The sequence below is a fragment of the Sorex fumeus genome, unplaced genomic scaffold (assembly GCF_029834395.1).
Source record: "Sorex fumeus unplaced genomic scaffold, SorFum_2.1 ptg000122l, whole genome shotgun sequence".
NCBI lineage: Eukaryota > Metazoa > Chordata > Mammalia > Eulipotyphla > Soricidae > Sorex > Sorex fumeus.
This window is the reverse complement of record NW_026606179.1, coordinates 34,683,774-34,972,131: the sequence shown is the minus strand read 5'-3', so window position 1 is coordinate 34,972,131 and position 288,358 is coordinate 34,683,774. Positions and strand designations below refer to the sequence as shown.

Below are 288,358 nucleotides of genomic sequence, written 5' to 3'. Positions count from 1 at the left end.
CATATGACCAGCCCTCCTCCATTCATTCTTCATTATTCATCAGATATCCTTAAATTATAAATCAACTATGTCATTTTATTCCTTAATGTTTTTCTGGGGCTTCGGCGGGGGAGGGGGAGCGGGGGGGCAGGGTGTCCCAATTTTATATGAAATAAAGTCCTTGATCTACCTAAATATCTCTTCAGTTTCATTCCACCTCTCTTCATCCTACCTCCCATTCAGTCCCAAAATTCAATCCCAGCATTTAGTTTTTAGTTCTTCAGACTTGCTGCCCTCGTAGTCTTAAAATAAATCCTGCAAATGGGCTATTTCTCTGCTTGGAATACTTCACCTCTGCTGGCCCGCTCTTCAATCCCTTTCTATCCAGTTTCATGACATTTGTAACATTTAGGTCTCAGTTTAAATCCCCAGTTTTTCAGACAAATATTTCTGACTGCCTTACCTTGATTAGAACCCTCCTGACAGTGTTCCTGCCTCAATCTTTCATTAAAATTTGTCCCACCACAATTTAATTGTGTGATATGGATGTATTTTTCTTTCTGGGTCTATTCTCCCCCTAGCAAGATAGAGATACTGTCTTGTTTATCATGGTATTCCCAAATCTAGAACAGTGCTGATATAAAGCTGATATAAAATTAATTCACTGGGCTCCTCCCTGGAAAGAAAGATGGCAGCCGCATGGGAGCCTTGTGGACAGCAGGTTTGAGCCGGGGGTGGTGGGAACAGCAGGGACCTCATGGGAAGGGGGGCGTAATGGGCCGTCCTTCACGCCCAACCGAGGTCGCCAGCTGCCCCCCACGAGTGGCTCTCCAGCAGGGCCACGACTCCAGGGCACAGAAACCAATCTTTTAACTATCCAACTTTTAATAGAAATTCTTCCAGGGTCAATAAGTAAAATAGCAGAAATCCAAAACCGCTCGGGCGCTATCGTGGCCGCACGACATCATTTTATTCTTAAACCAAGTTGTAGAAAGCAAATCATTTCACAACGCTGTTTCAGCATGTCTGATGGGGGGGGGTCGTAAACTCTAAACAATAATTGTGCATCTTCTATCGAAACAATGTATCTAGTCAAAGTAGATAGAGTATTAACTAGAACTCATCTGCCTCACAGGAATTGGGAGGGGTGGGAGGTGGGGTTCTATTGGGGTTCGCGGTTAAAAATAAGTATTGGTAAAGGGAAATGTGTTTGATATTTACATGACTGAGACCTAAACCCGAAAGCTCTGTAACTTTTCCCACAGTGATTCAATAAAAAAATAAATTATAAAAAAAATAAATAAATAAAATAAAATTAATTCACTGAAAAAAAAGAAAAAAATTAATTCACTGACATCCAGAGGAAGAAACAAATATTTTTCTTTATATTGTACAGGGAGCGATAGCACAGCGGTAGGGCGTTCGCCTTACAAGCGGCCAACATGGCCGACCCGAGTTCGATTCCTCCGCCCCTCTCGGAGAGCCCGGCAAGCTACCGAGAGTATTCGATATGCCAAACACAGTAACAACAAAGTCTCCAATGGAGATGTTACTGGGCCCACTCGAGCAAATATAACCTATGCATGAAAATTCCTTAATGAAAATGTTCAACCTTAAATTTGAAAATAATTGATATTTTTTCTTAGTCAGTTTTGTAGTTAGTTTGTGGCAGTAATAGGAGCATAGAGTTGGAAAACGTCAAAGGGGTCTTGAGGAAAGAGGAATCCACCCCTTTGGCATTCAGAGCTCAGTGCCTAGACTTTCTCTGAGGCTTTCTCTTCCCACTCTTGATAGCCTTTGGTTCAGAACAAACCTTTAGGTTTGTTCACTGAAACCTCATGATCACATACTTAGAAAACTATCATTCTGGCCCTATTATGGCCTCCTTCTACTTTGTATTTTATTTGAGGCAGTTTATTGTACATTTTCTTTCCACTTCTGGAGATTCTGATGGAGTGAATGTAGCTGGAGTCATTAGTTCATTTATTCAGTGAACACACAATCACTTTCTCTGTACTGAACTCTGTTCTAGAAGCTTCTAAGTTCAGAAGTCTGTGTCTGATGCTACCAGGACCACAGAGTTCTGGCCTTAATATTAGCTTGGAACTTGGTGTACTAATTGCTTTACCAAAGTTGTTTCATTTATCTCTTTTTTTCTGAATAAACAAAGATAATAAATATGAAGGTGATTACCCGAAGAAATAGAAATGCTATGAATTTAATTTGTGTAACATGCAAAGCAGAGGTGTAGTTATAGAAATGAATGTTCATAACATATCTACTGTGTGTTTCAGGGCATGCTGGACACAAACTGTACAACACCCAGCCTGACCAAATAATACATTTTACAGAAGAAGGAAACTGGGACCAAGATTACTTTTTCAAGATCTCCAGACAGTAAGAAATGAGGTCTGTTTTTAAACCAAATCTAGATAAATTTAAGGATCAATTTTTTTCAGTACTCCAGATATTCTGAATCAACCCAAGACAGTTTCTTGATATAAATCATCCAGCCTCTATTCAATATGATTGAACTGACATCCTGAGTTCAAGAACAGGTAGAATGGACCAAAGACCTATAGGCAATATTATATCTTCTTTTCTCTCTCAATGCAACTCAAAATGCCCTGTACAAGTGATCAATTTGTTTGCAAAAAGGAAAAGACTTAACAATCAGTTTCTCCTCTCAGACAATCCAAGTTCCCCCAAGTCAGTGTTGTGGACTGCTAGCCGCACAATTCTGGGAATGACTCCCTCTCTGCTGGAAACTCCATCATATTGACAACTGCTTTCTGCATTCTGAGAACAGCTCCCCATATCACTAGTAATGGAATAAGGGGGTTGCTGCTGGATCAAGAGAGAGAGATATCCTGCTGCAGCTAACACCCCAAAGTGCTCTGAGCTTCATCTGTATTAATTCTGTCTCAGTGTCGTGGATAGCTCCTGTGGACTGAAGTTATCTCAGCCTCAAAACTAATAGAGTTAAACCAGTTGGTCAATTTAAATAGGAGCAGAACCAATGAGATGTTACTGTATTCTGAGATGGTGCTAATAAACTTTAATAGATTTCAGCTAACAATTTGGTATAAATTAGACATCACACTGCTGCTGAGGTAATAACTTTTGGCACTAAATAACAGAAAATCAAGCTCTGTGATGTGCTTCAAAAGCACCTTCATCGAGCCTCTGAGATTCAGGCAGATTTCACTATTGATTACTTCTTACCCTTCCCCAAGCTTACGGAAATAGCAAACTACTCCAAAATATACCCCCAAAGGACTTCAGACTTTCTATTTCACTGTTTCAAGAGCTCAGTTGACAGAAAAACAACACAAAACTTGGGAGACCTTGTGGGAGACAAGGTGGCTGGGGATAAGGAATCTATTTGGTGGATCAGCGCCAAGAGGTTAGATTATTTCCATACAGTCATAAAATCTCTTGTTTATGCTTTTCTGGATTCTTTCGGAATGTTCATCTTCTAGATTCATTTTCATTTGATTCCATATTTAAAACAAAAAGAGTCTTGAGTAACAAGTGGTGTAGTTAGTATGGCTCAGGAACTAGATTCAGTGCATGTAGTCAAGGGATCTAGTTATAACAGTTGAGACATAGTAGATCCTAACAATGACACTATGATTAGTTGGTTTGTATGAGTCATTTGCCTTTCCTAACCTATTTTCCTCATCTGTTAGCCTAAAAGGGTTCCTGAGAAAATTCAAGAATCTCTGTGAAAATTAATTGTAGGCTGTAAAGTTCTATCCAAATACAAGCTAGGTTAGCCCAACTCTATAGAGCCTGCCATGCAATTATGTGGCTGCAGGATAGATCCCAGATTCAAGTTATAAAATTCAACAGCCAACATAACATTATACCAGGATTCTAGAGTTCTGTGATGCCATTATGAGTGTGTAAAGAGCTGAAATGCTCATTGTGGCAGAGACATTGACTTCTATCTGCATGTCTTATCTACCACCTGCTCCCTTCTTTCACTATGGTGGAGTTGGTTTAGAATTAAACTTACTAGCAACACCGCAACTTCTGTGTTGATTTTTACAGGGTCAAGTGAGTTCTTCAAGTCTAGAACATTTCCTGCAGTCATTATCATGAAAACACTTGTAATTTTTCATTGCATCTATGACACATTTCCCTCACCAGTTTGACAACTTTGAGTCAGGATCTATTTGGGGTCTGTTATTTTTAGGGCAGAGTTTAATTAGCAGTATCTTATTCTTTCTTAGAGACACACAATAATGATACATCTTACAGTTGAGGTCATCTTACTTATGATGGAATATTGAGTCTTGTCTAAGTGCGTAAGGGAAAGGAGCCAAAGGCAGCCTGTCCCTCATGGTGCTCACATCTCACTGTGGTGTAATGGGGAAACTCAAATAGGTTTCAACTTGACAGGAGAATTGTATATAGTGATGTATTTTGAAATAATTCAACAAAGGGGAAAAAGCTAAAGACACAGGGACTTGGGCTATGTCAATGTACAAGAACTGTGGAGAGCTTTCTGAGGAGGTGAAACAAAAGCTTGAAACTACACGTGGAAAGAAAAATTATATGTGGAATTCTGGGATGAGAGCAATATAAAGAAAAGTCAAAAAGGCCCCGAATTAAGAGTGAAGTATGTGATATTGGTGGCATAACCTTGGGCGGTCACGGTCACGGTCCTCCCCTTGTTCATCGATTTGCTTGAGCGGGCCCAGTAACGTCTCCATCGTGAGACTTGTTACTGTGTTTGGCATATTGAATACGTCATGGGTAGCTTGCCCGGCTCTGCCGGGCGGGCTAGATACTCTTGGTAGTTTGCCGGGCTCTCCGAGAGGGGCGGAGGAATCGAACTCAGGTTGGCCATATTGGCTGCATGCAAGGCAAACACCCTACCGCTGTGCTATCGCTCCAGCCCATAACCTTGGGCATGGTTGCCTAAATATATAAAAATAAGAATTGTTACATATTCTTATTTTCCCAAAGAATTTTCTCTCTGATCTTCATTTTATTTATTTATTTATTTTTCAAAAATGAAGGCTCCATCTTTATTGTTTGAGTTTTAGGACTCCCGCAATAAAGAACCACAAAGTTGGCAATATTTTTAAATTTTTTATTTATTTATTTATTATTGAATCACTGTGGGAAAAGTTACAAAGTTTCAGGTTTAAGTCTCGGTCATGCAATCATCAGACACATTTCCCTTCACCAGTACTTATTTTTCACCACCAAGAACCCCAATATAACCCCCCTGCCAACCCTCTCAATGAGGCAGATGAATTCTAGTTAACATTCTACCTACTTTGATTAGATTCAGTGTTTCGACAAAAGATGTACCATTATTATTTAGCATTTACACCCCAGATCAGACCAGCTAAAAAGGCATTGTGAAATAAATTGTTTTCTACAGCTGGTTATAAGAACCAAATGTTGTTGCGCGGCCACTATCGTGATTTTGGATTTCTGATATTTTACTTATTATGCCTGGAAGTATTTCTGCCGAGAGACAGATAATTATGAGATTGGTTTCTGTGGTTCTGGAGCCATGGCCGTGTAGGAGAGCTGTTCGTGGCGGGGGGGGCAACTCGTGACCTTGGTAGGGTGTGAAGGACGAGCCGGGAACGCCCCCTTCCCGTGAGGTTTCAGTTGCCCCGTCATGACTGGCTCATACCTGGCTTTCCAAAAAGGTCCGAGTTGGCTGCCATCTTGCTGTCCAGAGGGAGAAAGGTGGAAGGGAGCAACACCCTTTCCCTTCTGGGCAGGCATGGTGGCGTGAATTAACGCATCGTCCATTCACTTCTGCCGCAAACTGCCAGGCTCTTCATTAAGGCCTTGTGCTTCTGGAGCCATGGCCGTGCCGGAGAGCCGCTCATGGGGGGCAACTCGTGACCAAAGTTGGAAAATTTTTAACAAGAGAAACTGATTCTCTCCACACTTTGAGAAACTAGAAGTCTGAAAATAAATTGTTGTCAGTGTCTTAGGCCTTACATAAAAGATCTACATAAAAATATGTTACATGTCTTTCTCTTAGCTTCTGGTGTTTGCCAACCGTTTTTGGTATTATTTGGCTCACAAATATGCCATTTTAATATTTGCTTTATAATCTTATGAATTTATCCTTGTGTGTCTATCCTTGTGTTTCTTTTCTTCTTATAAGAATACCCATCATGGAATTGGAGTTATAGTACACAGGGTAGGGCACTTGCCTTGCACTTGGCTGATTCAAGTTTGATCCTAGGCCTATCATATGGTCCTCTAGCCAACACCAGGACCAGCATAGAGTCAGGAATAAGTATGCCCTCCCCCCCCAAAAAAAAACCCTCCAGAAACCAAAAAGGAATACCTTTTTGGATTAGGATCACCCCTTATTTAGTACCATTTCATCCTAAATCTATTTAAGATGCAAAGACCTATAACAGAGTCAGAAAGACAGTATATCTGCAATAGAAACTAAACTAATGGCAGAGGCCCTGAGGACACATTTCAGAAAAATTTCTAAAAGGAGGTTTAATGCCAATTCGTAACATGCAGATGCAACCCTCTAACAAGCAAACAGATCTTTCACATTTTTAAGTCAGCAAAAGCCATGATCCCATTTTATTGTGTGAAAAACAGTAAATTTTAGTGTGAAAAACCTGAATACTCAGTTTCCATTAGGATACTTCATATTTTTTACCAATTGGGGTAATCATGGTTTACAAGAGTTTAAATGTTTATGTCTTAGGTGTGCAATGTTAGCACACTCTACCCTCCACCAAAATGCCAAGACCCTATGGCATTTTCTTATTTCTCTGTGGACCAAGTGATATTTTTATTAAGGTGGAAACTTTACTTTGGTGAAAGCAGGTCACTATCCTCAATAGTCTCTAAATTTAACTATTTATTAAAAAGTAATATTAATTAAAATTTAAAATCGATATTGATACCTATGGAATGGATGAATGGCCACAATAGCAAATAAAGTAATTTCCATAACTTTGTAGGTAGCCAGTGGTCATCAGTCATACTGGCATAAACATTGGTATTTAATTCCTTTATCTATTCCATTTAGTATCTACTGCCACCTTTTAACGTCATCATAAAATTATAATAGTAGGTCACTCAATGAACTGGAGCACATGCTTTGTATGCACAAGGCCATCGTCTGATCCTCTGCATCATATTGGTCCCCAAACACTACTGAGATTAGCCTCTAGACATTGAATCAGGAGTATGCCCTAAGCACAGACCTAAACCCAAAGATTGATAACTAGACAATAGATATCATTTATGGAATGTTTTTCATGTGTTTGGTGCAATGTCATATAATTTACCTATATTGTGAGTGCATTTAATCTGTCACTGTCACTGCCACTGTCCTCCCGTTGTTCATCGATTTGTTCCAGTGGGCCCAGTAACATTATGAGACTTCTTATTACTGTTTGGCGTATTGAATATGTCATGGGTAGCTTGCCAGGCTTTGCCATGTGGGCGAGATACTCTCGGTAGCCTGCAGGGGTTTCTTTTTTAAAAATTTTTTATTAATGAAACACCATGAGGTACAGTTGTAGACTTACAAATTTTAGTGCTTGGGTTTCAGTTATACAATGATCCAGTACCCACCCATCCACCAGTGCCCATTTTCCATCATTTACATTTGTTTTTTTAAAAAATTTTGTTAGTGAAACACCATGAGGTACAGTTGTAGATTTACAAATTTTTGTGCTTGGTTTTCAACTGTACAATGATCAAACACCCATCCCTCCACCAGTGCCCATTTTCCACCACCAGTGTCCCAGCGTCCCTCGTACCCCCCACCCCCCCATCCCACCCTGCCTCTGTGGCAGGTATTCCTTTTTGTTCTCTCTCTCCTTTTGGCTCTTTTGGTTTGCAAGAGAGCCTCTTCTGCAGGGGTTTCTGAGAGGGGCGAAGGAATCGAAGGCGGAGGAATCGAACGCAGGTCAGCCCAGTCGGGTTCCTGCAAGGCAAACGCTCTACCCGCTGTGCTATCACTCCAGCCCACATTTAATCTAGGTATGTAATATTATTATTGTAGCTTTTTTAGACTGGGCTCAAAGGTTAGGACAGATTATCTGTCTCACATAGGGTCACTGAGCTAGTTACTAATAAAGATGAGATTCATACTTAAAAGGTCTGCTTCCAAAGCCTATGGATATAAATGAGTGGGTCTGAGAAGGAAAAGGTTATAGGAGATGGAAAAATCAGATTAGAGTGAATAATTGCATGGTGAAGGATAGAATTGGACACTTCGTGGAGAGTTTAATGTAGGATACACGTGTTAATTTTCAGTGATGCACATCTGAAAGTTAATTAATGTTATAAAGCAGTGTTACTTCAATTAAAAAATTAATTCTCTGGATGTAATCGGTCTTTCTAGTTCTCTTCAACAGTGCAGTCCCTCGTTTTACACCAGCAATAGAAAAAGGCATTTCCAAGGTCACCCAACTAAGAGAGATCAGAACAGGAAGAATGGCCAGATTCTTCTAATTCTCAGTCCAGTGCTTATTTTTCTGTCCCTTGGGTTTTTTAAAAAAAAAATTCTGTGCCATCAGTCCTATGAAATTTTCTAGTTTACTATCTGACCTCATCTCCTAGAGCAAGTAACAAAAATGTGTTGACAAAGTCATGTCCATTGGTATGGGCCCTGCTTGAGGACATCAGCCTACAATGCCCAGTTATTATTAAGGAGCATCCAGGTCATTGGACATGGAAGTCCCCATCTAGGTTCAAATGTTACTATGAACCTATATCATCATTATAGAACTAAGTATGCTCTGACTCAACTGATGTTGGCTTGATCAAGCTAGAACCGGAAAAAGTGCTGCAGAACACTACTCCAATTGAAAGATTGGATGTTGAATGGGAAATCAGTTCATGGGAAAACACTGCTTCTCAAAGTTATTGATAATCCAGAATATCAAAAGTAAAACAAACAAAACCCCCTTTGGAACTGGGGATAATGCCATGTTGGGGGGAAAAATGGATATTTGAGGTCAAGAGCAGGAAGATTTCTCAAGTACATGGGTTTGTAGTTTTTAACTTCTGATTGTATTATCTGTCAAAAAAAAAGGATGAGTGATGTCTGAAGTCTGTATTTCTACAATGTGATTGGGTGGTGGGATCATCTGGGGCTCAGAACAAGGCAGCAATTACACATAAGCATGTGTCTCCACATTCTTATCCCTGAATGCTATCTTGATATTCATAACTTACTGCTCATGAAGATAGAGCTTTTGTCTTCCAGTGGGAAAACCTTAGGGTTGTTCTCATTATTTTGTACACTTCATGTTATTCCCCAAAGCTCATCTTGGCTACAGTTCCTCTGATATAAGAGAGAGAAATATGGACAGACCCATGAGGACCTTGTATCTGAACTCCTTTCAACCTCACTGAAAATAAACTGGCATATTTTGTTATCTCCCGGGGGTATCCTTCCCCTATGCGGTGTCACCCCTTCCTCACTCCTGCAGGAATTCAATGGCAGTTTTGTGGAGCCCTTCCCTGGTGTCTGTGACCTTGGCCTCCAGCAAATATTTAGATAGAAGAGGAACACAGGTGTGGAGACTCAGTTTGAGCCTGTTTTGATGCTTGTGCCTGGGAAAACTGCCCTCAACAAACACATTTGTTGCTCATACATTATCTGTTGGCTATCTACCCACGTGCCCATCTGTTGAGATGGCAGTGTGCCTGATGTCAGGCCCTGAAGCCAGCTCCATTAAAACTAGGTGCCAATCACCAGTGAGCCAGCAGCAGGAGACTTTATCATCTGGGGACCCCTTCCCCCACACAGACCTCCAGGAACCTTCTGACTTTCTCCTGAGGTTTCTGGCTGGAGCACAGCCACCTTTGAAGGTCCTATTTTTTTTAAGGTGTATTCTTTAGAGGATGAGACCTTGTGTTAGCTAAGGTTGTATTTATGGAAGGGTAAAGAAGTTATGACTGGGTTATGTACACAGTTTGGGTGGAATCCTGTGTGCCAGTGCTGGAGTGTGAGGGGTCTCAAATGGAGGGTATCAGAACCATAAATCACATCTTTTCCGTGTGTGTGTGTGTTTGTGTGTGTGTACGCTTCACATGTGCATGTGAGTGAATATGCATACATTGTGGGGAGGGTTGAATTCATTTACCCTCTCAATGATAAATCAAATAGTTTTATTTTCCTCCCTTGGATATGAAGAAGCAGATGGGTTTATTTCCTCCAAAATGGATTTGAAGGAACAGATAAAATCCCAGGTGTCTGTGTGACCTGCTAACAAGGACTCATTCCAATATTCCTTGACATAGTTGGGCCCCAAAGGCACCTTGAAAAAAGGAGGAAGAGGATTCACTATAGTTTAGGGCTGGCATAATGAGAAGGACATCGCTGACACTCAGGCAGATCTGTTGAACAATTTAATGAATGAAGGATTGACAGAAGATCCCTTACAGAGTAGTTGTACAGAAAAAATTGTGATGACATAGTAGTTTAAATTAATTTTGAGCATTACTACATGCCAGGCCCTGTTCTTGTCTAGTGGAAGGTAGTAAGATAGAGTCAAGATAGAGAAGATCATTGCTTTCATCATAGAGTGCCTGCTCTGTCTGGGAACAGACAAATGTACAGTGAAAATTGTATGATTCAAAAACTTTTGTCCCTTTTCCTTGCTCTAAGGAAACAGATGAGGTGATTTGACCACATCATATAGTAAGACCCATTCATTTGTACTTGCTAGATGTTTTCAATGAACATTTTACCTACATAGACACATATTATTGTGCAAAAAATATATTCACTGGTACATACACTATCTTCTGGGATGCAGAACTCTCCTAACATTTATATTTTTTTCTTATAAGATTTTCAAAAGACAGATATATGTGACATTAAAGATTTAGGTTTGTCAGCACTGACCATGCAAGTGGAAGCAAACATAAACAAATGGGACTACATCACACTAAGAAGCTTCTGCACTTCAAAAGAAACAGTGACCAAAATACAGAAAGAGTCCATAGAATGGGAAAGAATATTTACCAAATATCCATCTGACAAGGAATTAATATCCAGTATATACAACACACTAGTAGAATTGCACAAGAAAAAAACCTCCAACCCCATCAGAAAATAGGGAGAAGAAATGAACAGAAATTTCCTCAAAAAAGAAATACAAATGACCAAAAGGCACATGAAAAATGTTCCACATCACTAGTCATCAGAGAGATTCAAATCAAAACAACAATGAGATATCATCTCACACCACAGAGACTGGCACACATTCAAAGAACAAAAGCAACCAGTGCTGGTATGGATGTGGGGGAGAAGGAACACTCTTTCACTGTTGGTGGGAATGCTGACTGGTCCAGCCTTTCTGGAAAACAATATGGAAAGTCCTTCATAAACTAGAAATTGAGCTTCCATATGAGTCTGCAATACCACTTCTGGGAATATTTCCTGAGAATGCAAAATGGCACAGTAAAAATGACATCTGTACCTATATGTTCATTGCAGCACAATGGCCAAAATCTGGAAACAACCCAAATGCCCTAGAACAGATGACTGGTTAAATAAACTTTGGTACATCTACACAATGGAATACTATGCAGCTGTCAGGAGAGATGAAGTCATGAACTTTGCTTATAAATGGATAGATATGAAGAGTATCATGCTAAGTGAAATTAGTCAGAAAGAGAGGTACAGACATAAAAGGACTGCACTCATTTGTGGAGTATAAAACAACATAACATGAGGCTGACACCTAAGGATAGTAGATACATGGGACAGGTAGATTGCTCCATAGCTGGAAGTCTGCCTCATGAGCAAAGGGGAGAAGGCAGCTGGACTAGAGAAGATATAACTAAGAAAAAGGTGGCTGGAGGAATCGGTTGGGATGGGAAATGTGTTCAGAAAGTAGATAAAGGACCAAACGTGATAACCTCTCAGTGTCTGTATTGCAAATCATAATGCCCAAAAGTAGAGAGAGATTATGGGGAATCATGTCTGCCATGGAGGCAGAGGGAGGGCGGGAAAAGGGGGGTTATACCGGGATATTGGTGGTGGGGAATGTGCACTGGTGGAGGGATGGGTGTTTGATCATTGTGTGATTGTAACCCAAACATGAAACTTGTAACTATCTCATGGTGATTCAATAAATTTTTTTAAAAAATATCAGTTTGTTTGAAGCTATTGTCAGGTCCTGATACCTCAGATCAGAATGTTTGGATTTTATTTCTCAACCTATAAGCCTATATTTGATTCTGGCTGCATCTGGAAAGGATCACAGATTCTTGGTTATGTCCCTATTTTCTATTCTAGAAAACAAAGAGGAAGGGGGCTACTCTTGTAAAATAAGAATATTGATAGATGGACTTGGGAGAGATTCCTAAACAGGAGGGGGAGCTGGCACTGCCTCTGTAATCACCTTGGCCATAGAAATTATAAAATGTCTGAAACCTTCTAGAGTTCAAACCCTAGTGTGCTATTTAAGTGCACTGGTATTGCAAGGTCATGTAACATGGGACCTGTTTATATTGTTTAAGTCATTTGGGGGAGATGTCCATCTACAATTGGAGCTCAATTCAAGAAAACTTATTATTCTATGCCATAGAAACTAAGAATACTCTCTGGCATACTAGGACCAATCTGAGATGTCTTAAACCCAAATTACTCACAAAAGTAGTTCATTATAGTGTTTCTATGGCAACTCTCTCCAATTATGACCAGCAGGATTAAGAAGACAATGCCTGTGAAGCTCTCCATGGCTGGTGAGGGAGTGCCTTTGGGAGACAGGGAGGGATCTGGGATGGGGAAGCTTCAGAGGTGCTGAGATGGAAGCACAGCCTAATCCCCAGCAGGTTGCTCAGTGAATGGTCATGTCTACCACTATGATATTAATATCTGCAGGCTAGGTACTCAATGATGCTGGGTGAAAGAATGTATGGTTGGAGCATTTATCTTTCCCCGAGACGAACTAAATGTGGTAGGAATCTAACCAGTGAAGCTATCTCTAGAGAAAAATGGAAACTGTTGGCGGTGATAGAGAATAGTTATTATTAGATTAAAAAAAAATTGTGCTGGCACTAGTTGCAAAACCCTACAGCATAAGTTGAATCCTTTTTTTTTTTTAATTTTTGGGTTACACCCAAAGATGTTCAGGGGTTACTCCTGGCTCTGCACTCAGGAATTACACCTGGTGGTGCTCAGGGTACCATATGGAATGCTGGGAATCGAACCCGGCTTGGCCACAGGCAAGGCAAACGCCCTACCTGCTGTGCTACTGCTCCAGCCTCCAAGTTGAATTCTTAAAGTAAAAACTTGTCATTGCTAATATTTTGAGAACATTACTAAATAGACAGCTTCTAGTATGTCTCAAAGAAGAATGATTTTCCATCACCACCCTGGAACCTGCAAAACCAGTTATAGGTATTCAGTAGTAAAAGCTGGGCCCAACTACGCTGGTTTATATAAACTAGTTTAGGAGTTTAAAGTGATATCTGAAAATGTTTAACTACATGAGTGGTTGTCAATACTGTACTAAGCACAGAACAATACTAAAAATTGCTTAAACATCCTGCATTGTGGGCTGGTTGAATGAATTGTGTTTTTTTCACATGCTGAAATACTGTGCTCCCAGGTAATGATGCTATAGAAGTTGTTAGCTCAGAAATTGGTATGTTAGCTATTATGATAAGGTTAGGTTGCAGAGAGCTGAGAAAGAAAAATTCTGCTTTCTATACCGAAGAGGAGCTTGTTTTTCATGTGACAGTTCATAGCAATGATGAGGGTCCTACATCTTCTTGAATTCAACTTCCATTTGTGTTGCTTTTTGTTTGCTTGTTTTGCTTTTTTTTTAGGTCACATCTGGTGATGATCAGGGCTTACTCCTGGCTCTGCACTTGGGAACTACTCCTGGTAGTGTTTGGGGGACTTATATGGGATGCTGGGGATGGAATCCTGGTTGACCACATACAAGTCAGGTGCCCAATCGATTGTATTATCTCTCCAGCCCTTGTTCTTGCTTCTTGGGTAATATTTGTGCTTACAAGGCTGGGAATATGTGACTCTAGATGACCAGGTTTCATCTTTCTCATTAAACTATTTTCTTTGACTATTATATTTCTGTTACATTCTCGGTTACAAAATGGTCAAAGTTTGTTTGAGCAAAGTTATTTATTAAGAAACCATCTTTTTAAAACTTTCATGCCACAGTAGCAAATGAAATGCATGTGTGATGGGTAAATCGAGGTTTATTTTAGTTTTTCCCAGCCTACTCCCATGTGTAATTGTGTGGGTCATCTCTGAGACATCAAAAGTGTTTGTAAAGATTTTCTTTACAAGCCTACATCTGCAGCCTCGTATGAAAGTGAGGCAGTATTTGCTCATTAGGATGGGCCCTGAAGCAAGAAAGCATCACTAGTCTTACTGGAACACTCAATTCAATCAAATTAGGTAGGAGAGCATCACTCCAATACCAGCTCTGATGGCCTCAAGCCAAAATAACTGGCACAAAGTGTTGAGCATGATTACTTCTGAAGGGCAATAGAGTTATGGGAATCTGGGTGGGATATGAGAATTAGGGGGTCTCAAAGGACTGGGGTCAGTGGAGAAAAAGTGACATGTCGATGGCAGGCAGAACCCTGATTTACTGCATAGGAGAGTGTTAGAAGTAGTATAGATCTTACGGGGACCAGAACAGTATTTTAATTTATGCATTACAATTTTATTGCTATATAATTGGTGTATAAAAATCCGCATATAAGATAATAATTTGATAAATGTTTATATTGAAAAATTATTGCCACATTAAGTTTAGCCAGCATTCATCACCTCAGTTATACAGTTTTTTCCTTGTGATGAGAAGTTTAAGATCTATGTTAGAAGTTTTAAATATACAACATAGTATTATTAACCAGATTCATCACCTTACATGCTACTATATTGCTTGAACTAATAACTGGGAAGTTTGCGGGTGTTTTTTTTTATTAGCTTCACCCATTTCTCCAACCCACTATTGACCAACACCAAGCACCAATTTGTTTTCAGTTTATTTATTTTGTTTCATTGCAACCCCGCTTTTTAAACTGAGCTTTTATATCTCCCTTAAATTTGTAGTTTGTAGTTTTACTAAAGGTGTTCAAAGCTGAAATGGAAAGAAGTCAGTCCCAAACCTAATTCACTATAATAAGGGCTCTTTGGACTGCAAGAAATGCAACCAACTTGAGTGAGTTTCTGTACAAGGAAACTATTTTTTTAAAAATTTTTATTAGTGAAACACCATGAGGTACAGTTGTCAGAAAGAGAGGGATAGATATAGAAAGATTGCATTCATCTGGGGAACATAAAGTAACAAAATAGGAGACTAACACCCAAGAGTGGCCGAGATTAGTACCAGGAATTTTGCTCGATGGCTTGGAGGCCAGCCACACATGCTAGGGGAAAAGGGAGCTCAGATAGAGAAGGGAGCACTATGGCTAGGGAACAAAAGACTGAAATCAGAAATTGTAGTCATTTGAAGTAAACTGAGATGACTGACTAACTCTCTGTTTGCTGATAAGAGTAAAACATTCAAACAGATGCTTGTCTGTCCCAGCCACATTCCAAGTTTTATATAGTCCTACAACTCTAGTATCCAAACTTAAAAGATAGTGTTTTTCATTTTTCACATTTTTAAAAATCTGACCAAAAAATAATGTGATTATCCTAATTTATGTAGGGATATTGTTCAGTTGACTGAGGTGGAGTAGTGCAGGGTTAGAAGAAGAGTGTCTGAGAAAAAGAAAACGGTAGATCTTCATAGAATGAACACAAAGTAGGAAAAAAATCAACAGAAAATGATTTGCATCTTTGATATGTTGACCTGGGAGGAGAAGGCAAAGTGTTGGTCTCCTAGTCTGGAGGGTAGAATCCTGGGAGAGCAGAAAACCTGCTCTGTTTCCCCTTTCTGCAGCTTCTCCATTTACTTCTTCCTCACTTTTCTAATTACTACCAGCAGAGCAATCAATACAAGGTTATCAACAATGGGGACAAGTTAATTAAGATGAGCAAATTAATCGGGTAATTAAGAGGTCTTCCCTCAGAAGGTGAGCCTGTTGAGGTGTTAGTGACATTAGGACCTATCAAATTGTCTTTGTGCAGGTTTTGAGAAATCGTGGTCATTGTGAATTATGCTAAACTGAAATCAAACAGACTTCTCATCCTCTTTTCTGGGTACACAATTTCTCTCATCTTACCCATAATAAGTCCATATTCTAATGCAAACTCCCAGGGGGTTGGTCCATTCCCACTAGATGTGTCCTTTGTTTCAGAGACAGACATGGGGAGTTAATAACCCAATATCTATTCTTTCTTTTTACGCAATTAATAAAACTCCAATCTAGTCCTAATAACCTAACAATTATATTTACTAGATTTCTTGGGACTAGAAAGGGCTACTGAAATGAAATGAAAATCATTAAGTAGTTCTTTTGGAAAACATTGAAGGGGCAGGCCCAGATACAATATATGCAATTTATTCTTCTTATTCTATTTATTTATTTATTCTATTTCTCCAATTTTTTTGGTCTATAATTTCAGTAACTATTTTAAATAATTTCTAATTTGCTGAGATTTTCTATTCCTTTCATTTGTTTCAAGAAAATTTTTAACTTACTGCTGAAGCATTTTTAGTGATGGCTGTTTTAAACCCCATGTCAGGTAATTTTAGCATTTGAATCATCTAGTATTGGCGTTGGTACATTGTCTTCTCTACTTTGAGTTGGGAATTACTTGGTTCTTAGTATAACCATTCTCAGTTGTATCCTGGACAATTTAGCTATCATTTCCATGAGATGACATGCAGACTCTTTGAGCTAGGCATTCATATCTAGGCATGCTTTTGTGGACTCTGACTCCAACAGCAATTTAATTTTCAAAGCTTTGGAGGTGTCATTTTGTTCATTTGCTGTATCTGGTCCTAATATTGTGTCCTTAGTCTCTAGTAGAGTTGCCAGGGAAATCTGGGAGTTTTCCCCAGGAAATCAGAGAAGTACCCCTGAGGAAGAGAGAAGAGTCTTAGACACTCATGTCAAAGAAGCTTCCTGAGCTTGCTTGGTTGTTGGGAATTAGTAGCCCTCAGAGGACTAGAGAGTCTTACACCCATGACAGAGTAGGGCACTTTTCCTGGCTGCTTACTTGGTGGTGTTGCAGAGGTTGGGTGGGTCAGATATAGAAATCTGATTCTGTGCACCACCTATCAGTTTTAAGCTATTTGGCAGGCTATTTAGAGAAGTTAAATATCTTATTTTTTTCCAATATAAAAAAGGAAAAGATCTACTAGAAAGCTACCCGTGGTGTATTTGATATGCCAAAAACAGTAACAATAACAGGTCTCATTCCCCTGATCCTGAAAGAGGCTCCAATATGGCAACGTTGGGAAAGACGAGTAAGGAGAGGCTGCTAAAATCTCAGAGCTGGGACTAATGGAGATGTTACTGGCCTCCAATAGAGTAAATCGATGAACAACAGGATGACAGTGATACAGTGATACAGTGTAATATCATACAAAACTAAATTTTAGTTGATAGTATTTTTTAAAGGACTAAGAGAGGAAGTTCTTAAAAGCGAAACTGTGGGGAACTCCAGATGGAACAACTTGCCAGCCTCATGTCTACAGTGTGTGCTATGATCCTTGGCAACAGAAAACCTCTCTTCTGAATCAGCACACCTACATGAGTGAAGGGACACAGTACTGTGCTGAGTCTGAGTTGCAGCTCTCTCGAGTACTAACTTTATAACCTCAAACAATAACTTCATTTGCAACTTGATAATAGTGATTTGAAGTTCTATGGATGAAAAAAAGTAACATACATAAGATAATCAGTCTTATTAGATATTTTATGACCACCACCATCATCTGCACATAACAAACATTTTAAATAATTTTATAAGAAACAATTTTCCTAAAAGCCCAGTAAATAACCAGAACTATCATTTAGAGAATGCTAACTGTTGAACCAGATGCTGGGGTTGTACACCCTCTGTTATCAGCTAATTTAGTCCACATTAACTTATGAGGTGGTAGTCATAGTCATAACCATCATTTTTCCTTCAATAAATTGAAGAGAGAGATTCTTTTTTTATTTTATTTTATTTTTATTTATTTATTTATTTTTTAATAGTGAGGCACCATGAGGTACAGTTTTACACATTTTTGTGCTTGGGTTTCGATTATACAATGATCAAACACCCATCCCTCCACCAGTGCGCATTTCCTACCACCACAGACCCCAGCATCCCCTCTCCCCCCCAGCCCCCATCCCACCCTGCCTCTGTGGCAGGGCGTTTCCCGAAGAGAGAGATTCTTAAAGAAGTAAAGTAAGTAAGTAAAGGCCCTCCCGTTGATCGTCGATTTGCTCGAGCGGGCCCAGTAACGTCTCCATTGGAGACTTTGTTGTTACTGTGTCTGGCATATCGAATACTCTCGGTAGCTTGCCGGGCTCTCCGAGAGGGGCGGAGGAATCGAACTCGGGTCGGCCATGTTGGCTGCGTGCAAGGCAGACGCCCTACCCGCTGTGCTATCGCTCCAGCCCTCTTAAAGGAGAGTAAGAATATTTTCCAAGAAACACTGCTGATGAGTGGAGGAATTGGATGAAGTACTTGAGAAATAATACCACATTTTCCCAACTCTAAAGTGAAAACTTTCATTGAGTAAAGTCTAAGACATAAAGGGTTTAAAAGAATTTGGAATTTGAATAATAATAATAATAATCTGCTTCATTTATTAATTTGGCTATTTAGGTGGCAGTTGTATTAGACTTGTGTTGACCGTGTCAGTTTTGTCTTATACTTATGACATACAAAGATGAACAAAACACGGTCATCTCTTCAAAGAACTTTCAGCGTGACTGCATATGCAAAGACATGTGCAAAGTTTCTAAAAACTTTAAGAAATTATCAGGTAAGTGGACATGGTATTTGTTTGCAGAATACAGCAGAAAGCTGATAATTCTAGAAGAGTAGAGAAATAAGTTTGTACCATAGTTCAAAAATAAAACACTTCTGCATTCCCTGAAAATTCTATTTTTCTAATAGAATCTTTTCTAGAATCTCAGTTTTCCTGTTTGCTTGTGATAAAGAAACACTTGAACATGTAAGAAAATTAAACCCGGAGAAGCACTTTTGTTACTTACGAATGAGAAGAACAGCTTTGCTTTCTCTGTTTAAAGCCAGAAAAGCATCAGAACATGCATTAGCACATATGTCACTTCTCTTCCTGGAGGTCAAGAAAGCAACCAGGAAACACAGGCTTTGCTTTTCTTTCCAGCACGGCTCCCTAGCCACCTCATTTGCCTTTTCTGTCATTTGGGTTATAGAATGAAAAAATAATTCAAGACACAAGAGTGTTAGAAATCAAGTAATAATATTATCAGCTGACCTGATATTGAAAGGCAGATGCTCCTGAAGTCTTATGAGATGCTACTGGTCATTTCTTTTTCCAAAACAAAATAAATTTAAAACACTTTCTCTTGAAAAGATTTGTGTACAAATACAAATTAAAACTATAGGCTAGGAAAAAATGTTTGAAAAATTGACAAAGACATTTCGAACATAAAAATATCTCCTACCACCCAATAATAAAAGACATTATCCAGTTTGTAATGGGAAAAATAGTCTGCTCACAAATTAGATATCCAAATGGCTAATTTATTTTTAAAAAGTTCATATTCTTAATCATTCGCAGCTGCACGACCTCTATTATCTCATTCTTACTTTGGACAACCTGGCAGGCTACCGAATGTAACCTGCCCACACAGCAGAGTCTGGCAAACTCCCTGTGGCATACCCAATATGCCAAATACCAGTGTCAATGATGGGTCTCATTCTTCTAACCCTGAAAGAGCCTTGAATATGGCACTTTTTAAAATCTCAGGGCTAGGGCGAAGGAGACGTTACTGGGGCCTGCTCGAGGCAATCGACGAACAACAGGATGATCGTGATCGTGATTCTTAATCATTAGAACATGTAAATTAAAACTACAAGACACAATATCATGCTCTCACTATAATGGCTGAAATTAAATTTGAGGAAAATGAGTATTTGGAAAGTTGTGAAGCAACTAGAATTTTTATATGTTGCTGGAAGGGTTGCAAAATGGTATTACCATTTTAGTATCCAGCATGGTGGTTTCTTGTAAAGTTAAGCATTCTTTTATGATACAGCAATTTTAGTCAAGCATATTTACCATGAAAACAAAGACAGGTGAAAATATTTGTCTACAGAAAAATCTTTCATAGAAGCTTTATTCATAAGAGTCCTATATAGGAAATAACATAAATACTGGTGAATGGGTAAATAAATTTATATAGTGTAGCCATGCAATAAAAACACTATGCACAAATGAAAAGAAATCACCAATTGGTTGAATAATATATTGTTCTACAGACAGATATAAAAACAATGATAAATCTCAAAACGCAAAGGCTAAATCTAAGCAAAAGAAGCCAGTCATACATATGATTCCATTATAGAAACTCTCTAAAATATAATAAAAATTTAGTGGTTGAACGAGTTGACTTGTTTGCTACAACAACAACAAAAAAAACAAAACTCAGTGGCTTAAGTAGAATTTTATTTTCTTTAGTTTCTGGGAACTAGAAGTTCAAGATCAAGGTGTGAGAGAGTTGTTTTCTCTACGACCTCTCTTTTTGACTTGGAGATGGTTGTTTCTTCCTCAGATATTCACATAGTCTTTGCCCTGTACTGTCACAAACTCCCCTTCCTGGACATAATTATGTTGGAGTAGAATACACTTATATGACTATTTAACCTTCACAGCCTCTTTATGTTCAAATGCACTCACATTTGGAGATGCTAGGGATTAAGATATTAACATGAATTTTGGGATGAGAAATCAATCCATGAAAGCAAAAGAAAGTTGTTTTGGAGTCAAAGAGGCATTTGACTGTAAAAAGGACTTGCAAGATATTTTTAGAACAAACGAATTTATATAAAAAAAATCCATATTTTAATTATAACTTCATTCATTGGTGATAATGAGACTCAAGTCTTTGTCAAAATGCACTAAAATGACACTCAAGATACAGTGCACTTTAGTGCACATGAAATATATTTATATATGTACTTATATACTTATAAATATTCTTAAATATATAACTGATTTTAAAACTAAAACTTCACAATATTTTTAGGATATTTAGTGATAAAAGTAATAATTTTTCATTATAGAACATTTAATTATAAAATAAGAAAAATATGTAATGGCCATGATCACAACACTGTCATAATTTTGTTGTGTGCTATTAAGATTAGATGCATTATATACTTATACATTATTTTTAAGTGGTTAAATACAGCAAATAATTTTTGTATATTTATATAAAATAACCATCTCTGAAAAGCTCATCAATATATTTGTCATTTTCATTAAATTTTAATTTCTATTATTTCAATTTGACAATTCAATAAGTTGTGTACCATCATTTAATTAGTTGGTCTCAATTGTCATTTGGGATTTTTTCTTGCTAAACACAAGGCCATTTAAATATTTAACTCTGTTGACAAATTCATAATATTCAAAGATATATATTAAAGTAGGATTTCTAGGTCGAAGTTTAGAAAAAACGATTTTGATAGCTATATTTCATACATATAAAACTACATACCACCTATAATTGAGAGGATCTGAACTTTTATCAAATAGATATTAAAAATACATTTATGGGATGACTGGAGAGAGAGTACAGCAGGTATGGTGTATTCTTTTCATGCAGCTGACCTGGGTTTAATCTCTGGCACCCTGAGCCTGCCAGGAGTGACCCCTGAGCACAGAGCCAAGAGTAAACTTTAAGCACTTCCAGGTGTGGCCCCAAACAAACAAAAAATGTTATTGAAAAAGCATGAAGAAATAAATTGCAACAGAGAAAGATTCTTTTAAAACACAACCAGAAACCACCAATATCTCATAAAATTCACTGACAAGCACCTGCATTTTTGAAGGTAGGGATCCAAAAGCTTATAGTGTTGATGGAATAAGAAAAATTGGAGTGCTAGTTATTTTTTAAGCAAAGTAAATAAGTATATTATAAATGATAGAACAAACAGGGACTTTAGAATCACTGAGTTACCCAACAAGAAGATCCCATGAACTCCCTGACTAAGGAGAAGACCCACTCAGCTGCCCAAAATTCGGTGCAGTGATTAATTCTGAATCCTAGCCATTTAATTTTTTTAATTTGAAATTTTTTCAAACTTTTTTTATTGAATCACTGTGAGACAGACCATTGCAAAGCTATTCATGATAGGATTTTAGTCATACAGTATTCCAACACCCATCCTTCCACCAGTGTACATTTCCCAGCACTAGTGTCCCTAGATTCCCTCCCATCACCCATCACCCCCGCACCCCACCCTCTGCCTGCCAAAAAGGAGACACACACACACAGAGTTAAAATTTTTTTTAACTGAATCAACTTGAGATACAGTTAACAAAACTTTCATGATTGAGTTTCATTCATACAATGATGAAACACCCATCCCTCCACCAGTGTGCATTTTCCACCACCAATGTTCCAAGTATCCCTCCTGCTATCCCCACCCCATCCCACCCTCTGCCTCTGTGGTAGGTACCTTCCTTCTTAACTCTCTCTGTACTTTGGGTCACTATGATTTGCAATACAGATACTGAGAGGCCATCATGTTTGGTCCTTAATTTACTTTCAGCACCCATTTCCCTCCCATCCCGAGCAATCCCTTCAACCATTATTGACTTAGTGGTCCCTTCTTCATCGCAGCTGCCTTTTCCCCCATGAGATAGGTTTTCAAATCGTGGAGCAATCCTCCTGCCCCTTGTCTCTACCATCCTTGGGTGTTAGTCTTATGTTATTTTATATTCCACAAATGGGTGCAGTCATTCTATGCTTATCCCTATCTTTCTAAGTTCACTTAGCATGATACTATACATGTTCATCCACTTATAAGCAAATTTCATGACTTCATCTTTTCTAACAGCTGCATGGTATTCCATTGTGTAGATGTACCAAGATTTTTTAACCAGTCTGTTCTCAGGCACTGGAGTTATTTCCAGATCTGACTATTGTGAACGGTGCTTCAATACAAGTGCAGATATCATTTCTACAGTGCTTTCTTTTTGCATCCCCTGGATATTATTCCCAGAAGTGGTATTGCTGGGTCATATGGAAGCTCAATTTCTAGGTTGGAGGAGTATCCGTATTGTTTTCCAAAAAGTCTGGACCAGTCAGCATTCCAGACCAACAATGAAAAAGAGTCTCTTTCTCCTCACATCCAAAGCCAAGCACCCTTCTATTGGAAAATTCAAGAAAATGCAAAAATAGAAAAAGAGAAAAATCTCTGAAATGAATCTCTGAAATGGATAATTACCTTAAATCAACTTTATAAAAAATTCAATGACATAAAATACACATTAACATTAAGATTTCAGAGATAAGAAATTCAGGAGTAAGAGAATTCTTTATTAAAGATATTAAATTCATTTTTTTACAAAAGATGGTTGGTACAATATGAAAAATATAAGTGGAATGAAAACAATCATAGAAAACTTACAAATAGACTCGTTATTGCAAGTAAAGAGTGAGATTGAAGAAGAAATTCTAATAATTGTTCAAATGAAAAAGGAGAAATGAGATTTAGAAAAGATAAAGAGACACTTCAGGAGATGTCAGACTCCACCAGAAAAAGAAAAGACACTTTGTTTTCCTCTTTCCTTGCCTTCTAGTGTTTCTTATTATCCTATGTTTCTTTTAACGAAATAATAACTGAGAACTTCCTGAAACTATAAAAACTAAACATAGGATCTAGAAATCCAACATTAACACCTAAATAACAAAATAAAATACAGAAAAAGAAAAATGCATTATTGTTAAATTATCAGATAAAAAATACTAAAGGATTCTAGAGAATTATATATATGTATATATACATATATACATATATATGTATCTGGTCTGGATCTCAGCAGAAATCAGAAATTCTATAGAGTAGAAAAAGCAATGCTACATTCATAGTTTTATACAATTTGCTCAACAAGCACTAGTCCAGTAGTTGTCTCCAAATCGAATTATGTGTCCAGCTCATCTGATTTTTGACGCCTTGGCAAACAAGACAGCCTCCCTGATTCTTGATTGTCGATAGAGGTCGGAACTCTGGATTCCTCTCTCACCTGAGTGAAGCGTGATACTCCAAGCATAGCCCTTTCGATTTCTCTTTTGGAGACCCAAATTGCGTTCTCATCCTGTTTCTGTAGGGCCCAGGTCTCGGAAGCATGTGTTAATGCAGGAAGAACAGTGGAATCAAAAAGAGGTGCCTGGAGCCGGAGGTTCTTCATCCTCTTAGCTATTTCTTCAATACTCTTGAAGTTGTTCCAAGCCGCTCTCATCCTCCTGCACAACTCAGGTGCCAGGTCATTTGTCATGCTGACTTCTTGACACATAACTATTGCATTCGGAGATGTTTCTTCTGTTGAGAGCGAATGGAACATCAGGAATGAGACCAGTTTTTTTTTTATGAATTCTTATTAGTGAAACAGCATGAGGTCAAGTTGTAGACTTACAAATATTTGTGCTTGGGTTTCGATTTTAAAATGATCAAATACCCGTCCCTCCACCAGTGCCCATTTTCCACCACCATGGATCCCAGTATCCCTCCGATCCCCATGCCCCCATCCCACCCTGCCTCTGTGGTAGGGCATTCTCTTTTGTTCTCTCTCCTTTGGGTTATTGTGGTCTGCAAAAGAGGCATTGAGTGGCAATCATGTTCGGTCTATAGTCTACTTTCAACATGCATCTCCCATCCTGGGAGGATCCTCCAAACACGCTTTATCTGGTTCTCCCTTCCCTATCTGAGCTTCCCTTTCCCCTAGAAAGCCCGGCTGGCCTCTAAGCCATGGTAATCCTCCTGGTGCTGATCTCGGCTATTCTTGGGTATTAATCTCCTATTTTGTTACTTTATGTCTCCCAGATGAATGCAATCTTTCTATGTCTATCCCTCTCTTTCTGACTCATTTTGCTTAGCACGATACTTTCCATGTAGTACCACTTGTATGTAAATTTCACGACTTCATCTTTTCTAACAGCTACATAGTACTCCATTGTGTAGATGTACCAAAGTTTCTTTAACCAGTCATCTGTTCTCGGGCACTCAGGTTTTTTTCAGATTCTGGCTATTGTAAAGAGTGCTGCAATGAACAAACAAGTGCAGATGTCATTTCGACTATACATTTTTGCCTCTCTGGGATATATTCCCAGGAGTGGTATCACTGGGTCAAATGGAGCTCAATTTCTAATTTTTTGAGAATCGTCCATACTGTTTTCCAAAATGGCTGAACCAGTTGGCATTCCCACCAGCAGTGAAGGAGTGTCCCTTTCTCACCACATTCGTGCCAGCATCGATTGCTTTTGTTCTTTTGGATGTGGGCCAGTCTCTGAGATGTGAGATGGTATCTCATTGTGGTTTTGATCTGCATCTCCCTGATGATTAATGATGTAGAGCATTTTCTCATGTGCCTTTTTTCCATTCGGATTTCTTCTTTGAGAAAGTTTCTGTTCATTTCCTCGCCCCACCCCCAGGGTTGGATGTTTTCTTCTTGTGGAGTTCAACCAGTACTTTATATATCCTTGATATCAGCCCCTTGTCAGATGTTTATTTGGCGAATATCCTTTCCAATTCTGTAGACTGTCTTTGTATTTTTGGTCACTGTTTCTTTGGAGGTGCTGAAGCTTCTTAGTTTAAGATAGTCCCATTTATCTATCTCTGTTTTCACTTGCTCGGCCAGTGGCATGACATCTTTGAAGATACCATTAGCTTCAATGTCATGGAGGGTTTTGCCAACTTTGTCTTCAATGTACCTTATGGATTCCGGACTGATGTTGAGGTCTTTAATCCATTTTGATCTTACTTTTGTACGTGGTGTTAGGTAGAGTTCTGAGCCCATTTTTTTGCTTTTAGCCATCCAGTTTTGCCAGTACAGTTTATTAAAGAGGCTTTCCTTACTCCACTTCACATTTCTTGCTCCTTTATCAAAGATTAGATGATCATATGATTGAGGGGAGATGTCAGTATATACAACCCTGTTCCATTCATTGGTCTGCAGCTCTGCCTTTGTTCCAGTACCATGCTGTTTTAATAATTACTGCTTTGTAATAGAGTTTGAAGTTAGGGAGGTTGATTCCTTCCATTTTCTTTTTCCCAAGAATTGCTTTAGCTATTCGTGGAGGCTTATTGTTCCATATGAATTTCAGGAGTGTTTGCTCTATTTCTTTAAAGAATGTCATGGGTACCCTTATAGGAATTGCATTGAATTTGTACAATGCTTTGGGAAGTATTGCCATTTTGACAAGTTAATTCTCCCGACCCATGAGCAGGGGATATCTTTCCATTTTCTCATGTCCTCTTTTATTTCCTGAAGTAGCATTTTGTAGTTTTCTTTGTACAGTTCCTTCACTTCCTTAGTTAAGCTGATTCCTTGGTACTTGATTTTCTGGGGTGCAAATGTGAACGGGATTTTTTCTTTATGTTGCTTTCTTCTCTCTCACTGTTTGCATATAGGAAAGCCATGAACTTTTGGGTATTGATTTTATAGCCTGCAACTTTACTATACAAGTCTATTGTTTCTAGGAGTTTCTTGGTGGAGGTTATAGAATTCTCTAAGTCTAGTATCATATCATCTGCAAATAGAGAGCTTGATTTCTTCCTTTCCTACCTGAATGCCCTTAATATCTTTTTCTTGCCTAATCGCTATTGCAAGTACTTCCAGTACTCTATTGAACAGCAGTGGAGAGAGTGGGCATCCTTGGCTCATCCCTGATCTTAGAGGGAAGGCTCTCAGTTTTTTTTTCCCCATTCAGGATGACGCTTGCTGTAGGCTTGTGGTAGATGGCTTTAACTATATTGAGGAAAGTCCCCCTATACCCATTTTGGCTAGGGTTTTCATCATAAAGGGGTGCTGGATCTTGTCAAATGCTTTCTCTGCATCTATTGATATGATAATATGGTTTTTATCTTTTCTTTTGTTGATATTATGGATTATGTTGATTGATTTCCGAACGTTAAACCATCCTTGCATCCCTGGGATGAGTCCTACTTGGTCATGGTGTATGATCTTTTTGATGAGACATAAAAATATGGAACGCTTCACAAATTTGCGTGTCATCCTTGCTCAGGGGCCATGCTAATCTTCTCTGTATCATTCCAATTTTAGTATATGTGCTGCTGAAGCGAGCACGAGACCGTTTTTCATAAACATTGCCTTCATGAGATTCAGCTATATTCCGACCTTTCCACGCTCACAGTTGAATTCAGTCAGCATTTGTGCCTCTTGGATAATGTTTGGTGCTATTAGAACGATGTCATCAGTGAAGTGGAGGTGGTGTAGTTGCCAACCGTCTCTTCACTCCCATTTCTTCACATTCCAGTCATTGCACGATGTTTTCAAGGGTGGCACTGGAGAGTTTCGGTGAGATGGTATGACCCTGCCGAACCCCTCTCTTGACATGGATGATCACTTCCTTGTAGAATGGTGAGATCCTGGTAGTGAATCCGTAATACAGCTCATGGAGAATCCTGATGTATTGAGTTTTTTTTTAAATTTTTATTAGTGAGACACCATGAGTTTTAATGCCCTGTTTGGCTAGGGCTTTGGTGACCACTTTAATCTCAACAGAATCAAAGGCCTTCTTTAAATCAGTGAATGTTAGACAGAGCAGCATCTTGAACTCCTGATAAACCTCAATGAACTTGGTTATCGTGTGGATATGGTCGATTGTGCTGTACCCTTTTTGGATCCCGGTTTGCTCTGCTTACATGGTTGTCCTTCTCAGGATGACTAATCCTAGTCAGGATGACTCAAGTTAACAGTTTGTAGACAACAGACAACAGGCAGATCGGGCAATAGTTGCCAATGTCATGGACATCTCCTTTCTTATACAGTAGTACAGTCCTGCTGGTTTTCCATTGGGATGAAACCTTGCATTCGGACAGGTAGTGTGTGAAAAGCTGAGCCAATGTATTGATGAGACCTGATGGCAGATTCTTCATGTGTTTGGGTCTAACCTTGTCTGGGCTGGGTCCTGTTTGCTTCTTTACCAATGAAATGGCATGTCGGACCTCAGAAAGGAGATGCTGGGAACAACACATCCATCCTGTGGAACTTGGTATGTGGGCAGGTGGATGCGGCTATTGAAGCCATCTGAGTAGAAGTCACGGATAATCCTCTCCATTTTCCTTCTGGAAGATGTGATAGATCCATCAGGATGTCGGAGGGCAGTCATATTGGTCCTGTAGTTGGTGAAGGACAGGAGGGCATTGCTAATGCTCGTCCTGGCCTCTGTCGCATTAAGCCAGCACTGCTGCTCTTCTCTTTGAGGTCTTCCTTTATTGCTTTTCTGTACTGCTTTGTGAGCTCAGACATTCGACTGCAGTTGCCTGAGGCTTGCACCAAGCCAGGTTGATGAATGAGCTCAAGAGTTTTTGAAGGCAGGTGTCTTTTTTGTGGCTATATCTCTCTTGGCATTCCTCGCACAGTCATGGAGGTGCTGAACCAGTTGATCGTATTCTTTGTCAATGTTGTCGAAGATGGCATCTTCCCATGTTGCCACAACAGTGCTAAAGAGCTCCCAGTTGGTGGTCATTCTGTGAGTTCTTTTCTTAAACTTTTCATTCCTTTCTTCCCGCTCTGTGAAGTAGAATTTTGCACGAAGTTGATGGTGGTCCGATCCCATTTGGAATTTTGGGACAACAGCGACATTGGTCAGGAAAAACCGTCGATTGAATATGTGGTCAATTCCATTGTGGAACCATCCACCGGGAGATTCCCATGTTCAACATTTAAATTAGGCCTTCTGGAACTGTGAGTTACCATGTATGGTCTTGGTCAACATGATGAACTCAGTCTCTCACCCTATTCGTTTCATTCTAGGCCATGGGTCCCAGTGTGGAGTTCTTTAACTGATCTTCTCGATCCTGTCTTGGCATTAAAATCACTGACATGATCTTGTAGAAAGACTGGTCTACAAGAAGGTGTGATTATAATAAAAATTCACATTAAAAATAATTTAAAAATTAAAGAAGAGAAAGAATGGTTGCTTTTGTTCTTTTGAATGTGGGCCAGTCTCTGAGGTGTGAGATGGTATCTCATTGTGGTTTTGATCTGCATCTCCCTGAAGATTAATGATGTAGAGCATTTTCTCATGTGCTTTTTTGCCATTCGGATTTCTTCTTTGAGAAAGTTTCTGTTCATTTCATTGCCCCATTTTTTGATGGGGTTCTATGTTTTCTTCTTGTGGAGTTCAACCAGTATTTTGTATATCCTTGATGTCAACCCCTTGTCAGATGTGTATTCGGCGAATATTCTTTCCCATTCTGTAGACTGTCTTTGTATTTTGGTCACTGTTTCTTTGGAGGTACAGAAGCTTCTTAGTTTAAGATAGTCCCATTTATCTATCTCTGTTTTCACTTGCTCAGCCAGTGGCGTGTCATCTTTGAAAATACCATTAGCCTCAATGTCATGGAGGGTTTTGCTAACTTTGTCTTCAATGTATCTTATGGTTTCTGGTCTGATGTTGAGGTCTTTAATCCATTTTGATCTTACCTTTGTACATGGTGTTAGGCAGAGTTCTGAGCCCATTTTTTTGCATGTAGCCGTCCAGTGATGCCAGCACAATTTGTTAAAGAGGCTTTCCTTACTCCACTTCACATTTCTTGCACCTTTATCAAAGATTAGATGATCATATGATTGAGGGGAGATGTCAGTGTATTCAACTCTGTTCCATTGGTCTGCAGTTCTGCCTTTGTTCCAGTACCATGCTGTTTTGATTATTACCGCTTTGTAGTAAGAACAAAAGCAACCGTTGCTGGCGCGGATGTGGCGAGAAAGGGACACTCCTTCACTGTTGGTGGGAATGCCGACTGGTTCAGCCCTTTTGGAAAACAGTATGGACATTCCTCTAAAAATTAGAAATTGAGCTCCCATTTGACCCAGTGATACCACTCCTGGGAATATATCCCAGAGAGGCAAAAATGTGTAGCTGAAGTGACATCTGCACTTGTTTGTTCATTGCAGCACTCTTTACAGTAGCCAGAAACTGGAAGAGACCTGAGTGCCCAAGAACAGATGACTGGTTAAAGAAACTTTGGTACATCTACACAATGGAGTACTATGTAGCTCTTAGAAAAGATGAAGTCATGAACTTTACATACAAGTGGTACAATATGGAAAGTATCATGCTAAGCGAAATGAGTCAGAAAGAGAGGGATAGACATAGAAAGATTGCATTCATCTGGGGGATATAAAATAACAAAATATGAGATTAATACCCAAGAATAGCTGAGATCAACACCAGGAGAATTACTCCATAACTTAGAGGCCAGCCGGGTATTCTAGGGGAAAGGACAATTCAGATAGAAAGGGGAACACCAAGTGGAGGGTGTTTGGAGGATCCTCCCAGGAGGGGAGATGCAGGTTGAAAGTATACTGGACTGAACATGTTCACCACTCAATGCCTCTTTTGCTGATCACTACACCCAAAAGGAGAGAGAGAACAAAAGGGAATGCCCTGCCACAGAGGCAGGGGGGGATGGGGGGATGGGGGGGAGGGATATTATCCTGGTGGTGGAAAATGGGCACTGGTGGAGGGATGGGTATTTGATCGTGGTATGACCGAGATCCAAGCACAAAAATTTGTAAATCTACAACTGTACCTCATGGTGTTTCACTAATAATAAAAAAATAAATAAATAAATAAAAAATTTTTAAAAAAAAAAAGAAGAGAAAGAATGGGGTAAAATCTGTTTAGTCTAATGATGATTTGATACTGGTCCACAAAGACCATCTTAGGTATAGATAGGTTTATACCTTATGATAACCACATCAAAAATATGAATAACTATCTCAGAAGGGAGCATAACATGATGCTTGCTATAACCATGCTGCAGGACCCCGCAACAGGCTGTTTCACTGAGGCGCCCCAGAGGGGGACAGGTGATGCCCTCCCCGCCCCAAGGGACCCAGCCCCAGCAGCAGAAAACCTCCAGAAATCAACCGCCCCCATGCTCTCTGCCACTCTCCACAAGCTCGGGCCGAGCCTCACACATGAGTGAATCTTTTCCTGGACCACATGGCCATGACACTTCATAGGACACACCCTACCCATACTCCAAGATTACTGCACCACTTTTGATAATATTCAAAGACTTTGGGGTAGGGATTGAGGGTATGGGATGGAAACACACAAAATATGCTGGTGGGAAGGTGTATGGTGGTGGTATTGGTGTTATAATATTAAATGTAATCAAATATTGTGAACTACTTTATAAAATAAAAAAATAATAATGTAGTACTGTAGTACTGTCCTCCCATTCTTCATCGATTTGCTCGAACAGGTCCAGTAACGTCTCCACTGCAAGACTTGTTGTTACTGTGTTTGGTGTATCGAATATGTCACAGGTAGCTTGCCAGGCTTTGCCGTGTGGGTGAGATACTCTCTGTAGCTTGCTGGGCTCTCCAAGAGGGGCATAGGAATCGAACATGGGTCGGCCAGGTTGACCTCATGCAAGGCAAATGCCCTACCCACTACGCTATCGCTCCAGCCCACTGAAAAAAAAATTAAAAAAAAAACAAAAATATGAATCAGAGACAGAAGAAACATGGAAGAAGTGAAGAAAATCAGGACAAAACAGCAAAAAGACAGAAATCCATAGAAAAAGAGGAACTAAAATTATAAGCTAACTATAAAACAAAATAGAGAATGTCGACCATTAAGTCACATACATCAACAATCACCCTAATTGTGGAATTAGAGGTGGTCTGAATTTACGAATTAAACTACACAAAATATTTAATCCCTGACCTTACATATTGTCTCCTGAGAACTACCCAGAGTGATCTTTGAACAGAAAGCCAAGAGTACCTCCAAGCACTGCTGCGTGTGAACCCCGAATCAAAACAACCAAAAAACTTTGGAGTAGTTTTATGAATAATAAAATGGCATCCATGTCTATTGGGAACATGAGGAACTAAAATCAGATATTAAGAGAGATAGATGTAAATTAATAGTGAAAGGCTGTCTCAGGGTGGTCTTCATGATAGTTTAATCCGGGGATAGGGATGGTAAGACATGTACATACAGAGTGGGACATTGTACTCCTAAAATCTTATACTCCTGTAAACCAGTGATAAATCAATTATATTGGATTAAAAATATACATGCAAAAAATTAAAATGTATTTGCTAATAGAGAAAAACAAAAGAATCATCTCATTGCTCTCTTAGTTTAGATTTCGTCCCATGCTAGTTTTGTTTCTTCATAGGGATTTCACCCAGTTTCACTTGACCCAGTGATGGGTGCACAGAGCCACCAGAACCACGATCAGCAATGCTGGGGCTGGGGCTGGGGGGATGGCGGGTGGGTGGGGGAGGGGAAAGGAAGGGGGTGTGGGGTGTGGGGGGAGGCTATGGCTCCAAGGACTGGACTCTAGGCTTCAGACATGCTAACAACTCTCCCCAGTTGGCATTTCTTTGATTACTTCCACCAACCTCTCCTTCCTATCTTGGCTGTGACAAGATTGGATCCACCCATTTTTGTTTGTTTGTTTGTGGTGAAGGAAGATAGGTTTCATTGATATTTATTTAGAAAGACATGAGGGGAGAAAGGGAGGAGAACATGTTTAAGATGTTCAAGAAAGAACACAGGCTTCTCTAGAGTGGAAATAAGCAAGGAAAGACACCTTGAAACAAACAAGTGAGTTATGTGTCCAAGAGAGAATAAGGGTTTGAAGAGCATGCTGGATCCACACTTTTAACATAATCAAGTTGAAAGAATGAGCAGAGCAAAAACCTATGACTTCTCACTTTTTAAATCTCCTCACCCTGGCTTGGACAACATTGGTCTTCTAACGGATAATTCCAAATAGACAAAGGAAATTTCCACATAAGGTCCTTAGTGCAAAGTACACGCCTTGGCTCGTGGATAGGAAAAATGCCTCAGTGACCAATAATCCTGGTCCAATTTCAGGCAATTAACACCTAGGGAAAATGAATTCATATTAAAGGGATGAGAGTTATTCTGGCCAACACCCACTCTATTATCATCTGTTAATGCTTAGAGACAGTTACTGAGCTCTCTCCTGGGACTCAATAATAATGAACCAAAAAAATGTTGATACTTAAAGAGTAACACTGTGTTTACAATCTCCCTCTAAAATGAAGGGAGAATGAGACTCAATAAACACTTTTTAGTAATTAGAGAAAAACAAAGCACTTACTGGTTGGTAGAGGGGCAGATGTTTCTTTTCTCATGAACCCCCCACGCTTTTGCTTGACTTTCCTGATTAGGGAGAAAAGTCTGTTCAACCTTGGGTCTGAAAGAAAACCTTGAGATCAGAATATTCCATAAAGGCAGACTTTCGGGTGCTGGTAAAAGAACAATGTCATGTATTGTGAACATGAAAATTGATGAGGTCAGAATCACCCCAGGGACACAAAAATATATATTTATGTAAGAGGCAGTAAAATTTGTCTGCAATTAAGTTTTAACCAAACCCTCAAATCTGTTGTTTGGTTTTAAGCAGATGTTGAAATGGTTTATCCTGGATACTGTCTTTATTGATAGAATGTCTTTTGATCTGCAGCCAAATAAAAAATCTGGATGTTATTTTGGATTTGGAAATTTCCTTTAAATAAACATATTAGTTAAGTATGTAAATCTGCTTATCATCACTTCGGGCATACTGCCAGAGCGGGAAACATCTGGGGCCTGGTGTCAGCCGACTTATTAATTCACACTTAGAGTATGTTTCACCCAGGTTATTGCTGAATAATGTTATCTTGATTGCCTAAGTCAGCTGTGTCTCGACAACAGTTTGTTACAAGTTTGAGGTTTAAATTTTGACTCATGAGAAATCCACTGAGCAAGGCCTGTCTGATCCTAGCAATTTAGGTTTCCAGCCCTCTTCAGGATTGATTTCAGAAATTAATTGTTAACATTTTGGATTATGAATGGTGAAGATCTGTGTTATTTATCTGAACTGGCCAGCATGTAATTCCAGGAAGGGATTATATGACCTCCTCCTGATAAGCACTGAAGTGGGGTCATTAATACAACTTTCTGCCATAAAGCACTTGCCACTTTATGAAAGTGCCTCTCCCTCTGTTAAAATGATACTCAATTCACTTTAACGTTTAAGCCCAGAGTAAATCACTTCATTAGGTGAGCTGGTAGATGATGAATGGATGCAGCTTAGTATCCTCACTAACACAGGTGAGAGAGCATATAAATTCAGAGAGTTCTCTGCTTCTCACACACTTCCAGGTCAGGAAATGAGCACCAGGAAATGAATAAGTTTGGAGAGAACCCTAATGAATAGAGACATGGTGCTCAACAACAAAAAAAATGGTTCTAGCCATTGGTTAATGAAGCAGCTAGACGATATGTTTCAAGGCTCCGATGAAATTCCCACAAGTGATATATGGGAGAGAGGAATTTTAGAGACGCTATATGTGTGTGCATCTTCTGGTGAGTACTCACAAAATATCAGAAAAACCACCTTGGTTTATTAGATGGGATAAATAGCACTAGCCACTTTAGCAAACAGCCCCAGAATTTCAACTATGTGAAAGAATGCAAGTGCCTTTCTAGTACAGATTCCGGTGCAACGTGGGTCCGTGGGGATGGGAGTGAGACATAGATGAAACAGGTTCTTTCCTTCTAGTAAATCTCTTATTCTTTGTGACTTGTGAGCCCATCATTTAGCTAGAAGATGAAGGAAGTAAGAGAGTGAGGGAGAAGATTTTATAAGCCAAGTCTAGATATGGTCATTGCCCAGGACCCGGTTATTGGGCTGCATCTAACTGTAAAGTAAGTTGGAAATATAGTCAAGTTGTGAGTCCTGGGGGAAAACATTTGGTGCATTCTTAATTTTGCAATAGGCCTCTTGACTATAATAATAGTTTATACAAAAGCCAACAATAACTAACATTTTTGTTTAATATGTGCCAAGTATTGAGCAAAATGCCTCACATGCATTATTGCACTTAGTGTTATTATCCTTATTCTATACATGAGTAAATTGAATCTCAGGGGGCTGTCTGAATTACCCCAGAATCACATGAATAGTTAATAGTGAAACTGAGACCTGAACCCAGGGTGTGGTAAACCAGGGTCATGTGATGCCACTTCCTCCTTCTCCCACCTTCATCTTCAGATTCTTCTGGTTGGGGTAATTCTGTCCCCATTTTTTTCTCTTGTCCTGGACTGAGATAATGTTTATTTTTATCTGAGACATAGCATACTGATGAAACCTTTCCAATACCCATGCACACAGTAAACCCTAGGGGAACACACTGTTGAAATTTCAGTCACAAGCAATGCAAAGTCTCTGCTTGGGGTTGAGAAATGGGTACAGCTGGTACCACAGATGTTTTAATCCCAAATGCCACTTTAGATATAATTATCATCGTCATAAGCAGGTAAGTGTTAAACATTTAAAAGGTCTCGCAGACTTTCACTGATTACAAAATCGTGGTCCATTTTATTCTCTGTTTCATTTCAAAATTGTGCTTTCTGAAGAATAAAATGCCTTTTGCTATCGCCATTTTTTTCTTCATTTTTTTCGTGACCATGCTTCGCAGTGCTGGCTCTCTGCACCTGGGTGACTCCTGGAAGGGCTTTGGAGACCGTATGAGATGCCAGGGATCAAATAAACCCAGGTTTGTCACATGCAAGGCAAGCCCCTATAGCTGTACTATCTCTCCAGCCCTTTTATATCTTCTATATTCACTTTATTCCTCATAAACTCACTCCTCATCCCCGTCCTTCACTTCCTTTCTACTCTCCTATTAGTTTTCTACATGATGCCATCTCCAGTAATTCTCTGTTCAGACCATGTGGTACAAGGATGGATCTCAGGGACTCACATAGGGTAGGCCTGAGTTCTATGACTTGAGCTTTCTCCCTAGCCCTTGTCATACTTCTAACCTGCTTAATTGGCACTAGATCTAGGAATGGTAGTGAAGATAGCCAATTTCTCTTTTGGAGGCTTACATTTAGATTTGAACAACAAAATCTATATGATGTTATTTTGGGGTCATAACCAGCAGTGCTTGGTGACCGATACTGGCTCTGTGCTCAGGAGTCTCCTGGCAGTGCCAGGAATCTAAATGAATGTTTTGATTTCTACAGAAATATTACTCATGTCAAGATAAATAAGAATCATCAGGTAGCTCTATGCTATGGGTATGATAGAATTCTACTAAGCTCCCTAACAAAGTGACTTTTCCCAGATACCACACATATGTTTAAAATCAAAACAAACAAAAATATAAATTACTACATCATTGTCTCAATTTATCACTGTCATCCCATTGTTCCTTGATTTATTCAAGCAGGCCCCAGTAACATCTCTATTCCTCCCAGCCTGAGATTTTATCAGCATCTCCTTACTCATCTTTCCCAATGATTGGAGGCTCTTTCAGGGTCAGGGGAATGAGACCTGTTATCGTTACTATTTTTGGCATATAGAATATGCCACAGGGAGCTTGCCAGGCTCTGCTGGTGTGGGTGGGATACTCTTGGTAGCTTGCCAGGATCTCTGAAAAGCGTGTTTATAATATATATATATTTCTCTCTATGATTTTGTTGTCTACTGTCTGAACCCCATCAAATATGGTGTGGTTATTATGAAAAATGGGTAGGATATTTTGGAATATATGGAACTCTTCTGTAATACTTGAACTTCTGCCCTTTAGATTCACAAATGCCAAGTGTTTACATCAAGAGATGTCATAAGGCTATCTCTCTTCCAAGCCATGCCGATAGGAGACATTACTAATTCATCATAGCACTCTTTGCCACTAAACTAAAAGGTGGCATCTGACTATTTCTCAACAAAATGTAAGCAGCTCTAGCTACTCAACTGGAATTGAAACGGGAGACAGATATTTTATCTTCTCTTGGAAGACAGGATGGGAAGATAATGCAATGGACTGAGAACATGCTTTGCTTGTAAGAGGCCTGATTTTAATCCCTGGCATCACATGGTCCTCCCAGAATCCAAGCCATGGCCCAGAAGCCAAGAAAAAAACATACTGTTTACAAGTCATATTTTAATATACACACACAAAAAAACATGTACATCACATGGTTGTCTCTGAGTAATGACTTTCTTTTTAGTTGCTATTTCTCTGTATTTGGTGAAAATCACTAGAGACTAGTGTGAAGGATCATAAACTTTTGACTAATCATTGAAGAAAAAACATGTAACTTAAAGATGATTTTTAGTAGACTTTTTTTACTGATATAAATATTTATTTGTAACATAGTTGGCCAAGAATTTTAAAACCATTCAGCTTCAACCAGAGCAAATTATAACCAGGTAAAGACCAGCAGCTACTAAAACCAATAATGCCAAAATTGCTCTGGAAGACACCATAAGGACTGTCATGTTCCTTGTTGTGTTTCTGGGTGTCTATAAATGGGCCATTTGTAGACAACATCACCCTGGAAGGGAGCTGTCCTTCTACCTGTCAAGTGTGGTGATGGGGCAAATCCAGATCTTGGAGAGATGTAATGAGGAAAACCAGAGAATAGACACTGTTCACAGCAAATGCTAGTCGTGGTGGGCCATGGAAATCTCTGGGAGCAAAATAATCTGCTTAAATCCATGTGTATTTCCTGGAGTAGCTGAAGGAAAAGGGGAAGCTCTGATTATGAACAGGTCCCCTGTAACCTCTGGCAACAGTGACTCCTAGATTAGATGGAGAGGTGGTGGAATAGAGCTAGTGCCTGTTGCTTCCTTCTGAGCAGAAAGAGAGAAATCAGCCTCACTTATATCACAAAGGTTCTCTGTGCAATCATTTCTACTGGGTTTGGTTTCTGAAGATGTAGGCTCTGCTATCCCCAAAGATTGCATGTTAGATCTTCTGAGTTCTGCTGGTCCGGATAGTTTATTTGGATTAGAATGAATCTCATCATGCTCTTACAGAAGAGCAGGAGCAAGATGTGGTCAGCCTGGAGAAGGAATCATCACCGGATGATCTTACTACTGTGGAGTTAAATGGGCCGAGTGGCAGAAGGGGATCTATGAGGCTCACTTAACCAACCTCAGCTGGATTCTCCTCTCTCATTGCTTATCTGACGTTCCAGAGGAACCCCTGGCTGTCCTTAGCCTTTTTCTCCCTCCAGCTTTGTTGCAGAGAGAGAATAGCTCTCATTTCAGGAACAGGTTGACCGAAAGCTGAGGGACTATGAGGAGTGTGCTCTTCACCAGCACATGTATTTTGAATATCACACACTTAAGGATCTTTGTGGAAAAGTTCAAATTCCAACTCTGCTGTGGTTAGCTTTTGTCTGAGGCAAGCATTTTATTCCCTTAAGTGATGGAGGTGCTTGCAGCATTCTGTACTGCCAAAGAATGATTGATTTTCTTGTGGCAAATTATTTTCTCTTTATCAGAACCATTAATTCTCTCCAATTGTCCTTCATGGTCTTTGATGAGCTTCTGACAGGTATCCGACTCCATGTTTTCATAGCTCATCTCTTCAGGTACTTTCAGAAGCTTTTCCTCCCTCTTGACCCTGCCATTTTACTTCTCTTTTAATTCCCTGTAAAGTGATATTTCATTTTCTTGACAGAATTCAGCCATACCTTGAAGCTGGTGTTTAAGCCCTTGTTTTTCCATCTTCAAGCTATATATTGCTGACTGCAAAGATGCTTATTTCTTCTGGAGAGCTTCAATATCGAGTGTAACATCTTCATTTCTTTCATCAACTTCAGATATCTTAGTAGACAGTTGGGTCCTTTCCCCCTCTAGTGTTGCTAATGTAGTATTTAACTACAAGACTTGGATCAGTCGCCTCAGTTCCTTTGGGTTGCTTATCACTTCCTGACTCCAGAGAACCCTCTTCTGCTATGTCATCTCCAAGCACAGCAGCAAATCTTGTGTCTTTAAGCAAGCGTTCTCTCTGAGACTTGATCTTTTCATCTTGAGTAGTGCCTATTCATTGTAAGCCTGCTATGGAGTGTCCCCATCTTCCCTCCTGCTGAGTAAGTTCATGCAATTGTTCCTTCATCTTCATTTTCTAGTAATAGCAGTTTCTGGCTCTCTTGTAGCTGGGAATTTTCCTTCATGGCATTTCTGAAAACAATCTGAAGACGTTCTTCCTTCCTTCGAAATATTTTTATGGTGATTTTGATTTCAATCCTGTTCTGTTGGAGAACTGGTCCCTCCCCACCACACACCCCACCCAGGGACGCAATACTATTATATAGTACCACTTCCAATTCACCTTCTCTGAAAGATGTACATCTCACTTTATGCCTTTATGCCTTTCTCTGGAAAGCAAAGCACATCCTTCCACATAAAGTGGCCCTCCCTAGCTCTTCAGAGGTTACCTTCTAGTGTGCACAGGTTTTCTCCCTCTCCAAGTTGGCAGCCATTATAGATGCCTCTAGGTCTTCATACTCTTTGGTAACATGACTCAGTTTTTCAGAGTTTTCCTTTTTTGTCTGTTACTGTATGAAGTTCTATGAGTTTTCTCTCTGCTCTCTTAGAGAGCTACTTCAATCCTCTTCATCAAAACAACAGAACAAAAAAAAAAGTCTTTCAAAAAGAGCTACACACACCACTATGGATCTGGTTTTCTGTCTTTAAATGGCAGGACAACAAACCTGAAGCACATCTCCAGGATGTCCCCACATAGAGAGGGACCACGAATCTGCTACCCTCCATGGCTCAAGGCCACCTGGCTGTGACAGCAATAGCTCAGATATAACCAGGCAATGGACAAAGAGTGAAAAAGTGCTGTAATTCACACAGAACAAACCTCTGAGGAGTCACCTGCAGGGGGCTTGTAATGGGGATAACTCTGTCTTCATTATCTGGGTAGGAAATCTGAGGGAGCCTTCCCCGCTTCTTTACTTTTTTTGTTATATTAAAGTTTTCTTTTATAAAAATTTTCATCTAACTTTTAAAAAGTTGTTCACAATAATTTATTACAGTCAATAATCCAACACCAATCCCACCATCATTACACTTTCCCACTACCGTTATTTTAAATTTTCCTACCCCTACCTAAGCCTGACCCCAAAACAGGTCCTAAATAATTTGTTTTGCATTGTTTGTTATGAATAATCTGCTAACAATGATCCCAAAAAGTTTCCTTAAGGGAAAGTGTATGAAGATTGGTGTATCTTACTCTGGAGCTTATAAACCATTGTATAAGAGATTATTAATGTGTTGATGTGTTGTCACAGGTTGAACCTTTGTGTGTGTGTGTGTGTGTGTGTGTGTGTATATATATATATATATATATATATATATATATATATATATAATCAGAATGGCTTCAGTTGCCTTCAACCTTACATTTCATCAAATGTCATGTGCTACTCTTGGTACATCAGTGGTGTAAAGTATGATATGTCGCATGGCCAAGAATGTGGCCATGCACTCAGGAATTCTAAAATTTTAAATAGAGTGATACAGGTGGAGTTAAATTTTTAAATGAATGGTGACTTTGGTCTCAGGAGGCATCTCTGAAGCTTGTGGCTCTCTTTCAAGATTTATTTGTGAGTCTCTGGATCATGGGTGTTAGTGAGCTTATATGGTGCCAAAGGCAGTTCTTGGGTGTGACTGCCAAGCTACAGGAAGAACAAGGAGATGTGGGGAGGTTGCCTCCTCTGTGAGAACTTGAAGATTTCTGTGACAAAACCTGATAACTGAGTTTTTCAGCAGATTCATTCTCATTTATGCGGCTCATGCCAAGCCTGTGGATTTTGTTATTTTTTAAAATTGACACTTTTTAAAATAAGAGTACCATTATCTACATATTTATTCATACTTGAGTTTTAGGCATACAAGACTGCAGCCTCAATCCCACCATCACTGTCAACTTCCCTACACCAATGTTCCCAGGTTCCCCTCCATATCCCACGCCCACTTTGCCCCACACCCACGTCCCTCCAGCCTGCCCTCTTGATAGGTGCTTCTTGTTAAAGTTTGGCTCTCTTGATTTCAGTGTCATTGACTCTGTGGTTTGGATAGTTGGCTTTATCATGCCATAACACCAGTTCAGGTCATTCAAATTACCTAAATCCCCAGATCTGGCCCTAGTTGTTTCTCCTCAGTCTCTTCTATCTTTTGCCTCCACTCTTTCTTTCCTTCTCCTCCCTATACTCTGGGGCCAAGGTTTATCTGAGCATCCCCTCTTAACAGTACTGCATTCCTCACTCAGTTAATCTAAAGACCACATATAAGTGATACATCCTGTACTTATCCTTATTCTTCTGGCTTACATCTTTTGCAACAATGTTTTCCAGTTTTATCAATATTGCTGCAAATTGCATGATTTTATCATTCCTTACAGCTCTATAGTATTCCACATATAATATATATATATATTATATATATATACCACATCCTCATGATCCACTTATCTGTCATTGTACATCTAGGTTGATTCCAATCTTAGCTATTGTACTGAGTGCTACAATGAATAATAGTGTGCATACGTTCTTTTGAATGAATATTTTTCTGTACTAGGGATAGATACCTAAAAGTTAAGTTTGGAGTTATATGGGTGCTCAATTCTGAGTTGCTGAATACCATCCATACTGTTTTCCATATGAGCTGGATCAGACAACATTCCCACCAACAGTAGATGAGAGTTCCTTTTTCACCACATTCCTGCCAATACAGACTGTTCCCAGTATTTTTTTGATTTGTTTCATTCTGATGTAAGATGATATCTCATTGTTGTCTTGATTTGCACTTCCCTAATAAGTGATGATGAGCAGTTTTTCATGTGTCTGTTGGCCATTGATGGTCTTCCTCAAATAAATGTCTTTTTTTTCTCTCCCCATTTTTTGACGGGAATTTAAGATTTTTTGTTGATTTTATTGATCTTTATGACTACTTATAGGTTCGGGATAAAACCCTTTATCTGATGTGTTGAGTGCAAATATTTTCTCCTACTCAGCTGATGTTTAGTTTTAGCCTGTGTTTTCCTTTTTCCATACATAAATTTTTAAGTTTGATATAGTCCTATTTGTTTAGTTTTGATACTGTAGCCTTTGCCAATGGCATCATATCATTAAAAACTCCTTTGAGGTCTAGGTCCTGGAAGATTCTGCCTATATTTTCCTCTATGTACTTTATAAATTTCAGGTCTTATCTCAAGGACTTTGATTCATATTGAGTTTACTTTTGTGTAAGGTATGAAATATGAATCCAGCTTTGATTTCTTACAGGTGGTTGTCCAATTCTTCCAATACTACTTGTTGAAAAGGCTATTCCACTGGACCCTATCCCTATGACCAGCCCCAGTTCATGCCACTGCAACCTCTAAACCCCAAACCGTGTGGATATATTAGCATCCACATGAAGAAATTACTTCATATATAACTTACAGTAGGTGGGAGGAGCATTCCTATTTTACCAACTCTACACTTATTTAAATCTTAGTTAATTCAAGCAAGTTGTTAACTAAAAATTTGGGGCGGCACACTCAAAGAATGTGGCATGTTAAGAAAAATAACCTGAACAGCAGATATAGTATTGGTAGTACCTGGTATTAACAAGCTAACAGATCTGTTCTCAAATAATTCAAAATCTAAATCTCCACCATTAATAAGCACAAAATTCAAAAAACAATGGGAAAACTAGGAGCTCAGGTGCAGTCACAGATAGGGATAGAAACTCAGGCAAATCCCCAAGCCTACCAAAATGCTTGAGCCTGGTCAATGTGGACCTAAAATCAGCACTCATTGCACTGGCAACAGAGATTAAGCAAGCACTTGCCAATGAGATTAAGCAATTACTAGATAAGAAATGCAACCAACTCAAAGAAGAACTTTTTCAGAACATGAGTGATTCCATACAAATGGAAATGAAGGAGCTAAAGAACACACCAGCAAGCCATAGTAACCAAATCTCACAGGGGGAAAACCATTTAGACAAACTTGAAGACAAAATACAGGCCAGCACTGATAAAGAGTTGAAAAGAAAAAGAGAAACAAAATAATGGAAGAAAATGTGAGGTACTTAATGAACAAAGATAGGAAGAAGAATCTCTGAATTATAGGATTACCAGAAGAGGAAGAGGAGAAAGAGTGGTGGAGAGATAATAGCTGAAAACTTCCCCATTCTCTGCAGTAAGGCAGCTGTGCAAATTCAAGAGGCCAAAAGAGTACCAAGCAAATCAGACCTTAACGGAACAACACCAAGACACATCGTAATCTAACCGAAGAAAACCAAAGAGAGAATAATAAACGTCTTAAATTAGCAAGGGAGAAGAAAAAACTTAAATATAAAGGAAATAACCTAAGAATCACAACAGATAGAAAATGGTGAGGTAAGAAAAGAGTGGAATGGCATATCAGATTGCTGAATGAAAGAAATGTTTAACCTAGAGTCCACTACTCAGCAAAACCCTCATTAAGATGGGAGAGAAGGGAAAAGACATTCTCAGACAAACAAGAGGTGGTGATATTTGTAAAAACCAAACCAGTCCTGAATGACCTACTGGAAGGACACTTATATAAACTTAGTAACCTGTTGTAGAAGCCACATCCTACACAGTAAAATGGAAACACAGCCCTTTATGTCAAAACTATCCCTGAATGTCAAAGATCTACCTCTCACATTAAAAGACACAGAGTGGCAGGCTCTGTAGATAGCAAATTCATTCATTTTCTATCTACAGGAAACACAGGAAAGTCGAAGTAAAGACCCAAGCTCAGAGTAAACGGATGGAAAACCAGTACGCAAGTCAATGGGAAAAAAAAAACTGGGACAGCCATACTTATATCAGACCAAATTATATTCAGTCTAAAGAAAGAAATTAGAGACAGGGATGAGGGATGAGGAATATTTATTGATCAAGGGAACAATAGATCAAGAAATAATAACTGTGCGAAGAGAAGGACTACATGGAGGGCGGGATCCACAGATCCCGAAAGAAAAAAAAAAGGTTCCAAAAAGAGCCGAGATCATCGGGAAGTCCCAGATGGGGTAGGTACCGCATCCCGCCTCCCCCAGATGGAACCCCGGTGACCAGAAGCCTCTACAAGCACAACTTGAGTATGCGGGAACTAGGACTTTTCCTCAAATCTGCCGGGACTACAACTCCCAGGTAACCTCAGATTCCGGAGGTCACGCCCACAGCCCGCCCCCCAGCGCCATCTTTACAGCATTCAGCCAAAGAGAAGGACTACATGGAGGGTGGGATCCACAGATCCCGAAGGAAAAAAAAAAAACAGGTTCCAAAAAGAGCCGAGATCATCGGGAAGTCCCAGATGGGGTAGGTACCGCATCCCGCCTCCCCCGGATGGAACCCCGGTGACCAGAAACCTCTACAAGCACAGATCGAGTATGCGGGAACTAGGACTTTTCCTCAAAACCGCGCGGCCACTTAGGCGGCCGTGCGACGTCTCTCTATATACAAAGTGTTCCATGGGAAGTAAACCAACCAACGTTTCTCTCTGAAAATCATAATTAAGTTTGGAGCACAGCCACAGCCCCAGAAACACAAGGACTTAATGCATAACCCAGCAGCTTGGAGCAGAAAAGTGAACGGGCTATGCGTTAATCCAGGCCATCATGTCTGTCCAGAGGGGAAACGGTGTTGCCCCATTCGCCCTCTTTTCTCTGGAAAGAAGGATGGCGGCCGCATGGGGGCCTTGTGAACAGCAGGTATGAGCCGGGGGTGTGGGGGCGACTAAAACCTCATGGGAAGGGGGGCGTTCCGGTCCGTCCTTCACGCCCTACCGAGGCCACCAGTTGCCCCCCACGAGCGACTCTCCAGCACGGCCACAGCCCCAGAAGCACAAGGACTTAATGCAGAACCCAGCAGCTTGGAGCAGAAAAGTGAACGGACTATGCGTTAATCCAGGCCATCAAGTCTGCTGGAGGGGAAAGGGTGTTGCCCCATTCGCCCTCTCCTCTCTGGAAAGAAAGATGGTGGCCACATGGGAGCCTTGTGGACAGCAGGCATGAGCCGGGGGAGTGGGGGCGACTAAAACCTCATGGGAAGGGGGGCGTTCCGGTCCGTCCTTCACGCCCTACCGAGGTCACCAGTTGCCCCCCATGAGCGGCTCTCCAGCACGGCCACGACTCCAGAGCACAGAAACCAATTTCTTTACTATCTGACTTTCAGTAGAAATACTTCCAGGGTCAATAAGTAAAATAGCAGAAATCCAAAACCAACATTTAATTCTTGAACCCAGCTGTAGAAAGCAAATCACTTCACAATGCTTTTTCAGCATGTCTGATTTGCGGGGGGGGGGGGGGGGGGGGAGGGGGGCTAAACTCTAAATAATAGTGGTGAATCTTTTATTGAAACAATGAATCTAATCAAAGCAGATAGAGTGTTAACTAGAATACATCTGCCCCACAGGGACTGGGAGGGGTGGGGGGTGGGGTTTTATTGGGGTTCTTCGCGGTAAAAAATAAGTATTGGTAAAGGGAAATGTGTTTGATATTTGCATGACTGAGACCTAAACCTGAAAGCTTTGTAACCTTTCCCATGGTGATTCAATAAATAAATAAATAAAAATAAATAAAATTAAGTATTCTAAGTATTCTAAAAAAAAAAGAAATAATAACTGTAATCAATATATATGGACCAAATGTCCAGTCAGCAAAGTAAGGCTTTTGTTCACAAACTGAGAGAAACACATGGAGAGAAATATCATGGTAGTAGGAGTCTTCAACACCTTACTGATACCACTGGATAGATCCACTAGGCAAGATAACAGTGAAAATACAAGAGTCCTAAATGAGGAATTAGAAGAATTGGGACTAATGGAATTGATACAGGGCCGTCCATCCTCAGAAAAGCTGAATACACCTTCTTGGTTCAGACAAAACATTCTCCAGGATAGACACATTTTAGAACATAAATTTAACTTACATAAATTCACAAACATAAGAATCATACGAAGCATCCTATCAGATCACAATGCCAAGGAGATAGAAACTAACCACAAAAAGAAGATAGAAACTATAATATCCAAAGACTGAACAGCATGCTGCTACATAACAGCTGGATCAAAGAGAAAATCAAGGAAGAAATTAAAAGATTCCTTAAGACTAGTGATAATGAAGAAAAAGTTACCAAAACTTATGGGACACAGCAAAAGCAATAGTTGGGGGGAAACTCAAAACAATACAGGCCTACACAAGGAAAGAAGAAAAAGATAAAATCAATAACCTAAACATCTGGAGAACCAATAACAAATGAATCTATAGACTAGTAGAAGAAAAGAGATAATAAAAATCAGAGCAGGAATCAACAATATAGAAACCAAGAAAGCAATACAAAGAATCAATACAAAGAACTAGCAGGAGCTGGTTCTTTGAAAGAACAAACAAGAAAGACAAACCATTGGCTAGATTTATAAGGGAAACAAAAGAAAACACTCAAATAGATTAGAAATAGAATCCCCAGAAATCTAAGACATCATTAAAAACTCTACTCTATTAAGTTGTAGTACCTAGATCAAATGGGCTGATTCCTAGAAACATGTAATCTCCTAAAACTCAATAAGGAGAAAGTAGACAGCTTGCACAGGCCAATCACAAGCAAAGAAACTGAAACAGACTCTGTTTCAATTTCAAACAGAAATTGAAATTCAGACTCTCCCCAAGACTAAAATTTCTGGGCCAGATGGGTTTACAGGTGAGTTTTATCAGACCTCCAGAGAAGACTTACTGCTGTTGATCCTTAAGCTTTTCCAGAATATTGAAGAAACTGGAATCTTCTTAATAACTTCTATGAAGCTAATGTTATAATGATATCCAAAGCTGACACAGGTATTGCAAGAAAATAACATTTCATACCAATTTCTGAGTGATGATTTTGTACACAAGAAAATATCTTTCTGAATCAAGTGAAAGTGGCACTGTAGACTGCCCTCCCATTGTTCTCCGACTTGCTGAAGTGGCCCAGTAGCGTCTCCATTGTGAGACTTGTTGTTACTGTGTTTAGCATATTGAATATGTCATGGGTAGCTTGCCGGGTGTCGCCTTTGGGCAAGATACTCTTGGTAGCTTGCCGGGCTCTCCAAGAGAGGCAGAGAAATCAAACCTGGGTCTGCCAGGTCGGCTGTGTGCAAGGCAAACGCCCTACCATTGTGCTATCGCTTCTCGGCTGGTCCTATGGTAGTGAATTATCATAACTTATTAACGCTAGGATCACTAAGAGTATCTTTTAAAAAAAAACTAAAAAAAAGATGGGAAGTAATAGCTCACTCCAACAAAATTTGGGGGTAGTTAAACGGAATAACAACTCAATTCAATACTTACTGATTTCTCTTTTAAGAGCAAGGAGGCCTCCCAAGAAATGCTGAGAAGGGTGGGGTGTAAACTTCCAGTGATTCAAGGTTCCTTGGTCTGTGGTTCAATATAAGGACCCAAAGATGCTATCAGACCCTGTAGCTCCAGGTATGGCCTTGGGATCAAACTGGGATCAACTACAGGTAAGCTATGTGCCTTAAGCTCTCACCTAATATTAGTTTTTTTAAAAATATTTTCAACCTTTTTTTTTAATTTCCTTTCCACTTATTTTTAGCATTTAGACTAACCCTCCTATACTTCAAAACAAACTTAGCCTATATTTTAAAATAAACCCATAGAAACATCTCATTTTCTGATTGTAAACTGTTTGGTTTCTCATGGTTCATTTATCAATATCTTCTTACTCCTTATATTTCATCCCTTCAAATCTATGTCATTTGTCTTTGACTCCTGTGTACTACCTATTTCTTTTTGTTAGAGTCATTAACAACTTGCATATAATTAGAAGTGAATGTATGTTTTTTTATTTTTTTCTTCCTTGATAATAATTAACAACTCCCTTATTCTAGAAGTTGAATCTTTTTTCATTATTAAATTACTATTTATTTATTTTTTTCTTTTTTTATTAGTGAAAAACCATGAGGTACAGTTATAGGCTTACAAATTTTGTGCTTGGGTTTCAGTTATACAATGATCAAGTGCCCATCCCTTCACCAGTGCCCGTCATCCATCCCCATGGGTCCCAGCATCCCCCACCCCCCCCCCCCCGTCCCATCCTGCCTCTGTGGCAGGATATTCCCCCTTGTTCTCTCTCTCTTCTTTTGGGTACTGTGTTTTGCAAGAGAGGCTTTGAGTGGCAAATATGTTTGGTCTATCGACTACTTTTAGCATGCTTCTCCCACCCTGGGAGGACCCTCACAACACCCTTCATTTGGTACTCTCTTCTCTATCTGAGCTTCCTTTTCACCTAGAGCCTGTGGCTGGCCTTCCATTCATGGATATACTTGTGTTTCACTCTTTGGCTATATACATGGACTTTTCTTTCTATGTATATCTATTAAATGTTTTAGTATTTGGGTGAGATTGATTTTTTTTGTCAAAGTGTAAAGATGTACAACTGAAATGCATGGCGTAGCAAAGCAATCTTACCTTAATAAAAAAATAGCCAATAATCACATATATCAATTATAAACAATAATTAAAATAATGACAAAAGACTAATGAAATAAAAACCATATCCAAGAGCTCTTTTACTATTTGAACCTCACATCATTAAAGAATTAGGCCCTCCAATGCCTAGTATAAGAAAGTCTTCCCTCTGCCCCTTTGCTTTAATTGATCAGTTTCTGCCTCCTCAACTTTCTCAGTATTGCCTACAATACTATAATAGCCATTGCCTACGTTCAACAAAGTAAATCATCAAGAACTGCTTTGAAAGGGCACTTCTATTTTTTCCATAGCACTGGAGCACTGGAGCACTGTCCTCCCATTGTTCATCGATTTCATCAAGTGGGCACTAGTAACATCTCCATTGTGAGACTTATTGTTACTGTTTTTGGCATATCGAATACACCATGGGGAGCTTGTAAAACTGCATTTTAACAAATATAATTTTTTAAAATTGTTTGCTTCATTGACTTCTTTTGTTTTTTTGTTTTGTTTTGTTTTGTTTTGTTTTGTTTTGTTTTGTGGTCACACCTGGCTGTTTTCAGGTATCATTCAATGCTTACTCCTGGCAGAGCTCAGTGAACCATCTGGAGTGATGAGGATCAAACCCAGTTTGACCAAGTGCAAAGCAGTGCACTATCCGCCATACTCTCTCTCTCCAGTCCAATGTAAAAGTTTGAAAAGCCAGTGATAAGCTTGGAAGATAGTTTAAATGGTAGAGCCAGGCCTTGAGTATAACTCCCGGGTTGCCTTTCAAGTGAAAGTAATAGTACAAAATTGGTTAGTGGGATAGAAATGAGATGGGGGAAATAATAAAACACGAGGCAGTTTTGTTATCACTTGGACATCCTCCTGGGGTTGGAGCATGAATGTCAGGAGAGAAATCCAGTACTATGGACCTTTCTGCTTAGTACTGTCTGTGCCCTGAAAGCCATATACAAACATACTACTTTATGTGTCTAGGAGATGTGGGAAAAGCCAATGTAGAGATAAGCAGTGTAACCAAATTTTATATTCTTGACAGTTAGTGTATCATATTGCCAGAGTAGAGCGAAATCTGTTTTTCTCCCTCCTTATAGCCCATCCCAACCAGATCTGTTCCATGTGGCCCCAGTGGAGATGGGAAGCCATATGTCATTGGTTGGCATGGCTCATCAACCTGGATAAACAGAGTTCTGTCTACCCTTCAGAAAGTGACTGGAGTGAGAAAAGAGATTTCTGACAAGGGAAGGAAGAGATGTCGTTAGCAGGCAAAGGGCTACTAACAAGCTATTCTAATGATCTAAGAGCAAAGACTCCCAGGGTAAAGATTCTAATTTTTACCATGTTCACCTAAGTGTGTGTTTGTGTGGACTTACATGCTGCCATGGAGCTGGCCCTCCTGGGTGACATTTAGGACACCTGCTCTCCCAGTGAATGTGCTGAGTCAAGAAAGAAGAGAGGGAAATACAGTAGTATGTCAGGTAGAAACGGGGTGGACGTGGGAGTGAGGCATCTACTGTCTAGGTAATGAATAAAGAGTGTGGTGTGTACTTTGTGTAGGGAATTAAAAAGAGTGAGAACCAATTAAACATTGTTTTGATTTTTGGTTTCACTATATTCTAGCAATTCTGAATTGTTCTCCATATCCCCAATGCTAAATAACTGAGCAGTGCATTTAAGACCTGCAGGGACTCTGAGTAAAGTTAGCTCCTGCAGTCAAGATCAATTACCTACTCTCCTTCCCAACAATAGCCCCATCTCCTCAGGTTAATGCAAACTATAAATGACTGAGAACACACCTGTTGTAAAGGCAACTGACATTTTATGTTTTATTCATTAAGAGAAACTGGGGCAATAGTAGTGGTAGGGTTCTTGCATTGCAGGTGGCTCACCTGGGTTCTAACCCCGTACTATGTATGGTCCCTCGAGACCTGCCAGGAGTGATCCCTGAGCATAGACCCAGGAGTCGTGCCTGGGTACAACCAAATGTGGGCCACAAACAAAAACAAACAAAAACAGAAACAAAAGAAGCTTGCTCATCAAGCCCATGTTCTCCCTTGAATATGTATTTTGCATGCTTGTCTCTTTCTTTGCCTGCTTATTTCTGTTCTGGGGCAGCCTGTTCTCTCTTGAACACATATCCCCTCTTTCTCTCCACTCACATCTTTCTGAGCAAGTTTCAGTCTATAAAAGCGATGTTGCTTAAAAAAAAATAAACTATTGTAAGATTCATAAAAACCAAGACTCAAAACCAAAAAAGTACTTAACAGTGGTGCTATCTCCCAAGTTTGTGGTTGTGTTTATTTGTTTTTCATTCAAAAAATATTTATTGAGTTCCTACTGTGTGTCAGGATGGTCAGTCACAGGCATCAGAGTAGAAACATAGTAGAAAAAGTGAAAACAGACAGCTAAAATTCTACTTGTAGAAAGCATGAATAGAAAGCAAGTAAACAATAAATTAGATGATGTAAATAGTGTAGCTGAAAGGATTTTTTTTTTTGCTTTTTTTTTGAGTCACACCCAGCGATGCACAGGGGTTACTCCTGGCTCTTCACTCAGGAATTACTCCTGGCGGTGCACAGGGGACAATATGGGACACTGGGAATTGAACCCGGGTCGGTCGCATGCAAAGCAAATGCCCTACCCACTGTGCTATCACTCCAGCCCCTGAAAGAATTTTTTAAAAATAAAAATACATGCCATTTTTAATAAACTCACATAGGTTGAAAGTAAATGAACAGAAAAGATATTCCATAATAATTATAACAATGACAGCAAAAGTGGCTTTACTTTTCAGACAAAATAGACTAATAAGACAAAGGAGATACATGACAAAAAATGAATTATTATACTAAGAAGAAACAATTATGTGTGTGTGTGTATATATATATATATATATATATATATATATATAGTATCCCATCTGCACGGCAGAGCTTGGCAAGCTCCTAGTGGCATATTTGATATGCCAAAAATGGTAACAATAATGGATCTCATTCCCCTGACCCTGAAAGAGCCGCCAATACGGCAGCGTTGGAGTAAGGAGAGGCTGCTAAAATCTCAGGGCTGGGATGAACGGAAACATTACTGGTGCCCGTTCGAGTAAATCAATGAACAACGGGATAACAGTGATATAGTAATATATATATGTATATACATATATACATATGTATTCAATGTGACTATATCTATATATATATAAAAGTATGTACAGGTGAGAGAAATAGCAATATAATAATAACGAGACTTCACCATTTCACTAACAGAGAGAACACGCTGTTCAATAAGAAAGCAGGGAATACGAGCAACACTGAAAACAAGTAAACCTAACATATATTTCTATACATATACGTGTGTGTATTATATATATTCTGTCAACAGCAACATAATGCATAGTCTTCTCAGGTACACACAAAACTTTCTTCAGAAAAAACACATGTTAAATGGCAAAAAAGAGCTCCACCAATGAAAGAAAATGAAAATCATGACAAGCATCTGTTCTAGCTGCAATACACTAAAACTAGAAATGGAAAACAATAACAACAACAATATGACACTCAAAAAGATGTAAAAATTAACCAACATACCCTTTTTTTGGTTTGTTTTTTGGTGTTAGACCACACTGACTGTGTTCAGGCTTACTTCTGACTTTGTGCTCACAAGTCACTCTTGGTGGCACTCACAGGAATATATGTTGTTTCAGGCATCAAACATAGATTGTGTCCATGGTACCTTACCTGTTTTACTTTTTTCTTCAGAACCTAAACAATGTGCTCATTCTGTTGGGTTTTAGGCTACACGCAGCGGTGCCCAGGCTTACTCCTGGCTCAGTGCTTGGGGACCACTTCTGGTGGTGCTTGGGGAATTCTATGAGGTGCCAGAGATTAAATGCAATTGGAAAGTGCCCTGTCCTCTGTACTATCTTTCTGGCTCCAACAATATACTCTTGAACAACTATTGGGTCAAAAAAACTTCATGAGGAAAGTTAGAAAATGAAATTAATAAAAATGAAAGCATACAATACAATACGTGTGGTATATGGCAAAGGCAGTACAAAGAAGGAAGCTTATTATTTTTAAAATATTAGAAAAGAAGAAACATGGCAAACCCAAACTTTTCATCTTAAGGAGCTAACACAAACTTAGCAGAAGGAAGTAACAGAATATTTTAATTCATGTAAAGTGTTATGCAGGGCAACACTTAAGAGTAATGAGAAAGAAAGAGATAGCCAGGCATTGGTCGGCATTGAAAAGGAGATTGAGATGCCTTCTTGGAGGAGGTGACATTTGAACTGAGACTTGAATGTGAATGACTGCCTGCCATGGCAGAAAAAACCAATGTGGTATTAGTTTGACATGGTAGAAAAAAATGAAAGATTTGTAAACTAGGAATTGGGGGATGCCTATACAGGGAAGAGGCTGAAAATATGGTGGGTGTCAATTAGGTAGGGACATAAGATTATATTTTGGAGTTTGTATTATATAATACAAGCAAGGGGACATGCAATAAAAAGTAAATTAAAGCTCTTTTCTCTTCTCCCTCCAATTTGCATTATTGTTTCCTTTGCTTTCCTTTGGTTTCAAGTACCATTTCTTCCTGATCCACCACAGTTTTTCTGTGACTCAGAATTTACCTGCCCCACCTCCATGCTGTTCATTTATTTACCTTTTGAATGTCATCTCATTGGCATCCAATTTTCCTATAAGGCATTCTCTCCATTCTGCAGATTTGTTATTTAATGCGGAATGAAGGGTTGAATGATCCCCGGGCTCATCCTGACAATTGGCAATTGTCAGACACCACACTCATTGTCTAGGTTGAAAGAGATAAATCAAATAAATAAAACCATGTCTTCCTTTCCCTGTGAATAGCATTTATTACATTGGAAATTTTCTTGAATTTTCTTGAGGAAATATGAGCCTATGAGTGAAGAGTGATAAAAAAATAAACGATAAGGAGTTGTAGTCTGGAGAGTTTAGAGAGAAGGGTAAATGTCAATCAGCGATTCCTTAGCCTGACCTCTGAGCTGAGAGAAATGATCTTCATCCATGGAGTATATTTCACTTTTTAGTATTCAACAAGACCTTCTTTCCTCTGACCTTTGTCTGTGGATTTGAGAAAAAAATAATCATTCAAGAACTTAAAATGTAAACTCACTTGGAGAAAACCTAGTTATCTTCTGATTAAGGAATAAAAAATAACTCTCTCTCTCTTGTCCCCCCCATGCACACACGAGCGTGCACATGCTCTCTCTCTCTCTCTCACACACACACACACACACACACATACACACACACACACTTTTTGACAGTTGCTGATAGTTTATTCATAGATTACACTCACATAGAGCCAGTGTATTTTTACTAGAATATAGTGTGAGTCATATGAAGTCCCTTCTTTAAAGGTGTTTTCTTATACAGGAATAACACAGCAAATTTTAGGAATGGATAGCCTAGAAGAAAAGAAAAGGTGGATCTAGGCTTCTTGCTTGGAACAAGTCCATGTCTTTAGTTTTAGAAAGAAAAAGAAGACACTTAATCTCAGGATTTTATAGCAAGGTGTGTTGAGTTGAGATCCAAAATTTTCTGAATACTCTATAAAAGGCTGCTTGATTCCTTAGATTTTAAGAATGTTTTGGGCACTCAACTTACCTGCTTCATCTATTTTAGTGGTTGGAGAAGTGCATTATATCTTCTGAATTTCTGTTGAGGAGTCAGATAAACCACAATCTCCACAGAGATGACTTTGGAGAGTCAGAGCAAATATATCCTTTGTTCTTCAAAATGTGATTTGAGAACCTGCCTGTGTTGCACAATCATTAAGAATTTATTGATCATTCCCTCACCTTGAGATCCAGATCAGACAGACAGGATCCTTGACAATGCTATCCGCTTAGGGAATGAAGGCAATTAGGTATTGTATTAGAATTATTCTCATTTCACATGACATAAAATTCAATCCTGACCAAAAACTGAAAGTTTAGGTAAGCTATAAGTTTGTATAGGTAAACATTTCAGAAGTTGGATTGCATATCATTAGTTAAATAATAGATTACCCTAACATAGAGTAGCTTAAACTGACTGTGTATTTAGCTCAAAATCTGCACATCAGCAATTGAAGCTGGGTTAGATTGGTTGGCTCTTTGTTTGCAACCGAGCGTATCATTCATCCTCAGTTGTGGATGGACTGAGTAGCACTGTTTCTGGCATTTGCCTGGCAGACTTGGCCCTCTTCCCCATTGTTTCTCATCCTCCAGCAGACTATGTTGCATGAAGGTGGCAGAATATTGAAAGAAAATTAAAAAAACACACACAATCACTTTTGCTACGTTGTATTAATCAGAGCAAGCCATAAGGCCAATCCATATTCAAAGGGTAGGAAATTGTCGACATCACTTACTGCTCTCCATAACAGAAACTACAGTGGCATTACAAAGGGTTTACTCACAGGTTAGTGTGTAAAGTTGTCTATATTTCTCCTAATTCATCTCTTTTTTTTTTAGGTGGCCACACTCAGTAATGCTCAAGAGTCACTCTTTGGTCCATGGTCAGAGGCCATACTTGACTCTGTCTTCAGGGGCCATAACTGGTGATGCTCAGAGTACTATATGCAGTGACCCATCTGACGACTTACTGAATCTCAGATCTATTAGATAACTAGATTATGGACCTACAAAATACCAATCTCTGGTGCCAGGGTAAAAGAGTGCACTGATTGGCTCAGGCATGGTCACATGTTCCACCCCTACACTGGGTGTTGAGAGACAGTGAGTAGCAGAATGATAGAAGTGAAAATAAAACTTGGTAGCTCTATCCAGGAGTAATTGGCACATAACTGGTGACAATGATATTGTGAACCAATGACAGATATCTATAGCATACTCATCACATAACAGAACACATTTGATGAGACCCTAGTAAAATCGTTAAAGTGTGAGGCATTCAGATCTTCAGACACCAAGACCTGCATTTTGGCCTGAATTCTTTTTCTCAGCACTGGGCATAATTCTACATGCTATGAGGAAGACATGTCCTGCCTGGAGAGGCTTTTACTTTTTAATAGAAATATCACCCTGATGGCTGTTTTGGTTTTTGCGATCATCTTCTACACATTGTGAGATCAATACACTTTCAAATGCTTGCCCATTCACCAAGGCATTATCTCCCCAAACTTCTTTGTCCCTGCTTATATTTGTCAACTTTACAATCCTTTTATTACCAGCAAAAGCTCTGGGAAGCAACAAATAAAAGCAGGGATTATAAAAGGATTCTTATTAAAGCGTGCTTTCTTTGAGGCACAGAGTACAATGCCCTCTGTTCTCCCCTTGTGAAAAGATGTGTTTTCTTGTTTAATTAGAACAGACCTCCATTCCATTAGAAGAGGACAAGTAGGGCAGCAGGACTGAGACTCCAGGCCCCAAGAAAAGAAAAGATTTATTTATTTCAGCTAAAGCCAACGTTAAGAGCATATTCACATTTGTGAAGTATTCTATCATTTCTGGGGATGTATGAGTATATGCAAAGTACCACCCACCACAGAGTTATTGCTCAGAGTATTCATTTTTATTGTTATTGGTTTTATCATTGTTGTTGTTGTTCCTTCCCAATTAAAGACTGCATTGGAGAAATGTAAAGTCAAGTGCATCAATTAAGGTCCTAGCAAGAAACAGATGGTAGACTCATTTTGGATAATTCAAGGGGAGCTTAGTAAAGGGATCGTTTGCAAAGATAAGAGCAGAATGAAAGGAAGCAACAACAAGGTACAGTGTCGAACCTGGTGTTAGAAATCAAGGGTCACTCTCTCGCTTAAAGTAGGAAAACTATGGTCCAGGAGTCAAATTTAACCCACAACTTTTATGAAAAATAAAGTTTTATTGAACACAACTGACATTTTTGTTTACATATTGTCTGTTACTGCTTTCGCATTTCAAAGGCAAGTTCTATTAATTGTCTAAGAAGCACTGTTGTCTGCAACACCTACAATATTCACTCCATGTCCAGTAACAGGAAAAGTAAACTTCCCCTATTACTTTTATAGGTTACGGGCAAACTTACATCTGAGTAAGTTCCCTGCCTTGCATGCAGCTAACCTGGGTTCAATCCCCCACACTATATACGGTCCCAGAGACTGCCAGGAGGGATCCCTGAGTACAGAGCTAGGACTAACCCCTGAGCAGAGCTGAGTGTGACACAAAATTTGCACCCCAGTCCCATCGTTTTCCTTGCTCTAGGCTTGATCTCAAATACACAGAGTATCCATGCAGAGAAAACTGCCTGCCAGGAACTGGGACTCTTCAGAGAAGGAAGCAACCACACATTGCAGCTCCATGGAAACAGAGAAACAAGCCCCACAGTCTCTATCTCCTCTGGCCTTAAGGCCCTCATTGGCCTTATCCATTGGACAGGCACAAGATTAGGGAGCCACCTGATGGGGGAATCCATTAGATCAGCCTCCTGGGAAACCAAGTAGAATAGAGGAGGAGGGAGAGTATCCAAGTGGGTAAAGCAGAGATGTGGAGAAAGAGTTGAGTGAGAGAACCTGCTACAAATTCCAAGGGTCAACACTCATGATTGGAATTACAGGTCTGACTTAGTAAGGATGATAGTGATCACCCAGCCCAAAGAAACTGCTATTAATATAGCATGTATACACTATCTGTCTATCTATCTACAATTTTTATTTACAAATTGTAACTCATTAGAGCAAGGTGGAGGGAATAAATTGCCTTAGAAATTGAATCTAAAAGCTGGAGTGATAGTACAGCAGGTAGGGCGTTTGCCTTGCATGCAGCTGACCCAGATTCAATCCCCTGTATCCAATATGGTACCCCAAGCACCACCAGGAGTAACTCCTGAGTGTAAAGCCAGGAGTAACCCCTGAGCATCACTTGGTATGACCAAAAAAAGCAAACAAAAAAATGGATGGAAGGAAGGAAAGGAAGTTGCTTGTTCATTTTTTTTGAAGAAAAAAAAAAGCACTTCTTTTACCGTTAGAAGTAGGACCTCATCTCAGGTCTGAGTTACACAAAAAGAAGAGTGAACCTTTCCCCTCTCCATGAACAACGCAATAATTCTAAACACTGATTCTATGATCACTAAAATCTGTGTTCCCCATTGTAGGCTCTTTGACTCACTGATTGATCACTAGACCCAACCCCAGGCCTGGCATATAACAATTTTTCAATAAGTATGTGGTGAATGAGTTGAGTAAAGATGTGTTTAAGAGCATTCACCTGAAAAATAGCTCAGTATGGAGCAAAGGATATTACAGTGTTTAACGAATTTTATTTGCACATTGACAACCCCAGTTTGATCCCTGGCACCACAAAAGGTCCTCCAAACACACTAGAAGTGATCCCTGTGTATAAAACCAGAAGTGAGCCCGTATGAACACTGAAGTTTCTCAGTAAGCACTCCCACACACAAACTACAAAACCATTAAAACAGCACAATGTGGACCATAAAAGTGGTGAGGCACATACAAGTATATGTAAAACCCCAAGTTTAATTCCTATAACTTCATAAACATCACAGGTATGATCCTGGTGCCCCTGACTATTTCCTCATTGAGTCCTGAGCCAAAGACTCCTGCCATGAAGCCAAGCACCATAGGAAATGACACTCTGCTCCCCGTTCCCCTGCCCCCCACCCCCCGAAGCAGCTCTAGATGTGGTCTTTCAAAAAAATAGCATTGTAAGTCTGGAGCAATAGTACAGCAGTTGAGGTGCTTTCCTTGCATGTAGCCAATCCCAGCACCCCATATGATCCCCGATCTTCACCAGTAGTGATCCCTGAACACAAATCCAGAAGTAATCACTGAGCAATGTTGGGTGTGGCCCCAAAACAAAACCAATTCCCCCCCAAAACTAGCATAATATAAAAATGTATAAATGGATAAAGAAGTACAACAGAACTTAGAAATGATTAAATATCTAATTGTATTTGAACACAAAACATATCTATTAGTTTGCAAAACATTTGATGCAAAATTTGGGCTTTAAAAAATAGATGTCTGCATTCCACAAATGATGACTCTAGATTTCTTTCTTGCATAAAGCACATTCATAGTGCATTATCTATGGATGTCAGTGTCATTTATTTTTCCAAATGAAATGTGAAACCTTGGGAAACAAAAACAGTATTCCAGTGGAAGTTTCCATATTCATATTCACAATTTTTTCTCAATTTTTATAGACTTTCCAACACTATTTTTAGAGACTTCCTTTATCAAAGAGACAATCCCTTCATTACCAATTGCTGCCCTTCATCCTGCAGAGGGAAGACCAGACCCGGTTTTATAGTGCTTGCCTTTGACCCTAATGAGGTCATCATTCTAGACAGGCAGCCTCTCTTCCAGCTTAGACTCATCTGTCATCTGCCACTCTCTATAGTCACTTGTTTTCCTTGAGCCTAATATATGGGGGTGGAGTGGGTCCCCAAACAGTGCTCAGTGCTCAGGAATTTGGGGATCACTTCTTACAACACTCAGTCAATTAGGACAGTAGTTCAATGCAAGGACCTTTGGATGAGCTACTATCTGGGTCTTGAGGTACAAAGGACTAACAATCATGTCAACAGTGGTTTCCAGAGCCACACTTAGCAGTGCTTGGTGGACTGCGAGGTGCACTTGAGCTGGTGAAGTCAGGTGCATGAAAGGTACCACTGTACCATTGTCCTCCCATTGTTCATCAATTTGCTTGAGCGGGCACCAGTAACCTCTCCATTGTGAGACCTATTGTTACCATTTTTGGCATATCGAATATGCCACGGGGAGCTTGCCAGGCGCTGCTGTTCGGGTGGGATACTCTCCGTAGCTTGCCAGGCTCTCTGAGAGGGACGGAGGAATCAAACCCGGGTTGGCCACGTGCAAGGCAAACTCCCTACCCGCTGTGCTATCGATGTGCCTTAATTTGTACTTCCTCTCTTTTTCTTGCACTGAATTTTTACTACAACTTAGATTCCTCATGAATTGGTAAAGGGGAGGGCATGAGATAAATGCAACTCTGCATCCATCAGAGTTGTACTGAAGGACAAAGGATGGAACTTTAGCTCCTTCATCTCAGAATTTTCTGTGTTGAGGAATGATTCACAATCAGAAGTTCTGTGTTCTAATACCTACCACTGCCAAGGTCACCAAGTTACAAGTTGGGGTTCATAAGCTTCTTTGTTAAATTATCTGTAAAATCACTTAATCACTTAATCACTTAACTTCCCGTTAGTCGTCGATTTGCTCGAGCGGGCGCCAGTAACGTCTCCATTTGTCCCTGTCGCGTGCTAGTGTAGCCCAATGGCATCTGTTTGCTCCGGGAACATGAAGGGCCTCAAACCGATCGTTCATGATCTTGACGAAGAAGTCTGACCATCTGGTAGGTGGGTGGCCACGCGGTCTCTTGACATCCCGTGGAATCCAATCAGTAACAGCTCTAGTCCAACGGTCGTCTTTAAATCTCATTACGTGACCAGCCCATCTGATTTTCGACACCTTGGCAAATGAGACAGCGTCCCTGATCCTTGATCGTCGACGGATGTCAGAACTCCGGATTCGTTCTCTCATTTGAGTGAAACGTGATATTCCAAGCATAGCTCTTTCTATTCTTCTTTGGGAGACCTGAATGGCGTTCTCATCTTGTTTGCGTAGGGCCCAGGTCTCTGAGGCATATGTTAATGCAGGAAGAACAGTGGAATCAAAGAGATGTGCCCGGAGCCGGAGGTTCTTCGTCCTCTTAGCTATTTCTTCGACGTTCTTGAAGGCGTAAAATCTGTAAAATAAGTTGCTGTAATTCTATAGGAAATAATATTCATGTTCTCCTTTTATCATAAGAATGCTGTGCATCTCAAGTGAAAAAAAAATGAAGTGCACAAATAATAAATATCTCCCTATCCTCCCTTCTTCCATATCAGCATTTGGAAGAGTCAGGATAAACTCAGTTATGCTCTAGTAAGAACCTCAAGTTTCAGTGGCTGAAAAAAATCACAAAGATGTTTTTTTAGTTTTTTTCTCACTCACATCTTGTGTCTGTCATCAGGAAACTCCTGTCATTATACTCACTCTTCCTGGGGCAGTGGCTGAAAGCACAGCCATCATTCTGAATAGTTCCAGTTGCCATGGCAGAGAAAAGTGTGGTAGCTCTAAAAGGTGTCTTCGGACAATTAAATAAAAAGTAAAAATAAAACAGAAAGCTCCTGAAAATTTATTAGCTAAATCTATTAGTGTGTTGCCACTCGTTTTTAAGAACATTGGGTATTTTACTCTTTTATATACCTCAAAGAACAAGGAGTAGAGATTTTGGTGAACAGCACTATTCATTTTATTTTTCCTTTCCCATTCCCATTTCTTGTTCATTCTCTTCTATCTCTCTCTGTCTCTCTGTCTTTGTCTCTCTCTCTCTCCCTCTCCCTATTTCTCTCTTTTTATCTTTTTCTCTTGTTAATATAGAAAATGTACAACAGTAAAAATATAAACTTTTTTTTTTTTGCTTTTTGGGTCACACCCAGCAATGTTCAGGGGTTACTCCTGGGTCATGCACTCAGAAATTACTCCTGGCGGTGCTCAGGGAACCATATAGGATGCTAGGAATCCAACCTGGGTCAGCCGCGTGCAAGGCAAATGCCCTACCCACTGTGCTACTGCTCCAGCCCCAAAAATATAAACTTTAAAGTCTAGCAAAATCTCATCCTTTTAACGTTATCTGTTTTATAGGAAACTTGGGTCAAATAACTTAAACTTATTATTATCAGTGACCTTAGCTAAAATATATAGTCAGGGTGAGTCAATTGGGTAAATGGGGTCTTTATATGGTAATGGATTAACTCGATCTTACAGTGCTATCTGAATGTGAAATAGTGATTTATGGTGTACCATCAAAATATATGTTGCAATGTAATGTTACTTTAATAAAAATTATTAAAATATATACATTAAATTGTAAAAATGTTTTATCATTAATATTAAATGACATATATGTAGAATTTTGAAGAGCAAGGTAAAAAATTAACAAATGTCAGTTTCCTTCCTCAGTTCATCAGTTTCACTCTTGTTGTTCTCCATGTTTCAAAGTCCTCCTTGAATGAAGTGGTGAAGAGTTTAGTGTGAGGTGTGGGACTAGAGAGATAAAACATTATGCTCTTATACATTCTACATCTCCAGTTACACCTGTAGATCATACTCTAGGGCAGTGGTGTATTCCCCAGACCAGTGCCAGGTCAGGCCCAAAGGTGTAGAAAGGTTGAAAACCACTGATTTACTACATTGGTTATTAATTGTTACCCTTGGGAGGGTATGCTGGACAAGTAACAGTCTGTAGAAAATTAGAAAATTGAAGACTTAGGGGCTGGAGAATGGTACAGAGGGTAGGATGTTGGCCTTGCACACAGCTAACCTTGACTCATTCCTCGGCATCCCTTACAGTCTTCCAAGAACATCCAGGAGTGGTTCCTGAAAGCAGATCCATGAGTAAGCCCTGAGAACCACTGGCTCTAGTACCAAAATAAACAAAAACGTTGAAGACTAATGCTCTAGAGGAAAGTCATCTCATGTCACTTGTTGTCAGGAGTTGCTTACTAAACTAGTTGTAGGAGAAATACAGAAAATTTCTCCTTGGGAGACTGGTTTGAGTTGCTCTATTCTTTTGCAAAGACCCTAGAGTATATAGAAAGTTCAGCACTTTTCAAACTTCCAGATACATTGGAAGCATCAGGGAATTTCATAAACTGCAGATTCTGATGCTTTGGATCTGTGGGCAGGGCTCTCAGTTCTGATTTTCTGATGACCTTCCAGGCGAAGACAAAGCATTGAATCCCAGACCATACTTTGAGTAGCAAGGTGCCAGGGGAAAGAACTGAGGATTTAGGGACTACTAATTTGAGAAAGAATCCTGATCCTGCTATCAATCAACTTCAAGACCTTGGTCAAACAGTATTCCCAACTCCATTTCTACATCTGTAAACAAACTCGAAGAATCATACAACTCCAGAGTTGCTGGGAAGCTTAAATAAGATTATACATGGGAGAAATGTGAATGTTGGCCATTAGTATCTCTTCTGCTATAAAACCCCGGGGCCTCTCTCCCCAGGAATGATCCTGTCCTTTCTCTCACTTCAACTTGCCTTACACAGCAGATGTTATAGGATGCCTCTTTCCTATATGCTGCATTAAGCACATCTCAGCTTCCAGAGAGATTTACCTTGTACAACTGACAAGTGTCAGGAAAATGTGGGAGAGGAGAGCTAAATCTATACCATATACATGTATGTGTGGGCAGAGAGCATGATGGGAGGTGTGGGGGGTTGGCCCCAAAGCTAAGGCAAGTTGGTATAACTGGTAGGCGTGAAGGCATCTTAACCAGAATAGAACCTGTTAAACCAGGCCACTAGCAGTGAGACCCTACTTTTTCTTATGGGATGCCGTGATAAAGAAATTACATAGTTATTTGAGAGGAACATAAATAAAGATTAATAGGTTAATGAGTTATTTTCCTTTCATTACTACACTATTGTACTTTATTATAATTGCTTTGCACTCATTTAATTAAATTTGAACTGGGGCCAACACAAGATAATTTGTTTTCCCTGTACTGAACAATGAGTATGCAGATTGGATGTACTGAAGCAGTAATCAGCCCTCTGTTTGCAACACTTTTCTACTCTGAGTAGACATTATAATTGATAATTTGATTGTTGCAGCACTCTGTGCAATATATTTTAAAGCAACATTAACATAATGGAAATTATGTTGTGAGCTTAATCTCAGCTTTTCACTGAGAGGCTATCTGGCTCCTTAGTGTAAACCAGTGAGAGTCTGGTGGCATCAAGTCTCTCTGTATTTTCTCTCTCCCTCTCTCTCATTCCTTTCTCTCATCCCTTTCTTTCTCCCTTCTTTCTCCTTGCTCCCCATTTGTCTTCCCTTCTCTCCCTTTCCTTGTATTCCTTCCTCCCCCTCCCTCTCCCGCTCTGTTCTTTTCCATGTTTCTATTTCTTCTTTCCTTCCCTCAGTTACTTTGTTTCCTTGTCTGGGTTTCTAGATCACCCAAGAAGGCCTAAGAGTGAAATAGAGAGTGTTACTAGTAACCACTCCCCAGCTGCGTTTCCTAATGTTGAGAACTGTTCGTGTCTGGAACATGTGGGGAAAGCAAACAAGGCTCTTTCCTATAAACAATCAAATGAGAAATCATTCACGGCGGTCAGCAAGTCAGCCAGGACACAGTTTGTGCTGCGGATAAAGGTAACGGATGGATTCACAAAAATTATCCTTGTGCTTTTTGAGGGTATTTCTGTGCATTTGAGTAGATGAGGGGAAAGATGCTGGCATGTTCTTTGTCTCATGCCATTCCTTCCTATAAGGTGCACATATTTTCTTGATAAGATACATTCAGCCTTTTACCTTTACAGATGTTCTGGGATCCAATGCTTGGCTCCAGAGGGCCCTGTCACAAGCAGAAATGAGACATCTCGTTGGGTGTCATAAGTCTGTGCCTGCGACCTGGGCACAGGTCGGGAAACCTTTGGCCCTGTGACTTTCTGTTGAATTTTCATAACTTCTGTCAATATTTATTTCTCTGTTTGGGGGTAGAAAAACCACCTGTGAGAGGTGAGAAAGAAGTGTGTTTTGGAAGAACCAAAAGAGGGGACTGGGGCAGTCTTTTTCCTCCTGTAAAGATCCAGGCTGAGTTTGTCACAAAAATATAATTTCTGCAAAGAAAGACCTTGCTCCTTCAGTGGTCTGGGCACCCCACTCTAGTCTTCTGTGATTTTCCGTTTGAGCAGCATCACTGTGGAGCAAAAAAAAAAAAAAAAAAAAAAAAAAAAAAAAAAAAAAGGCCTCCTTCAGGGCTGGCAGCTCTTCAGAGAAGGCAGATTGGGGTTTGGAATGTTTCATTTTCTCTAGCAAACTCTTGAGAGTTCAAGCTGGCTCAGAGTCTTTTCTTTTTCCTCTTCTCTTTCTAGGTTTTTAGATTTTCGCTGTAAAGTGCACTAGAACCTCTTGACACTCCAATTACCTAGTTTGGAAACAACCTTCCCGTGTTTTTCCTTCTTCCTCGAGTCTCCTTCCTATGTTGCGCAGCATGTCTTTTAGCCTCCTTATCCAGAGATGTACTGCCCTTGGCTGGCTTACTCTTCTAATTAGGAATTTATGGGCTTTCTTCTTCAATTTTTAGTTCGGCACTGTTATTTATAATCTTTCTGATAATTGAGTTTCAGGTATATAACTGGTCCAGTTCCACACCCATTACTAGTATCAGCGTCCCTCCACCAGCTGTCTCAGGTATAAATTTATGTTTTTAACAAGAACACACCCAGAGACCTAAGTACTTTTTTTTAATTTTTGCATTTTTGCCCTCACCTCCACTTCAGTTTTTCTTTAAACGATAAAAAGGAGAAAACTCCAGTTTGCATGGACAGGGCGTATTTGCACTTATTCACTGCGGCCAAGTTTAAACTGAGCAGCCCACAGCCAAGGCACCCTATGAGTCTAGAGTCACAATCCCAGCTCCTTGCATCAGCCCACCCCTGGCTCCCCGCCTCCAGGGATGCTGCTAAGGAAGCCTGCTCCCAAACAAGGAACCGAGGGCAGACTCCAGGAGCAGGACCATCAGGGACTCAAATTCCCAGCAGCTTTCCATGGAGGAATACTATATTCAGACTTCTCTCCAGGTCCTGACTGCGAATTCCTGCCTCTTACTATCTCTGCATGTGAGGATAGTCAACTTGCCACCTCATGTTTGCTTTGGTTATAATTCGGTTCCTAAGACAAGGATTTAAGTGCAGGTTATGTGTCTGGAGGTGATTGCAGTAAAATTAGGAGGATAAAGAGAGATTGGGACAAGGCAGAAGACAGCTAAGAAATATTGGTGCTAGCAAGCCAATGGGCATGTGAGGCTTAATCCTATGGAGAAGTTCTGGGAGCTACTGTAGAATAGGGACAAGGGCATTGGCTCAGCAGGGTTCAGAAGGAGGAGCTTGGTATTTATACAGCAGCTCCTGTCCGTCACTGGCAGAGGTTATTTCCAAGTGGGAAAAGCTGATTTTGGATCCCAGAGAAGAAACACAGAGGAGATACAGGGACTGGCATTTGGAAGTGGGCCATTACAATGCACTTACGCCTCAAGGCTAACATTAGAATGGGGATGTGTAGGCATGAGTGGCCTTTACTAGAGCTCCAGTAAAACAAGAGTTCTCATGCCTTTTCTTAGACGGTGATCTTCCTAATGACACGGGCTGAGCTCACGCAGGAGTCCTGGTTTCATAGCCACAAAGTCAATATTATTTATCATGCATTCAGCACTCAAACTGGGCATAATGCTAAAGACAAGCAGAGCTGACACTATCAATCTTCACAGCAACCCAATGAGGTTGAGCTTGCAGATGAAGTTATGAAAGTGCAGATTTAAGCGATTTGCTGAAGTGGTAGTCAGGAGAGCTGAACTTGGGTATTCTGGCATGGGGCTCTGCTTTTTGGGAAACTGTGTTGGACTTTCCCTCCATTTTCCTGGGTAAAATATGAAATCTAGAGGACACCACTTCCCCAAATATTATTCCTCAGTTGCTGTCAGTGGTTGACTATTTCCACCTGACTCATTACATAAAAAACATGATTTACATTCATATTTTGTTTTAACGTGCTTACTGGGGCAGAGTATTCTGTATTGTTTTGCCATTGTAAAGCAAAGATAGTACAGTTCAGGTTAAATCACACAGCTGGAGAGAGGAAGAGCCGGGCTCATAGAGAAGCATCATCACACACCACCCAGTAAAGCCATGACTTTACAGGGTGCTGTTTTGAACACCTGAGCCTCTGCAGCAAGGAACCAGCAAAAGATGAAGGAAATCAAGAAAGAGCCACATCCTTGACTCACTCTGGAGAAAGCAGGTGGGCTGATGGTCAGGCAAGTGATGAGTGTGTTTAAGGACATTGTAGGCCGGTAGTTTACAACCTTTCTACACCTGCAGACCAGCAGCAATCCGTGGAACGGCTGTTCAAAAATCACGCTTACAGACTTCCCCCTCTTCCCCTGACCCCTTAACCCACCTCCTGTTTCCTATCTTGAACACAGCACAATCAGTTGTGGTAGTTGTTGCTTTTTATTAACCTTTGATAATATCCAAAGTGCTTTATAATCTACTTCCCCTTCACCTGGTGCAGTGGCCAGCTACTGGAATGAAGCCAACCCTGCCAGATTTTCAGAAGCTGCTACTTTCCTTTTTCAAAAACTCTTCCTTGATGACCTGCCATTAATAACACAGATCCACAAAATCCACAAGTTAGAGTTTGGGGTTGTATGCATTCCACTCATTGCATGGGGACAACAACAAACTCCTACCCAGGGTAAGAGTGCATAGTTATTTTAAGGGAACTGGGATGGGTGGAAGGAAGGGTAGCACTTGTGTGCTTCGGAAAGGCATGATGAGCACTTACAAAGGGTAGCTAGCTGGGATCTCCCTTCTTCTTTATTCACTACTTTTCATCCATCCCTTTCTTTTTCCCTTTCCTTTCTAGAAAAGGAATCTGTGGCCAGGATGTGAGGAGATCTGATTGTGATTAGCAAAAAGTGATACCCAGCTTCTGCTTTAGAGGCTGACTGACCCATAAAAAATATTTCATTCCAGTATTTGGGGGCACTAAGGGTTGTTTGGGGGGCATACTAGTGGTGCTCAGAGCTTATTTTTGGCTCTGTGCTCAGGGATCACTCCTGGAGATACTTGGGGGACATTTGGTGGTAATATTGGGATTCGAACTGGACCCAGTCACATCAATGTGCCTTAGCATCTGTACTGTCTCTCCAAGGCCGTATTCAAGTACTAAAATAGAAAATGCATTACTAGAATCACACTGTGATTCAATTAAAAATATATAATTAAAAAAGAAGCGTATTACTGCATATATGGAGGAGAATAATCTCAGAGATAGGCACACACATATAGAGAGAAACTGCTACACAAAATACACACACAAAAAAAGTAATAGAATGTTTCCTATGTTGTTTACAATTACCTTTGAGCCTGTAATCTTTTTACAAGGTATTAAAAATAATCAATATTGAGTTGGTGAGATAGCACAGTGGCTAAGATGTTTGCATTGCATGGGGCTTATTCAGTTCTCTCTCTGGCACCACACATATGATACCTGGAGTTCTTGTAGGAATGATACCTGACTACGAGAGAGAGAGAGAGAGAGAGAGAGAGAGAGAGAGAGAGAGAGAGAGAATTAAGATCTTTGGAATTCCTTGAAAATCAGAACTGGTCACAGTGGACCTTTCCTTCTGGGTGCCAACTCTGTAAGCACTGAATTATCCTACCTCTTCCAAGTCTAGATGTGCTCCCCCAACATCGACCCCCTAATTCAGCACTTACTGTGCCTTACACCCTTTTGTTTCAGGTTTGTAAGGGGCTCAGGGAAAAGAGCACCACAAGAGATCTCAGAGACTCTGAAAACAACATCTGCAGATAGAGCAGTTGTGTGCCTGAGCTTTCTTTTGTAGAAACAACAATGACATGGGAACAACGAAAGACAGTGACAGTAATAATGTTCAACCTTGGGTCTCACCCTTGATGTTAGGACCTTCACAATCCCCTAATGCAGAGAGACCCTGAGGTGCAGAAAGGTGCTGAGATTTCCAAGTTGAAACACTGTGATATATCCACACTAGGTTCGAACTCAACTCTGCTCACTCCTCACCCCAGCCTGCCCCTCAGAACCAGGAAGTTCTCACCCATAGCCTTAACCATTTGGCTGCTCCAACAACCTGGCAGGTGTGCAGAGCAGATGTTTGGAAACGTTTACATTTCAACATTTCAACAGGTGAGGAAACTGAGGCATAATCAACTGAAGTAAATGTGGACAAAATTTGAGGGATAACTGGCAGATATGTCTCATCAAACCTCTCTCTGCCTTCCTCTCCTCTCTTGTTTTCTCTTTCTCTCCTTTCCCTCATTTCTTCAACCCTCTCCTCTCCCTCCTCCTCTCCATCTCTACCTTTTCCTCTCTCCGGACTTAGAGGGAAGGTAACACTCCCTCTTTCTCAGAGTAAAAGCTGGGGCAGGGAATCTAAAGGTCAACAAGTATCAGACTTCTATTTTCTCACTTTACAAGTCTGGAAACATCAATCCTGCATACTTCCCTCCCTTCTTCCTTCTTTTCTGTTTACCACAAAAAAAGAACAACATTTCGGGTGTTCAAAATATGGCTTGGCCTCCTCAATTATTCTTATAAATATATATGAAAGGCAGAGGTGAATGGGGAATACAGATTCCCAAGTTAAGATACAAAACCACCCATGAACCTAATCAACTCATTTCACTCAAGGTCTTGGAATGGAGGCAGAGAGGGAACACCCAGCTCACTAAGGATTTTAGTTTGATTGAAGGTGAACCTCTCAGAAGTATTGTTGCTTCCATTAGGGGGGAGTAGCTACAAGTGTAAAACCACAGAATATTCCTAGGAGAGCATACATATTCTTACCTTCCTCTCATCACAAGAAATTCAAAGCAGCCCCCAAATATCTAGAATGGTGCCCCAACAAGCCACAGTTTGATTTCCTTAAGCACACTCCAAGTCAGGTAATGAACCCTCCATACCCTACCCCCCAACACTAATCAAACCATAATGCTTCCCAACCCCTCCCCCAATGTGCATATGAGTTGGAACCTTTACCTATTTACCCCAGTGACCTTCCTGCTGTTGTGGGTTTTCCTACAGAACCTTCAGGATGAACTGAGGTTTTCACAGTGTTTGAGCCATCACGCCATCGAAGACCTTCAACAACAGAGATGTTGTTGAATGGGTCAGCCGAGTCACCCATTGTACAGCTGGAGTCAGATGTAAAGCTGTCATTTTTAATGTGACTCCCTCGGTAGTGGGTAAAGCTGGTTTTAGCAGAGAAAGGAACGTTCAGGAAGGGAGAAACCATGACACACCCTTGACATGGTGTACTATGGAGGAAGGAGTAAACATTAACCAGAAGGCAAACACGGAAACACAAGCAGGCTAGTATCTGAGCAAAAGGCAAGTGAAGGTGGTTAGCAGTAGCTAAGCTCGTGGACTTGGAAATCAGCCCAAATTGGGTTCTAGTCCCTCCTTTGATACCAGCTATTTGCAGGGTATTTGGCAAATTGCTTAACCATTTTTAGCCTTAATTTTCACTGTAAATCTGAGGTGATAATAGCATATTTCTTTTTGTCTCATTATGGAGATTAAATGATATAATGTATAGAGCCTGTTTGGGAGAATGCCTGCCATTGTTACAGGCTCCATCAATGATAGCTGTTATTAAATACAATTAAACTGTTATTAAGTTGCAATTAAACTATTTTTAGACTCTCAAATTTCTTTGCAATGCTCATATTTCAAAGAATAGGTCACATTGGGGATTTTATATATATATATATATATATATATATATATATTACATTTGGAGAATGTGTTCTGTGGTTACAATGGTTTCACATTGGGTCACCAGCCCTAGCAAAGAGAAGACCCTTCTCTAACAAGCAGGTGAAATTGAGGAGCAAGCACATGAGGAAAGAGAACAGTGTGTCTGCTGGCCTTCAGTCATGAAAGAAAAGTAGCCAGTTCTCAGAAATACATGCAGACATTGGGAAGAATGCCAACCATCAATTAGCCCAAATCATAGTCCTGAGAGCGGGCATCCTGGTCAACTGATGTCACACAGAAATGGAAACTGGTAGAGGCGGAAAACAGGAGCCCTTAGACTCAGAGGAAATAAGCTCCTTCATGAGAGACATAAGAGACCAAATGAAAGCTGACCCCAGGCTTCCTGAGAAGAGAAAATGAGGGTATCCAATAAAGCAGTGCATGGCATCTGTGATGAATGCAGAGATTTGACCGATCACAAAAGTCTACTGTACCATTTTGGATACCTGGATATGAAAAGGATATTGTACCATTAGGGAGGCACCATGCAATACAGCAGAGGTTATTGAGGGCACACAGATCTGTGGATATTTTCAAAGGGAACTGAAGTCAGGTTGATATTCTCCAGGAAAGAGGTTAAGAAGTGGGAATTCACATAGTGACACAGCATTCTGAGGTGAAAGCAGAATAAAAGATAAAAAGACTTGTTTGTCTTTCTCCTTTCTACTTTCTCCTAACCCAAATAAGGCAGGATGGTCTTAAAAATTGCATTAGCATGAACATTTAATGTTTCAAAATAGTAAATTTTTCTCTGTAGACCAAGGAGAGAAGGAAAGGTGGGATATTAGCATTTAGAAAGGGAGTGCTTGGGCCAAGGAGATAGTCCAGCAGTCACAAGTACATGAGTTATGAGTGCCAAATTCGAGTCAAACCCCTGGCATCATATGGCCCTCAGGCACCCATAAGTGTGGCTCTGATGAACCCAGAAAGACTAGAGTACTACACGGTCCTAGCTGTTGTGAATTTTATGACCTAAGTATTGAGCTATCCAGCCCGTTTGGCCAAGTGTTTCTGGGAGTGACCCCTATGCCACCAAGCACAGCAGAGAGCACATATATACCCCAACAAAAGACAAAAACAATTTTTTTCTGTATTTTCAGCACCCATCCCAATGACTTTGAAACAATATTAAGTAATGGGAGAAAAGGAACAATAGGAACCAAGAGCTATTGAACAATTGATATGTTTCTGAGCTGGCTTCAGAGTCAAATACCCGAGGTACTCTGAACTTTGATTTTGGGAAAATCTGTTCATGTCTTTGAGTGTCACAAGGAATGCAAGCCCTTCCTCATTGAGGTTTTATAAATATGGAAAGGAGTAATGTTTATAAAGTGCCTTGAACAGGGACAGCCCTGAAATTGACATCCAAAAATGTGGTAATGATTATTCAAAAAATATTTTAGGGGCCATAATTCATATTGTGTTCATACTCTATTTTCAGGCACCCAAAGTCCCAAGACCAGACCCACCACCTGGGTCAACTTCCATCACAAATATCCCAAGCTTCCCTACCCCCCCACCCCCACCTGTCTCCTTACCATGCATGCTTTTAAGATTAATTATTATAGTTTGGATCTCATGCTTCAGTATCAATGGCTCTGTGGTTTAGATATATACATATACCATACCTTCATATCACAAATGTGGGCAAGGCCCCTGATCCTTATCCCTGTTACCTCCTGTCTGCCTCTTCTTACTTCTTCCTCCATTTTTCTCTTTTCCTGACTTTACATTTCTATAATATAGAATCCAGGATTTCCCCATCTTTGGCAATTTGTGTTTCCTTTTAACCTTATTTTTTGTACCACTGATAATTGAGATCATCTAGAATTTGCCCTTCTTCTGACTTACTTTACTTAACATGAGATTCTCCAAGCCCATCCATATTGCAGCCAGCTGCATGATTTCATCCTTTTGCATGGTTGTTTAGTATCCCATTGTGCATATACACTGTAGCACTATAGCACTGTCCTTCCATTGTTCATTGATTTGCTCAAGTGGGCCCAGTAATGTCTCCCTTGTGAGACTTGTTACTGTTTTTGGCATATCAAATACACCACAGGTAGCTTTCCAGGCTCTGCTGTGGGGGCGGGATACTCTCAGTAGCTTGCCAGGCTCTCCGAGAGAAGAGTGGAGGAATCGAACCCGGGTCATCCAGATTGGACTCGTGCAAGGCAAACGCCCTACCCGCTGTGCTATCACTCCAGTCCTGCATATACTACACATTCATTTTCCACTGATCTGTCATTGGATGCTTAGGTTTTGAACCCATATCCTAGCTATTGTGCTAAGTGCTGCAATGAATAATGGTATGCATCTATGCCCTTTCAAATGAGTATTTTAGGTCTTTGGTGGTAGAAACCAACAAGTGGAATTACTGGTCATATGGATATTCTATTCTTACTTAAAAATAAAAACCTCCATACTGTTCCATAGGGGTTGAACAAGAGAATATTCCTAACAACAAAAGAATATTCTTTGCCAGCACAGATATTTTTCTGGTCATTTTAATATATGTCATTCTCACTGGTGTGATATGATGATAGTATCTGGTTTTCCTTGAATGGAACAGGTATAAACTGGTCCTGTGAGAATAAAAAAAAATAGATAAAAGTTGTATTGAGTCAGCAAAGTCCCAGGAGGCAAAGGCTGTGTACACTGAAGGGCTAGTAGCTCACCTTGACTTAAGCATAAGTTGGGAAAAGTGAAAGATGAAGCTGAGTAAATGGTTTGAGGCTAGACTGGATGTTGGGGGTGATGGGATAATGACATGCTAATAACTAATTTCCCAACATTGAGTTAGTGACTATTTATGATAAAAGAGAAATTTAAGACCCAGCCAGGTTCACCAAAATGCTCTTAAAGATGATAAGTAATTCTCATGTGTACATACCACCGGATATGGGGTAGAATGAGTTGAATTATTGATTCTGCTATTCTCTAATGCTAAAATATTACATTCCTTTCCTAAACTCATAGTGAAAGAAACTTAATTTTCAGATCATTTGGGCAATTGGGCAATTGGGCAATCGGGATATAATGGATCCAGTGCCAGTACAGTCCTTTAGTATGTGTACCCCTTTGACACTCCCCACATGCCCTTCTCCCATCACTTTGAGAAAAATATTCCCATGGGTACTAGATAATTCCCAAATAGAAAGAAACACATGAAGGAAAACTGAATTCAGACAGTGACTTGAAGCAGAGACTAGCCTATTTCCATCAGACTAGTTACATTCAGCTTCCCTACACATACCTAAGAAATAAACAGACTTGGTTATGGGTCAACACAGTATTAATGTAGCAAGAACTGACTAGAACATGCAGCAACAAAAAAATAAGTATGCTCCCTTTTAAACCTGAAAGTGCTTCAATCAGGTAGAGGTCACCCTAATTCCTGGACATATCATTTTGATTCAGTTTATCCCACGCTGATAACCATTTCTCCTGACATGCATTCCAAATCCTTCCTGTAAATAATTGCTTACCCTTTCACCCAGAACTGGGCACGTTGTATTCCAGATGTAATATTACCTTTGCAGAATCTATTAGGATTATCACTGTCCTTCAGTGGAAAATAATACCTGAACACTGCAGCTTAAAATAACTTAAAACAAAAAAGTAGTTCTACTGCTGGATCATATTGAGTATTGGGGTTAATTAAAACTGCCTGATCTTTTCTGATTTAACTGCTGTCAATTCAGCTCCCTATGTGGTATAGTTGATGTTTTATGTCAAGTACAGATTCTTTGAAGTTTAAGTTGTATAGACTTAGTACTCTAACAAACTCTCCCGCCAAAATAATTTGTATCCTGATTCTGTCCCTAAATCTACCAATGCCTTATCCCTATATATGCCACGTGTAAATTTGTCAGTATGTCAAACATGTCTTCATCTAAATCACAAAAGAAAGAATATTGAACACAAAGGGGATATATAAAAAAGAACTGTGTGATATATCTCTAGAGATTTCTGGTTGAAAGTGAATATGGTTGATTGAAGCCAACAACAAATTTCTTTTAACTGCATAGTCATCGTATGTGTTTTCTGCCATATTGTTCACAAGAGAGACAAGGCCAGAGCCCTGCTCAGATCAATATCTATCAAGAAGCTTTTTCATGTATTTATCAACTTTGCTTGGAGAATACACATTTAAAAATTTTAGGGAAATTTCTCATTGAGGCAGTAACATACTGTGGCGACATGTTACTCTAAGACCATGTCTATTATTAGGTTACTCTTCCTGGACTTGACCCAGTTTCCCTCACTGCCTGGTGAACCAGACCCCATTTGTGCACCACGCCCCATCTGTTCCAGCCTTTCTAGCAGTTGGACATCCCTGACAGGGTATGCACTGTCCCAAGAATTACAAGCTGGAGTTCTATAGGTTCTGGCAAAGTTATGGATGGAAGGGCTGGCTCTCAGGGTTCTCAGATATTTCCTCCCCTCACTCTAGCATTATGTACTGCCTATCTCCTTCAAGATCATGAACGATCGGCTTGAGGCTCTTCGTGTTCCCAGAGCAAACAGATGCCATTGGGCTACACTAGCATGCGACAGGGACAAATGGAGACGTTACTGGCGCCTGCTCGAGCAAATCGACGACTAACGGGAAGTTAAGTGATTATCTCCTTCCCCAGAAAAATTATTAGGTACAAAATTCTATGACACCCAGCAAGCATCTTCCTTTTACAAACCCAGATGTGCAGAGTTGCTCAAATGCTTTTGAAATTCTGTTTCTTAAGCAATCAGTTTATCATGAAATAATGCACATCAAGAGAGAAAAGTTTGGCTTTTGCCACAAGCTTTTCTTCTTAGGTTAGCCTATACTGACAGTGGCCTTGCACACTTCCTGCCTTGACCCCTGATCTCTTCCACCAAAAACACTGCGTCTGGCATCTTAATTTCCATTGGACCCAGATTGGAAGTATCAGGAAATTGATACATCTAGGAGCAGAGGATAAATTACTCAAATCCTGTCCTCTTTGGGTGGGTCAACTCTGAAAGATGGCTCAGAGAGTGACTGAACCCCGACTGCCCACAGCTTAAACCTTTGTTACAACCTATTAATTTTCCTTGTTTTCTTGTCATATTTACCCACACCCATTCTAAGATGTTTCTTAGAATCACTCCCCAAATAAATTGTTTCCACTTAAATCCTTGACTCTAGCTCTTCTTAGAAAACTCAACCTAAGAAATCTGAGACTGTTGCCATAACAGGAACTTTCTGATCTCCCTTTCCAATGGAATGAAGGACAAGTATACGCATTAGGCAATTGGGTTTTTAGGTCTTTTTTTATTCTTATACATAATTTCTGTATAAAATTTGGTCGAAGATCTACATTATCAAAGTTAACATAACAGTGTTACTATAGTGTTGCAGCTCATTATCTGAAACACTATGTTAGTAAAGTTCATTTTTTGCTTTCATTTTTATCCAAATAATATTTCTATTATTTTATTAGGTAATAAACAGGAGTGTTGCAGAAAAAGCACATGACCAATGGGGTAGGCAACATTTTTTTATCCCAACTCTAAAGTGTTTCTAGTTTCTTATGTGTTTTTCTATAGTCAGAAAAATTCCGTGCATTAACAATTTCTCTCTCCCTGTCTCTCCCAACCTCTGTCTTTGTCTCTTTTTCTTTTCCCTCTTCTCTTTCATACAGACATACTCCTTCATTTTTGGGCTGGAGAGAGCACAGCGGGTAGAGCGTTTGCCTTGCATGCGGCCGACCCGGGTTCGATTCCCAGCATCCCATATGGTCCCCTGAGCACCGCCAGGAGTAACTCCTGAGTGCAGAGCCAGGAGTAACTCCTGCGCATCTCCAGGTGTGACCCAAAAAGCAAAACAAACAAACAAACAAACATACTCTTTCATTTTTATTAAACAATAAAACCTTGTACCATACAGTTTCCTCCAAATGTTACTTTTTCAATGAGAGTAGATCTTGGTGATTTTTTCACATCAGATTAGACTTGCCTTATTCTTTTAACTGCTGTGAAATCCTTTATTAATTGCATCTGTTTTGTGTTGATGACTAATTTAGTTAATCTCACTTTTAACTGAGTATAAACCCTAACCTTAAGACAGCACATCTTTTATTTGCACATAAATTGCAATCTGATCTGGGTTTGCTGGGCAGTTCTGGGCCTTATGTGTGGTGATACCTGAGGATGCATTATTTGGGCAGATCTATTGGGAACTGGTTCCCTGGAGTTTTAGGTCTCTTGTTTTCTTTCCATGTTGTTTCAGGGACTCTTCTCTCCCCCATGAATTCTCAGAGGCTATTCTGTGTGGCCTTCCTATTAGGGTAGCCAAACATCTTGTGTTCCAAAGTTCTGGAAATCATGGGTCTTCTTGGTGCTCAAGACAAAAATCTCCTCATTATTGGGCCAAAAAGATAGCGCAAGGGTTAATGCACTTTCCTTATATACCGCTGATCCCTGACACTACATATGGTTCCCTAAATAGCACCAGGAACAATCTATAAGACAAAGTGAGGAGTGAGCTATAAGCACTGCCAGGTATGACCTATAAACAAGTAAACAAAAAGGCAAAACAAGAAAATAAAATTTCTTTGCCTCTGATGGCCATCAGTGTGACTAGGTCAAGATCAGGACAGGTTCAAAAGGAACAAGAATGTAAGTATAGGGAGATGTGGTCCGTTGAGGATCAGAGATCTGAGAGAAAATCACAAGGGACTATAGAGTTAAAACAAATTTGTGGATCATGGCTCCTAACAAATGTCCTTTTATCCTATCCTATACTTTGTTTTAAAAAAATAATTACATCATTCAGAGAAATCTTCTAATGTTCCCTCTTCATCTGAGCAAAAGAAAAATCAAAAACTCTGAAAGGCTGTTTGTTAAAAGAAATGATAAATCCTTATGGTCCAAGAATATCCTTCTTAGTCTTTCCTGTTCTCCACTGATTTCTCATCCGTGGACTTTAATCCATTCACATCCAGGTATAACAAACATTTATCCTGCCATGTTCCAGGACTATTCAGAAGGTCACTGTTTCAGTGGTGTGAGAATTGTACTTTCACATCTATAAGTGCTGTTCTATAGCTAACTTAGACCATCTCATGGGACCTGACTGTACTCATCTTTAACTTAGTCTTCATGACATCATGTTTGTTACTTGAATTCAGCCATGGTGGGAATATTTACAGCACAAAAAATTGGCAAACACTATAAATCAGGACTCTTTTTTCCCCCGAAGAGTTAGTTGTTAAACATTTACTAGCATATCTGGGACTTAGTCTTAAATCACATTTTCTTTCAGGCTAAGAAAGATTCCTTTACTGCAGTCCAGCCTGACCCACAGGTCTCTATTCTCATTCATTCATTTGCCATTCAGTAAATATTTATTGATCATCTACCCTGTCTCTAAAGGAAACAGCCTGTACTCTTTCCCCGAATCATTGCTTTCAAGTGTAAATGTGGGCTAGATTTGATTTTCTAAGAGAAGTTGGTAATCGGGGTTTTCATGTAGAAGAGCTCAATTTTTGAATGTGAGCAAAATATTCAGAAAATTTTAAAACTACTAAAAGGTCAAACTAAACATATCTCTAAGTTTTATTTATTTGAGCAGTTATCAATTTATAATTTATGGTTTTACTTTAAGTATAAGACATCAGGTCCTAAGTCCCTACACCGCTCAATTCCTACCAGTCAGTCACAGTGAAATCCCCTAAGAATCTGTGGACACATCATACTCACCTTTTTCCCTCTGTCTTTCCCACTATATTTTAGATGCACCTTTAAAATAATGTTCTTTGGTATTGGTAGGGGAGATTGGAGAGGGAAAATGTTGGTTTAATGGACAATTCTAGAGGGACATTGGTACTTCAGCAGTAGGTATAATGTGATGATATTTAGTTTGAAGAGGCGTGAAATTATACCCCTAAAACATATACACTGTCACACTGTCACACTGTCCTCCCTTTGTTCATCTATTTGCTTGAGCAGGCCCAGAAACATCTCCACATTTTTTTTGAGACTTGTTGTTACTGTGTTTGGCATATTGAAATATGTCACAGGTAGCTTTGCCATGTGGGCTCTCCGAGAGGGGCTGAGGAATCCAACCCGGCTCGGCCGGGCTGGCTGCGCACAGGGCAAACGCCCTACCACTGTGCAGTCTTATAAACCATTGTGATCTTATTTTTAAAAATAATTACTTTTTTTTGTTCAAAGAACTCTTCGGGATTCTTAGCAATGCCCTTTCTCTAGTTTGATATCCGACATGCCTCTGAACAACATAGACTTTCAGCTTCTGGAACAACCCAATTGTCTTTTGCCAAAGGACTTTACCCCTTACTCTTACCTCCTCCTAGAACACTCCTTTCTCACTTCATTCACTCAACACAAAGATTAATTTTTCATGAAGTTCCCATCCTTATGGATCAAATCAAGTTCCTCTAATTTATCCTCTTTATGACCTTATTTTGTTTCTTGGTAGCACTATGTAGTCTTGAATACCCTCTCCATTGATCTCTGGTTAAGGGGCACCTAACTGAAAGACCACCCCCACTTCTAGTCTCTGAATCCTCTGCCACATCTTGTAGAGACCATGCTCCCCAGGGGGCTCCCAGGCTACAGAAAACAGCAAGAAGAGGAAGGCAGGCCCACTCATGAAAATGCAAGAATCTTCTGACAGGTGACCTTGACATTGGAAGGAATTCCAAGACGATTCTACAGTTGAGAACTAAACAATCTTTCCTCCCAGAGAACCACTATAGTATAGTCTAATGTCTCCTCCAGGCTTCTCCAGTTCTATCCAATTTCACTCAGAAAGAAATCAAATTCAGGTTTAGTCCTGTCTTAGTGGCTATTCCTGGGACCTGAACTAACATAAGCAGTGATGGTGGTAAGTTTATGTTTATGTAGGTACTTCTTTCATCAATGTTGGCCTCCCAGACTAGACTGTGAGGGTAGGGATTTGTTTATCTTTGGCTTGTCAATAAATCCCAGTACCTCCTGCGGGGCTTGGCACACAGTGGGTTCTCAGCAAACACACACTAAATGGACACAGGCGTGGCACAACTCAAAATACGCAACCCTTTGAAAATAGAACGTATTGTCCAAACTCAAGCCTGTTTGTCTTAATGATAGGCTGTACTAATTTCAACATGATAAATTGAAATTGAGGAGAAGAAAATAAATAAGTGGAAGAAAAACTCAGCCTGCTAGTAGTTTACCATGTAGTAATTTAGGAACTGGGTTCAAATTGCATTTCCGCACATTTAGCAACCTCAGATTTCTCTTTTCTGAAATCATGACAACTTGGTAATGGACAAGGGAGTTGATTTAAATGTTGTCTGACCTTAATAACCAGGCAATGAAAGCACTTGACCAAGGAGTTTTGGAGCCCAACTAACTTGAAATCCCCAATAAGCTCACTTGGGATCCTAGCTTAACAGTCTCCCTGTCCAGATTTGATCTTGCCAACTGTACCAGAAAGGTGCTTTGGGGACACTGAGACACTCCCAGCTCAATCAATCTTGGATTCTGTGTGTCGTGGACAGAGGGAGGGGAAAGAGTGTCCTCTTTGTTTGTCCTTCACTATGTTTCAAGTCTGTGCCATGGTGCCTTGTGCTTAGGCTCCAACAAATCTTTCCTGAGTGAATTAATGAATGGAGGACTCCCCACCTTTTCCCTGGGTACACAATGTTTCGGGGGCCCAATCTGTGCTAGACAGGAATGCAGGAAGCTGCTGTTTGCCTTTAAGGGAGTGGCGGTTTGATGTGCCTGTGTAAATAGCCATTCACCCAGGTATTAAAAAGAGCAACCAAAGAGAACACACATATATTCTTCTTCTTAAAAGTAATGATCCAGAAATCCCAACTTGTCTCTGAATTTTCCTGGACACTGCTGAAGTGGAAGCATGGTTCACTGTCAACCAGTCCTGGGGCCAGGCAAGACTCCCACCCTTACTCTCTGCACTTGATGCCCCTCTCCAGTAACTCAGTAGGAAAATAACAATATCTTATTACTGAGTGCCTTCGCCTACTTTTCTTTCATATTTTTCCACTTGACTGGAAACTCCTTGAGAGATCCTCTGCCTTACTTAGTGCCATAGCCCAGCACCAGAAATACTGTCTGCTACTGGGTAGGGCTACTCAGTAAATAGCTATTGACTGACTGATGGACAAGTGAAATTTCCCCCAAGCTTGTCTTAGGCAACTGTCACCTGAATTGCCCACCATTAAAATCATTCTCATGGAGTGTGTCAACATTCTTCAGTCAGACGTGGCCTAGAACTCACTTTTATCTCTCAAATTCAATTCACTACCTCATCTTAAACTGAGTTAAAATATACAAATTACAAGAGAGACAGTCACTGTCCTCCCATTGTTCATCAATTTGCTCAGGCGGCCCCAATAATGTCTCCATTTTGAGACTTGTTGTTACTGTGTTTGGCATATTGAATACGTCATGGGTAGCTTGCCAGGCTTTGCAGTGTGGGTGAGATACTCTTGGTAGCTTGCCAGGTTCTCTGAGAGGGGCAGAGGAATCGAACCCAGCTTGGCCAGGTTGGCTGCATGCAAGACAAATGTCCTACCACTGTGCTATTGCTCCAGCCCTACAAGAGAGTCAGTACAGTGGGTAAAGTGCTTACCTTGCCAGTGACTGACTAGGGTTCAATCTGTGGCGCTGCATATAGTAACCAGAGCACCATCAGAAGTCATCCCTGAGCACACAACCAGGAGTAATCTATAAGTTTCTATAGTAATCTATAATCAGTTGAATGTGGCCCCCAAACCAATAGTATTTATAATAAAAATACACATTATTTGTCATCGCTTTTCTTCAAAGAGAAGGTATACAAAAATAATAAAATGTAAGGTAAATGGAGTTCTTTTTGAATGTATTTTTCCTTCCTAATAGCAAGCAGTTGGAACGATAGCACAGCAGTAGGGCATTTGCCTCGCGTGTGGCCGGCTTGGCCAAGCCAGTTTTGATTCCTTTGCCCCTCTTGGAGAACCTGGTAAGCTACCAAGACTATCTCGTTCGCAAGGCAAAATCTGGCAAGCTACCCGTGGCATATTCAATATACCAAACACAGTAACAGCAAGTCTCACAATGGAGACATTCCTGGGCCCGCTCGAGCAAATCGATGAACTCCTGGCAGTGCTAGGGGACCATATAGGGTGCCAGGGATCTAACTCAGGTGAGCCATATGCAAGACAAGAAACCTGCTCATTGTATTATCCCTCATGCCCCTACAACGATAGCACAGTGGGTAGGGGGTTTGCTTTGCATGCAGCTGACCCGGGTTCAATTCCTCTGTCCCTCTCAGAGAGCCTGGCAAGCTACTGAGAGTATCCCGCCCACATGGCAGAGCCTGGCAAGCTCCCCATGGTGTATTCGGTATGCCAAAAACAGTATCAACAACTCTCACAATGGAGACGTTGCCCAAAAAGCAAGTCCATGAACAATGGGATCACAGTGCCCCTACATCATTATGTTTGTAAAACTCATCTGTAATGTTCTACGTAGAAGTATTTTGTGTTTTCCTCTTGCATAATATTCCATTCTACAGAACAAACCACTATCACTATCACTATCCTCCAGTTGTTTATCGATTTGCTTGAGTGGGCCCAGTAACATTGTGAAACTTGTTACTGTGTTTGGCATATCGAATATGCCACAGGTAGCTTGCCAGGCTTTGCCTTGTGGGCAAGATACTCTCAGTAGCTTGCCAGGCTCTCCGAGAGGGGTGGAGGAATTGAACTTGGGTCGGCCGTGTTGTCTGCGTGCAAGGCAAAGGCCCTACCCACTGTGCTATTGCTCCAGCCCAGAATAAACCACACTTTGTCTATTCTATTGTTTTTCTCCACATGTTAAAAATTATAAATAATGCGACTATAGACATTTTGGGATATATTTTTGATACACATGGGTTAATTTATGTTGGATATATATCTTTGAATACAATTCCTTACTTATAGAGTAGATGCATGTTCAATTTTATATAAATTGGGAAAAGAAGAGTCTTTCATCCTTCTTTTTTGTAGGATTGCTTTGGTTATTTGAGGGATTTTATTACTCCATAAAAATTTCAGCAGCATTTGGTCTATGTCTTTTAAAAATGTCATGGGTAATTTTATAGGAGCTGCATTGAATCTTTGTACTGCTTTGGGTTGGATTGTCATTCTGACAATATTAATCCTTCTGATCCATAAACAGAGAGATGTTTTTCCATTTCCTTATGTATTTTATTTTCTTAGTACTAAAATATCATTTTTTGCATTTAAGTTTTCCTCCCTATTTTGTTACACTGATTCTCAGACTCTTGATTTTTTGAGTCATGATGGTGACTAGGATTGTTTCTCTATTTCTTTCTCTTGTATTTTGTTATTTGCATATAGGAATGTGATGAATTTTTGCATGTTTATTTTGTAGACTGCCACATAATTACAAATTTATTGATGCTAGTTGTCTTCTATAGAATCTTTGGGGTTTTCTATGCATAGTATGATGTCATTTGCAAATAGTTATAGTTTGTCATATTTCCTAGTCTGATTGCCCTTAGTGTGTCTTTTCTAATTTCTATAGCTAGGATTTCCAATACTATATTAATAATAGTTAAGAGAATGGGTAACCTTATCTTGTACTTGATCTTAAGAGAAACATGTTCAGGTTCCTTTTCCCTTTTTGGGTCACACCCAGCAGTACACAGGGGTTACTCCTGGATCTGCACTCAAGAATTACTCCTGGTGATGCTAAGGGGGGCGTATGGGATGCTGGGAATCAAACCCTGGTCAGCCACAAGCAAAGCAAATGCCCTACCCGCTGTGCTATGGCTCCACCCCCGATGTTCAGATTTTTACCACTGAGTAAGATGTTAGCTGTATCTTTGTGGTAACTATATTGAGAAAAGTTCCTCCTATTAGCATCTGATTGAGAATCTTTATATGAATGGATGTTGGATGTTGTCAAACGCATTTTCTGTATTTGTTGATATGATCATATGGTTTTTATATTTCCTTGTGATGATATGGTATACTATGTTGGTTGATTTCATATCTTTAAACCATCATTTCTGAAAATCATCTCCTAAGTGGTGGTCAAAAGGCTGGGGGACCATTCCTGGAAATTTTAGGTCTAACTGGACTGGTGGCTAAATGCTAGGGCTGAGGTGCGGTACTGTTCTAGCCCTTCAGTGCCAGGGATTACTCAGGCCACCCAGCCATATCTGGGGACCTTTTGGGCCACAATAGTACAAGGGTCCCTAAGGGTGTACCTGGTAATATTTAAGGGATCATAGAACCACGGTTAATCACATGCAAAGTGTTTTTCATAAGCTCTGTACTATCTTTCTAGCCCCTAAAACCGTCCTTTTTACCATTTAGGGAAGGTATTGGGGTTAAGCCTAGCAATGCTCAGAGGTTATTTATGGTGATGCTTTGGTGGACCATGCATTGCCTAGAATAGAACCTGGGCCTCCCACATGCAAAGCATATGCATTAACCCTTTGATCTATCTCTTGCACACCCCCCCCCCTTTTAAAAAAAAAACAGTTTTTATCCCAATGGCAGTATGAAAACTCTAACTGCTCTGTTGGATAGTCAGTCTTCTCCTCACTTCACTTGGATAGTCATGGTCTTTTTTATTTCAGCTTCCTGGTTGGTAATGATAAATCCTTGTAGCTTTACTTTGCAATTCTCAGTGACTAATGAGGTTAGGTACTTTCCTTATATTATTGGTTTTATAAGGTACCTTTAAAAATCTTTCTCCTATTTTCTGTGAGTTTTAAACATATTTGTAAAAGTTTTTGTATATTCTGGATATGACTTTGTTTTAGTATTTGAATTTTTTTGTGATTTATTTTTTATTCTCTTATTGCTGTCTCCTGCAGAAATTCTTTTTTTTTCTTAGCTTTGTTTTTGGATCACAACCTGTCGTGCTCACCTGGCTCTGAACTGAGAGATCACTCCTGGATGAACTTGGGGGTCATATCGGCCCCTGAGGATCAAAGACAAACATACTGCTCATTCTATTTCTCTGACCCCAGAACAAAAATTCTTAATACTAATAATTTCCAAATTATCAATATTTTTCTTTATAATGTTTATCTACCAAGATCTGTTTTATATCCAACTTATTATTGACCTCTGAGAATTTTCTATGTACACTTAAAAGAGAGTGAATTCCGTTGCTCTTAATAGAATGCCTTGCATGTTTGTATTAAAATCTTCTAGCTTGAAGTACTTACTTTTATTTATTTAAAAAAATTTTGGTCACATTGGGTTGTTCTTAGGGTTTACTCCTGGCTTTGTGGTCACTCCTCGTGGTGTTCTGGAAACCATATGTGGTGCTAGAGAGCAAATTCAGATCACCCACATGCAAGACTTAACCTCTGTCTCTATCTGTACTATCTCTCGCCCCCACCCCCACCTAATATTTCCATGTTGATTTTTTTCTGTGTAGAAATACATACACTAATATAAATATATTGCATCCACCTGCCCACATACCAAATTCTGAAGGACGAAAATGTCATTCCCAACGTTCTCCTTTCCAAAATCCAACACGCCATTTTGTCGGTAAAGAAGCATATAGCACCCAGTCCAGACAAGGTCAGACCTGAACACCTGAAGAAACTGCTGCCAATACACTGGCTCAGCTCTTCAGACAGCTACCTGTCTGAATGCAAGGTTCCGTCCCAGTGGAAAACCAGCAGGACCATTCTCTTGTACAAGAAAGGAGACATCCACGACATCAGCAACTATCGCCCCCATCTGCTTGTTGTCCGTCGTCTACAAGTTATTCACTTGAGTCATCCTGAATAGGATTGGCAGAACACTGGACAAAGGACAACTATGCAAGCAAGCTGGGTTCCAAAAGGGATTCAGCACAATTGGCCATGTCCACACAGTAACCAAGCTCATTGAGGTTTTGTGAGAATTCTAGATGCTGCTCTGTCTAACGTTCATCTATTTAAAGAAGGCCTTTGATTCTGTTGAGACTGAAGTGGTCATTGAAGCCCTAGCTAAACAGGGTGTTCAAACGCAGTACATCAAGATCCTTCCCAAGCTGTGTTACGGATTTACCACCAGAATCTCACCATTCCACAAGAAAGTGATCATCCATGTCAAGAGAGGGGTTTGGCAGAGCGATACAGTTTCACTGAAACTCTTCAGTGAGAATATCATGCGATGACTTGAGTGGGAAGAAATGGGAGTGAAGAAAGACGGTCAGCAACTACACCACCTCCACTTCGCTGATGACATTGTGCTAATAACATCAAACATTAGCCAAGTAGCACAAATGCTGGCTGACTTTGACCATGAGTGTGGAAAGGTCAGACTGCAGCTGAATCTCACAAAGACAATGTTCATGAGAAACGGACTAGTTCCTGTTGTTCCATTTGCTCTCAATGGAACAAACATCTCTGAATGCAGCAGTTGTACTTGGGTCGAGAACTCAACATGACGAACGACTTGACCCCAGAACTATGGAGGAAGAGAGCATTGTGTAACGTCTGCAAGAGCATGGAAGAAATGGTTAAGAGGATGAAGAACATGCACTGTTCTTCCTGCACTAACATACACCTCAGAGACCTGGGCCCTACGAAAACAGGATGAGAACTTTATCCGGGTCTCCCAAAGAGGAATTGAAAGAGCTATGCTTGGAGTATCACATTTCAGTCAAGTGAGAGAAAGAATCGGGAATTCCGACCTCCATCAGTGATCAAGAATCAGGGACTCTATCTCCTTTGCCAAGGTGTCTAAAATCACAAAAATCAGATGTGCTGGACATGTAATGCTATTCAGAGACGACCTCTGGACTAGACCTATTACCTACTGGATTCTGCAGGACATCAAAAGAACGCCTGACTGCCCATCCACGAGATGGTCTGACTTCTTCGTTAAGACCCTGAACGAACGGTTTGATGCTCTTCATGTTCCTGAAGCGAGCAGATTCCATTGGGCTACACTGCATGAGACAGGGATGAATGGAAACTTACAGGCGCCCACTTGAGCAAATTGATGGGCAACGGGAAGACGGATGATACAGGTGACAGGTTGAAAAACCGTATTATTATAGCGTTTCTTCCAATTTCTACTGGTAGGTCTGTTGATTTTACTTTATAAATTTTGTTCTTCCTATGCAGAGTGCTTGTATATTGAGTAACATTGTACCTTCTTAGACAGGTTTATACTTTTACCACTGTGTTTTATTACAAAAATTGGCATCATACAAAAATACTTTGGTTTACAGTCTATTTAATCTGATATAAGTATATCTATACCAGCTTTCTTTTTCACTTCCATTTGCATGGAGTATTTTTTTTCTACCCTAACTTTACTTTCATTCTAGATGTGTCCATACTATAAAGGAGTATTTTGGAAGTAGAAGGAAGCTATGTCTTTTTAAAATTCAATAGGCTAATTTATATGTTTTTTTTAAAATTAAACTACATTTAAGGTGAGTATAGATAGGTGTGGGCTTATTCCCATTTAACTATTGCTTCTGATCGGATTCTTCTTATTTTTTTCTTTCCTTGTAGTTTGATTGCTTTATTTAGTGGTGTAATTAAATTCAGGTTTTCATTTTAGTTTTCTTTTGTATATCTGTCATTTATCTTTTCAGTTACTATGAAGTTTTGATATCATTTTTATGTGCACAACACTCTATTTTGTGTTGATAGCTGCTCAAATTGGAATACACTCCAAAACCCTAGAGCTTTGCTTCCCCTCATTCTTTTTACTTTTTGATATTCCATTTCACATATTTATCATGTGTCTTTTAACTAATTTTATGACCTTTTTCACTGAGATTTACTTTCTTATGGTTGTTTCCTTGATTTTGCTTCTTGCTATTTATTTTCAGAGAAGTTTCTAATATTTCTTGAAAGGCATATTTAGAGTTTATAAATTTCTTTAGCTTTTTGCTTACCTAAGAAGCTCCTAATCTCTATTTTAATTCTTAAATTTAACCACACAGTTAAATTTAAAAGGTTTTTAAAGTTTCTTTTGAAAGTCTGGTGATAGTGTTATGGGTTTTCTTTTGTTGTGATAGGTTTTGTTTTTATTTTATTTTACTTTATATTTTTACTTCTTTTTTAATTTAAATTTTAATTTTTGAGTCACCATGAGATACAGAGTTACAGAGCAGATCATGGTCAGGTTTCAGTCATACAGTGTTACAACACCCATCCCTCCACCAGTACATTTCCCACCACCAATGTCCCCAGTTTCCCACCTACCAGCCTCCCACAAGCCAACCTTTTTTTTATATATAATTTTACTGAATCACCATGAGAAAGTTATAAGCTTTCATGTTTGGATTACAATCACACAATGATCAAATACCCATCCCTTCACCAGTGCACATTCCCCACCACCAATCTCCCAAGTATACCCCCCCCACACACACCCTCCCTCAGCCTCCATGGCAGACAATATTCTCCATATTCTCTCTCTACTTTGGGGCATTATGGTTTGCAACACAGACACTGAGTGGTCATCATCTTTGGTCCATTATCTACTTTTGGCACACATCTCCCATCCCAACTGATTCCTCCAGCCATCATTTCCTTTGTGATCCCTTCTCTATTCCATCTGCCTTCTCCCCTTTGCTCATGAGGCAGGCTTCCAGCTTTGGGGCAATCCTCCTGGCCCTTGTATCTATTATCCTTGGGTGTCAACCTCATGTTATGTTATTCTATACTTCACAAATGAGTGCAGTCCTTCTTTGTCTGTCCCTCTCTTTCTGACTCATTTTACTTAACATGATATTCTCCATGCCTATCCACTTATAATCAAATTTCATAAGTTCATCTCTCCTAACAGCTGCATAGTATTCCATTGCATAGATGTACCAAAGTTTCTTTAACCAGTCATCTGTTCTAGGGTTCTTGGGTTGTTTCCAGATTTGGGCTATTGTGAACAGTGCTGCAATGAACATATAAGTACAGATGTCTTTTCTACTGTGCTTTTTTGCATCCTCAGGATATATTCCCAGAAGAGGTATTGCAGGGTCATATGAAAACTCAATTTCTAGTTTATGAAGGACTGTCCTTATTGTTTTCCAGAAAGGCTGGAACAGTCAACATTTCCACCAACAGTGAAAGAGCGTCCCTTTTCCCCCACATCTATGCCAGTACTGGTTGCTTTTGTTCTTTTGAATGTGTGCCAGTCTCTGCGGTGTGAGATGACATCTCATTGTTGTTTTGATTTGCATCTCCCTGATTACTAGCGATGTGGAGCATTTTTTCATGTGCCTTTTGGCCATTTGTATTTCTTTGAGAAAACTTCTGTTCATTTCTTCTCCCCATTTTTGATGGGGCTGGAGGTTTTTTTCTTGTACAATTCTACTAGTGTCTTGTATATCCTGGATATTAACCTCTTATCAGATGGGTATTGGGTAAGTATTCTTTCTCATTCTGTGGGCTCTTTCTGTATTTTGGTCACTGTTTCTTTTGAAGTGCAAAAGCTTCTTAGTTTGATGTAGTCCCATTTGTTTATGTTTGCTTCCACTTGCATGGTCAGTGCTGTTTCATCCTTAAATATGCTTTTTGCTTCAATATCATGGAGGGTTCTGCCTACATTTTCCTCTATGTACCTTATGGATTCATGTCCTATATTGAAGTCTTTAATCCACTTTGATCTGACTTTTGTGCCTGGCATTAAACAGAGGTTAAAGTTCATTTTTTTTGCAGGTCGCTATCCAGTTTTCCCAGCACGACTTTTTGAAGAGGCTTTCCTTGTTCCACTTCACATTTCTTGCTTCTTTGTCAAAAATTAGGTGGCCATATATTTGGGGGGTCTGTGACAGAATATTCTACTCTGTTCCATTGGTCTGCAGGTCTGTTTCTAGCCCAATACCATGCTGTTTTAATTACCACTGCTTTGTAGTAGAGTTCGAAGTTGGGGAGGGTGATGCTACCCATCTTTTTCCCCCCAAAGGATTGCTTTAGCTATTCGTGGGGGGGTTATTGTTCCATATGAATTTAAGGAGTGTTTTGTCTATTTCTTTGAAAAATATCATGGGTATCCTGATTGGGACCACATTAAATTTGTATAGTGCTTTGGGCAGTATTGCCATTTTGATAATGTTAATCCTTGCTATCCACAAGCAGGGGGTGTGTCTCCATTTCCTGGTGTCCTCTTTTATTTCTTTAAGAAGTGTTTTGTAATTTTCCTTTCACCTCTTTGATTAGGCTGATTCCAAGGTACTTGATTTTCTGAGGTACTATTGTGAACGGGATCTTTTTTTTAATGTCTCTTTTCTTTCATTATTTGAATATAAGAAAGCCATGGACTTTTGGGTGTTGATTTTGTAGCCTACCACTTTATTATATTGACCTATTGTTTCTAGGAGTTTTTCTGTAGAGTATTTAGGGTTTTCTGAGTATAGTATCATATCATTTGCAAATAGAGATAGATTAACCTCTTCCTTTCCTATCTTTATGCCCTTGATATCTTTTTCTTGCCTAATTACTATGGCCAGAACTTCCAGTACTCTATTGAATAGGAGTCACCAGCCGCTCTTTATGGCAGGCATTTTCCTTCTTTATCTCTCTGTCTCTGTCTCTCTCTCTCTCCTTCTCTGTCTCTCTTTCCCCTTTGAAGCATTATAGTTAGCGATACAGGTACTGAGAGGTCATCATGATTGTTCCTTTACCTGTGCTCAGCATACAGTCCTTATCTAGAGTGATCATTCCCAATTACCTTTGTCATGGTTGTCCCTTCTCTATTCCAACTGCATTCTCTCACAGTACTTGAGGTAGGCTTCCAACCAGGGGCCAATCCTCCTGGCCCTTGTTTCCACTGTCCTTGAGTATTGGTCTCATTTATTTTTTACCCTACAAATGAGTCCAATCATTCTATGTCTATTCCTTTCCTTCTGACTCATTTCACTCAACATGATATTCTCCATTTATAAGCAAATGTCATAACTTCATTGTCCTATCAGCTGCATAGTATTCCATTGTGTAGATGTACCATAGGTTAACTAGTCATCTGTTCTTGGGCACTCAAATTTTTACTGTTTTGAAGAGATTCTTTTTAACTTTTGCCATTTTAGTGATCTTGGTATGACTCTCTTTGGATTTCTATTAGAATTCTCTATGTTTACTATAGTACTTGGATGTCCTTTCTCATCCCTGCATTTGGGCAGTTTGGGACCATTATTGTTTCAAATATTTCTTCTTTTTCTCCATCTTCATGTTTCTCTTCATTCTCCTCTTCCTCCTCCTCATTCTCCTCTGCCTCCTCCTCTACTTTTTCCTCCTCCTCCTCCTCTTCGTCCTCCTCCTCCTCCTCCTCCTCCTCCCCCTCCTCCACCACCACCTCTTTCCATTCCTGCTCCTCTTCCTCTCTTTCCCCACTCTCTGTCTAGATCCCCTATAATGAAAATATTACATCTTGATGTCTCAAAGGTTTCTTAGTGTATCTTTGCTTTAAAATATTTGTTCTCATTTTGCTGTTCCCTCCAGGTGGGTCCTTATTGCTATGTACCCAGCATACATTTCTGCTCCTCTGCTTTATTTAGTCTACCGTGATGCCCTCAATTACATTTTCCCTATTTATTATTGCATTTTTCAACTCCATACCTTGTATTTTTTAAAATATGGGATGCTTCACAAATTTGCATGTCATCCTTGTGCAGGGGCCATGCTAATCTTCTCTGTATCATTCCAATTTTAGTGTATGTGCTGCTGAAGCGAGCACCATAACATATTTTTAAATGTTTATAGTCCATCAATTCTTCTTCTTTAATATTTTTGAAACGATTACTTTGAACACTGTCAGGAATTTTGCTTATCTTCAAGATGTTTATAGGACTCTCATATTGCTCTTTTGTTTGCGATATGTTCCTCTACATCCCTGATTCTCTGTTTTTGTCTGCATGTGATGCTCTCTCCTGGTATTGAAATATTGGTCTTGTGCAAGTGCTGTCCCAAGAAGTTAAGAGGTGCAGCAGACCCCTATGATCACCCAAATAAGCCTCTGATCAAATGTTCCTTCTGGGCTGCATTCATCTGCCTTGATATCCCTGGGAGGCATGTCAGATTCTATAGGTCAGACTCAACTATATCATCATAATCAAAAGGCCTGGCCAAAGTGATCATTTCTCCTGCATTGAGTAGAGGTGACACTGTGAATCTGGCCCCACTCTGGCCCATGGTTACTGTGCATGTGGTAAACAGATGATCATGGTCTTTCTAGTGCATGGCTTGTGGTGCAGCATGTGTAACTTAAACTGAGTGCTGAATGGGTCAGTGGTAGCCAGCTGATGATTGATTGGATAATTCTTATAGAATTAAAGGCCTGATACGTAGTCTGGAGCAGATTTATGATCTCAGATGAGTATTTTAGGTGTGATGCTGTGACGTGCTTCTAGATACATGTCCGCAACACACTGCTGTGTAGCAGGGATGAGCAGAGCGCAAAATAGGTTTGCTCCCAGACTATGTAGAGTGGAAGGTGAACACCAATACATATTAGCAAGGGTGCAAGAGATTGCTAAAATGTCCACCCGTGTTTCTCACATAGGGAGTTTTCATCTTAACCATATGCTTTAATTATAGCAAGTAGGATTTGTTCTCCTAGGATTTAAACACATTTCAAATTTAATGTCACTCTCCTGAGTCCTGGGGCAAGAAAATCAGTGTACAGGCCCTATGTGTGTGTGTGTGTTTGGGGGGGGGTTCGAGTAAGTTCTCAGTTACCAATAGCTCTGTGTTTCTCCTAGGAGTGTTTGATATTCTTGGTTTACCTAGTTCTCAAGGTTGGAACTCCTGGGATTGTTTTTTTTTTTTGGTGGGGGGAGGGTCAAATTGAGGAGTTGGGTGCTTGATTCGGGGAGGAGCCCTTTTCTCATTTTCCAGAAAGAATTCCCATATCATCAGAAAAACTTCTGACAGCTAATTCCCATACTTCTCATAGTTAGTGAATGATCCTGTTTATCCTAACTGTTTTAGTATAGTCTTTGTTTGGAATCCCTAATTATCTGGCTTTTAGGTCTTCTTTCACTATAGATTTGTTATGTACACCTTAAATAGTGAGTTCAGATTATTCTTATAATGCTGTCTCCTATAGTGTTTATTATATTCTATAAAAACCCAACATATCCAAATATCCTGAAGGTAGTTTCCTACATAATATTCTGGAAACAGCATTTCTACCTTTCATGGGTATACCTATAATCCAATTTAAGTGCATGAAGTGTGGCATGAATGAAGACTTATTTTTCCATATTTTTCTAGTACTTAGAGCCATTTTTCTGAAGAAACCATGCTATTGCCTTGCCCAAAAAAGGTCACTTTTTCCATAAAACTAGTGTCTCTATGTTTGTGGGTTTCTTTATGGATTTTCTAGGGTTTTTTTAGTAAATTTATCGTTTTTTATATTGATAATAAGTATCTTAATTACTGCATTTTTTCAACAAAATAGGAATCTTTGCTAGCATAACTTCTTCAACTTGTTCTTGCTACAAATGTTCTTGTACTCCTGGACATTTACATTCTAATATGGATTTTGAAGCAGCCTGTCAGTTTCTAAAAAAATGTCTGCCAAGATTTTGATTGATATTGTTTTTTTTTTCTGCATAGAAATTTGGGGGAGAATTTGTATCATTACAATGCTACGCTTTTGTTTTTAAAAGTTTCCCTTGTTAAGTACTAAGTTGGCAGTTACTTTTCTCTGCCTACTTTGAATGTTATTCCATTGTCTTATACATTTCATAACTTCTATCATAAATTACTTCTAAATCTAATTGTACTTTAAAGAAAAGACGTCTCATTCTTTTAAGATCTTTCTACTTGTCTGTGGTTCTTAGTAGTTTTAATGTATTAAGCATTAACATCTTCATGTTCACCTTATTTGAGGTTTAAAGTCCTTGAATCTATCAGAGAAATAAAATTCTTATTTACTTTGAGAAAAATGTAGTCATTATTTCTTCATGTATTATTTCTGCCCAATTTGCTCTTTCCTCTTCTTTTGAGTTTCTAAGTACATATCCTTTAGAATCCCATATCCATATACCGAATATTCCCTTATCTGCATTAATTATTTTTCTTTGTCTGATTTAGCTTAGCTATTTTCTTCTCAAATAGCTCCCAGTTCACTAACCTTCTCTTCATCTGTGGATAATCTACTGTCATACATCTAAATTATTAATTTCAGCTATTTTATTTTTCAATTATGAAATTCCATTTCACATTTATAATTTCATCTTCTGCTAAAATTATTCATATGGTAATATAATTTCTTAAGTTATTAATTATTAAAACTGTATGTCTATGCAATTCATAGCAACTTGGATAAAACTGGAAGGTATTGTGATGAGTGAAAATAAGTCAGAGGGAGAAGAAAAAATACAGGAAGGTCTCATTCATTTGTAATATATATAGAAACAATTCAAAGTTATGGAAAATACCAATTGATAAAAATTCTCAGATATTAAAATACAGGTCTGAGAGTGCTAGGTTAGTGGGAAGAGGGGTAGGAGAATAGCTTCTGGGAAGTAACATGGGAACCTAGTTGGAAAGCCTTGAACATATGGGCAATTCTAAGGGAACTAACAGTATGCAACAAAACTATAACTGCCAATTAACAAATAATGGGGTCAGGGGTGAGAGGGAAGGAACATTGGACAGTTGTGAACATAGGGATATTGGAAGGGTCATGGGCAGTAAAAAGATGGGGGTAGGAAGTATCTTCATACATCCATACCTGAAACTTGAACACTATTTTAGCCTTATCACCTAATTGTAATTCTAAAATATGTTTCCTAAAGCTAAAAAATAAAATAAAGCTGTATGTCCAATAGAACTAATGTCTCTATTACTCTTTAGGTTTGACTCTATCTTTCTTCAGCCATGTGATTTTGAAATGATATGTAATTTGAAATTTACATTTTTGGATACCAGATTTTGTATATTAAGGATATTAAGACAGGTTGAGACTCTGGATAGCTTTATTTTCCTACAAAGATTTTACTTTTACTGCTAACAAAGAGAGTAGGGACCAATTACTCAATCCTATCAGAGACTGAGTTTATTAAAACTGGACTTCAGTCTTTGTGAGGACTGTTTACTTCTTGTTTACCCCTGTCTTCAGGGTATAGCCTCTTGTGAATGCCAACTGATAACCTGTGAGGCTTAACTTTATCCCTTTTCCTTATTGGGTTCTGAACTCTCATTTTCTGTCTCAGTATGGTAAGATTGCCAGAAGCATTACTCAACTTTCCTGCTCTTTGCTTGTGAATCAGATAAAGGCACTGGGAGGAAAGTAGACTGAATGTTGAACTTACCTCCTTGTGTTAGCCATTTATCAGGGATCTTACTACCTCAAGTTCTTGTTGCCTGGGTTTTTCTCTGATATCTTCAAATCAAATCAACCAAATATTTTGTCTAATATTGTTGTGTTTGACAATAGAATTGGCGATCAGCAAACAAGTCTATCTGTACATATACAAGGAGATAAATTGTTATGTGAAAAAGGAAATTATAAAATAATACATTGATCAATCTTACTCACTATAATAAAAATCAAGGATTGGGCCAGAGTGATAGCAGTGGGTAGGGTGCTTGCCTTTAAACAGGGCTGACCCTAGTTTGATCACCAGCAACCCCAGGTGGTCCCTGGAGTCTGCTAGGAATGACACCTAAGCATGGAGCCAGGAGTAAACCCTGAGCAATGCTGGGTGTGACTCCAGAACAAAACAAGACAAAACAAAACAAAACAATACAAAGATGGGGTAAGAGTTGTAGTGCATATGCCTCACAAGCTTTGTTAGAATGTAAACATAAATATAATCTGAAAAATCATCAACTACGTTTTTGCTCATTATACAGTACTTAATTTTCTGTAATACATAATTTTGTAATGTTTGAACTTCATTTTTTAATGAAGATACATTCATACTGAAGGGAAATAGTTAATTATTTCAAAAAGTAAATGTAGGGACCAGAGTGATAGTAGAGCAGCTAGGGCATTTGCCTTGCATGAGGCTGACATGGGTTCCATCCCTGGCACCAGGTATTGTCCCACAAGCACCACCAAGAGTCATTCCTGAGTGCAGAGCCAGAAGTAATCCTGAGCATTACCAGATGTGACCCAAACAAAGGAAAAATATATGATATATATCTCTGTCGCTGTCTTCCGTTGTTCATCGATTTGCTCGAGCAGGCCCAGTAACGTCTCCATTGTGAGACTTCTTGTTACTGTGTTTGGCATACTGAATACTCTTGGTAGCTTGCCAGATTCTCTGAGAGGGGCGGAGGAACCAAACCTGACTCAGCCAAGCTCGCTGTGCACAAGGCAAACACCCAACTGCTGTGCTATCACTCCAGCCCATGACATATATAAATGGCATAATAAATAGCATAGTTAGAAAGTGCTATTGTTTTTATCTATGTTTCCTAGTTTGGGAAAGCAAAACTTTGGTAAATTATTCTATATAGGGAAAGATAAAAAAATCACAGTAAGACTCATACCATATGATACATATGATAACTATGATATAATATACTATGATATAATAAATTTTCCCCATTCACTGAAGTTGCCAAATATTTTATTCCCAGTGAAATGTTTGCCTGGTACACTAATTTAGTTATAGTACAAAAGAGTGGTCCAATCAGAGTTCTAATCTCAAGAATTTAGTAAAAAGTTGATATGTTAGATTTCAAAGATTCTCATCACAAGATAAAACTGTACATGTGAGATGTTAACTATTAACGTAGTCATCATTTCACATAAATATGCACCAAATCATTGCTTGTATGACTTAAACTTATACTATGTCATGTTAACTATATTTAAAAAACTATGTGTAATATAAGACCTAGACATAATTAACTCAAAGGATAAGATTAGTTTATTATGTAACTAAAAACTAGGAGAAAAAGTGTTGTACGGTCTATTTATTCAAGGGATCATCTAGGATCTGTGTCTCTATCTATATAAAAAATACATAGATAAATATAGATATAGATATATGTATATGTATGTATGTCTGGGGCACAACTAGCAGTACTCAGGGCTTACTCTTGGCTCTGTGTTCAGGGATCATTCCTGGTAGTGTTTGAGGGACCATCTGTGGCATTGGGGATCATGCTGGTATGGTTACATGTAGTCAAAACCTTAACTTTTATATTCTTTCTGTACCAGGAACTCTCTTCTTTCCAAATTTCTATTCACCATTCTCTTGCTCAACATGGAACTCAGGCTCCCTCAATATCACAACTTGTTGGCTGTGTTCAAGGCAAATGTCCTACCCACTGTACTATCACTCTTGCTCCTTGAGTATCTCGTTTTAAGGACAAGAAAAAAAAATTAAATCCATTCCAGCACTCTTTCATATCTCACTCCACAGAAATGCTTTATAGCTAATGAACAAACTAATCACTAGCAGTGAAAATGGAACCTTGATGATCAGTTCTACCTTGGATGAGCATGGCGTCACATGAAAAGGTATAAGACTTTTAAAAAAATGGAGGTCAAGTTAAGAGGGGAAGTAGAAGAATGGGTTTGGAGCAGATAATCAAAGATGTCTTACAGATTCTTTTGACAACTCTCCCTAGAAACTGTATATGCTAGGTAATTATGAAAATTATAAAATTTTCAAAAATTACAAAGATTTAGACAAATGTCTTATTAAAATAGCACCACTCCTCTTTAGCATCACTCCTTAACATTATTTCTCTAATTGGTTAACCAAGTTAATATCACTGTCACTGTCCTCCCATTGTTCGTCCATTTGCTCGAGCAGGCCCAGTAATGTCTTCATTGTGAGACTTGTTACTGTAGTTTGGCATATCGAATACTCCACGAAGACTTGCCAGGTTTTGCCATGTGGTCAAGATACTCTCAGTAGCTTGCTGGGCTCTTCGAGAGGGTTGGAGGAACTCGGGTTGGCTGGGTGGGTTGGTTGGTTGGTTGGCCTCGTGCAAGGCAAACACCCTACCTGCCTTGCTATTGCTCCAGCCCTAACCAAGTTAATATATGCTAACAAAAGAAAAAATTATTTTTCATCTATTTGTAGTCCTACATAATTTAGAAGTTAAAAACCATTTTCTTATTCACTACAGATAACATTTTTACGATAATGAGAAAATGAGACTGAAAGACTTGAATTGATTTGCTCAGGAAAATCCTGTTAAAGGTGCCAGGGTGGAGGATGGGTGCTGGGAGGGATCTCAGGAATTCAGTAGAGAGAAAGAGACACTGGTGGTAGGACTGGTGCTCTAACATTGCATGTCTACATACAACCCTACTGTGAATAGATTTGTAAATTATAGTGCTCTAATAAAATTATTTTAAAAAGAAAAAAACATAATATTTGTTCCCAGAACACTAGAATAAGTGGGATAATAACAAGGGGCCCATGTTAGCAAGAAGTGTTAGATTAGACATAAAGTACTAAAAATCTAGGACTTGAGGTAAGTTTAGAATGTCAAGTGAAATTTAAATGGATCTAAATAAAGAGTAAAATCAAAATCTTGGGAATGACTTTATATAAGAAGATATTTCAAGAAGATTGATTGCCTTTCAAAAATAGTTTGTAGATGGCTTAAATAAATAGCATATAAAGAAGCCATATTAGAACTGAGATTCAGGGGCCTGAGTGATAGTATGGTGGATAGGACATCTACTTTGCAAGCAGTCGACCCCTGTTTGATTCCCAGCATCTCATATGATCCCCTGAACACTGCCAGGAGTAATTCTGAAGTGTAGAGAAAGGAATAACTACTGAGCATTGCTGGGTATGGCCTGCAAACAAACAGATAAACAAACAAAAACCCTGACCACTTCTAATGTATTCAATTTTCTTCAACCAAAGTTTACTGAGCCTACCATATGTGGGACACTCTATAGTCAATAGCAGGGATCAGAGGATGAACAAGACAGATGTAATTACTTACCTATTTCAATTAACGTTGGGGGTGGGGGGCAGAATCTGCACTAATCAGGATAGACTAGGCCATGCCTCAGTGAGAAATACACATTGGCATCACATGGCTAGATATCATACAGAAATACTCCTGCTCATGTAAATTTTAAGGCATGGAGATGCTCTTCCATCTTCTTAGGTCACTGGGGACAGTTGTTTTCTAAGGATAGCACCACAGGGCAAGAGAGACAGAGAGGGCTTGTACCAGTAATTAATAGTGTCAGCGTGGATAACGCACAAGTCTCCTCACTTTGCAGTGGCCAGCATATGACTTCTCTCCTAACGGTCAGAAAAGCTGGAAAATATATGCACTTACCTGTCTCTGCCACAGGATTTTACATTAAATAACTCAGATAAAGATTTATTTACTTATAAAGTACTATTGCAAGGAGTGGTTATATAAACATCATTTTAATGACAACTTCTGCTTGAGGAGGGAAAGTATCATATTAACCTTGCTTTAAGGCTGTGGGCATAAGGAGAAGATAAAGAATAACAAGTCAATACTAAAGAAAGGTGACATTTTTATTTCTTTGCCCTGCAGTGATGCAGTACAAAGAAAAGACCTCAATTTGCATCTCAGCTCTTCTAAGAGCTACTTTTGTGTCCTTAAGCAAGTCATTTAACCTCTGTGAGTCTACTTCCTCAATTTCAAAAACTGGATAATCCTACCTACCCGAGAGAGCTGGCAGGAGGTATAATGTTTTAAAGCTATATCTATATACCCAAACGTCTAACATACAGAAACTGGGACAGTGGATTATCACTCAATGTTAAAATGAATCTAGGGAGCCAGAGTGATAGTACAGCAGGTAGGGCGTTTGCCTTGCATGTGGCCTACCAGGGTTCAATCCCTGGAATCCCATATGATCCTCCAGCACTGCCAGGAGTAATTCCTGAATGTAGGGCCAGGAGTGAACCCCTGGAAATTGCTGGGTGTGACCCAAAAAGAAAAAAAAATCTACTATCTGTGAGTCAAAGATATTTCAATTGCATGCGCCCAACCAGACCCTCCCTTTCTTCCCTCCCTCCCTCCTCCCCTCCCTTATTTCTGCCACATCCAGCTGTGCTCTGTGCCTATTCCTTGCTCTGTGCTCAAGCACTCCTGATTGAGTTTCAAGAAACACACATGGGACCATATGTAAAACCATATGTGGTGCCAGGAATAGTTAAGCCCAGGATAGCCACTTGCAAGCAAGCACTTTACCTGCTGTACTATCTCCCTGGCCCCAGCCACGTAGTCTGTGTCACCCTTCACGGAGACTTTTGCCTTAAATATAACTCAGGATCGGGTCTTCATAACTCTGTTATGTTGCATTTCTTCCTTCTCCCCTGCAAGCCTTCACAGCCTCTTATCTCACAAAGCTTTGCTCTTTGGTACTCATTCAGTGCTCCAGCTAAACAATTCGACTTGTGGATTGAAACTTTCAGATAAGTTTCTGAAAAATCCCTTCTATATCACTGATAGCATTGCTACAAAAATGTTGCACGGGAAGGGGGCCCAGTTCCCTACCTACCGCCTCATTGTGGGTATATTTCTTAACTGCATTGACATCTGGTTGCTCCTGTGGACTTGTTTCGGCCTATGAAAAGTGAGTGATAAGGGTGTGAGCAGAAGCTTTGAGTGCCATGGCGTTTTTCCCTGTATTTTTCCCTCAGCCACAAGAAAGTGAATAGAAGCTTCCATATCAGCTTTGGTGGAGAAAGCAGGAAGCAGAGTAGCAGCTGCCTGGGGATGAATCGAAAGACTCTCCTTCAAAATCTGATTTTTTCTGGGGGCTAGAGCAATAGCACAGCGGGTAGGGTGTTTGCCTTGCACACGGCTGATCCAGGTTTGATTCCCAGCATCCCATATGGTCCCCTGAGCACCGCCAGGAGTAATTCCTGAGTGCAGAGCCAGGAGTAACCCATGTGCATCGCTGGGTGTGATAAAAAAGCAAACTAAACTAAACTAAACAAACAAAAACAACAACAAAATCTGATGTTTTCTCAGCACAGTTTCTCCTGATTATCCTGATCAAGATGGTCTCTTCATTCACTAAGTGACACCACAATAATGTCTTGGAAATAAATGCTGACTTCTTCAGGAAGGGAAACCTTAGATGACATTGCTTACAGTATTTCATCATTATAGTACCTTCCCATGTCCTATAAATCTCTACTATGCACTGGGATCTTGCTTTATTTTAATTTCTGGAAACTCAGTACCACATAAAACTGCAGAATAAAATTTTTGTTTGTTTGTTAAGTACCATGATTTACAATGCTGTTAATCACAGTGTTTCATGCTTACACTGTTTCAACACCACACCTAACACCAGAGTATCCAGGTGAAAATCTGTTGGACAGTAAATGAAATGAGTTTCAGTTTGGGGTAAGATGGTATAACATGTTCTACTCTCTCTCTCCATTGCATGTGACTACTGAAATTGGTAGCAAAGCAAACAGTGGGAATTCGGTTGGCAATGTTTCTGATGAAGGGAGTTCTTCTATCTTTATCTAGATAGAAGAGAGTTCTTCTATCTTCTATCTTTCTATAGAAGAGAGTTCTTCTATCTATCAAAACATTAGCTGACTTGTGGTTTTAGACTGCAGGATGAGTTTCTTGAGATCAGTTAAATGTAAAAACATCCTAAAACTTTCTTTCTGGGCCTGAGAATTGGTCAGTCCCACAGATGTTATCCAGAAAGTTGGCTCTTCTCTGGCTATAATTTTTTGCTGTTGTCAGTAAGTGAGAGACCAACAAGGAATGGTAGTCACCTCTTTTTAGATTTATAATGGCAGTATCCCAGTGTAGGGGTACTGCTATTATAAATCCCTGGGATCAGAAAGAAAAGATGAGGAATGGCAGTCTAGACTAGGGGATAGTGTTTGGATGACAATCTGCATAACCTATAAAAAGATATTTTGAGGAATAGTAGATAGTCCTTATTAAAAGAAAGTTCTTTCTATGAGGAAGAAATAAACATGGAGAGGCACTGGACAGATAATCCAATAAAGAAGCAATTTCAAGGGCACTCAAACTGGATTTTAATTTCAGGTCTACAAGTACACAAAATACTTGCAGAAGACATTGTGAGAGAACATGTACCAAAGCAAGAAAGAAGGAAGTAGGAGGCAGCGCTGAACCAGGCACACAGATACTGAGGTTGTCACTTGTTTCCTAGTTATTATTCTACCTCTAGCACTGGTGTCAGAGACAGTTCTGAAAAGTCTGCCTCTATATTGACTGTCATTTCCTGTCTGCATTAAAGTCTAGAGTGTGTGGGTGGAGGGTGATGCTATTTTATTGCACAACTCTAGGGAGTGCACACACACACTACATTTATGTAATTGTAACACATTTTATTCTCTTTTTCATTTGTAGTCTCCATAAAGAGAAAACATGCTCTTTTCCCTGAGCCACTTGCTAAGGCCACCTTTCTATACAAGTTCTATTACATACTTCATCGTTCTTCAATTCCCCAAATTCTAGTTCAAAATTTTTTAATATTTTCCTTTTCTCCAACATTTTGTTGATACAAGACACATTGAGTAGATAAAACGAAAGGATTTTACCTGCACACTTTAAAAAAAGAAGCTCTTTTTCCAATTAGTCTCAAGATTTTAAACACGCTTCTTTAAAAAGTGCAAATCCTCTAGTCTAACTTGTAAAACATTTAATATTTTGGATATACAGCTTTAATGACCATCCAAAAGTCAGGGCAGTGGGACAATGGGAACTGCCGGACTATTGTTCATTGACCACAAAGCCATGAGGTGGCTCTTTCTCTGGGGTCAGAAGGTCAAGCTCCACAGCATTAATTTTGCTGAGTTTCTTTGTTATAAATAACAAACAAGGTCATTTATTTTCATTTTCTTGTTTCTAATAGCATGCATCTACTCCCAAGGATGAACTCCATAAACAGGTGGCTGGAATGCTGGAGAGAGAGCTTGAAATGGTTCCAGGGAAGAGGGCATGTCCCACTCTGGTGAAACAGTTTGATGAGTTAGAGATTTCGTCACTGCAGGATACGCACCTGCACTATTACTTGAAAAGCAAACACTGGTCTGTTTGGCACGCACAGATCTATGTAAATTAGAAGAGATTATTTTGCTGCTAGGCCTTCACTGTTCTGTGATCAAATGCAATTGTTTCCCATTTCTTAAGACACACAATCTTTATTAGACTCAGGGATTTTTTTCTTGGTTATTTTTACAGTTTCATTGTTCTATCATTATTGAAAATAAAACATGCCATATAAACTGAGCTTAGAAACACAAGGGCTTATCAAAGAAAGCGTGTCACCAGCAACTCCAACTATGAGAGATATGTATGTGCAATTGTATATAGATCTGTCATGGAAGGATTTAATTACTATCTGCCTACTGATTTTCTCTCCTAAATGCCCCTGAATGCCCCTTAGCTGTCCCCTGGATGAAGAATAAAAAATGGGCTAACCCCTATCCATTTGCTGAGGGAGGATGGATCTTTAGCTTCCATTGTTCAGGCAGTGGGCTTTGTGGACAATATTGTGGGACCCCTCCTGCTGGAAACCCTCTGAGCTTTCTGATTTTCACTCCTGTAAAAGCTTCCTCCCCCATCACTACCTTTGTCTCTTTGGAGGAAAATAAAATCTTTTTCACTTGAGCAAAATAAAAACTACCCAGTACTTGTTTCTGGAGTGTAATTATAAACTTCATTGTACATTCTTCCTGGCTTTGATGCTTATCTTGAAGAGTTCAGTGAAAATAAATTGTTTTTTTATGAAAGCAGAGAAACCATTTGATAAACACGCTGTCTCTGAAAATTGTTCCTGTAAAAGAGGTCATTCTTTCACTTTAAAAGAAATAGAATATATTTCAGAAAACAGGCAAGACAACAGTTTAGGGTTTCTGTGAATACAGGAAAGATATATATATATATATATATATATATTTAAGGCAGGGTGTAAACATCCTGAAAATTGCACACCTCCTGATTGTGTTGAGTGTATTGGTTTTTAAAATAGCTTTATTGAAGAGCTACTTAGGTCACAAGCAAATACTCACTGCATTTCATATTTCTGGGAATGAATTCACAGCTCAGTTCTCTTTTTGCTACTAAGAAAAAAAAGTGAGGCTTTGGGGGAACCATTCCATAATTACTATATATCTGTCAGAACCTATGGGGCTATCTATTCTTAGTAAAGGTAATAGTCAACTGGGAAAATGATTAGCTTTCTAGAGCTCTTCTTTTGCCTGGTAGTACAGAGAATAATATGGCCAAAATTGGTATGAGTAATATGCAAGGAACTTTCTGCACCTAATAACAAATATTTATTATCAGGAATAAATAGTTTGCTTATTTTTCTCATTTTTCCCATTTTCTATGTTTTTAACCTACATGAAAAATATCAAAATAGTACATACTTTCTGAAGAGAAAAGCTTGGATTCACTTAGAATTGAAACGAACGGTGACAATGCTTGGGGATTTTTTTTTTCACACTATCATTGCTGTGTGAACATTCTCTTGGTGATTAGTTTTCGAGCCTGAGTTGGAGATGTGTAATGAGGGCCCCAAGGTCAGAATTCTTCCTCTATACCATGTGTACATTCGCTATTGTGAGAGTGTTGGTAGGTCTTGATTTTATCTGCATGTGATTTAGACTATGAATGTGGAGTGTTGATTCTCGGCTGTAAATCTCTCCTACATTTCATGGAAATGAATTACACAGATTCTATGAACCCATGCTGGATAGCAAGGCTAGGCTCCATGACATGAAGCCAAATTCAGATGCAAAACCAAGAATAAGACATTTTACCAATATAATACATTAGCTGTTACTATGGGAATAGTGAAGAAACTTGAGTAGTTTCTGGCCTTGTTAATTTCCATTTGTAGCTGCTGTTAATTTGGCTACATTGCATATTGCAAACAAGGATCAAAATATTTGGATAGAACTTTTCATCACAAAAATCAAGAAAATTAAGCTGTATATAATGTTTAATAGTATCCTCAGCTCATCAGGGCAAGTAGCACAAGGAGTGAATAGTGTTCATAGATCCCTAAAAGTGGGGTCTCAGTAAGATCTTGGCTTAAAAATCTCATAGGGCTTAATGCAATTCTTGTGGGATTTTTTTTTTTTTTGGTTTAAATCAGAGCCAGAAAGAGTAGAGAAATAAAGTTTTTGAGTTCTGTCAAGATGTCAAAGAGTTTTCCTATTAAGTGAAGTTTGTGTATTACATCCCCCTCCTCCTAACCCCTTTTTAGAGATTCTTGGTTGACGTATACTATTCAATTAGAATTATCAAGCCATTAAGACTGACAGTTCAAACCCAAATCACTTAAAAACCCTATAAGGAGTTTTCTTATGTCCAGAAGTTGTATTTTGGCTGCATAGCGGATTCTTGGGTTACCCTTCTAAATCAATGACTGCTAGCCCTATTCAGCATGGATTCAAAGCATGTTTAAGATATGTTATTGAAGACATTTCTTCAAATTCAAGGCTAACTTAACACAAAGGAAACCTTTGTCTATGGCATTTCAGAAACAAAACTGCTGCCAGATTGAAAAGGGTGACACCCTTAAGATGGCAAATAGCATGTCAGTTACAATTGAAAAGCGTTATTCTAAAGTTTTTAATGGGCAGACTTCAAATCCACTGAAACCCATAAAATGAGATGATATTCATAGTGCAAGAGGGAATTTAATCATATGAAACAAAATATCATTTTATTTTGAAAGTATAGAAAGGATTAAAACAACAAAGCACACAAGGCCCCTCCCCTATGGTGTGTGTGTGTGTGTGTGTGTGTGTGTGTGTGTGTGGGTGTGTGTGTGTGTGTATGTGGTGTCCTTATTCAAATCAGAGGTCCCAGATGTGAAATCTTCCTTAACCACATTCTCTTAAAATGATATTACACTCGTACAACACTCTTTCCTCTACCTCTTTTCCTCATTCTTCCTTTACTTCCTTTCCCATTTGCCTTTTTTAAATGAGCATGTCTTTATGGCAAACATCTACGTAACCAAGCAGGGTTCAGGGTTGTTGGGGGACTGCTGTGATCCAGCTTGGGCTCTTGAACAGCCTGCCCTTGCCCTCTTCCTTAACCTTTAGTTTTCAAATATCCTGGAGGCACAGTGCCCTGCGTCCTGCCCCTTAGCTGTCTTTCTTCATCAGACCACTTCTCTCCGTAGCAGCGGGTGGGCCAGGACAGGTGGCTGAGGGGGACAGGGCATGCACACCTAAGGGCATGTGCATGGGTGTGTGTGTCTAACTGATGGTCCCTCTTAAAGACTTCCATATGTGTCAACTGGGGGACCTCTTCCTCAGACGCAAGCGCCAACCATGTCTGGCATGGAGTAGGCATGCAGTACACAGCCGTTGCATACATGGAGGCAGTGGGCAAAATTGGAAAGCTAGCAGACTTCCCAAATAACCTGTTTTTATTCTAGCCATTAAAAAAATGTTTTTAAATTCCCTCAACAGATTTATTTTCAGAAGGGTCAGAGTTTCTCTCTACACCCCTTAAACCAAGATCTACACTCAGATATCTTTTGCTTTCCTTCCCTCCTAAATCGTCATGATAAAATATTGCCTGAATGAATATTGTTTCCTCCCAAAGGCATTTGCTTTGAAACAGAGAGGGGAATTTTAAAAGAAAGGCCCCCCCTTTTTTTTTCTTCCGCAAAACAATAGTGAAGAGGTGGTATCCGGACCTGCCTGCCTCTACCCGGCATTGCTACTCCCCAGAGCCTCCCGGGAGCAGGTTTACATTCCTGTTTCTAGACTCCTTTTCTTAAAGCACAGCAGCTCACATGCAATCCCAGCGCCCGCAGCTAGTCGGGTTTCCACTGCGCATATTTGTATTCCTGATGCTCCACAGCTGATTACAACTTCAGGTTTAGTCTCTCTTCTAACTTTGATTATACTCTCCTTCATCCTCTACTGTAATCAAGCTCAGATTGCTCCAGATGCACGACAGAACGTACAGAAGGTGAGCAATCTGAGTGTGCCAAAGAAAACTCGTTCCCTAGCCTGGCGGGGTGGGGGGTAGGGGTGGGGGTGGGGGACTTCTTTGAACAACTCTCGGAGAGCAAAAAATAATAATAATAATAATTTCCCTTTCGGTACCCCAGATCAGCAGGCAGCTCCTCTCCCGCCACCAGATGAGGCACTATCCGCCATTGTTACATACTAATAGTGAAACTTTAAAGATGTTCTCTTGCTAGACAACAGGTGGCCACTGCAACCGGCTGCTCTGATTGGTGGAAAGGCCACAAGCGCCCAGTGGCCAGGAGAAAGGGCCTCCACTTCTGCGTTTCAAGAACCTGCTCAATGGGGTGTTGTCCTGATAATATCTCAGCTCACTGCCAATTTGTGCAACCCGCTGGGCCATTAGGGAGCGCCGCTGGGTTGTCAACGTTAAATGGAGGCTCTGGAGAGGAGACCAAAGCTTTTTCCGGGGGGAGGGGGATCGGAGTCAACCCGGGGACAATGTGAGCAGTTGTTCCTTTCTGAATACACACCGCGCTCTCGCAGTCTCCACACACAGACACACACACACACACACACACACACACACACACGTACAGTTTCGGCATGAGAGAAGAGCAAATACACAAACTTTCACCTAATTGAAGTTTATTTTTTCCTGCTTGGGCTCCAGGAGGATAATATTAGGCGAATGTACATACACAGGTGTCACCAAACCCCAAGTGCCTCCTGCGGTGGAGAACAGAGGCAACGGAAATCTTCACTCGTGTGCCGCTGCTCTGTGAAAGTTCCAAAGCCCTGGGCCAGCAAAGTATTAGTGTCAGCTAAAAGATTTGCAGATTTTCCCCCTCCGGTTAAAGTCGCTCCTCGACAGCGCCGAGATAACCACACCGAGGTCCTTTTCGTCTGGTATCAAATCTTGTCCCATCGCCAAAGGCGGAGGAAGGCCAAAACTCTCAAAGAAACCCAGAGCAATAAAGTTGAGGGGTGGGATGCGATGGTGTGTGTGTGTGTGTGTGTGTGTGTGTGTGTGTGTGTGCGCGCGCACACACACACACACACACACACACACACACACATAGTTTAAAAGGAAGGAAGAAATAAAAGGGTGTGCGCGCGAGGAAGTTAATCACCCAAAACCTTTTAGGAAAATTGGGACATTTTCTCTCGGAGAACAGTGAATGATCCGCCCGGATCCAGTTACTACAATGTCTTTCGAATACAAACAGGAGCAAAGAAAATAGCGCAGAGAACCGACTGCGAGGCTTAACCCGGGAAGGTCCCAGTCGGCCTACCTGTGAAAGGTCAGGCACCGACACCCCTTCTAGGACACCGCACAGGTGCGCCCACCTGGGCTCCCGGCTCTCGGGGCGGCCCCGGGAGCAGGTTAGCGGCAGGGTTAGGTGCCTCCCAAGTTCGGAACGTTGTCCTAGGACAAGGAAGGGGGCGGGTAGAGGGACCGGGGCAAGAATGGGGGTGGCGGAGGGTAGCCCGTTGCAAAGACAGAGGGAGCGGACGCCCAGGGTGCGCGAGTGGCGGGCCGGGGGGTGATCAGAAGGACGGAAGGGGGACCCCCGGGAGCAGCGGGCCGGCCGGAGCGGCCGAGGCCAGGAGGGGAGCGAGGAGCGCTCCGCGGCAGCGGGGACAAAGAGGACCGGAGAGGGAAGGGGGCTCGGTGCGGGGGCTGGGGGGGTGGTGGAGCAGAGGGGCCCGGGTCGGCCGAGGCCGGGTTCGGGGCTCGGCGCGGGGTGAGCCGCAGGGGCGCGCGGGCCGGCCGGCCGGCCGGGCGGGGTGGGGTGGGCGCGCCCCGAGGCGGGCCGGGCCGGGAGCGCACCGGCGGGGCGGGCGGCGCGCCAGCTGCCCGCGGTGGGAGGGGCGGAGCGGCGGCGGCGCGGGGAGGGGACCGGCGGCGGCGGCAGGAGGGGGAGAGAGAGAGAGCGCGAGAGAGGGAGAGAGAGAGGGAGAGAGAGAGAGAGAGGGAGAGAGGGAGAGAGAGAGGAGGGGCCGGGCCCCTTGTCTCCGCGGCTCCTCTCCTCAGTCCGCCCGGGAGGAGGAGGAGGAGGAGCGGGGCCAGCGCCGCCGCCGCCGCCGCCGTCCCAGCCTCGCCCCGCGCACCTGAACTCGCCGCGCCGCCCCGGGCCCCCCGCGCCGCGCCCCGGGCGCCCGGCCCGCGCGCTGCGCTGCCTCTGCCGCCCCGGCGGGGCGCGTCCCCCGGGCTGCCTCCCGCTCTCCCGCGGCTCGCGTGGCCGCGCCTTTGTGTGCGGCGGCCGCGGCTCCCGGGCTCCTCGGGCTCGGGTCTCTGCGCCCCTCCAGCCCCGAGTCCCGCGCGCCGCCCCCGGGCCACCCCGGCGGGGCGCTCCCGACGGTGGATCTAGCGGCATCGAGGAGGCGGCCACCGGCCCCGGCCAGCCCCATCCCCGGCCCCCGGCCCCGGGCCCGGCCCCGGCATGGATGTGAGGTTCTACCCCGCGGCGGCCGGGGACCCCGCCGGCCTGGACTTCGCGCAGTGCCTGGGGTACTACGGCTACAGCAAGGTGACCGGGCCGGGGCCGGGCGGGGGGCTGCGGGCCGGGGGCCACCTCGGCCGCCCAGGCGCTCTGCGCACCCCAGTTCACCGCGGGCTGCACTTTTCTTTGCCCCCTTTCCTACCCTCTCCACTCCTTTCCCTCTGCGCCTTCATCTCTGGCCAACTCTCGCTCCCTCTACTCTTCTGCCCCCTTACAACCCCCCTCCGTTTTTTTTTTTTGTTGTTGTTGTACCTCAGTGGGCGCTGAGCTCTGCCCCCTCTGCCTCTCCTCCCTCTGCCTGCCCCCTCTCTCGGACCCCTACTCTGCCGTGCATCCAACCCTCCCCCCACCCCAAACCCTGCCGACTCTCTTCGCGCTGCTCCTGAAATGCTAAGAGCAACCCGAGGTCCGAAAGAGGGGACTCGCATGTGATTCTTTGTTGTTGTTATTAGTAGACACGATCGCAGCCCCCTTAGCTGGCGGGGTGGGGTGGGCAGCGCGGGAGCCCCTCTGATTGCGTTGTCCGATCACCTCGCCCCCTCCAGCCCCCCGCCCCCCAACACACACACACACACACACACACACACACACTCACACACACACACTCCGTAATCCCCCAACCCGTGTCCATCCCCACTTACTGGAGAGCTGGACCTGGAGCCTCTCTGCAGGGGAAAGGAAAAACTTTTGAGCGTGCCCTGGTCGGGATGGGGATGGGCTGGAGGGAGTGGTGGGACCCCCCGCAGGTGTCCTTTGCCGCCTGCTGGCCAGGGCGCCTCGGACCGCAAACCACTGGTGCCCGCCCCTCGCTGGTCAGCGCGACGAGGTTCATTTGTTAGGGAGGGGTAGGCATTGCTTTTTGTTGTTGTTGTTGGCGTGTGTGTGTGTGTGTGTGTGTGTGTGTGTGTGTGTGTGTGGTGGGGGAATTAAGTTGAAGACCACACCGCACCTGGGGCCAGGCCACCTCCCCCGGCGCCAACTTGGAGGACCGAGCGTTGCTGGTGCCCCAAAGTGGCTCTGCTCTGGGAAGGGCCCGTGGCGGGGCCGGGCGGCACGAGTCAGTGCGACGGCCGCTTCCCTCGTGCCGGGGCGGCGCGGACCCGCGATCCCGCTCCTCCCGCAGGCCCCAGGGCCACGCTTTGGAGAAAACATCACCCCGAGGGCGACATTCAGAGAAAGAACTGAGCTCTGGATAGCCTGTGCCTTTTGAATGTGGTTTTTCTTTTTCCTTCCCCCGGCTCCTCCTCCTCCCCCCTTTCTCTTTCAAACCCTAGTTTGTTTATGATTGCTGGGATAACAGAGGAGGAAATAGGGAGCCCGCTGAAAGAAAGGTGCTATACAAAACTAATGAATAAATAACAGGAAGAGGAGGAATTGTATCTGGAGTGAGTAGCAGTTTGCTGTGCCCCGTGGCTGATGGAGGCTCCCGTTCCTTGCTAGTTGTTTGTACTCTGCTTCCCAAGTCCTGTGCTGAAGTTTGTGAAAAGACCATTAAGGTCTCTCTTTTTCCTCAGCCCAGCTCTGTGCCCTGCACACCAGGGCCTCTCCACCACTATAGAGGGAAGGGGCATATTCCACGTGTTTTAAGTTGTGGTGGTGGGTGGGATGGCCATGCTCTCAAAATTCCAGGAGAGATCCCTCTGGCCACTGAATGAGAGGCAAGAAAAGGCCTATTTCTAGACTCAGTGAAAGGTTGCTTTCTGTCCTCTGATTTTGGATTTACTCCGGTTATTAAATGCTTTAAAAAGTCCCCCATGTATACTCAGTTAGGGACTTAGGCAGCCTAATTAAGTATGTAGTGTTTCTGAGAATCCATCTAATTGTTCCAGTGGGGTATTATTTATCTCCCTACAACTTAGCTTGTGTATGCAAGCCTTGTATAGCCTGGCGTGTTCTTATTTTTGGAAGCCATTACCTTGCCTAATGTAACTACTTCTTTCCCTGATTTAAGATCAGCAACACTCCAATGACACCAAAATAGAAACCTTTTGTACTAATCCAGTCACTGCAATGCGTGGCAAATCTCTGTTCAGGAGGATCCCAAGGGTTCTCTAAGAGGAAATTGTGGGTGTTCTGTATGTGTCCGTTTTTACTTTTTGAGAAAGGTCATTTTGAGTCATTTTAAACTCAGAGCTTGTAGTTCAGAAATATTGAAAGCGGCATTATTTACTGAGATGATTGTTCAACTTAAGCAGTGGAGATGCAAGTGGATTCACTGTCATCTTTTCTTAATGCAGTTATTTGCCAGCAGTAACTTGTTTTCTTAGTAATTCAGCAATCTGGTCATCATGAGTGCTGTATGTATCCAAGTTATCAAAGTTAGAGAGCCCATTTAGTATTGGTAGAAATCAAATTGTACTGACATTAAGGGGTAGTTGCCTTTACTTCCTTGCAGATAAAAATGATTTTTAAACTTAGCCAGAAGACTTTATCCTCTTAGTCATAATTTCAGGAATGGGAATTTTTAAATGCAGGCTGCCGGGAGACTTTATTCTCTTACTCTTAGTTCTCTTAGTCTTAGACTTTATTCTCTTAGTCATAGTGATGATTTTTAAACTCAGCCACAAGTCTTTATTCTCATAGTCTTAAGTTCAGGAATGGGAAAAAATAAAGCTTTATTTCCTTTAATTGTATAGGGAGAATGTAGTGTAAGAGAAATCTTAACTTTAAATCTTAACTTTATGGGTATAAAGTTAATTATATAATGCTAATTAAAGGTATGTAGTATTTTTTTCACAAAAGCAAACGTGTATCTGTACGGTGCTGTTTGTTGTAGGTTTTCATGAGAAATGTACAAACATCAGAGACATGCCTTTATTATATTTGAAAATACTTGTTATTAATGTCAAAACTTAACTTCTGATGACATGTATTATCTTTTGGAATGGGAAATGATAAATATACAAGAAACTGTGTTTCTGCCCCAATTGATGAATTTATAAGAGGTGTGTTTCTGCCCTTTTCTTGTTTTAATGACTATCTGGGAAACTTTACAAGAAACTTTAGAACCCTCTGTTCCAGTCTTAACAAGTGAGAAGTTAGCGCTTATCTTTAAGTTTATTTACAAACCGTGAATAATAGGGTTTCATTCATTTCTCTTTTTAACAAATGACCAGAGTTCTTTGTATAAATTATATGCATGTGTATTATCTTCACATTCACTGTGTATATGGATCCTTTTTAAATGTCAGCACTCATGAAAGTGTACTCGGTCTATGGAGAATGGATGAAAGAGTTTTGAGAGTTCAAAAGTCGTTGCAAGTAGGAGAATAACTTCAAATAAAATATAGCCAGGATCATTAAAATCAGTTAATAATTCATGAACCAGCCACTGATGTATAAACTTAAAGTCATCTCTATTTTGTAAGGGCTAATTTCCATTTTAATTTCAAGTGGAAAATCTACTGTTTGAACTTTTCTTTTTCTGGGGTGCTAAATTAAAATCTGACTATCCATCTACTTAAGGGTATATTGCTCAAGTGAATTGGTGACCCATTGTCTACAAATCTGGAATTTTCTTTTACAGTGCTCACCAGTCTTAATGATATAATAGGCAACCTGTCAGTTGGCACATAGTTGTCACAAGTTTTCTACCTTAAATTAACTAAGATGTTTAACATGGTGTATAAGGAATTGAAAAAGTGTGTTAATAATGAACATTTTGATTAATATAAACATAGGTAATAATGAACATAGTATAAACTCTACTTAGAATTTTTTTCCTTAGGGGACCCCACCACTTCCTTTTAGTTTTCTTACCTTTTTATAGAATAGTTTTTTTTAATATAAAGCATGCTTTCTAATTATTATTGATCTGTTTAATTAAGACATTTTATGATGAATGCTTTCACTCTAGCTCAGTGGGGACTGCCTAGGTTAGCTTGAAAGGTAAGAGAACCTGCAGGATAACTTGCCATTTGTCTTTCTTTCTTGGAGACTCTGTTTCAAATTGAGAATATCCTGAGAGAGGATGTGATTGGAACTGTTCTTAAATTGATACCTTTAATAATAGGACTAATGCTTTTATTTCTAGGGTCTGGATTATGGGGGTGTTGAATTTTGAGAGCAGATGGAATGATTTCCATGTCAGATCTTCAATCAAGACATTAAAGTCACATTGTGAAAGAGAATGAAGTTTTTCTGAGGACCTCTTAAGAGTCAGAAATTTAGAGAGTTTATAGGGACAGTCATGTCTCCTCTGTGTACCTGCACATGGCCATGGCATTTGCAGGACAGCCTGGTTCAGATGAAGGTTGTTCTCAGTCCAACATTCATGATCAGTCTCTTCACATTCTTTCAGGAGAATAATAATCTGATTTTAAGTGAATTTTCCTGAAATGTAAATGCTGGCAACAAATTAATCATCATCAAAATCACTGTGGGACACCCCCTACCCCAAAATATGCTCGAGTATTTATTCTTTTAGAAGATTTTTTTACACAAGCTCATGCAAATGAAGATTCAAAAATCATTTTTTTGATAAGTCAAGTGACGATTTATATTCACTTCTATAGGCAGTTCTACTCCCATGTCTAACAGTGCAGTCGAGTGAGTGGAGCAAGTGGAATCTAACCACATTCAATATCCTTCTAATCTAATCATTTGAATTCTTTCACTTGTTAATTTTACGGTTTCAAGTCAATGGAATAGTTATAGATCAGGCGTTGGCAGACTGCAGCCCATAGGTCACAGCTGGCCTGCTGCCTGTTCGTGTATGGTTTGTGAGTTAAAGATGCTTTTTTACATTTTTACATGGTTGAAAAAAATCAAAGGAAGAATATTCATGACTGAAAATGACATGTCATTTGCATTTGTGTCTATAAAGAAAGTTTTACTGGAACATAGCCCACTCATGTGCTTATGTATTGTCTGTTGCTACATTCCCACAGTGTTGGCAGAATCAAGAGAAGTTGTGACAAAGTTTGTGGCCTCCGAAGCTTCAATATTGACTTTTTGCCCTTGAAAGAAAAAGTTTGATGACCCCCGTTCTAGATAATAAAACCCTGACTTCTTCCCTGCTCCAAACCTCAGGAGTAGAAAGAAAACTAAGTGAACAAGATGGAATAACTGGAAAATTTATTAACTCACAGAATGTTTCTAAAATGGTCCTAAAATAGTGAGTTCTCAGCACTTGCTATAAATTAGCCACCACTGATAAATTGTTGTGGGTGGGAACTTGTGAAAGATAACTTCTGCTTGGTCTCATCCCTAAGGGAAAGGGACCTGGGGAGCAGAGTTTTTAATGATTGCCATTTTCAGTATGCAGTCTTGATGGAAAGATTTATTTTAAGCTTAAGATCTTGCCTTGGCATGGCAGCTCCCAAACATTTGGATAGTTAGGTTATATCTTTAAGGATCAATGATCCTCAAGAAATAGGAGAAGAAATTTGTGGTTTCTGTAAAGAAGGCAAGACCCATAGTAGCAGAGGGGTCTCAGTTTGGCACAGAGGGCCTTTTTTTAGGAATTTGGTAGGTTCTGAGCACTCTTGATCTCCAAGTTGTGTCAAGACACTGAAATGTACCTACCCCCTTTTTTTAGTGTAATATATCATATCTGGGTTAAGGGTAATTAGTCGATACATCCGTGTTTTCTATCCAAACATCCATTAATTTTAATTTTGTAGTTCATGTGTGGTTTTATAGTATCTGTGTCAATAGATTTGTTCCTTGACATTCAGTTTTTTTTTTTAATTTTTTGAGGGGCATCTCAAGCAGTGCTCAGGTATCTGGGCCTACTTCCAGGGATACTTGGCTAACCAGGCTGGGAGATTCAATGATTGGGTCTGGTGATGTGGTGATGAGGTATTTAGTCACCTTTAGGACTACACTCAAGTGCTCAGGATGGAACCTGTAACCCCATGCATATAAGACATATATCCCTTGCCCTAGAACTATCTATCCCTGGTAACTTCCCCCCTGGTACTTTCCCTCACATTTGACATCTCTGTTGGCCCTTGCAAGACTTAGATTTCTAAGCATCTGGTTCATAGTAACTAATGGATAAAATGGCCTGGTGATGCTAACCAGAGGGCTAAAAAGTCTCCATTTTTCTAACCTGTGGTGTGGTGGTGGCATTCCTATGCTCAGTCCCACTAGCATATAGTTAACCAAAGAAAATTAATTTCACTCATTTGAGATGAAATCAGTGGAATGTTTGTGGTTGTAACACTCAAAGTAATGTAGATATTTCAAGAACATTATCCTTCAGGTGGAGGCTGAGTCCCCATTGAGAACTTGTTTTATTTAATCTGCATCAAAATGTCTTGTCCAAAAATCTGGTTTTCCAGATTTTCTACAGAAATGGTCATCAATTTGGCAGTGATGGGCACATACCCTGTAATGGTGGTGTCCTATGATTCTGATAGGCAAACTTTCCACAGTTCATCCTGGTTCTCTCCAGCCACTGTTTCTCTCTGTGGCCTTCTGTATTTCTCTCAGATTGCAGAGGGACTTTGAGTTTGAAAACTGTGATTAAGACAGGTTAAATGAACAGTGCATGATGCTCAGATGTAAGTGCCAGGGACTCATGGTCTTTGGAGAAATATGCTATCTGCAGTCCTTTAAGTGTGAAGGTTAGCAGATGAAACTGGAAAAGAAAGTAATGTGTGGTCATCTTGAGCATTATTTTTGGCATGCACAGGCATCACTTGGAGAGCTGTTTACAACACACTGTTGGGCTTGACCTCTAGAGAGTCTAAAACACAAGTCAGTGTGGGGCTCTCTGGTGACCGGATATTATGAGTCTGTAGGCCATGCTAGGCAGAAGGCCTAGCTGCAGAAGGCCTTCTGAGGACAGGCTGCGTGTAACTAAACACCCAACAAACAGTAGTGTTGACCATAAGGACATCTGTTTACTTACACAGAAGTCGTTAGATAGATGGTCTCAGACACTTTTGGATGGTTCTGTGATATCTTTCAGGGCCCTTTTAAATTTTTCCTCCTTTTTTTCCCCGTCCTTCTGGGAATTGCAGCATTCTCGGCCCGTGTTCATAGATTGGTGCCTATAGTTCAGGGTAAGTGTGTACAGTGGGAAGCTAGGCAGTGGTACTGGTGAGAGAGACTGAGAAAGATCACACTCTCCTTCTCTACCTCTTTTATCAAGAAGAGGCATTTTTGAAACAGTCTCTCTAGACTTATACAAAAAATCTTATCTAATAGAAGTGGGTCACATGCCTGAGCCTAGGCCTTCAGTGTTGAAGGAAATTGCTTAGATCAATCCAGTGTTATCTCCAGGAATGGGGCTGGGGTGGGGGCTGGTGGGTTTGTGGGAGGTGATGGACTAGTGTTACATGAGCATAAATGATACCGTGTTGCATTAGCAAGGAAAAGGGCTTGTCAGTCAACTGTATTTCTAGTTGCAAAGGCAGCCTACAATATCTTCTACTGGGTACAAGAAGAATGTTAGTGTACTGGTGGTTGGGTTGAAGTTGTGCTTTGTGAAGCTGGGTCTAACCTTTTGACTGGATTAGTATAAAAACCAATGAGATGTGATGCAGTGTCTGGGAAACTGCCATCACCTGATTGAGATAAAGCATGGGAGGGATTTGCACTAAGGAGACGTGGCTATGGGTGGAAGAGAAGACCCAGGACAGAATGTCTCTAATTTAGGAAGGGAGAAAGAGGAGGCAGGGAGGCTTAGAGTGTTTGAGCTTGGAGATGAGTAAACCCTGAACAGAAGCAGAAAAATCAGAGGGGATGCAGGATAGAAATTCAAAAACGAAGCTGTTTTTAAAGCTTATTTTGGTGGAGTATTCCCACAGAGACATCAAACATATTAGACATTTATGAATTAAAACATTTCATGTTTGTTTTTTTATGTAACAGGTGCAGTTTCAAATTGGATTTTGTGACATGTTAATACTGTTATAAGTATCTTGGAGCATCTGTTTTGAGTATATTAATAAGGGAGGGTGGAATTTTTTTCTAAGTATACTTACAAACTCAATATATTTTGAAGTTGTTCAAAATTCAGTCCTTTAAGAAAGAAAACCTGTTTAAAATATAAGGAATAGAAGCTTTTGTTCAAGGTCTGTATGAGCTTCTGACAGGTTTTATCTTCTCTCTTTGTAGTAGATCATTTTAGTTTCTTTGTTGCCTAGGTTTGTATCCTTAATCCCTTCCTCAGGGAGGCCCTGCTCTCTTAAATATGTTCTGTGCTTGTGTAAAACATGTCAGCGATTGGAAAATGGCCTTGTTGTATGACAGGCATTAGGTATTTAATATTAATTTAACATTACTTTGTTTATAAAAGAAAAATTGAAATGTTTTGATAATCTGTATTTTAAGCAAATAGACTAAAATCAAGAGGTATTTGGATTACCCTCCAAATACATGGTTGAATGAATTAGAGCCATTATTTTGGAAGAGATAGATGCTTTAAGCTGGATCCATCTGTTCCAAATGTTGCCAGTTTTGTGGACATTTCTACATTGATAGAATTGTTTCTGTAGAAGCATTATACTAAATATGGTGATGCAAGTGAGTTTTTAGAAAATATTGTAATATGATGAAATGTAAATAACTACCATATTTTGAAGGTGTTTCAGTGACTTCTGCAACTGATTGGTGATGAGCCAGGTATTTTGCTGAGCCAAAAAAAATAATAAAAATTTTGCCCTTTGCTTTTGGAAAATCTTTCTGGCATACAAAGTAGACCTGATTAGGTACCTTTTATGAAATATGGGTTGAAAATTACTTTTCCTGAAAACAAATAAGTTAGATCTAGAAGTACTAGCCACTGAAAATCATGCCAAATAGATCAGTTTTTTGCTTCTTAATAACTTACAGAGAAATATAGCACTTAATATTTTATTTATTGTAAAAGACCTATTAGAATTCTCTTACAAAATATATGGAGACATTAATGAAACCATTGTACTAACAGTGAAAATTCTATTGATTACTACTGGAAAAAAAGTTCAAACTGGGTGAAATATATACAAAAGGGTCTATATATTCCCCCCCCCCCCCCCCCCCAGAATATCAGTGAGGATTTTCAAGGAATGTTGTTGAGCCTTTTTCTGTTAGCACTGCTTGCATCTGATTGGCTGCTGTTTTGCTTAGACTGGACTGGGTTGTAGAAGACACAAGGAACAGCTTCCAGTTAATGTTCCCACAGCTCTGCCTGCAAGACAGAGACTCTTTCACTTGTTTTAGCAGAATCTCTGGATTGAATCTCTGGACAGACTTGAGTCTCACAACCAGATAAAAAGTCACTTCTCTCCATCCCAGAAGAGTGGGTGCTGTCATGTCTGTGGAAACCACAAGAGCTCAGAGTCACCAGAAGCAGTGGTTCTCAAGCAGAAAAAGTGCTGGTATCACAATGAGGAAAAGTGGGGGTTGGTGGAAAAAAATTCATTTAAGAGGTCAATGGGAAAAAAGCCAGATACTTTGGGAGATTTCTAAGGGTTTGAATTATCATTTTTTTTATCATTGCTCTTTAATGCAAGCCAGAAGTAGGCCCTGCTTGTTAAGCATATATCATGATTGTTAATGCTTGTTAAGAATGCCATTTTTAAAGGCAAACATTAGAAGTGTTCTACCATTGGTCCCGGAGCAATAGTGCAGTAGGTAGAATGCTTGCCTTGCACATGGTGAACCTGTATTTGATCCCAGGCATCCCATAAGCACTTGAGCCCCACAGGAGGGATCCCTGAATACAGAGCCAGGAATAAACCTTGATCAAGGAGTGTGGTCCCCAAACAAACAAACAAACAAACAAACAAAAAAGTGGTCTGCCTTTGTGAAACCTCTGGTTGGTAGAGGATCAGCTATGTACATCTTGAGTTGTGCATGAATGTGTGTGTGTGTATGTGTGTGTAAGTGTGTATGTAAGGGGTGTATACTATGCTGGTAGACATCTGACTCAAGCAGAGATATCTGATATCAGTGGATGGTGTGGTTGAAAGTGTTTGAGAGCAGATTGGAAGAGGGATCCTATGATGGGGTTATGGGTGTGGTCAGGTAAAAGTTTTCCATTAGGCAGAGAATAGACCAAAAAAAAAAAAAATGGGAGTTTTGTAGAAGAGTGATAAAGGAATTCCAGGATTGGCTTCGTGCATGAGCAGTAATATGTTAACAGAGTTATAGGAAAGGTCTGTCCTGATGTCCCATGACACAGTGTTCAGAGATGTGACATCTGTTTAAAACTGTCCTGTGGTGGGAATTGTGGTTGACTGAAACCAAGTTGTGGAAGGACAAAAACATCAGGGGAAAGAGCTGTGGTTTTGTTTAGTAGGTACTAGGAGAAGCCAGATAAGTGAGAAGATACTTTGAAGATAGTACCTGAGAAGGTTTGAGGACAAAACCCTTTCTTTATCTTATCCTTTAACATTGCTCTTCCTTCTTGCCAAAGATTTCAGCCTTCAGGTTGGAGGCCATGTCACCTTCAAACATGATCCAGCCATTACAAAGTATCTATTTCAAGTGTTCTTTTTTTCCACTGTTCATTCACAGTTTTCCTATCTTCACTAGCCTTTCGACAGCCTGCATCTGTTTTTGCACTTTTGTTTACCCATTTGGTCATTTCTTGTTTATCTCTGCACTAAAATGTAAACTCCAGGAGGGTAGGATCTGTCTACTTTTGTGCCTCTCTAGGGCTAACATCTAAAAAATACTTCACACATCAAGCAATGTGGTAAGGATTAAACAAGAGGTGAATAAGTACATATACAGATCCAATTTGACCTGGTGTTATTTTGCTTAATATAACAATGGCTATTCATGTGTCCAGCTAACCCCTCGGTTATATGGAAGAAAGAGAGAATGGATGGCAGTGCAGGAGTGTTTGATAAGCTGCATTCAATTTTTTTAGTTTTCAATCCCTCCTTGAAGGATCTCTTTGGAGGACCTCTCTTTGGAAGCTTGATTCATCATGAGCATAACTTTTCTGTCCTTTCTTCAGTTTGGGAGTTTTATTTTGGGCATGCTTAAAATATCTGGTGATTTATGTTCTTTGCAGGGACTGCAAATCCATATGTCCTAATTTTAATTGATTATCTATATTTTAGGCTCAAATTTCTTTTCAAAAGACCTTCTGAGTTTTTCTATTGCCATTTTTCAAGTTCTAAAGTTTTGAACATTGGTCAATATTTAAAATCTAGACTAAAAAAAAGTAGATATATATTTTTTTCTTTTTTGGGGTCGCGCTGCTCAGGAGTTATTCCTGGCTCTGAACTTAGGAATTAATTCCGGTGGGGCTCGGGGGACAGACCATAAGGGGTTCAAGGGCTCAAATCTGGGTCAACTGCATGCAAAACAACTGCCCTACATATAGTCCTATCTCTCTAGCCCCATGTTTTTACTTTTTTTCTTCTTTTTATCAAACCCAGTTTACCTCTGATTACTTACAGCTGTACCCCAACTGAGCCTCCTTCCTCATAGAGCTGCAGTTCTCTCTGTACTTTCTTTTTCATCCTCTGGTCCCTTTTACTAACCCTTGTTTTCACAGCCTATAGAACACAAGACAAGTCAGCTAGCTCCCCTCAGCAGTCAACCTGCAGCTCTTTTCTCTCAGTATGAATTAAGGCTAGTCTAAGTTAGTATCATTTTTCAACTCTGGGAACCAAAACTCTGTTTTCCTCACTAAAAATTAAAGCTGTCTAGATTGTGTAATCCTTTTGTTCATCTCTTCATCTTCTAATTTTTGGCATATCCCAGCCAGATCCGTCTTTCCGCAGTCTTAGAAAGGGATGGTAGCCAGAGTGAGAGTACAGCAGTTAGGGATTTTGTCTTACACACAGCCAACCTGGGTTCAATTCCCGGCATCCCATATGGTCCCCCAAGCACTACCAGGAATAATTCCTGAGTGCAGAGCCAGGAGCAACCCCTGAGCTCTGTGTGTGACCCAGAAAGAAAAAAAAAGGGATGGTTGGGGTTGGGGCAAGATGGCAGCAGGGGGGTGGAGTGGTGGGGAGGAACGTTCCTGGAGAGAGAATAAGTAAGATGCTTACCTGCATGTGACCAACCTGGTTTTATGACTGGAATGACATACGGTCCCCTGAGAACTACCAGGGGTCTCTCCTGAGCACAGACCTAGAATATCACAATGTATAGGTCTCTCTAAATCACCCTATCCCTCTGCCCCAAGAAGGGAATGGTTGACTTTCACTTTTATGAGGAACATTGATATCAAGAACAGAAATTGATTATATCCACACTCCTCTAAAATCAGAAACCAGGGCAAGAGCAATAATATTGCGGATAGGGTGCTTGTAAGCAAATGATTTGGGTTCAGTCCCTAGCATCCCAGATGGTCCCCTGAGCAGCATCAAGAGTGATCCCTGAAAACAGCCAGGAGTAAGCCCTGAGCACTGCCAGGTGTGGCCCCAAAACAGAAGCAAAGCAAAGCAAAACAAAACAGAAACCATTTCTTACCCAGCCCCAGAAGAGAGAGGTTTGTCTACACTTTGGGATTAAATGCTTCCAGCAGGGTTTCTCCTTTCTGAAGGCTGACTATTGGTCTGCAGATGACCCGCTTTCTGTTGTTCTGTTCCTCTGTACTGTCAACATGCCTAGATATCTTCTTTCTTCCACAATACGTTGCCCAGTCTTCAGTTGGTTGGGTGCCACCTCTCTTCACAACTTTCTCTCTCTCTCCTCACTCAATCTTCGTTATAATATGCTTTCTATTTTTGTTTCTAAGTCAGATTCCCTCATCTCCAATTCATGTAAAATGAAGACTGCCACCAATGGAACATGCTATCACTTTGCATACAAAGAAGACAATCCTAAAAATAAACACATGGGGAGTATAGCTGGGAATATAGGGGAGTGTTGAAAGCTCACCTGAGACCTTGCTTCCCTAAAGCTCTGCTCTGTCTTGCAAAAAGAGATTTACAAGTGTTAGGGAGGTTGTAGGAGATGTGTCAGCAGCAAATGGACACTTGAGACTTTGGTGATCCCTGGGGCCTTGAAAGGATACGTGAAATTGAGTGACTTTCAAGATGAAGCATGGGCCTGAGAGTTGGCATTGCTAGCAAGTCCTGGGTTACCTTGGGCTCCATGTCTATGATCTCCTTACACATGATCACCCTGCATTCTATGCTCTCTTACATTACTAAAACTTTATATTCTGTATAGTCAGCTCTCTCTTGTCAGATCATACTTAATTCATGCAAGAACATGGGGTGCCTTCTTCAGTCTAGACACTGCTTCAAGTTTTGGGGTGTGCTAGCAATTGCCCATTCTATGGCTTCCTTTTTTTTTTTTAAAATCTCCCTCTCTCCCATGTATCTGCTCCATAATATTTTATATCAAAAAGCTTCTCCTAACTCTTGGTCCCTCCTCCAGTCTGCTGCCCTCCCTCCTCATCATCACGGGCAGTGGGAAATATTCTCTTTAAGTTTGGTGTCTTGCTCTTTTGTTTAGTATTTATTTGTTTTTTCTTTGCATGTGGATTCTTTTTCTATGTGGATTCTGCCTATAGTGGTTTCCTGTTGTTGTGTTGTATCATTCATCTGTTGCTGCATATAAAAACTAACCTTGTGATTTAAAACAAACGGTGCATTTTGCATGGTCTTCTGCAAGTCAGCAATACATCTTGGACTCGCAGTTGCAGGTGTTCTAGCTGCATTCCCTTTTGTGTGTGCTGCCCATCCCAGGTCAGCTGGGGAGTTTGCTAATGAAGGCTGGATGCCTGTTAAGCTATCTCATTTCTCCTGTATGTAGTTCTTCATTTCCAGCATGCTGAGGTATATATACGAGCTCTTGACTTTTGAGCTAAGGTTCAAAAGTATTACAGTGTTCCTTCTACAACATCTAGCTGACCCAAAGCAAGTCATAAAAGGAGTCCATATTTGTGGGAGAAGAAATAGGAAGGGCTACACAATCATATTACAAAGGAACATGGATCTAGGAGGTGTGAAGAATTGTGTCTGTATTTGCAACCTGCCCCAATATCTTAAATCTTCACCTAAGATTCACCTACATTTCCTATAGGGGTTGTCTTTCTATCCGCCATCAGTTCAAGTCCAGTGTGAACTATAAGGAAACCTGCACTGCCTTTACCTCCCGAGTTCCTCTTGACCTTTTGTCATGCTTTTCCTCCCTCCCTTTTTCCAAACTTTCTCAGACCTACCAGTGATCAGGGCTTGCTCTTGCCTCTGCATTCCTGAAGGGGTATTGGGGACCATATGGAGTGCTGGAATTGAGGCCCCATAGGTTGATAGTGTTGTAAGGCGAGCACCCTAACCTAACTGTGCACTCTCTCCAGCCCTTCCCTCAACCTTTCTGTGTACCAAAAGCTCATTTTGATCACTGGGCCTTTCCTCTTCTCAGTACAAAGATCATTGTGTCATCCTCATTTCCCCATCCTTCTCTTTTACTCGTCTTTTTTTCCTTATCCCTAACACCCTCATCTAGTCTATCATAATTCAGCCTCTGCTAGAGAAATGGTTCTTCTTCGATTCTACTTTATATTTTCCACCTTCAATTTAATCTGTGCTCCACTTCCTCCAAAGAATACCTTATAAGCTGTCATTTTCTTTTTTAAAACACACACTCATGTCTTGATTTGTAGCAGTTCTTTTTCAGTCTTATAACCTTCACTTTGGCCATATCTAGCTACCATCGGTATAAATAGTTACTTATTTTTTTTACCTTGACTCACTTTTAAAATTATATAACTAATGTGTAAGATAGCCTTGTACTGCTTGTAGTTGATAAAAAAAATCCATATGCCCAAAGTATACATATTTAAAAAATTAATGTTATTAACATGAAATTAATCTATGCATAATAGATACAAATACATCCTGCTGCCTACAGGATATATTTATGTTGTGTCTTTATTATGTTGTGACAGCAAAGACTCTCCATATCAAGTATCAAAGTTACCACATGAAGCAAAAGCAAAATCCTTAGAGAAAATCTGGTGAGGTTTCTTAAATGTTAGAGTTTTGCTGTGGGTTATTGCATTGGTTATAGACCAATGTCTTTGTAGTCTGTCTTAATAGTTTTGCACATTACTTAGAGGTATTAGTAGTTTCTGAAAATACTAATTTAAAATCACTCTTTCACATGTTCCTCAAAGGCCAGTTGTTGATAGTAAAAAACTTCCTTGGTAGCAGAATTGCACTCCTCTATACTAATAATTCTCAAATAGTCTCTCTGATTTAACAGGTTTCTAATTATGAATGGGGTCAGACTCTATACTAGATTTGCCCTTTTATTCCTTGTTTCAGAATTCTAGAAAACACTAGTTATGATCTATACTGCTTTGATCATCAGAGCTCCTCTTCAAACTTAGACTTTTGGAAATACTCTCCCTCAAGCAGGTATAACATGGAGGGTTGCAATTTATGCCATTCCATCCTCTACATTTATTGAGTCTGCAGGCTTGTTAGGGAGAAATCTGTGGGTGTTCAAGGCAGAAACCAAGTGAAGGCAAACCAAATCAAGCTAAAGGAATTTTGATAGACTAGTGAGAAGAATAGTGATTATAGAAGACAAGTGACTATGGCTCAGAGTGATGGAGAAGATTGTTACAGAGAGAGGCAGGCCAGAAACAGCATCTGGTGTGGAGAGAAGGATTTTTTATTTTTTGGGAAGGGGAGGAGAATGAGGTTTTGAATGTTTATTTTTCATTTTTATTCTTTTATAATTTTATTTATAAAGAATCATGATTTACAAAGTTGATAGTTGAGTTTTAAGCATATAATATTTCAACACCAGTCTTATCACCAGTGTCAACTTCCCTCTTCCAGTGTTCCCATACAGTATTACCTGTTTCCATACCTATCCCCTGTCTTACCGCCATCCCTCTCCCCATCTTGACAGGGAATGTTACAAAGCTTGATGGTAGAAGCTTATATGTCATGTTTTTATGTTATTGGTATATTGCTGTATTGGTATATTGCTGTATATCACTCACATCACCAATATAAACATAGACCTGACCCCCGTTCTTCCATTACTTATCTCCTTTTCTTTTGTCCTTAGGAAAAGGAATTTTTTTCTTTTACCTTTTTGGGTCATACCCAGCAATGCTCAATGCTCATGGCTCTGTACTCAGGAATTACTCCTGGCAGTGCTTGGGGGTATATGGGAAATGTATGATATGGAATGCCAGGGATCGAACTTGGGTCACCCACGTGCAAGGCAAATGCCCTCCCCACCATACTATCACTCTACCCCGGAAAAGAATATTTAAAAAAAAAGAATGGATCAAGTTTCATTCTCTACCCTGATGATGGGCCCACATCTCAACATAAGAGTTATATTCTCAGCTTTTTCCCCTCTGGAGAGGTCCATGTTCTCTCGAATACATCTTTCTCTCTCTTCCTTTCCCCTGCATTCCTCTGAGTAAATTTATTTAAATCTGTTTTGCTTCATGAAAAATAAGAAGAAAGAATTAAATTCAACCCTTAGATAATAGATGCCTTAGATGATAGACAACCCCTTATTTCTCTCCCTTTTAAAACAGCCCCATACATTAAAATTCAGCTTTCTTGGAAAAGATTCTTTCCTGCTGATAAAATTTGTTCTCATACCTAGTTATTGATCTAGCGTTTTGTCCTGTGGTGTCTTAATCAGAAATTATGATCTTGAAGTCTCAGCCGTATGTGTAGTCCTTTTAAGAAAACTTTGTTGCAAGATGTGGGGGTGGCAGGTGATCTGAACAAGAGCATGACTCTGTGTATGTGGATGACTGAGATCAGTGTGAGGTTTGTGTAGCTGAGGAAGCTGAGGGCTGTGATGCAGGTTTTATATACCACTCCACAGTAGCTTGGGGTACTCCATTGAATTGCATATTTTTAAGGCTTCCTTTTGAATTAAGAATATTGAATCTTGTTTTTAGAGCATCATTTCTCTTTTGGGTGTTCAATTTACAAATGTTACTAATCATCACTCTTAAAACCATGATTAACCCAGAAAGAGAGAGAGAGAGAGAGGGAGTCAGAGGGAATGTGCCTGCCACAGAGGTTGGGGGTGGGAGGAAGTAAGGGTAGGGGTGGCGGGAGGGATACTAGAAATATTGGTGATGGAGAATGGGCATGGGTAGAGGGATGGGTACTTGAACATTGTATGACCGAAACATAATCATGCCAGTTTGTTAGTCTATCTCATGGGGATTCACTAAAATAAAAATGATTTTTAAAAAAAGAAAAGAAAACCATGATCAACTAGAAAGTCTTAGGTTATTATATCAGGAAGAGCTATAAAAATCATTTAGTTTGATCTTCTGGCTTTTTTTTCCCTTCTTCGCTGGACTGGGTGATACTCAGTGCTCACGGATTTTGACTTTTCAGGGATTATGTTTGGAGGGATTTGGGCACCATATGGAATACCAGGGATCAAATCTGGGTTGGCCGCATGCAAGGCAAACACCCTGACACTGTACTATTGTTCTGGCCCCCTCTTCTGGTTACTTTTGACCTTCTCATTCTCAGTTATTTGCATTAACTGCCAGGAATCTTGAAGTTCAACCTGAAACCCATCCACCTCATCCAAGAGAGTAAACTCTAGTCCTATGTTCAGGGCATCTTAACTTCACTGTTCTTTCAATTTTAATTTTTCTTTACTTTGATCTTGTAAGTCTTATTATTATTATTTTGTATGGAGACAAGCAGGTTCTGAATATATACTTAAAGTCCTTATGAGTATGATGAATATGTTTATATAGTTTAAAGAATACTTTGTGTATCTTTCAACTAGGGAAATTTCCACTTTAAAATATTTGTCTCCTTAAATCACAAACAAACAACAAACACTATTCTCCCGTTGCTCATCAAATTGCTCGAGTGGGCCCAGTAACGTCCCCATTTTGAGACTTGTTACTGTGTTTGGCATATTGAATACGTCACAGGTAGCTTGCCAGGCTTTGCCATGCGGGCGAGATACTCTTGGTAGCTTGCCAGACTCTCTGAGAGGGGTGGAGGAATCGAACCCGACTCGGCCGGGCTGGCTGAGGGCAAGGCAAACACTCTACCACTGTGCTATTGCTCCAGCCCCTCCTTAAATCAGTATTGTAAAACTAACAATGTCCTATTCAACCCCAACCTGGACATATTCCTTTGAAAGAATGGATGTCATTCTCAATTTATAGAAGTTGCTGTAATTTGTTCTTTATAGGCTATTTCCCTGACAATTTTAGAACCCGTGGAAATAATAAAAATAAGAAAATTGGTGCATGTCTGAGATTTCAATATCTGAATTCTTATTGTTCAAAAGGTGAAAATTCCTGTAAATCTACGTCAAGCCCCAAACACATCTCTATCAGGTATTGAGCAAGATGTGCCTTTAATTTTACATGAAGATATGCTAAGGACAGTTTGACATCGTAAAGGAGGGATTGTGCATTGGATCAGTGCAAAGTGTTGGCAGGTTTGCACAGACTTTTCATGCCCTCCCTTATGGTTGGTAAGAGCTGCTGCACACACCACACATATGTCCTTTGAGAAGTGTCCTGCTAGTGTGGGGAAGCCTGCCTACTGCAACGTGAGTCCCACTTCTGTGACCAGAACTGTTAACCTCCTGGAAAACCAGCCACCTTCTTAGAGTGCTTGAAGGTGACTCATGATGCTGTTGTCATGGACTCACTGCTTTGTTTGTAGTCAGCTTCCTAAAAAGTGAAAAACTTTTAGTAACTTTAAAAGATAGCCTGACTCATGCCTCCCTCATAAGTGCTCTGTATCTAAAGTTAGACATAGAGGTCTGAAGGATTCTGATGACTCCGCATGGAGCAATGAGGAGGATGACTTACCAGCTCTATGATCTCCAGAACTTTCCTCAGTATCTCAATGTCCTCATCTTTCAAGCCAGGATCTTACTCTCATGGATGCTCGTGAATGAAAAAGAGAATATAGTGCTCCATAGAACATACATTCTAGGGGCTGGTGAGCCCACCCTACTACCTAGAATTACTCCATGTAATAAATAAGTTTGCTGTATGTAGCACTGTCCCCCATTGTTCATTGCTTGAGCGGGCACCAGTAATGTCTCCATTGTGAGACTTGTTTCTGTTTTTGGCATATTGAATATGTCACCCGGATTGGCTGCGTGCAAGGCAAACGCCCTACCTGCTGTGCTATCTCTCCATCCCCATCCTATTATGACATCTCATTCCTACTTTGACAAACTGGCAGGCTACCTAATGTAGCCTGTCCACATGGCAGAGTCTGGCAAACTCCCCGTGGCGTACCCAATGTGCCAAATACCAGTAACAATGATGGGTCTCATTCTCCTAAAGAGCCTCGAATATAATTCAGGGCTAGGATGAAGGAGACGTTACTGGGGCCTGCTCGAGGAATCGACGAATAACAGGATGATTTGTGATTGTGTGAATATGTCACGGGGAGCTTTCCAGGCTCTGCCATGTGGACAGAATACTCTCGGTAGCTTGCCGGGCTCTCTGAGAGGGATGGAGGAATCGAACCTGGCAAACACCCTACCCACTGTGCTATTGCTCCAGCTTTTTGTATGGAGAAAAAAATAATGCTATTTACCACAAAGAGTAGTTGCAAATACTCATTGTGACATTCTTTGTCTTAAACCTTCATTAAAGTTAGTTGTTATCAGCGTAATTCTCAGATAGTTGCTGCTATCCTAAGATTAGGTGAGTTGTTTAACATTTGTGTAGGCTGCTAATATAGACTCTGAGAGAAGGATTTTGCCTCATAATAGTCCAATATTTTAACTACTGAAATAAGAGATTGTTACAACTTGAGCATGATTAGAGGAACCACCTCTTTATTGATTAATATGTAACCTGAGCAACTTCTCAGCTTGGCATGGTTGAAGTTTGTCCCTAGATAATTCTCTGGTGTGGGACTCTTTCATGCACTTGAAGAAGTTTAGCAGCCTCCCTGGGTATACAAGATATTCCTGCAGCAGAAGCAAAATTGAAATTGAGAAACACTGAACAAGAGGAATATTTGGTTTGATTTGTTTTGCTTTGTTTTGGGGCCACAGATGCTCAGGGGTTACTCCTGGCTCTGCACTCGGGAATCACTCCTGGCTACTCAGAGGATCACATGGGATTCTGGGAATTGAACCCCAGTTGGCTGTATGCACGGCATGGACCCTACCCGCTGTACTATTATCACTCCGGCCCCAGCTAGAGGACTATCTTGGAAAACTTTTATGGATCTTCCATTTAGAAAGTGCTAACTGGGATGAGTTACTCCTTTGTTACAAAGGGCATTTATCTAAATATAGGATAGTTATTTTTCTTAGGCCTGATGAGTCTAAAAGGAGCTTCCATCACTCTGCGTTCCTTAGAATAGCTAAAAGGACCAACGTCCATTCTGAGGCACAGACAGTTGCCAGGGAAGGAGGTTCCTGGACCAGGTTAGAGAATCTATACTTGTCTTTGCACCTGACACCTGCCAACTGTTTCCTTTCTTCTGATTTCCACTTTGCAATTCTCTCTGTTCCGTAAAAATATCTTTTGAATTTGCAAAGCTTTGTGATACAGTAGATTGAGAAGAGAAGCTTGATATTCATTAGAAGAACTAACTGTCCTTGACCTAGGAATTGGCTTAAGTATGTTCTCCTGCATCTGTAGGTGCTTGAAACAAGTTAGTTACAAAGCTATTTGGAATGAAGTGTTTAAGCATCCTTATGGACTGATTTGGTGCTGTGCTTGTGCCAAAATAGCAGACTCCAGAGGTCAAAGATTCAGATCTCTTACTCCATTTTTATCTTATTTTGAGGGGAGGACACACAGAAGTTGATTATTTTCTGTTCCATTATGCACAGTGCATGTGGTTAGTTATTTCTTTATGTTTTAGTCATGTGATTCCCGATTTCAGATGGCTTCACTTGTTCATTCTCCAATATTTCTGGCATGGTTACTAATAGGACATGACATGCATAGGCATTTTCAGGAACATTTGTCCTGCCAAATGGACTTTCAGAGAACAACGATGCAAATTTTGTTTGCTGCTATAGTTGCCTTACCCAGTGCTGTGCCTGATGTGTAAGAAAATCTCAAAACCTGTGTAGTTACAGGATTTTATAGGATTATTCAGTGTCCTTTGCTTCAGGGTTTCATTGACTGGTTCTTTTGCATGTCGTTTGACCAACTGACTGGATGTCTTAGGAAAGCTTGTAGCAGTGTGCTTAAAAGAGCAAATTCTATGATGTAGATTGGTAGTCCAGAGTTTCCCATGTGGTTAATCTTAAAACCTACCTGGTTGATCTTTCTTAGGGCAGTTGTTACCGTACCCCCAACCCCCACCCCCTCCACCATGCCTGGAAATTTCAAAGAAAGGCGGGAGTACCATGGACAACAGTGAGTGTCCCTTCTCTGCCTCTGATCAGGGTTTTATTGTCAGGAAATCCCCCTTTTCAGGGACTTCATTGTTTGCATCCTCTGGCCAGCCTTCCCCAACCCCCATTCCCTGCCCGCCAAAGATTTCAAGGCTTTATGGAAATAAAAAGTTGCTCTTCCTCACAAAAAAAGATTGGGGAGATAAAGTGATTAACACTTATTTTGTTCGGGAATCCATCCGCGCTACCATCCTTGAACACTCATTTGGCTTGTTGGAAGGGTAATCTCTTTCAGAAACACTGGACAGAATTGACCAATTCATTATGTATGTAAGTCTGCTTAAGAATGTTTAATTCACTGAGCCCTCATCTCCTGGCTTCGTAATCTCCTGCCTTGGCTATTCTGTTCTCTTTGAGTTTCTGCAGCTCATTTCTCTCTTGATTATCGAATCTTTCCCTAGACATTCCAGGCTTGGTAGCATCTCAGTGAATAGATTTATGGAGAAAACAGTTCCATTCTCTTTTAGTAGGTTGTAGATGATTAGATTGTTTTGAGATAAATTAACTTAGGGAACTACAAATTTGGGCAAAAAGGAATGAGACCTCTGAAGTTGAAGAGAATGTTGGAGAGGCAGTGAGAAATTCTCATAAAAATAGCTACTTTAGATAATGAGAAGTTTTTGCAAAGCTAATTCTGGAAGATCTCAATAAGAAAAAACCCACATTTCATTCTTTATCAACACATCAATATTTTAATGTTTAAGTATAGGAGTAAATATTGCAGTTTTGGGCACTTTTGGGGACCATAACTGGCAGTGCTCAAGGGTTGCTTCCATCCAGGGGGCCATGAGGTGGCCAGGATTGAAGCCAGGCCTCCTGCTTGCATGTGTTCAGCCATTTGAGCTATCTCTTTGGTCCTTTGGGCTTTTAAAAATGGTTTTGTGTTACATCTTTTGTTTCTTTTTCCTTTTGGATTTTTATTATGGTAATACTACTCTTCCCTGTAATAGGGGAACAAAGTGGGCAAAATATTTGAAAATGTTATAAGGGATATGTGTGTACATTTGTGTGTTTGCACACATTTACCTTAATTTTGTGGGACTCTGGAGGAATTTTTTTCCAGTGGAATTCGTAATAGTGCAAGGGAGCATGAGAACAATTCCTCTCTTTAGTTACTGCCCTTGTATTTTATGCCCCTGTTATCCCTCACAACAAAAACAAAGCAAAACAAAACTCAGCAAACTCAACAACTTGGGTTCAAGTGATGAATGCTTGACAGCTTCAGTGCTTTGTAATTAGCATTTACACCTCTAGGTATAGCTGGTCAAGTTAGTGATGGCAGGATGTACGCTTCTTAGCAACTGGCTAAATCCCTCCCTTATAAATCTATTCATTATTTTACTTTTTTGTGTGCTCTTCTATCTTAGTAATTTAGATAGGCATTCTAGATGCCAGATAAGGAAATGGAAACTTCTTTCTAGTAGGAAGGCTTACAGGAAAAGAACCAAAACAACCTCCACACTTCTTCAGATGGATTCCCATGGTGTTTATAAACACATGTGTCATCCCTTGTGCTTTTTTTGTTTTGTTTTCTTTTTGGATCACACCTGACTATGCACAGGGGTTACCTCTGACCCTGCACTCAGGAATTATCTCTAATAATTCAGAGATAATTGTGATAGGTGGGGGGGACATATGGGATATATGGGATGCTGGGAATCAAACCCGGGTAAGCTGCGTGCAAGGCAAATGCCTTTCCCACTGTGCTATCGCTCCAGTCCCATCTTTGTGTTTCATCAGAAACCTTTGCTGCTTATTGGATCAACTGTGTCCGATTAGGTACAGAACCATCAAATACAAAACCTGGGGTGTGTTTAAAAAAAAAAAACAAACTCAACCCCAAACTACCTTTCTTCTTTTCTATAGATTTCCTCTGAAATGTCTTGTCTGTTGGATTTGTGAAATCAGAATAGAACAAAATTGGCTTTATTTGAAAATAATTTCAAATCTAGCTAAAGGAACTCTGGGGGAAGGATTTTACCTTAATAGAAGACCACTGAGTGAGTATGTCAAAGGGAAGAAACAGTGTCCCACAGAGGCAGAAAATGGGGCTGCTCAAAGGGAGATGCAGAAAGGTGGCTGAGGCCGGGTTTGCAAACATCTTGCTTGACATGTTTCCAAGTTTGGGCTTTGTATTTGAGACACTTTAAGCTCAGCACACTTCTAGGGCCTTAGTTGGATTTCTCCTTTGGAACATGAGTGATGTGAGAGGAAGGAAAGGGACCAGAAGAGGACTGGCCGTGTGCTTTTCATGAGAGCACAGTTCCTTGGAGACCTGGGTGGGAAAAGGAAAGGCGTGGAGCCTTCGTTTCCTTTATGTCTTGTTCAGTGAATGCAGAATCTCATTAAGAGACTTTGTAATCATGTACACGTACCCGTGGTGATTTGAAATCATTTGCATTTACTGCTCCATCCATGTAAATCATAGTAATTTTAGGAAGAATTGCAAACATCTAAAAAATTCATTTGAATTCATTTCTCAAAACTCCATCTTTAATATATCCTTTTCTTTCAGGCAATCTCATGTCGTATCAAAATTATTTTTAAAAACCAAAATAGACCACTTTTAGGCCCTACTGGATTCAGCAAGTTATTAAATTTCACATCTTCCAGGGTGTATTTTTTTCTGATGCCACAGTTAAAGATAATGTTTTTTTAATACTACATGCAGAATTTTAGAGATTCATAATAGCTTATGACATCTTAATGTCCACAGTGACATTACACTGGTCCTATCCAACTGTGATAAACAGTCCTCTGCTCTATAAAGACGACATTCTCTGAGTAAAGCACAGGAAGGTGAAAACAGTCCCTCAATCTTATGAGTAATGTTCCACTTCCTGAATGTTAATTTTGAAGCAAACACATGCTTAAATTTAAAGTTTATGCCTTCAATTCATAGTCCTTTTATTCTTCCAGGGGAAAAAAATATCAAGCAGCTATACTTTAAATGAATTTAATGAACTGCAAAGACTGACATTTTCACTATAAAAGTCACACTTCATTTAATGAGTAGTTAAATATTGATGCTATATTAAAATACAGGCAGAATAAAAATGGCACAATGGATTTCAAAGTAGGAATTCAAGGTTCTTTTATGTTGAAAATTTCATGAACTGAAAAAAAAGTATCCTTCATCAGAATGTCTTCATAAACACAAATATTCCAGCGAAATAGCATATTTGCCTTGTAGTACATAAATCCCAGTAGATGAACAGAGGTAAGTCTTTCTCTTTGATTCTATTTCAGTCTTTGTTGTTAAAGGACCGAATGATGTTAAATGTGGTTTCTGTCTTCAATGGGAAGGATGCTGAAATTACAGAAGGTAGGGGATGGATCTAGTTTCCTTTAACTGACTTAGTTTGGATGTGAAGAAAACAACTACTAAATGTTGATGACTATTGTAGAAAAGTCATTGATCTCGGTCCCAGTACTGCTATTACTCCTCTTCCCCAGCTCTCTGGTTGTTCATGGCATAGCCAAAGTACAGAAAGGCCTGTAAAGCCTTAAAATGCTAATTCAGCTCTCCTGTACTGTTTCTCTGAGATGTGTCTCATGCCCACCACCTTCCTGCTTTCTTGTTACCACCTGTAAAGCCTAACTACTTTTGTTAGGTCGGGAACTTTGGTTTAATCTACTCCAATTTCTGTTTCTCCACTTATTTTAATCTTTTGCCTTTCTTCTGGCTCAAGGTCTTTGCTCAAATGTCCTTTATGTCCCCAGGGAGACTTCTTATGACTTCTCTATTTAAAATTAACTCTTTCTGTTATTATTCTCCACCCTCCCTTTTTCTTTTTTCTTTCTCCCTCTCAAAGTGTTTGTCTTAAAACAGACTGTTGGTACAGTCAGGTACAGAGAGGTACACTTGGTCTACCTCTCCCCCTAGCTAGAACAGAACCTTGTTTTGTCTCGTGTTTTTATTGCTTTATCTCCATTGCCCAGAACAATGCCTGTTGCAGTAGAGACAATCAAGAACTCTTTGTAGCACTGTCCTCCTGTTGTTCACCTATGTGCTCGAGCAGGCACTAGTAACATCTCCATTGCGAGACTTGTTGTTACTGTTTTTGGCATATCAAATATGCCACAGGGAGCTTGCCAGGCTCTGTTGTGCGAGTGAGACACTCTCTGTAGCTGCCGGGATCTCTGAGAGGAAAGCCAGAGAAAATACCAGAAGATTTTGTGGACTATCAGAAGATTTTTTCTTTTTGTGGAAGAAGTGTGATTTGCAAATATTCTTTATGATGGTTGGGAATGGGGACCAGACTAGAATATCAGAAATACGATGTGAAAATATAGATTTGGGGGCCATCTGCATTGAAGAGGTGGCCAACTCACTGTTATCCTCCCATTGTAGCATGAAAGATCTGTTCTTGGGGTGGGTAGTCATCCTAGCCAGAGAAAACATATTGGATATCTTAGAGTTTGAAGGCAGACAGAACTCATTGACTCATATGTCATGGACCCCAGCATGACTGTAATTGACCTACTGAAGACTATAGAGAGGGGGGACTTCATACTTACTGAAAGCATGGTTACAGTTTGAGACTGAAGAACAGTAGTGCTAAGGAATTGTAGGTCAGTAGCACTAGGAAATTGTCTGGACACCTGATTTTTCAAGGGGAATCAGAAATTTTGGTTCTATGATTTGCCAACGGGTTCAAAACTCTTTAAAGATTATATAGGGTCTGTGGGCAGTTATTTGGCTCTCTCTGCTGAAGTTGACCTGGGAATTCTTATGAACTCAATTCTAAGTGTTCCATGAAGATACTTATCAGATGTCTTTATTGATTGGGAAAACAAAATACATTGCTAACTGGAGGTAGAAGCTTTATGTAGCTTATATAGAATGATTTTAATATTTGAGAAATATTACATATTTTCAGAAGGGTTCTAAGCATTTACATTACTTATAAAATTAATCTTTAATCTTTAACAATTTTGTAAGTTAAGCACTGTTACATCCCAATTAACAGATGAGGAAATAGAGTTATGGCTAGATGAAATCATTCCTTCAAGGTTACAGGCTATGAAGTATTAGATCTGGGGTTTAAATCCAACAGGTTGATTCCAGACCATGTGTTTTGTACTGCCATATTTCTCAAATTATAATGCGCATAAGAAGCAACTGTAGGGCTTATTAAAATCCAGATTGTTGGGGGCCAGAGTGATAGTATAGCAATTAGGTCGGGTGCTTGCCTTGCAGGTGGTTGACATGGGCTCCATCCCTGGTACTACATAGAGTCCTCTGAGCCCTGCCAGTAGTGATACCTGAGCACAGAGCCCTGAGTTCTGCATTGTGTGGCCACATTCCCCTCTCCTACCTCTCCTCCCCCACCCCTCGCATATACTTACATTTCAGTCCAGATTGTCGAGTAATGCATGTAAGAGTTGGTTTGGGATAGGGTCAAAATTTTGCATTTCTGACAGGTTTCCAGAGATTCTTTTGCTGCTGTCAGGGTATCTAAATTTGAACACCGTTGCTTGGAAACCACCTCAAAGGGATCAAGGGGCATTGAGGGCTATTGGGGAGAATGTCCTCGCAACCTGTGGAGCTGTGCACGCACAACTAATTCATGCAGTTTTACTTGCATGTTAGTTGATTGCAGTGTCCTCCATGCGAGCTGGCACAGAGAGACTGGAAATATTTAATTGATAAAGAGAATGGATTTATGATGAATGAAACATTCCCTGCTCCTCTGTGGTCCTACAAAACTAGAGTTTCTTTTTAGCTGAGTATCATGCTTTCTAACATCTGACTGAGAAGCTGGGGTTGGTAGGGACCATGCACACACTGGAGTGGAGTGGTGAGGCCCAGAGGAAGCTGGGTCATGGTGAACTTCTACCATTGGGAGGAAGTGATTTGATGTTTAACTACAAGAATGTGTCATGAAACCATGTTGAATTACATTGAAGGTGTTTCCTTTCCACTTCCGCTGGAGCGATAGCTCAGCAATAGGGTGTTTGCCTTGCGTGCAGCCAGGCTAGCTGAGCCAGGTTCGATTCCTCCGCCCCTCTTGGAGATCCTGGCAAGCTACTGAGAGTATCTGGCCCGCATGGCAAGCTACCTGTGATGCATTTGATATGCCAAACACAGTAACAAGAAGTCTGAAAAACGGAGACGTTACTGGGCTAGCTTGAGCAAATAGATGAACAACGGGAGGATAGTATTTTTTTTTAGACAGTTCTTATTACATCAGTGAGAAAATTCTGTTGCTAAATGTTGTTAATACCAAGTGCTTGCTAATCTTTCTTTTTCAAAATAAAGATCAAGAGATAGGGAAAGAGATTTCTAGAAAGGGAGAAGATGAAGGAATGAAAGAGGAGCAAAGTGGAGGGAAAGAGACAGGAGGAGTTACCATTTAGGCTGTAAAGTTTCCATTGGTTAATTGAAAAACACAATCATTTTTATATTGATGGTTAGTTACAGAGAAGTTATAGGTCATATACCTATCCATATTTTCCAACATCAAAAAGTTGTGAAAAGTCAAAATATTTAAGTTAATGACAGCATGTTCACTGCAGAAGTGGAATTTAATATTTGTGGGTATTTGTGAGTTTTTTTTAAATTCTAAATTCACATTTTTTGCTGTAGAAATATTTATGGGTTTGATTTCAGGGTCCTGCCCCAGACAGTGAGGTAGGATGTAGTAAGTGAAATATACTATCACTTCTCTAAATCTGAAAAACTCCACTGTAAAACACATCTGGCCTCAAGATTTTAGATAAGGAACGATGTGGGCGTACTTTAATTGACAAAATTCATAAAAGTATAAGCATAATTGAAATTTGGCAGACACTGATTTTAGATGACAAGATGAAATTTGAGGTGAGTATATTAACACTTGCAGAACAAACATAACGTCTAATGGGATTTCTCAGCTTTTGCTTGCTAGACACAGCCTGCAATGGTTGCATCTGTTTGTTTCATGATTACTATATTTTGCCTAAAAGAAGGCACTTGTCCTGCCCCTGCACTTGATCTTTTAAAAGCAAAGCTTCTAAGGAAAATGATTGTCCAAGAAGTTTTCCTAATTTTATCGGAAATCTGAAGATACTCAACCAAGAGCCAGTTTTCAAATGGATTCAGAGATACTGTTTCAGGATTTAAAAATGTGCCAATTGCTCATGCACTTTTTATACTGGGATTTTACGTACTTGGACTTCATAACATTGGGGGTATCTGACCACGAATATTTGCAACCATCTCCAGTTTTCAGGACCATTGGCTCTGTGTACATGTCATTGGATTAGTGATATCTGAAGAGGAGGGAGAGAGATAGAGTGAGATAGAAAGAGAATGGTCCCGGAGAAAAATTCCCAATAGGCCTAGAATATGCACCTTGACCATACAGAAGCTAATCCACTCAAGCATCCTATTATTGGAGCCAGAGAGATAGTACAGTGGGTAGAGTGCACGTGCTTGACCTGGATTTATCCCCTGCACTGCATATGGTACGCTGAGCATCACTAGTAGTGATCCCTGAACACAGAGCCAGGAGTAAATCTAGTGCACAACCAGATGTGCCCTCCCCCTCCAAAGAACAAAGCAATAAACAAAATCTTGCTCTTCTCCATCCTCTTTGTCTTACCAACCTGCTTTGCTTTAATGCAAAATGCAGACCTATCCACCCTAGTTAAGAAAATATAATTTTTTTTTTCTTTTTCATTTTCCCTTGGAGACTCCAAAGATTCCCAAATCCCTGCCCCCTCCTTCATTTACTCAAAATTTCTTAAGAATTTGGCTGTTTAAGTCTCAGGTCCTTGGCTTTCAGTCTTTACTGCCTGAGGATAAGAAACTGAGTGTGCCGTAACAGTTGTGACTACTTATGTTGCCGAGGTGGTGGCAAGGCTTGTATTCTCAGTGTAAATATGGTTAGTTATTTTCTTCTGCTTAATTAGAATTTACTTATTTACTTATTTCTATTTGTAGAATTCAGAAGCACAGAGATCCAGAAATGGTAGAGAGATAAGAATCAGAAACTCAGTCTCTCTCTTACACACACACACACACACACACACACACACACACACACACACACAATACAGTTGGCCAGATCAGGGAGCTGGGTGTACTCTGATGGGAGGTTTGGTCACCAGTTAACCAGCTCCCTGAGAATAGACCTAGTCTTCTGGGAAGGCTAGCTAATGGATCATGGTAGGTAAATTGATGGTGTATTTCATCAAATCGTGTGATGAATGAACAGCTTCTTAGATTCCTAGTTGAATAGAGATGAAAGTGGGAGTAACTAGGTACGGTTGGCAATATAACATGCACCAGCTCATGTAGGTTTCATGGGCTTTAAACAATTTGTAGCCTCATTTGTACATAACTCAAGGCAGTTGAGCCTTAGTGCTAGAGGAGCCCTACATGCCTTGAGTGATACTGTTTCCCTTTGATCTGCTTGGCAATAGTTGTCCCATAAGCCATGAGGAAGGATTTTTCTCTAACTGACATTTTCCCTTCTATATCTTCCTTTGGCTTCTAAATTCAAGCTCATTAGTCATTTGTCCTTTGTATTTACACTCAAGTGTACATTTTGGTAGAAAAAAATGAAATAATTCATTCAACCACAGAATATTAATGATCATTGAAATGTGATTCAAATCAGAAACACATCCTACCATGGAAGAGAATGTTCGGAAAATCAGTTCATTGTTCACGCTTGAAATCTGTGAAAAATATACCCAGTAAAGTAGTTTTTCTTTCCCTTTATATTATTCAGATGGACATTAAGCTCCCAATTTTAAATTACTACAGGCTATTATTCATCTCTGTGCCAAATAGTGTTGCTAGTATTGCATTTATCAAAGTAAATGTAGATATTTGAGAAATATGTGGTGACAATTCTTGTAAATATTAAAATTTTGTATGGGAATATTGATACTAAAGCTGTATTAGAACTGATACCATTAGTAGCAATATAGAGAAGATGTTTTATTAAATACTAATTTTGCATGTTATTTAACAAGTAGCTAGCTTGGAACACATTAATCTCTCTTTTTAATTCAAGGTTGATGGTCTGGGTCTTACATATTGTATCCCTGAATAGGCCATTCAATAACTATGCAAAATATCTATTTCTCCCATGGGTATTTGTGCTTTGATATATTCTGATCCTTATTAAATTTAAACAGGATCAAATTTATACAGCTCTGGCAGAGATTTATTAAAATACACCGAATGGACAGCTTGTGGGAGCACAGTGTACTATAATAACATATGCCTTTTACCAGAGAATAGTAATTATTGAGAATCAAATAAATCTGTAGGAGGTTAAGTATATATGGAAAAGATATCAATTGCAGTTCTTCAAAAATTAGCCTGAAATATTATTTCAGGATGTGTTACTGTGCAAAATAATGAACCTCATCCTTGAGACTCTAAATATTTAGCAATATTTGAAAACGCAGGTTTTAGGGATGTTTTAAGTTCCAAAAAGAGAGAGAAGAGGACTCAGCATTATCAGAGGTGTTACATGTGTTTAGCATACTCCATCTGTAGAGGCACCTGTTTTTCACTTTGTCCTACTTTTTATTAAACTGAAAGCACATGTAGTATACAGTTAGGAAAAAAAACCATTTTTTTTTCTTAGAAGCAGAAATCTGTCTCCTTTGCTTAGTAGTTTGGGAAAGGGATCTCAAATAGACTCAACACAAACCGTTTTCATACTCTTAGTTATGTTTATGTATATTTTATTTTTAAATCCTTGGGTTTGGGGGGACCACTCCTATCAATGCTCATGGTTCCATGTGTGGTTCTGGGATCAGTTTCACGTAAGGCAAGTTACTCCCTATACTCTTTCGCTCTCTGTGTATATATGTATTATACACATAATTTTTATTAAAAGGCATCTGTGGGGTTAGGGGTGGCAGGTAGTACTGGGATTAAACAAGAGGCCTCCTGCCTTCTAGACATGTGCTTTTACTTTTTTGTTTCTTGCTTATTTTTGGCCACACTGAGCATTGCTCAGGGCTTACTTCTGACTCTGTGCTCAGGGATCACTCCTGGCAAGGCTCTGGGGACCATATGGGATGTCCAGGATCAAACCCATGTCAGCCTTGTCTCTCCAGGTTATGTATTTTAAATGTTAATGAATGTTAAGTGTTTTGTTCTTAATTTCATAATTTTTTCCTTCATGCTTTCAAAGTGGTCTTGGCATTTTTCATGTGGCTGAAGAATTTGCAACATTCCCAGTTTATTCAGTTTCTTGGTGTGATAACACAGAAGCAGGCAATTAGGATTTGAGTACTGAGCTTTTAGGTAAGGTACATGTAGTCTGTTCTTTTGGAGCTCCCAGGGCTCTAATATTTTATGCTTCATAAATTATTTAATTAGGTTACATTTGTCATTATTAGTGTGTTTTCTCTTTTTTCTATTCATAGAAATGCCTGAGAGCAGACTAGGGCACCACAAGAGAGAAGGCGCTATCATTGATTCAAGAAGATATTGCTGCTGCAAACAGAGCATCCTGCCTTGTCACATGTTCTTTGTCCAGTGTTCAGTTTTTTGGGAGAGTTGTTAAGGATTGAACCTGGGACCTCAAATACAAGAGATTGTGCTCTATGACATTACCTCCAAACCCTGGTTTTTAAAAATCTCCTTTCATTCTTTCTAGTCTATAGGAAAAGGCACAAGTGGAGGCAGGATAGTCTTCCCTGAAAAATCATGTGGGTGTTAAATGAGACTTGACTGAAGTCTCTGGGAATTAAGAGAATCTTTTACTATCCAGGGGATGTGAATTAAGACATAGAAATTCCCACAATCCTGTACTCTAAATTAGGCTGAGCATCAGTACATCATAGTTAGGGCAAGGTATTGGAAATCTGTTTTCTGAGTCTAATCTAAAGGTAAAGGTAAAGGTAAAGGCCCTCCCGTTGATCGTCGATTTGCTCGAGCGGGCCCAGTAACGTCTCCATTGGAGACTTTGTTGTTACTGTGTCTGGCATATCGAATACTCTCGGTAGCTTGCCGGGCTCTCCGAGAGGGGCGGAGGAATCGAACTCGGGTCGGCCATGTTGGCCGCTTGTAAGGCGAATGCCCTACCCGCTGTGCTAATCTAATTTTTATTGATTGCTGATTATATTGATGTATAGTATTATAGAAGAATCTTTATGCCTCCTTGTAGTTTTATTTTGAATCATAGTATTTGTGTGACCATGATGTTGTAGATAGATACTGTAGACATTATTTTTAGGTGCCATAGTAATATTAGGGTTTTGTGAGCTTTTAAAACCAGATTTATTGAGATATAATTTATATACAATAGATTTGATATTAACTGTAAACACTATCAAGGAAATATAGAACATTTCTATTACCATGGAAATTTCTTTTGTGTCCCTTTGATCACTTACCCCCAGACACTGAACTTCTTGTCCTCATGATGCTCATTGATATTTTAAGGTGGCAACTAAATTAAACACATGTCTTTGATAGATGGATATAAGGAAGCCATTTTTTATTAATACGTGTATATGTGTATAGGCCTTTGGGGCCACAGCTGGGAGTGCCTGGGGGCTGCTTTGGGCTCTGTGCTTGTGCATTGCTCCTGGTGGTGCTCAGGACATCAGATGTGCCAAGAATCAAACAGGAGCCAGCTTTATTCAAAGGAAGTGCCTTAACCCCTGCATTATCTATCTGACCACATTTTTTAAATCTTTTGCTATAGTTTGTAATGTTGAGTCATTTTCAAAAAGGGAGAATGTAGAAACTTTAGTCAACAGTTTATTTCGATAATAGTGAAAAAGATGTTATTTATTAGTAAATAAATACAATGGGCTCTGTTTTCAACTTTTCTTATCATAGCTGATGAGTGAGAGATTTTTCTGAAGATACCAGTGATGCATCAGGTCCCTTTTGCTGGATATTTAAAAGTTTTCATTAACATATTTATTTCTGTATATATTTATTCTGTATATTTCTGTACATTTTTGTATTATTTCTGTATATATGTTCTCTCTCTCTCTCTCTCTATATATATATATAGAGAGAGAGAGAGAGAGAAAGTGTATTAGCTCCACAGGGTTTCATAGACCTTGGTTTTGAAATTTAAATCTATCAAAATATTTAATTAGACAGTTTCTGATTTAAATGTGTTATTCTTTGGTCGGCTGATTTTCTTGAATATTATATCCATGATCACGTTGGTTAGCTGTGATACTTGATAGTGATTTTACATTTGAAGTTACCAACAATAACAGCACTTTGAACATAATTGGCCCAAAAGCACATTTCTATTTTGAAGTAATGTAATTTTTTGAATTTTGAAAACAAATATATGTGTGTTTAACTTTTAGTGTGTGTGTAGATGTATTTATACCTCTTCATGCAAACAAATAAATTACAATTAGAAAGAAGAGACGTTTCCCCAATGATTTTGTTCTTGGTATTTTAGAGTTACTATTTCAGAATATTGGTTGTAAAGATAATTAAAAATTATAAAACATTGTAGATGCCTATAAACAGTAAAGGTGAACAGTGAAGAAAATAAAAAAGCCATGTAATAGATGCTGTTACATCGGTATCCTTAAAATACCAAGAAAAGAAGCTAAGGGCAAAAAACATCAGCTTTTACTGTTTTTTCTATTTTACCTCTTTCTAATGTAGCAAGTAACATGATCACTAACTCCATAAATTGCCAAGCTCTTAAATCCTTTGCAGTAACAAGGGCATGTTTTAGTGTTGTCAGAACTTTTGTTTGCACCTGGTGTTACACTTGATCACTGAATAATTGAGTGATAATGACTGTTATTTTTAAACTGAAGTTTAACATCAGGAGAGGATGAGAAACACATAATGCCCAACCTCCCAAAGGGAGTAGGGGAAATATTTATAAGTGTTAAGCATTATAGAACTGCTGAAAGAACATGCAGTCAGCTATGACAACTCAGAACAAAAGTAAAAGAGTGATTTGTTCTGCAAAATCCAGCTCCTTTTTTAGACAAGAAAATGTCAAAAGTTTTGAATACAAAAATTCAAATGAAGAAATTCTTGCAGAATCTGTAGCCTAGTGAACTGAAATTAGGAAACCCATACACATCTAGCCAAACATTCATTCAGGACCAAGGACAGGGCTCTCCCCAACTTTAAGGGAAAAAAATCTATGCTAGCGTCTATAGCTATAGTGCTTTAAAATTATTTATTTTTTAAAAATTAACTTGCTGAGCAATTACTTGCTGCATACAAACTGAGTGACAAAATCAGATACCCCAGAGCTCTGCTCACATGGCACCTGTATTCACTTTGGTTCTTTGACAAGTTAGCTAATTAGGGAATTTTTAAGTTCTTTTTTTGGTAGGTCCATTGGTGTATTCCACAGTCACTCCACATGAATACTTCTTGGGGAACAACTAGAGTTCTTCCATTACAATACCCTTCTTCCTACATTCTTCACAAGCCTTCTATTCTGGCTCTACTGAAATCACTAGAACTATTCTTCCCCCCCGCTTTTACAACCATGTTGAGAAAACAATACCTGTTTTCCTTGATTTTAAGTGGTGGTTGCAGGGATGAATGCAGTGTGCTGTGAGTGGTTGAGTGGTTAAGTAACAGGTGGGATCTTGCTCTAATCCAGTCAGTTGAATAAGTTACATTCATAGCATTGCCTCTACATTTATGGCTGAAATGACAAGCCAAAAAATAAGGTAATACATATATAGTATTTTGAATAAAATAATATCTATCTAGGCCCTCAGAATTTGAATTTGTTGAATGTATATTTGAGCGACAACTTGATATAGTAGGAATGCATGGAAACTAATGGGTTTATAGCCCTAAATAATCTGCTTGACTCCTGGATCACTAGCATTGTGACTTTGCTTCCATTATTAGTATTTCTGAACCTTGATTTCTTTCTAGAAACATGCTAACAATACCTACTTTAGTCCTTTGTAAAAAAGCAGCTAGAAAAATGCATGTAAATTACCTACCCTCCTTCTAAGTGTTCTTAATGAATCGAATAAAACAATGAACTTCAACTTTTAAAAATCATTGAAAATTTGTTAAATTGGCCTTTTCAACTCAATCTCAATTTTAGGTCACTCATGCTTTGACTCAGTATCGAATGTTCACTTTAGGACTAGAGTTGAAGCAGCATAGACAAATACCACTTTATATGGGAAAAAAAGCTAACTCTTATTGTGCCCTTATAGGATCCAGAGTATTCTCCTTGGAGCTTTGAACTTATTGTTTACGTTTAACTGTGAAAGCAGTTAAGTTATGGTCATCTAACTCTTTGGACTTTTTAAAAAATTGAATCACTATGAGATAGTTATAAAGCTGTTTATGGTCATGTTTTAGTCATATGGTGTTCCAATACCCATCCTTCCACCAGTGTACATTTCCCATCACCAGTGTCCCCAGTTTCCCTCCTGTAAACCTTCCTCCCCCACCAGCCTGTCTATCTCTAAAGCAGGCATTTTCCACCTCCCCCCCCCCCCCCAATCCCCTCACTTTCGGGCATTATGGATTGCAATACAGATACTGGGCAGTTTGGTGATTTTTCACTTATGCCTTCATCCTTGCAACCATGGTAGTAATATAAACAGTGAAAAAGTATGGGTCTGGTTCTAGCTATAAAAATACAAAGAGGCAGTGGTTGAAAAAACTCCCTTATGTTAGCAGACACTTCTAGAACAGAGGCAACATTGTAACATTGGCTATGGTTTGGAAGAGGAAGAAGAGAACCTTCTCTGCAGCACATTGCACTAACAGTGTTCTCTGGGAAAGACCGACTTAGTCTTTTATATTGGTATGTACCTCTATCTTTCCGTAAGCTCCCCAAAAAATCAGTTGCTGTCCATTGCATTTAGCAATCTTGCTTCAAAATTCAGTGTTATGGAATACAATGTATACTATAATTATATAGTATACACATTTATAAGTAGTTTTGTAAACTGTAAAGTGAAAAGTGGATTAACTATTGGATTTAAGAGTAGCATTTATTCTTTTTTTGCATACCTTTGCTAAGACCATGTTCTAATTTAGCCCTGCCTTCTTCTATGAGCTCTCCATAATGCTTTGTTGTATTCATTTTCTGCCACCTTTCCCCTTTTTTCTTTCATCTTATTTAAAAAAAAAATTACCAGGCACATTCCTGACTCAATACTTTTACTGGTTTTTGGTAAAGTAGTTCCTTCTCAGCATTTTTGTCTCAGCTCAAAATATCACCTCCTCCTGAAAGCCTGTCCTGTAGCCTCTCCAAAGCATATTTCCCACTGAGTCATTTTCAGGGCGGGGATACAATCTACAATGCTTAGGGCTTACTCCTGGCTCTCTGTGTTTAGGGATCACTCCTGCTTGGACATTGTGGGGCTCTGGGGATTAAGCTCAGGTTGGCATGTGCAAGGCAGGCACTATATTATCTCTCTGGCTACCATGTCAATTTTAGGTCACAAAATCTAATTTTATTTTTCTCTTCTGTAATTCCATTTTTAAGGGGATTCACACCTGGTCACATCTGGCTGTCCTTAGGGATTACTCTTTACTTAGTGCTCAGGAATCACTCCCGGTGGGGCTCCAAAAAGTTTATATGATAGCAAGGATTGCACCCAGGTTGGATACATGTGAGGCTAGTGCCTTAGTGTGCTGTCTCTAGCTCTCTTCTGAAATTCTTATTTGTTGTAATTAATCTTTGTCTCCACTTGCCAGGAGCAGAGATAGAAACCTTGGTCTATTTTGCTACTTATTATATCTTAAACTCATAGATTAGTACCAGGCATTACTGAGAAATACAGCATTGTTGCATAAATAGATATACTGAGCCAATAAGTAGAAAGCAAAGACTCATATTGGTGGAAATATCCTGGAGTGAAGTTTTGGGTTACAGAACATGCTGGGTTAGAATCATTTTGAAGAGTTTAACATAGTACATCAGCTTTGTAGGCTTTCTTTTAAAAAATACTTTCTGGCATGTTGGCAACTATCTCTAGGGGAATTTTTATCCCTTTGATTTGGTTGAAAGAAAATCAATTCGAGCCAATATTTCTGTGTCTTTTCCAGAATATGCCCTGATTTCTGGGACATGGTAATAAAAATATCTTCTTCTTTTCATAGATAATCTATCTTAAGGATGAACCAGCCAATGCAGTCAAACAAATACAAACTGTAAGGATTGTCAGTTTATTTATGTATATAGATATAAAATATATACACCACATTTCATTCTTCACACTAATTTCAGAATCCGTGTGACAGGTATTAATATTTTTTTAAATTTAAAGCTAATAGGTAAATTTCATCGTGAGTTTGTTTTACCCCATATATTCTGATGCCTCCTTTAGGGATCCTGGGTTTTTGCAGTTGGCCGTAGCTATATATTGCTTGATGTTAAGTATTAATTGAAATTATGAAGACAGATGTGATTTCTGTTTTATTGGGAGGAGGGGGCACATCGGGTGGTACTCAGGGGCTCTGTACTCAGGAGTTATGTCTGATGGTGTGCAAGAGACCATCTGATGTCAAAACTGGAACCTGACTTCCCATATGCAGAGTTTGTTCTCAGCACATTGAGTTGTCTCTCTGATCCCGATTTTATACTGAAGCCCCTTTTCTGGGTAAGTAGATTCATTTCTTAAAGTTATTACACCAGTAGGTCTCAAGCTTTTTGAGACCTTAAGGCTAACTCTAGAAAACATTTTTAATAGTATTGTAAACAAAGAAAAAAAATTAAAAAATCCAACTGTCAAGCTATATTCTTTACATTTTCTTGCAATGATTTTTCTTCTTCTGGAACTCTCTGGGTTACTCAGTTTTTGTATTCATTCCTTCCAGCAAGCACATGCAATGAAAAATTAGCTATTCTTTAAGTGCTTGCTTTATAAGAGAGAATGGCCAAGTCTGTGAGCAAGTCACCACCTACTAAAATTTATTTTAAATTATCATCACTCTGTTTTTGTATCACAAACACCTTTTATGATATACTTATTTATTTTCAAAGTTGAAAATAGAGGTTTATTGGAAAATAAAAGGGAAAATAGAAGTAATCCCTCAGCCTAGGAGGAACTGAATATAGGACTTAGTTTCATTTATCATGTACTTTATATTACCTTTTCTATTTTGGTTTCTCTTTATAAGATACACTTGCTGTGACTAATTAGAATTCACTGTCTCATCTTGGTTGTCAGTTGATCACGTCGGAGAGGCTCCGGATCCTTTATTCTTGCTTGGTTCCCTAAAAGCCTCCTCCTTTTGGTCTCTGAGAAACTTGAAAAGGTGCGGTTCTTCTTGGTTTTCTCCTCTTCCGACATTTATTTATCACGAATCACGACCATCCTGTTATTCGTTGATTGCCTCGAGTAGGCCCCAGTAACGTCTCCTTCATCCTACCCCTGAGATTATATTCAAGGCTCTTTAGGAGAATGAGACCCATCATTGTTATTGGTATTTGGCATATTGGGTACGCCACGGGGAGTTTGCCAGATTCTGCCGTGTGGGCAGGTTACATTCGGTAGCCTGCCAGTTTGTCCAAAGTAGGAATGAGATAATAAGATGTCATAATAAGATGTCCTGGAGGTCTTCGGCTGCCGGAGCCCTGGTCGGGGCGGGGAGGAAAGCTCAACACACTCCCCTCCAAGGGGCGCCGGCGACAGCCAGGCGTAGGGGCAGGAGACTGCACTGTTCTCTTCCGGGAGCTGGTTTTTATAGTCTGTTGAGTCTTGGCCGTTGATGGGATTACATGGTGCCAGGGGGCCAGTTGGTGGGTGTGACCCCCGCCTACTGGAATTTGGAGGATCTGGGTGGAGGATGCTCAGCCCCAATCCGAGTAGGCTTGGAGACCTCGGCTCTGGAACCCGCGTGGCTTTGTCCCTCTGCCAGTACCTTCATGTGTGCGGAGAGTGGCCTCAGCATGGTGGTGGCTGGTCCTGGAGGTCTTCGGCTGCCGGAGTCCTGGTCGGGGCGGGGAGGAAAGCTCAACCCGCTCCCCTCCAAGGGGCCCCGGCAAGGACAGCCAGGCGCGGGGGCAGGAGACTTTATGTATTTATTTATTTTTGCTTTTTGGGTCACACCTAGCAATGCTCAGGGGTTACTCCTGGCTCTGCACTCAGGAATCAATCCTAGTGGTGCTCTGGGGACCATACAGGATGCTGGGACCATATGGGTTCGCCCGGGTCGGCCGGGTGCAAGGCAGACAACCTTCCCACTGTGCTTTCACTCCAGCCCCTCTTCTTCCAACATTTAGAATGAGCAGTTCTCCAAGGAGTTCTGATTCTTTTAATAGAGAACAGTATTAGAGCCTAAACTTTGTGTGAATGCCATTTAAATGCCTGTACAAGGAAGCATGACACCTTGTTAGGTCACTGTAGGCAGAGAGCTGAGAAGTCTTTTTTTTTTCAAGGCCAGGAATTTAAATAGCTGTTTCTAGTTTAAATTCAGTATCACTAAATCCATTTTTATTTTTGACTGTTATAAATTTTAGTTGATATTTCTACGCAACATACCCACTTTATATTTATAAGGCTCTCACCATAAATATTATTTTTACTACATTTCCCCCCTTTAATCTTTATGTCTTATCCATCACTTTAGCCCAATTACATTATTGACACTCATCTTGAGGTTACTTATGCTTTCTATCTTAAGAGACAAATGGAAAGGAATGTTTTGTTTTATCTTAGATGTAACATTACATTTCAGGAAGGTCCTTTTTTTTCTTCCTTTCTTTCTTGGAACATCGACAGATGGCTTTTGAGATATGGGATAAGGGAGTGGGTTTTTCAGAGTTGGGGGGACAGGCATTTTACTCTGGAGCTTCCTTCTCACCATTACCAGTAGCAACTATCTCTGATTTGGGGGGAGAGATGGAACTGGGGACCCTTAGTTTCTTTTAGCAAAATCTATCACTTGCCAATATAGACAGCTTGCGAACCATTACTATGAATTTTAGACTTTTGTCTTTCCATTTCAAATGTAAAGTTTTAAGATATTAATAGAGCTGTTATTTCGCCAACACCTAGCAGTTGTATTTATTTGTGTGTAAGCATTAAGTGTATTTATGTGTGCTTGTATGTGCATGAGCCATGGTGCATGATGTGGAAAAATTGTGAGTGGGTGTTTGTGATTGGCAAGTGTGAAACTGAATTTAATATGAGATTCTCTTGTCTTAGAACATTTGAGAGAATGTTGATAGATAAAAGCTGTCTAGCTTTGGAAAAAGTGGCTTAAGTATTTTGGGAGCAAGAGGTCTGAGTGTTAAAAATTTTATTTAAGTGGCAAAACACTTTTAGAACTACACTGAAGAGTTGGTTTTAGTAGGGAAACTTTAATTTGCCTATAACATGAGGTACAAGTTATTAATTGCACCAAAGATAACATACTAATTAAGAGGTTCATGTATAGTTGTCAGAGGTTAACAGTGCATACTGACAGACTTGGAATAGAAACTAATTATATTATGTTCTCTAAAAGGAGTATTTTTACCCTCTAATGTAAGATACCTTATTATAGTACTGTTTTTTTCTTAGCTTGGAAAAAATTAGATGTTCTTTGTAATAAAGCTGCTATGATAAGCATTTAAACTAATGACAAAGCTGTATAAATAGCTTTACTTGCAGCATTCGCTTCAAGCAAACTTATGGATATAATACCAAATAAACACTTATTTATATTGTCACTAAGAAGAAAAATACACATAGTGGAACTCTGCTCGACTTTATTATCCTGAATTGCAACAACATTGTGCAACAAAAATTTCTGGAAATATGCTAATGCTTATTTTGAAGAACTTTATTAATTACAGTCATCTTTCAATCAATGTACTTTGCTGCATATATTTTGGTGTGTGCAGTGGTGCCCGTGATTGAACCCAGAGTCTTACATGTTAAAGATCCCAGAGTACTTTACCCCTGAGCCTTATCCTTTCCCCACATAGTTGCATTGAATTTAATTTATTAATTATTTGGATTTGGGGGCCACACCTGGCAGTACTCTGGGCATACTGTTGGTTGTAGGCTTAGGGATCACTCCTAATGGGTTAGAATGATTATATATATATATATATATATATATATATATATATATGGTGCAGGGATGACCTGCTGGTTCAAGGCAAGCACTCTACTCATTGTATTAGCTCTCATGCTTCCATTTTCAATTTTCAAACATTTTTAATCTTGGTTGTTTCAACACACGTGTATATATAACTATACATGTACATTTAAATTATGAAATATATAGGATAATTGAGTAAATTAATAGTAGAAATGGTCAGCTACTTATTCAATACCCAATTTAATTGAAAGGTAGTAATAACTTTGAATTCCTTTGTGACTTTCTCGGTCACAACTCTTTTGGTCCCTCTTCTTGGAGATAGTTACATTTCTGAATTTTACATTTATCATTCCCTTGTCTTTTCTTATAGTTTCACCACTGTAGCACTGTCCTCCTGTTGTTCATTGATTTCCTCACATCTGTTTATTCCTTGATAATATATTTAGTTTTGCATTTGTATGATCTCTTTATAAATGGGAAAATACTGTATCCCTTTTCCCTCAGTATTTTGTGATAATTATGTAAGTTGATGTGGTTCTCCTTTTATTTCTACTGCTGCATAGTATTCCATTTTCTAACTATATCATTTATGTCAGTAAACATTGGATTTGACAAAGGCAAAGACACTACCTTTATGAATATCATCTCTGCAGTATCCTGTATATGTTACTGTTTCAGAGAGTAAGATTTCTCATAAGTGCATACTTAAGAATGGGCTAAGAGGTCAGTGTGAGTGCATACTTAAGAATGGGCTAAGAGGTCAGTGTGAGTGTATACTGAGAATGCTTTTTCAGTGTAGTCGTACCCATTTACATTACTACCCCAGGATGTATTAGTATTAGTCATCTCCTCCAGTCATTCCTCATAATAATGACTCCTGATAATTAAATAATTATATCTATTTAAAGTAAAGGAAATTTTCTTATGTTCCAGAAACCTATAGGAGTACTGTTATGATAGCATATTTCTTTGCTTACAGTGCTTAGTCAAAATCACTCAATATTTTAATCAAATATTAAACATGTTCTGTAATAAACCTGCAACTTATTTATAAATATTGTTAGAGTTATAGAAACACCATAGCTTAATAGTGATATAGTTGAGTCATCTTATTTAGTTTCATTTCCTCCTGGACTTTCTTCTGCCACCTGACATGATTGGAAGCTATTATTTTCAAATAAGATCTTGATGCCAAGAAGAAAAAAGGTATTAATTCTAATAAAATGTAATTTAGAGCATAGATAAACCATAAGACATTTGATGTGTTTTATTTCCTAATATAGAGCTTCCGGAATAACTGATATCTTGTATTATTCATGGTAATCTTTTCCTCTTAATATGAGAATCACCAGGTGTGCATCATTTTCTTTTAAAATAATTTTTTAAGATACTACTGCTTGTTTGTGATTCATTGTCTAACTAAAGTATAATCAAATTAGGCATAAATGTTGAAATGAATGTACCTGTGATTCCTTAAAAAGGTCACATTTTGCTCAAGTGGTAGAGCATATGCGTTGCAAGTATAAGGTTCTGGTCTTGATCTTCAACACCATGCGGTCCCTTCAGCACTGCCAGGTGTGGTCCCTACAACTAACAATAGTAAAAAGTAAAGGTACCTTCTTAAACTTTCTTTCTTTGCACAAAACTCACAGGTCTCTTTCTTCTCTGTGCTTTGAGTAAAATTGTTATCTTAGACACTGACAAGTACTTGCTTTGACTCTGGAGAAATTTTATTTATACCCTAAGTGCCTCCCAGTTTGAAAAGCAGGGTGCCTTTATTTGTAATGTTAAATATTAGTTTTGTGGATCCGAATCTCATCCCCTTGAGAATTATTTGTCACTTTCAGGGGAGCTTTGAACAGTTTGAGCGGAATTCAAATCTCTGTTGGTGACTCTAGTCAGAGTTTCCAGTTCTTTAATTCCATTAGTTGCCATGATGATCTCCTTTGAGAATTTAACTCCAAAAATAATATAAATGATAAAGTAAATTTAGGTGAAGTATATTTTAGAGTCTAAGAAAAATATGAGTGCTTAAGAGAATGTTAACATGTAATTTAATCATAGTCATGTTTTTGAGTTTTCAGGATGCTCTTACATTGTTTGTCATAATTGGAAGCCTCATCAACAAAATTCCTTCCCCTTCAATGTTAGGGCCCTCTTAGCTAAACCTCTAGGGCATATTTACCAAAAGGGCAGCATTGTCCCCTAGAGGCACTGGATCCAGCTTTGGAGTAGTTTTGGGTGCAGTTTGGAAGTGTGTGTGTGTGTGTGTGTGTGTGTGTGTGTGTGTGTGTGTGTGTATGCTTTAAGCAATACTTTTTTTTTGGAAAGGGGATGTAGGACCAATTAAGTTGGGAAACCTTCTTGATGAAAGTAATCAGGTTACTTGATAAATCTGATTACTTTCTGAACTCTCTTTATTTGTTCTGCTTGTTCTTGTCTTTTGGTAGTTAGAACTTAATACCTTTGAGTCATGGAGCTTGAATATTTTTATATTTAAGGTGAGAACCTAGTGAGTCTTGAACTCAAAGAGAGATTTGTACACATTGCTTTAGTGTGAGAAGTTATAGTTATATAGCCCGTCAAATTCTTGGCTGTGTATAAAATAGCCTTAGGGTTGAATATTGAAACCCATTTTCTACAGTGATGTAATGTTGCCTAGGAATGTCAATCCAGGGCTAAGTTAATAAAATACATCACTGAGATTTTAAACAGGTTTAGATAGAGATCGAGACTTTTCCTAGGGATTCTTAATTCTTATTGTAATATAAAAATTATTAGCTTGTTGAATGTGATTTGGACTGTTTTCATTCTCCAGGAAGGACTTGAGGCTTATCCATGAAGCCATTCTCAGGAGGCCAAAGCAATTGGTGATTTTTGTGACAAAATCCAGTCATCAGCTTTATGAAAACCCAATCTAGTTATATTGTGTAACATAATATGTAATTATTCCTAGCCTTCCAAATTGTCAATCAATTTGCTTAATGCTTGGTTTGGAGACCTTGACATTCAGGGTTTATTATAGCTAAAGAAACAAGCAAACAAGTAATCCCTCTAAAGAAATGGATTAGCTAGATGATCATTGTTATCTGAACGAGAGGATAATGAAATCAGAACTACTGCTGGTGTAAATTAATGCTTATATCTTAACTGCATTGATGGCTAACCTGAGCCAGTGAAATGGGAAGATCCAGCAATTCCCTAGGTTCCTTATATTGCTCTCCGTAGCTGATCGTCATTACCTTATTTATTTAAAAGTTACTTTGAATATACTCCAGGGGCCATTGTTTTGTCAGACATTTTTATCTCCACACTCCATTTCCGTAGAGCGAGCCCCTCCCTCTCCTGCTTTTCTGTCTCTCACACTTGATTTGTATTTTTCTGTCCAATAGGGATTTAAGAATCTTCTTTATCCCACCGGTGAGACAAACGAGTTCTCTTCTATCATTTGCATCTGACCTGTGTTTTTAAATACTGTCATGAGAGCTGAGAGATAGTAGACCTGCCTATATTCTCTAACTCATGGGTGGATATGCAGGCCTCTTGCATTTCTCTTTATTTCATAATGTGAGCTACTTGAGGGAGTATACGGGCCCAGCAGCAGAAATTACTGCATGAGTAGGAGTATTTGGTATATGCTGCCCTCTTGTTCATTTTTGCTAAAAGAGGTAATTTATCCCTAGATTTTCATGACCTGTTACTTATTAAATATCTCATCCTAAAGTGAATCTGAGGGTGGTGATTCTATTGTAAAACAAATACCAGAATATGTTCACTTGACTTTAAAAACAGAAAATTGGATTTAGGATGATACATAAATTATCTGATCATTTGATTTTGGAGTATTATCTTATTGCATTGAAATTGGTTAATTTCAAGGTCTATAAATTAAAAAGGAAGCCTTTGAGTCAGTAAATAATATAAAATAAGTTATTTTTGTTTACTTTTTCTTCTTTAGGGTTAAAAAAGCAAATTATACAGAAATTTTTCTAGAAAATGTATTAATACAGTTTAAATATTAACTACTTTCTGTTGCCTGTCTCCATTGTAAACCATTAGAGGAATCAGATCGTATTTTAATGTGGGGAGAAAAAAGACCTGCTAAGTTTTGTCATCTCTTTCATTTGTTCATTAATTCAGTATTTTAAAAAATATCATTCTTGATAAGCTAAGGGAAGGTTAATAATGATAAATGTGGTAGGGTGATAGGTCGGATAATGCTTTTTGGTTACTCACTTCGCTGATCCTCACATTGAATGACTTGGTGAGTTTAGTTCTGTCCTAGGCTCCATTTTTGGGTGAGGGGACAGGTGCTCAGACAATACACGCAGGAGCTCAGAGTCACAACAGCTGCACTGTTATACAGCTCTACTCCGCTCCTTAGCCAAGACTGTGGCTTCATTCTGTAGTTTTAGTTTCCAACATTGGTTTTTCAAGTAAGCAAATTTCATTTAAAGGAGAGAGAGAAAAGAAAGAACACGGGATAGATTTTTTTTTACCCCAAAGGCGATGATCCCATGAAGTAAAAGAAAGGAGTCACGCAGGCTTGAAGGTAGTTCCAAGCTGTAATGCACTAGTTTCCAAATTTTTAAATGAACAAATATTAAGTTGTATGGTGGAAAGGGCCTAGTCAACGTCAGTATTACCACTGTTTCATTCCAAATAATTCAAACCAGAAGACAACAAGCAATAAATAGCTATGATAAGAGGACTGTTTTTGTAAATAAAGTTTTATTGAAACGTGGTCACTCTCAGTTGTGTGTTTTCTGTCTTCTGGAAAAGCTTTCATGCTACATCAGACAGATCTGAGTGCAACAGAGATGGGACAGTCCACAAAGCCAAGAACATTTACTTGCTGGTCTTTTGTGAGCCTCTGAATGAAAGTAGCACTGTCCTCCTGTTGTTCATCGATTTGCTCGAGTGGGCACCAGTAACGTCTCCATTGTGAGACTTATTACAGTTTTTGGCATATCGAACATGCCACAGGAAGCTTGCCAGGCTTTGCCGTGTGGGTGGGATGCTTTTGGTAGGTAATGCTTTTGGTGGGATGCTTTTTGCTGGGCTCTCCAGAGGAGTGGAGGAATTGAACCTGGGTAGGCTATGTGCTCTGAATGAAAGTAATGCATAAAAATGTGTTTTTATTATTGTTAATGCCAGAGACAATATTAGTTAACTTTTAAAATTCCTAGAAATTGAGTTACTAAGAGCCCAGCCTTGAGTAGAATATCATGAAATTCTATGATAGTTACTCAAAAATGTTTTTAATAATAATTGTGAACTACTTCCTTTGCTCTTGTTTTGTAAAAAGTTAGGTTTGCATGCAGGAAATCTATTTGGTCAAATGTCAATAGTGAAAATTTTCTTGAGCCTTTCTGCATTGTTTTTAATGTTTTGTGTTTTTAGAATATGGCTATCTGCAATACTTTTTTAATCTGCACTTTTATTAATGACAAACTTTTTTTTAACTAATAATTCTCATTCCTTGTAGGTTTGACCTCTCTGATATTTATTGCTTCTTGTTAGAAACTGGCTTTCTGACTGATATATAAAGGAAGGCATTGTAGAAATGAGAATTAAATTTTAATCACAGAAGAAGTGGCTTTTCCCACCTCTGTGACTTTCCTCCTGCTTTTAATTTTGATGTTTTGATCTTAAGTTTCTGTAGCTTTTATTTTTGTGTTCAGTTCAGAGGATGGAAAAAATAGGAAGTCAGGAAATCTTGTCCTGTTGGAAGGAATCGTCAGGAAAAATTAAAATGGAGTTACAAAAAAACTTCATTGAAAACCACCTAGGAAGATGTAGTCACCTTCCCCCCATTTGACATGGCCCAAGTTCTATTTGGCAGTTGTTTACATGACAGGAAGTTTGTGACCTCCTTCTTCCTTTTCCTGTTGCTTCCTTCTCTCAAGTAATTGCAGAGGCATCCAGGTTACCTTGGGAAGGAAGGCAGAGGGAGTGTAGCCTTTAGAATGGTCATCCCTTATAAATCATTCTAAATGGGGAAGGAGCACTGTCAACCCAATTCCATTTAGAATTAGTGGCTTAAGGAAGTCATTTTCTCAGTACATTTCACAGAACCCAAAGAGTGAACCTAGGAATTGGAGAAGAAAGTATTACTGATTGTATTTCCTATTTTTTGGACTGTTTTGGTATTCTTTGAGATATGCCTATTTCATCATAAGCATGGAAAGTCATTAAAGTAAACTTCGATGGTAGGGGTGAATGCCCATGTCTTATTTTTCTTTTAATTTTTGACTTTAGGGCTACATGCAATAGTGTTCAGTCCTTACTCTCTTCTCTGGGATCAATTCTGGCAGGGCTTGGGAGACTATATGGAATGCTGGGCATTGAACCCAGGTCTGCTGTATGCAAAGCAAATGCCCTATCTGCTGTACAATGGCTCTAGCCCCAAGCCCAATGCATACGTACTGTTGCTTTCATTTTAATATATCTTTGTTGGATTTAACTTAAAATCAGTGGTGTTTCTCATTTTATGAAATATAATAGATTTCATGAAATATGTTTGTCTCAAGGTAGAGACAGGTAATTAACAAAAAGTAGTTAGAATAATGCCTATCATACAGAAGGTGCTCAAATATTAACGTGTACTGTTCAAAAACATTGGCACTTCCATTATTCTAAAAGGCAAGTGATAAAGAAAGCACAGTGACAGGACTTGGATGGTTTTTGAGATTAGCCCTTGTTATCTGGTAGTGAAAGTATGATTCTAACCTTCACAGCTCTTGGAAGTGCTTCTGTGATACCAATCTTGAGGCACATGACTGCATTTTCACCTTCTCTAAGTATTTCTGTAGAATTTTCCTGTTGATGCTATTGGTTTTTGTGATCAGATGCTGGTTGAGGTGGTGCCAATACTGATCAATTAACAGTATTTGTTGATTATATGGCTGTTCTTGGAATTATAGCTTGTGCTAACGAGGGGCTGTGCGTGGAAAGTACCTATTTTATTTATAAGCTTCTTGGTTTTACTTGAGTCATGTTGTCACCTCCTCCAATAACTGAGATGTTTAAACACAAAAAGGAAATGTGCAGATACAGGGTGAAATTTGATGCAATGTGACTTCCTTTGCCAACTAAACATTAGTAAATTGTGGTTTTTTTTTAATCTCTTAAATAGAACACACTTTTTTCCCCGTGAAGAAAAAACATGGTCAGCAAACGCTTTTCCAATTCTAGAATTCTCTGTCTTTGCAGAGATGGAAAACTTCTGACCTATATAAAATATTCCTTCTTACACTGCAGAAATTCACAGTTGTTGCTTTGTAACCAGTGACTCTTATATTTCGGCTTGCAAATGCTGCTTGCCATGGTTTGCTGCTTGTTTGTATAGTTTGTATATTCTGAGCCCCACAGAAAACCAACTAGGGAAGAAATTTTGTAAAGGGCCTTGCATCCTTACCTGGGGTGACCGTAGAATTACTGTTCAGCAGCTTCTCTGTGCACTTCTCTACCTGTTCAGGCAGGTGTGTTTGAAGCCACAGGGAAAGCATATTTTCAGCTCGGTAAAACCATGTATCCAGGTGTGCACTGTGTCAGCTGAGAGTATCCTGAGGTGGTTCTTAGATCATTTCAGACTGCCTGAGAGGAGATCGGTTTAGAAATAATCACAAGGTTTACTGCCTTTTTATTTGGAGTGGGAGTCAGGATAAAAGTGAGCCTTTGACCAAAATCCTCAGACAGTTGTGCTTCATCATTTTGTTTATTGTGATTTTTAGAATCAGTCTGGTTCTAGAAGGCCAATCTTAGAAGTGTGATGTATTTTTGATACACTTCCTTTTTCTTTCTTGTTCTTTTTTTCTTTTTGGTTTCTTCATCAGAAACTATCCACTTAAGTTCAGTGAACATTGGAAACATTGGGAATCTTTGGAATATACTGCGATGAAGGAAAATGGAAGGAATACCTTCCACTGATTGACCAGGATTTGTTCTGCATGTCGTTGTGAAGTAAATGCTTCCTGGCTTCCTCAGAGTGGCGGTCTGCTCCGCTAAGCCTGGTCTGCAAGCACCTAATTCCCTTCGTACCTACTGGCTTTCTAATTTTTCCCTTGTGATTATAGTTATAAAACCTAATTTCCAGGGGGTCTTGTGAATCATATTAGTAGCTTTGTGTTATAATAGCAATTTTATATTGCATTGGTATTCATTTTCACTATTATGGAATAATCAAATCAGCTCTCCTCTTATTATGCCGTTGAAATAGAAAATAATGGGACTGTAATGTAAAACTGCTAATGTGATGAAACTCGCTCATTGTGTTCGGGTAAGAATGTCCTCCTTTCTTGTTCCAGCTCACTTGAAACTGTGACTGAGGAAGGAAATGGAAAGCATTTCTACATCTGTGATAAGGCCCCTGTGTACGTCCTTCATTTGAATATGTCCTCGTCTTTTATGGCTCCAGGGGTTCTTGTTCGCCCACCCAGGGGCGTCCCCTGCCGCCGGGTGATGAGCCGGTGAGCAGGCTGCTGCATGGACAGCAGTTTACTGTGGTCTCCTTTTTAATCCCGAGGAACATTTGATGTGGCTCTGTTTCCAGAGAAATTGTTGGCTCCCTCTTTCATGCTCTTTGGGGCTGCCTTCTGGCTTTATTAATTTTTCTAAACATGAAGAGCACACTTAGGCGACATTGTTAGAAACGACCGCACGCCCCCCGCAAAGGTTCTGATATGACAGGGATGTTGGGAGGCAGGTCAAGTGACTGCCTAATGAAGATGAATGAAGAAAATTGCTGGTACCAGGATCACACGGGGGCTCCCAGCCCAGGTTGTTGAAAGTGTGATGGAATCTCATCGCTTCATTTATCAGTGTCATATTTGGGCTAAAAGTGAGCAGTATTGTTCTCATTTCTCCCAGATGGATAGGTCAACTTTAATATTTATTGCTCTTGTAGAACATTTGTTTGATGTATTTCCATTAGCTAGGCAATAATAGAAAAGCAGTGGAGAGAAACATAAAACAGTTCCCTTCCTATTCAGTTGAAATACAGCATACACTAATGTAGAACTACGGCTTGAAGTGCCATTGATTTCCCCCCTTTTGGCTGATGACATGATTGTATATATTAAAGATTCCCATGAAAATAATGGGGGAGGCAGCATGAATATAATATATATTGAGAGCAGCTGGCAGAGTATAAATTGTGTTGTCTTTCGATTTTCATGATTTGGTCATATAATTGGCGGATTTCTCTTGGCTGTATATTAAATTCTTAGCCCAAGATCGTATTTTTAGAATTGGGAATAATGTGCAAGAGATCGCATCATCCTCTGGGTTCTATGGCAAATTCCAATAAAGCTAGAATTTTCTTCCCATTATGGAGCAGATTGTTTTCGGTTGCTGAAAAATGTTGATTTTTTCTTTATATCTTTGTAGAAAGAAAAAATATCTCATTATAAAAAGCATTTTCCCATATGTTTTGAATGTATTAAAGATAAGACCCTAAACATTCAAAAAGATTGGCTCAGCAAGGACATCTAGCTCCCGATTTATTAGCTGATGTTCACATTTTGCAGGAATCTGAAATTGGGATATTATTTTAGACTGCGGAACAAACCTACTTCTTTGTGAGGTAGGTGTTGTCTTAAGTGCAAAGCAAACATCCTAGCCATATGTTTCTGTAATTTAAATTAATTTGGTACAGTCATACTGTTAATCTTTAGTGACTTGTTGATTGGCATTTTGTAGACATATTTCTGGAAGGCTCCCAATACCATTTTCTGCAGCCTTTCTGGCAGTAGCAAAGAGCAACATTTCCACAAATTGGAATCTTGTACAGCACTGGGAAGCGAGCCAAGATTTAAATTAGACAATAACCTCTGCTCTGTATATAGCTTCTATTCTTCAGCTGTAGGCAGAGTGATTTGTTTAATACAGTCAGCCCTGTAGCATATAATAGACTGATATATGAGTCACTCCTTGGCAATGTGTGTTTCTTAAATTTATATAGATTGAACAACTGGTTGGTAATGTACTTAGTTACAGTTGTACAAACAATAACTATTAGCAGGGCTGAAACAGGCCTGCAAAAGCTCTACTGGGCTGGTGTTTGTGAGGATCTTGAAGTATTGCCGATTTCAGAATAATTCCCCTTTCGAGGCAAAGGGAGATTCTATTTCATAAACATGAAGTGTGCTTCTTTAGCAAAGTAGCAATAAAAGTTTTATGTTATAGTTTTCTGTTTCTCATTTTCTATTTGTTCAAAATTGAATTGGGGAACCTAATTTGCTTCAAAAATTAAACCTAACGTAAGTTTACATTGGGGTAGGATAATTTGGTTGCAGGGCTTTTTGTGTTTTGTGGTGTGTTTGTGTTTTAGCATTTACTCTTTAAAAAAGAAACATTGGCATAAAAATGTATTTTCCATTTTTCTCCCAGGTTACACTGTCACTGCCAATAACTGTTCATAGGTTGAAAACGATCTTTCTGAACAACAAAGATCTTTTAAGGGGAAAAAAGCTTATGCTTCAAGTTCAGTTCATGTTTATTTAAAAGATTAAAATCATTAGACCAGATCTCACTTTTTTGTCCAAAAGAAAATTGATTTTGCTCCCCATAAAAGTGGGATCTGAAAGTGGATATTCAGGAATACGCAAATAGATACGATGGAGAAATCTGTTTGTGCAGCTGAACAAAGCAATTTTGTTTTTACCGCTGAGCATTTACTTAGCCTTGGTGTGAAAATTTCTGAACAAAATTGTCACCTGTCTTCAGAAAGTCCTTCTTTTGTAAGGTAAAGGGGATCATTTGATCTGAAATGTTTTAATGCCTTTTTTTTCTTTTTTACTTCTGCCAACTGGAGCATTTATAAAATAAAGCACCCTGTAAATATTGAACAATACAAAGACATCTTTCATAACAGTTTATAGTATGTTGCGTGTGCTTGGTGGAAGCCAAGCAGTAGTTAGTGGCAAATGATATGCCAATCAAAAATTATTATTGCAAGTATAACCTGGTATAATGCACTATCTTATCTGGAAGTGTCAACTTGATATAAGCCAACTCTTTGTCTTTTAAAGTTAAGCTCTTGTTTGCCCTCAGTTAATTCTGTCTCCCAAAGGCTCATTTGAATTGCATAAAGGATAATCTACTTGACAGTTTTATACATTTAAACAATCTTGATTATATGGTATTTCACATGTTTTTTTTAAGCTTTCAGTTACTATTTTATGTAGAATTTTAAATCTAGTTGGGAAAAAAAGAGGATAAGAGGAATCCATAGGTAGAAATTGATGTGCTTTTAGCTATAGCCTTTAGTAAAACTGGATACAGTCTTTATCCATTGGCTCAGGATTCATGGTGGTAATATTTGACCATTATTGATAATAGGGTGGAGATTGAATTGGAAGGTTCTTGTACCCTTTAATAAGTAGAGTAAGAGAGAACAAGCGGAAGTAAATGTAATACTCAATTCACTCCTTTGAAAAAGAAATTATAATTGTTTGTCCTCTTAATAATTTGAAGAATTTTAAGGTGACTTTGATGGGAAATTTTAGAATCAAGTCCTTTTCTGCAAGAATTTGGAGATTATGTGGCAGCTGTGTGCCTGGAAAAGCAAGGTGTGCATAAACTCTGGTGGTCCCCTGAAAACATACTATCTGGCATTGGACACATTGACTTCAAATCCTGTCTCCACCACATGTGGATGTATTATGGACTACTTTGTGTCACCTCTCCTCTTCTCCCCTCTCTTCTTTTCCCCTCCCCTTCTTTGTTTTTGAATCACTTCTGGTAGTGCTCAGAATTTATTCCTAGCTCTATGCTAAGAGATCACCCCTGTCAGTGCTCAGGAATTCTATATGGTGCTGAGGATTGAACTTGGTCAGTCACATACAAGGCAAGAGCCTTACCTGCTGTACTACCTCTCTGTGATCTGTGACTTTTCAGTGAATTATTAAATGCTTGTGAGAGCAAGCTTCTACATCTGCAATTAGGGGGCCACATACATGCTTCCCTCATAGGGTTGTGATCAAGGTGGAATGTTCTGAGACACAATGCTATTAATACAGACTTTTGGTAGATGCTTTCTAACTTAGAAAAATTTAGAAAAGCTGGTCCAAATTAGTAACTTCAGTTGCTAGCAAATTAATTGATAATTATTCCAAAAATTACTGGAAAGTCACATAGTTATATGCCATCTCTTTTAAAGAAATGAATTTTTTTTTCTTTTTGGGTCATACCCAGCAATACGTGGGGGTTACTCCTGGTTCATGCACTCAGAAATTACTCCTGGCAGTGCTCAGGGGGCCATATGGGATGCTGGGAATTGAACCCGGGTCAACTGCAAATGCAAATGCCCTACCCGCTGTGATATTGCTCCAGTCCCTAAGTAAAAGAATTTTGAGAGGAAATAAGGCACCAGGAATTTGTGTTTTGCGGAGTAAAGGAAGACTGTATGTTCTGAATTTCCTACTCTTTTAAAGGGCATTTTATGGTATCTTGTAGGTAGGAGGAGGCTCTTCACATTCCTTTTCAGTTGATGGACCACAGCTCTACAAAGTCAGCATTAGTGTTATCACTATTCTATATATGGGGAAACTGGAATTTAGTGGATTAAGGAATGTATATAGTATTTGTATCATCCAGCTGGTGGATGAGATTTGAATCCATGCCACCACCTACTTAGTTGCAAATCTGGGTTTCAACCACAGGAAACAATATTTCAGTTGTTAGGATAACTTCATGGAGGATATTTTAAAAACTACCCCTCATTTTATTGTGTGTGTTGTTATAAAGGAGCTAATTAAACGTTGTTGACCATTGACATAAACTCTTGTACCTGCGGATGGATATTTTGTCTCCAGAAAGCAAACAAAGTAAAACAATCACTGACCTCCCAGAGAATCTTATAATCAGGTCGTCTTTGCATCTGATGTAAGAGTACTGTGTAAATATTTGACAGAGGACCAAAAAAGTGATGAAACTAAATACAAGTGAATATAAATTTAAATTACATTTAAGTCATGAGAGTTTGATTTGGGTGGACAGTTTTATCAGAGATGAATTTGATTAGGGCTTGTAAAGACATGCAATGATCTAAGTCATGTAGAATATCCAAGATGGTCTCAAAGATACAAAGTATAAAGGAGCAAATAAAAAATAGTAGTCTGATGAGAAGAGCTTAGCAGTTCTTCACAGAGAGCACCTAATGCAGAAGGTAAACGTAAAAGAGGTGAATTTCTTAATCACATGTACAGTTTAAAGTTGGTCTAACTCAGAGGCCACAGACTTATTTGACTTATTGATGTATTTTCAGAGAAAACAAAACAAAATCATTGATTATTCCCTGAAAATCTACCTACTTCAAATGAGCACGAGTGCCTCCAGTTGTACTGGAGTCTAGTAGAGTGGCCTTCCATCCATTGTTTCAGTGCCTGGGGGTGCATCACCCACTTTGGAAAACATGGAGGAATCTAGGCTGGTAGGCATTTTGATATCTTTTTTATAAAATTATTGATTTTTTAAAAATTAAGGGGGTTGGAGCAACAGCACAGCGGGTAGGGCGTTTGCTTTGCAGGTGGCCAACCCAGGTTCAATTCCCAGCATCCCATATGGTCCCTTGAGCACGCCAGGGCTTAATTCCTGAGTGCAGAGCCAGGAGTACCCCTGTACATCACCAGGTGTGACCCAAAAAGCCAAAAAAAATTTAAGTCAAATGAATATTAGGCATTTATGAGTGCCAACAAACTGCTAGGGAAGAAGGGGAAGGAGAAGAAGTGGCACTTGCTTCTTAACTTGCTTTGCCTGTAGCCTTTTTGTTTCTGTCATATGGGTGAGTACAGTTGTGAGACCTAGGTGGTCGGCCTCAACAAAATGCAAGGGCTTCAAAATAGCCTGGAATTCTCAGTGTCTCAATGGACAGAGGAGCATGGCTTTTAGAAAATAATGACCTAAAGTTGCCACAAATGATAGCAGATTTGCTTGCCATTAGTAGTGGATTCTGTTGGGAGTTGGAAATGAGGTTTTATAAAATCATTCCTGAAGTTGTGGGTGGAAGAGTTTTAAAAAAGGCCCTCCCGTTGATCGTCGATTTGCTCGAGCGGGCCCAGTAACGTCTCCATTGGAGACTTTTGTTGTTACTGTGTCTGGCATATCGAATACTCTCGGTAGTTTGCCGGGCTCTCTGAGAGGGGTGGAGGAATCGAACTCGGGTTGGCCATGTTGGCCGCGTGCAAGGCAAATGCCCTACCCGCTGTGCTATCGCTCCAGCCCTAAAGGCCCTCCCGTTGATCGTCGATTTGCTCGAGCGGGCCCAGTAACGTCTCCATTGGAGACTTTGTTGTTACTGTGTTTGGCATATCGGATACTCTCGGTAGCTTGCCGGGCTCTCCGAGAGGGGCGAAGGAATCGAACTCGGGTCGGCCATGTTGGCCGCTTGTAAGGCGAACGCCCTACTGCTGTGCTATCGCTCTATATATACATATATATATACATATATATACATATATATATATATGTTTGGGTTTATCAGTAAAGGTAAAGGCCCTCCCGTTGATCGTCGATTTGCTCGAGTGGGCCCAGTAACGTCTCCATTGGAGACTTTGTTGTTACTGTGTCTGGCATATCGAATACTCTCGGTAGCTTGCCGGGCTCTCCGAGAGGGGCGGAGGAATCGAACTCGGGTCGGCCATGTTGGCCGCTTGTAAGGCGAACGCCCTACCCGCTGTGCTATCGCTCCGGGTTTATCAGTCAGAAAATATCTGCTCTCCTAAGAAAAAAATTCAAGCTTTCCAGTATTAATGAAGAACAGTGTTTAAAAAGTACCTACAGTAAGAGTTGCAAACACTTGAGACACTATCTGAAGTATTGGTATTGAATATAAGGAGAGTAGCAATGAGTGAAGAGCTGCCTGGGTAATTATGGGCTTAAATGGAAAGAGTTTGAGAAATAATCACATTTTTTTCCAAATAAAGGTGGAAATTTTGTAGGAAAGATGGGGTTATCAAAAGTAGAAGCTGGGTAATTGGGTGAGAAGGCAGATTCTCTAAACAATGCAGAATTTCAAAACAGTTATGAAGTGCTTTGGGATAAAAATACAGCACACATAGAGAAAATTATTCATATAAAAAAGGAGTTGGGAAGGACAAAAATATTTATATTGTCAATATTTTAATTGTTTATTTTCTTATCTTGACCCGTAGATAATTTTCCTTGGATGATATTTGGTATAAAATGTGCTTTATAGCTTTTCATCAATCTATGGTTTATTTATACATTTCCATTTTAACCTCCCTTGGGAATTTACCATAACTACTTGTACTTTATGGTCTGATCTATGATTTTGCTGAACATGATTAAAAATGATAGCTCTCACATTTGTAAAGAGATAGTTCCTGAGTGAAAGAAAGTTGGTGTGTGTGTGTGTGTGTGTGTGTGTGTATCCAAGTTTAAATATTGTTTACTATTATTATCTTACATTTATTTTTCCTTTGTGCATTATTCTGTATAAGTTCGTTGCTACTGACTTTCTGTTTCCTTTGCCCCAGCTAGAAGTTACTGGTTTCAGATGCCTGCTCATTTTGTAGGAGAGGATTTCTTTGCAGATATGAGTATTGACCAGGTAGAGGGGATCTTAGTTTTGTTCACCTTTTCTGTGTTCAGTAAAAGTGCAAAGTGCATGTTTATTTCACTTGTTAGTATAAAAGGGGAAAACCCACCTGTTTTGCCTTCAGAAAAATTCTTTTGATGTGACTGTTCTCACTCAGAATAAAAGCTGGTCTAAACTCTTTCCATTGGGTTGTCTGATATACCTTGTGGCTCTCAGAAAACAAAATTGAGAGTTGAAAGAGTGTACTTTTGAGGAAAACAAGAGGAAGCTTTTCATCATCTGGCAAATCAGGAGCAAAGATAAAGTCCTTTATTTTTCTTGTAATATCCAATAACACCTGGTAACATTTGGAGCCCTGACTTGGTTGGGAAGGGGAAGAGTGACTTAATTATGATTAACCATCTGCCTGTGGTCCTAGATACAGTGTGTGAAAATTCAGTTTCTCATGAATGTTCTATATAAAAGGAAAAGTAAGGATTTTTTATAGTCTTAAAAAAAATGACAACAGTAGCTCCAGTAAAAAGTTAAAAAAAATATTAGCAGAGTCATTTGATACCAAAATTTATCACAGATCCATTTGGAGAAATGTATCTGCTTTTTAAAACCAGGAAAATCTAAGGAGTAATATTTCAAAGTCAGCTTTTGTCATGTCAAGGGGACCCAGCGAAGCTGTTTAAATTTGAATCCTCCAAAAGCCAAGCTTCCTATTACTTCTGGCAACAAGGCATGCAGCTTTGAGCATGACTTGGTGTGTGGTCTTGAGTACCTCTTTCCAGAGAGATAATAAACCCTCAGAAAAATCATCACATACTCATTGAAACACACTCATGTCATCTTCTGAATTTTGAACAAAAATCCCAACCAGAGTGCTTATGCTTCAGTTTTACATTCCCTAAGGATGGAGGTGACACGGCTAGGTGATCTTTAAGAACTATTTATTCATTTATGCAGGAAATGTTTAGTACCATCTGTGTCCTACACATGTATCTGATACTCAGGAAAAAAATGCCCATCACACAGATATAATTACACTGTGACATTTGTAGTCAATGGACAGGACAAATATATTGATCAAGTAGTTATGTATGTAAAATCACAACTGAAGCTCAGGATCTATGACATGACATATTTGTAATATTCTATAGATGTGAGCTTTTAATTATTACAGTAAATCCTAAACTGGTGACATAAATACATTAAAAAAAAGACATCGCCCTACTTATTTAATTCAAATTTGAGGGGCTGCTGAGTATGTCCATGTTCAGTTAGGTGACATGTCTTCTACAGGCTCATATGAAGACACAGATAATCTTCAGTATGAAAGATAACCAGGGGAAGTTGGCAACAAGGCTAATCACCATTGGATTGGAAGAGAAAAGGCATTTCCAAGAGAGGAATTGGAAGAATCAAGAAGAAAAGGATCATAGAACTGGAGTTTGACAACATGGAGAGGAGCATAAAAGAATGAGGCTGCATGAATAAAATGCAGTTAACTTGTAAAAGACCTTCCCCCACCCCCTTACTGAGAAATTGGGCTTGTTTACGTTAAGCTATGGTTAGCCTTTGAAAGATTTTTAAAATTTTATTTATTTTATTATTATTTTTTATTTTATAAGGTGGTTCACAATATTTGATTACAGTTAATCATCAAACACCAATCCCACCACCATTACACCTTCCCACCACCAAATTTGAGATGATTCCATCCCAAACCCCAATTCCTATCCCAAAGCACAACCAAAATAATATATTTTGTGTTGTCTATTATGGAAAATTATCTCATGCTGTGTCGCGCAGTCCAGGAATATGTTCACTCATACCTGGAAAAGATTTGATTTCTGGAAAAGACTTTATCCCATTTTGTTTAAACATTAATATGTCACGGAGAGGAACAACAAAAATATGGGAGACTGTTATGATTATAATAATACTGAATGATTATATTGGGATAAAGTGAGAGATGTTTTCTATAAAACTCACTCTTAAAGTACTTTTGGTACTTTTTGCATTGTTAAAAGATTTTTATGATAATTGAAATAAGGGTAGAATGGGTGAGGAGAAACTGGAATCTGAACTTCCTTTAGGATTGTCATTATCTCTTGAAGAAGTAAATGTGAGTGGTATGCTTGTAGTTTGATAGAGCTGAATGATATTTTGTGGAGAATGGGGGAGAACATCAAAACTGGTGTTTTAGATAAGAAATTAATAGAAAGAGATCGTTCACTTGATGGCCTTCATGTTCAGACTTATACACAGTACATTGGATTTGTTGAAATTATATTGTTGCTAAGATCTCAGTAGCAGAATTAAGGAGATGGAAATTTGCATCTCAGTATAGCAGCAGATATTTAGACTGGCAAGTGATGGTTTCATACATCAGAATGTTATAAATTCTCCGAGCATATTTTCAGAAGAAACTGAGACGCTTATAAGGGTTGAAAAAAATGGTTGAGATGGACTATTTCCAAATGGAAAGATTTCTTTGAAAATGAAAGTGGTTGAAAAGTGATCATTTGAAATAGAAGTATATGGGGAATTATGATTTGGAAATTCACACTTCCACAGTGGGATTTGGAAATTAGGAATCTACAGTAGATTTAATGTCAGCCATTCATTAAATAGAGGAAGACACATTGCAGGGGTTTTAGGAGTGAATCATCAAAATGTAGAGAGGGGATCTGGCTTGATAGGATCAGGGAAGGAAATCAGAAATTAATTTAAGTGTAACTTGGTGTTTTCTCTCTCTCTCTCCCCTCCCCCAGGATGAGTAGAATGTGAACATTTTTATAAATCCAGGGAGAAAACATAGGAATGGAAAAAGTTGAACAGTTAGTGAGAGGTAAATTAAGGCAAGTCTAGATGGGAGTTGGATTTACTATAGGAGTTGAAGAAAATATTTTCTTTGAAGGAGGAAGGAAGTGGGTTTAGATTCCAGTTTTTGGCCACAACCAGTTCGACGCAGCCCCTTTCTTAATATAGGACAAAATTCTTTAGTTAGAGGAACAGGTCAGGATTGGGACAGAGAGCTTAAAAGGAGGGATAATAGATTTGCTCAGGAAATAATATTTAGGAAGAGTTTACAAGGGATTGCTGAGCTCTTGAAGAGGCTCTGCTGAGATATGAAATCTAATGATAAAAAGATTGTGTCCATTAGAGGTATATAATTTTAATGCTGATATCTCCAACGCTTATTAATTGTGTATGTGTGTACACGCGCTGGAGTGCTTGTGCGTGCACGGGCACGGAATCATGTGTTATGTATGTCATAATGAAGACTTAGGACACATTTGTTGAATAAATTAATCAATTGTAGGTTTGTACACCTTCTGCTTTTGGCCTATTTCTTGGAGTTCAAGTTTTATGATTCAATTCCTTTTCTTTGTTAATCTTAATTTTGTGGCCTTTATGTTATTTGCAGTTAGTATTTTTTCTTGCAATCATGGTATCACTGTATCACTGCCATCCCATTATTCATCAGCTTGCTTGAGCGGGCACCAGTAAGTAACGTCGACCTAGCCCTGAGATTTTAGCAGCCTCTCCTTACTTGCCCTTCCCAACGGTTCTGCATTGGAGACTCTTTCAGGGTCAGGGGAATGAGACTCATCACTGTTACTGTTTTTGGCATATTGAATACTCCACAAACAAACCTTGAAACTTTGCAAAAACAAAGTTAATGAGAGAACTAAAATTGTATTCAAATTCTACTTTTTGTTTGTTTGGGGGCCACATCCAGTGTTGCTGAGGGGCTTACTCCTGGCTCTGTGCTCAGGGATCATTTGCGGCAGGCTCAGGGGACCATATGCGATTCCAGGCATCAAACTCAGATCAGCTGAATGCAAGGCAAGCACTTTACTCACTGTACTATTCCTCAGGCCCCTATTTCCAAACACTCAATGTGTCCTTTCTGTGTATTACTCATTGCATGTAGCTTGTCAATGATTCCCACCCAGGAAGGAGTAAGAGGGTTCAGCCCTTAAGGACTTCAAGTGTGGTGAGCAATGTGATAGAGGGAACCACTGGAAGAAATTCATTATTAGAAGCACTTGGCTAGTATTGTAAAAGATGGAAAGGACGGGTTTTGAGGATTCCAACATTGGAGTAAGCAAATCTAGTGTTTTGAGATGAGAAAGAGAAGAGGTGCACTACATCTTGTGAATGTGTAGAATTTTAACAGGAAACCAAAGGCTCTGAGCATGGGTGTGTTGGAATGGGGGTGGAAGAAGCAGCCTTTTAGTTGGAAGTAATTGCCTGAAGTTGAGAAAACTTGAGATTCGTTCAAGAAGAAAATTATACACCAGAAAGCTCCATATGGAGGAAATATAGTTAGTTCCTTACTCTCAGGTTCAGGGATTTTTACATACTTCATAATAGTGCTGACATCAGATACAGTAGCACCTCAGATGAAAGATGTAAAATTTCAGGTGAGTGAATTAATCTGTATATACACAATATGTTCCCTATGTTAATCATTATTATATTTTCCATTTCAAAATGTTGCAGACTTGAAGAATGTACATGGCTTTATACAGCTTAAAAGTGCCCCAACATCAACATTCATCAAAACTAAATTGCTTTTTGAGACATGGTTTCAAATTTCCGGTTAATATCTCATGCCTCAACTTTAACTTTGTCTAGTCTGTTCTCTTTAAAAACAATATTGAGAAGATACATGGCAGTGGCAATTTCAGCCTTCCAAAATTTGTTGTTTCAGAGACAGAAGCAATCCATTTAATCCTCTTTCTTCTAGTAAATGTCATTTTCTGCTGAACACCTCTGGATAATGTCTTGTCAATAAAGGTTGTGGGCAAATAAAATTGGAGGAGGGGAAAATGTTTCTTGCTTAATATACGTACATTTAATTTTAACTTATCCCTCTTGTAGAATAAAGGCTTGAAGTGAAGCCAGTCTATAATATCTTGATATGTATGTCCTAGTAGTGAAAGGGTATTAGAACTTTTCATTTTTCTTTCCTTTACTATCACTCATCAAAGGAGATGTCTTTTTATCTTGCTCTTTTGTCATCTATGACTCAATTGTTCTGGTGGCCCCGAGAAAGAGGCATGGAACTGTTTGTGCTTTTTACTGCCAAAGATCATCCATTGCGGGGACAGAAAGCTGTTCCAGTTAATTTGGTGACTTGAGGTCTTTTCACTAATCCCAACAGATTTGTCATCTGCTTTATTATGAGAAAACTTCCTTTTTTGATCATTTGGTCTTAGAATTTCCCTTTACAGACTTTTTTTGGACAGTGCTTATCTATTTAGGAGTCATTTATATGCTGAATATATATACTACTCATTACTTTTTTTCCCATAGAAATTAAGGCTGTGAGGGCTGGAGAGATGGTATAGCAGGTAGGTTGCTTGTCTTGCATGCAACCAACCCACGTTAGATCTCTGGCATCCAATATGGGTCCCTGAGCCCTGCCAGGGGTCTCATTCCTAAGTACAGAGCTAGGAGTAACCCCTGAATATCACCTGGTATAGTGCTTAGTGCTTCCCCGAGCCCTGCCAGTAGTAATTCCTGAGCACAGAGCTAGGAGTAACCCCTGAGTATCACCTGGTACAGTGCTTAGTGCTTTCTCCCAGCCGCCCAAAATGATACTAAGTCTCTGGAATTGAATTGGGTACTCACTATATCACTACATTGCATTTTCTGTCTGTATGTAATTCTTTACAAAGCTTCCAATAATTTGGGGGCATTGAGTGTATGACTGTTCTTTCTGAACTCTTCTCTTGATGTTCATTGTACCTCTCTCCTCCAATGTCCTTATCAGAGATTCAGGTAAAGCTGCAGAGAAACATTCTTCCTTAGGGTGTTTTGGAGAAAGCATGACTTTCACATCACCTTTATTTGATATTAGCATTCCCCTGAATTGTGAGAGAATACATTTCTGTTGTAAGCTACCCAACTGGTGGTAGTTGGTTGCAGCGATCCTAGGAAATGAAGACAGTTTTAAAATGTCTTCAGCTGTATGTTTCAAGCAAGTAAATTTCATGGTATGCTAATTATACCTCAATAAAGCTGCTAATAAAAATTAAATTAAAAAATAGTCTGGATGAAGGGAAGGCTCCAGATGGACTGCTAAGGGTCGTAGAGCCATTTGTGCTGTTTCTCAGATATGTGGAAAGAAGGGGTCTCACTAGGGCTACAGCAGATTCCTCTACAGTATGTGAATCCATGCTGCTTTTCCTGCTGCCAGTTTGTCTACTCCACAACTCGTTTTATGCATCTTCTAATGCTGCTTCTCATCTGGGCATTGTGAGAAGCTTTGACATTTGGGATAGTGGACACTGACAGTGTTTTCCCCTCACTTGCCCTTCCTACTCTTTGCTGTCCTGGGGGGGGGGGGGGGGCGGTCCCTGACTCTTTGCTCAGTGTCCTGGACCTTATGTATTGTGCTTCCTTAAGATTTTGCTCTAGACTTCTCCCTTGCATTACTTTGTAAATTTCCTTTTTCTAATCTCGTCCCAACGTCTGGCTTCCTTGAACAGTTGCATCCACACATCTTAGAGAAAAATGTCTCTTCCCTACCTTTCTCAGATGTGACAGATAAATCTTGGTACCTCAGTCTTGGTACCAACACATTTATACTGCATTTACAACTCAGCTTGCTCCCCCAAGACTGATTGTGTTCATTTTCTTTTTTCTATTTTTCTTTTTATTTTAGTTTTTTGTGAAGGTAGGGGTATACTTATCATTCTTTGCCACTCCAGGCTTTTGTCTTGGGGAACATAATTGACATGTCTGAGCCTCTCCCATGCAGATCATGTGGTCAGACCATTAAGCTATCTCTCTGACCCTTATTGGGACATGGGGGATTTGGGTCATATCCAGTAGTGCTCAGGGGCAATACCTGAGTCTTGTGCCAGGGTTAGTTGTGGCATTGTTCTGGGGATAATGCAGTGCTATAGCTCAAACCCAAGCTTTCTACATCCAAAGCATGTACTCCAGCCTGTTGAGCTATCCCCCAACCACTTCCCTCAAACCAGGCTGATTCTCTGTGCTTTCTCAAGCTGTTTTGTTGAATGGTGGTACCCCCTTCTCCTTGTTAAGTTATGAAAAGTGCATCCTTAGCCATCTCTCTTGGGGGTTTTCCTCATTCTTAACCATTCAAGGCCGGAGACTATCCTGCCGTCCATATAACGGCTTTTCCTAGCTTCACTTCCACCTCCACCATAGCTTCCTCAGTCCATGCTCTTTTTTGGACTGTGAGAATATTTTTCTCTGGCCTTTTATCACTCTTTCTAGTTCATTATATACTCCGTGTCCTTTCTCCTGGCATGCTTCACAGGTGAAGTTTTACCATCATTTGATTCTGTTTTCTTTCCTTGCTCTGGGATATATGCCTCATGAAAACAAGGGCCACTGCTTGTTTAGGCTCATGTATTTTCAGTGCTTGAGCTAACAGCCCAGCACAGACATTATCAGGAAGTGTAAGAGTGAGTAATTGAACAGTAGGAATCTATTGTTGGTGGGGTTCTTTGCTTGTTTGCTTGTTTGTTTTCAGAATTTTGGTAATATGCCTTTGTTTACATTGTTAGAAATTAAGGAAACCACTCTTAAGTAATCCTATCATAATGTTATTTTTCTAGTTACAGAACTATTAGGTACTGATTTTCAAGAGAACACAGAAAAATAGAAGAAGAAGAAATGTAACACTCTTTGGTTCTGATTCCCTTACACTATGATTATTTTCTTACGCCATTAAAATAAATTCAGAATTGCTTAAAATAAAGTCAACATATTGGAGATGTGCAGACTTTCTAGAATGTTAGTGTTTGCTACAGTTTAACTCTATACAGTTAGTGAAGTTTTTCTGTATTACTGGAATCTTTAAAGTTTGATCACATTAGACTATTTAAAATATATTACATGATTTCATGTCGACATATTTTCTGTTTTAAGTGTACTGCTACTTTGTAAAACTTCGTATTATCTGTACCTTCCATCATGATAATTTCTTAAACAAGGGAGAGGATTCATGATTGGTCGGTATTTGCCACAAAGTCTTACTTGATAAAGTTCTAGATGATCATGAAATAGCGACTCTTTTTCATCGAAGAAAGGTAGCATAGGAGAGCAGTTTCTAGAAAACCTTGGATTTGATATATGGTTGATTTGGAATTAATTTTTGATCATTGTGTGTTCAGACACCTTTTAACTATTGCCAATTTTTTTTTGCAGCTTCCACATTGAGTTTTGGAACCCTATAGGGGTTGTGATTCACCATTTAAAAATCTAGAACTTGAGCTATAAAGCTTCCAACTTCAGGTTCTGCCATTAGACATTACAGCTCCTCTTTTTTTGGTATGGTTGCTTTTCTCATATTAAGAACCACTCTAGCTCCTAGAGGCAGCAGATTTAGGAACACACACCCATGAGTGAGGGAATTAGCTTGGGTGGGTATTTTCATAATACTGGTTTCCGAAAACATCATGAGAGGAGTTTGTAAGTGTTTGGTGTTGGAGTAAGGGGACCCCTGGGGGTTTCTCAGCCTTTCTCTTATGTCTACACAAGAGGGAAGAGCTCTGTATGCCTTTGTATGTTTTCTCTATCTCAGGAGGGTTGACTTTCCCCTGTAGAAATCTGATCTCTTTAAAAATTCAGTTGTGCATGAGGACATTCGGCTTTACCTCTTTATAATCTTATTAAAGTTATTAAAGCATAAGAACCAAACAGTTGGGGTGACATGCATAGTTTTAGAAGATGTGGTCTTTCTCCGAGTGCTGATTTGGGGGACAGGGTGTTGAGAGAGAACAGTGGAGAAGGAAACAGCTTATGGACAGTGCCAGATGGACATCCCTCCTGGAGTCTGTTCTTTATCCCAAGGGCCCTGTTATAGAGGGTTTATTTTCAATATTAATCTTAATATGAAGGCAGCTGCAGTTCTTAAAAAAATCATGCCTCTAACTTCCTTTTATAATGGGCAAAGAAATTTATAGATATACTTTAAAGCGGGATCTTATTTTTCCCTATACTTATTAACCAGCACTGTGGAATGTATAGTCATTTTTCCTTTGTGCCATATATATTTGTTTGTCCATTAGTCTCACTGAGTAGAAAGTTTCTTTCTAGGAATACATAGAGTATATATTGGTCAGGTATGTACCTTATATAAGAATTATTGTAAAGAAGGTGCTAACATTTTATTTTAAAACCAAGTAGTGTTATTTTTTTCCAAAAGTTTTTAGCAAAATATTTCTCCTATAAATTGGTTGTATTTTAAATATGAAATACCAGGAAGTTTAGTAAGTTTTTGTGAAGCGTTCACATACCTTCTTTAGCTTAAAATGCAGGATAATCTTTATTTCTGGTTGTTTTATAATTTCCACATTTCCCCCTCATTTTAGGGTTACTTTTGCATTTGATATAGTTTGTCTTCATATAGTTGAATCACCCTCTGGAACAGAATTTGTTATTTTTCTGAAGTGAGTAAAATTTGATTTATGATTTAAGAATAGATGCTTATAAATTGTTGTATAATGACATCCTTTAAAATTCATGTAAAGTAATGTTAAGATAATCATGAATGTATTAGTATACAGTGACTGAGATTCCAAGAATAAAATGCCTTCCTTATTTAAGAATACCTCAAATTGTTCTTATTTTATATAAAATGCTTAAATAGATTTGCATCATACACTACATTATCAATGACTTCTTGACTGAATCCTAGGCTTTGTCTTCAGGATGAAAGCCTGTGGCTATTATTATGAAGAACTATTATCCTATGGTTGTTATTATTAATTTCATAGCCAAAGTAATTAAAATATATGACTGGGAATAATCTTTTTAAATATATAAAGGACATGAAATCTTAACTTGTAGAAATTGATTGAGAAGAATGTAATTTTCCTCCATTCTGCGTCAAGACCTTATCAGAAATAGGTTTAGAGTGTCCTCTGAACCCTTTACTAGTAAGAGATTTTAGATTAATAGACATGTAGAATTGGTAAGTTACAGAGAACTAAAGGAAGCTTATATGATCACCCATCTGGGAAAAAAAATCATCCTTACAGAAATTAAGTAATCATAAAATCAGAGAAAAAAATGTAATCAAGATATTCTTGCTGTGTGAGCAAGAACTTTCTGATACTAGGCTGTAAAATTTAAGATCAGACACATTTTCATAGCAGACTGGTTCACTAGCTTTGTGTGTTTTTACAACTTTTCTATTGAGTATCTGAATCATGTTTTAAAGCTTTTGAAATTATAGTTGTGAATTCATAGATATTAATAGACCCCACATGTAATATTATGTTTGATTTAAATAATTAGTTCTTATAGGTGCTCATGAACTAAAGTTAAATTGTGACTTTATCAGTATTTGTTTCATCAAATATAACTAAAACTGTAAAAAAAATAAACACATTGAATCACTTACAATTCTTTGAAGAACTTATAGGTTTATAGCCCGAGAATATTATGTTTAACTGTATATTTTGATAGAAATTTTTTTTAAAAGTTGTATTTATGTAAATGAAGAATGCTTCCTAGCTGCCAACCAAGGAGTTGATACTTATTTGAAACACATTGCAGATAATCCTTGATTGTAGTCAATAATCTTATAAGGAGATATATCCAGAGTCAGCCTAATTCCCACTTGAGGAAAGAACACTGATTATGTTTGTGTGGTATAGAAGCAATGATCCTATAATACTTATTTTAAAATACTTTAAATGTCTTTTGCTGTGCTTAATGTATGGTTTATTTCAGGGTTTCTCAGTCTTGGCACTGTTGACATTTTGGAGAGGCTGGTTCTTTGTAAGTGCTCCTGTGTGCTTGGTAGGGCTATTTAGCAACATCTCAAGCTTTTTCATTCTGGGCCTCAGAAACATCTACTAGTCATGACAATAAAGACTCTTCCCAGACCTTATCAGATGTCCCCAAGGAAGGAGGAAATAATGACCCTAGTTGAGAATCCACTGATTTATATAAACCTATATATATATTTTTTTTATCTGTGACTTTATCTGCATCTATATAGTGCATACTCATCTTGGGCAAGTAGGTTACAGTGAAACAGGAACGGAAGACGACATTGGGAGTCATTGATGTTTTGTTGGGATTGCTAATCATCAGGTGATTGCTTAGAATTAGAGAACGTGTGTTTTTTCATTGGTTAGTGTTTGGTTACCGAATGAAGTTAGTTAAAATGTTTTAATTTAAAAATACTGAAGAATAATGAAATTTTGCAAATTTGCTGTTCCTTTTTAACGTCTGAAATTTCCTACAGTTGTGCAAGAAGTAAAGCCCAGGAGACCTACTAAGGGTTTTCCATATAAATATTTCACACCATTGGAGACCTTAACATTTGTTTTCAGCAGAAAGTCTCTAAGGTCCTTAGCCATTTGATTGCAGCATGAACTACAAAGTCTGGCAGTATGAGGAAAGTAACTCAGATTTTATCTTACATGACTTTCCATTTCAATTTTGTTTTAAAGGCTTGGTAGTACTTTGGAAAACCATAACAATGATTCACCTGGATCTGATATAGACTGTCATGTACTCAAACAAAAAAGAAATGGTGTGGTGAATTGTTTTTAATCATAGGGAAGCTTCCAATTGCAAGTACCTCTGAGGTTGAGTTTCAGCCCATTGCACCATCAGCTAAGTATCTCCTGTGTGCCTGACCAATGGGTTACAATGATCTTTGAAGCATTTACAGCCTCCATCCTCACAGGAGATAGCCAGAAAGATAAATCCTGTTAGCATGGTGTGCAAGTGCTGTTTTGGTTGCCATGGGTGTTGGAAGAGGAGAAAAGTCCGGTCCCAGGTGGGAAAATGGGACTGAGAAAGGCTTTTCCAAGGAGTTGTTTTCTGTGCATGAATGGGGGGGGGGGGGATGGATATGTATATTTTAAATAAGTTCAAACTATTGTGCACAAGACAGATGACAGCTAAGTTGTTATTCCCCAGGGATACTGGAATTTATTATGGGACAGCCTTCTCATAACTAAAGCTATGTACTTATGGTAATAATGGGTCTCTGCATGATGTGATTGTCAGATCTTTTGGGCCAGGGGAAGAGGTCGTCTTTCTGGTTCTTACAGTGATAATCACCTTTTCCATCTGGACTAATGGCTGTACTTATTGGTTCCTGGTAGTGCTGGGGGAACAAGTGGTGCTAGGGATTGATTTAGGATTGACTGCATGTAAAGCAAGTGCCTCAGCCCTTATACTGTCTCTCTGGTCCAGTGACCCCTATATTTTCTCCAGATTTATGATTTATGATTTCTCCAGATTTATGACTTTCTACTTTCCCATTGTCCTCATAACTCTCTGACCATAATCAAGTGCCTCTATTGTCTGAGATCCTTTGCTGGAGGATCATCTTGTCTTCCTTATACAGCCCAGTTGTACAAAGATCTTTTTTTTTACAAAAGGCAAGCAGGTTCAGAGAAGTAATGTGAAGCACCAGCTCATAAATGCAGAACATAGATTTGAACTTTCTAGCTTTTCCATTCACTCATGCATTCTACATACACATTCGTGTGTAGCACTGTAGCACTGTCCTCCTTTTGTTCATTGATTTTGCTCTAGTGGACACCAGTAACATCTCAACAAATTGTGAGACTTATTGTTACTGTTTTTAGAATATCAAATACGTGATGGATAGCTTGCCAGGCTTTGCCATGTAGGCGAGATATTCTCGGTAGCTTGCCGGGCTCTCTGAGAGGAATCAAACCCGGGTCAGATGCATGCAAGTCAAATGCCCTACCCACTGTGCTATCGCTCTAGCCCATTTGTGTGTGTGTGTGTGTACACGCACACACACACACATATATTTACATATATGCATATATACATACTGAAAACCAACTTGCTGTGGGCCAGCTATTGTCCCACAATTAGAGGTAACAGCCCTGAACCAGCTTAATTCCATGTCCTCAGAGACTCTTTGTTCTAGAGGGGAAAGAGACAGTTGGCAGATAATCACGTGCAGTGAAGCTTGGCAGTGATGTCCTCTGAAGGATCATAAAGCGGAGGACAAGAAGGGAGACTGAGGAAGGGCGGTGCATGGTGTATTAATTAAGGTGATTCTGGAAGCTTCTCTGAAGAGAGAGTGTTAAGCAGGACCATAGGGCTGGAGGGGAGAGTTGGCTCCAGCAGGGAGGACAGAGGACATCAGCCCAGAGACAGAGTGAAGGACAGCCATAGCCTGTGCTTGGAGCTTGGTGGGGGAGAGTGGCTCTCTGAGCAGGGAGTTGGTGACAAAACCAGCTGCCAGATTGTATGGGAATTTGTTTCCATAGGGCAGAGATACTTGATTTTTACTCTGAAAACACAGTTGGCAATCCACTGGGGTTTTGTAAGTAGTAAAGCTCTTGTTCTCTAATTCATCAGACATAGATGGTGTGTATACAATTTCATGGCTAAGCAGTAGCTCAGCTGGACTTTGAACTTGGTCTTAAGAAAGGTTGTTCCGGTCCGTCCTTCACGCCCTACCGAGGTCACCAGTTGCCCCCCACGAGCGGCTCTCCAGCACAGCCACGGCCCCAGAAGCACAAGGACTTAATGCAGAACCCAGCAGCTTGGAGCAGAAAAGTGAACGGACTATGCGTTGATCCAGGCCATCAAGTCTGCCGGAGGGGAAAGGGTGTTGCCCCATTCGCCCTCTCCTCTCTGGAAAGAAAGATGGCGGCCACATGGGAGCCTTGTGGACAGCAGGTATGAGCCGGGAGTGTGGGGGCGACTAAAACCTCATGGGAAGGGGGGCGTTTCGGTCCGCCCTTCACGCCCTACCGAGGCCACCAGTTGCCCCCACGAGCGGCTCTCCAGCACAGCCACAGCCCCAGAAGCACAATGACCTAATGCAGAACCCAGCAGCTTGGAGCAGAAAAGTGAAAGGACTATGCGTTAATCCAGGCAATCATTTCTGCCCAGAGGGGAAAGGGTGTTGCTCCCTTCCGCCCTCCTCCCTCTGGAAAGAAAGATGGCGGCCACATGGGAGCCTTGTGGACAGCAGGTATGAGCCGGGAGTGTGGGGGCGACTAAAACCTCATGGGAAGGGGGGCGTTTCGCTCCGCCCTTCACGCCCTACCGAGGCCACCGGTTGCCCCCCGCGAGCGGCTCTCCAGCACGGCCACGACTCCAGAACACAGAAACCAATTTCTTAACTATCTGACTTTCAGTAGAAATACTTCCAGGGTCAATAGGTAAAATAGCAGAAATCCAAAACCAACATTTAATTCTTGAACCCAGCTGTAGAAAGCAAATCACTTCACAATGCTTTTTCAGCATGTCTGATTTGGGGGGGGGGGTAAACTCTAAATAATAGTGGTGAATCTTTTATTGAAACAATGAATCTAATCAAAGCAGATAGAGTGTTAACTAGAATTCATCTGCCTCACAGGGACGGGGAGGGGTGGGGGTGGGGTTTTATTGGGGTTCTTCATGGTAAAAAATAAGTATTGGTAAAGGGAAATGTGTTTGATATTTGCATGACTGAGACATAAACCTGAAAGCTTTGTAACCTTTCCCACAGTGATTCAATAAATAAATAAAAAAGAAAAAAAAAAGAAAGGTTAGATAATAACACCCAAAAGACAGATAAAGTTAGAGGGATTGTGCCTGCCACAAAGGCAGGATGTGGGATGGGTGGGGGTGGGGGGAGGGATACTGGGAACATTGGGGGCGGAGAATGGGCATTGGAGGAAAGATAGGTACTTGAACATTATTTGACTGAAATGCAATCCTGAAAGTCTGTTAATGTATCTCAAGATGATTCATTAAAATAAAAAAAAATTTTTTTAAAAAGAAAGGTTAGATAGGGACTTTAGAGATAGTGCAGGAGATAAGATACATGCCTTACATGCTCCTGACTCCAGATTTATTTCCTGGCACCACCTGCCCTGCCCATTCCATCCCCAGCATCTCCCTAGAGATCCTGAAAAGCAAAGGTATGACCTTGGTGGCCCAAGTCCAGGCACTTACAACCTTCTGAAGGATCTGAGCTGATCCTTTTGCTCTCTGTCTTTGTCAGTACTGATACTATACGCTTCACACTAGTCATGTGCTTAAGTGTTGCCTCTCTGTACTGCCTTCCTCCAACAAAACCTCTCACGTTCCTTCCAATTTTGTATATTTCTAAATATTTAGAATGCCCTTCGGGGCCCTGCAGAACCTGGCTGCCTACCAGCTCACCCAGATCACCTTCCTGTCTCTCAATATCTGACAGCTTCCCTGCAGCCAACTTGCTCTCAGTTATATTCTTTCTTGAGTTAAATCTGTTAAATCTGTCTCTAGCTTTGCTCACTTTATTATCTCTGCCCGGAATGTCCCATTCTCCTGCCTTCTTCCTTGGCTTTAACCTTGTTTCCTTTTTTTTCCCCCTTTTAATTCTTCCCCTAATATTTCAGACCATTTTGTCAATGTCATTCAGTGACTTAGCCCTTAAGTTAATAAACTATTTGGTACCATCACCCTAACTAAATAGCCATCCCTTAAAAATGACAATCAGTGAGCATAATATATATCAAAAAGACTAGAGACAATCAGTGTTGATGGAGATGTGATGGAAAAGGAACCCTCATTCCCTGTTGGTGGTTATGTTATCTGGTTCTCCCCCTCCAGGAGGCAGTATGGAGATTCTCCAAAAAAATAAAATAAAAATAGAGCCCCCATATGAACCAGCAATTCTACTTGGCAATTCTACTTGGCATCTATATCCCCTCCCCCCAAATAAAAACATTAATTTGAAAAGATGTATGCATACTAGTGTTCACCACAGTTCTTAATACAATAGCCAGGATGTGGAAACCACCCAGATGTTTAACAACAGGTGAATGGATAAAGAAGCTATGGAACATATACACAATTCTATGATAAGAAGGTGAAATCATGCAGCTCACTGCAATGTGGATGGAATTGGAAGGTGCCAAATTACTTTTAAGTCATAGAAAAAAAGAACAAACACTGGGTGATCTCATTTATTCGTGAACTGTTGAGAGATGAAACAAGGGAATTGACAGTGTTAAACCCTTGGTCTGGGATCATAAATTCAGATTACCAAGCAAGGGTTGGGGAGGAAGAAAGAAGTGAAGTACAGTTGACATAGCGACACTAGTGGTGATAGTGATGGTGAGATACTGCAGCGATAGCATAGCGGGTAGGGTGTTTGCTTGCACGTGGCCAACCCGGGTTTGATTCCTCTGTCCCTTTTGGAGAGCCTGGCAAGCTACTGAGGATATCCTGCCCGCATGGCAGAACCTGGCAAGCTCCCTGTGGTGTATTCGATATGCTAAAAACAGTAACAACAATTCTCACAATGTAGACATTATATGGTGCCCGCTCGAGCAAATTGATGAACAATGGGAGGATAGTGCTACAGTGCAGAGTTACAGCAAATAAATCTTAAAAAGCAATTGTATCTGCTAGGGGAAAAGGGAGCTCAGATAGAGATGGGAGTACCAAATAAAGGGTGTTGGGAGGATCCTCCCAGGATGGGAGAAGAATGCTGAAAGTAGACTATAGACCAAATATGATTGCCACTCAATGCCTCTTTTGCAAACCACAGCACCCAAAAGGAGAAAGAGAACAAAAGGGAAGGCCCTGCCACAGAGGCAGGGTGGGATGGGTGGGGTGGGGGGTGGGAGGGATACTGGGACCCGTGGTGGTGGAAAATGGGCACTGGTGGAGGGATGGGTATTTGATCATTGTATAATTGAAAGCCTAGCACAAAAATTTGTAAGTCTACAACTGTACTTCATGGTGTTTCACTAATAAAAATTTTTTAAAAAAGCAATTGTATCTTTTGCTTCTCAACATTCATAGACAGACAGATGTACTTCCTAAGTATAGCATGTTAATCAGCTAATTTGTACATGGTTATTTGTAAGGCTTTGGGGAAGAATTTGGTAAAATGTGTGAAAGGTATGGTCATGTGACAATATCTATTACCATCCATTTTGTGTGTGTATGTACATGTGTGTATATATGTATATATGTGTATATATATGAAAATCATGACCTTTTCCCCAATTCTGTTAGTACTGGTTATTATTAATTATAGGGGAAATCCTGACTGCTCTGTTTTTGCTAAAAAGAAAACTTTTGGAGCCTTAGCATATTCTCCTTTACTTACATTTGTTTCTCTGGCATTAAACAAGTGCATTTGGGTTTGAGAGGGTGTATTTTTTTCTTGCCACTTCTAACTAGTCCAGATGGTTATGCAATTCACAGATTCAAATGTGTCCAGATCATGAAAATCCAAAGGCCTCCGTGTTTGGGTAGAGTCCATATGTTTAGGCATCGTTGTGCCTTGTGTGGGTCCACAGAGCTTGTTGAAATATCTCACAGTGGAACTTTCATTTCCTACTCATTTCAATTTAGGACATTCCTGTTCTTACTTCCCATGATGAGGGTAGAAGAGGGAGTGGGTGGTCACTTCCCAAATTATTATATTTTTGTATAAGTGAGGAAGTTGAGAGAGACATAAATAATTGAACTAAGACTCTGTTGCATTAAACAAAAATAATGCTACATCAATATTTCAGTAAGATCATTCGTTCTCAGATGTATGAAAAGGTTTATAAAAAAAAAAAAGTGGACCATGTTAGTCTACAAGGAAATAGACCAGGTTGCTTTCAAACATGAGTGAGCTTTAGAATTCTTAAAAATTTGCCTGAAGTTATGTTATGAACTTAGACCTCACTGTTTAGAGATTCTGACATGGTAGACCTAGGGTAAAGATCAGGATTTTCAGTAAGCATTTGTTTTTTGTAAACTTTGGTACCACACTTTTGGAATCTCTGACCTAGACTTGTGAAAAAAAAAAAAAAGAGACCATAAAGAAAAAAAATCAGCATCAAAAAGAATACTATATACTAGAAAAAATTAACAGTTCAATTTAATTCTTCAGTTCTTGTTCCATTAATGTAGCTTTTTTACTTTCTCTTTTCTGAGCTCTTTGCTTGTAACCAGAATCTGCATCTGTTATAGTGTTTTCAACAGCTTAAGGAGTCCGTCCCTTACACCCAGCCCCACCCCGGTGCACTGCTTTTTTTCTTCTCTATAAAAAGGATCATTCACTTCTTGACTAAAGCATTTTGCAAGTTGTTTTCCCAGAATTTAAAGTATTAATTTTAGTAGGATTTATAATACTTCCTGTTATCAAATCTTCTCCATTGGTGTGGTCTGTAGAAACAGTGATAGTTTTTTATTTGTTCAGTTTTCCATTTTTGCTTGAATTTTAAGTGCTTATATTGTATCCTGCTTGGCTTGGAGAACAATTCTACTACCATCATTTCACATAAAAAAAATCAATTGCTTTGTCCATTCAGTAGGGGTTTATTGAACACCTATTATTTATCACTCTTCTTGGCACTGAAACATCAGTGTAAACAATGGACAGCATATTCTTATCTTCATTAAATTTGCATTTTGGTGGAAGGAGAAGTACATTAACTATGTTGGGTTGAAAGACATTATGGGGAAAAAGTAAGATAGAAATGAGATGAAACCATGTTGGTGAGAAAGGCTGTTTAAAAAATAAAATGTATAGGGCACTCAGATATGAAGAGAAGAGAATAAAAGACAAGGTAAAGAAGATCTGTGGAGAAATTTGGAGGAACCACAGTTGGGCAGAGGAACAGCCAATCCAGAACATATTATCAAGGGAATGGGTTTGGGGTATTGAAGACCTAGAAAGGAAGAATATGGGAATGTGAGGGGAGAGTAGTAGGAGAAGGAAAATCATTAGACAGTATCCTGGGAGGAGAGAAGGCTGTTATAATGACGTGGGTATCTTCCCTGAGTGAGGTAGAAGACATAGTTGTGAACAGAGGAATGAAGTGATGTGACAGGTTTTTATTTTTTTAAAGGGTCTCTGACTTTCAACTGAACAAGAGACTGGTTGGGAACTGGGAGAGCCAACAGATCTTACTGGGAGTCTCTGGCAGTGCTCCAGGAAGGAATGGAGGGCCCGGTGAATTCAGGGGAAATGGTGGCCAGGGGTCAGTGTGAGGGTCCGTTGGGAAGATGAGCCTCTTGATTCTCCTGACAATTTGCAGAACAAAGGGAGGAAGAAAGTATGTGAATTCAAGGAGGATTTTTGGCCGGAGTCACCAGAACTCAGTCATTACCCCATCACAGAAGATGGGGGAGGCTGTGAGGTGGGGAGCAAGTTTGTGTAGGCAGATGAGGATGTATGTTAAAAATGCATGTTGATGTCCTGTGGAACAGGAGTAAGTAGTTGGATACATGAATTTGGTGCCTAGGAGATAGTTATCTAGAGGAATTTTAGCATGTGGAAAGGCAAAGTATATTTTTGAAAAAAATATACTTTAAAAAAATCTTCCTTCATATTTGAACCTGTTAATTAGTGTACATATTAATGAGTATCAGTTAGTGTGGGTATAAAATTCCTTAATAATATCATAACTGGAAGAATCATGTACACATGTGAATATATATCAAGATACATGTATATGTTTTTATATACTCCCTTAGTGTGTATATATATCGTTCTTCTGTGAATTTCATAATCCATTATTTTACAGATTTTGTTTCTAAGCTCCTTTTGAAGCCCTTATCTTTGGTATGGACTGTCTTTATTCACTGAGTCAGTCTTGACTTCTTAATGTACTGCTCTAGATTCACCTCCTGATAGTCTTATTCACCCCCCCGCATAGTATTACTGTCTTTTGTCATATCACCCTTTTGTTCACTCTTTGGGACTTTATATTCTAGAGTGGATTACCACACAGAAAATGGTTGAAACTTGCTTGTCTCTGGTAAGTTATTTACCATGGGGTAGTAAACCAGAACCTTCTAGAGAACATGAAGTTTATAAGACCATCTTCTCTATTACGTGACTGTGGTTGGCACACTTGATCCATGATAGCAGTTCATTTGTGTAAGCAAGTTGACAGATGTCCTTACTGAGGCATCAAATTGGATGGTGTCTTGCTAACAAATCCAATGGGAAAGGAAAAAAGAGAATTTGAAGGATTATCTTTTTTTTATGGATTACACTTGTACCCGTTAGCTGTTTGATACTTTGTAGTTAATGCTGCCTTATTAGAAGACTATACAGTTCTTTTATGGATGTCAAAATAGTTGCAGTGAAAATGATGTTGCATGGAGTCATCAGCCTGAAAATTTTCATCTCGTGATTTCAGATGGGTTTTTGTCTGTGCCGCTCCACTTTCTTCCAAGTCATTTCGGGGTGAGCTCGATGTTACCCTCTCCATTAATTTACTTTGGCATTTCATGTGGTTAGACAGGCCATGAACACGAGGGTCTTTAATATTTTTTTTAATCCTGCAATGCTCCTTTTTAATTGATGTCCTTCATAAATTGTATTTGCTGAAGCTGTAATTACTCATTAAGCAGCAAAAGCAAATCTCCCTCCAAGTACAATGAAGATGTTCTTTTGTGAAATTATTAAGTTACTGAAGTTCGACATGCAGAGTAATTTAGTTCTGCTTTATAACGATATCTTTGGGGATTCTCCCTTCGGGGATCACATCTATTAGAGCCTATCAAAGTGGAAAGGACCAGTCATCACCACTGGATCTCCTGGATGGGGTGGCCACTTTATACACATATGCTCTTGAAAACTGTTGGAATTGGCCTATGTCTTTGCTTTACCTGTTGTTAATGTAATTTATTTGAAATATTTTTGTTTTGATTTTTGGGGGGAGGTCACATCTGGCTGTGCTCAGGACTTAGTTCTGACTCTGCACTCAGGGTTCACTCAGACTTGGGAGAAAATATAGGTGCCGAGAATTGAGCTTGGGTTGGCTGTGTGCAAGGCAAGCCCCAAACCTGCTCTACTGTGACTTTGGCCCCTGAAATATTTTGTTTTGACTCTTGAAATAGCATATAGGAAAACCTCTGTGATTGGAGTAGGGGGTCTTAAAGGGAGAGCAATGGAAAGTGACTATTAATAAGTGTGGGTAAAGGTAAAAAAGGTAAAGGCCCTCCCGTTGATCCTCGATTTGCTCGAGCGGGCCCAGTAACGTCTCCATTGGAGACTTTGTTGTTACTGTGTCTGGCATATCGAAATAAGTGTGGGAATGGACCAAATTAATTAAGGTGATTTAAGAGTGCATGATGTAAAATTTTTCTACTTAGTTACCTTACAAAATGTATAAACCTTATCATGGTACAACATAAAGATAATAGTTTTTGTAAGATGGTGGAGAGAAAATAAAACACTATTATAGGTGTCAGTGTAGGTGAAAAGAAAACAAACTTCTCCAAGTCTATTCCCATGAGATGTGGTAGAGGAAACAAAAAGAATTGCTCCAAAGCTAGGGAGGGGAAGTGTGTTGGGAAAAAGTGGAGTTGATACATCAGAGAAGGCAATGAGCTTTTTCGGCTTACCCAAATTTACTAGCTATGTGTATACCTTTGCTTGAAGAATCTTTTATTCTGCTTGGACATTTTGAAAAACTTTCTGAGAAATTCTGTCATTGAGAAAGATCAACCAAAAAAGAAGTTTCCCAATTGATCACTGAAGGAAATTTTCAAGATCCTGTGGATGCTGGAACATTGGTGAAAGGGGAGACATAGCCCCCTGCTATGGACTGGCAGCCCTTGTGCTTACTGCTAGAAGTTCTCATCTGTTAATCTATAAAATAGGAATAATAACTATAGTTACCTAAATGGTTGTTGAGAAAATAAATTGCATTTGGGAAAGTTTAATGAAATAATGTGTACAGGGCTTCACTGGGTTGAACATATAATAATAATTATTGCTGTGTAAAAAGATAAATGATAAAATTATTTCAATTAGGAACGATGATGAGAAGACACTGGGTTGATGATTATAAGACACTGAAATTAAAATGTATCTACCTTTTCCCCAGTATTTCCCTTCAACAAACATCAGAGTACTTACAACCAGCTAGGCAGTATTAATTCCCAGGGGAAACAGCAGCACCCATAGCTAAGGCCCCTTTCCTCATGAATCTAGAGTTTTTTCCCCCATATAACGTGTTTACTGATGTCGCTATCTCTTAGAGTATAAAGTAAATTTAATGGTATCTAATTCAGTTAGAGTTAATTGTTCTGAGGTCATTATATCAGAGACCTGCCCCAAAGGATTACTTTTTCTGTCAAAGTCAGATCTGTTCTTACACACACACACACACAAAAAAAAAAGCAGAGCAGGATTCACCGGTCACATTTTAAAATAAAATTAAGCTAACACTGTTAGATGAGATCAGTCACATGGAAAGTGCCTCCCCTTTTCACCCCATTTCTGTTAGGGGCCAGATTGAGCAAATGCAAAGGTACAACACTTCCTTAACCTTGGTGTTCAGATAACAGAGCAGACTGTGGTAACATAAGTATGTTCCAAAGATCGTCTTAGCTATACTTATACTAAAACAGGAAAAGGCGGTTGATTTGAAAGCCAACAGTAGCTGTTTAAAAATGCAGGCGTCCCATAAACTAACCCACTCTAAACCCAGGGTCCAACCTCGTGTGGGAAAAGACTGTTGCCTGCAACAAGTTAACGTGGGGCCCATCTTTGTCAAAGAGATGTTTTACCTCAAACTGAATAGAAACCTTTGCTTCCATTTGAAATGATTTATAATGGTTCCCGCCTGATCGCCAAGTGTCTCCAAATTAAAAGCCATTAATTAAGGCCTTATATAGATACAAAAGATAGGCAAGGAGTGCTTTGTAATTCCAGCTCAGTACTTCAGGTGAGAGCTTTTCAAATTACGTGGACCACTGAAGCCACCTGCCTGACTAAACGCAGCACGGGCAGCGCGGCCCATCAGCGCACCGCGGCGCCAGCCTGGTTACTGATTTTTCTCATTTCTCCAGGGCAAATACTAATTAATGGATACAATTCACAGCTGATTAGCTGTAGTTTCTTCAGTAATTACATTCGCATACTAACTGTTCAGAAGAGGATTTCTAACCCAGTTCTTATTTCACTCTAAGCTTAATTTGTTTTTTGAATTGTTTAGGCCCTTAGTTTAATAGCCATTTTATTTTTCTTTGTTGTTTTAGGTGCTATTAGATAATAAGTGAGTTAATCTTAAAAAAAAAAAACCCTCTCTGATAATGAGCCGTTTGCCTTAAATGGATTTCTAATTCCCCAACAAAACCTACATTTAAATAACGTTAAAGTTCTGATACAGGCTGTCAGACAGTGCAGGAAACCAGGATCGGTGCATGAAATACATTTTGTGGGGCTAGTCCTCTTAAGGATCTCCCTTGGTAAGGGAGGCTTAAGATTTATAACAGCATCAAAAATATCTCTGGACAGATCCCTACATTTCTTGCATAAATATTATAGTGAATTGGCTGCATAGTACCTTTGTCCACCTGTTCACACGTGGCTTTTAAAGTCTTTTGTAGTAAATGACTTGAGAGGGGTATGGTGGACTTAAAAAAGTGGTGCATGTTTAATTTTCACAGTGTGATGCCTTCAGAGATGTATGTATTCGTAAAATCACATGTTTCTGACATCACCTGCCATCAGAGAAGCAAGATGAAGACAGTTCTTCTGTGCTAACAGACACATCTTTTTCAGAAATGTCTCCATACAGACATTCACCCAAAGAATCAGAGTGCTCCCTGAGAGCTTTGCTGAAAGCTCATGGCAAGACTGTGTTGATATGTCGTTTTACTGAGTGGAATTTTGCATCTGTGGACCATCAGTGGCTCTTTGCAACCAGTAGAGTCCTTCATATAAATCCTGTTTAGTTCTGGATGCCTGACATGATAATGTATGTAGTGTGTCAATCCTGCATCTGTGCACACATTCTGTAGGTTAGGCCTGGGACTGAGAGCCCCAGAAATTAGTGTTGCTGGTTTCAGTGAGAGGATTATATGGGTCTCTCATAGCTTTGCCCGTGTTTATATAATATTTATTTCTGCATTTCTTCATCTATCTCTATTCCTCCTTGAGAAATGGACCTTTTGCTTAATAATAATTATGAACCTTCTATTAGAGAATGGATATATCCATGTCACCCTTTGCAAGCCAAATCTGTGTGTTATTTGAAACATTAAAGGTAGGAAATAATACACTTTCTGAAAATACAGGCATCTTTAACCATTTTAAAATCTTGAAAAAAATACAACTCCAGATAATTATGCTCACAGAGCCCATCCAAGTTGCCAGACTGATAACAGAATGTTTAAAGCAACAAAATGTGCCTACTTAGACCATCTGAACCTGAAAATACATTTCTGCCAAATTCCAAGTTTTACATTTTGATAACAGGTCTCTAGAAGTAAAGAGCTTATGTCTGAAATGCTGATACAGTCTTATTTGTGATGGTATGAATGGGCCATTGTGTTTGGGAATTAAATAAAAATTGCTGTGTTCATAGGATCCCACTTATTTTTAAACCTCTTTGCACTTAATGTTACGTTGAGAGATTAAATAACGCTGTTTTCAACAGTTCTGATGGATATAGATAGTGTGTGTTAAGCTCTGTTTGGAGATTTAAAAAAAATTTCTTAGTCCTATTATTTCTTTATATTCATGCCACACCCTGTTACTAGAAAATAGAATTTGAGTCCTGGGGATTGAATTCTGTGCTCTTTAATTCACATTTTAACCTGCCCACACTGTTACACCTGCTCTTGAAAAAGTCAGCTATGAAATCTCAACATGCTTTAAAAATGTGTCAAGGTGATTTTCTTAGAAACTCTTTTCTTTCCAACCCCTGACAAATGCCAGTTCAATAAACAACAACCACTAGTGACCAGTTGGCCAAATGTTTGTAATCATCACCCTTCACTATTAGTCTTGAAGAGAAACAACACTATTTTCTAGAATTATTGAGTTAGTGTAACTCTGTGCTTTATTTTCTGAGAAAACTGGTTGACAATATAGAGCTTGGTGCTTTGAAACCTCTGTCACAGCTCACATTTGGTCTGAGTAAAACCACCCTTTTATCTCCTAACACCAGCATTCTTTCCAAATCCCATCAGAGTATTAAGTAAGCCACCAGAATTCTTTATTATGCTGCATATTAACATCAAACATTCTATTTTCTTTCAGTTTGGAAATAACAATAACTACATGAACATGGCCGAGGCAAACAACGCTTTCTTTGCAGCCAGTGAGGTGGGTGTCTGTCTTAATGTGTGTGTGTTTGTTTTGTGTGTTATTTAGATCATTTGAAAGACTAGAAATGGAAAGTAAAGTGTCAAATTTATCTCTTTTCTTTGGCACAAGGTAATGACTTTGGAGGAGAAATAAGAAGAGACTGTTGGGAAAGATAATAACCTGACAAATGTTTATCACTTGTCTATACACTCTAACATTGGTAATCTACCCAGATTACTTGATTAAAAAATATATGCAAGCAAAAATTAATATATGGAAGTAATATATGGAAGTATAACATGACTTCTGTAATTGGAAACTGAGCAGGGAAGAGGTTGTTTTGAAAACTAGACTGGAGGTCTAGTTTTAATAAAATTTTAATATTTTATTTAAAAAAATTCACATCTCTAGTGCCTTTTTTTTTAAATTGAGTTGCCATGGTGTAGGAAATGATCCAGTAGATTTAAAGTAGTACATTTTGATCGTTTATGGTGTGATGTGAGTAAGTTTTTTTGTGTTTTCTTCCATCAGCCTAGAAGTATCTGGCCCATAGTAGATGCTCAGTAAATATTCGTTGAAAGAATGAATGAGCATACTTCAAGACTTGATCAGAGCTAGACTAAGTATTGGACTCTTAACAGCAGTGCCATGTGACTATGACATTGCTGTTAAGAGTGCCTTCAGTTTACGAGTACAGATAGAAAAAAACACCTTGCTGCTCTGTTTGACTGTTTCCCTACTTACTGACTTATGGCTGGTATCTAGTCTCAGGCTGGTGTCTTTCTCTCCAGAAAGACCTTGATGGTAATGAGATCCAGAAAAGGGTTTCCTACAGACTATAAATTGTGTGATATTTAAGATTTTAAAACAAGAACAAATAGAAGTGAAATTGGTCCAAATGGAACATTTCCTCTTGTGGTTCCTATAATAAAAAGTCTCCATTTTCCAGATACCTTCAAATATGGGAAACTGAACTAGCCTGACCCCTGAGAATGAAAATTCTAATGGCTTCATAAATGATCTTAGTTCGGGGAAGAAAGTGGTATGAGAGAAATTAACTTAGAAAAATTATTAGGGAAAATGGGCAATCAAGAATTAAGGACAGTCACAGCTTAATCATTTCTTATTGACCATCATCTCTCTAACCAAGAAGTCAGCCTAGAGAGGGAATAGTGTTTGGCACTGGATGCTGTGTTGTTTGTGATAATGAACACAAACCCCATCTGTAAGGACAACATGATGTTTCATTCTGTAGAATTTTTTTCCCTACATTTGAATCAAACATTGATGAAAGCTCTACTGCCAGCAGCTGTTCAGAGACAATTTAATTCCAGCTGTGATAATTCACCGTGTCAGACATTGGCTGTTATATGTTGATACAACAGTTCTCCAGATTTGCATTTTTATCAAAAGGAACAAATGTTTTGAACATTTCAGTACAGATGGTATTTAACCATGTACATACTACTTTAACATGTTCAAGGTAAACACTGGAAAGTCAATATCTGTAAAAACGTATTCATAGAAATGACATGAGTAAGCTGACACTGGTCATTGATATTATGGCAAAAAATCAGTGTGCTTTTTGCTATTAATTCCATGCATCAGTATTTTATAATTTCATGAATTTGGTGTTTGGGGTCACTGTTTGCTACTTTATGGATTGCTATATATTTAATATATTTAATATTTAATATATTATATTAAACTTTATATTTAATATATTACCTTTCATTAAAAGTGCTTTCAGAATTTAGCATTATTTTGGGTATATATTTTATTTTATTGTGTTATTTAGCTAAGTCGTGTTATAGTAATATATTAAATTCTAACTTAAAGTTAATTTGTCTTCAGAACTAACTTACTATAGGGATATTACAGGTTTGATCTTCTTAGTAAAAATAAAAATGAAAATATCTTCTTTAATTTTGACTGCCTAGCATAAGGCAGGCTTTGTTTGAGCTTTAGTAGTAATCTTATTGGATAATTTCAGTGTATGTCTTTTCTTGAGCAAAAAACAAAGCCCATTCAAATGATAATGCATTTCATGATAGCATGTGCTTCTTTTCCTAGTCACTGCATTAAAAGTAAATTTATTTATTTTTAACATTTTAATGAGTGCAAACTAATTCAGGAAACTTTAGGTTTGAGTGCTGTGAAGTTGAAATTGTGCCTGAAACCAATTCCCTTCATATAGATACTGCCCTGTTGATAACACTGTAGGGACGAGGATACTCTGAGTCTGAAATTCACACATTTGCTGTATGTTTTCTGTCTGTGTCATGATTACCCTGACCATTTTTAAAGTACTTTAAATATTTATTGAAATAATATTTCAAGTGTTAATTACAGTGGTAATGAAAACAGCCAAATGCCACATATCAAGAATGAGTGTTTATCCGTATTGTTAATGTGATATGTTAGATTTCATTAAGCAGTAATGGGGTAGCAAATGAGTCACAAATTACAGTTGCATCTGTTACTAGACCACATTAGTGCCAAAATAACGGCAAATGCAGCCATAGGGTTACGTTCATTAGCCAACCATGTTTGTGGCCAATTCATCCCTTTGTGTTTGAGAACTCAAGATACCACAGTAAGAAATTTTTGACTTGGGGGGAGGGGGCATTACCAGAATAAATATCTAAAACATGCTAATACCTTATTCAAATAGTTATTATTCTGTGATGCTTTTCATATGTTGAATCTTCTAAGACTCTCAAGATACTCAGTTGTCCTGTCATTGAATCTGTGCAGCCTTATTTTGGGTAGAATACAAGTAACAGTTGAAAACTTGTATATACAAATATTTTTTCCCTAAGTTTCTATTTTCCTCAATGAGTTGTTATATCATTATTGATAGTTTGGGAAATGATGTTTTTTTCCCCTCTTAGTTATGTCTCAACCTATTAAAACTGATTTGATTGTCTTGCACCAATTCATTTTTCAAAAATACTATAAATAATGAATAAACTATAACTTTGGCCTTTTGGGCTTATATAAATCTATCTTAGATTTGATATTCTACCCCAAACCCAAGTTCTGTTCTAAGAAATTTTTGTTTATAAGTTACAGTGTAACCTTTCAAATGGCCCCATTTTTAAGTAGCAGTGAGAACAGTGCATTATTTACTGGGGTCTTGAGAAATAATATTACTCTAATAAGCAAGTGAGCCATATCAGTTGAACTAGTACATCTACATAGTACATGTCTGTGTTCATCCTGTAGATAAGTCTTTAAGATTTGAAGACTGATAGAAAATGATTTGATAAATGCATTTGAAAGTACCCATACAAAAGAAAAAAATCCCCTTATTAGGGTTCAAATATAAGCACCAAGACCTTGTTGTATGTGCTCTGATAATCCTTATATAAAATGTCATATTACAAACAAACAATTTTCATGCAAGCATTCATTGCACTTGGGACTAAACCAATACAGAAATTTAAGAAGCAGACCACAAATTTTATATTACTTGCTTTATATGTTGTGGCAGAAAGTAAATATGTGTAATGTTCAATTCTAGATTAATGTTGTGTGTGTACACCACAAAATTGTCAGCATTTTATGAAGCATGTGGATAATGTAAGCGACTTGAGCTGTTTCACTAACATATCAATAAAGTGGCAATTTGTTATATAGCCAAATCTAATGTCGCTGATGCTCCAACTAACAACAAAGACAGATGTTGCTAATTAAGTACGCATTAAAAAACTGTTAATACTGATACTCCATTAAAACCATATGATAATGAGACTTAAATCTTTAATCAGAATGATCAGCAAAACTTTATATATGGAAATCTGTGTTTAAGATGTTTTCATTTGAGAAATATTTGGCTTGGATAGGTCGTATTTTCTTATAAATAGTTTTCTCCCCCAACCCCAAAGAGAAATAAGATAGGAACTGGAGTATGAAGATATGTACATTTTTGTTTCCTTTTAGCAGACATTCCATACGCCAAGCCTTGGGGACGAGGAGTTTGAAATCCCCCCAATCACGCCTCCGCCAGAGTCAGACCCCGCCCTGGGCATGCCTGATGTTCTTCTACCCTTTCAAGGCCTCAGTGATCCATTGCCTTCCCAGGGAAGTGAATTCACACCCCAGTTTCCCCCTCAAAGTCTGGATCTTCCTTCCATTACAATCTCAAGAAATCTCGTGGAACAAGATGGCGTGCTTCATAGCAGTGGTTTGCATATGGTAGGCACCACATTTATACTTGAAAGTGTTGTTTTTGTTGCTGTTCTTTGTATTTCGTGTGGCAAAGATCTGAGAGTCTGTGTCAGAAGTGTCTTTTCCTAATCTGTCCATGGATTAAAAAAAGATTTCTCTTTTTTTAACATGGATTTTTTTTTCTTCCAATTTCATTTAAACACAAGTACTGGATCAACTCCTCCTGGTATCAAGAAGAAGGTTTTGGGTTCGTTGATTGGCTGCTTGGCAGTCACAAAGAGTATGTATGACTCAATATAATCTGTCTGCCTTGATTAAAAATCATCTGAGTTTTTAAATGTTTAATTCATTGGTTTGGAAGCAATCTTGCCTTGCTTTTGGTTTAACAGACTTATGCTTGATTTGAAAGTTTGCCCAGGAGAAATTTTAGAAATGGAAGCTCTTACCAAAGTGCCTGGGTCTTTTGTATTTATTGGATTATACTATAATGTTTATGATACATAATTTGCTTCTACCTCAAATGAAATAGCAAACTGTGACACAGAGAAGGGATGAAAGAATAATTGCTTATAACCAGTAGAAGAAAATATAGAGTAGGTTATTGTGTGAAAAACACCTAATTGTGTTACTTATTGTCATAAACATCGAATAAGAAACACCAGCGAGCCAAGATTACTAATGCAATAATTTTGGTTCTCTTTTTTCATAGTGTGCAATTATAGTCAACAATCACCAGAGTAAATCTGCTTTAAGTATTTTAAACTCTTCTGCTGGGATTTTTTTTTCTCTTACTATTCTATATAATGCATTTGTGTTTAACTAGGTGAGATACTAAGCAGATTATTTAAAAACAAGATTAATAGTTTATAGGCCTTTTTTTAAAAACCCTAGCAAAATGAAGCAGATGTGTTGGTATAGCAAAAAACAAATCCTATTACTTGTTTACATATTTTTCTGCACATTAGGACCATGCCAGTAATGTTTATTGGTTTCATTGTTAATTCCCCAGATAACAACAGATGATTGCAAAATATGTAGTGGATTAGCAGTACAAAGATTTGGTGTGCTCTCTGAAATATAAGATTACTTTCCTAAATAGGATTGCAGCAACATAATTTTCTTTGCCTGTGATCTTTTGTGTTTGAGCTGAGCATCAGGGTTTTTTATTTCTACTTTTTTTGTTAGAAAAGAATGCAGTGAACAGTCGGGAAATGGTCATTAAGTATTCATAAGTGTTCCTCGCCATCACAAATAATTGTTTCCTGTGGACTTTCTTACATTTTTGTTCCTTTGACACTGGAATGGAGGGCTCTATTCTGTATTTCTCTAGAATCAGGCTTTGCAGTGTTGTGCCTGCAAAACGATGAAAATAAAAAGGGTGTATAGACACCAAGGGAGTTAGCCAGGGTTCACCATTATTCATAGATATTCAGCAAGGCTCATTTAAGTTGTGGAAATAGTTAAAAGACCATATAATGCATGCTAAAATGTGTACTTTATTAAATTGGTAAATATTTATTAATAATATAAGAATCTGCCTTTAAATTAAACATCTGATGAATTACCTTGCCTTAAAGCTATAAAACTGTTATTGCTGCTATAAAAAAGTGTAAAGGAGGCATTTTGACTATGAAATTTCATTTCATGGTCAATTGAATTTACTATATTGGAAAGAACTAAAGATGGAATCATAAAATAATTATGATATTCACATACACTTAAAGAACAATGCTTTCAGACCGGAGTTGGGAGAGAGGACTCAATTTTTAATGCTGCTTTTGTAGTGTATTGCTAATCATAATCACTAAAGCAGTTGAATTATTTCATTGATTTTTAAAAGTATTAAGTACTCTAGCTAAGTGCAGACTGTTGTCATGATATTACATGAACCTCATCACATTTATTGGTGGCTTTCTGAAGTTTCACTGAACCCGAATGATATTTATTTTAGCTTGCAACAGACTAATCTTGTTGAAAATTCTAGTAGAATTTCACCTTGAAGAAATGTCATGGGATTTTAAATCACAAATGTTGGAAAAAATAAAATGTACTAGGACAGAATTATGATGAATACAATGTGTCGTTGGCTTTGTTCTATGTACTACCTGACATGTTCACCTATAAACTTGAATTCAGAATCGCCAGAGGCATGGTTAAAAATAGGTTATGTCAAGGTTCTTCTGTATCTCCCTCTGGGTACTGAATTGGCTAGCTACATCATAATGCTCCAGAGCAGCTCCTGGGAGATTTCCCTTAGGAAGGTCACCAAAAAAATAATAAATAATACTTTATACATCATGCATTTGACCTCCCAGTATGCATCGGATATTTCCTACTTTATATACATAAGAAGTTTCATTATCCAAATGAATATAGCTGTCTGTTTAAAATTTCTACAGTGAATTAAGACTATCATATAAGAAGAAAAGCCAGCTTGTTTTTATTGTATTGAACAGACTTTTCTTCAGAGCTTCATTGGTTTTTCCTTTAGAAAGAGTGACAGTTTGTCACATTACTGATTAGCTGCATTTTTTTGTTGTTGTTGTTGGCAACAAGCACAACATGTTTATCTTACTTAAATTTATGCCATTATATTTAAAAACAGAAAGCAGGAACAAAAGCAAGGGATTAAAAAAGAGTCCAATGATTAACATTCACGTTTCAAAATATGCAAATAATGCACAAGTAGTCAAAAGCAAATGTTGAAAAGTTGAATATAGATGCATTTGCAACTTCAAAGAACAACCTTGATTTGCTTGTGGCGGATGCATTTATTTTAAAACAGGCTGTAGTTGGCAGCATACAATTAGTAGTATATTTTGGTTAAAAATCCTTTATTTCTAAGCCTCATTGTCAGTTTGAATGATCATCTGGATCATCTTTTTGTAGATTAAAATTATTTTAATCTACAGACGATTGCAATTCAAAAACAAAACAAAACAAAATCTACAATGTGTGCTCCATTTTTTTTTAACACCTCTCTATAATCTGCCCAGCCCGCTGAGTAGCATTGACATCAGTAGTACATCAATTTCAGAAAGTGGATTATTTTTACTAGACAGCTATTGTGACATATTGGGTCAGTCATAAATGAAAGATATTCATGCAAGCATGCAATACTTGTAATGAAGTCTCACTCTGACCTTCTGTATGATTGATTCTGTAATTTAGTTTTCTCAGGCAGTGCCTGAAATGAAATGAAATCATGTTGAACAAGTTTTGAATACCCACAGTGCACCAGGAGAAGAAAAATCTGCAGCCCTAGAGGCTTGAGAGAGAGCAGCTGAACGATTTATCTCTATGCTATTATAGCCTTTGCCAGCATTCAACATTTCTTTTTCTTTTTTTTTTTCTTATTTGGCTTAAGTACTTAATTCTGCAGGTAGCTGTAAATGGGAAAATAAAATGCTGTTCAGATTTAAAATGACAGGACAGGAGTATGTGCAGGGGACTGATAAAATATCTTGAATAGAACTGACCTTTCATGTAGCTGAAAGTTACTGGGGGATTCATCCTCATAATTACCATATAGATTATTTTTATTTCTTTCCTGCAATGAAACATTTCAGAGAGCAGTAGTGCTGATTGAATGAAAATTGAACTTGTTAACATTCTTTTCAGCTTAGCCTGTTGTACATAACAGAAGGTTAGCTTTGATGAATTTCAAAATTCTCTTTGATATCCAAGAAACAGACAGTAAAATAATTGTCTCTAGTCTGATATTTTGTATGTCCCCCCCAAAGAGAACTTATAAAACATACTGATAATTCACATACTTTTTTTTCATACATTATGTTTCATGTTTAGAGGACTGACACTTTGTTTGATATTGCTTTGAATTTAATTGTGATAGTACATGTTTATAGAAAAAGCTACACTGGTGCTCTAAATATCAGACATAGTTTTATAAAATTGAAAAGATATGGAAGCAAGATTAATATATTCAAGTGTGGTGGTCTCTCTACCTATTAAGGAAAAAGATTGTGAAAAGTCCTATAAAAGAGAAGAAAATGAGAAGTTCTTGAAAAATACACAGTTCTTAACTCATAATTCAGATAAATACCACTTTTGGTCATGAAGAAAAGGGAATATATCAAAATTATGCATCTAAAATTACCAGGCTTATTTTAGGGGTTTTTGTTTTTCACAGTTATTTAGTATGGCTCTGATTTTGAAGCTGAATTATTTTTGATTTTACAAAATGACTCTTGTGCCATTTTTATACTTTTAAAAAAATCTTACAAGAAATAGACTTTCAATTAATACATTGTTTTAGCAATGTTGCTTAATGTGTTACAGATAAAACAGTTATTTCATGGGTCATTAATGTGTTTAATGCGTGGAACGTTCTATTAAAACAAGCCCTTATTATTGTTATGAACATGTTCATCGCCATTGTCAATATAGGCTGCAGAGCTTAATTTCACAGTATGATTACCATTTAGCCACTGGAAGGACCGACAATTTCTTATACAAATTGACCGATTACTTTGGTAATGTTTACTTTGGACTAAGTTATGGTCCAAAAGTATTTTAAGTTGACAATAGAAGAGGTGTGACTTATAGAAACAAAAAACTTAGCTTTGGAAGGAATGGAAACTGTTGGAAATGTGAAAATAAAATCATTATAATTTATAGAAGATAAGTACTAAATGCTATATATTGTTCTTTATAATTAGCACTGACCATACTATGTTATTTTTTTCTAGATTACCAGTATCTGTTCCATGTAATACAAAAATCCAGTTTGATTATAGCTTCAAAGATGCTTATCATCCAAAGCCATGTTTAATTTAAGTGTTACTATACCTTGACATTTGCTTATCGGAAGTGCCTTGACCATAGCTTCTTTGTAGTTTCTTTCTTTGTGGAGAAAATAGCCTGTACCATGCACAACTTAAAAGTAACTCTTTTTATTCTAGGTCTGTAAATACCAGTTGATGCCAAACATATGTTGCCTTTCAGGTGGAATTAGGTTGAGGGTCATCTATCAAAATAAGAGTGTATTCTAAATGTCTACTTAACCCAAGTGGCTATTAAAGTGTGGTGCATGATTGTTTGATCTGAAATATATAAAATGATATTTTTTAAATTTGGGGACCACTCACAGTAGTGCTCAGGCCTTGTGCCTGGCTCTGCAGTCAGGACTCACTCCTGACGGTGCTTGGGGTGGGGTGGAGGACCATTATAGGATGCTCAGGATAAAGCCAGCATTGGCTGTGCACACACAACACAAGAACTTTAATTATTTTTTTTAAATCATAGTTAACATTATTACAGTAGTGTTACCTTTTTAGGTATTGACGTACAATATTATGTACTTTTCTGTATATATAGAATCTATGTGTCCCCTGTTTACATAGAATCTATAGTAACCTATTCCGTTCCATTATTCTCCAGTAACTTTCCTGTGACTCAGAGATAGTAGAAACACTAGATCATTCAGATTCCCAGTATAAGTGAATTATGGATAGGGGTCAGGGGGCGGTGGTGACACTGTGATAACAGACTGGATCACATGCTTGGCACACATAAAGCACAAGGTTCATGGAGCCACATGCTCCCTCAGCATCTCCAGGAGTGACTCCCAGGCACCACTGGGTATGGTTCACACAGTTTTCTTTTAAAGGGGTTAGGTTTACTCTCCATACAAGTGGTTTTTAACCACTCATTCACAGACTGATGGTCTGCAGGTATAGAAAGTTTGAAAACCACTGGCATGCCAACTTGGTTATAACTGCCTCTCTGTGGACTGGCATGTCAGACAAGTGCCGTTCTCCGGGTATAAAACTGTTGAAGAAACACTTCTCTGTACTGTGTTTTGCTTTCTTTCTTTCTTTCTTTCTTTCTTTCTTTCTTTCTTTCTTTCTTTCTTTCTTTCTTTTTCCCCACAGAGCTTGCCATCATTTGATTAGCTTTTTGTATGGCTTTTCCTCTCCCAATCATGAATACAGCCTCCCACAAGACAGGAAGTTGGCCTGTCTTATCAGTTGCTGTCGTACTTGAGCCTGGAACAGTGTATGGGCTAGAACACACTAGGCTCCCAAGGAATAGTTGGTCAAATAGATAGATCCATGAAAGAGCCAGGAAAGGATATTTATGTGTTATTAAGAGCATATCTTGACTGCTACATTAAAATGGAAGGCAGGGGGACTTAAAGTATATATGATTGTGAAAATGGAATTTTCCTCTTTAGACTTTTAATTTAGGACTGCATAAAATAAACATGAAACTGATTCCTTGGTAGAACAAAGTAGTCACAGGGTACACCAGTAAAACACCATTAAATGTTTTGTGATAAACTTTTTAAAGTTTTGTTTTGCTAACAAACTATTAATTAACTTTAATGAAGGTTTATTTCACAAAACATTCATAAGCAAGTATGTGTGATTATAACCCTGAGAGTAGTCATTAAGTAAAAATTATCTATTTCAGTGCCGATATTTTCCCGAATATAAAGTTTGTGGTATGTAGGTCTGTAATTATCATTGGTATGCATTTGGCATAACTATATTTGTATGAGAGTTTATGGTGTTAGGAATATAGTAGCTGTTCATAACTTGACTATATTTTGAGATGAAAATTTAACATGGCCATAAGATAGGATGAAATAATTGAGCATAAAATGACTAATCTGAATTTCACATTTATAGTTCCTTGTTATCTATTAATACAAAGGCAGTTTTATTGCTGATAATTGTTTAAATGTTTTATTTCTCAAGAAATATTGATTTAAAATTTATCACAGTAAAAATGTATTTAGTCACACTCTAATATATTTGGGCTATTTACTTCTTAATTAGATGTTATCCTCTATTGTGAAAATCTAATATTGAATTAGTACAGAGAGTACTTACTTATGAACATGTAATTAATGTGCTTTTCATATCTGGAAGGTATATGAGGCACGTTTGCCTATTTTATTTAAAAAATATTCTTTATGAGAAAAGAAGAGAGAAAGCAAGAAGGAAAGTACCTCCCATAGAGGGAGACTGGGAGTGGGTGGTTAGGTGGGGTTTGGGGGATGGTGGTAGGGAAACAGGACATAGTTGTTAGGAAATGTACACTGGTGGAGAGATGGGTGCTGGATCATTGTATGACTGAAACCCAATCATGAACAGCTTTGTAATGGTCTGTCTCACAGATATTCAATTAAAAAACTTTTTAAAAAAGTAATGTGCTTAATCAATGACTGAATAAATAGCAATAGTCCTACATTTAAAAAAATGAAATGAAAATATTCTTTACAACAAAACCAATGCCTATAGAAGCGAGCACTACTGTAATGAGAAAAAAAAGCTATAGCATCATGACATATAATATTTAAAATAAAACGTGGGGGCAGAAATATATTACAGTGGGTAAGATGCTTGCGTTGTGCTCAACTGACCAGGGTTTGCTCCCTGCCACCTCAGATGGTCCCCTGAGCCTGCCAGGAGTAACTCTGAGTGAAGAACCAGAGTAAACCCTCAACACACTTGTATGTGTCCTAAAAACAACAAACAATAAAACATTCATTTAAAAGTTCATATGTTATTGTGCCAAAAAAAAAAAATTCCACACAGGAGGTTGTGTGCTACTCAAAGTGCAGTGCATAGATGGACATTCATCCATGTTCTAGGGTCACAGAGTTTCCAAAGTGAGAGATACCTGCCTGAGAGTGGGGGGTGCAGCAACAAGCCAAGAGTAGCCTCGGCTGCCACTCTAGGAACACTTTCTTTTTGTTCCTTTAAAGGTAGGTTTCCAGGGACTGCACTCAGTAATTTTTTTTTAAAGGGGGACAAGGTTGGCAAAATTTTGGAACATCGGTGGGTGTCATGTAGAAGCTGCCTTTTCTTCCAGGCCTTAAAAAAAAAACAGAAAAAATATTTGTAAAGAAGATGGAGTGTTATTAGCTAAGAACACAAGATCAGACTAAATTCACGCAACTCCCTACCTCTCAGCCCTGTCTCTTACTTGAATATAGACGTGTAAAACAGTGTAGGAATTTACTCAGAAAGAGGAAAGAGCAGTTTTCACTGGGCAGCGCTCTTTCAGTCTTAATTACATGAAGGAGAAAGCCTCAGTTTGGGGCTAATATGTCTTTCATACCTTTTCTTTATCCTTTTTAAATTAAAGAAAGGAGAAGCTCACCTAAACACAGGCAAGCCCCCATGTTTATTTAGACTGTCAAGGTGTTATTTTCTATTCTTGGATTATATTTGGCATTCCAGCAATTAAGTGTAGTCCCATTTTCATTGGATGGTTGATTTGGACGTCACACCCAGTGTGTTCAGGTGGGGTCAGTATTCAGGGGTCACCCACAACAATGTTTTGGAGGGCCAGGGATGGAGTCTGTGCCTCCAGTATGAAAGCATGCTCTTGCCCATGGAGTCTTTGCTCCAGATTGGGTTCCACTTTTTAAGTGTATGTCAGTGGTCTGAAGCTTCTTAAACTGAGGGTCATGGCCCCCTGTGAGATCACATAACTGAGCGTGGAATTTGTGAAAAATCTGGCAATGGTAAGAGCCTTCTGGAAGTGCTGTGACCATAAAAAGACAAAATCAAGTGCACAGTGAATCCGAGGCATTTCCGGCAGTGTTTGCCTGCCTTGTGTTCCTTGAGTGAAACGGGGTAGCGAGTAGGACAAGTTTAAGAAGCCCTGATCTAAAGTTAACTTTTAAATAGAAAGTTTGTTAAATTTAACAGAACAGAAAAAATATTGGTAAAGAAGTTGGAGCGTTATTAGCTAAGAACACAAGATCAGACTAAATTCACGCAACTCCCTACCTCTCAGCCCTGGGTTGAATGATTAATGTTTGGGAAAGAAACTTAGTTTCAAGCAGTTTCAGAAAATGAGGGGCCACTACCCTAAATATCTATTCCTCAGTTCCGCGTTTTAAATACAAAGACAAAAAATTCTCTTTCAACCAATGAAGAGAGAAGCAAGCCTCAGCGGAGCACTCCCTCCATTAAGAAAGCATGAAACTATTTGGGCTTTCTTGAATTGTTCGTGTTAGTGGACAGAAGTCAGTGCCCTTCCTGTCAGTCAGGGTGTTCCATGGAGTCCAGGGCCTGGGGTTATTCCTGGTTCTGCACTCAGGCATTACTATTGGCGATGTTCAGGGGACCATAGGGGATGCCAGGGATCGAACCCAGATTGGTTGCATGTGAGGAAACGCCCTACCCACTCTGGTCCCTCAGTGGTTCTTTCTATAACTGTGAATAAAACCCAGACTTGCTGGGATGGATTCCTTGACCAGCTACTTTATGGTTTACTTGCCTCTCCAGCTTTTATTTTTCACCTGACCCAGTACCATTGACCTCTCCCTTCATTCGTGTTGTTCTTCCTCAATCTCTAGGCCCGTGCACAGGTGCTTCTCTGCTTAGGATCCTTTACTTGCTCTTCTGCTCTAGGGTATCTTCTCCTCTCTGTATCTGAACTCAGTGGCTCACTTCCTCAGCATAGCACTGCGAGTCCCTTATCTTTTATGATCTGCGCTATTTCGATTTCCCAGGCTTGCTGTTTTCACTCTTCTTCCTTTGTTCCCATCTGCCAATGATGGTCCCTTTTCCATTTCTCAAGCATACCAAAATCTCCCCACGGGGACTTTGGAAATTGCTTTTCTTCTGTTTTCTAGTTGAGTTTTCTTTCATCTGTAGGTAGCAGCTCAAGCATCCTCTTGTAGAGTACTTTCCTTACATTAGGCAATCAAGTGTAGCTAACTTCCCTGTAATTTATTTTCCTGGTTCTGAACTCAGGAGATAGTTCGGAAGACTGGAATATGTGTTAGGCATACATAAAGCCCCAAGTTTGATCTCCAGCACCTCCTGCTCACCCCTGCATCCCACTATAGCACTACTAAATTTAGCTCTAGAGATCCCCAAGCACTACTTGGCCCAAGCATTGACTCTTCCATCTGCATAGTAACCAGGCCGAGTATTCCCAGAACTGGCCTCAGGCACCCCGACACTGCTTAGGCTTGGGAGGCCCAAGATAAGTTAATAATTAACTTTTGGGTTGTTTCTGTAGAATCTATTTATTTGCTTCGCAATATTTATCACAGTTTGAGTCTTGTTTATGCATGTTTTCTATTTGTGTAGGCAGAACAAAGGCATTCCCTTCTCCAGCCCCCCACCCCATCCCCAGCCTTACAGGAAATGAATTTCATTATATTTCTGTAATATGAAGTCAGAATCTTAAAATTGCTAATTTCCACCTAGGTGGAGAGGTGGAGAGGTTTCATTAGGTCTCAAGCAGATCACAGAAATCCAATTTGACTTTTTGGAGGAAATCTGCATTATGATACAAGCATTCAGTTTAAGTGACAGAGAAGGTGGGGAGGGGTCAGAAATACTAAGTTAAGCCTAGGGATATTAGCCTACCAGTGGTGGCAGCTCAGTCTAGAGAGTTTGCAGCTGAAGACAGATCTCTGGAAGGAAGGGGAGGATCTCTTCTCTGAGTCAGGATTGCTGATGAAAGGCTTTTGCTCAAACCTTACAACCTCTATTTCAGAAGATGTCTCAAATTGGCTTAATTTCTCCCCTTTAACATACTGTTAAATTCATTTAGGTAGCATCTCTTGTACAACCAAGTTTTATCATCTCTACTTATCAGTAAGGCTGGAGTGATAGCACAGTGGGTAGAGTATTTCCCTTGCATGCAGCCAACCCGAGTTCAGTTCCTCTGCCCCTCTCAGAGAGCCCAGCAAGCTACTGAGAGTATCTCGCCCACATGGCAAAGCTTGGCAAGCTACCCATGACATATTCAATATGCCAAACATAGTAACAAGAAGTCTCACAATGGAGATGTTACTGGATCCGCTCGAGCAAATCGAACAATGGGAGGGCAATGCTACAGTGCAGTGCAGTGCTACTTATCAGTATTCATAAAAAAGGGATTGCTCTTTAATTGGTAACTCTTCATTGTTCTTTCTCATTTGCTTCCCACCCTTTGATCAGTTAGGGTCAGTACAACAATTTGTCCAGTGGTTCTCACTTGAGACTGATTTTGTCTCTATAGCAGACATTGGCCACTATATGGAGCTACTAAGGTTGGCACAGCCTAGTGTGCAAAAGAGGACAACTGGTGTCTAATAGAAGCCAACGGTTCTGCTAGGCCTTCTACAATATACAGGATGTCCCCTTTCAATAAGGAGATACCCAAAGGAAAATGCCATTTCTGCTGAGGCTGAAAAACCCTTGTCTAATGTCATCAATTAGGGAATAGAATGAGACCAAGAGGAGAGGATGAGTTTTTCCCTAATGAAGAGCTATTTAGGAAATTATACAAGTTAACCCACATAATAAAATATAATTGTGAAAGGAGTTGGAAAAGATATCAGCAGTCAATTCGTATTGATAATGGTAATGGCAATCTCTTGTAATCTATGCAGTTTCTTTGCCTTTCAGTGATCTTTGGTAATTCTTTGAAGATTTACTTTTAATAAGTGAGAGGTGATGATTTACAAAAACATTAAATTTCTCAGGGCTATAGCCTCACTCATACATTTCCTTATGCCATTACTACTAGGAAAAATTGGGCTATTTTGGAGAGTATACATAAATTATTCTTGCCCGTACTTTGTCATAGTAAATTTATTATTCCATTCTAAATTGTATTTAATTAAAGTCATGTTTAAAAGAATCATGGAATCCTTGTAATATTAAAGTTTTCAAAGATGTGAACAGAGGTATATTGGCTTCTCTGGCCTGGAGCATAGTAGGTCCTCAGTAAGTATTTTTATATTGAACTGACATCTTTCTCTTTTTAAGTGGGAACATAAGATCAAAGGAAGCTTCATTTAAAGATTGCTTTTTTTTCCTATAGAAAATGATTGGAGTTGTTAAGGATCATCATGTTCCCCAAGGCAGTTGTTAATAATTGGTGTCTCTAGAAGACTTGAATTTTTAAAGAGACACTTTAACCATTAATCTTTTTATACTGTAATTCTCAATCATAGAAAGTTACTATTGGATAACTGCGGACTATGGAAAATGCTCACACAAATGGTTGCATCAATTATGTGGTTCAGAGGTTACCTGGAAATATTCTAGAGGAGCTCGATATGTTCTGTTATGGGAGATGGGTTTGCAGAGAGTATATGTGGGTGGCTGTAAGTTTAGTCAATATCTTGAACCCCGCCACCTAGGTAATATTAGAGGTTTTCTTCACCTCCCCCCCTTTTATAGTAAAAGGTCATGAAAAATTTCAGTGTATAAACAAATGAAAATGGAGCTGCTTTCATTTGAATGGTAGTATAGAGTCTGGAGCCTCATTCATACTTCTGGTCAATCCACGCTTTTACCACTGAATGCTGATAACTTCTGAGAGCAGTTTCCCATCTAGCTATCAGTAACTAGCACCATGACTTGGGGAATCACTGTTATCTAAGAACAAGTATAAGGGTAGCAACTTAGGAAGATATTTGAGGATTTAAACTGGAAAATGCATGTTATACTTAGCAAAATTTCTAGCATGGAAAACTTACAGTAAATATTCTTTTTTAACTTTGTGAGCCTAACTGTCAATAGGAGCTCTCAAGCATTCAGGTCCAAAATAAAGGCATAAACTGCAGGTGAAATTCTGGAAAAACTCATGAAACCAATGAAATACACTTTTTGACCTTAAGATTCCTCTGAAATTGTGGTGTGGATGTGTCAATTAAGTATCTCTTCATGCTGATTTTATGGGCATTGGGAAAATACAGCAAAATAACTCCTCTATTCTGAGAAAGCTGCATAACTTAGATCATTATATTTCATGGGTCTTCCAGTTAATAAAATTATTAAGGCTAAAAATATATACTTAAGAAAACTTGTATAGAAGTTGGCCATGCAAGTTGCTATGAAACAGCTTGGTATAAACAAATCTGAAGGACTTCTAAAAAGCAGCTTGAAGGATGTAAGAGGAAGGTAAAACTAAGAATTAAATATGGGTTGGAGAGATAGACATGAGCCTTCTATGTAGCCAGCCTAGATTCAATCCCTCGATCCGCATGTATTCTCCAAAACACCACCAGGAGTGATCTCCGAGAACAGTGCTCAGCAGTAAGCCCTGAGCACCGATAGGGCTGATAGCACAAAGAATAAGTGTAGTTACTAAAAGTTGTAGGGTAGAAGTGATATAGGCAAGCAATGGTTGAATTTCAAATGAAAGAGAAGACAGAGCTCAGATTTTTTTTTGAGAAATGGCTAAATGTGTAATAGATGCTAATCAAGAAAGTTAGGACGAGATTCAGAGAGACTATAGGCATTAAGGTGCTTGCCTTGCTTATAGTGACCCCAGCTCAGTCCCCAGCACAACATATGGTCCTGAGCACAACCAGAAATGATCCTTAGCACAGAGCTAAGAGCAAGTCCTGTGTACCACCAGGTATGGCCCAACCCTTTACCTTCCCTACCCCAAAAAGAAAATTTAGACAAACCGAAACATCAAGTACACTTTTGTCATCTAAGTCTATGGAAGAACATCTGCCAGTAGATATTATATTTTTGGAACAGTAAAAGAAATACTGACAGGCAGAAAAGGAAGAGTGGGACTGTTGTGAGGTGTGGGACACAGTTCTCAGGATTTCCCAGCAACCACAGCCAAGTTTATAACTTAAAAATTATTCAGAAATTAAGAAAAGAATTTATGTATTTAATATTAAGCTCAGCAATTAGCACAGACTGTTTTAACTACTCATAGGTTCTTTTGTCATTTTTCTTTCCCTAAAGTATTGTTTACTTGTTTTGTGTTTTTAATGTTTTAAATGTCAAAAATTAAGATTCTTCCATTCACATCCCATCCTCAGCCCTCATACTGTACATATTGTTTAGAATTTGGATATATTTTAGGGAGAAGGGTTGGGGAGTAGAAGGTATTTTGTAACCATTTTGTAATTATTTTTGTAGCTTCCCTTTTCTACTTGTTATATCTTGAATATTACTCTAGGTCTGGGATCAATTTTTCCTCCCAGGGGCAATGTCTAGAAAAAGTTTTGATTGTCCTAACTGGCAGAAAGGAAAGTTGTTGCAAGCATCTACAAGGCAAGGAGGATGTTTGAAGTGCCTACAGTGTACAGCAGAGCTCCCCAGCAAGTAATTATCTGGCCCAGAATGTCAATAGGGTCAAGACTGAGAATCCCTGCTCTAGGTCAATACACATAAATCTAATTCATTATTTTAAAAAGCCTCATAATACTTTGTAGTATGGATAGCTCATAATTTATTCAACTGCTTTCCTATTGATAGTTAGGGTTTCTTATTTGGTGATGTTTTCTTAACATTAAGAAACCCAGTGCTCCAGTTTAATAATAATTTAATTATTTACAACATGTTTCTTTAGAGAACAGAAAACAAGTCTTATCTTAAGACTCAAAAAGGAGGAACAGTAAGAATTCATAGGCTTGTGTATAAAATTAGATTCTAGGTCACTGTGAGTCAGAGAATTTGGTTTCAATAAAATCACAGACTCACTCTAAATGACAAGTTTTAAAGTAAGTCATTTGAAAGAGCGTGTCTTCATTTTTGAGTCTGAAAATGGCAAAAAAAAAAAACCAGCAATGGCCCTAAAGTCTCTCTGTGACTTCCCCAAACAGAGACGAGTCTTGGTCTTTGAAGTGACTGTAGTAATTTGCAGAGAAAGTTCATTTTGATGATTTCTACCTCCTTTTTATACATATTTTTTAAAAAAAATCCGTTAGTACATTAAATCCTGGTAGGTTGAACAAAAGAAAACAAAGCCAGGTTTAAGATGAAAAAAGTGATATTTAATTCAAAAGACATGGAATGACTTCCAGATGCCATTGACAACGTAATTCCCAATCAAAATGACCTTCTGGTTAACCACAGAGGGTTTTACAGAAGGGTGCCCTGAAGCAAACAGATGTTTGCTCTGTGTTTCTCTAACCCATCCTCTGTGTGTGTTACATGCTTCTCAGGAAGGGTTGACTAGAGAATAGATGCTCTCTCTCTTGTAAGACTGGGGAAAAGGGAATGGAACTAGAACTCAAAGTGTGAGAGGATGGCAAATCATGAGGTCCACTTGGAAGGGGTGGAATATTTACCTTGCCTGTTTTTGTTCTCTTGTTCTGTTAATTTGTTTGTTAGTATACCTGGTGACAGTTCTACAGCAAAATACATGGAATTGGATAATCTGGGTTTTTATCTTATAACCTTTTGGCCGGAGACCTCATAGCTAATAAATTGAGGCCATCATCTTGGGACAGGGCAGAACTATCAAAATTGCAACAGAGTCAACCTGTTGAAGTAACTGCTCACATAAATGTACTGATAGTGGGTAAACTAAGAGTTTCTCTTGCCTTTGCTGTTGCCTTATGTTAGGATCAGAGCCACACGCAAGTTTCCCAGTACCGCCAGGATCCCTCCTTGATCATGAGGTCCATCGTCCACATGACTGATGCTGCTCGCTCTGGGATAATGCCTCCCACCCAGCTCACCACCATCAACCAGTCTCAGCTCAGCGCCCAGTTGGGATTGAATTTAGGAGGTGCCAGCCTGCCCCACACCTCACCTTCACCTCCAGCGAGCAAATCAGCCACTCCCTCTCCTTCCAGCTCCATCAATGAAGAGGATGCAGATGAATCCAACAGAGTAAGTTAGCGACATTCGTAGGCAACCTTCCAGAGAATTTGGAATCTTCTTTGTCTTCATAGATTTGGAGTTGCATTTAAATCTGTGATGATCTGATTTTTTTTTTATCTTTCACTTTTTCACTTACTGATTTTATGGGGAAAGTATATTCATTCAATTGGAAATTATATCTGGCTTCTCCTCCTAGTTATAAAATGTTGAGCAGGACTTTTAACTATTGTCAGTTTCATTTCCCCAATCTGCTTGCACCAGACCTTTCAGAAACTGAACTGCTTCAGATCTAAGTAAGGGTCCATGTGAGTAAGTTTCCTCCAGCTGCTTTGCTCTTCCACTTTCGACAGCCTTGTACCTTGTTTAATGTTTACCACATAGAAGGCTATCATCATTTTCACATTTTTGCTTTTGTTGTGGAAAGGATATATTATCCAGATATGCATAGTTTGAAACAGAGACTTAATTGCAGTCTTCGACTTTTCCAAGTGCCTAGAAAAACATTCTGTTTGGTTAAAGTTACTTATTATCGGTGCATTTACTCTTCCTTTGTTCATTCATTATGTGCTGTGCACCTACTCTGTGCTTGGCATGTTTCTCAGTTCTGGTGTTACAAACATTTTTAAGAGAATTACTGCCTATGAGACTCCCCACCGGGGATGAATAGCAATGTTTAAAACTAACTCCAGATGTGATTAGTGGTATAATTGATGTATCTGGTGTGCTGAGATAGTAATCGATTCTGCTTGGGAGAGTGATTAGAGGAAGACTTTATTGAGAAGGTGATATTTGATTTAGGTCTTAGAGGATGCATAAAAGTTTGTGAGGCAGAAGAGAGAGGCCAGCATTCTGGTGAGGGAGCAGTGAGGAGTAATGTAAGTACAGGTCCTTTTAGTGAATCATGAACGGTTGGATATGGGGCAGTAAAAATATGGCTGAAACGTGGAAGACTACCGTTGGTGGTTGGGAACTAATTGATTCTTTGCATGGAAGAGTAGCATAAGCAAATTTATGCTTTAGGAACATAACCTGCCTGCTTATAGAATGCTGAGGAAGGGATCAGAGTAAAAGAAACCATTAGAAAACCCCTTTGTGTTTTCATGTTAGCAAAGAAATAAATGGGTTAGTGGTGCAAGATTAATGATAGATTTAAAATTAGAGAATCAGCAGATTTTGGAGCAAAAAATTTCAAATTCACTGGAATTTGATAGAGTAAACAGTAAGTTGGATTTTTGCTTGAGAATGGATATGGGCACCAACCAGTGAAAGGATGCACTTAAAGAGGAGTGCTAATTTTTTCCCCTGAGGGAAAGAAGAGATTTTGAATTTGAGGTTAGAACTCAGTTCACTTAGACCTGCTCTTGTTGATTTGAGTAACCTTAGAACATGAAAACGTGGAAGGAATCAGCACTTCTTAGTGTTTAAGATTAAGACAAGGCCAGAAGCCTTAACATCATTTATTTTTAAGTAGCAAATGGGAGAAGTGGTGCAAGCTAGAGAAGGTGAAGAATGCAGAAAAGTTAGAGAATGTTGTGCCAGAGCCATAATACAGTGTGTAGGGTGTTTGACTTGCACGTGGCCAACCCCGTTCGATTCTCAGCATCCCATATGGTTCCTTGAGCACCATCAGGAGTAATTTTTGAGTGCAGAGCCAGGAATAACCCCTGAGCATTTCCAGGTATAATCTTAAAAGACAAAATAATAAAAAGTAATTAAATAAAAACTTAGAGAAAGTAATAGTTTTAAGAAAGAAGCTTTGATCTGTGGAATCATAATAGCATCCTACTGGGAAAAGACCATAATAGTTAGTCCCTACTAATGCTCAGAAGGACTTCAAGGAGGGAAACTGAGAAGGAATAACTTAAGAATCTAGAGGAACATGTCACATGTTAGCTAGCTATCACACCTTTCCAATGAATTCTTTCCATTTCATTCACATTTCCATTACATTTAATACAACAGTTTTCCATGTCCCCCCCACCCCACAGCCATCTCCCAGGGGGTATGTTCCAACATCTCATTGATATCTGACACTGATGCTACTACTGAACACTGTATATATGTATATAGTTTTCATTTTTATTGTGTATGCATTTCTGTGATAAACTATAAACAAAGCGCAGCAAGAGATTATAATGTGATTATTATAACAGTGTATCATAATAAAAGATATGTGACTCTGGTTTCTTCAAAATAATCTTATTGCACATAATTTTTATGGATTGCAGTTGACCATTCAGTGACCGCAGGAACAGAAAGTCAGGATAAGGGAGGAAAACTCTTTTTCTTGTAGGAGACTCTACTCTTGCTGCATTTTGAACAGGGGCTTGGTTTTCTGTAAAGACAGGGAATCCAATTTGTTATCACTTTCCAGAGAAAGGAAGATTGAAATTACTGCTGGTGATGTCTCTCCTGGGTAAAGCTTTTTCTTCACTTTCCCCAACCCTTTTGAGTCAATTACACAAAAAAATTCTCTAGGATAATTAATTCTGAGCATTTAGTTAAGTGGAAAGTTTTCATTTCAGGCTTATTCTTAAAAGGTAATAATGATTAGGGCAAGTTCTGGCTATACAAGGACATCAAAGGTTGTCAACATTTGAACATTGTTTTACAGGAATAAAATTAAACTCCTCTTATTTGGAAAAAGCTGCCCTAGAAATTGCTTTCATCTTGCTATTGGTCAGGGTATTTTGGTGCTGACAGTGCCAAACATTCTTCCAGGAAAAAGAATATACTTGTTTGACTCAATTAGAAAAATATGTTTATGTGTTTTTTTTTCTCGTTGCCAAAGAAATATTTTTTCATTCAAGTAAAACTTGGCTTCAGTGGATGCTTGGATGGCATCTTACTCCATTACAAGTTCAAATTCATTAGCTAGAATTAAACAAGTCTCACTTATTCTGAGAATTTTGCAACAACAACAACAAAAACTATAAAGTGTATGGCATTATTGAATAAGTAGTGAGTTATAAAGATGGGATTTTGCAGAAGAGGTGGCATGTCGCTGAACGCCATTAACAGCTTACTAGAATGTAAACTACTTGTGTAAAGTAGAGATGCTATTATCACTCAAATAGACGGAACATTAGGCCCACCTAGAAATAGACTGGTGTTTTCCTAATACTGGGAAGATTCAGAGTTCTCAAAGACAAGTGCAGTTTCCTCTCTAGAATTTTAGTAATTGGATTAAGTTCCAAATGACCCTGAATCAGAAAGTAATGATACTCTTGGAAAACTTGAATTAGGATTTAAGACTCAAAGCCATTAAAAGGCAATCTGTTAGTAACTCAAATCAATCTCTGTTGATCTTGCCCAAGGCTGACTTTTAGGGCAGATTTTGTCAAACACTTCAACATCCTTGATGAAGCTAACTACAAAGTTATCTTCAACATAGTCATGTTGCATTCTAGGCAGATAAAACAAGACTGATAATTCATTTCCATTGAGTCTCTGAGAAGTATAGTAGAGGATCATTAAAATCACTGTAGAAATCACTGATCACTGTAGAAATTAAATGTGGAGCTTCATGGTATAAAAGTTTGCTGAGTTGTATTCATCATTTCTATGCTTTTGATCTCAGAATTGATATGTAACCATTCTATGGAAAATTCCTGAAGGCACCATTAACACATTATAAGTATCTTCTATTAGAATTTTCATATTGCTTTTTAGATGTTTTTATTTTTATGAAAAGGATCAATTTCTTTTCTGTCTCCAGATAAAGGAATTCTGACATGATCATTTGTCATACCATCCTTTTTTAAAAAGCTACTACTTTTGAGAAAATGTAAGGATGACCTTACATTTATTGTGTAAGATTAGAGATGGCAACTAATTTCCCTTTGAGTTTCCTAAGACATTAACCAAGTAACACCATGGTATAAAGCAAAACATCAGCCTCAAAAAACATCAGTTTGGACTAACTGCATACATGGCATATTGACTTCATTGTAAGTCAACTTCATTGTAAGTAAGGGGCTTCATTGAAAATTTCTGAATATGATCCACATTTTGATTATTTGGGGATTTTACTTCTAAAACCTCTGAAAATGTAAATTATTTTGTTTTTGTGTATATGCACACACACATACACACACACACCATCTCCTGGTATAGAGTGTTCTGTTTTTCATTATGCATAATTGCTATTTAGAGCATATGTTGTGAATTATTTCGAAGATACTTCTGGCTTTCATTAATGTTCTAAATGCAAATCTCTGTTGTCCGGTGAACTTGAAGGAAATGCACCCCACCCCACTCCCGCTTTTTGCTTGTGATTTATCTGCTGATGATGCTAACAAAATCTTAGAAGAACAATTGGACCTGAGTAAATCTTAATGCAGTTTCTAAAAGTACATTCTAGGCAGTGAATTTTCTTCCTGCTTTTCAGGCCATTGGAGAGAAAAGAGCTGCTCCAGATTCTGGCAAGAAGCCCAAGACTCCAAAGAAAAAGAAAAAGAAAGATCCCAATGAGCCACAGAAGCCAGTGTCAGCATATGCCCTGTTTTTCAGAGACACACAGGCTGCAATTAAAGGTCAAAACCCTAATGCAACCTTTGGAGAGGTCTCAAAAATTGTAGCATCGATGTGGGACAGCCTTGGAGAAGAACAAAAGCAGGTGAGGCAACTACATGGCATGGAGTTACTAGAACATGACTTACCACCCTCCATTTTTTAAATCATACGTATTCACTTAATGCAATTGTTTTTCATAAAAGCCTTTCTAAGCTTTATAATTAAAAAATAAAATACAAGCATGACAGAATTCTCAGTCCCATGAAAGGTGTTCAGAACCCATTCAGGTATGAATTGGAGGATCCAGGCAGTAGTATCCTGCAAGCATCAACTTCATTTTAAGTAATACACAATTGCCTTTCCTCTCCCCCTTTGTTCAAATCAGCATAAAAAGGTATTAGTTCCATTTTGCTTGCCTTTAAAAAAATCATCTCTCTTTACTGGTGGGATCCGATACTATGAACTGCCTCTGTATATTATTGTCAGCGAGAACATGAAAGCTTGAGGTATTGACAGATTGGCCATACTGGTAATCTGGCTTCCTTCATTTTTTTTTTTGCCTTTTCCCATGCAACTTCCCTATGCAAATGAAGAGATTAATGACTTTTTTGAGGGTCAGGCCAAACACTAAGCTCTCTCTCTCTCTCTGTCTCTCTCTGTCTCTGTCACTCTCTGTCTCTGTCTATCTCTCTCTCGCTCTCTCTCTCTCTCTCTCCTCGCCCTCCCTCTCTCCCTCCCCCTCTTTCTCCCTCCCTTCCCCCCTCCCTCCCACCCCATATTCTTTGCATGTACTATCAATGACCATTAATAGGATTTAACTTTACTTGTCATTAGAAGAGATCCCTATTTACAGTGAAATAGAATAATTGTTTCAGAAATGAAGCATAGAAAACCCTTTATTCTTCTTCTTTTTCCTTGTTGAGAGATGATAAAGGGGTAGCTAGTTTCCGGGCCACATCTGATGGTGCTCAGGGCTTACTCCTGCCTCTGTGCTTAGGGGAACCATATGGAGTACTAGGGATCAGACATGAGTCAGCCATATGCAAGGCAAGCACTTTACCCACTTTACTCTCTCACGAGTCTCAAACCATTCATGTTTCTTTACAAATCATGACTTCATTACACTAGCTGAATGAATTAGCCTTGAGATAGTGCAATTGTCAAATTTGCCTCTTTCCAATGAAGTTACTGCTCTGCGTGGCAAAGTCTATTTTCTATCCCAGAATGTAATCCTAAGGGAATGGCAAACTGCTATATCTAATTTTTAAACTCTGGGGAGATAGTTGTGCTTTGATTTAAGATTCGGCTCTCAGACCACTGTTAAGAAAGGAAGCACAAATTATGTTTAATTATTTTTAGTGTTGTACTTCATTGGTCTTACTAATGGAAATCTCCCATCTTTTTTTGTTTGTTTGTTTTTGAATCTTTATTTCCTCGAGAGAACAATCAGGGTTTAAAAGGCCTCCATATTTTTCCTTCTGTCCTCACACGCTCTACTTGTTGTTGGTTTTTCAATCCTGGCACTTGTTACTGTTTAGAAATGTGTGTGAGGGAAAGAAGACATTGATGGAGAAACTCGTTACTTTCTATAATTTAAACCATTTGCAGCAAATTTTCCTTCTCTTGCTACCTTATTTACTGCCTTCACATGAGGCTCTCAGCATTTTCTCTCAAGGAATCGAAGCTGCAACCCGAAATCTTTTTTCTGATTTAAAATGGTTAAAAACAGAATTGTACTCTGGTGAGGCTGAGAGAACTTGCTTTTGTTTTAACATCTCTTGTGAATGTTGCGCAACCATTTACATTTAGAAACCAGAGCTAAGGTAGGCCAGCTTTGGCAGTGCCTTCTGTGTGAACTAATTTGTGTAGCAGTGACTTGATGACTAAGAATGGGTTTGCAAAAGGTGGTGCTAACTGTGATCCTTTACTAGGTATACAAGAGGAAAACGGAAGCTGCCAAAAAAGAATACCTGAAGGCCCTGGCTGCTTACAGGGCCAGCCTCGTGTCTAAGGTAAGCCTGAGCTGGAGGTGAAAGGCTAAAAGTCTCTATGATGTCAGAAAACAGCCCTGGAGCCTTGGAAACATGAATACAACTCTCAGTTGTCAGAAGGGAAGGGATCGTAACTTAAAAAAAAAAACCTTTAAAAAAATTGTTTCCATTAGAGATTACCCGGATGAAGGAATAAAAAAAATGAGTTAATGTCAACTACTGAATCAAAATAGTTTCCAAAAGATTTACTGGCTTCCATTTTTGTGCTAAACTTATTTAAGACAACTATTAAATAGCTTCTTATTCTGTCTTCTTTGTCAGTGACGGAAATCTATTTGAATGGGATGGTGGGTTTGTCAGGCAGTTTCCAAACACCACATCATAAATTCTGCAGTTGTTACATTAGTGTAATAGAGGATGTTGCATTTTTGACCAAACTGTTACACGTCATATAAATAAGTAAAAGTCATGATTATTTAAAATGAAATTATGCTCCAAGTACTTTAAAAAAACACAAATGTATATGTATTATACATGGAGTATGCCATGAACCATTGATGTATTATAAACTGCACTGCTACCCCAAAGCAACTGCCATTCCAGATTAGTATGACCTTGATCCAGAAGGACTGTGAGCTATTACATTACATAATTTTAGCACTTAATGCACTTTGTCTTTAGTGCTCCTAGAATTTAGAGAGGCTTTGGGGAGAATCATTTGAGCTAATGTTTTGCTCTTGATGTATTTCTCAGGCAAGTGGAGATCCCAGCTCAGTGCCATGTGGTTTTAGTATAGGGTAGGTGTTTCCAGCGAGGCATTATAGCAGGGTTTTTTACAGGATTTTTTTTCTCTTCCTCACCTAAGTTGTTTCCTCTTTGTATTTAGATTTATGATTTGTAGTTGCTTATGCCCAGATTATGAGTCTCTCTTATCTTTCTTGATAGTTTTTAGGACACATCCTGTTTCATTAGAAAGAGAAGAAATTCATCAGGTCAATAGTGAAATCTCTTTCTGAGATTTGGTAAACATTCCAGTGCTGGACTTAGATTTGCATACTGTAAGAAAAGACCTGAATTCATGGATTACAGATGTTAAGAATGTAGGCATAGTTGAAGGCTAATTAAGAGTGAACTTTTTTCAGACTTGGTGTCCCAGAAGACTATATGGATCCCGGTTGAGAAAACATCTTTAGAATTTTGCCTGTGTGATTATGAGAACTGAAAATCAAATCCTATTCAGATAATAGAACCCAGAAAATAGAACTAAGCAGAGATCTTGGTCCTCAAAGTAAGAACCATCATGTAAGGAAAGCCCATGTTTAATCTGTTTCTTAAACAGAACTCATCCACAGAGTGAGGCTACAGGAAAAAAGATTTCAGCTTCAATGTTAGAAATAGTAAATAAGGTGCATTATTTGTTGTAGTTCAATTATGCCTCTGCTCTCAGAGACTGAAACTCCGTTTTTGGAGATGTGATGTTTGGGGACGGTGAGATAACTTAAAGGGCTGAAGCACATATGCTGAATACGAGAGGCTTTTCAGCACTATATATTCTCTTAGCACAGCGGGTAGGGTGTTCGCCTTACAAGCGGCCAACATGGCCGACCCGAGTTCGATTCCTCCGCCCCTCTCGGAGAGCCCGGCAAGCTACGGAGAGTATGTGATATGCCAGACACAGTAACAATATAGTCTCCAATGGAGACGTTACTGGGACCGCTCGAGCAAATCGACAATCAACGGGAGGGCCAAAAATATTCTCTTAAATATCTCTGGGAATGACCCTGGAGCACCAAGCTGAGTGTAGCCCCCAAAAACATCCGAAAGGAAAACAAAAAGATGTGACTTTACTTTCACTTTAATCTGTAGCACTGCACTCTAGCACTGTCATCCCTTGTTCATCAATTTGCTCGAGCACCGGTAACGTCTCCATTGTAGGACTTGTTACTGTTTTTGGCATATCGAATACGCCACAGGGAACTTGCCAGGCTCGGCTGTGCAGGCGCGATACTCTTGTTAGCTTGCTGGGCTCTCTGAGAAGGATGGAGGAATCGAACCCAGGTCAGCCGCATGCAAGGCACATCTCCATTCACCATGGGGTTGATTAATTAAAGGCACAATGGGGTGATTGCACAAATAACTACAAGTGGGCTTTTCTTGTAGTTTCTTAAGACTACTAGGCTTATTTGTGCACAAAGTTTAGTATATTCTGTTTTAAGGATGATTTGATGGTTTTTTCCCATAGATAATTATAAATTTTTGCAAACTACTTCTTGCCTGAGACTTTAAAACATGATCTCCAGTAACCTGTAGCCCCACTAAGCTTTTGAAACTACGTTGCTGCCTGGTGAGGGATAGAGCTTTATAAACTTTACATGTTTCAACAGATACCATTAGTTATGGCTTTTTGAGCATGGAATAATTTTTCATGAAAGGTCACTGCTCAGTTTACTTTTAAAATCAGTTTTCTAAATCAGAGTAATACAAATCTAGGAATAAACATTGAAACTCATTCAAGGTAGTGACTAGCAGCTTTATCCAAAACCATCTATATAGAAACTTCTAATTTTGTGGAGGAAAAAAAATAGTCTTTAAGAGGATGATCCCAGTCAGTGTTGCATTAGCTAAATAATTTGTGTTTGTGAAGGTAATTGTATGTTTTTAGAACCAAACATAAAAAGGAGTTTCTGGCCACATTGAGGCCCAGGTTGGTTGCTGATCTTGTAACAGGTTGTTGCATGCTACACGAGAGTCATGAATATTCTCCCCTTGTCTGTGCTATACCTTTGATAAATTATGTAAATCTTTGAAAACATTTGGTAACCTAAAACCTTTCTGAAGTTGTAGTGTGTCAACTTAACATCCCAAAGGATTTGTTATGTTTTTCTTATATTCAGGGGAGTACTGTTATAAATGATCATGCAATACAGGGCTTTTAAGTTTTCTAGCAGCAGTAATTTTCTGATATTAGAAATTGTTGCTTTTTTTTTTTGAGAGAAAGTACTATTTCCAGCAAGCCAGGCACTGTTTTGAATGCTTAACATATGAGTTAAACTAATTCCCATAACCTGCTTAAGGAAAATCCCACTTTATATACAGAGAAGGTAACCAAAGAAAAAATTGAGTGAATTCACTTGCCCAAAGTCCGCCAAGTTCTTCAGTATTAGAACTGCACTAGGATTCAAGCATTCCATCCCCTTGTCTTTCAATATATGATTCTTGGTGGTCAGGTTAGTTCAGACTTAAATGCTACATAATTTTTCTCAAATATAGGTGTATCAGTTCTTTTTTTGCTACAGTTGTGCTGTGTAACACTGGCCACAAAGCCCAGTAATCTGAAAAGATAAGCATCAGGGAGGGCTGGTTCACTGACCAGTTCTTTAGATCTGGGTTAGCCTCAAAGTCTGTCTGTAGCCAGTGTTGGGGGCAGGGTGGCTCCTTCCCAGACTTGGCAGTTGTCTGGCTCTTGAGCTAGGCAGTGACAGGGCGTGTTTGTTGTCAGCCCTGTAAGGGTGGTGGGTGTGGAGAGAGAGTGGAAACACTGCTACTTGAAGCCACACTCTCATCCCACTCTATTGATTGGAGCAAAGACACCAAACTGGCCACAATTCCCTGGAGAGGGATGTTTTATGACTCTGTGAGGAGTTAAATAAAAAAGTGCCACGACAGTGGGTTCAGATCTAGGAAGGCATGAAGAATGGCAGTCTTTATAGTAGTCAACACTTGAAAAGACTCAAATGTTTTTCAATACTTGTATATTTTAATGCTTTGGACATTTTTTCTCCCAAAACGCAGGCTGCTGCCGAATCAGCAGAAGCCCAAACCATCCGTTCTGTTCAGCAGACCCTAGCGTCCACCAATCTGACATCCTCCCTCCTTCTCAATCCTCCACTGTCTCAGCATGGAACAGTATCCGCGTCCCCTCAGACTCTCCAGCAGTCGCTTCCTAGGTCAATCGCTCCCAAACCCTTAACCATGAGACTCCCCATGAACCAGATTGTCACGTCGGTCACCATCGCAGCCAACATGCCGTCGAACATTGGGGCTCCCCTGATGAGCTCCATGGGCACGACCATGGTCGGGTCAGCCTCTTCCACCCAAGTGAGTCCTTCCGTGCAAACGCAGCAGCATCAAATGCAGTTGCAGCAGCAGCAGCAGCAGCAGCAACAGCAACAGCTCCAGCAGCAACAGATGCAGCAGCAGCAACTCCAGCAGCACCAAATGCATCAGCAGATTCAGCAGCAGATGCAGCAGCAGCATTTCCAGCACCACATGCAGCAGCACCTGCAGCAGCAGCAGCAGCAGCACCTGCAGCAGCAGATCAACCAACAGCAGCTGCAGCAGCAGCTGCAGCAGCATCTCCAGCTGCAGCAACTGCAGCACATGCAGCATCAATCTCAGCCTTCTCCTCGGCAGCACTCCCCTGTCACCTCTCAGATCACGTCCCCTCTCCCCGCGCTCGGAAGCCCCCAACCAGCCTCGCAGCAGCACCAGTCGCAAATACAGTCTCAGACACAGACTCAAGTATTATCGCAGGTCAGTATTTTCTGAAGATGCACATGACCGATGGAGCTGCCCGTCTGGAGGAGAGTGGCAGAGAAGGGGTAAACCTTTTGTGGCTGAACCGTGTACGTTGTGTTGGTTATGCAGAAATGTGTAACAGATCACGTGGTCCTCGCAAGTGTCTATTAGATAGGCAATAAGAACTACAGAGTAGCTGAGATTCATCTTTTAGCTGACTATAAATCACTTTGTTTTTAAACAAGAAAGCTGTGCTCTTGTATGTGATGCCTTTTTTTATTTATTCAGGCTATACCTACGATATGTGAATCAAATCATTTAATGAATCCTGGGACATACTGATGACTATAAACTGGCCTCTCTGAATCATAGAAAATGGCTTTATTTCTTCAGAAGTGCATAAACCACACTTCAAGGCTATTTGAACTTCCGAAGCCCTAAAAATAAAAAGCACAGTTGTAACTACCTGAAATAATGAAGATCCGGTTTCATACAAACATTTGTATGACGTGAATAGTTGATGGCATTTTTTGTCATAAAAAATAATGTAAATCACAGACTTTTGCCAAAGCTCTTATTTTTTTTCCTAAATCTCTCCAGAAAAAATGCAAGTGATTAGATTCAATTATTGACTCATTTCCACTTTTTACCCATGACTTCTCCAAATCGAACCACAGTATATGTTGTAACAATATATATGACCACTGTTAGCCCATTATATTCATTCCAATTAGAAGAAAAGAATGTGAATATTATATTCTGTGTTTTGAGTGACAAGTTTCGAAAAATAAAAACACTGTATTTTTCAAAGGGAAATGCACTTAAATGAAAGCAGTTATTACGAAAGTTAAGATTTAAAAAAAAAGCAAGAGTTTTTATTATGATGTAATACTCGTAGAATATTTAAAAGGCGCACCACATCTGAATAATCAATGTAAATATTTTCTTTCCAAGTTGTAAGTTTTCATATCATGTGTTGTAAAGTTTTCATAAACGAGGCTTTAACGTAAACACTGGTGACATAAACCATTCATTGCTACGTTGCTTATTGTGTTTTTATGCTGTTTTATACTTTTTTATGAGTTATGATAGCAGCAATTAAGTTGTTTGTATTTTGCTTAACTAAAACAAAAAATGCTTTTATCTTGCTATAGAATAAACACATTTCAGTAAAATCTGTGGACTGTATTTTGATGCAACAACAAGGAAACTGTTCACTTTTCAAATAAAATGATATGTCAAATTTCACTCCTTGTTCCTTGAATACATATCAGATGGGAGAACTGTGGCACATAGCAAGTTGTATTTGAACCCAAGCATCATCTCACATTTTACATTTTTATTGGGAATACAGTAGTATTAGTTAAGAAACTGGATTTCCTGGACCCAGTTAGGGCTCTTATACAAGCCCCAGGAAATATATATATGTATATTATATATATGTATATTATATATAATATACATATATATATTGGTAATCATTTTTTGTCAAGATGCAAATGTCGAGGTAAGTATAGAAGGGAAATAAACATTTTGTGTTGAGGAGTAAAACTGTAAAACTGCCTGGCAATTTGTTTTTACTACTTTTAAAATTGAGGGTGAATGCTAATTCTTAGGCCAAAGTAATTATTGTAGTGTCCATTTCTTCCCCTTTTCTTGCTCTGTTCATGGCGCCTCTTTGCTAACAGTGTGACCACTATCCCCAGTTGTCTTGCATGATTAATTACAGCATCTGTCCTGTCAGAAGCTATAATGAAGAGGTCTTGATAAAAATTGCAAATTACCACTGGCAACAGTCTTAAACTGCTTATGATAAAATGAAAATTAAAAACAGCAAGTGTCAACCCTGACCAGAATCCTAATCTGAGAAAAATGAGGGTGTGAGTCGTGGCAACCATTGCAGTATATTAAAAAAACATCGGAATATGGATTCCTCAAAGTTGTCGTTGTATTTCAAAGAATATTTACTGTATGTTGTGGGCTATGAATAATGAATTCTGTTTTCAATATTTCATAATCCTCTCATACTCTGTATTATGTACAAATATTGAACAGCAAGAGATTCTAATTATAAATTTATAGATTTCTTGCTGTAGAAAAATTTATGTCTAAATTGAAGCTTTTTATATGCCGTATTAGCTGACAGGTATCAGTGTTCAAACAGTTCTTAGAATGATGCTTAATCACATCTACATGGGGGTGATTGTATATTCCACAAAGGAATGATATGCCTGCGTCAGGCCCATCCAACACTGAGCTGATTGTAAAAGATTTTCTGTGAATTGAAACTAACATTACATAACAATAAGAACCATTTTATATTCTGTTGTGAAACCTTTAACAAATGTCTTCAAAATTAATTGCTAAACTACATGTGACAGTAATTGTGTATTAGTTCTGTAATTGTCATTTTGAAAACCCATGAAGTATTGCTTGGGAAAAAAAATGTCACTAGTGATAAGACTTAATTGCAAGTGAAGTCTGTTTTCAACTGTTTGCAGTTAGAAGCAGGTGTTGTAACATCTATTAAATGATTTTATAAATCTTGGGTTTTATCACATTTGATTAAATGCTGCTAAGGCACTGATGGTCAATTTCAAGAAAAAATAGCTTCATTACTACAGATTAAAAAATTAATCACCAGGCAAAGCTATGTATTTAAAATGTCAAAAGGCTTAGGTCACGAGAAGAATTCCCTGACTTTGTTACCAAATTATTTTTCTTGGAATTTGTTAAAAGATTGTAATGAAACAACTTGTATTTCAATATAGGCTGCTTTGCTGGAGATAGTAAGAACTTGGTATATTTTTTTGTTAATATGTCAGAAAGAAACCTGGGCAATGAAAATCATAATATCTGAATAGTGGGATGCCTGTGTGGCCTCAATGCCTTCCCTCTTTAGTGGTGAACAGACATTAATGAGGCCCCCTCCTGCACTCTTCTCACCCCCCCAGCCCCACCCCCGGCCATCATACACACCCCTGCCGTGTGCACATTATTTTATTACTCTGACTAAACATGTCCTTTTTTGCATTAACCTGTACTGCTATATGATGAAAGAACATAAGGAGTTTTCATCTTTAGCTGACACGGGGTCATTAGTTCCTGACTCAAAGAACAAAAGCTTAACTGCCTTCGTGCAGCATAATTTCTGCAATATATTACCACCTGACGGAGGTTTGAAGGCTTTCTGGGCAGATGGATTAATATCTCAAGTTTAAGTAGAAGTCCTCGGCTGTGTCCATTCACTGGGCTTTAGGCGTCTGAATGGTTTCATTCCTGTTTCTCACTTCATGGAGCATTTTTCAGCACTGGACTTCAATCTAACCTTTTCTCCTCCCTCCCACCCTCTTTGTTTGGCTTTTGTTTTGCAACAGCTGTTATTATCGTTTTTTTGGTCAGCTGTGATTGCTGGAGGCAAAATAGGACCAGATGGTGTTTTGCTATGCATGAATGGCGAGTTAGAGGAGTTGGGATTGAATAGGCCAAGTTTGAATGGTGTCTATGCACCACCTGCCTGCCTGGGCTGTGGTATACACATCACAGTAGCATGATCTGCCTCAGACCTACTAGAATCGGGTGGGAAAGTGAGGAGCTGGGGGTTGGTTTGCCCCATATTTATTGATCTTCCATGCACTAACAGAATAATGCAGTGTACAGTCAATTTGAGTTAATTGGATGTGACATAGCATGGGCATGTAATCTATCACTTTAGAGTTCTGGTTTACTTTAAGGATTTCATTGCTCCCCCAAATAACACATGCATATAGCAGTAGCAAAAGTTAGTGGGGCAAGTAAAAAAAAAAACATTTTAAGTGCCTAAAATAATAGATCCGTCTAAGTGGAAGTTTGAGGAGAAGACTTTAAAAATGATATTCCTATCATACAAGGTTTAACAAGTACAATAATTCTGATAAGTGTAGTGTGCTTTATTTTCAGGTTATCCACCTAATACTGCACTTTTAAAGAAATGTGCCTTGCTAGAAGAAGTACACAGAAACACAGTTTTGAATTCTCTTTGAAAATATTCCTGACAAATCACTCTTCTCAATCCTTCCTATTCCCATCACCACCGTAGTTAGGTTTGCTTAATATCTGAACTAACAACCTTAAGGATAAGTGCATTTTCTGAATTTTAAAATTGATGAGTGGGGGTAGACTATGTGGATGGTGATCCTGCAGGTGTGTGGGTTGTCTGTGCCAGTGTGTGTTCTTAAGAAAAACTTAACTAACCAGAATGCAATGAGTTAGGCAAACAGCTTCATTTGCCCAAAGCCCTTATTAGTTAAACTTACTTCATGCAAGAGAGAGGTCCCAGAGATGTACAAATAAGATCTTCTGTTTATTTTGTATACATTTGAAATTTTCTGTAATAAACATCAATAACAATAAACCATCTTTGGGTTAGAGGTACAATACAGAAGGGAATGTGCTTAACTTTCTTGCAGCCAACCCTGGTTCAGAGCCTCAGCACATATGATTCCCTGAGCACCAAGGTTTCTATCCCGATGGAATCAGGAAAAGCCTCTGAGCATTGTAAGGTGTGACCCACTCATTCCCTAATAAATAAAAATATATTATCTTTAACTTCAGAAGTTTTAATTCTCAGGATAAGGGAAGATACTCTACCAGACAGAATAGTACTCTAACAACAGACATTTTGAGGAAAAAATATGTGAGTGGGAGTTGTTTGAGACTTGATATATTAAAATGAATTTAGAAAGGCGAGAGCTTGTAGTTGTTTAAGAATTTTGGTGAAAGTGGCATGGAGTCGTCATCATAAGATATGCCTTGAGCAGTGAGCAATGGGCTAAGGAGCCTTCAAACAGAGTGGAAGCAGCATCTGGGAGTGCCCCGAACCTGTCAAAAGAGTAGGTGAAATTTCAGTTGCCTTAAGTCATACCCTGGTAAAATGGGGTATCTCCAGATAAGAGGAAATGGTTAAGCCATTTAGGTTGAAAACACTGGCTCCATTAAAACAGCATAGAGAATCTAGCAAAATTAAAAATGGTGTGGAGATGAGCCAGGAGAAAGTGCTAGAAAGCTTGAGGTCAGATTAAACAAGGGCAGGTACACCCAGCCTAGGATTTGTATTCAATAGCAGTGAAGGCGCCTGAATAAGGAAGACATGATTGAGGGTGATTACATGCATGAAGGGGTTTTTATCCTGACGTTGTTTATATGAGAGAGTATCCAGTTGGCACTCAAAGCTGAAAGAAAAATAGAGCAAGATTCCCCCTTGAAAATATATTACATTCTTTAATTATTTGCCTGCTTATGTAAATATCACTTTATGCTTTCTCTCACTCCCTTCTACCCAGTGCAAGAAAACACTATGGATAAAGCCAAATGGGACATTTTTGGTCGCAACTGGAAACTAAGCCTTATCCTTACATTAGCATCCAGACAGAGATCATTTTTGTGTGTGTTTCTGCAGTGAAAAGAAAGCTATTTTCACCACTGGTAAAAAAGTACCTCTTGGTGCTTGAACTCAAATATGATGAATGATGAAAAGAAACCCTTGCTTTGTTGCTGAGTAAAACCTCAGGCAGCACTGGGAGAGATGTTGGTTATGGTCTCAATTTAATTTCAAAGAAGAACCTTCACAGATAGAAAAACGTGAATGTGGACATATCTTAGCAAAGGAATAATGCTCTTTTGTCAAACATCTCATTATCCCTAGCATTTGTATAGAGCTCTGTACTTTTCAAAGCAGTTTTCTGTAGGGTAAACCCTTTCAGTTCCCTTCTAGATAGGGCAGGAGTTAACCTCACACAACAATTTAGGAAACTGAGGCACAAAGCCAGTTGCATCTTGTGCCAATGTCTCTGTTTATAATAGACACAGTCAAAACTAGAAATAATACTTTTCACTCTAGGTTTCCTTTAATTCAAATTCTAATATTTGTCTCTATGACACAGAGTTGACATGTTTCTGTCATATATTTGTATAAGAATATGTAATTGTGTGACTGTAGACATGACACATGGATGTGAGATAACAGATCTATCATAATAGTTGGTTAATATTTTCCTCATGTATTTAAGTCATAAACCAGAGTGAGTGCCACCTAGCCCATGGGGCACAATGCCACATGGCACTTTATTCCATACACATACTTTCCGGTCTGATTGCTTTCTCAACCAAGTCTCTTTGTAATTATTTTGTGTTCAGGCAAACATCTTTGACTTGGGTTCAAGTGCTAGGAGTGGCAGTACCACAAAAGCGCCAAAGCACAACACTGCTCTATGTGTTTAAAGAGATGGGGAGTGGAGGCGGGGAAAGCAAGTTAGAGGGAAAATTGAGATGGGAGAACACTGAGCAGGGCAGCACTGTCTTGTATTATTTAAGGAATTCAGTGAATCACTCCAATACTGAGCACAGGAAATCGATGACAGCACAGGGCCTGCAGCTCCCTGGGGATTTTGCACTAGTGACCCTGCCCAGTACTGTGTGAGGTAGCACTCCATTTCAGAGACCACATCCCTTTTGTTAAATGGGGCGTGTTGTAGCACAAGCTCCACTTGTCAAAGGAAATGCAGAGGTGAGGACCTTAATTCTTCATCCTTGGTCCACAAAATTTTATTATTATCTGAACTTCCAATGAACATAGTATGATGGCTACGTTGCTAATGATCACTTGCTGAGACTAAGTAGGAACGAATAAAAATAAACATTCATGTAGAACATTAAGCACACACATTCTGGAAACAAATATGATGGGAGTTATCATTTGCAAGGTATTGAGTGACTTATCTGGAGTCAATAGAGTGGTGGTTATTTGGGGTATTATGTTTATATTCACAATTTGGCCCTGCTTTGAGCTTCATGCCACCAAGAATATATTGTTAGATTCTTTTGATGACATTCCTTGTCACGTGACATCCCTCTGACATGCAGACAGAGCCTTAATTCTCACTTTGTCACAGTGAGTTGAAATGATGCCATGTTCTAAACCTCCTTTAATGGGTCATTTGCTAATTCTTTGGTATTGAGTATGTGAAATTCCATGAGACAAAAAAAAATAGCATTTGAGGAAATTACCTACATACAGTCTGATCTCCTGTATGCTTTTCTGGATGCCAAATTAATATATTCATCTTTGGGTGTTTGGACAGTTCCCTGGAAATACTGGCCTCATTGTTTCATAATAACATTTCTTATAAATTGAGTGCAAATGCTGGCATACCTAGCATGGTATTGTTTTAATGGTGTTCAGAGTAGTTGGGCCCATGTTCTTTCCAAAGCAGAACCTAATTCCACGGGGAAAATGCACTTGCCTTTTGAAAATACATCATTATTTTGTATGCTATTTGAAGGTAGAAATTTTTACCAGAAAAAAATAAAGCCTTGCGATTTGAATCCTAAAATCTTGGCTAACATTTAGGTGATATTGTTTAGCAGGGACTAATTCCAAAAATGTGCGTATAATAAAAGGTGGTGCTGTATTTAATTCCACATCATCAAAGATGCAGAAACATGCTGTGTGAGTTCACTCAATTACCACTGTACATCACAACCTGTCAAAGGAGAATGACTTTAAATAGGCACAATTTATCTTTTTTAAAAAAATATTTTGTTTTATAATACCATTATTTACCAAATTGTTTATTCTACAATTGTTTCAGACATTAAATGTTCCAAGGCCAATCTCACCACCAATTCCCATTTTCCCACCACCACCCCAGCTTGTCTCTTTGCAGACACAAGCACATTTTCTTCATATTGTTTGTTAAAACACAAAGGCAAATGGAATTATCAAAGCTTAGATTAATAAATCATTTGTGATCTTTTTTTTTCTGTCTCTCAATAATGTTACTCAAGAATCTATTGTGCAGGTTGGTATTGGTTAAACCTTCTGTGTTTTTGTTTAGGCTCACTGAGCTTGGTGGTCTTCTATGCAACTTTCCCATCAGATTTTCTGTGATCCTATGGGGCTGACAATACAAAGAAATCTGGAGGTGTCATGTGGCCACATACACCCAAGAGCTATAGTTCTAGAACAATTTAGATAGAGATTTGAAAATTTGATGAGGTTCAGTTGTGTAGCTGGGCTATGTTGGAGTGTGTTAGATGTGGCTGCAGGCTGCTGTGCCTTCAGGCACAAAGGGGAGTCTTCCTGCCCCCGTTCCTCTAAGGTCCCAGAGTTCTCAGCCTGGACCAGTCCACCTAGGAAGATTCAGTGGTATCATGTTCTTTTGGAGATGTTGCGCTGGGCTGTGTCTCTGCCAGCAAGACACACAATTTGTCTTTCTTGGACTGGGTTTAATTTACTCTGAAGAAATTTCTATTTATTTATAAGCTCTTTCTGAAGTTTAGTGATGATGAATCACTTATCGGTCATTGGAACGAAATTTTAACTTTGTTTCTATTTTAAACAGAATAAAGTCAGGCTTCTCAGTAGGTTAGATCGTTACTCTTAAAGGTTTAAATTCTTGAACCAAAAACTATTCATCAATCAATCATGTTTTGTAATTGTCCTTTATAATGGTTTAGAATGTTTCATCCAGAGAAGGGTCTCTTAAGGGGAAGGTATTCCTTGGAGATTTCTGGAGAAGCAACCTGGCACCCAAAGACCTTGATAAGCACTTCACAAAGGGAAATTTGAGAAGCACTTCTTGGCCAAGTCTAAGTGCTTAAATCAAGTCTGCACATATAAGGAATGAGGAGATCCCTGCAGAGCAAATGAAGCATACACACTGCTAAACAAAGACTCTGCAGAAGCTTGTCAGCATTCTGGGCTGGGAGACCCTGATTCCTACAATGAGCCAGAGCTTATACAGGTATCTGGGCTCCAGGTCAAACTATGCAGTCTTAGAAGGAGATCATTGGATTCATGTGGTTTGTGGGGACCAGGGCAACCGCAGGGAAAGTACTTGGCCCCAGAACTAATAAACTATACTTTGTAAGCCTATGTTCTTAGAACAACTAAGAGTTTTATGTTCGATACAGATGGTGTTTATATAGAGTATATGAGCTCAGTGTGAGAAGTAGTCATAAAACAGACTGGGGATTGGTATAATTATTCACAATTACTATTGTATAATTGGATGCCATAACTATAATACAAAATATTTTAAGAAGTAGACTCTGCTTGTACTTTCACAATAGTTCTTAACAATAAGAGACATATGCCGTAAACATCATAACATATTTTATGGTGTTTACAAACTTCTACAAGGTTTGGCAAAGTTGCAAATACAAAAGGCCAGGTTCTCTTTCTTGCACATAGGAAAACCAGCTGCCCTTATTCTCCTGCAGGCGACTTACCACACTCTCTGGGCATTAGGCATCAATATTTTTAAGCTACCCAAATGAAAGAATGACTGCAGGTAGTAGTACTTTAGCAGTTTAAAAAGAAAAACAAACTGTTCTGAAGAAAGTACCAGTTCTTTATTTAGATATTCTCCAGCTAGTAAAGATCTTTGGGCCAAATTGTGAAAATTGACACTTTGGCGTAACACTTTTTAATGTTTCGGAATAGAATTACTGAGTCTCCAGATAGAGGATCATTCTATTGATAAATTCCTATGTCTTTTAAAAGGGAGAAAAAAAACTCGCCTACATCCCTACCACCCCCAAGCTACAGAACAACCAAAAGGGAACTTCATTAGTATTTTAAGTGAAACTTCATTTTCTTTTAATTACCTTCACCAGGCAGGCCTGTGTTCACAAGCACAACAGCTCTTCTTGTCGGGGACAGTTGAGCCTGGGAAGTAAATTTCAGCACAAATGACTTTAGTGAGAGTTGCTTCTTTCAACACACATGTAATGGGCATGAAAATCAATAGATTCCCTCCCTCTGCCCCTCGCTCCTGTTCATGTGCACCATCAACTGCTGAAAATTTGCTCGTTACTCTTGAGGGTTATTGTTATGCTTTGATGACAGAAGTTTTTATAGTAGTATCTGGAGGTTTTCCATGTAAACTGTGTTATCACTGAAAAGTGAGAAGAAACCTCTCTAAAATCTGTGCACCTTTCTCATTTCCATGATTTTTTTTTTTTTTTTGCTATTTTGGGTCACACCCGACTATGCACAGGGGTTACTTCTGGCTCTTCACTCAGGAATTACTCCTGGTGGTGCTCAGGGGACCATATGGGATGCTGGGAATCAAACCCGGGTTGGCCACATGCAAGGCAAACACCCTACCCGCTGTGCCATCGCTCCAGCCCCCTCATTTCCATGATTCTTAGTGCAGACGAATGAGTACCTGGCTGGAGACCATTCCTGAGGTAAGCTCACCCCTGTCACTAAGATAACAGTGCTTCTATTTGTCTGCCAGGAAGCAACAAGCAGGACTTCTGTAACCACTCCAGTCAAAGTGAGTTAGTTCTCCTGTTTTGTTGAAGGCCAATATTTAATGTTCCAAGCCTGGATTGAAACAACCTGTTTTAGATTCAGTTTCCAAAGGGATTGCTTCCAATTGTCCTCCTTGGCCCTAGTGGAGGAAGGCGGTGAAGTATGACTCTTGTATTCAACTGAATGATGCCCAAGAGTGCAGCACCAGCCTTTCAAAGACTCTTAACTGCTTTGCTGTTTCCTACATCTGGAAGATGACCAGGAACGCTTCTGACTCAATGAGCACAGCAGCACACACAGTGTAGTCCAGATTCAGGTATTTCTGCCAAGGAGGATAGGAATGTTTAGCAAGCAAAGATGCTTGGGGTTTAGCATTCTTATATATGTACTCACACTCTCTATTTTTATATGTAGAACAGATCAACATATACCTGTATTTATGTACTGCTTTGCTCGACCAAATAATTGAAATTGTTTGTGGCTTTTGCCGTTCACCAACCTGGCTTGATTCTATTGTCAAAGGAGCGCAAAGAATGGTAAACTAAAGAGAACAGTTTTTTTTTTTTTCTGATGTCAACCTCAAAGTTTAGGGTATTACTTTTATCTTGCAAACTTTTCTTATCAGATCACCACAAAAGCATTGCCATAAAAGCATTCAATGTTGTCATATTTTCGTGTTTATAAATTTTATTGTTTTGCTCTCAGCTTTATGAAGTAGAATATCCATCTATATGACTTCTAACCCTGATTTCCATCATTTCATTGACTCACCTGTAGGCATGCTATAACCCAATTGAATCATTCACTCATGCATTTATCAGCAAATATTTACGTGGACTAGAGCGATAGCACAGCGGGTAGGGCATTTGCCTTGCAAGCGGCCAACATGGCCAACCTGAGTTTGATTCCTCCGCCCCTCTCAGAAAGCCTGGCAAACTACCGAGAGTATCTCGCCCATACACCAAGACTGGCAAGCTCCCCGTGACATATTCAATATACCAAACACGGTAGCAATTGTCACAATGAAGAAGACGTTACTGGGTCCACTCGAGCAAATGAACAACGGGAGGACGGTGACAGTGATTTTGATGGTGCCTATTTTCATGGAATTCTCTTCGAATGGGGAATATTTTTGGAATATTTTTAAGATTTTAACAAGAATTTGAGTACCTACAGTGATAGGGGGTTTGCCTTTCATGCAGCCGGCCCGGCTGAGCCGGGTTCGATTCCTCTACCCCTCTTGGAGAACCCAGCAAGCTACCGAGAGTATCTCGCCCGCACGGCAAAGCCTGGCAAGCTATTCGTGATGTATTCAACATGCCAAAACACAGTAACAAGTCTCACGATGGAGATGTTACAGGGCCCACTCGAGCAAATCGATGAACAATGGGAGGACAGTGCTACAGTGCAGTGCTATCAAAATATAAAAGCAGGGAACGTGGACAGAGAGAGTAGGGAAGATTGGATTTCAGTTATGAGTTTGGATAAAGGAGTCAAGGAAAGTCACGCTAGGAGAGTGACAATGGAGAAGAGTAGCAGGGTGTGTGTGTGTGTGTGTGTGTGTGTGTGTGTTGTGTGTGCATGTTGTGTGTGTTGGGAAATTGGGAAGGTGAGAATTAAGGCATACAGAAAAGCCAGTGCACAGGTTCAAGTCTCTCAGTATATCTAAGGTGTTGCAAGGCAGCCAATAGGACTGGAGGAGAATGCGTTTGGAAAAAGCAGAAGATGAGATCCTGGTGAGGAACAGGGTGGCAGGCTATTCAGGTTGGTGATTCTCAGTCTTCTCAGTGAATCATAATAGCCATTAATTTCATTCCTTAGATGTGATAATGACATTGGGTGTAGAGGGTTCTTAGATTTTTGTTGTTAAATACTGAAATTTGCAGATAGAGGATATATGGGATTTAATGTATAATGATACAAAATTGACATGAATGAGGATGTGGAGTCAGAAAGGTCATAAGTAGGATGAAATAGAGACTGGGTTGTAGATACTCTGAGGACAGTGTACCACTTTGTCTAATTGTATTTAAGTTCAAACTTCACTGTCACTGTCACTGTCCTCCCATTGTTCATCGATTTACTTGAGCAGGCCCAGTAACATCTCCATTTTGAGACTTGTTGTTACTGTGTTTGGCATATTGAATACGTCACGGGTAGCTTGCTAGGCTTTTCATGCGGGTAAGATACTCTTGGTAGCTTGCCGGGCTCTCCAAGAGGGGCGGAGAAATCGAACCCAGCTCGTCCAAGCTGTCTTTGCACAAGGCAAGTGCCCTACCACTGTGCTATCACAGTTCAAACTTCAGTATAATAAATGTAAAAAAAATCATCTGGGGGAACATATAAAAATTATTAATGGTTGCAATGATTAGTGTAAGTGGTTTGGGTACAGTTTCAATGTTTTTTTTTCTTAAGTCTAACTAGGTTTTATTCATTACCTGTTCACATGTGAACCAGTACTTAGGATCCTCTGGCCATTATTAGAACTGGGTTTTTAACTCTCAGCATCAAAAGGAATGAGAATTTTGAGCAGTGGATTTACAAAATCTTATATATTTTAAACAGATAATTCTGATGGTGGGTTGAGAATAAATTATACAGCAACAAAAACAGAAGCAAGGGCAGCTAGGGAATTGCAAACAAGAATAATTAAAGAACAGTTTGGTGAAGGCCCTAGCAGAATTTGGGACACACAGACAGGTAATCTGGATACACACACTCTCGGTGCACCTGATCACTCCAGAGCAGAGGGACAGTTTAAAATATGGTCAGCTGATGTATGGTGAAAGGAGCCATGGTTCTTCCAGTCTTGGATGGAATGCATTGTGCTGCATTTTGCTGCCCAGAAAAATCCCTGAAGAAGAGAGATCACTCATCCTTGAAAATTTTGAGTTCTTTTACATGAAAAAAGAATACACTAGTTTTTACCACAATTTCTGATTTTTTAATGAACAGGGAAAAGTAAGGAAGATTAGAAAGAAAATTCTTGGTGTCAGTTCAGAGGCAAAGCACTTGTTTTGCCAAGCTGTGTTGGATTCCTGGCTCCACATATAGTCCCCCAGGTTATTGACCCCTGAGCCTAAAGCTAGAAAAAAAATAGAAAAGAAAAAAAGAAACTCTTCCTAACATGCCTGAACTTAGCATCTTATAAACCATCTTTCATTCACTTCGAACATACAGAAGTCTTTGGAAGTCTAGCCAAAGCAATAAAACCAGTCTTTCAATGTCAGCTCTGTTATGTTTTCCATGATGGTAGAAAGTGGAAAGGAACATTCCCCATCTTCTCTGGCTTCTTCTCTGGCTGTATCTTCCAAGTAGTGTCCTCGATAAACCCAGCTTAATTTAAAGCTGAATTATCTATATGTCTTTTATAAGGTCCTATATTGGAACTTTCAGGGAAACATTGCCTCAGATTCAACCTTACTTTTAGAGGGCTTACAAGCTGATACTGCATCCCATTTCTTGAGCCAACAATTGTATTTTAGTTAATTCACAAATAAATTTGTTGCAGTGGTTAGTATCTTTTTTAATACTCATAATATAAAGTGTCCATATCTGGCACATTTGAGCTCTCACCACCAAGGAAAGTGATGGATTCACAAAAGAGATTTATAGAAGTTGGTTGATTTGTTTATAGATGATTTTTATGTAAAACCAATACTAATTATTTCAAATGATCTCACCTAGACTCAAAAGCAATAATTCATTGAACACAAGTTACTGTACCCACTGAGGGTATTGGAACACTCCATGAGGGTGGTAATAACTTAAAGTGCAATTGAAGGAAGATTTCTGTTTGTTCTCTTAAAGAATGTGGATTTTTAAGGGGAAGCACTGAATAATTTTCCCTCAGAAAAGAGGGCAGTAGGTCAGATAAGTTTGGAAACCTCTGCAATTAGAAATTTCTCAAATTTTATGTATTATAGATCCCATGAAAAGTATAAGATATATTGGTTAATTTTCCTGGCAGCACCAAAGAATCAAGGCAAATTGACCAAGACTGTTAGATATAACTATCTTAGCCTTAGTACATTGTATTAATAGTGAAGAAATGGCTGCTTTGATATTGACCCAACTCATCTCACCTTTGGGAAAACTCTTCCTCTGACTAGTACTTTTGTCTCATCTCAGCATTTTCTACCTTTCAGATAATATTCTTCTATATCACTTCATATTCTTCTGTCTTTGAATAACACTTCATCTTCATTGATCTTTGTTTCTCGTTTATCTCATCTCAACCTTTTCGTATACTATTTCATCTTCAGAACTTAACCCTTTTGTGGCATTGAGTAGAAGTGATCTGCACTTTGTTCATGTATGAACATTATGTCTCATTTGTGACTAAGCCACTTTTGGTGTAAAGTCAATGGTCTCTATGTGGAACCCTGTAGCAGATGTTCATAGGTATTTGTATTAGTAAGTAAAGTAAAGTAAAGGCCCTCCCGTTGATCGTCGATTTGCTCGAGCGGGCCCAGTAACGTCTCCATTGGAGACTTTGTTGTTACTGTGTCTGGCATATCGAATACTCTCGGTAGCTTGCCGGCTCTCCGAGAGGGGCGGAGGAATCGAACTCGGGTCGGCCATGTTGGCCGCTTGTAAGGCGAACGCCCTACCCGAGGTATTTGTATTAAATAAAATTAACAAAGTGTGGTTTTTTCATTTCTGTTTTAATTAGGATTCAACAGCCAGAAATGAAAAACGAATCATCAGGATTAGGAAAATAAAGGAATCTATTTTCTTATGTAATTGAAAGGGCCAGGACAAGACTGGCTTGAGGCATAGTTGATACCAAGAAAACAAACAAGTCACAAGGATTCGTTTTCTTTTTGTCTTGCTCCATGAACTATTATGTTATTCAGGTTCCACTCAAGGGCTCTTGTAGGCATCAGCTCAAAATATCCTACTGCTGACATTCTAGCAGAAAAGATAAAGAACTCCTCTCTCACCATCCTGGGAAATTCTCACAGTACTAACTTGACCTTAATTGAGTCTTGTGCCTAAACATTAGACAACCATTATCATATTCTGCTCTACTTGGTTGGGTTCAAGTCACCTGATTATCCCTAAAACTGGAGAAGGAGTTAGCTCTACTAGAAGTACATGGATTGATAAAAATGAGGGAAGTTTTTCTATAGAAAACCAAAATACTATTGCTACAAAAGTGCATGGATGCAGGGTGGCATTAATAGTACATGTTAGTATACTCTCAGCAAAGATTCTCAGTGATCTGGTAGCTTAAAATATCTAGCAGGAATTTAGGAAAAGGGTAGATTAGCTTTTGGTGTATGCCAAACTAATTAGTTTTGTGGCTTTGGAAATGTTGCTCTTTCTTGTTCACAATCTGTCTTTTAAATGGAGTTGCTATGAGTCAACTCCAGCAGTTTATCCTTCAAAGAGAGACCACTGAATGTGCCTATTGTTTATATTACTTTTCCTTGGTTTTACTTAAAAAATAAAGAGAAAAAGTATCCTTTGTCAAACCAGTCAGGACACCCAGACATCATTTGCCTTCTTTCTTCAGTTGCTTGTATAGCTGCTAAATAAATGACTATGGGGCAGCACTTAATCTTTCTCACAGTAGCCCTACATATATCCAATACTGCCACATAATTTCTCGGCAATAATCAGGCCAATTTGGGAACACATACTCAAGGCCAATTTGAGGACAATTCAGAATATGGGCCTATATTTGGGGAGAGGAGTTGGCCCTCTATACCTACAGTGATGTCTCAGATGTTGCTGTTGTTTTTGTAGGGTTCTGTGTCTCGACTTTTTTTGCTCCATGTAAACTCCTGGTATGTTGGCCTTTGCAATGGGACACTTCCTTCACTTTTATACCACGGCAATGTTTATCACTGTAGCACTGTCCTCCTGTTGTTCATCGAGTTGCTCAAGCGGGCCCTGTGACATTGTGAGACTTGTTACTCTGTTTGGCATATCAAATAATTTTTGAGAGTGCCAGCCTAGGCAGCAAGAACAGCAGAACCAGCAACTGCAGTGTCAGAGGTGGAAGCAAGAGCAGTAGAGTCGGGTCTCAAGTTCTTTCTGGTGCAAGAAGGTAAAAAGGAAGTTCATCCTACCGGAGGTACCATTGTCTGCCTCCAAGTCAATTCTCAGCCAGAGCTGGAACAGGAGCCTTTCCTCCATCTGTAGAGAGTTCCTCCAGTACCCTGGGTCTGACCACCAAGACCATCCCTCTGGACAAGCCCAGATGCCATCAGTGGCCCCAGTGGCTGTGCTGATACCCAAAACCTTGCGGACAAGTTAGCATCTGTGTGATAACTTTCCACCTTCAACTCCACTAATACCCTGCTTGGGTATAGAAATCATACAATGTTTCTTCTTAGACCACAATCAATCACAAAATAAAGAAGAAAATGCTCAACACTTTGAAACTGAACCAATCATTGATAAATAGCAACTGGATCAAAGAGAAAATCAAGGAAGAAATAAAAAGATTTGTAGAATGATGGTACAAGAAAATAGAATCTATGGGGATACAGCAAAAGCTGCTAGTCTGAAGGAGAAATTCATACTGTTGTAGACCTACATTAAGAGAGAAGAGAAAGCCTAAGTCAATAATCTAAACAAATCTCAAAAATATAGAGAAAAAACAAAAAATTAACCCAAAATATAGTAGAAGGAAAATATAATAAAAACTAGAGAATAAATCTATGTTATATGAAACAAGAAAGCAATATAAAGAATCAGTCAAACTAGAATCTGGTTTTTTGAAAGAATTAACAAGATAGACAAACCTTATTCAGGAAGAAAAAGGAGAAAATGTCCCCAAAGCTTCAGATCAGAGGCTCAAAGGGGTATAAATCATAGTATATCCATCAGGAATCCAAGATATTATATGAGATTACTATGAACACCTTTATGTGTTAAACTCAAGAATCTAGAAGAAAAGGACATATTCTTAGAATCATGTCATCTCCCAAAACTGTATGACAAGTAAGTAGAAAATCTGAACATGAGCAATCATAAGCAAGAAAACGTAAACAATTAAGAAACTCCCGAAGAATACAAGTCCTGTTCCAGATGGGCTTAATGGTGGGTTCTATCAACTCTTCAGAGAATAATTTCTATTGATAATCCTTAAACTCTTCCAAAATATTGGCTAAATAAAAAATTTTTCTAACACCTTTAATGAAGATAAATTACACAGATATTCAAAGACAATAGAGAAATATCTATAAAAGAAAATTTTAGACCAATTTCCCTGATGAACAATAACACAGAAATTGTCAACATAATTTTAGCAAACCAAATCCAACAGCACATCAAATAAATCATATACCATGAACAAGTGGGATTCATCCCAAGGATGCAAGGATGGTTCAATATACACAAATCAATTAACACAATATACTACATCAGAAAAAGAAAAATAAAAATTATATGATAATATCAGTTGATGCAGATAAATCTTTTTACAAGATCCAACATCCATTCATCATAAAATATCTTCAACAAAACAGGGGTTGAAGTTACTTTCCTCAGAGAGTAATGAATATTTTTAACAAGCCTGCAGCCAATATCATTATTAATGGTGAAAGAGTGAAAGCATTTCTCCTGAGATGAGGTTCAGACAAGGATGTCCACTGTCTCCACTTTTATTCAACATAGTGTTAAAAGTCCTAGTAACAACAGTCAAAGAAGAAAAATAAATAAAAGAGATATAGACTGAAAAAGAAGTAAAATTATCACTGTTCATAGATTCTAACAGTAGAATACCCTACATCCATGGCCCCAAAGGGTTTGAAAAAAACTTCTAAAAATAATTAATCACTTCAGTAAACTGGCTGTCAAAAAAATCAGCACACAAAGTTGGTTTAATTATTATAGACAAATAGTGAATCAGGAGAAAGAGATCAAAGAATCTATCTCATTTAAAAAATAGTGTCCCTAAACTTCAAATATCTTCCTAACAAATGAGGTGGAAGATCTATACCATGAAACCTTTAATCACTCAAGAAAATAGCTAGATACAAGAAATAGAAGACCTTAGGAAATGGAAAAATATTCTATACTCATGGATCAGAATAAGTATTGTTAAAATGACCATCCTACCTAAACTACTATATGGATTCAACACAGTTCCCATTAAAATTCAGTTAGCGCCCTTTGAGTACCTAGAAAAGTCAGTAATAACATTTTTATGAAACCAGAAAAGATACAGAGTAATCAAAGCCATACTGAAAAAATAAGAAATTGAAAGATAACCGATCATATAATTTTTAATGGTAATATAAGGCTATAGTGATAAAAATCCATGGTACTGAAATAAAATTTGTTTCTGGATCATTATCTATTCCATTAGAATATTGTCTTCAAACACTCATTATCAAGGTCATATTCAAATACCCAATGACAAAACCCCATATTAAAGACAGCTAATTTTCCACAAGGATCTGAGAATATAAAATGAAATAAAGATAGACTCTTTAATAAATGGTGCTGGGGAAAATGGATCAAAAATTAAAGTTTATGCACCCATATCTCATACCTTATACAAAAGTCAATTCAAAGTGGATTGAAGATCCTGAAAACTGACCAAAAATTATAAAGTATTTTGAGGAAAATATAGGCAAAATACTGTGAGATTTGGACCTTAAAGGTGTTTTCAATGATGTGATACCACTGGCAAAGGCAACAGAATAAAAAACAAACAAATGGGTCTACATCAAATCAGAGTTTCTGCATGGCAAAAGAAACACAGACTAAAACTAAGACAGTTAAGTAAATCGGAAAACTAATTGTATTAACACATAAGATAAAGATTTGATATTCAGGCTATGTAAAGTACTCACAAAGATGAAATAATATACGAAAAGGTCGAGATGAGATAAACGAGAAACAAAGATCAATGAAGATGAAGTGTTATTCAAAGACAGAAGAATATGAAGTGATATAGAAGAATATTATCTGTGATTCCTGTAATATTCTAATTCATTAAGTCTCAGTTAGACCCAGAAATCATTGTTTTAACAAGCCCATGTAGGTGATTTCTGCCATCAGACTGATTTGGAAAACTCTAGAAAAGTTCTAGAAATTTGGACTATGGGAACTTAAAGTATGTTTTACTCATCCCAATGTTTTACTGTGTTCATTTCTTCATTCCACAAATAAAGCCATAATTCTTTAGTCTGTAAAGTCACCAGAATTAATATTTTTTCCTTACAAAGCAGGTTTGCTAACACAATATCATGATTTGAGTAACTGAATGATATCACATGCTGAGATCTAATTTTCCCAACATCATTTGTTTAAGAGGGTTTTCTTGATATTATTCATCCTCTGAGTTACTTTGGCAAAGATTATCTGACCATATATGTGAGGATTTGTCTCTGAGTTCTCAATTCTAGTTCACTGGTCTAGGAGTCTGTCATAACATCACACTGTCTTGATTACTATAACTTTACAGTATAATTTAACACTGGGAAAAGAAAATATGCCCATCTTATTTTTCCTAGGATTTCTTTGGCTATTTCGAGGTGGGGTGTGCTTTTACATAAAAATCAGCAGTACTTGGTCTATATTTATGGGAACTGTGCTTAATCTATATAGTGCTCAAGCAGAGTTACCATTTTGACAATATTTAATACTTCAATCCATGAACAGGGGATGTTTTCATTTTCTTGTACCTGCTTTTATTTATCAGTAATGTACAGTTTATATTTTTAAATGTCTTTTACTTCTTTTGTTCAACTGATTGCCATATATTTAAATTTGGGGGAGGGGGTAATGGGGAGGCCACACCTGGTAGTTCTGTACTCAGGAATTAATCCTGGCTGTACTGTTTGGAACCATATGGAATACTTGGAAACGAAACCTTAGTCAGCCACATGCAAGGCAAAAGTACTATCACTCTGCTCAATATTTGATGTTTTTTGAGTCACAAAGAAGAATAGTTTTGTTTTTTTTCTTCTCTTCTTTTGCATAATCTGCACATAGAAATGCCATGGAATTCTGCACATTGACATTGTAACCTGCCATATCATTGTATGAGCTTATTGTTTCTGGTGTTTTTGCGGTTTTAGGGCTTTTTATTTTTTTAAATAATACATGTCATCTGCAAAAGTGATAGGTAAGGAGCTTCAAATGAACATGGAAGTAGAGGAGCTAATTAGATGAAGTTAGTAGAGATGAAATGTACCCTGGAAAGGAGAAAAACTTAATAAATGAGAGACCTTGACCTATTAAGCAAATGAAAATATTGCAACCATTGCTTTTGCAGACCTCTGTGACCTACTCTTATATGTCTGATGCCTTGTTTTTCTTTCTATCATTTTATTTTCAGAAAGTAGCTGGTGCTCCAGGCTTTCTTGGTCAATATCCCCTTTGTGTGAGAAGGGGTGTTCATCTTTTGATGTAACATTGATATATGAGATAAACATGTGAGCTAAATTGGAAAAGCACTATGATCCCCTGTTTGACAGCTGGGTCATGAAAGGCCAGCAGGCCAAATGCTTTTTCCTTGAGCACATTATATATTGTTCTGTTTTCATTCTTGGTCTCTAAATTTTCTAGCACTGGTTGGTAGTTTCTACTTAAGTGAGGTGAGTCTGCTAAATATAAAGTAATAATCTTACCAAAGAAGTCTATAACTGTACCTCATGGTGTTTCACTAATAAAATAAATAAATAAATAAATAAATTGAAAAAAAGAATTAAGGTTACTTGCTTAGTTGTTTGGTTTTTTTTTTAAAAAAAGTGTTTCTAAAGCAATGCTTTGGGGCTTGGAATTACTTCTAGCAGAGTTCAGTCTTAAGAGGCCAGCAGTGCTCAAACCAGTGGTTCTGGGGACCACCTGGGTCATACTTGTGTTCTCAGAGGATAGCAAGGCAGCTGAGCTACATCTGTTGATGTTCTGGGTCTTTAATACTGGAGATTGAACTCAGGACCTTACCATTCTAAGTATTTGCTCTACCAGTTGAGCTCTCTTCCTGGTTCTTTGTATAGATTCTTTTTAAAGTTAGCCAGAAATCTCTAAACTTAAACCCTAGTCACTAGATTTGCAACTGAGTGCTCCCTAAGTAATACAACTGGCAGAGGTTTCCAAAAATGGACATTCTTAGTCAGAAGGAATCTCTTTATAAGAGGAATATATGTGTACATATTTTAGGGTCTCAGATAGCCACAGAAAGACATCTGTTTCTTGAATTAAGTTGTATAGAAAGAGGTCGCTAAGAAGTGCCATTTTGGGCTATGTATTACATTATTCATTAATGAGGAAAAAAACAATCCCAGTTGAACAAAACAATATCATTTAGAAGCTATTCTCTTTTGTATCAGTTTGCTTAAAGTCACATTTTCTAAGATGTATACGTGACATAAAAACGAAGACTTAGAGTTCTTTCTCTTTTCTCTGTTCTGGAGAGCTAAAGCTTACAAACGTGGGCCATCAAACCACCCAACCTTAATATTTGGCACGTGGATGGGATTCTAAATCACTCTAGATTTTCTAAAAATACCGGTTTGGTCCTGTCTGACAGTGGAACTCTAGGCAGTTGGAGATAATTTGATACAGAGTAACACTATCCAGTCTAATATATCAAAGCTTTCTTCTTATTCTTCAGTCCTGAACTGCCTTTTTGTCCCCTCTCATATTGACAGTCTGCTATCAATTCCAGCTGGGAGTACACAGCCTAGATATTTGGCAGGTAATTAGTTGGCTATATATCAGCCAGAGTTGGTCATTTTATTAAGCACATTCACATCTTGTTAGCAGTTCCTCAACAGGACCCATCAACATTGTGGCAGCTTTAGTTTGTTAATCTAATATCAAGTCTCCTAGATAATGAGGAATTGAAAAAGAACATTCACATGGGGCAATGTTTGGTGTCAGTATTTGCACTGTATCCCAGTACTTATTATCAGCTATCTGAGTCCACTGTCAGGAAGAAGTGCCTCATTGTCCTACTTTGAGTCCTCAACCTCCTCCCTATAGGGTATGATAAATTATAGTTACTCACAAAATGCCAGAGTGCAATTAATCCCATTAATTCTGCAAAGCTTCAAATCATTTTGCTATCTCTTCCACTACAGTACACTATAGATATCTGATTCTGGATTCCCCTTGCCCAGTTTGTGGCTGTTTTGAGAAGTTTTATATACATATATATATATATATATATATGTATCACACAAATCACAAATCATCCTGTTATTCGTCGATTGCCTCGAGCAGGCCCCAGTAACGACTCCTTCATCCTAGCCCTGAGATTATATTCAAGGTTCTTTAGGAGAATGAGACCCATCATTGTTACTGGTATTTGGCATATTGGGTACGCCACGGGGAATTTTCCAGACTCTGCCGTGTGGGCAGGCTACGTTCGGTAGCCTGCCAGTTTGTCTAAAGTAGGAATGAGATAATAAGATGTCATAATAAGATGTCTCGGTCATAATAAGAGATCTCGGCCCTGGAACCCACGTGGCTTTGTCCCTCTGCCAGTACCTTCATGTGTGTGGAGAGAGGTCTCAGCATGGTGGTGGCTGGTCCTGGAGGTCTTCAGCTGCCGGAGCCCTGGTCAGGGCGGGGAGGAAAGCTCAACCCGCTCCCCTCCAAAGGGTCCCGGCGAGGACAGCCAGGCGCAGGGGCAGAAGACTGCACTGTTCTCTTCCGGGAGCTGGTTTTTATAGTCTCTGAGTCGTTGCCATTGATGGGATTACATGGCGCCAGGGGGCCAGTTGGTGGGTGTGACCCCTACCTACTTCATGTGTATATATATATGTATATCTATGTATATATATGCATATATATTTATATATGTATATCTTAGAGCTAAGTCAGGCAATTGTATTTTTCATCTGTTAAATGATGACCTTGCCTATGGACAAGCTAGTCTGAGTTTTTGAGTCATCAGCCTTATTTTAGCTTCCTGGCACTCTCTTGTTTGTGGGGTAAGGATATTTCTATTCCATAGATGGCGCAAAAATGGGCACGGTGGGAATTAGCCAATCAGAGCACCATATCTTACTGGTCATGGGAATAGATTTAGAATTGGAATTTGACTTAATCACAGTCCATGGTACTAAACTTGACTCTTTTCTTTTTTCTTTCTAGACCTCTAGGGACAAAAAAGATTTCTCCTTGGTTCAGAAACACACAAATTTACTGCAGTTAACTCTAGGACAGAGTCTCCTCGGGTAAAAATAGTGTTCCACCAAAGAAAAGGAAACCCAGAGATACAAGAGTAAACCTGAGGTTTGTGACATGATGGAGATCTCTGGGTCAAGTTGTACCTGCATTCATAAACTGACTCTTTTCCACTGACTCATGTCAGTGCATTAAGTGCCCTTTCTACGTAAGCCATTACATGGGGGTTTTGGCTACCTATAGTGTCTGTGTCCTGACTAACACACATGCCATTTTTTCATTCTATTTAATATGCATGGTTTTCTTTTCTACTCCATTATTTGTATTGCTGACGAAATCTGTTCATCATCTAAGGTTGAATTCACAACCACCCTGCCCCCCCATATTTTCCTGATACTTTCCCTAGTTAAAACTAATTGTTTCCTGTTCTCTTTTTCTTTTCTTTTCTTTTCCTTTTATGTAGGAGTACTGCTATTTATTCAGCCACTGATTAGCTGATTGAATTGGACATGAACTCCACCTTACTTTTTTTCATAATTTTATTTATTTATTTATTCTTCTTATATTTATTTATTGAATCACTGTGGGAAAAGTTACAAAGCTTTCAGGTTTAAGTCTGAGTCATAGAATGATCAAACACCTTTCCTTTCACCAGTATTCATTTTTCACCACCAAGAACGCCAATATACTCCCCATCCCTCCCAATGCCAGTGAGGCAGATGATTTCTACTTAACTTTTCTCTACATTGATTACATTCATTATTTTGACAAAAGATGAACCATTATTGTTTAGAATTCCCCCCCCCCAACAATCAGAATTGCTGAAAAGCCATTGTGAAATACTTTATTTTCTATAGCTGGTTATGAGAATCATATAATGATTTTGGATTTCTGCAAAGAGCCAGATAATTACAAGATTGGTTTCTGTGCGTCTGGTGTTATGGTTGTGCCGGAGAGCCACGTGTGGGGAGCAACTCATGACCTCAGTAGGGCGTGAAGGATGAGCCGATACTGCCCCCCTTCCCATGAGACTGCAGTTGCCCCATCACCGCTGGCTCATACCTGGCTTTCCTATAAGCTCTGAGGGGTGGCGGCCACCTTGCTGCTGGGGGGGGGGGGGATGGGGGTAAGGCAAAAGGGAGCAACACCCTTTCCCTCCTGGGGAGACTTGGCACCGTAGTTTAACGCATGGTCCATTGACTTTTCTGCTGCAAGCTGCCGGGCTCTGGACTAAGTCCTTTTGCCTCTGGAGCCATGACCCTGCCGGAGAGCTGCTCATGGGGGGCAACTTGTGACCTTGGTAGGGTGTGAAGTATGAGTCCTCTTCTCTTTTTCTGCCTACAATTCCCTCTGGCATTTTTCACGTTCCCATTTCCACTTACCGTATGCTTTCCACTTCCTGATGGTGCTGTGTTCTGAACCTGCAGATAGTCAATGATGAATTGAAATTAGTACCATCAGAGATGTGTGAACACTTTACCTTCTTAGGAAATAATAATTTGATTATCAGTAAGTCCCTAAAGTAGCATTTCCCAAACTGATGTGTAGAATATTTGTGTGGTTTAATATACTGAGTTACAGCTGCTGAAATATAAATAGTTTATGTGGTCAGATAAACCTAAGAAACTTTTAAGGGCCAGAGAAATAGTACAGTTGGTAGTGTGCTTGCCTTGACCCTGACCTGAATTTCATTCCGCATATGGATGAACAAAAACAATAGCAAAACCTTTTGTTTGTTTCTTTGTTTGTTTGGGGGCCATATCAGATTTGGTGGTGCTCAGGGCTTACTCCTGGCTCTGATCTTCGGGATCCTCTGGACTCAGGGATCAGCTCTGAAGATTATATGGGGTGCAGGAGATCTATAGGTCAACAACAGGCAAAGAGAATGCCCTACCCACTGGGCAATAACTCAGGCCCCTAAAAAAACAACTCTTCACTTGTATCACTTGTCATCCCATTGCTCATGGATTTGCTAGAGTGGGTGCCAGTAACGTCTCCATTCATTCCTGCCATGTGCTAGTATAGCTCAACAGCATCTGCTTGCTCCAAGAACACAAAGAGCATCAAACCATTTCTTCAGACTCTTGACGAAGAAGTTCGACCATCTCATAGGTGGGAGGCCAGGCCTTCTTTTGATGTCCCACGGAATCCAGTCAGTAACAGCTCTCGTACAGTGGTCGTCAAATCGCATTGTGTCCGGTCCATCTGATTTTTGACACCTTGGCAAACGAGACAGCGTCCCTGATCTTCGATCATCCACGGAGGTCGGAACTCCAGATTCCTCTTCTTACTTGAGTGAAGTGTGATACTCTAAGCATAGCTCTTTCGATTCCTCTTTGGGAGACCAGAATAGCATTCTTACCCTGTTTTCATAGGGCCCAGGTCTCTGAGGCTTATGTGAATGCAGGAAGAATGGTGGAGTCGAAAAGATGTGCCTCGAGCCAGAGGTTCTTCATCTTCTTAACTTCTTCAATACTCTTGAAGGTGTTCCATTCCGCTCTCTTCCTCCTGTACAGCTCAGGCGCCAGGTTGTTCCTCATGTTGAGTTCTCGACCCAGGTACACATAACTACTGCGTTCGAAGATGTTTGTTTTGTTGAGAGTAAATGGAACATCAGGGAATAGTTCGTTTCTCATGAACATTGTCTTCGTGAGATTCAGCTGCAGTCTGACCTTTACACACTGATGGTTGAAACAACTCTTAGTTAAACAAAATGGAGTTGGTTTAGAGTCTTTATTGGTATGGATATCAGATAGGTCTAGTCATTAAAGAGAAGCAATGTAGTAATTTAAACTGAGAAGGATGAATTTTGAAACTGGCATGTACTCTTTCCTGTTTTCAGTGTACTAGCACTGACAAGGCCCCCTCATCCAAAGAAAAAAAAGATTTTAGGTTGTCTGAGGACAATGAACATTTTTGGGTTTTCCTTTCTACCACATTCAGCACCTTATAAAGAGCTATGTAACTTTTTTCTCTTCTCCAACTTAACATTGAATTAGTTTTACTTTCTTAAGAAATTTATATTCTATCTTGAATCATGTTGTTAAAGGTGTAATAATAAAATTTACTAGCATGTCCAAGACCTAGCCAGCTATTTTACTGCTTACCAGTCATCTATTTTTAAAAATTTTGTTTCAATTTTGCTGTGATTTGTTTATGCTCCTTAGTGTCCTATTTTTAGGCCCTTGTGAGAGGACTTGATATCTTGATGGTGTTTAAATATCAGGCATATTTCTAGACAGATGAGTCTTAAAGAAAATTCCATGTATATAGATTAAAAATGAAGACCTTTACTTATCTCACAAAATTAGTGATCTGAAAGCTAGTCTTTCTGTGCTTAGCAATGTGCATAAGGGCCTCACTCTTTTTAATCCTTTCTACCACATGTAGTTTCTTAGCATTTCTTTCTCAGACTTCACACTTCAAATTTACAAAATGGAGGCTATACCCTAACAATAAAGTAATTATATGAGAAAATGGAAAAGATGAAAAATTAATGTGTAAATTTTCAGATCCTTGTCATATGATCATGCCTAGCTGCCAGAGAACCTGGGATCCTACAGACAAGCATGTATAGCTTTTTGTTAAGAGAATGGATAAGGTGAAGGGTGAATATAATGCCTGGTGAAAAGCAACCTATAATATAAGCTAAAATTTGCCTTTGAAACTGTGGGTTGTGATTACACATGGAGTCACATGAGGTTTTAAAAATGCATTTCGAAATAAAATTTCTTTATAATTTATTATTAGTAAATGTTTGATTTGAACATGTCTTTATATGTCTAATTACCTTAGGTCATGCAAAAAATTTTTATGCAGAAAGGATAGTGATTAGAAAAGGTTTAATAAAGCCTGGAGATAGAACAGATACTTTCTAAACATTTAATGAGTGAATGAATAATAGTTTTTGGTGTATATTTTTTATATTTTATATTATTAAAAATATCTAAGTAAAACATTGTGAATAAGGAAGATATGGTTCCTGTATTACAGTTGATTTTTCTTTTATCTCACTTGTTTTTTTATTCTATTTTCCTCACTTGGTTTTTATTCTCCTTGTCATTGAAACCTTCTGTTAGTAACATTTAACTATGAGGAACAGAATCAAAGAAAGTCATACAAAAAAATTTAAATATCCTTTATCACTTAAGTGCTATGCCAATCTCTTGATTTGAATGCTTATGATATTTTTTTTTATGATCTTACTGTTTGAAGCATTCCACGGATTTATTGTTCTTATGTCATTACCCAGCATGTGAATTATTATTTTTCAGAAATTCTCATAGGATTCTTTCTCTATAGTAGTATTGTGATTACTTATCAGATTTTAATTCTCACTTTAACCTCATTAATAAAATAGTGTTAAGGAAACATAATTTTTTTAGCCAGAGAGATAATATAACAAATAGGGCACTTGCCTTGCATGCAGTCAAACCAGGTTCGGTCTCCAGCATCTCATATAGTCATCCAGCCTGACAGGAGTGATTCCAGAGCTCAGAGTCAGGGAGTAACCCCTGAACACTGCCAGGTGTGCTTTCCCCTGAAAAAAAAGAAAACATAATTTTCCCATAGTCACCACAATCCATATTTAACATTTGAAACAAAATCTTTCAAACTTTAAGGATCCTTCTCTACCAGAATCCTGCACTGTTTCCCATGAAAACTCCTCTAATACACTTTTGTTTCTTATCCTTGTCATACTGATTTGCCCTGTATTTTGTCAATGGTTCTGAATTTCCACTTCTCACTATAACATAACAATTTCCACCTTTATGATGGTTTCAGACCCTAAACAACAATGATCTCAGGATTGTAATCTCTGAAAAAAGGAAGACAAATGAGATGAGACTCATGATTGCCAAACTGTTCAGTCTGAGAATTTGTGTAGAGTTCCTTACATGAAAGTAAAGTATTTTCACTGAGTCAGAAACAAAGAGATTGAAGTTGGAGTATCTTAGAAAGCTGAAATATTTTAGCCAGAGTATGAAGAGAAGTCAGCTTAGAAAGAATTCCTCAAAATTTGCCCTGATCTTTGATTAATGTTGACTATGTACATAACACTAAGCTTCATGAGATTGAGTATGATTAAGTTACTGGATACTTTTGTTTCAGAGAGAACTGGAAAATTTATAATTTTTTTTTGTTTGGGGCCCATACCCAGAAGTGCTCAGGGTATAATCCTGGCTCTGCCTTCAGGGATCCCTCCTGTATGAGCTCTGGGGACCACATCAGGTACTAAAGATTGAACCTGGATCAGCCACAAGTGAGGGAAGCATTCTACACATTGTACTATGTGACTTTTAATTTGTCATACAATGAAGAGAACTCAGGAAATAGCCAAACTTCCTCAAAGGAAATTCTAAAGCCTAACCTTATTTTAGACTTTTCTTATTAGGAAATTGGATGAAAGGCTACTGTATATCTTTCACAGCAAATCTTAAACAAACAACTTGAAATAAACAAGCTAATTTTCAAGAAACTTAACTTCCTATAAAAACAAAATAGAGTAATATTTATGTAAATACAATAAAACCTAAACATTTAAAATTGTAAGATTTTTAACATTCAGAATCCAAAAAAAAAAAGACATAAGAAGGAACATGTGACCTATAAACTGGAGAAGTCAATTAATAGAAATGTACCTGAAAGTGACAAAAATGTAGAAAGAGCAGGCAAGATTTTAAAATATGTAGTTTGTATATGCACTAGAATTTAAAGTAAAACATGTATGCAATGAAGAAATGGAAGATAATAAAATTGAAGCATCTAGGTATTAAAGTCAAATATTACCAATAAAAAAGCTTAGTAATAGATTAAACACTGAAGGAAAAAGGATCAATCAACTTTAAGACAACAACAGAAACAAATTGAAACAGAGGAAAGACCAACAATCCCATAAAACGATAAATACAGAAGAAAAAATACTTTAGGAAATAATTGTGACAATTTTTCAAATGTTGTGCAATCTTAAAATGAACAGCTCTAAGAAACTCAATAAACCCTTGAGAATAAATAAAATAAAAATACACCAAATCTCTTAAAATTAAAATTATTAAAATCCAGTGGTACAGAGAATATCTTGAAATGTTCATACATAAACACATTTGTATATAAGGAAACCAAGTTAAGAATGAATGCTCACTGGGGCAGATAGACATTGCTCAAATGGCTGGAACATACACTTTGCACACTGAAAACCAGAAGTGCCCGAGTGTACTGCCAACTGTGGCCTCAACTCCACTCCCTCACCTTCCGGCCAATGAAAATAAGAAAAAAAGAAGAGTGATCACTTCTCATCAGATAGATTGTTATCCAGAAGATTTTATAAACACATCTTTGAAAGACTATAAGTAGCTGTTTTAGGATTCTACATCTATAGAAAATATCATTTAAAAACAATGCATAAAGATATTTTTAGGCTAACTAGATGTTAAGAGATTCCTTATCAATGGTGTTCTTAAGAGATACTTTTTCTTTTTTTTGCTTTTGGGCCACACCCACCAGTGCTCAGGGATTCCTGGCTCTGCATTCAGGGAATACTCCTGGAGATGCTCTGGGGACCATATGGGATGCTAGGAATCTAACCCATATCAGTCACATGCAAGGCAAGTGTCCTACCCACTATACTATCATTCTGACCACTTGACTCAACACGGGAAACCTCACCCAGCCCGGACACAGACAGAACTGAAAGATTGATAGCTCTTTCTCGATTCCGTGGGTGGTGGTGCATGGCCATTCTTAGTTGGTGGAGCGATTTGTCTGGTTAATTCCGATAACAAACGAGACTCTGGCATGCTAACTAGTTACGCGACCGCATTTTTTTGATCACATCATTTTACCTTATTTGTTTTTTATTTCATACATGTAGCTGAGTTCCTTTTATATATTATTATTTACTCTAGATTTGACTATGTCATTAAGTGAAATTTAAGTATGGATCCTCTATAAATTAATACCAATGTTTTGATTTGGAATCTTGGAGCCTTCTTAATGTTCACTATGTATTTTTTCCAATCCCGGATTTGTAAGATCACAAAGGGTAGGGATTGTTATTTATTTTCGTAGCACTTTGGTCATAATATGTGCTTTTGAAATGCTCATTTAAAATTGTATTGAAAATTGATTTTGTTAACTCTATCTCCCTATATGTCACAAATATTCTCTCTCTACATGTTAAAGTTTGGGAGTATTGCATTCTGGTTTATTTATGTTAAATTTTTTTTCTCACTCTTTTGACCTGATGTATTTGTCAGTTATGTCTCCCTCTATCTCTACCAGAGAAATGATAAAATAGAAGTATCATAAACACAATGGAAAGCTTGGATGGGAAAGTCATTGGGTTTCAGTACAACATCTAGACTTTGGTTCCATGCTAAGGTCTCCTTTGTGAGGAGAGATTTTTGCTGTATTATTTACAATGTTATCTATAGCATCTACAATCATTTAGGTCACTTGTGAACAGCCAAATGACTAAATAGCTTGATCACATACGCCTATCAAAAGCTTTTCACTCATCTAAGAAAGATGTCCCTTAAGAAGAATTAGTAGCTGGTAGTCTAAAACACTGCCAAGCTCTCCTGCAAAGAAACAAAATAGACACACAAAAATTTCATATAGAGCTTATTTATGCATTCCCTTATTATCCTATTGATAAATATTCTTACATTCTTCATTAAGGTCAATATGGTATATGTGTGTATTAGTCCCTTTAACATTTCTAATAAAACCAGATTTAAGATATTGATGATGGGCGTCTAAACGAGGCAGGGAGCAGCTTTTGATTTAAGAACTAGATGGACTGAAGATTCAGTCTGGTCCTTGAATTCATTATATATTAACACCGTAATTTTTCTGAGCTTGGTATCACCTTATCTTTATTTAATCTATTTATTATTGTGGAGAGAGCCTCCTAAGAAGTTCCTAGGAGACTCAGGTACTGCTCCCAACATACGTGACAACCAGAACATTAACGGTTCAGTGCTCCAAATCAACAATGTAGAGCTTGATGGGCCCAGCAGTGCTAGATCCTGCTAAACCTACACCCAGTGGTGCTTAGAGAGCCTTGTTAGAGACTCAAATATAGTCTTGTGCATGTGATTCTAGGGATTGAACTGGGGTTGTTGGAATGTAAGGCAAGCACCATAAACTCTGTAGTATTTCTCTGGCCCATTATTACCATTTCTTAACAAAAGCAGTAATAACCCTTTTTGGGGGGAGGTTTTACATAATTAAAATACATATACGAAGCATGTCAAACTCATAAGTGTTCAATGGGATAGGTATATATTATTTTGATAAGATCATGTTACATTTGCTTTATTAAAATTTCATGTGGCATATGTCCCAATTCCTTATAATCTAAAAAGATTTATAATAATCAGACTTCCAGCTACCTCTCTGCTTTGACTTATTACCACTTTCTCCTTCAGTACTAAAGGGACCATGCAGGACTTCTTTCTATTATTCTTCCATGCTAAGCTTATTCCTGCCTTGGGGCCTTTGCACTTGCTTGCCCCTTTGAATAGCATGCTCTTAGAAAAACCTGCTCTTATTCAGCTAAAATGTCATTTAAGTTAGAGAGGCTCTCCTTGACTGTTCAAATGTAATCCCTGTTCCATTGCACTTTCTATTTTATCATTCTATTTTATTTTCTTTTTCAGCTTGGTGTTCTTTGAAATTATCTCACTTATTTACTGTTTTCTCAGCTATTGTCTGTCTTTATCCACGGATATGTGAACTCTTCACAAACTAAAACTATGTTTGTCTTAGTTTGTGCTAAAGCCTTACTATATAAAATAGCGCCTGTCTTAGGAAATATTGAGTGAAAGCACTTTTATAAGTCATTAGCTTCCCTACAGGATGTTTTGAATAAGCATACCTAAACTTGTATTTTTTTTAATTGAGATTTCTTTGAGTGGTAATGTGGAGAGTTTGGTAATGACAAAATATGTAAACTGAAAACTAAGGAGATAAAAAAAAACTGTTAGGAAAGACAAAAAAAATCTCTTGGAGGAAAACATCCCCTGGTTTTTCCCCTAAAGTAGCAGGACTGATTTTCAATGTTTACACCAGGTTCCTTTACAGCATGTTTCCCCACCCCCTATCATCAATCATTGTCAATTTGAAAAAGTACAATACTTAGGGTCATTTATCTAGACCTATTGGAGTCTAAAATTATGCAGCTTCAGTCAAATATATGTGAATAAAGACTGTCATTTCTGATTAATGACATGTGACTTGAATGTCTCACAAAATCATTTGTGCCATCCAAGCTTTACAGAAAGGTTATTATGTAAGGTCTTCCCCTAATGTTTCTGCCTTTTCCTCTAAGACTCATAGAGAATCCAATTTCTTCATAGTAGCAAAAGCTAATGTTTAATGATTTCAGTTGTAATTGTTACGCAGGTTTTTGGTTTGCTGGACCAAGAGTATTTTTCAAGTTGAAAATTCTCTTCCACTGGGTGGTTAGGCAAGCTTATGATGTTGCTGTTTTGCAATTTTTGTTGCCAACATAGCCTTCTCTATTATTGAAAAAATAATCCATGTAAGACACTAATCTTATTCAGTTGATGCAGAAAAAAGACGAGAGAAAAACATGCCAATTCTTTGTCAATTATACTTTCCATGATTCATCAACTCTCTTCTTGAAGCATAAAATTCCACTTCAGCATAGTCCCAAAACAGAGGAAAGAAAAATTCAGAAAGCAAACTTTGAAGGAGAAAAAGGCAAGAAAGAAATAATGATAGAAGAGAAAAAATTTATATAAAATGACCTTATATCTTCTTCTGTTCCCTCCTAGACTCCGGGAGCCTTTCTGCAGAATCCCTTTGGGATTTTTCTATTCCTTGGAATCTAGGAAGAGACTATTAGCATCTACAAGTTACATGCTCTGAAGGCCTATCTGTCAGTCCAGGAGCACTGAGTGAGGGAGATCTTCCCTGGCCTTGATGTTTCCTTTATCAAGGTGGAATCTCCTCAGCTGTGGAATCTCTGGTCTTCCCCTCCCCCTTGAGAAGGTAGAGTGACATATTTGTTTGTAAATATAGGGGGAATAATTGAATAAGAGAAATTCAAATCTGCCTTTCTCTTCATGAGCTGTCCAAAGTGGCATATGTCTCTGCCTCTTCTTCCACTCTGGGCACAGTTTCCCTTGACTGGTCTTCCAAGACTGGAGAGCTAACTCTCCTTGATGGAGGTTTCAGTATCAGTAAACACAAGTGACTATCATTCCTGATGGCTCACCATACAACTTGGTTTCTATTGATTCACAAGACTGACATATAACTATGTTTGTTTACTATGTCAACTTATGTGGAGTCCAGCTGCAGTTGAGGAGATATTATTTTTGAGGTCCTCTGTCAAAGACCCAAAAAGCCATGTCCCTTTGGATTTAAATATAAACTCACACAATTGTATTTGAAAAGTGCACTTGGGTTCCTTCCTGAGTATCCCTTTGTATAATTTTCAACAATGTCTTTTGTTTCTGAGAAATGTTATGCAATAAATTAGGGAGTTCCTATTATTTGCCAATGTCTCTTTTAGGTCAGAGATGAATATTACAAGCCCATGAAACAAGTCTTCCACCAGTAGAAATGCTAGAACTCAAAAAGGTAAAAGAATAGGAATAAACAGATGTTACTATTTATGGGTTAGGTGCTATGTATTTAGAAAAGAGAAAAAAGTGAATAGAGTGTATGAGAAAGACTTCTTGGAGAAGTTGTACTATACTTGAATTGACCTTTTTTTAAAATTTTTTTTAATTAATTTATTTTTTTACAGTTGTAGATTTACAATTTTTTGTGCTTGGGTTTCAATTATACAATGATCAGATACCCATCCCTCCACCAGTGCCCATTTTTCACCACCATGGATAATATCCCTCCCACCCCCATCCCCCCATCCCCCCCTGCCTCTGTGGCAGGGCAATCCCCTGTGTTCTCTCTCTCCGTTTGGGTGTTGTGGTCTGCAAAAGAGGCATTGAGTGGCAAACATGTTCAGTCCATAGTCTACTTTCGACATGCATCTCCCCTCCTGGGAGGATCCTCCCAACATCCTTTATTTGGTGCTCCCTTCTCTATCTGAACTGCCCTTTCCTCTAGGATACCCGGCTGGCCTCTAAGTTATGGAGTAATCATCCTGGTGCTGATCTCAGCTATTCTTGGGTATTAATCTCATACTTTGTTACTTTATATCCCCCAGATGAATGCAATCTTTCTATGTCTATCCCTCTCTTTCTGACTCATTTCGCTTAGCATGATACTTTCCATATTGTACCACTTGTATGTAAATTTCATGACTTCATCTTTTCTAACAGCTCCATAGTACTCCATTGTGTAGATGTACCAAAGTTTCTTTAACCAGTCATCTGTTCGTGGGCATTCAGGTTTCTTCCAGTTTCTGGCTATTGTAAAGAGTGCTGCAATGAACAAACAAGTGCAGATGTCACTTCGACTATACATTTTTGCCTCTCTGGGATATATTCCCAGGAGTGGTATTGCTGGGTCAAATGGGAGCTCAATTTCTAATTTTTTGAGAATCGTCCATACTGTTGTCCAGAAGGGCTGAACCAGTCGACATTCCCACCAACAGTGAAGGAGTGTCCCTTTCTCGCCACATCCATGCCAACATTGGTTGCTTTTGTTCTTTTGGATGTGGGCCAGTCTCTGAGGTGTGAGATGGTATCTCATTGTAGTTTTGATCTGCATCTCTCTGGTGATTAATGATGTAGAGCATTTTCTCATGTGCTTTTTTGCCATTCGGATTTCTTCTTTGAGAAAGTTTCTGTTCATTTCATTGCCCCATTTTTGGATGGGGTTGGATGTTTTCTTCTTGTGGAGTTTAACCAGTATTTTGTATATCCTGGATATCAACCCCTTGTCAGATGTGTATTCGGTTGAATTGACCTTTTAAGAATGAACAGAATTAGAATGATGAAGGATTAGCCATATTAGTATGGTTTTCTTGGTTGAAAATGGTAGAATCAGATTTAACATGGTTTAAGTCAAAAAGGACATATCTTTTGCACATAAAAATCCTAGAGGCAGCATCATATGTATTAGGTATACCTGGACCTATGAGATCCAGGGGAGTTTTCTAGTTCAGTTACATCTTCTCCATCTCTTGATTTATATCTACTGTACCTGTCGATTTAATTCCAAGGAAGGCTGTCTTTTTGTGAGTTGTGTGCCAAATTTTCCAGATTTAAGTTTCATGAACAATTTCCACCCTAGTTAAAAGCAAACCAATTTTTTCTAAGCAATTAAAAAAATTACGGAATTTACCCACAATGAGTAAATTGTATCACATATCATTCTTGAAGTGGTCTTTGTGTCTACCTTGTCTTGAGTCTCTGTTGAGCAGAAATTAGAATCAGATGGTTGAAAATATGGGAGGGGTGTTTCTCCTTAGAAATTTAGGATGTCATAAATGATCACGATCACAATCATCCTGTTGTTTGTCGATTGCTTTGAGCAGGCACCAGTAATATCTCCTTCATCTTAGCCCTGAGATTCTAAAAAGTGACACATTCAAGGCTATTTCAGGGTTAGGAGAATGAGACCCATCATTGTTACTGGTATTTGGCATATTGGGTACGCCATGGGGAGTTGGCCAGACTCTGCTGTGTGGGCAGGTTACATTTGGTAGCCTGCCAGGTTGTCCAAAGCAAGAGTGAGATAATAAGATGTTGCGCAGCTGCGAATGCAGCCATGCGCTTCTGGGAGCTGGGTTTTATAGTCCCTGAGTCTTGGCCGTTGATGGGATTACACGGCGCGGAGGGGGGGGCAGTTGGTGGGAGTGACCCCCTTCCTACTGGAAGATGGAGGATCTGGGTGGAGGATGCTCAGCCCCATCCGAGCAGGCTTGGAGATCTCAGCCCCTCCAGTCATAAACAAACAAACAAACAAACAAACAAAAACTAGTGGTGGAGGTAGATGTTGGATACAGAAATGTTACACCTATTGGCCATGTGAGGTAAACTGCACTAATGGGAGAAATACTGCGTAACTAAAAGGTATTCTAAAAATACAAGAACTATAGGTGAATTGAAAATTAAGAAGTAGTTAAAGACTTGTTTGAAAGGTAACGTGGAAGAAGAAAATGCTATATTCGAAGAAGAAAAAGGTTCAGATTGATTGGAATATAAAATTATCCTGAAAATAATAGGAAAATAAAACTAGTGAAGTAGACCAAAATTTAAAGAAACAAGAATTTCTCTGGAAGTTAGTTATATATGACCCATTATGTGAAGCAATTAGGCACTGAGAGATTTAAGTGACCTCTTTAAACACTGTTCTATATTTAAAAAAAAAAGTCAGCATATAAAAAAAAACATGTCCATAGAAAGATTGCACTCATTTGTGGAATATAAGTAACAGAATGGGAAACTTACACCCAAGAATAGTAGAGATGAATATCAGGAGGATTGCTCCATGGCTTGGAAGCCGACCCCACAAGCAGGGGGAAAAGGCAGCTCAGATCGAGAAGAGACCACCAAGTATGAGGTGCTTGGAGGGCCCGCTCAAGATGGGAGATGTGTGCTGAAAGTAGACTATAGACTGAATGATGGCCACTCAATACCTTTATTGCAAATCACAACACCCATAAGGAGAGAGAGAGCATAAGGGAATGCCCTGCCACAGAGGCAGGGGGGGTGGGGATGGCATGGGGGTGGTGGGAGGGATACTGGGATCATTGGTGGTGGAGAATGGGCACTGGTGAAGGGATGGGTACTCGATCATTGTATGACTGAAATGTAAGCATGTAAGTTTGTAAGTCTGTAACTGTACATCATGATGATTCATTTAAAAAAAAAAAAAGACCCGTCTATCTATTGTCCTTTAACTATTGGTAAAGTTACTTAAGTCATCAAAAGACTTTTAATCTTGGGTGGTTAGATTTGCCAATCAGGGTTACTCCCTTTTTATTTTTTTGCTTTTTGGGGTCACACCCAGCAATGCACAGGTTTACTCCTGGCTCGTGCACTCAGGAATTATTCCTGGCATATGTTCAGGGTACCATATGGGAATTGAACCCCGGTCGGCCGTGTGCAAGTCAAACGCCCTACCCGCTGTGCTATCGCTTCAGCCCCACTCCCTTATCTTAACCAGCAATGGAGTAAGAAGTGAGTACTGGAACTGACCCAATCCCAAGATAACATGTTGAAGAATATTTTGCAGAAACTCCTCTCTTTTTGAAGAAAAACTGGAAGCAAGGTTTCATTTATTTTATTACATGAAAAGCTCGTCTTGTTATTTTGAACCATTTTACCCCTTTGTCATCAGTCTGAGAATGGAACCCACACTAGGAAGATGTAAGAATCTCTCTCTGATGTTGTCAAATGCCTGCAGTCTACTTACCTTTGTACTTTGAGAGAAAAAATACTAGAAGGTAATTATATAAATTCTTTTTGTTGTTATTTTGTACCTTGTTTTGGGCCCCACACAGAGGTGCTTAGAATTTACTCCTGACTCTGTGCTAAAAGGTCACTGGAGGTGCCTGGTATCAAACTGGGATCTGCGGCATGTAAAGGCAAGCACTTTACCCCCTGTACTATCTCTTTGGCATCATTGTAAAATTTTAAGAACCGCTTTAAGGAAAATAAGTATGGGTGATGTGATCATTTTCCTTTTTTTTCCTCCCCAAATGTTAAATTAGATGATCAGTGAGGGGACTCAGTGGTAAAATGCATGGCTTGCCCTGCAAAAGATAAAATCCAGTGCTAATTTGGAAAAACTGATATTATAAATTTTTTTAATGTGATCATTTTTTAGATTAGTAAAGGTAAAGGTAAAGGCCCTCCCGTTGATCGTCGATTTGCTCGAGCGGGCCCAGTAACGTCTCCATTGGAGACTTTGTTGTTACTGTGTCTGGCATATCGAATACTCTCGGTAGCTTGCCGGGCTCTCCGAGAGGGGCGGAGGAATCGAACTCGGGTCGGCCATGTTGGCCGCGTATAAGGCAAACGCCCTACCGCTGTGCTATCGCTCCAGCCCGCGATAGCACAGCGGGTAGGGCATTTGCCTTACAAGCGGCCAACATGGCTGACCCGAGTTCGATTCCTCCGCCCCTCTCGGAGAGCCCGGCAAGCTACCGAGAGTATTCGATATGCCAGACACAGTAACAACAACAAAAAAAAAAAAAAAAAATTTTTTAGATTAACCTAAATTTAATTAATCTGAAATTTGAGGCTTGGGTAATTTTTGATATTTTAATTTTGTTTTATTAAGAACACTTTGACTTCAAATGTGATTAGACATAGTTACAAAATTACCAAGTGTTGGTAAATTGTGTACTAACCCAAATGAAACTGTTCTTTACTGATGGAAAATGTCTTACTTCGGCTATCTTTCTCAAAGTCAATGCCAGGAGATACAGGCTCAGCTCTTGTTAGATATTAGGATTAATCTGGAATGATCAAGTACTGCCCTGGAAATTGCTTTCACCTCATGTCCTGAGGCAGAGATATATTCCTCAGAGTCATTTGTACCCTACCATTTGATTATTTACCTATTACTTTCTTTTTTTTAAAAAAAGATTAATTTCCTTTTTCCCCCAAAAAATTTAATTAAGACTAAAATTTATAACACTATCATACAATGAAAATCGATATCACCTGAGATAAGCAGAAGGCAACCTGTGAGGACAACCTAAATAAAATTTAATGATCTTAATCAGATTCTGTCTTGATACTGTCTAACATTAGAGGTTCTGAACTAGGTCCTACTCTATCTTTATTTATAAAAACAAGACTAACAAGTGTTTGAAAGATATTAAAGATTCTCTTAGTTCTAAATGGAATCTTCTTGGGTAGTGAGAAAGGCTGAAAAGGATAAACTTTCTTGCTAATAGAGTCAATGTTACTTAAAATTGGGTTGCTCTGCTATTTAAAATCTCATCCTCCAGACCACCCTAAAAGGTATGAACCAGTGACCATTTGTGTGTTTCCATCGGAACCACACATTTGTAAAAGTACTCAGACAGTTACTTACACACACACAAACACACACACACACAAACACAGAGCTCTCAAGCAGTGCACATCAGAAGCACCTGTGAAGATTCAACGTACAGAGAGCACAATGTGCATTTCTAACAAGATCTCAGTAAGGCCAACTCTGCTGCACAGAGCCACAGTGTTCAATGGAGGAGCCAGTGTATGATTAACTTAAAACAATTTTGCCTTCTCTGGCTTGTTGAATAGTGGCCTATGTAATAAACAGACTGGAGTAGAGTTGAAACCCAAATGAATTAAGATGCACATATTTCTTAACCTTTACTTCAGCTAGAAGTACATCAGTTACTACAAGTTGAACTGCAGTATAAAGTAAATAGATCTGCTCTCAGAAAAGGTCAGTACACATGTTCTGCAACAATCTAATTCCAGTCTATTGCCCTCTGCCCTATTACTCACTCTGATGCAAGAGATACAATGGTGAAAAGCTTGGATTTAATTTTCTCTTCTATATTAAAAGCGTCTTGGCCAGCAGAATATTCATGAGAGCTAAAGAGAAGAGCCCAGGCAGACAAGCTGGTTGCAAATGCATCTCCTCCCTTTCTACTGGTCTAGGAAGACGGTACCTTTTAAACCAGAAAGCACAAGCACCTCACATCTTGGCTTCTCTGCCTTTTTGCTCACTGTATGCTATTACCAATAACCAGATTCTAGGACTTATTTTAGAAATAAATTGAATACTTCTTACCATGGTGTGCTAGCTATTTGCCAGCCCTTCTGCCGGTTGTGGAATTATGGTTGGTTTCTATGACTTAATAATTACTTTAATTTCTCCTCATACTGTTCTGAAGAACTCTTTCTGAATGAAGGGCACTTACCACAGTCCCAGAGCTTGCCTGGAACAGACACAGCTAATCAGAATGTGTAGAATTAAATAAAAGAGTAATTATGGGAGGCTGTGATGTGTTATAACAGATGTACCAAACGAGGCTGGATCAACTCATTGCTTGGAAGAGAAATAATTTATTAAGGCAGTTTCAGCACAGATCTTACAAGTACAAGTGGAAACATTTAACAGCGTAGAGGGGAAGGAGGAAACAAAGCTGTAGTTTTTAAAGCATGAAATTCAATAAAAAGTATTCCCATTATTTTATTTATCCTGTATATTAATTCCCATTCAGGCACATCTTTCATAGTCCTTGCTGTTTATTTTTAATGGTTTACCCATAGAGGGAAATGTTTCTTCTTGGTTCAGATTACCATGAAGGTCAGTTGGGCAGGTCAGAGGTTATTGATATTCCCAACTTTATGAGTCTTGGATAAGCCTTGGGTCTGTCAAGTCACTCATTTCTCCTTTTCTTTTAAGGATATCTATACCATAGTAGGTGGGAATATCAGGTGAGAGCAAACAAGAGTTGGCAACTGGTGGTAGCCTGAATTGCTAGTTGTCTTGTTTCCCCAACTGCTCTGAGTTTGCCATCGAGTTCTAAGTTATGTTGGCCTCCCAGGGAATGTTTTTTCCTAAACAGAGCAAGTTTAAAGCAGCCGTGTACTTAGAGCTCGTTACCTAAATTAGATTTACTTCAATACCAGTTTTAAGGATTTGTCTTTTGCCATGGATACAGACTCATGGTAGGCATTGTAAGGAGGGGAAGATAATAAAAATAAAGGCCCTCCCGTTGTTCGTCGATTTGCTCGAGCGGGCCCAGTAACGTCTCCATTGGAGACTTTGTTGTTACTGTGTTTGGCATATCGAATACCTCACGGGGAGCTTGCCAGACTCTGCCGTGGGGGCAAGATACTCTCAGTAGCTTGCCGGGCTCTCAGAGAGGGGCGGAGGAATCGAACTCAGGTCGGCCATGTTGGCTGCATGCAAGGCAAACGCCCTACCGCTGTGCTATAAAATAAGGCTTATGCTCTCCTAAGGTTCAAGATTAACTACAAAAGACAAGCCTATGCACTTGCAAATTTGAGAACAGTTCCAGAATTTCTTTAGTTAATTGTTAAAATGAAACTGTCTAATTATTCATAAGTAGCCCGAGGTGTAGATGTGAGGTTTTAATTTATAAAAAAAATACATATTTGGTTGATCAAATGTACAAAATATATTTCTCATATAGATTTAGACTTATAACATAGTTCCTGATTCAAAGATCCTCAAACCCTTAGAATTTCCTGACAAAAGTGTCTTATTATGTCAATGATGTACTCTTTATTTTTGTTAAAGTACTGTATTTACAAAGTTATTCATATTTGAGTTTTAAACATACAATATTTTGTAGCACTGATCCCACCACCAGTGTCAACTTCCCTCCATTAATGTTCCCAGGGTTCCTCCCATCTCCCTACTCCCCTTCAGTCTATCCTCTTGACACCTTCCTAACTTTAATTGTTAAAGTTTGGGTCTCTTGATTTCGTGTTGTTGACTCTGTGGTGTAGATATTTGCCTTTGTACCTGAATCCCCTGACTTGGCTCCCATTGCTTCTCATCTGTCTCTTCTCGCCCTGACTCTACTCTTTCTTTCTCCTCTGTGCGTTGGGGCCAACGTCGATCTGGGCATCGCCTCTTTAAAACTTTGCCCTCATCTAACTACTCTAAATACCACATATAAGTGATATCATCCTGTGTTTATCCTTCTTTTTTTTCTGTATTACATTTAACATGAAGTCTTCCAATTCCATCCATATTGCTGCAAATGACACGATTTTATCATTCCTTACTGCCGTGTAGAATTCCATTGTGTATATATACCACATCCCCAGCGCAGAAAAAAATATTCATTATGAATAACATATGCACACCATTATTCATTGTATCACTAAGTATAATAGCTAAGATTTGGAGTCAATCTAGAAGTCTAACAATGGATACGTGGATCATTGAGTTATTTGGGTTGAAATACTGCTTGCAGGAGAATCAATTGACAGGATTAGAATAACTAGTCTTTTCCCCCAAGTGTTTTGAGGACTTTTTGATAAACATTCCTAATTCATTCCTTATTCATTTATAGATTTTACCAGTTTAGGGGGCATGAGGTTTTTCCATAGTAGCAAAAGACTTGGTGATTGAATACAACAAATGTAACAACGATCAGAGTCCAGCTTACTAGAATGGTTTCCAAATGTGAATTCAGCACAAAATGCCTCTTTCGGTTATTTATTCTTTTACTCATTGAAGGGACTGGAGCGATAGTCCAGCGGGTAGGGCATTTGCCTTGCATGCAGCTGACCCGGGTTTGATTCCTCCCCCTCTCAGAGAGCCCAGCAAGCTACCGAGAGTATCCTGCCCAAACGGCAAACCCTGGGAAGCTACCCATGACATATTCTACATTCCAAAAACAGTGACTAGAAGTCTCACAATGGAGACGTGACTGGTACCCATTCGAGCAAATCGATGAGCAATGGGAGGACAGTGCTACAGTTCTACTAAATGAACTTGTGAAGAATGAAACCAGAGATGAATGGTATTAGAGTAGTAAATGGCGTCAAGGGACAACAGACTATCCCAGAGTGACCAAAGTCTTTTGTCTAAAGCCTGAGTCGCACCAAATTGACTTCTGGAATCACTTACATTCCCAGTGTACCCTCTATCAGATAGATCTGATAATATCCCTGCCTCTTGTTCATACATAGATTTGATGGGAATCAAATAAAATAATATGTGAGAAGCAAAGAGAAGTCCTGGTCTTGCAGAAATAAATAGAAATTATGCTTTATTGTAATAAAATAAAATGAAACGCACATTTAAACCAGCATAGACCAGTTTGATCAAGTCCAGACACTTTGGCAGTTTTAATAAATCTCACGGCTTTATAAAGTTTCTACTGTTTACTTGAAAAATCATAACATTTTCCACAAAAACAAATACAGGCCTCTTTAATTTGAGCTGTCTTATGGAATGAAGAGGGCAGATGGTTACCAAATGGGTTTTTTGATGACTGAAAGGCAGCTGGATTACTTGTCCTTTTCATCAGGCTGGGGGATCTTGGCTGGAGAGAGACAGGGGTTGTCCTCTGCCCGCCCCATACCTGTATGTGCCTGTTGAATGCCGCAAGCATGAGAGGATGTGGACTATGCCTTCAATTCTCTCTGCTTCAGACCCAGCCCAGTTGAACATTTGGAAAAGGTGAAGCAGTATTGTTAGCAGAGAGAGCCCCAATGCTGTTTACCTTCTCTGGTACTCCTTTCCTTATTTTCTTAGTGAAACGACCCTCCTCTCAGCACCTGCAAAGGACACATGACCATAGCTTGACCAACCAGAATATTGCACCATTTTGGCTTTTTATGGGCCCTTGACTCAAGCCAAACTCTTCAGGGACAACTATATTGACTTCTAGAATTTACGGTGGAGCTATCAAAAAGGAGAGGGAGGCCCCCTTTTCTTGATAGGACAGGATGCAAGATCTGTACTGCAGCATGGAGCTGGTAGAGAGGAAAGCAAAGTTGAGGGGGAAAGGGAACTTAATAGGTTGTGATGGTTGAGCTTATGGACTAGTGAACCATCAGTAAGTCCTTCTTTGAAGTTTATGGGGGAACACAACTAACAAGTGTTTTTGGAGAAAGTGGGACAAAAGTAAAACAAAGAAGCCCATTACCAATGACAATAACTAGGCTGCATATTGGAGAGTCTTCTATCCTTCTTTAAGCCAGACCTTTCTCTCACGCCCCCCATTGCTTATCATTCCTAACTAGACACACATCCTTATATTGCTATTGATTATTTGTTATTTGTTCCCAAGGCTGTTTTTTATACAAGTGTTGGCTTCGTGAGGGCATGGTCTATCTGGTGCTTTTGTCTCTCACCTGGTTGAGTGTGCAGAGGTTAAAAATTGCTCTCTTGGGATTATTAGGAAGTGAAGTGTTTATTCAACACACAAAGGACAGTGAACTCTCCATCAGCCTTTCTGTAGGTACAGTAGATGCATTGCTTGGCTTCTGCTAAGACTCATCTCTTTCCTTAGTCACCACAGTCATAACCAAGAAACTACACTAGAGGTTTTTGGTATATTACCAGTTTTGAAGGAAGGAGGAAGAGAAGCTTGTATACCAAAGAATATGTCTTCTTATTCCCTTCTGTCCTTACCATCTTGTTTAGACTTGCATTACCATCTGTGATTCACAAAATGAAACTGCATCAGACCACCAATGAATGTGCTGTGTGCAAAAGTGAGTCAGAGAGGACAGGTTCAACCCTCTCTGTAACCTTGTTATCTAGATTTGAGGGTGGACTATTTACCTGTCTCATGAAATCATGGTTCCTTTACTGTCTCTCCATTTTTCTTTCCTTGCAGCCTGGTCCTCGATTCAAGCATTCAGTTAGCAAATGGTCAGAGACTGTCCTCATTCCATTGCCTAAGCCTCACGTCTCCAACTTCTATCTTGCCTTGCACCAAAAAAGAGTTTCCTCTTGCTATCCAAAAAGCAAGAGGTGTATTTAAAATTAATAACCCTCTAGTGGAAACCAAGTTTCAGATCTACCCTGGCCAAGAATTGTTATCTTAACAACTATTGTTAAATGGACTTCATGTGCTACTTTACAATGTTTCCACATCCATAACTTTGTAAATGCTCTATACAGTCCTGGGGAGTCAGGGATCTCGGAATGGGAATGGTGCCCACAATCACTGAATTCAGCCACGAGCACACAGGGCTGAATCTAAAAACAAGTCTCTAACTTCTTTTTTTAAAATGAAATCACCTATTTTAATTACATTAGCTTCTGGATTAAAAGGTTGAAATTGAGGGGCCAGATAATACAACAAGTAGGGTGGTTGCCTTGCATGAGGTAGACCCAGGTTAAATCCCAGGCATCCCATATGGCCTGAGCACCACCAGAAGTAATTTATGAGTCCAGAGCCAGGAGTAACCCGAGAGCATCACTGAGTGTGGCCTCCAAACAACAAAAAAACAAAACAAAAGGTTGAGATCAGGGCTATAATGGGTAGGGCATATGGCCAAACTGGGTTGAATTCATGGTAGCCCATATGGTCTCCTGAGCACCTCCAGGGATAATTCCTGAGTGCATAGTCAGGAGTAACCTCTGAACATTGCCTTGTGTGACCCCCACACAACAAATAAAAAATTTGTTTAAAAAATTGAGATCGAGCCTGGGTTTTCTCAATCTCTCTAGTATTTATTTGCTTTAACTACTCTGGATAGAAACAATTCCCTCTCTGCCCTGTTTCATCTGTGGAACATTTATCCTGGAAATTCAAGCCAATCTCTTCTATACACATGAATAGTGCCCCTGGTCTCTGTTTCTGTGCTTATTACCCAAAGAGTTCCCAGGACTCCAAGGAGAAAGTTCTGGTGGAATGGTATTCTAGATCCTTGGAACAGAATTTCTCCCTCACCAGATGAGTTGTGATTATTATAAATGATAAAGAGGTTCAGTGCTTTATTATTCTTACTTTTAAAAATTCTGGAGCAAATGTTTCTCTCTGCCCCATAACTGATCATTTTAATTTCTGTGCTTTTGCTATAATAAAAATTGATGGTAAAGGATGCCTGAGGCAGTGTAATGAGAAAATGAAATTAGTTTTTCAGTTGACTGATCAAAAGCATTTTATATGTTATAATAAACAGTTTATTTTACTCTTTTGCTTATGACATAATTAATGGCAAAAATATTTTCTTGAAATTCATATTGTCTACCCAACTCTCTGTCCAACTATCAGAAAAATAATGGGTTTTTTTGTAATTCCCAGAATGAAGAAAAAAATAAACTTTACCATATCTTGATAAATAGAGTTCATGATCTTTGTTTAACTCTTCATGATTTGTGTCTAGTATTGGACCAATCAGGTCAGAGAAAGTGCCTTCCTACACATTTCCTTCCTACAGGACAGCGATATTTCTCTATTAAAACTGGAGCCTGCTTTCCCAGTGGTCTTTCTTGTTGGAATTCTCTTCCTAAAAGCTGACAAGCTCAGGTTTGTTGTCAGGATTAAAGGGCATAGGGTTAAAAAAAATGTAGGCTGGTAGTAACCCAGCAGACAGAATTTGAACTTCTTTGATTTTTGACTTTGAAAAATGTGTGGCTTTTTCTTCACGAGTAAGATAAGAGGATGATGGATTTGAATGAATGTTGAATTGGGATTTGAAGAACTGGCTACTAATCCCAAATATCTCTTTCTCCACACACAAGTTTGGTATTTCAGTTTAATTTAGCTGTATCTCAAATTCCTCATCTGTGCAGCTTCCTAATTTATCTTAATAAAAGTAATACCAACTACTAGGGCTTGCAATAAACCAGGTGCATCAGGTATGTATCTGCAAAAACACTCCTTAAATTGCTGCTTATGAGACCTGAAAAATGCAGTTAATGTGGATTGGTTAATTTTTGCTACCTAACAGATATTCCAAACTAGAGTGAGTTAACACAATAACCATTTTATTAAGCATGTGATTTTGTAAGTTGACTGAGTAATTCTGGGCTGGGCTGGTTTTGCTGATGTCTGTTTGGCTCTTGTATTTGAGATTAACTAGTGCTTTTATTTGCAGTGAATTGGTCTGGAATGGCCTTCTCACATCTCTGGTGGTTGACAAACTGGATGAATAGTTAGGTGGGATAGCTGTGCTCAACCCCTAGAAGGTAACCCTGAGTTATTTACTTTGTGGTCCTCGGATACTAAGTGGAATAGAGAGAGAAAACCCTAGGGTACAGCATTTCTTTCTTTCTTTCTTTCTTTCTTTCTTTCTTTCTTTCCTTTCTTTCTTTCTTTCTTTCTTTCTTTCTCTCTTTCTTTTTTGGTTTTGATTTTGGGCTATATGCTGCAGTGGTCAGGCCTACTCCTGGCTTGGTCCTCAAGTAGTCAGTCTGACAGTGCTCATGTGAATGATTGAACCCAGACTTTCTGCAGGCAAAGCATGTACTCTGTCCATTTATCTACCTTTCTGACTATGGTATAGCATTACTTTAATCTCCACTTGCATCAACATTTGCTATCATCCCACTGACCAAAGCAAATCATATGGTCTAACACAGAATCGACATTTCAAGGTACAAGCTAAAGGAAGGAAATCCAGCAGCTTCTTTGGTATTTGATCTCATGGTCTATCTCGCTAACCACTCATACCAAGAAAGTTGCTTTAATTATAGTTCATATTTGATTTTTACCTGAAATATTTATATTTTCTGTTCTTTTTGGTTGGTAGGCTAATTCTCCTTATATATTTAATAGATTTTTTTCCTCAAGAGCTCATTTGTAGAATTTTTTCCTGGCTCCTTGACTAGACCAAATTCCAACCCCAAAGCTTTCTCAACTCCAAAAATGCTGATACTCAAAATTTTGGTTATCCATCGTCAATTCCTGTCTGAAAATATTATGTACAATAAGAGAGTATGAGAGAGAAGAAACACCTCACATACTTTTATGAAGTCTTTTATCATAATTATTCTGTTTTATTAGTTACTATTGTGGGTAATCTCTTACTCTGCCCAACTTAAAACTTAAACTTAACTTATGTACAGGAAAAGGTATAGTATATCAAATTTAATACTATCTGCAGACTCAGGCATCTGCTGAGAACTTGGAACATATTCCTTGAGGATAAGATAGTTGACAGAACCATCTCTTGTAATCCCTTACATATTCACTATATGACACAAACTATCCTACCATTTCTTGAATTATTTTAATGGACAATGGTTCCTATAGCATATTATAAGCACAAGAAAAACATAGGGATTGTGTCTTATTTTTTATTAACCACCATATCCCAAATATACCTGAGTGAATCTCTTTCAACTTATAAGTCTCCTGAAAAGTAATTGTTTTTATATTATGTTCAAATATCTCTCAAAATTATGCCATTATGACCACAGGAGTATTAAAAATGCCTTTCAATAGATTTGTTTCTAAGTATTTGATGGTTTTATCATGTTTTTTAAAGTTTATTTTCTTTGTTACTGGTCTCTAACAATACAATTGAGTTACGTGTATCAACTTTGTGACTAGTGTTAATTTTTTATTTAAAAAAATTTTGTAGATTATTTGGATTTTATTATATAAAACGATGTCCTCTATGAACAATGATCTTTATTTTGTACTTTTTAGATTTTATGTCTTTAATTTTATTGTCTACAACTTTTATTAAAATGTTGAGTAGAAGTAGTAATACCGACCTCCTTATTTTATTTATAATCTCAGGTGAATTCAGCAATTCATAATTAGTATACTTGCAAAGTATTTCTTTTTGAATATAATTACATGTAAATTTTTATATATAAATAGAAGTGGAAGGCATTATAGTATAAATTTCATATGCCGTCATCAGTCTGCAAAACTTATCATTTTCTAATGATTCTACTTGATTAGTTTTTAGTTATTTGATTATAAAATGATATCAAATAATTCGGAGTAAAATAAATTAATGAATGGAATTAAATTATATGTAATCATTATATATTATATATTATATATTATAAAATATATGTAATCATTAAAGTGAAGTAGATAAATCCATATGAACATGGAAAAATACCTACCAGATGGTAAGTGAAAAAAGAAAAAAATATGTACACATATTTTAGACTCAAAGCTATGTATGTATAGCAGGATATCACTGTATGTGTATGCATAGAAAAAAAGAATAATCATTAGGCTGTTAACAGTGATTGCATCTGGGAAGTGAGAATGAGAAGAAAGGATCCATGTATTATCTCTTCCTTTACATATTCTGTGTGGTAAGAATTTTTTCAACGCACATGCACTGCTTTGTAATTTAAGAAAACCAGTAAGGAAAATAAATTATCAAATAGTCAATTTGTAAACAATGAGTGATTCAGGAGCTAACAAGTTGTGAGAACAAATGTAATTTCTTTCTTTAAAAAAATAAGACTGATAATGAAAGCGAATGCAATGTACCTTAATATCCCCTGACGTGGCTTCATGTGACACCCTTGTGTGCAAGGTTGGGATCTGTTGACTGAGGAGGGTTCGTTCATCCACCATATTGAAAACCTGCTCTGTGGCAAACACTTTCAGGATCTGTAGCATAGCTTTAAACAAATGGGACAAGGTCTCTCTGCCCAAATATCTTTATATATATGTCAAATATCTTCCAAATATCAGTTGGAGGGATAGTGAATAAGCAAATCAACAATTACACATCAACATGCCATCTTTTTTTTTCTTTTTGGGTCACACCCAGCAATGCACAGGGGTTACTCTTGGTTCTTCACTCAGGAGTTAACTCCTGGCAGCGCTCGGGGGACCACATGAGATGCTGGGAATTGAACCCGGGCCAATTGCGTGCAAGGCACCACCCTACCCACTGTGCTATCCGTGCTATCACTCCAGCCCCAATGTGCCATCCTTTGAAGGATGTGATAAGAGCAATAAATTGGCTACCCAGTGGTTAAGTAAGATCTCTAAAAAGAAGACAATGAAGCTGAGATCTGAAAGCTAGGAAAAAATATCGAGGTGAAGAACAGGAAGAAAATCTAGGAGAGCCTAGTGAGTGGAAAGGTTGTTGAAAGAGAACTAATTGAGCGGGTAGAAACCAATGAGGATGTGGAAAGAGGAAAAAAAGAGCAAAGGGAAAGAGATGAGGCCAGAGGATGAAGAAAGCAAGAGTTGAGAATTATCTTGGACAGTAAAACCTAGGGATTTGCATTTTAATCTAATTTCAAATGAAAATCCATTGAAGTGTTTTAAGCAAGGAAGCAGTGTAATCATGAGGATATTGTTTGTCTCTCTGTTTGTTTGCTTTAAATCCACTGGTAGCTATTTTGAGAATGTACTGGAGTGGACCCAAAGGAAGAGACTGGGCAGGAGGGTGCTATTCGAGATGCCATTTTTGGACAAGTGTAGGTAGAGTGAATTTGTAATAAGTTTCTGAGAACAGTGTCTCTCAGGATTTATTAATGGATTTAACTGCATTAGAAAGAGAGAAGAACCAAGGCTGTATGCTATCTTTTTGGCTTAAGAAAACGATGAGAATAACATTTATTGGGATGAAAATACAAGGAGGTGTATGGAACTGTTTCTGAATATGCGGGTGGAAATAGCGAGTAGCTTGACGAACAAATCTGGAAATTCTGGAAATTCAGGAAAGGCTAAGGTTTGAGAAACTATCACTGTCACTGCCCTCTCATTGTTCATTGATTTGCTCGAGCAGGCACCAGTAACGTCTTCATTGTGAGACTTGTTGTTACTGTTTTTGGCTTATCAAATACGACATGGGTAGCTTGTCAGGTGTTGCTGTGTGGGCAGAATACTCTCGGTAGCTTGCTGGGCTCTCAGAGAGGAGCAGAGGAATCGAACCCGGGTTGGCCACGTGCAAGGCAAACGCCCTACCCGCTATGCTATCGCTCTGGTTCAGATCGGCAAATATATAAAGCTGGTAATTTATTGTTCATTCAAAGAAATCTGTCTTTAGAGAGGATGAATTAACTATCCATTCAATACTGTTAAGGGTCAAAAAGAGAGGAAAGCTTAGCCACTTCATATTTATGGCCAATGCAGTGCTAAGAGGAAGGGTGCTAGATGAAATTGAGATTGAAGACAAATGGGAGACCCTACTTATTCTGAGAAAATATTCTCTTCTGTAGACATCGGCTTTATCTCAGATTCTACCTGATGTTCACAAGATCTCTCCTTGTCCTCAACTTCCCCTCAACCTGCCCTGCACATCAAACCTAAACCCCTCATAGGCCTTGAGCTATGCATTGCAGTCCCTCCACCTTCTAGATTGGGGGCAGCAGAACACTTAGGCACCCTCTCGTCATGAAGTTATGTTGTAACTGATTAGATAATACAAATTATCCATGATAGGAAGAATACTATTGATTGGACAACACTGACTGTCCTTGCATCCTTACAAGCCTCAACTACCTTAAAATAGTTACTCTCATTCTTTGGTGGGCATCAACCTAGTGGCACTCTATTTCTATGCTGCCTTCCTTGTGCTTAAGTGTAAACCCATTTCTCTGGGAAACACTGACTTAGGAAAGAATTTTGGCCTCAAGAAGTTCTGTTTCTTGAGAGTCAAGGAACCTGGAATCTGTAACAAAAGAATGAAGATGTTAAAGGAGAACTGGTAAAGCCTGAGTTAAGACAACAGAGATATTTATTTACTTTATTTCCAACTAGTGAAATCAGAGCAGAAACTTAACAGACTAGATAATTCCTTATGTGAAAAAAAGATCCTGAAATTTTGGCTGATCATTGCTTTAAAATGAATCAATAAGATGTGAGAGATTTTTAGACACATGGAGCGACAGCACAGCGGTAGGGCATTTCCCTTGCACGCAGCCAACATGGCCGACCCAAGTTCGATTCCTCCGCCCCTCTCGGAGAGCCCTGCAAACTACCGAGAGTATCTCGCCCGCACGGCAGAGTCTGGCAAGCTACCCGTGATGTATTCGATATGCCAAACACAGTAACAACAAAGTCTCCAATGGAGACGTTACTGGGCCCGCTCGAGTAAATCGACGAACAACGGGAGGGCCTTTACCTTTACCTTATTAGGGGTAGAGAGAAAGAGACAAAGAGAGACAGACAGAGAGACAGAGATACAGAGACAGAGAGACAGAGACTGAGACAGAAACAAAAACAGAGACAGAGACAGAAAGAGTAAAGGGAGGGAACCTTGTGAATATCTGGCAGGAAGGATTTCCTGAGAGGAAGGATTTCCAGATATGCACAAAATTTCTGAGGTGGAGGTTTGCTTGGTACACTAAAGGAATATCCAGGAGTCCGTGGCTAGAAGGGAAACAAGAAAAGGAAACCAGAAGAGAACAAAGTAATAAGAGCAGGAAGAGGCGGGGTCCAAGAGAGAGGGAACAAAACAAAACAGTCTCTGTCTGTCTTTGTCTCTCTGTCTCTATATCTGTATCTGTCAAAGAGGCAGGGAACAAAGCACACAGAGCTCTGAGTATTCCTTGGCCATAATACTAAGTGAATGAAGCAGCCCTTCAGAGGTCATAACCAGAAGATCGATATAGCCTGAGTTCTTTGGCCAGCACTTGAGCTAACGTGTCACGAGTACAGTCTTATTACAAATGATCTTTTTCATTCCGACAGCCACTTTGGCTTTGGGTGTTCTCATTCCTTGCCTGTTTCTTTCCTTCATTAAGGATTTAGTACTAACTTTCTGCCTACATCAAACGACTGACTTTATTGTGGTCTCTTCTCATCTCACACCCTTTAAGAGTTCTTCCATGAGCTATCTAGAATAGTGTGTTTCATTACTTCACCCTATTTTATTTTTTAAATACTTGCCACTTTCTAGATTTTCTATTTCAGTTCTTTCTGCATTTTTATGTCTCCTGTACAAGAATTAAATTCCTTGAGTGAAACAATTTCATCATCCTTAATTAGTGCTATATGCCCAGTGTCTAGATATTGACAGTACATAATAGATACCACTGTATCACTGTCATCCTGTTGTTCATCGATTTCCTTGAGCAGGCACCAGCAATGTCTCCTTCGTCCAAGCCCTGAGATTTTAGTGCCACTTTTGAGGCTTTTTCAGGTCAGGGGAATGAGACCCATCATTGTTACTGGGTTTTGGCATATCAAATATGCCATGGGAAGTTAGCCAGACTCTGCCATGCAGGCAGGATAATCTTGGTAGCCTTCTGGGTTCTCCAAGAGTAAGAACTAGATAATAAGAGATCGTGCTGCCGCAAATGTGGCTGCCCACTTCTGGGATGTGGGTTATATAGTCTCTGGGTCTTGGCCGTTGATGGATAACACAGCTCCGGGGGCAATGGATGGGTATAATGCCTATCTCCTGGAAGATGGGGGCCTTGGGTAGAGGAGGCCCAGTCCCAATTCAAGCAGGCTTGGAGATCTCAGCCTCGGGTCCCACATGCCTGGGTTCCTCTGCGTGAGGCTCATCCAAACATGTGGAGGGTGGTCTTAAGCATGGCTGTGGCTGGTTCCGGAGGTCTTTGGCTGCTGGGGCTCTGCTTGGGGTGGGGAGGGAAACTCAACCCCATCCCTTCCAAGAGGCCTCGGTGAGGACAGCCAGGGGCGAGGGCAGGAGACTGTGCTGTTCTCTTCTGGGATCTGGGTTTTATAGTCTCTGGGTTTTGGCCGTTGATGGGATAACACGGCGCAGGGGGCAGTTGGTGGGTGTAACACCTACTTACTGGAAGATGAGGGATCTCGGTGGAGGAGGCCCAGTCCCGATCTGAACAGGCTTGGAGATCTCAGCAACAGGTCCCACATGCATAATAGATACCAGTGCTTCATAAATGTATTTTAAGTGAAAAAAAATCACACATTTATCAACGCCCAAAAATATAGTAATCAAAAAGGAAAGCAATTCTCTCCTCGCTTTTATTTCTCTCTTTATTCTTTCCAATTCTCAGATTCTCTTATTTTTCCACCTGGTGGTCATCATCTAAAAGACATTCTTGAGTTTTCAACTACTGAAACTACTGAACAGTGGATAGAAAGCACCACACAGGTCTTTGTAACTAATCTACTCTTACACTTTTGTTGGAGAACACACACAAAAATTGCCTCTCTTGGTACTTGGAACTTAAGAGCTGCTCAAAAAGTGTGTGCTCAATATGATTCCATTGTAGAAAAAATATGGTGCATGATTATGTCCTATCTAGGTCAAAGATAAATGTAAAAAATGAAAAAAAACCCTATTTTGTTCTATCACAAAATGATAGATTTCTATCATTTCTATGTGGGGTTTTGCTAAGAGGAAGCGAAAAAAGCTAAGACATATTGAGCTCTCAGTATGTGCCAAAAGTTATGCCAGCTCTTATGTCTCTCTTATCTTAAAATAATCAAAGGAGATGGATTATAGTTCTAGTTTTCAATTGTGAAAATATTATGGTTCACAGAAACTGGATAATTTGTTTTTGCTTATGAACACAAATTTTTTCTCTTTGGAGGCATAGACAATTGAATAATTCAGCAGTGTGTGTGTGTGTGTGTGTGTGTGTGTGTGTATGCGTGTGTGTAATGTGGTGGATCAAACTCAGGGCCTAATGCATGTGAGTTAAGTGTTCTACCACTTAATCACACCTATGGACCCTAAATATGCATATTTTTCATTGCTGAATTTAAAAACAATCATTTGGAAAATTCCTTTGTTTAACCTTTCAATGCTCGAGGTTAAGGTAAAGGCCCTCCCATTGTTCATTGATTTGCTCGAGCGGGCCCAGTACCATCTCCATTGGAGATTTTGTTGTTACTATGTTTGGCATATCGAATACATCACGGGTGGCTTGCCAGGCTCTGCCGTGTGGGCGAGATACTCTCGGTAGCTTGCCGGGCTCTCCTTTCAATAAAAAAAAGTTTTCTAAAGAGTTTGTGCTTTTTTTTTAACTGACAAGAATAAAGAAATGCTATAACTTAAACTGTGTTTAGAAAATTAGGGGTCTTGTGGGACTTTTGTTCTATAATTTATACTTCTCTTTACAGTTAAATAATATATATCCAGGCCTATAGAAACCAGTTGAATGCACAATTGGGATGAGGTATCCCCAAGCAATCATCAGATACCCCAGTGACTCATGGAGTGAAACCTGGACAATTGTGATACAGGCCAGATAGTTCAATGCCAGTTTAGGCCTGGCAATGTAGTACTTCAGCTCTGATACAGAGGTTCTGGGGATTACCAGGGCTATACCTGTCATGTGATGCCGGATTCAAACTTGGGTTCTCACACATGCAGGACATTCACCCCAAACCTTTGAGCTATCTTATCTACCACTAAATACAATTGTAAACTAGTATGTGTTATTTAGAAGACAAATTTAGAGTAAATTTACTTATTAGAAACAAGTAACCGAAAACAGATTTTGCCGTAAGATACTGCAAAGTTCTAGTAAAATCAAGAGTAAGTTAAAGATCTGGTCAAAGAATCTGGAAAAAACCTGAGTGCCCGAGAACAGATGACTGGTTAAAGAAGCTTTGGTACATTTACACAATGGAGTACTATGTAGCTGTTAGAAAAGATGAAGTTATGAAATTTACATACAAGTGGTACTACATGGAAAGTATCATGTTAAGCGAAATGAGTCAGAAAGAGCGGGATAGACAGAAAGATTGCATTCATCTGGGGAACATAAAGCAACAAAACGGGAGACTAACACCCAGGAATGGCTCAGATTAGTACCAGGAATTTTGCTCCATGACTTGAAGGCCAGTCACATGTGCTAGGTGAAAAGGAAGCTCAGATAGAGAAGAGACCACCAAATAAAGGGTGTTGTGAAGACCCCCCAGGATGGGAGAGACATGCTAAAAGTAGTCTATAGACCAAACATGATTGCCACTTAATGCCTCTCTGGCAAAACACAGTACCCAAAAGAAGAGAGAGAGAACAAGGGGGAATGCCCTGCCACAGCGGCAGGGTGGGACGGGGGGGGGGGGGGGGGGGGATGGGAGGTGGGAGGGATGCTAGGACCCGTGGTGGGGGAGGATGGGCACTGGTGGAGGGATGGGTACTCGATCATTGTATAACTGAAACCCAAGCACAAAAATTTATAAGTCTATAAATGTACCTCATGGTGTTTCACTAATAAAAAAAAAAGATTAAATTAAAAAAAAAAGCAAAAAAAAATAAAGATCTGGTCAAACACCACTATTATTCTATATTTGGAGACTTTGGCCTCTGAGATAAACTTGAAAACTAATGCGGGATAAATGTTGGAAAAAATTATGATTTTATAGAACTTTATTTTATACATAAAAAAATCATTATCATTGATCTACAGTGCTGAATTTCCAAGAAGGTGAAGTGGAGAGTTGAAAAGGAACCTTGAAACATCGGTGGAGGGACACTGGCATGCTGGTGGTGGAGGACATTGTTTGCAACATTATTTGTCCAAAAGGTTATTGTGAACAATATTGTAAATCATTGTGCCTAATAACAATATAAAAAAAATACCCTCAAATGTAAAAAAATAAAAAAAATCAAAACCAAAAAGAGTTTAATGAGTATACCCAAGTAGTATAAAAATATAGCACTTTTGAAATTCCAGAATAATAGTTAAACTCAGAATAATAATTAACTTTCACAAAAATAAATACCAAGAAATTATTTTAGTAGGAATGCAACCATTAAGATATTTTTAACAATTATACAAAAGTTTTACTTATATTTCTTTTCTGTATATAAACTATTTTTAAAAGACAAAATAATCGTCTCTGTGATCTCAGTTTGGAAAGTCTTGGTTTCTTAGCAATGTAGACACTTAGCAATGTAGCCGAGATCTCCAAGCCTACTCAGATTTGGGCCGAGCATCCTCCACCCAGATCCTCCAAATTCCAGTAGGCGGGAGTCACACCCACCAACTGGCCCCCTGGCACTGTGTAATCCCATCAACGGCCAAGACTCAGAGACTATAAAAAGCAGCTCCCGGAACTGCGCGGCCGCATTTGCGGCCATGCGACATCCTATTATGACATCTTATTATCTCATTCCTACTTTGGACAAACTGGCAGGCTACCGAATGTAGCCTGCCCACACATCAGAGTCTGGCAAACTCCCTGTGTCGTACCCAATATGACAAATACCAGTAACAATGATGGGTCTCATTCTCCTAAAGAGCCTTGAATATAATCTCAGGGTTAGGATGAAGGAGATGTTACTGGGGCCTGCTCGAGGCACTTGAAGATTAACAGAATGATTTGTGATTGTGATTTGTGATTGTAGACACTTTAATATAGATATATGTAGAGAATATTATACATATGTTATACAGTTTGAAATGTATATGTGTGTTAATTCTGATAATTTTGTGTTCTCTGTGGGAGTAAAAAAGAAAAGCAACTCAAATTAAGAGAATTTTTCTTGGATAGTTTTATTGATTGAAAAATAATCTGGGGGGTTATAGAGATAGTACAGGGATAGAGCATTTGCCTTGTACATTGCTGACCTGGGTTTTACCTCCAGCATTCCATATGGTCACCTGAGTACCACCAGTGGTAATTCCTAAGTGCAGAGCCAGGAGTAACCCCTGAGCATTTCTAGGTGTGGCCTAGCAAAAAAAAACCAAAGGCTCTTGTTTAAACTTAGGCTATTGCAAAAAAAGCAATATCTTTTAGATATTTATAAGAAAATCAGAAAGTTTTGTGACATAACAACTTAATAGTTTAGAGTAGCATTCTTCAACCTTTTGTGTACCTGTGTACTGGGGAAAATAGAAAAACTTTGTGGACTCATTGAAGACAAAACCGAAACCAAAACCAATGCAGCATCTCTCTTGCCTCACAACAATTAAATGCCCAAATCATGTAGCTGCTACATGATGGATGTGGGATAGGGGAGTAGGGGTGGGGAGATGAGAATGTGGGGAAGGAATTCTTGGCAGACAACCAAGAAGACTAGGAAATTTCCATAGACTGATTGGAGATTACAGTTGAAGAACATGGGTTTAGAGAACACTTGAATAAATGGAACATCATATATGAATCAATAAGAAGGATTGATATTGTTCATTTCATCCAGATGAATCCACATAACATATATGATTGCAATGGGAAAACCTGAGAAGTTTCTTTCCTGATGAGGAATATTCAAGTTGATATTATTTATTTTTGGGGCTATGGATATGGAGCAAGTAGTGGAGTCCATGACTGGCATATGTGAATTTGACTCCTAGCACCTCATGCCTATCTTAGCATCACCAGGTGTGGTCTGTTTTAGCAACCTCCCGAAGTGGCTGCCATCAACATAAGGTTGATGTTAAAAATATTGGTGGTACAGGGTAAACAGTTATTTAAATCAGAGTGATAGGAATTCTCTCTAGCTAAACTCGGGACTCTGGTGGCATTCCTCATGATAAATGGCCTCGCTGTGCATGTTTGATGAATAAGGGCTTGGTCTAGAATTGCTATTTAGGCTAGTGATGCTAGGGGCTATCAGCACTATACATTGTGATTCTCATAAAATGGTTTGGAAATAATTGAGGGATGATGTACTCTAACAAATAGTAAACTTTTTAAAGCAGTAATAGAATAAATAATGAACAAGTATTGATTAAGGTCCTGTCCTGTGTGAATAGCATTCAACCAGAACATTATCATAGTGCCCCATCATTAACTTGTCAGGTCAACCTTTTCTCTTATCTATCCTTGAACATTGACTCAGTTTAAATTTTCATTTTATATTTAACTAAATTTTTATTTTAACATGATATTTCTCTGGTATGCATTATTATAAATCCCACTGCACTGTAACACTGTCCTCCATTGTTCATCAATTTGCTCGCACGGGCCCAGTAATGTCTCCATCGTGAGACTTGCTGTTACTGTGTTTGGCATATTGAATATGTTATGGGTAGCTTGCCAGGCTTTGCCGTGCAGGCAAGATACTCTTGGTAGCTTGCCGGGCTCTCCGAGAGGGGCGGAGGAATCGAACCCAGCTAGGTCGGGTAGGCTGCGTGCAAGGCAAACTCCCTACTGCTGTCCTATTGCTCCAGACCATCAATATCTATATAATCTAGATTAGTGGTCATTACTAAAAGTATACCTTTTCTATCCAACTTTCTATGCAACCACAACTAATTCCATCATATATTCTAAGATATGGCTTCAATTTGCTCATCCTTCCTCATGCTAAGTGAATTGTAGAAAGTATGATGGTCCACATTTGTGTGGCATTTATCTATTTTATTCAGTCCCTATTAATGTCACAGGTAGGAACATAGTTAATTATAGGCTAGACCTTTGTGGTTTTTGGTTGTGTCATACAATCTTCAGGATTGGGAAGGAGAACTTGGGTGGAGAGTGAGGACACTTACATTTTAGTTCATTTATTAACTCCATGGCTGAGGTATGGATAGGTAGCTACTCACACCGGATTTGGGTGTGTCCTCAGTAGCCAATAAGAGCTGTTATCCTGTATTTACTCACTGAGAGAAATCACTTCACATAATATGCCAAAGTAGTAACTGATTATGTTGTGAGAGTTGCAGGTCAGAACAATTTGGCCAGAATTCTCTAGTATTAGAAGTCCTAGTCATGAAGAAACCCAAACAAGCTGGTCCAATAACAAAGGATATTATGAGATTAGGACTCAGTTTATTTCATTCTCAAAATCTCTCCTAATCTGAGATTTGGGGGCAGAGGAAAACCTAACAAATGGGGTCAGAAACTTGCTGTGATCAAAGTTGCTAATCTCTCCTCTCTGAGCATTGGTGTCTTTGTCCACAGAAGACAAAGGATCCACTGGTATGTCACATTTTTTCTCCAGAATTTTAAACTGTTCTGGATGTAACTCTGGGACCATAGCAAGGGACAAAGAACTTGACTTGAGTTTTGTGGCTTCCCATCATGTCTACCAGAGGAAATCTGCTGTGATCTGCTTAATATGAGGTCTCCATCAATACTTTTGTCTGAGAGGAGAAACTGCCCATGTCTTAAAAAAAAGTGAATAAAATGTCCAAGTTCTGACCCAGTCATTATATATATAATATATATGATATATTATAATGACCCAGTCATTACATATATATATATATATATATATATCACTTGATCACTTGATCACTTCACATCCTGTTACTCATAGATCTGCTCGAGTGGGCGCCAGTAATGTTTCCACTCATCCCTGTTGTGTGCTAGTGTAGCCCAATGACATCTGCTCGCTCCAGGAACACAAAGAGCCTCAAACTGATTGTTCAGGGTCTTGACAAAGAAGTCTGACCATCTCATAGGTGGGCAGCCACACAATCTTTTGACGTCCCATGGAATCCAGTTGATAATGGCTCTAGTTCAGTGGTCATCTCCAAATCACATTCCATGTCCAGCCCATCTGATTTTCGATGCCTTGGCAAACAAGACAGCGTCCCTGATTCTTGATCATCGATGGAGGTTGGAACTCCAGATTCTTTCTCTTACTTGAGTGAAGCTTGATACTCCAAGCATGAAGCTCTTTTGATTCCTCTTTGGGAGACTGGAATAGCGTTCTCATCCTATTTTGGCAGGGCCCAGGTCTCTGAGGCATATGTTAACGCAGGAAGAACAGCGGAATGAAGAGATGTGCCTGGAATTGGAGGTTCTTTGTCCTCTTAGCTATTTCTTCGATGGTCTTGAAGCCGTTCCAAGCCACTCCCTTCCTCTTCCTCCTGTGCAACTCAGGTACCAGGTAATTCATCATGTTGATATATATATACACATACATGTATATATATTTATATATATAAAAGCATATATGTATATGTACATAAACAAACATATACAAATGTGCGCGCGTGTGTGTATATATATATACACACATATATATATATATATATATATATGCTTCTTTTCTTAGTATAGAATGTGTGTTCTGTTCTCTAACTTCAACAACTCTATAATCTACCTACCATTATTATCTCATTCCGAAGATTGAAAAACTTAGTCTTCAAGAGGCTAGGACATTTTTTCAGTAGTACTTTCTTGTTTGTTTGTTTTAGGGGGGTATTATCCAGCGGGTCTCAGGGAGTATTCCTGATTCTATACTCAGAGGGATCATGTGGGATTAAATGTAGTTTAGATGCATACAAGGCAAACACCTTACCGGTTGTATTATCTCTCTGGCCCTTCAGTAATACTTCTCTAGTTGTAGAGTAGTTGTCTAATTCCAGAGGTTGCTTTTGATGATCCTTTTGTCTTTAAAGGGAAGGCAAACACCTAGGCAATTTCTAAGTCTCTTCAGCGTGAAATTTTAGGTTTGCTCTTCTAACTATGCTAAACTAGTGTCACTCAAGATTCATTAATTCACTTGCCCAATGACAAACTTTTGAGCACTTGCTGTGGATCAAAGTCTGGGGGTCTGCCTTTGTGCTAAGTCAACTTGAACACTGCACAATATTCTTGGCCTCTTTGAACAGAACTAGTGGGTTTTCCAGAGCCTCTTCCTTCTGTGGGATCTGCCTCTCATCCTTCAGTGGCCACATTATGCAACTCCAAAAGCTCAACTAATTTTGACTCACTTCTGATTGCAGCATCATCCCTCAGTGAGAGTAGTATAACACTCTGATAGGTTGCAGAAATTGCATGGTATGGTATAGCAGCTTTGGGGAGGTCAAAGGCTTCTGTTAGGTCAGAGTTTCAGCTTGGGAGAAATGATAAAGTGATCTGAAATTTCCACTGGAACAAGAAAAGTAGATGGGGATTAATGGTCAGGGAAGAGGGATTGGAAATTAAAATCTCTTGGAAATTCCAAAAGACCCACTGATGTCTCTTCTGCCCAGGGTTCTTTGAGATTCACCTAGAGAGAGATAATCAATTCCAGGAATATCAAGGATCACCATGTACTCAACACAGATAAATATAGGTTAATGAGGCACATTTACTTAGATCATTTTATAAGCACAACTGTGAATATCTATGTAGGAAAAGATGCACATTTAAATACAGGTTAATTCTCCCCCTAGCCTCCCTGACCCATCTTTACTCAGTAGTTAAGAACGAAAAAATACATGATGAATGTGAAATTGCTCCATTCAATCTGAATTTCTCAGGCAATGTGTGTTAATATTTGTGTTTCCCCCCCCTTAAGTGGCTCAATTGTTAAGTTTCTATCACATAACCACTGAATATGCAAGAAATAAACCAAAGGCAATTAAATGATAGCTAAGGTAGTAAGGTTAACTTGATTAAGCTGGAGTGTTATTAAGATTATGATCATGACCTAGCTTAGTCACTGAGTTCAAATATTAGGTCTATCTAAGCTTTCTTTTTCCTAAGAGACAGTTAGAGCCCCTAATGCTGGCAGACATTGATCCTGTTGAAGGAGTTGGAGAAGCATCTCATTTGACTATCAACATTATATTTTTTGGAGACACAAACTAAAATATAAGTTTGTTATGAGGGGAAAAAGAAGAATTACAGGAAAGGTCTAGGGGTTTCCTGCTTTACTTTCTGCCTTATGATGGTTCCTTTCCGATTTCTTCTGTAACAGACACCTAGGATTTTCAGCTCTCAAGAAATAGAAATTTATGAGAAACGGGACCTCTTCCAAAGGTTTGTAGAAGGATGAGAGGTGGTAGAGAACTTTTGCCTAAGAATAACTTAGGACAGAATGACTCCAAGAAGGAAACATGGTCAGAGGTTTTAAGTTCTAGAGCATGAGATACAAAATTACCTCTCCAATCTTCCAGCTCCATTGTCTGTTGTTAAGAAATCCTCCACTCAGTACTATGAGCCTGGCCCCTGGTCCACACATGCCTAATAAGGTCTGCTATAGCAGCTGGCAAACATGAAGATAAGATTAACAACAACTGGGCTGAGGTTATAGCATAGAGGATAGGGCACTTGCCTTGCATACAGAGCCAACTTGGATTCTATCTTCAGTACCACATATGGTCCCCATAGTTCCTCCTCCAGGACTGACCCCTAACTACAAATCTAGAAGTAAACCCCAAGCTCTGTTGGATTTAGTGTCCACCCTTGCAAATCAACAGCATTGGTCTAATTCTGCAGAACTGTTCACAACTGGTCTTATAGTAACCAACTTTAAGGCTATTAGAATCAGCATGAAAAATAACACATCAACCACCAGATATCTTTAATTGCAACCATTTAACAGCTCTTTATTTCACAGCTCATGTCAGTATTTCTCTATGGGCCATATCAACTCCAGAAATAAACCCCTGAGGCAGCAAACCCAACTGCTGTTTCTCTTCTTCTCCACCTAGTAAGCAGCCCTGACTCTACCCTATTCTGATGCTCAGGCCACTTGCCAGTGCCGCCTGCCACTCACTTGTTTCTAGTCTCCCATTACTAGTCACCCATTGCTGGGCTGGTTGCCTGTCATTGATCTTCCTCTTGTCTTTCTGTCATCACATAATCAGAATACTTGTCCAGGTTCTCTGCTGATAAAATCCTTTTCCTGTTGGTGTCTGTTGCTAGGATATCTGTAGAGTCTGATATCCTATACCGAGACTTATGTTTATAATTTATATATGTTACCTCTCTTTACATAAGAGAGATTTAAAATGATCAGTCGGGTCATCTCAATCACCTGCCTCAGTCAACAGGTTGCTTAGCAGTGTGAAACTACTAGGACTAGAAGATTTAATGACCTACTTATCTTGCCAGGAAGAATTTGTAGACTAGCGGTGCTTGGGTTTTCATTTCATTTTGGGTTTTTTTTTTTGGGGGGGGGGGAAGTTGGTCCATATCCTTTGGTACTCAGAGCTTACTTCCGTTTCTGTGCTCAGGGGTCACTCCAATGGCTGGGAGATTATAGGTGGTGCCAGGAATTAAATGCAACTTCAAGACAAGTGCCTTAACCACTATGTCCTGAAGGAATGCTCTGTTTTAAAGTAAGTTCTCTAAAGATTCATAGTTTGGGCTTCTTGATGGATTGAGGAAATAAGTTCAGTCTCCATTTTACTTCCCTTCAAAAACTCCCTTACTGAGGCCAGAGAGATTAGTTTAGTAGGTAGGGTACTAACCTTGCACATGGCTGTTTGGTTTGATCCCTGGCACCTCCTATGATCTCCTGAGCCCACCAGGAGTGTGGACCAAAATCCAAAACAAACAAACAAAAAACCCAACAAACTCCTTACTTCAGTCTAACTCTTGACTTCTTGGTTTCCCCAGTGTGCATGCTCAGGTCTTTCCTTCCTGCTCAGTGTGAAAAGGTGGTACTCTGGAACAAATAGAATCTAGAACAATGACAGATCATACATTCAAAGAAGTTAAGAGGGGGGACTAATTATGAAAAGGTTGTGAATGCTGCAAAAGCCAAACAGGAAAGTGTGGTAACCCAGAGAGAAATAGCCACATTGGTCCCCGCACCTAAGGCCTGAGGTGTTGCAGTCATGACAGTATGGGGTAGGGGTACTGGAAGCTACCCAGATGAGGGCTGGGACCACATTACAGAAGGTAAACAGTGTAGGAAATGTTGTTATAAATGGAGAGAGGCAACAACAACCATGACATTGCCCTTTTGAACCCCCTGACCCCCAATAGCCTTGCTAGTCTCCATCTGGAGGATCAAGTGACAAGCCAGGAATATGTACTTGGGTTCACAGGATAATTTTCTGACTACACCTCCATCTTCCTCCTGGAGAGCCCAGCAAGCTACCGAGGGTATCTAGCCCTGCGCCACCTGTGATGTCCCACGTATGCCAACAACAATAGCTAAAATTGGTCTCAGTTCCCTAACCCTGAAGGAGCGTCCAGCTAAATTGGGAAGAACGAGAGGGCTTGTATACTAAGCAGATGGCATGCAAGGAAGGCATCCCACAAGCAGCTGGCCACCAAGGCGGCCCGCAAGAGCATGCCAGCCACTGGTGGCATGAAGAAGCCGCACTGCTACTGGCCCAACATGGTGGCGCTATGCGAGATCCGCCAGCTGAGTTCCAACAGCTGGTGCACGAGATCGCGTAGGACTTCATAATGGACCTGCGTTCCCAGAGCCCGGCGGTCATGGTGCTGCAGGAAGCGTGCAAGGACTACCTGGTGGGGCTCTTCGAGGACACCAACCTTTGTGCATTCCCCGCCAAGTGCATCACCATTATGCCCTAGGACATCCAGCTGGCATGCAGCATCCTCAGAGAGAGAACATAAAGTTTACAATGCTAAAATTCAGGGATGGGACAAATGGAGAAGCTACTGATGCCCGCTCGAGTAATCGATGATTAACAGGATGACAGTGACAGTGACAGTGACACTAGTGCATTCTTGCTCTAGATGCATAACCAAATTATACAGCTGTACTGGACTTTGAAAGTCAGCTTTATTTCTCCAGGTTGAGGTGTGCATGAATACTTAGAAGAGAGGAAGGCCAGACCAATCACTCCAAAGGCATGCTGGGAGTTCTTAACTATGGACCTACTGTTCCTAGCTTCTATCATCTCCCATCCTTGGGATGGTGCTAGCAATATCCAGGACCTGCTCCTAGCTCCTAGACCCTATGGGGAGACTCAGTGGGAGGAAATACTTTCAGTTCACCTTCCTGATCTGAATATGCGTGTGGGTGGTTGGGTGGGGGGTGGAGGAGAAAGGGTAGGACTCCAGGAGAGTGACCATCAGGAATTTTAAAGGGATTTTTAAAAGTCTCCACCCATTAAAAAAAAATTCCCCAGAAACAGTAGCAGAGGTTATTAAAGCTGTGTCAGAAAAAAGCAGACAACCAAATACAAAACCAAAATTCTCTGACATTCACCCTTAACTAACAATCAAAATATATTAACAACCATAACAAATCAAATAATCCCCTATAATAACCAATAATAACAACACTTGCTGTTAGAATACCAAGGAGTCATCAGGAAATTACCCCTCAGCCCAGACTCCCCACTTAGGGAATTCTTACTGCTTAGTTAAATGGGATGCCCTGTTCTCCACTTCCACAGCCTGGAGTTGTATTTACATGTCCATTACTTAGTGATTGCCCTACCTGGATCTCTCCAAAGTATCTTGTGTGTGTCTGTGGGGTGTGTGTGTGTGTGAAATTTTAGCCCACATCCAAGGCTAACTCTTGATTTTTTGCTCAGGGATTATTCTTAGTGGTACTCAGTGGAACTTATGCCATGACTAGAACAAATTAGAAGTCCAATGCACTATCCATTGAGCCATGGAGCCACCTGGAGCCATAGCACAGCGGTAGGGCATTTGCCTTGCACGCAGCCAACATGGCTGACCCGAGTTCGATTCCTCCACCCCTCTCGGAGAGCCCAGCAAGCTACCGAGAGTATCTCGCTCGCACGGCAGAGCCTGGCAAGCCCCCTGTGATGTATTGGATATGCCAAACACAGTAATAACGAAGTCTCCAATGGAGACGTTACTGGGTCCGCTCGAGCAAATCGACGAACAACGGGAGGGCCTTTACCTTACCTAGAACAAATTTGGGCCAGCAACTTACTAAATTCAGGGCAAGCATCTTTCTCTTGTATCTATATGACTCCTTGGTTTGGTTTCTATTGTTTTATATGTCAATTTTTTTAAAAAGGAGAAATAAAATGAATTACTTATTAATTTAAAATTTTCTGTGTTTTACTCAAGAAGTATGCCTTTGTCTTTATTATTTCTATCTTATTATTCACTTTGCCTTTTACTTATTTTGAGGTGGGAGTTTGTATTCATGATTTAATTGTTGTAGGTAGTTAAGGATATGAACTTTTCTCTGATCATTAACTGCATGTGGTGCTCTGGGGATCATGTGGAGCCTGGGATGGTTTTAGTGATCATGTACTTCAATCTTGTAAAATATATCCCTAGCCTGAGAAGGAAAATTTTCTAAATGTTCTGGTTAATTTCTTGAAAGAACACCTGTACATTTTTTTTCTTTTTCAATCACACCCAGCTGTGTTCAGGTTTAATCCTGGCTCTGCACTCATAGATCACTTCTGGCTGGGTTTGGGGGACCATATGGGGTGCTGGGGATCAAATCTGGGTTGACTGCTTGCGAAGCAAGTGCCCTTCTCACTGTAATATTGCCCCGGCCTCCTGCCCTGAACATCTTCTTCGTATTCTTATTGTTTGTTGGGATTTTTTTTTCTGTGGATGTATTTTTTTTTTTAATTTTAAGGCTGATTCATTGTGTATTTGAGAGGATAGAAAATTCTATGCATTGGGGAGTGTACATTTTAATGTTTGCCCTCAAGATCTGATCTTTCTTTTGTTTGTCTTCCTGTCTTTTATACTAATACTTATTTTATTTATTTATTTATTTATTTATTTTTTGCTTTTTTGGGGTCACACCCGGCGATGCTCAGGGGTTACTCCTGGCTCATGCACTCAGGAATTACTCCTGGTGGTAGCTTAGAGGACCATATAGGATGCTGGGAATCGAACCTGGGTCGGCCATGTTGGCTGCGTGCAAGGCAAACGCCCTACCCGCTGTGCTACTTATTTTAGATCCACGTGACCACTGAGATTTCTGATAGGCTTCTAGCTACTTCTGTGTACATCTGAAACATCAAAAATTTGAAAATAAACACTCACTCGGAGGTGGGCATTTAGGTTTAATAAATATTGACGTCCATTCAATGGGCCAGGATATAGTCGTTATGCATAATAAAGAGGAAAATAATTTGACTATACAAAATGTACAACTGAAATGAAAACATGTACTATATTGTCTACATTTTGTTAAAAACAACCTTGTAGCCTAGTAGGCAGTTTTCACCCATAAAAAATGTTGAGGCACCATTATTTATAATAATGTTAATATTAATGTCTCGGGAACAGAGTGTTCAAGAGTGCTGGTGGATGATCCTCTCACACTGTCTCGAGG

At 39.1% G+C, this 288,358-nt stretch overlaps 1 protein-coding gene and 2 non-coding genes across 4 annotated transcripts; 1 reads left to right on the top strand and 2 right to left on the bottom strand.

Annotated features, from left to right (window-relative positions):
* Window positions 1-27,090: 27,090 nt before the first annotated feature.
* Window positions 27,091-27,197, bottom strand: LOC130044634 (U6 spliceosomal RNA). The gene has a single exon (XR_008795469.1). It is a non-coding gene; the product is annotated as a U6 spliceosomal RNA (small nuclear RNA).
* A 63,221-nt stretch (window positions 27,198-90,418) lies between these two features.
* On the bottom strand, window positions 90,419-90,525 carry LOC130044637 (U6 spliceosomal RNA). The gene has a single exon (XR_008795472.1). It is a non-coding gene; the product is annotated as a U6 spliceosomal RNA (small nuclear RNA).
* A 17,407-nt stretch (window positions 90,526-107,932) lies between these two features.
* On the top strand, window positions 107,933-222,088 carry TOX3 (TOX high mobility group box family member 3). Of its 2 annotated transcripts, none has more exons than XM_056135910.1 (7): window positions 107,933-108,249; window positions 190,030-190,095; window positions 194,026-194,277; window positions 209,556-209,825; window positions 214,207-214,434; window positions 216,263-216,343; window positions 220,115-222,088. In XM_056135910.1, the coding sequence occupies exons 1-7, from the start codon at window positions 108,163-108,165 to the stop codon at window positions 220,868-220,870; spliced, it is 1,740 nt and encodes a 579-aa protein (XP_055991885.1). In that variant the 5' UTR covers window positions 107,933-108,162; the 3' UTR covers window positions 220,871-222,088. The 2 variants fall into 2 exon arrangements, with proteins under 2 accessions (XP_055991885.1, XP_055991884.1); XM_056135909.1 differs by having other exon boundaries at window positions 194,023-194,277.
* Window positions 222,089-288,358: the final 66,270 nt, after the last annotated feature.

What these genes read in the sequence shown, in the direction of transcription:
- TOX3 (XM_056135909.1), top strand. Translation starts at nt 108,163, where the DNA reads ATGGATGTGAGGTTCTACCCCGCGGCGGCCGGGGACCCCGCCGGCCTG. An exon ending in GGTACTACGGCTACAGCAAG is followed by an intron (nt 108,250 to 190,029) that starts GTGACCGGGCCG and finishes ATTTTCTTTCAG; the next exon opens with TTTGGAAATAACAATAACTA. An exon ending in GGGCCAGCCTCGTGTCTAAG is followed by an intron (nt 216,344 to 220,114) that starts GTAAGCCTGAGC and finishes CCCAAAACGCAG; the next exon opens with GCTGCTGCCGAATCAGCAGA.